General features: G+C 50.5%; 80 protein-coding genes across 80 annotated transcripts in view; 40 read left to right on the top strand and 40 right to left on the bottom strand.

The window, feature by feature from the left end:
* Nucleotides 1-932: 932 nt before the first annotated feature.
* On the bottom strand, nucleotides 933-2,198 carry T069G_02987 (uncharacterized protein; the record flags this gene model as incomplete). The annotated part of the gene is made up of 1 exon (XM_056170197.1): nucleotides 933-2,198. The coding sequence occupies one exon, from the start codon at nucleotides 2,196-2,198 to the stop codon at nucleotides 933-935; it is 1,266 nt and encodes a 421-aa protein (XP_056031089.1).
* A 576-nt stretch (nucleotides 2,199-2,774) lies between these two features.
* On the top strand, nucleotides 2,775-3,918 carry T069G_02986 (CRAL/TRIO domain-containing protein; the record flags this gene model as incomplete). Its single annotated transcript, XM_056170196.1, has 4 exons — nucleotides 2,775-2,951; nucleotides 3,054-3,103; nucleotides 3,165-3,288; nucleotides 3,352-3,918. 4 exons carry the CDS (start codon nucleotides 2,775-2,777, stop codon nucleotides 3,916-3,918), a joined length of 918 nt encoding a protein of 305 aa, XP_056031088.1.
* A 950-nt stretch (nucleotides 3,919-4,868) lies between these two features.
* On the bottom strand, nucleotides 4,869-5,660 carry T069G_02985 (kinetochore protein mis14 like domain-containing protein; the record flags this gene model as incomplete). The annotated part of the gene is made up of 2 exons (XM_056170195.1): nucleotides 4,869-5,351; nucleotides 5,475-5,660. The coding sequence occupies 2 exons, from the start codon at nucleotides 5,658-5,660 to the stop codon at nucleotides 4,869-4,871; spliced, it is 669 nt and encodes a 222-aa protein (XP_056031087.1).
* A 2,292-nt stretch (nucleotides 5,661-7,952) lies between these two features.
* On the bottom strand, nucleotides 7,953-8,658 carry T069G_02984 (uncharacterized protein; the record flags this gene model as incomplete). The annotated part of the gene is made up of 4 exons (XM_056170194.1): nucleotides 7,953-8,068; nucleotides 8,148-8,190; nucleotides 8,249-8,316; nucleotides 8,457-8,658. The coding sequence occupies 4 exons, from the start codon at nucleotides 8,656-8,658 to the stop codon at nucleotides 7,953-7,955; spliced, it is 429 nt and encodes a 142-aa protein (XP_056031086.1).
* A 1,542-nt stretch (nucleotides 8,659-10,200) lies between these two features.
* On the top strand, nucleotides 10,201-11,709 carry T069G_02983 (ATPase family associated with various cellular activities (AAA) domain-containing protein; the record flags this gene model as incomplete). Its single annotated transcript, XM_056170193.1, has 4 exons — nucleotides 10,201-10,355; nucleotides 10,447-10,488; nucleotides 10,580-10,678; nucleotides 10,740-11,709. 4 exons carry the CDS (start codon nucleotides 10,201-10,203, stop codon nucleotides 11,707-11,709), a joined length of 1,266 nt encoding a protein of 421 aa, XP_056031085.1.
* A 1,203-nt stretch (nucleotides 11,710-12,912) lies between these two features.
* T069G_02982 (vesicle coat protein involved in golgi to plasma membrane transport domain-containing protein) lies at nucleotides 12,913-14,334 on the bottom strand (the record flags this gene model as incomplete). Its single annotated transcript, XM_056170192.1, has 3 exons — nucleotides 12,913-13,435; nucleotides 13,511-13,666; nucleotides 13,709-14,334. The coding sequence occupies 3 exons, from the start codon at nucleotides 14,332-14,334 to the stop codon at nucleotides 12,913-12,915; spliced, it is 1,305 nt and encodes a 434-aa protein (XP_056031084.1).
* Nucleotides 14,335-22,837: 8,503 nt separating this feature from the next.
* Nucleotides 22,838-24,887, bottom strand: T069G_02981 (uncharacterized protein; the record flags this gene model as incomplete). The annotated part of the gene is made up of 3 exons (XM_056170191.1): nucleotides 22,838-22,937; nucleotides 23,005-23,409; nucleotides 23,599-24,887. The coding sequence occupies 3 exons, from the start codon at nucleotides 24,885-24,887 to the stop codon at nucleotides 22,838-22,840; spliced, it is 1,794 nt and encodes a 597-aa protein (XP_056031083.1).
* A 1,685-nt stretch (nucleotides 24,888-26,572) lies between these two features.
* Nucleotides 26,573-28,049, bottom strand: T069G_02980 (DNA replication and checkpoint protein domain-containing protein; the record flags this gene model as incomplete). The annotated part of the gene is made up of 2 exons (XM_056170190.1): nucleotides 26,573-27,849; nucleotides 27,908-28,049. The coding sequence occupies 2 exons, from the start codon at nucleotides 28,047-28,049 to the stop codon at nucleotides 26,573-26,575; spliced, it is 1,419 nt and encodes a 472-aa protein (XP_056031082.1).
* A 490-nt stretch (nucleotides 28,050-28,539) lies between these two features.
* T069G_02979 (ring finger domain-containing protein) lies at nucleotides 28,540-29,625 on the top strand (the record flags this gene model as incomplete). The annotated part of the gene is made up of 1 exon (XM_056170189.1): nucleotides 28,540-29,625. One exon carries the CDS (start codon nucleotides 28,540-28,542, stop codon nucleotides 29,623-29,625), a length of 1,086 nt encoding a protein of 361 aa, XP_056031081.1.
* Nucleotides 29,626-30,205: 580 nt separating this feature from the next.
* On the top strand, nucleotides 30,206-30,889 carry T069G_02978 (DSBA-like thioredoxin domain-containing protein; the record flags this gene model as incomplete). Its single annotated transcript, XM_056170188.1, has 1 exon — nucleotides 30,206-30,889. The coding sequence occupies one exon, from the start codon at nucleotides 30,206-30,208 to the stop codon at nucleotides 30,887-30,889; it is 684 nt and encodes a 227-aa protein (XP_056031080.1).
* A 166-nt stretch (nucleotides 30,890-31,055) lies between these two features.
* Nucleotides 31,056-31,880, bottom strand: T069G_02977 (DASH complex subunit spc34 domain-containing protein; the record flags this gene model as incomplete). The annotated part of the gene is made up of 2 exons (XM_056170187.1): nucleotides 31,056-31,752; nucleotides 31,810-31,880. 2 exons carry the CDS (start codon nucleotides 31,878-31,880, stop codon nucleotides 31,056-31,058), a joined length of 768 nt encoding a protein of 255 aa, XP_056031079.1.
* An 889-nt stretch (nucleotides 31,881-32,769) lies between these two features.
* Nucleotides 32,770-33,288, bottom strand: T069G_02976 (uncharacterized protein; the record flags this gene model as incomplete). Its single annotated transcript, XM_056170186.1, has 1 exon — nucleotides 32,770-33,288. The coding sequence occupies one exon, from the start codon at nucleotides 33,286-33,288 to the stop codon at nucleotides 32,770-32,772; it is 519 nt and encodes a 172-aa protein (XP_056031078.1).
* Nucleotides 33,289-37,007: 3,719 nt separating this feature from the next.
* On the top strand, nucleotides 37,008-39,543 carry T069G_02975 (transcription initiation factor TFIID subunit A domain-containing protein; the record flags this gene model as incomplete). Its single annotated transcript, XM_056170185.1, has 2 exons — nucleotides 37,008-39,227; nucleotides 39,289-39,543. 2 exons carry the CDS (start codon nucleotides 37,008-37,010, stop codon nucleotides 39,541-39,543), a joined length of 2,475 nt encoding a protein of 824 aa, XP_056031077.1.
* Nucleotides 39,544-40,678: 1,135 nt separating this feature from the next.
* T069G_02974 (PCI domain-containing protein) lies at nucleotides 40,679-42,553 on the top strand (the record flags this gene model as incomplete). Its single annotated transcript, XM_056170184.1, has 4 exons — nucleotides 40,679-40,706; nucleotides 40,773-40,931; nucleotides 41,017-42,344; nucleotides 42,410-42,553. 4 exons carry the CDS (start codon nucleotides 40,679-40,681, stop codon nucleotides 42,551-42,553), a joined length of 1,659 nt encoding a protein of 552 aa, XP_056031076.1.
* Nucleotides 42,554-43,818: 1,265 nt separating this feature from the next.
* T069G_02973 (uncharacterized protein) lies at nucleotides 43,819-45,858 on the top strand (the record flags this gene model as incomplete). The annotated part of the gene is made up of 1 exon (XM_056170183.1): nucleotides 43,819-45,858. One exon carries the CDS (start codon nucleotides 43,819-43,821, stop codon nucleotides 45,856-45,858), a length of 2,040 nt encoding a protein of 679 aa, XP_056031075.1.
* Nucleotides 45,859-46,581: 723 nt separating this feature from the next.
* Nucleotides 46,582-48,676, top strand: T069G_02972 (MOZ/SAS family domain-containing protein; the record flags this gene model as incomplete). Its single annotated transcript, XM_056170182.1, has 3 exons — nucleotides 46,582-47,368; nucleotides 47,459-47,733; nucleotides 47,795-48,676. The coding sequence occupies 3 exons, from the start codon at nucleotides 46,582-46,584 to the stop codon at nucleotides 48,674-48,676; spliced, it is 1,944 nt and encodes a 647-aa protein (XP_056031074.1).
* Nucleotides 48,677-52,038: 3,362 nt separating this feature from the next.
* Nucleotides 52,039-52,796, top strand: T069G_02971 (ATP synthase subunit C domain-containing protein; the record flags this gene model as incomplete). Its single annotated transcript, XM_056170181.1, has 3 exons — nucleotides 52,039-52,147; nucleotides 52,275-52,587; nucleotides 52,658-52,796. The coding sequence occupies 3 exons, from the start codon at nucleotides 52,039-52,041 to the stop codon at nucleotides 52,794-52,796; spliced, it is 561 nt and encodes a 186-aa protein (XP_056031073.1).
* Nucleotides 52,797-55,176: 2,380 nt separating this feature from the next.
* On the bottom strand, nucleotides 55,177-57,846 carry T069G_02970 (3'-5' exonuclease domain-containing protein; the record flags this gene model as incomplete). The annotated part of the gene is made up of 5 exons (XM_056170180.1): nucleotides 55,177-56,521; nucleotides 56,578-56,768; nucleotides 56,821-57,154; nucleotides 57,223-57,422; nucleotides 57,484-57,846. The coding sequence occupies 5 exons, from the start codon at nucleotides 57,844-57,846 to the stop codon at nucleotides 55,177-55,179; spliced, it is 2,433 nt and encodes an 810-aa protein (XP_056031072.1).
* A 1,748-nt stretch (nucleotides 57,847-59,594) lies between these two features.
* On the top strand, nucleotides 59,595-61,238 carry T069G_02969 (glycosyltransferase family 20 domain-containing protein; the record flags this gene model as incomplete). Its single annotated transcript, XM_056170179.1, has 2 exons — nucleotides 59,595-59,907; nucleotides 59,977-61,238. 2 exons carry the CDS (start codon nucleotides 59,595-59,597, stop codon nucleotides 61,236-61,238), a joined length of 1,575 nt encoding a protein of 524 aa, XP_056031071.1.
* Nucleotides 61,239-61,798: 560 nt separating this feature from the next.
* T069G_02968 (VID27 cytoplasmic protein domain-containing protein) lies at nucleotides 61,799-64,387 on the bottom strand (the record flags this gene model as incomplete). The annotated part of the gene is made up of 2 exons (XM_056170178.1): nucleotides 61,799-64,188; nucleotides 64,369-64,387. The coding sequence occupies 2 exons, from the start codon at nucleotides 64,385-64,387 to the stop codon at nucleotides 61,799-61,801; spliced, it is 2,409 nt and encodes an 802-aa protein (XP_056031070.1).
* Nucleotides 64,388-65,903: 1,516 nt separating this feature from the next.
* Nucleotides 65,904-67,540, bottom strand: T069G_02967 (uncharacterized protein; the record flags this gene model as incomplete). The annotated part of the gene is made up of 3 exons (XM_056170177.1): nucleotides 65,904-66,332; nucleotides 66,387-66,969; nucleotides 67,038-67,540. 3 exons carry the CDS (start codon nucleotides 67,538-67,540, stop codon nucleotides 65,904-65,906), a joined length of 1,515 nt encoding a protein of 504 aa, XP_056031069.1.
* A 2,030-nt stretch (nucleotides 67,541-69,570) lies between these two features.
* T069G_02966 (flavin-binding monooxygenase-like domain-containing protein) lies at nucleotides 69,571-71,723 on the bottom strand (the record flags this gene model as incomplete). Its single annotated transcript, XM_056170176.1, has 4 exons — nucleotides 69,571-69,803; nucleotides 69,890-70,678; nucleotides 70,752-71,010; nucleotides 71,079-71,723. 4 exons carry the CDS (start codon nucleotides 71,721-71,723, stop codon nucleotides 69,571-69,573), a joined length of 1,926 nt encoding a protein of 641 aa, XP_056031068.1.
* A 2,107-nt stretch (nucleotides 71,724-73,830) lies between these two features.
* T069G_02965 (dnaJ domain-containing protein) lies at nucleotides 73,831-74,724 on the top strand (the record flags this gene model as incomplete). Its single annotated transcript, XM_056170175.1, has 1 exon — nucleotides 73,831-74,724. One exon carries the CDS (start codon nucleotides 73,831-73,833, stop codon nucleotides 74,722-74,724), a length of 894 nt encoding a protein of 297 aa, XP_056031067.1.
* Nucleotides 74,725-75,011: 287 nt separating this feature from the next.
* T069G_02964 (uncharacterized protein) lies at nucleotides 75,012-76,990 on the bottom strand (the record flags this gene model as incomplete). Its single annotated transcript, XM_056170174.1, has 3 exons — nucleotides 75,012-75,241; nucleotides 75,313-76,258; nucleotides 76,349-76,990. 3 exons carry the CDS (start codon nucleotides 76,988-76,990, stop codon nucleotides 75,012-75,014), a joined length of 1,818 nt encoding a protein of 605 aa, XP_056031066.1.
* Nucleotides 76,991-77,951: 961 nt separating this feature from the next.
* T069G_02963 (hydantoinase/oxoprolinase domain-containing protein) lies at nucleotides 77,952-81,019 on the bottom strand (the record flags this gene model as incomplete). The annotated part of the gene is made up of 4 exons (XM_056170173.1): nucleotides 77,952-78,293; nucleotides 78,351-78,503; nucleotides 78,564-79,397; nucleotides 79,460-81,019. The coding sequence occupies 4 exons, from the start codon at nucleotides 81,017-81,019 to the stop codon at nucleotides 77,952-77,954; spliced, it is 2,889 nt and encodes a 962-aa protein (XP_056031065.1).
* Nucleotides 81,020-82,158: 1,139 nt separating this feature from the next.
* On the top strand, nucleotides 82,159-83,247 carry T069G_02962 (enoyl-CoA hydratase/isomerase domain-containing protein; the record flags this gene model as incomplete). The annotated part of the gene is made up of 2 exons (XM_056170172.1): nucleotides 82,159-82,541; nucleotides 82,671-83,247. 2 exons carry the CDS (start codon nucleotides 82,159-82,161, stop codon nucleotides 83,245-83,247), a joined length of 960 nt encoding a protein of 319 aa, XP_056031064.1.
* Nucleotides 83,248-83,695: 448 nt separating this feature from the next.
* On the bottom strand, nucleotides 83,696-87,831 carry T069G_02961 (ubiquitin carboxyl-terminal hydrolase domain-containing protein; the record flags this gene model as incomplete). Its single annotated transcript, XM_056170171.1, has 4 exons — nucleotides 83,696-85,599; nucleotides 85,666-86,053; nucleotides 86,157-87,634; nucleotides 87,693-87,831. 4 exons carry the CDS (start codon nucleotides 87,829-87,831, stop codon nucleotides 83,696-83,698), a joined length of 3,909 nt encoding a protein of 1,302 aa, XP_056031063.1.
* Nucleotides 87,832-89,952: 2,121 nt separating this feature from the next.
* On the top strand, nucleotides 89,953-91,929 carry T069G_02960 (uncharacterized protein; the record flags this gene model as incomplete). The annotated part of the gene is made up of 1 exon (XM_056170170.1): nucleotides 89,953-91,929. One exon carries the CDS (start codon nucleotides 89,953-89,955, stop codon nucleotides 91,927-91,929), a length of 1,977 nt encoding a protein of 658 aa, XP_056031062.1.
* A 1,476-nt stretch (nucleotides 91,930-93,405) lies between these two features.
* On the top strand, nucleotides 93,406-94,276 carry T069G_02959 (uncharacterized protein; the record flags this gene model as incomplete). The annotated part of the gene is made up of 4 exons (XM_056170169.1): nucleotides 93,406-93,480; nucleotides 93,566-93,699; nucleotides 93,773-93,929; nucleotides 94,025-94,276. The coding sequence occupies 4 exons, from the start codon at nucleotides 93,406-93,408 to the stop codon at nucleotides 94,274-94,276; spliced, it is 618 nt and encodes a 205-aa protein (XP_056031061.1).
* An 894-nt stretch (nucleotides 94,277-95,170) lies between these two features.
* Nucleotides 95,171-96,453, top strand: T069G_02958 (glycosyl hydrolases family 16 domain-containing protein; the record flags this gene model as incomplete). Its single annotated transcript, XM_056170168.1, has 4 exons — nucleotides 95,171-95,270; nucleotides 95,338-95,648; nucleotides 95,716-96,163; nucleotides 96,242-96,453. The coding sequence occupies 4 exons, from the start codon at nucleotides 95,171-95,173 to the stop codon at nucleotides 96,451-96,453; spliced, it is 1,071 nt and encodes a 356-aa protein (XP_056031060.1).
* Nucleotides 96,454-97,045: 592 nt separating this feature from the next.
* T069G_02957 (sec7 domain-containing protein) lies at nucleotides 97,046-101,526 on the bottom strand (the record flags this gene model as incomplete). Its single annotated transcript, XM_056170167.1, has 3 exons — nucleotides 97,046-98,469; nucleotides 98,527-99,024; nucleotides 99,081-101,526. The coding sequence occupies 3 exons, from the start codon at nucleotides 101,524-101,526 to the stop codon at nucleotides 97,046-97,048; spliced, it is 4,368 nt and encodes a 1,455-aa protein (XP_056031059.1).
* A 1,859-nt stretch (nucleotides 101,527-103,385) lies between these two features.
* On the top strand, nucleotides 103,386-104,006 carry T069G_02956 (acetyltransferase (GNAT) domain-containing protein; the record flags this gene model as incomplete). The annotated part of the gene is made up of 1 exon (XM_056170166.1): nucleotides 103,386-104,006. The coding sequence occupies one exon, from the start codon at nucleotides 103,386-103,388 to the stop codon at nucleotides 104,004-104,006; it is 621 nt and encodes a 206-aa protein (XP_056031058.1).
* Nucleotides 104,007-104,698: 692 nt separating this feature from the next.
* Nucleotides 104,699-105,951, bottom strand: T069G_02955 (uncharacterized protein; the record flags this gene model as incomplete). The annotated part of the gene is made up of 3 exons (XM_056170165.1): nucleotides 104,699-105,246; nucleotides 105,306-105,851; nucleotides 105,912-105,951. The coding sequence occupies 3 exons, from the start codon at nucleotides 105,949-105,951 to the stop codon at nucleotides 104,699-104,701; spliced, it is 1,134 nt and encodes a 377-aa protein (XP_056031057.1).
* Nucleotides 105,952-107,644: 1,693 nt separating this feature from the next.
* On the top strand, nucleotides 107,645-109,507 carry T069G_02954 (gatB/GatE catalytic domain-containing protein; the record flags this gene model as incomplete). Its single annotated transcript, XM_056170164.1, has 4 exons — nucleotides 107,645-108,145; nucleotides 108,188-108,489; nucleotides 108,565-108,971; nucleotides 109,014-109,507. 4 exons carry the CDS (start codon nucleotides 107,645-107,647, stop codon nucleotides 109,505-109,507), a joined length of 1,704 nt encoding a protein of 567 aa, XP_056031056.1.
* A 623-nt stretch (nucleotides 109,508-110,130) lies between these two features.
* Nucleotides 110,131-110,639, top strand: T069G_02953 (uncharacterized protein; the record flags this gene model as incomplete). Its single annotated transcript, XM_056170163.1, has 2 exons — nucleotides 110,131-110,335; nucleotides 110,413-110,639. The coding sequence occupies 2 exons, from the start codon at nucleotides 110,131-110,133 to the stop codon at nucleotides 110,637-110,639; spliced, it is 432 nt and encodes a 143-aa protein (XP_056031055.1).
* A 565-nt stretch (nucleotides 110,640-111,204) lies between these two features.
* T069G_02952 (GPR1/FUN34/yaaH family domain-containing protein) lies at nucleotides 111,205-112,176 on the bottom strand (the record flags this gene model as incomplete). Its single annotated transcript, XM_056170162.1, has 2 exons — nucleotides 111,205-111,787; nucleotides 111,854-112,176. 2 exons carry the CDS (start codon nucleotides 112,174-112,176, stop codon nucleotides 111,205-111,207), a joined length of 906 nt encoding a protein of 301 aa, XP_056031054.1.
* Nucleotides 112,177-114,950: 2,774 nt separating this feature from the next.
* Nucleotides 114,951-115,704, top strand: T069G_02951 (uncharacterized protein; the record flags this gene model as incomplete). The annotated part of the gene is made up of 3 exons (XM_056170161.1): nucleotides 114,951-115,008; nucleotides 115,087-115,146; nucleotides 115,199-115,704. The coding sequence occupies 3 exons, from the start codon at nucleotides 114,951-114,953 to the stop codon at nucleotides 115,702-115,704; spliced, it is 624 nt and encodes a 207-aa protein (XP_056031053.1).
* A 457-nt stretch (nucleotides 115,705-116,161) lies between these two features.
* T069G_02950 (uncharacterized protein) lies at nucleotides 116,162-120,426 on the bottom strand (the record flags this gene model as incomplete). Its single annotated transcript, XM_056170160.1, has 7 exons — nucleotides 116,162-116,911; nucleotides 116,973-118,137; nucleotides 118,345-118,570; nucleotides 118,661-118,749; nucleotides 118,823-119,784; nucleotides 119,837-119,863; nucleotides 119,920-120,426. 7 exons carry the CDS (start codon nucleotides 120,424-120,426, stop codon nucleotides 116,162-116,164), a joined length of 3,726 nt encoding a protein of 1,241 aa, XP_056031052.1.
* A 555-nt stretch (nucleotides 120,427-120,981) lies between these two features.
* T069G_02949 (anaphase-promoting complex subunit 1 domain-containing protein) lies at nucleotides 120,982-126,954 on the top strand (the record flags this gene model as incomplete). The annotated part of the gene is made up of 4 exons (XM_056170159.1): nucleotides 120,982-123,805; nucleotides 123,868-124,328; nucleotides 124,384-125,657; nucleotides 125,724-126,954. The coding sequence occupies 4 exons, from the start codon at nucleotides 120,982-120,984 to the stop codon at nucleotides 126,952-126,954; spliced, it is 5,790 nt and encodes a 1,929-aa protein (XP_056031051.1).
* Nucleotides 126,955-127,686: 732 nt separating this feature from the next.
* On the bottom strand, nucleotides 127,687-129,096 carry T069G_02948 (PCI domain-containing protein; the record flags this gene model as incomplete). The annotated part of the gene is made up of 2 exons (XM_056170158.1): nucleotides 127,687-128,601; nucleotides 128,692-129,096. 2 exons carry the CDS (start codon nucleotides 129,094-129,096, stop codon nucleotides 127,687-127,689), a joined length of 1,320 nt encoding a protein of 439 aa, XP_056031050.1.
* A 537-nt stretch (nucleotides 129,097-129,633) lies between these two features.
* Nucleotides 129,634-130,210, top strand: T069G_02947 (mitochondrial large subunit ribosomal protein (Img2) domain-containing protein; the record flags this gene model as incomplete). Its single annotated transcript, XM_056170157.1, has 2 exons — nucleotides 129,634-130,083; nucleotides 130,160-130,210. 2 exons carry the CDS (start codon nucleotides 129,634-129,636, stop codon nucleotides 130,208-130,210), a joined length of 501 nt encoding a protein of 166 aa, XP_056031049.1.
* Nucleotides 130,211-130,718: 508 nt separating this feature from the next.
* T069G_02946 (ARID/BRIGHT DNA binding domain-containing protein) lies at nucleotides 130,719-133,940 on the bottom strand (the record flags this gene model as incomplete). Its single annotated transcript, XM_056170156.1, has 1 exon — nucleotides 130,719-133,940. One exon carries the CDS (start codon nucleotides 133,938-133,940, stop codon nucleotides 130,719-130,721), a length of 3,222 nt encoding a protein of 1,073 aa, XP_056031048.1.
* A 5,763-nt stretch (nucleotides 133,941-139,703) lies between these two features.
* T069G_02945 (u3 small nucleolar RNA-associated protein 6 domain-containing protein) lies at nucleotides 139,704-140,974 on the bottom strand (the record flags this gene model as incomplete). The annotated part of the gene is made up of 2 exons (XM_056170155.1): nucleotides 139,704-140,813; nucleotides 140,885-140,974. The coding sequence occupies 2 exons, from the start codon at nucleotides 140,972-140,974 to the stop codon at nucleotides 139,704-139,706; spliced, it is 1,200 nt and encodes a 399-aa protein (XP_056031047.1).
* Nucleotides 140,975-141,748: 774 nt separating this feature from the next.
* On the top strand, nucleotides 141,749-145,113 carry T069G_02944 (frag1/DRAM/Sfk1 family domain-containing protein; the record flags this gene model as incomplete). Its single annotated transcript, XM_056170154.1, has 8 exons — nucleotides 141,749-141,839; nucleotides 141,920-142,087; nucleotides 142,147-142,479; nucleotides 142,539-142,665; nucleotides 142,768-142,809; nucleotides 142,870-142,954; nucleotides 143,013-143,058; nucleotides 143,120-145,113. The coding sequence occupies 8 exons, from the start codon at nucleotides 141,749-141,751 to the stop codon at nucleotides 145,111-145,113; spliced, it is 2,886 nt and encodes a 961-aa protein (XP_056031046.1).
* A 1,641-nt stretch (nucleotides 145,114-146,754) lies between these two features.
* T069G_02943 (cytochrome p450 domain-containing protein) lies at nucleotides 146,755-148,655 on the top strand (the record flags this gene model as incomplete). Its single annotated transcript, XM_056170153.1, has 5 exons — nucleotides 146,755-146,823; nucleotides 146,929-147,079; nucleotides 147,159-147,610; nucleotides 147,668-147,900; nucleotides 147,971-148,655. The coding sequence occupies 5 exons, from the start codon at nucleotides 146,755-146,757 to the stop codon at nucleotides 148,653-148,655; spliced, it is 1,590 nt and encodes a 529-aa protein (XP_056031045.1).
* A 972-nt stretch (nucleotides 148,656-149,627) lies between these two features.
* T069G_02942 (zinc finger c-x8-C-x5-C-x3-H type (and similar) domain-containing protein) lies at nucleotides 149,628-151,393 on the top strand (the record flags this gene model as incomplete). Its single annotated transcript, XM_056170152.1, has 4 exons — nucleotides 149,628-149,673; nucleotides 149,741-149,848; nucleotides 149,899-150,092; nucleotides 150,152-151,393. 4 exons carry the CDS (start codon nucleotides 149,628-149,630, stop codon nucleotides 151,391-151,393), a joined length of 1,590 nt encoding a protein of 529 aa, XP_056031044.1.
* A 306-nt stretch (nucleotides 151,394-151,699) lies between these two features.
* T069G_02941 (ribosomal protein s10p/S20e domain-containing protein) lies at nucleotides 151,700-152,218 on the bottom strand (the record flags this gene model as incomplete). The annotated part of the gene is made up of 3 exons (XM_056170151.1): nucleotides 151,700-151,784; nucleotides 151,853-152,076; nucleotides 152,177-152,218. The coding sequence occupies 3 exons, from the start codon at nucleotides 152,216-152,218 to the stop codon at nucleotides 151,700-151,702; spliced, it is 351 nt and encodes a 116-aa protein (XP_056031043.1).
* A 490-nt stretch (nucleotides 152,219-152,708) lies between these two features.
* Nucleotides 152,709-154,749, top strand: T069G_02940 (CUE domain-containing protein; the record flags this gene model as incomplete). Its single annotated transcript, XM_056170150.1, has 2 exons — nucleotides 152,709-153,850; nucleotides 153,930-154,749. The coding sequence occupies 2 exons, from the start codon at nucleotides 152,709-152,711 to the stop codon at nucleotides 154,747-154,749; spliced, it is 1,962 nt and encodes a 653-aa protein (XP_056031042.1).
* Nucleotides 154,750-155,088: 339 nt separating this feature from the next.
* Nucleotides 155,089-161,874, bottom strand: T069G_02939 (DNA polymerase family b, exonuclease domain-containing protein; the record flags this gene model as incomplete). The annotated part of the gene is made up of 4 exons (XM_056170149.1): nucleotides 155,089-155,218; nucleotides 155,276-160,994; nucleotides 161,050-161,195; nucleotides 161,267-161,874. 4 exons carry the CDS (start codon nucleotides 161,872-161,874, stop codon nucleotides 155,089-155,091), a joined length of 6,603 nt encoding a protein of 2,200 aa, XP_056031041.1.
* Nucleotides 161,875-162,356: 482 nt separating this feature from the next.
* Nucleotides 162,357-162,956, top strand: T069G_02938 (uncharacterized protein; the record flags this gene model as incomplete). Its single annotated transcript, XM_056170148.1, has 2 exons — nucleotides 162,357-162,639; nucleotides 162,718-162,956. The coding sequence occupies 2 exons, from the start codon at nucleotides 162,357-162,359 to the stop codon at nucleotides 162,954-162,956; spliced, it is 522 nt and encodes a 173-aa protein (XP_056031040.1).
* A 514-nt stretch (nucleotides 162,957-163,470) lies between these two features.
* Nucleotides 163,471-164,313, bottom strand: T069G_02937 (uncharacterized protein; the record flags this gene model as incomplete). Its single annotated transcript, XM_056170147.1, has 1 exon — nucleotides 163,471-164,313. The coding sequence occupies one exon, from the start codon at nucleotides 164,311-164,313 to the stop codon at nucleotides 163,471-163,473; it is 843 nt and encodes a 280-aa protein (XP_056031039.1).
* A 1,909-nt stretch (nucleotides 164,314-166,222) lies between these two features.
* Nucleotides 166,223-166,704, top strand: T069G_02936 (aldose 1-epimerase domain-containing protein; the record flags this gene model as incomplete). The annotated part of the gene is made up of 2 exons (XM_056170146.1): nucleotides 166,223-166,245; nucleotides 166,305-166,704. 2 exons carry the CDS (start codon nucleotides 166,223-166,225, stop codon nucleotides 166,702-166,704), a joined length of 423 nt encoding a protein of 140 aa, XP_056031038.1.
* A 266-nt stretch (nucleotides 166,705-166,970) lies between these two features.
* Nucleotides 166,971-168,269, bottom strand: T069G_02935 (uncharacterized protein; the record flags this gene model as incomplete). Its single annotated transcript, XM_056170145.1, has 2 exons — nucleotides 166,971-167,999; nucleotides 168,078-168,269. The coding sequence occupies 2 exons, from the start codon at nucleotides 168,267-168,269 to the stop codon at nucleotides 166,971-166,973; spliced, it is 1,221 nt and encodes a 406-aa protein (XP_056031037.1).
* A 539-nt stretch (nucleotides 168,270-168,808) lies between these two features.
* On the top strand, nucleotides 168,809-169,254 carry T069G_02934 (uncharacterized protein; the record flags this gene model as incomplete). The annotated part of the gene is made up of 4 exons (XM_056170144.1): nucleotides 168,809-168,849; nucleotides 168,908-168,945; nucleotides 169,005-169,078; nucleotides 169,141-169,254. The coding sequence occupies 4 exons, from the start codon at nucleotides 168,809-168,811 to the stop codon at nucleotides 169,252-169,254; spliced, it is 267 nt and encodes an 88-aa protein (XP_056031036.1).
* Nucleotides 169,255-169,926: 672 nt separating this feature from the next.
* T069G_02933 (n-acetylglucosaminyl transferase component (Gpi1) domain-containing protein) lies at nucleotides 169,927-172,812 on the top strand (the record flags this gene model as incomplete). The annotated part of the gene is made up of 7 exons (XM_056170143.1): nucleotides 169,927-170,046; nucleotides 170,138-170,230; nucleotides 170,429-170,554; nucleotides 170,615-171,746; nucleotides 171,809-172,270; nucleotides 172,331-172,431; nucleotides 172,492-172,812. The coding sequence occupies 7 exons, from the start codon at nucleotides 169,927-169,929 to the stop codon at nucleotides 172,810-172,812; spliced, it is 2,355 nt and encodes a 784-aa protein (XP_056031035.1).
* Nucleotides 172,813-174,964: 2,152 nt separating this feature from the next.
* T069G_02932 (uncharacterized protein) lies at nucleotides 174,965-175,690 on the bottom strand (the record flags this gene model as incomplete). Its single annotated transcript, XM_056170142.1, has 1 exon — nucleotides 174,965-175,690. One exon carries the CDS (start codon nucleotides 175,688-175,690, stop codon nucleotides 174,965-174,967), a length of 726 nt encoding a protein of 241 aa, XP_056031034.1.
* An 801-nt stretch (nucleotides 175,691-176,491) lies between these two features.
* T069G_02931 (uncharacterized protein) lies at nucleotides 176,492-178,840 on the bottom strand (the record flags this gene model as incomplete). Its single annotated transcript, XM_056170141.1, has 3 exons — nucleotides 176,492-177,375; nucleotides 177,439-178,446; nucleotides 178,501-178,840. The coding sequence occupies 3 exons, from the start codon at nucleotides 178,838-178,840 to the stop codon at nucleotides 176,492-176,494; spliced, it is 2,232 nt and encodes a 743-aa protein (XP_056031033.1).
* Nucleotides 178,841-179,359: 519 nt separating this feature from the next.
* Nucleotides 179,360-181,060, bottom strand: T069G_02930 (pyridoxal-dependent decarboxylase conserved domain-containing protein; the record flags this gene model as incomplete). Its single annotated transcript, XM_056170140.1, has 4 exons — nucleotides 179,360-180,484; nucleotides 180,535-180,579; nucleotides 180,640-180,927; nucleotides 180,983-181,060. The coding sequence occupies 4 exons, from the start codon at nucleotides 181,058-181,060 to the stop codon at nucleotides 179,360-179,362; spliced, it is 1,536 nt and encodes a 511-aa protein (XP_056031032.1).
* Nucleotides 181,061-182,783: 1,723 nt separating this feature from the next.
* Nucleotides 182,784-183,902, top strand: T069G_02929 (uncharacterized protein; the record flags this gene model as incomplete). Its single annotated transcript, XM_056170139.1, has 1 exon — nucleotides 182,784-183,902. The coding sequence occupies one exon, from the start codon at nucleotides 182,784-182,786 to the stop codon at nucleotides 183,900-183,902; it is 1,119 nt and encodes a 372-aa protein (XP_056031031.1).
* A 2,215-nt stretch (nucleotides 183,903-186,117) lies between these two features.
* On the top strand, nucleotides 186,118-186,912 carry T069G_02928 (ras family domain-containing protein; the record flags this gene model as incomplete). The annotated part of the gene is made up of 1 exon (XM_056170138.1): nucleotides 186,118-186,912. One exon carries the CDS (start codon nucleotides 186,118-186,120, stop codon nucleotides 186,910-186,912), a length of 795 nt encoding a protein of 264 aa, XP_056031030.1.
* Nucleotides 186,913-187,653: 741 nt separating this feature from the next.
* Nucleotides 187,654-188,445, bottom strand: T069G_02927 (AMMECR1 domain-containing protein; the record flags this gene model as incomplete). The annotated part of the gene is made up of 1 exon (XM_056170137.1): nucleotides 187,654-188,445. One exon carries the CDS (start codon nucleotides 188,443-188,445, stop codon nucleotides 187,654-187,656), a length of 792 nt encoding a protein of 263 aa, XP_056031029.1.
* A 4,156-nt stretch (nucleotides 188,446-192,601) lies between these two features.
* T069G_02926 (uncharacterized protein) lies at nucleotides 192,602-193,702 on the top strand (the record flags this gene model as incomplete). Its single annotated transcript, XM_056170136.1, has 3 exons — nucleotides 192,602-192,792; nucleotides 192,848-193,072; nucleotides 193,129-193,702. 3 exons carry the CDS (start codon nucleotides 192,602-192,604, stop codon nucleotides 193,700-193,702), a joined length of 990 nt encoding a protein of 329 aa, XP_056031028.1.
* Nucleotides 193,703-194,554: 852 nt separating this feature from the next.
* Nucleotides 194,555-196,148, top strand: T069G_02925 (WD domain, g-beta repeat domain-containing protein; the record flags this gene model as incomplete). Its single annotated transcript, XM_056170135.1, has 4 exons — nucleotides 194,555-194,592; nucleotides 194,716-194,884; nucleotides 194,952-195,561; nucleotides 195,628-196,148. 4 exons carry the CDS (start codon nucleotides 194,555-194,557, stop codon nucleotides 196,146-196,148), a joined length of 1,338 nt encoding a protein of 445 aa, XP_056031027.1.
* A 581-nt stretch (nucleotides 196,149-196,729) lies between these two features.
* Nucleotides 196,730-198,081, bottom strand: T069G_02924 (alpha/beta hydrolase family domain-containing protein; the record flags this gene model as incomplete). The annotated part of the gene is made up of 2 exons (XM_056170134.1): nucleotides 196,730-197,611; nucleotides 197,818-198,081. 2 exons carry the CDS (start codon nucleotides 198,079-198,081, stop codon nucleotides 196,730-196,732), a joined length of 1,146 nt encoding a protein of 381 aa, XP_056031026.1.
* Nucleotides 198,082-200,328: 2,247 nt separating this feature from the next.
* Nucleotides 200,329-201,378, top strand: T069G_02923 (uncharacterized protein; the record flags this gene model as incomplete). The annotated part of the gene is made up of 4 exons (XM_056170133.1): nucleotides 200,329-200,507; nucleotides 200,588-200,647; nucleotides 200,726-200,772; nucleotides 200,834-201,378. 4 exons carry the CDS (start codon nucleotides 200,329-200,331, stop codon nucleotides 201,376-201,378), a joined length of 831 nt encoding a protein of 276 aa, XP_056031025.1.
* A 301-nt stretch (nucleotides 201,379-201,679) lies between these two features.
* T069G_02922 (uncharacterized protein) lies at nucleotides 201,680-202,468 on the bottom strand (the record flags this gene model as incomplete). The annotated part of the gene is made up of 1 exon (XM_056170132.1): nucleotides 201,680-202,468. The coding sequence occupies one exon, from the start codon at nucleotides 202,466-202,468 to the stop codon at nucleotides 201,680-201,682; it is 789 nt and encodes a 262-aa protein (XP_056031024.1).
* Nucleotides 202,469-202,873: 405 nt separating this feature from the next.
* Nucleotides 202,874-203,689, top strand: T069G_02921 (uncharacterized protein; the record flags this gene model as incomplete). Its single annotated transcript, XM_056170131.1, has 2 exons — nucleotides 202,874-203,036; nucleotides 203,118-203,689. 2 exons carry the CDS (start codon nucleotides 202,874-202,876, stop codon nucleotides 203,687-203,689), a joined length of 735 nt encoding a protein of 244 aa, XP_056031023.1.
* A 454-nt stretch (nucleotides 203,690-204,143) lies between these two features.
* T069G_02920 (FHA domain-containing protein) lies at nucleotides 204,144-205,109 on the top strand (the record flags this gene model as incomplete). The annotated part of the gene is made up of 3 exons (XM_056170130.1): nucleotides 204,144-204,201; nucleotides 204,256-204,378; nucleotides 204,421-205,109. The coding sequence occupies 3 exons, from the start codon at nucleotides 204,144-204,146 to the stop codon at nucleotides 205,107-205,109; spliced, it is 870 nt and encodes a 289-aa protein (XP_056031022.1).
* A 4,633-nt stretch (nucleotides 205,110-209,742) lies between these two features.
* Nucleotides 209,743-210,678, top strand: T069G_02919 (aldo/keto reductase family domain-containing protein; the record flags this gene model as incomplete). The annotated part of the gene is made up of 1 exon (XM_056170129.1): nucleotides 209,743-210,678. One exon carries the CDS (start codon nucleotides 209,743-209,745, stop codon nucleotides 210,676-210,678), a length of 936 nt encoding a protein of 311 aa, XP_056031021.1.
* Nucleotides 210,679-212,216: 1,538 nt separating this feature from the next.
* Nucleotides 212,217-213,305, bottom strand: T069G_02918 (beta-eliminating lyase domain-containing protein; the record flags this gene model as incomplete). The annotated part of the gene is made up of 1 exon (XM_056170128.1): nucleotides 212,217-213,305. One exon carries the CDS (start codon nucleotides 213,303-213,305, stop codon nucleotides 212,217-212,219), a length of 1,089 nt encoding a protein of 362 aa, XP_056031020.1.
* A 1,863-nt stretch (nucleotides 213,306-215,168) lies between these two features.
* Nucleotides 215,169-217,116, bottom strand: T069G_02917 (prenylcysteine lyase domain-containing protein; the record flags this gene model as incomplete). The annotated part of the gene is made up of 5 exons (XM_056170127.1): nucleotides 215,169-215,528; nucleotides 215,568-216,113; nucleotides 216,178-216,270; nucleotides 216,345-216,874; nucleotides 217,005-217,116. The coding sequence occupies 5 exons, from the start codon at nucleotides 217,114-217,116 to the stop codon at nucleotides 215,169-215,171; spliced, it is 1,641 nt and encodes a 546-aa protein (XP_056031019.1).
* Nucleotides 217,117-218,228: 1,112 nt separating this feature from the next.
* Nucleotides 218,229-221,338, bottom strand: T069G_02916 (frequency clock protein domain-containing protein; the record flags this gene model as incomplete). The annotated part of the gene is made up of 5 exons (XM_056170126.1): nucleotides 218,229-220,103; nucleotides 220,197-220,240; nucleotides 220,304-220,585; nucleotides 220,640-220,972; nucleotides 221,038-221,338. The coding sequence occupies 5 exons, from the start codon at nucleotides 221,336-221,338 to the stop codon at nucleotides 218,229-218,231; spliced, it is 2,835 nt and encodes a 944-aa protein (XP_056031018.1).
* A 5,033-nt stretch (nucleotides 221,339-226,371) lies between these two features.
* T069G_02915 (metalloenzyme superfamily domain-containing protein) lies at nucleotides 226,372-228,324 on the bottom strand (the record flags this gene model as incomplete). Its single annotated transcript, XM_056170125.1, has 4 exons — nucleotides 226,372-227,198; nucleotides 227,263-227,644; nucleotides 227,700-228,052; nucleotides 228,294-228,324. 4 exons carry the CDS (start codon nucleotides 228,322-228,324, stop codon nucleotides 226,372-226,374), a joined length of 1,593 nt encoding a protein of 530 aa, XP_056031017.1.
* A 538-nt stretch (nucleotides 228,325-228,862) lies between these two features.
* T069G_02914 (RNA polymerase II transcription mediator complex subunit 9 domain-containing protein) lies at nucleotides 228,863-229,270 on the top strand (the record flags this gene model as incomplete). The annotated part of the gene is made up of 1 exon (XM_056170124.1): nucleotides 228,863-229,270. The coding sequence occupies one exon, from the start codon at nucleotides 228,863-228,865 to the stop codon at nucleotides 229,268-229,270; it is 408 nt and encodes a 135-aa protein (XP_056031016.1).
* Nucleotides 229,271-229,427: 157 nt separating this feature from the next.
* T069G_02913 (tubulin binding cofactor C domain-containing protein) lies at nucleotides 229,428-230,753 on the bottom strand (the record flags this gene model as incomplete). The annotated part of the gene is made up of 4 exons (XM_056170123.1): nucleotides 229,428-229,631; nucleotides 229,704-230,378; nucleotides 230,442-230,602; nucleotides 230,693-230,753. The coding sequence occupies 4 exons, from the start codon at nucleotides 230,751-230,753 to the stop codon at nucleotides 229,428-229,430; spliced, it is 1,101 nt and encodes a 366-aa protein (XP_056031015.1).
* Nucleotides 230,754-232,063: 1,310 nt separating this feature from the next.
* Nucleotides 232,064-233,133, bottom strand: T069G_02912 (uncharacterized protein; the record flags this gene model as incomplete). The annotated part of the gene is made up of 2 exons (XM_056170122.1): nucleotides 232,064-232,978; nucleotides 233,029-233,133. The coding sequence occupies 2 exons, from the start codon at nucleotides 233,131-233,133 to the stop codon at nucleotides 232,064-232,066; spliced, it is 1,020 nt and encodes a 339-aa protein (XP_056031014.1).
* A 3,741-nt stretch (nucleotides 233,134-236,874) lies between these two features.
* On the top strand, nucleotides 236,875-238,704 carry T069G_02911 (oxysterol-binding protein domain-containing protein; the record flags this gene model as incomplete). Its single annotated transcript, XM_056170121.1, has 4 exons — nucleotides 236,875-236,972; nucleotides 237,221-237,467; nucleotides 237,579-238,280; nucleotides 238,345-238,704. 4 exons carry the CDS (start codon nucleotides 236,875-236,877, stop codon nucleotides 238,702-238,704), a joined length of 1,407 nt encoding a protein of 468 aa, XP_056031013.1.
* Nucleotides 238,705-239,290: 586 nt separating this feature from the next.
* On the bottom strand, nucleotides 239,291-240,232 carry T069G_02910 (mitochondrial glycoprotein domain-containing protein; the record flags this gene model as incomplete). The annotated part of the gene is made up of 2 exons (XM_056170120.1): nucleotides 239,291-239,801; nucleotides 239,871-240,232. The coding sequence occupies 2 exons, from the start codon at nucleotides 240,230-240,232 to the stop codon at nucleotides 239,291-239,293; spliced, it is 873 nt and encodes a 290-aa protein (XP_056031012.1).
* Nucleotides 240,233-241,045: 813 nt separating this feature from the next.
* Nucleotides 241,046-241,777, bottom strand: T069G_02909 (translation machinery-associated protein 16 domain-containing protein; the record flags this gene model as incomplete). Its single annotated transcript, XM_056170119.1, has 4 exons — nucleotides 241,046-241,194; nucleotides 241,255-241,388; nucleotides 241,457-241,544; nucleotides 241,606-241,777. The coding sequence occupies 4 exons, from the start codon at nucleotides 241,775-241,777 to the stop codon at nucleotides 241,046-241,048; spliced, it is 543 nt and encodes a 180-aa protein (XP_056031011.1).
* Nucleotides 241,778-242,967: 1,190 nt separating this feature from the next.
* The window catches only part of T069G_02908 (XPG i-region domain-containing protein), a gene marked incomplete at both ends in the record, with an annotated part of 2,458 nt that continues 1,440 nt past the window's right edge, over nucleotides 242,968-243,985 (top strand). The window contains 3 exons of the mRNA XM_056170118.1: nucleotides 242,968-242,980; nucleotides 243,065-243,212; nucleotides 243,274-243,985. The exon at nucleotides 243,274-243,985 is cut by the window's right edge and continues 330 nt beyond it. Coding sequence (XP_056031010.1) covers nucleotides 242,968-242,980; nucleotides 243,065-243,212; nucleotides 243,274-243,985 — 873 coding nt within the window. The remainder of the gene's footprint in view (nucleotides 242,981-243,064; nucleotides 243,213-243,273) is intronic.

The following is a 243,985-nucleotide window of genomic DNA, read 5'->3' as shown; positions in this document are numbered from 1 at the left end:
TCCTTTTTTATTCTTTTTTTACGGGAAGTGATGAGATGACGGCGGTGGAGAAGACAAAGAGGCAGCCTGAGAGGAAGATGCCGTTATGAGGCTGGAGGAACCTTGAAAAAAATCGTCATGTTATGATATGAGACTTGAGTGCAAGGTCATGCATGGTTGCGCATAGCTCCGTGAAGCCTTTCTAACTAATACTAGTCAGAAGGGACGGAGGGCTTCTAGACATGTTCTATTCATTCATCATTATTTTCTCTCTCTCTTTCGCTTTATAGGACTGCATAACATGAGAGAAAAGGGCAGGAGGTTAGGAAGAGAGGTTTTTCGCTCCGCTGGAGACGACAACCACGACAACAAAAAGCGGCCAGGGAAGGATATGGATTTGTTTTTTTTTTTTTAACTTCAGTGTATGAAATATTGTTGGACAAATATTGGGGTTCAATAGACACCAGAAAGGAGGGATTTTTTCTTTTGCTTCACAAGCAGAATATCATGTTTTAGTGGGCCTGGGACGAATTTTACTTTTTTCTTTTACTTTTACTTTTTTTTCTTGCGAGGCTGTATAGTAACGATGGAAGTGAATCTTTAAATAAATTGAGCAGTGTTTCGCATTAAAATGACTTTGTGTGGATATGGCAGAAATGTGGTGGCGTGAGATGAATTTTGTCTATAACAGAGTTGAGGGGGGTATCGTTTCGTAATCCATGTCGTTTTTTCTATCCCAGATGATCTTTTTCCTTTTGATCATCAATTTTAAGTGTCGTAAAATAATGATGTGCGAGATTCGCATATACAAAAAAAGGTCGTACTAATACAAGCTAAAAGGGACATGGAAGAAAAAGGGGCAGGGAGGCAGTGAAAAAAAGGGGGGGAGGAGAGAGAAGTTATCTACAGGTGTATCAAGTATTACTCGAAATTTGCCATAGGGAGAGATGCGATTATATCTCAGTGCCCAGCTCCCTAGCCAGCGCCCTCTCCTTGTACTCAATGACAATCCTCCTCACCTCGAAGACGACCTCGACGGCAATGAGGACAATGATGATCCACTCTAGCCGGGTGCCGTGCTGCTCGCTAGACATCTCGCGTAAGACCGTGGCAATCTCCTGAGCGTAGTCCATCTTCTGGTTGAGAGCACGGATGCGCACGTTGACGTCAAGGGCGCGGCCAACCTGGTCGTAGTAGCCCTCGAGCCCCAGCTCCGACTTGCTGTCCCAGAATATGTCGGGCAGGTTATCCGTGAGCTCCGAGTAGTGGTTGAGCTTGGCGCGGAGGCTGAGCAGCTCGCCAGTCTTCTGCAGGATGAACTTGCGGCTAAGCGGGACGCCAGTCCCCTGGGAGAGGAGGGCCGGGATGTTTCTGGTGCTCTCAAAGTACGAGGTGAGGGCGGACTCCAGGACGGCCAGCTTTGTGCTGCGTGCGAGGCCCGACGAAAAGGCAATCTTGGCGAGCGTCGTGTCGAGGAAGTCGCCGTCCTTGTGCTCCTTGCGGGTTCCCAATACGACGACGTCGCCCTTGAGCGAGCTCGTCTCCCGGCCGTTGTCAGTGGTGAACTCGAGGTCCTCGACTTCGCGCAGCGATTCAGCGTGGGGCTCTTCGGCGGCCCGTAGGATTTGCTTCGTCACGACGTCGGGGGGCAGCGACCACGTCACGATGGTGCCGGAGGGGAAGACAAAGATGTCGCCGCCGTTGACGCCCCGCGCATGGACTACCTCTGCGGCATCGAAGCGGGTGCCGTCGGGATCAATTGCGAAGCCATGCGACGAGAGAATCTCCAGCACCATGGGCATGTTGAAGGCCTCGGCGATGCATGTCGCGCTGACCATGTTGGACGGATCGGCTTCTGCGGCGTCGATGCCGGGGCTGCCCTGACTGCCCCGCTTCGGCTGCTGGGCAATGATGGCGACTCGGCGCAGCGAATTTTTGGTCGGAGTGGCCCTGGTGGGCTTCCGCTTGGCTACCGGAGAGGCATTGGCAGGGCTTGGCTTGTCCTGATCGTGGCCTTGGCCTTGATACGGGTAGGGCTTCGCATCGTCGCTACTGGGCTGCGAGGAGAGGTATGGATTCGACGTGAAAAAGTTGCGCTTCCGGGGCAAGCTGGCGGGCGTGGTGAGGTGGAACGACCGGCGAGGGCGGGGTGCAGGGACGAGGCTGTGAATCTGGCGGGCAGCGACATTGACGCTGATTCGCAGCGGAGAAGTCCTCATGGCGGAGGTGGTTTGCTCGCCATGGAAAAGAAGAAAAAGGCGAGCGAGTCGAAGGGCCCTTGCTTTTGGGATTGCCGTTGGTTGATGACGCCGAGGTGCAGGGATCAGTGCAGACGGAAGATGCTGGCTGGGCCTGCAGGTTCTAGATGTGGAATGTCGAAGATCTGTTATCGCCATGTGACAAGTCACATGCAAAGAGTGATTCTACAGTGCAGTACGAGGTCCAGGCTGCCCGTTGCTGGGCTGGCGCTGGGCTGCTCTCTGCGACCTACCTGCGCTAGCCCGCTTCGGGACACCGCCTTGACGCCGGCAAAGTCTCCACGCGCCAGCTCACCCGTCGCTAGCATTTATACCGCCACGCCGTAAAGGCAGTGGTAATTACAAGTTACGTTGCCAACCCCATTCAGCCAGGGATTCTCCTTCAACCTCCTCCCCTTTTTATATAATTTCCATCTTGCTCGCCGGGCGTCTGGAACTTTTCCTCTCCTCTTCCTCTTCCCTCCAGACCATATTCTATATCCCGTATCCCATACTCCAGCTTCGCCCCCGTAACCCCTCACAGAACCATCCCCCACCATGGCGCCCGTAGAACTCAGCGAGAAATACGACCACTATGACTACCCCATTGAGGCGGCCGAGCCTCTGGAGGGCCATTCCGGAAACCTGACTCCCGAGCAGCAGGCTAAGGTCCACCAGCTGCGCCTGATGCTCGAGGCTGAGGGCCTCACCGAGCGCCTGGACACGCTGACTCTGGTATGGAACCTGCTCTCCCCCTAAGCTGGGCTGCGGCATTGAGCCGGGCTCGGCTATGGCAGAAGGATAAGCAGGACAAGGCTGACCTTCCACGATGCATAGCTGCGATTCCTCCGAGCGCGAAAGTTCGATGTTGAGCTCGCCAAGCAGATGTGAGTTCCCCCCTGACGCATCGCCCGACGCCCGCTGGTTCCTAATTCTGACCGCCATCAGGTTCATCGAGACGGAGAAGTGGCGTAAGGAGACCAAGCTCGACGAGATCCTTCCCACCTGGGACTACCCTGAGAAGCCTGAGATTTCCAAGTACTACAAGCAATTCTACCACAAGATTGATAATGTGAGATGACGAGAAGAACCGCGGGGCTCCCCTTTTGCGCAGAAGCTAATCTGGCTTGACTAGGATGGCCGCCCCGTTTACATCGAGACCCTCGGCGGCATTGACCTGAATGCCATGTACAAGATTTCGACCGCCGACCGCATGCTCACCAACCTTGCTGTCGAATACGAGCGCGTGGCTGACCCCCGCCTGCCCGCCTGCTCCCGCAAGGCCGGCCATCTTCTCGAGACGTGCTGCACCATCATGGACCTCAAGGGCGTCACCCTGACCAAGGTTCCCCAGGTGTACTCGTACGTCCGCCAGGCCTCTGTCATCTCCCAGAACTACTACCCCGAGCGTCTGGGCAAACTGTTCCTCATCAACGCGCCCTGGGGCTTCTCTACCGTGTGGGGCGTTGTCAAGGGTTGGCTGGACCCCGTCACCGTCAAGAAGATCAACATCCTCGGCAGCAGCTACCAGAGCGAGCTGTTGAAGCACATCCCCGCCGAGAACATCCCCAAGGAGTTTGGCGGCACCTGCACCTGCGAGGGTGGCTGCGAGAACAGCGATGCTGGCCCATGGCACGACCCTCAGTGGGCCAAGCCTGCTAAGTGGGAGGTGAAGGCTGAGGAAGCCCCTGCTGCGGCTTAGATGGGATAGTGCGTTTTAATGTTTTTTGTTGGTCTTTTTTTTTTTAATACGCTTGTATTGGGTGTGCTTGGGAGAAGCATTACATTACTCTGAGAAGCTCAGATGGCTCGTTTTGTGTCTTTTCTCGCAAGAATAGGTTGTTGGAGCAGAAGGCATCTGACGGAAGAAAAATTATTACAATGGGCTAAAGAGGGAAGATGGGTCTTAGACGGGAGAAGGGAGAGGGATACATAAAGGAGGGAGCAGGGACAGCTACTAGGTAGCACTTTGAATTATTCAACAGAATTTCGTATACTTGTGAGTTGTGTTTGGTGTTGACTACACTGCCTCGAAAGAAGAAGCTCGCCGTGCTGCAATTTTCCTCTATTTGATGAATATCACATGCCATTTCGTTGAATGGTACCGAACAAGGCAGCTCGTTCTCGTTCCCCCCTAATTGAAATCAATAGAGCATTTCAATAAATTATAGATCCCGCCCCATTTCTACAATATTGTCTGCTTACGCGGTGTAATTTCCTTCATCTCGAATTAATAAAGGGGAAGAAAAGAAAGGCATGCTTAACAATCAATTATAAAAAAAGAAAAAGATCCAAAATGAATAAAGCATGGAAAAACACGAAATGCGATGAGGAAACAAACATGAACAAGAAAAGCTCATCGTCTTAGCCAACAGCTGCTTTCGCAAAAAGTCATTTGAACATCGTCGTTTATGCCCTTGACGCCTGAACGCATTACCCCCCGGCAGAAATCCCACTTGGTTTTAGTTGGGTGCTAATACTGTACTCGTAGCCAAAAAAGAAAAAAAGTCGTAAAAAAATTGCCCGAATCAAATACCAGGACGGAGGCACATGGGACGTGGCGGTGGGCAGGAAAGCAGCCCAGCAGTGCCGCACGCCCACCTGTAGATCCCGTATAGAGCCTGTTTTGCTGTCGTTTCTGATGCATCATCATCACCGCCCCTTGGTGACGACGTACTCGCCCGCGACCCTCGCCCGCTCCATCTTGGCCACGACGGCCGGCATGTCCCTCTTGAGCCGGTTCAGCCCCTGAACGGCGCTCTTGAAGCCGGCCTCGACGCCTTCCTGGCGCTGCAGCTGGGCCACCCCCAGCGAGCCGGCCTCGCGCTGCGCCGCGGCAGCGTCCCTGGCCACCCGGTCGTGGAGGTCGTCGTCGTCCTGCCGCATGGCCGCGCGGACGCGCTCGGCGTGGTCGGCGGCGACTTTGGCGGGCACGGAGCGCTTGAGCGCCGCCACGTCCTCGAGCAGCTTCTCCTCCTGCGTGATGAGGTCGGCGACCTGGCGGCGCTTGCGCGTGTCGAAGGGCTCGTAGACGGTGTCTGGCGTCGACGCGGACCCTCTGAGGACGTCGGGCGATACGGGGAGGCCGTTGATGATGAGGTTCGGCGCGGCTAGCGAGAAGGTTTTGTTGATGTACTGGGCGTTGGTCGCAATGTCAGCAACTCTTCTTTTGTCTTATCCTTCTTTTTTTCTACTCTATCCTATGTTTTCTTCTTCTTCTTCTGTTCCATCTCTGCCTTCCCTAGAGTGGTGTATTACCTCATTTACGAGCAACTCGATCTGGATGCGCAGCTCATCCTCCTCAGCGCCCTCGACCGGCGGAAACGCTTCGTTGAGGTGCTCTACCGCCGCATTGCGGACGTTGGTGATGAGGTAGGCGAGGTCCTCGGGGCTCTGGAGCTCGATCTTGCGCTGGACCTGCGAAACGACCGACTCGGAATCCATGTGCTGAGAAAGATGATATGCTACTTGTTTCTTTTCTTGTTTTTTCTTTTTTCTTCTCGCAGTAGCTTGTGTTATGTTATGCGTCCATTGGGAGGAGCATCCGCCCGAGTCGTCTTGCTTGTCCTCACAGCACAATTTTGTAATGCTTGTAGGAAGGGGAATCAAATAGTGGATGGATTCGTAGATCAAAGAGGTTCGATAAGGTGGCGGTTATGGTGGCGCAAACGCGTGTGCTGTTGTCGCGTTGGTGGGATGGATTGAGATCGAGAAAGCGATAATCTTATCTCGAGAGCTGCCACCAAAAAGAAACCGCCCCAAGGTGACTGGAAGCTAGCCGGTACGTACCCGAATGTCTCGGTGAAGAGTGGGGGCTTCACCTTGAATAAGTGCCGAGGCTTATTGAGGCTGTTAGTTGATGCCGTCTGTTGTTGCGCATTCTCGTAACTCATCGAATTGATGCAAGGTTGAGATAATATCGCAGCAAGGGCCTCTATTCTTGTATAAATATAGAAAACGAGCATGTTAGACTGGGTGCAAACGTGTACATGTATGGATAAGTACTACCGCTACCCAACATCAACTAAATTGTCTCAAGATCTTTGGATGACACCAAGTAGACAACCAGTCTAGAGACAAAAGATGCCGGGATCAGTGTTTCATGCACCGTGATAGGTAGATAGTACTGCGTACTAGATGGGTGCAAACAGAAAGCACCAGTAGCACACGCATCAGCCCTGGGACTAAGGCAGCCATCAAGGTTATCGGCTCAAAGACCCTTGCATTTGCACCAACACTCCTACAGTAGAAGCATGGGCACCACCTCATAGTACTCATACAGGATATAGGCAAATAGGTTAGTCCTCTGTTGAACCTGCTGCGGTACGGGGTACCAAGAGCAAGCAGGTATAACGCTCAAATCTGCTCTCCTACTATCTACGCATCTTCTCTCGAAATCCAATCAAAAAGGGCATCTTGTACATGGAAATGAAATGAATAATAGAGACATTCTCCCCTCATCTACCAACTGACTCAAGTCCAACTTTCATCTCCATGCGGCTTTTACTCGCGTCGTTGCACATGACATTTCCAATGCCAATCCGCAAAAGTGTCTCAGTCATGTGGGCTTATGCTCTCCAGCTCTACTATGTGGGTTCCATTTCCAACACCAAACTTTGCACTGTTGGGGGAAAAAAAGATTTTCGTCTATCCACTGTAAAGCATCTCCCAGCCTTGTTCATGTTATAATATTTTCTTATCTTTGAATCTTGCCATCAAGAAGTAACACAAACCGACCGCTCCATTTCCAGACCCGAATTCGGAGCATGAGCGAAGCTTCCGGTCCCCTTAATGCCTCTGAGTCAAGTACTGGGTACTTTGACCGTCACAGGGTGCAATTCTGTGGGGTAATGGACCTCCACCAGTCTCACCCACTGGCAAAGTACCTTCAGCAGCACGCAGTGCTGGGCGGTACCAAGTGGAGGGGCTTTAGTGGTCCCCCGGCGGCATGCGGGGCAGCCCGACGCTTAAACTGCTGGACTTCGGTGACATCCATAATTTGTATACTAAACAAAAAGACAGCGGACGACTTGATTCTGCATCTACACAAAAGCATACTACCTATGCTTTAGGCGCTTTTAGATAAGGACAAAATTTTATCAGGGTATAAACCTTTTCAAACAGGGCTCGAGTCTGAATTATAACGCCAACCCTATCACAAAAATAACTTGAATCGACGTAGTCATACCCTATCTGTACTCGTATGCACGTTGCAGCCCAGCACAAGCCGTGCAAAATACATGAGTAGAAATTATACCTATCTAGCTACCTAACCTATTTCCATGACGAAACAAAGTGCAAAACACCCCAGGTGCCTCCCCAACTTCCAATCCAGCCGAGGGGCCCAAAACCAATAATCCGTAAATACCGTATTGACATACCGGAACCAGTATCAATGCCGCAGCATACTCCTCCAAATGCGATCGTAAACGCCAAGCGGCCCGGGGGCACTGCCCTCCAAAGAATAGTAATACCAGGCTGTTCACCTTCCACGACACGCCACTTCCTGCCTGGAATGTACACTGAAATACGAGAAAGCAAAAACAGGCCAACCGATAACAAGTCCCAAAACCTCCAGACGCCGTCGGGCACAAACCGACACTGGTGAAAACAAAGTCAAGAAAACATCTCGTGAGAATAAAAACAAAAAGGGGGGATATCTAGATGATTCAGTGTCCCAGAGGAAGAGAGAAAACCGGGCATGGTGCGTGATAATAAAAGGGCAAGACGATATGCTCAGTGCGGAAGCATATTCTCAATCTCCTCGTCCGTGAGGTGGATCTCGTGTACGGGGTCTCGCCTGTTCTCCAGAGGAACGTAGTCGCAGTCGATGTACGAGGGAAGGAAGATTTCTACAATGAACATGCCAAATTAGTCACTCGTTTACTTGGCCCGTCGTCCGCTTAAGCCGTTTGGTGTTGGGGAGCATACCAGGGTTCCACATGAAGCCTTGGGCCGACGATAGGTAGGTGATCTAGTAATGACTCAGCGTCAGCACATCTACACCAGAAAAGAGCGGCAAGGGAACCTACGAGCCGGGGAGGGCCATCAGGCGACCCAATGTTGATAACGGTGGACTCTTGCTTGGAGAGAGCCGGGCCTGTGCAACGTAGTCAGCAAACGGGTGCAACACAAAGACGGACGACACGGCGTATTAGGCTATGCCGACTGGCAAGCTCTTTTGGCCGGCTATGGCATGGGCTGCTGGAGCACAAGAATGAGGCAGAGAGGCAGGCGTACTCAAAAGACTTGGACGGCGGCTGTCGAGCGCCACGGCCTTTGCCTTGCCCTTTGCCTTACTGCTGGGCGAGGCGGGTGGTGACGAGGGCGACGGCGAGCTGGAGTAGGAGCTGTCGGACGAGCTGCCGACCGTTTCGGCGGAGAGGCTGTATCTAGGAGGCATGGACGATGATGCTGCCGGGATCTTGATTGACGAAGACATGCTTGGCCGAGGACGAGGGTGGCGAAGGCAGCTGGGCCAAGTCTGGGTGAACGTTGAATGCCGCAGAAGAGGGGAGTCGGAAGAATGAAACGCAGTCGAGTGCACCGGAATGAACCGAACCGCAGGGCCAAGAGGGGCAAATAGACGATAGGGCAGGCAATAGATGAACAAGTCAGTCACCAATATCCAGGCGGAAGCGGACAGGATTTGCGATGCCGACAGCGGCGTGGGAAAAGCGTTGTGATTGTTGCGAGAGTGGTGTGAGGCCAAAAGACGAAAGTGTGACGAAGAAGGCCAAGGTAGGCGAGATGAGCATCCCAGGATTTGGAGAACGGCAGCCTTAATCACTGTGAAGCAGCTCCCAAGCCAGCGTACAGACTACCTGGGCGGTACCTAGTAGCGGAAACCTTGTTCTTGCAGACGGTGCACGACTCCGGAACTTTCCTGCGCTGTGACGGTTCCTGTACGCCAGAGTACATGACATGTAAGGCAGCGCTCGTGTAGGCCCCATGTAGGCAGTACATCTCAGACAGTGGGCGATCCGAAGGGGAAAGAGCACGAGAAGTAACAGCTACATTGCCCGATGGCGGAATGCGGGCGCCATGCACAGTGCCGCGGGTAACCAGTACCTCGAGGTTGGCGCTGGGTCCATGCCCATGCCCGTACAGTGCAGTGGCTGTCTGTCACAGGCCGGAGTCTGATTCACGCCTAGGACATGGACGGATCATCATCCCGTGATGCCTTATCGCGCGCTGGGCAGCGGTACCTTCGTGGCATTAGAGCCAGTTGTCACGGCTGGTGCGGATCCTTACCAATGGCAAGTACCAGGTAGCTCGACAGGGAGCGTGTTCCCCACGCCCGACGCAAGACGGGGCTATGGCTGAGGCCCAATCGGAGGGCTTGAAGTCGCCTGAGCTGGGCTGGGCTGCACTGGGCTGGGCTGGGGCCTTTGCCTTTTCACCGTGGCTAGCTGTGCTTTCTTACAGCTCATCGATCCCAAGCCAAGTACTGTCCTGGTAGTGAACTCATAGCAAGTGTACTTGGAGCCGTCTGGATCGGGCTGGTTTTAGGCACTCATTGATGCAAGCACTAACATTCAGCCAATAGAGCCCCGCCTTGCTCACCAAGGTGCCGGATTGGGCCTTAGCGTGAAATCGGTCAACTGAGTCCGTCTTTGTCTGATACAGAGTAGGGAGTACAAGGTACAAGGTACAAGGTAAGCACAACAACTTCAAGGTTGGAAGCTCCCAGTCTCAAGTGGTTATCGCGATAACGTGCATACCACGTGACATGACTAAGCAACCCCATGGAAGGCTGCGTCTCGTTGTTGACGCCTGGTAGCTGGGAGCTTTGGTTGCGTAACGAAGTAGCTGGCTAACACTCGCCGAAATCTTTGTATCCCAGCATCGCAACACAACAACCAGCTACCAAATTCGCGCTTCGATTCACGCCGTCTCACTCATTTTCTCCTTCTTCTTCTCTTACATCTCAGTACCTCCGAATCGCAGCCAGCACCGGCCCCCAAGCCCCACGACCTGCATCATGGGCGACGTCCTCGTGGAAAGCCAGGCCACCACGGTGCCACCTCACAAGAAGGCCGCCCCCTCAGCCATTCCTAACATTGATGACTTTGAGGGTTTGCCTACCGATGGCGAGGATGACTATGCGACTCTGAAGAAGCTTCAGAGGCAGTTGGAGTAATGCTTCCCCCTTGCCGTGGCATTCCGTGCAAAGCGCCACTCTTGATATCATCGTCCTTGGACCTACGGCCACTAACTATCTGTCCAGGTATATCCAGCTCCAAGAGGAGTACATCAAAGACGAGCAAAGGTTTGATTCCGCCCCTAGATCATATAAAAGCCTTCATCCATCATGTCCACAGCACGAACTGAAAGCTGACTCTTCCGATTCCACCCCGCAGGAGTTTGAAGCGAGAACTAGTACGAGCTCAGGAGGAGATCAAGCGAATCCAGAGCGTACCCCTCGTTATCGGCCAGTTTATGGAGGCCATTGATCAGAAGTAAACCAATTCCCCCATTCAGCCACTGTTTGCAAGTTTCCTCATCTAACCCTCCCTGCAGCACCGGCATTGTCCAGTCAAGCACAGGCTCCAACTATGTTGTCCGCATCCTATCCACCCTCGACCGCGAATTGCTCAAGCCCTCCTCCTCAGTTGCCCTGCACAGACACTCCAACGCTCTTGTCGATATCCTCCCCCCGGAAGCCGACTCCTCCATTGCCATGCTTGGCGCCGACGAGAAGCCTGACGTGACATATGCCGACGTCGGTGGCTTGGACATGCAGAAGCAGGAAATCCGAGAGGCCGTCGAGTTGCCTCTGACACACTTTGATCTGTACAAGCAGATCGGTATCGACCCTCCTCGCGGTGTGCTGCTGTACGGTCCGCCCGGAACTGGCAAGACCATGCTTGTCAAGGCTGTTGCCAACTCTACAACCGCCAGCTTCATTCGTGTTGTTGGCTCAGAATTCGTCCAGAAGTACTTGGGAGAGGGTCCCCGAATGGTCCGCGACGTCTTCCGCATGGCACGCGAGAACTCGCCCGCCATCATCTTCATTGACGAAATCGACGCCATTGCCACGAAGCGATTCGATGCCCAGACCGGTGCCGATCGTGAGGTCCAGCGTATTCTGCTCGAGCTGCTCAACCAGATGGACGGTTTCGATCAGACCTCCAACGTCAAGGTCATCATGGCCACGAACCGTGCCGACACCCTGGATCCCGCCCTGCTGCGTCCCGGTCGTCTCGATCGAAAGATTGAGTTCCCCTCCCTGAGAGATCGCCGCGAGCGTCGTCTCATCTTCAGTACCATTGCCAGCAAGATGAGCCTGGCCCCCGAGGTCGATCTCGACAGCTTGATTGTCCGCAACGACCCGCTTTCCGGTGCCGTCATTGCTGCCATCATGCAGGAGGCCGGTCTCCGCGCCGTCCGCAAGAACCGATACAACATCATCCAGACCGATCTCGAAGATGCTTACTCAAGCCAGGTCAAGGGAACCAGCGACGACAACAAATTCGACTTCTACAAATAAACTACTCTGCCATTGTCTATCCGATGACGACTATTGTCGACGACATGAGATGGGATAATGTTGGGGAGGGGTGTTGGTGGACAGGGGAAACTTGTCAACTATTAGATACAGGCGGCTACTTTTTCTAACTGTGAACATGGAAAAAAGTTCCTGGGCAGGAAATGGGAGGAGGAGAAAGGAATTGATCAAACCTCGGGAGATGAACCGAAAAAAAGGTAGCAGTTGATGCCGTCTTTAATGGATCTACGGCGTTTGGAATCCAGTCGTCCAGGCCGCTGTGCCACGCTTGTCATGAATTCTCTGCTTGTAATAGTAGTAACGCCATTGATATGCAAAGAAAAGAGTGCTTGACAAGACAAGCCAGCCGCCGTGAATTTTTGACCACGTGCTGAGCTGTTAGCAAGATGCCATCCTTATCATTATATCGAAACAGATAGATAAAAGTGAGTACATCATTCTACAACAGCTACAGCCCTCACAAAGAAATTCAAAATCGTACTACGGTTATGGAGCATAGAAATCAATGAGTCAATTGATCAAGAATCCGTTTCTCGCTAGTAAACCGTGTGTGTAAAAGCCTTCCAGCAGAGAGCGCCTACCGCTCCCCGTTCCTTTTTTTCTGTTGTTTGGGCAAATTTGTTTTGGTAATCCTAATAAGTTCCCATTTTTTCCCAATCCGATAATTCGCATCTATGAAATTAGTTTGGCGCTTTGTTTCACCCAGCCTTGATCCTTTCCCTCGCTACTAAAAATGACACACGACCCATTGACCTGAGAGAATAAGACAGTATCATAGTCATCGCGTTGCAAACAGTAGGATAAATCAATACAGTTGTAGAAAAGAAATGATGAAAAAAGGAAAAGGAAAAAAAGTCACCCCTCCCCCTTAGACGTTAAAATGTTATGGTCGAGCTTGCTCGCGTTACCATTATTCAATACGTCTCGTTTCAGTTCGTGTAAACAAGAAAAGGACAAACACCGGTGCTATGCTGACAATGAACACGGTATCAAAAAGCACGAGATTGTGCCTCGTGAGACAGTTGTGGAATAAATCAAGTCGTGTAAATCCCCGGATCCCCCCTGAATGATGCTTCGCAGTGCCGTTCGGCGGGTATCAGTAGAAACTATTGGAAAGAAAAACATTGTACAAGTAGGGGGACCTGGGCGATTGCGCAGCGCAGAGGCGTGGAGCCCTCGCTCCATTTATGAATTCAAGGACACGCCTACTTCAAACAAGAGTTGCACGAATTTCTTGTGCAGAGTGATGAAGAAGTCTGGCTGTCCGACAAGTTCCGCAAGGCCGCGGGCCTTGAGTGAGGAGACGCCGCCAGGGCCTCCCATGCGTCTGGTGAAGCCGCTGCCTCCGGTCAGAAAGCTACTGCCGCTGCGGTCTACATTCGGTGGGTCAATGGTGGACGATGATGCCACATGGCTGGCAGGGCCACCACTCTGCAAGACGCTGCCAATAGGGGAAGATTCTGCAGTTCGCTCAGCCTCGGATTCGGCAAGCGTTTGGATCCAGGTAGCAAGCTCCCGAAAGGCAGAGGAAACGCCGGCAAATGTTTTCATGGCTAGTCTCTCCTTGTGGGTGCTGAGAGCTAAGAAGGCATAGACTCGTTTGTGGCCTCGGGCGTGGACGTCAGGGATTCGAAAGATGTAAGCAGTTGTGTACCCAGCCAACGAATCGCCAAAGAAGATGGCACCACCCGACGCGGCTGAGCCTGCACTTTGTGTGGTGACAAAGGATGGCGAGCCGTGGTGCTGGGGGGAAGAGGCTGGGGTGGCGGTCGAAGGAGCTCGCGGAAGAGTTTCAAAAGACAGAGCTCGCAGACATGAGGCACGAATTAGAGAAAAGGAGTCGGGTAGGATTGGTTCATGAGTCGATGTGTAATCCACGTAGTGCACATGACTGGGATGACGCTCCGAGGTCGTAGAGTTGCTGGAGCACGATGTTGTCCTAGAACTGACAGACGACACATTTCTCCTACTGCGAGGCTGCCTTGGAAGCTCGTGATCCGCATCAGTGTCACTAGATGACTGCGAATTTGGGGGCGAGGCTGGGTCGACGGGGAGAAAGACACGCTCAGCTGGCGCACGGGTACGCAAAGTTGGTGATCGCGGGTCAATGGCATCTTCCCCAGCTGCCGCTGCGTTTTGCTGCCTGCGGGGCAACGTCATGGCGCAATTGTCGCAAGGGCCTTGTTTTCGGGTTACAGTTTCGTCATAAGTCCTACGGTAACTCGAGTCTCGCCGTGGCTGCTGCGACAAGGGCCGCGGGCTCTCGGGAGGTGTGTCGAGGCCGCTCACTGAAGTGCCGTCATTACCGGTGCTGGCACCGGTGCCGGGAGATCGACGCAAAGCTGGGCGAGGAGACTGGCCATCTTGTGATAAGCTCAAATCTCGAATACCGTCGGTAACAGCGGCTGAAGACGCCCGAGGCTGCGATTCCGATGTAGCTGGAGCGGAGCGTGGGGGCTTGTCGCTTGCTGCGGCTGAACCATCGTGGCAGACGCTACAGGGTGCTGCCAGACCCTCGGTGACCATCAGGGGAGTTGGCCCATGGATGTCACAGTAATGGGCCAGACATAGCTGCAGATGAAGGGTTAGCATGCGCGTGGGGTCCATGGTGAGCCAATAGGTGGCGTGTGTATGAGGAAATGAGTCCGTGGTTAGGATAGGTAAGAAAATGGGTGAAGCAGTAATTACCACCATGAAGGGGTAACTGTGCCTTTTTGAAGGGGTGTATCAATACGAGGACGAAATTCAGTGAATGGCAGTTGCTATGAGATGAAGGGCAGTGAAGTTAAGAAGAGTGCTGAGAAGGGTACCCCTTCAATCCCTTATCAAGCATGGTTCAGAGGCGTGCGGAACAACAGCACGCACAGGAATGCTTGTGCCATTTGAGCCTCGACCAAGCATGTCGCAGGTGGTTCTCCTCCCGTTCTTTCTTTTCCTTCTTCCTTTTTGTCTAAAGGAAAGCTGTACTACCAATTAGGACACTCGTCCAATGGGGTAACTATCCATGTATAGAAGGATTTGGAGGCAAATGTTTGTGCTCTCTTGGCGGACTCCAGCGAGACTGCTAGCTGGATGGGCAACACCCGTGGGAGAGATCATGCAGGTAGACGGAAGGGCAGGCTGCCTGAAAGCGGTGTGCAGATGCGTGCACGTTCTTGAAGAGAGATGCAGCAGACATGGCGTGGTAATTCCATCTGTTCTGACAGTGGGAAGCGGTTATGGTGGCAAATGATGAAGGCTTTTGATGGCACACGCACAACCTATCGCCAACACGAAGCCATGGTGCGGAGCTCCAAGTAAAGGGAAGAGAAGGCAGCCTAACTAAGCAGCCAATGCAAGGAGAGGGAAAAGGGAAGCAGGGAAAAAAAGCAACGAAAACAAGAAAAGGGAAACTCAGCCCATGCCAGCCGCCAACCTGTTGGGTGCCGAATGTGGTGCGGTGCTATTGGACAAGCGTGCAGAATGAATGCAGCTTTGCAGTTGGGTCGCGCATATGTACATGCTGCATGGGTGAGGAGTGCATGCAACATGCATGAGAGAGAGAGGAGTGAATAAGTGGCATTGCAGGGAAGCGAGAAGGATTGATGCATGTGATGTGCAGTAGAGACATCGGGATGCAGATATCAAATGACTTACAATATATGTCATGGCGTACGCGGTTGAGTTGTACTATGATATTGAGCGGCGAAAGTGAAGACGGAAAAAGAGGCGGTCCACGCGGAAAACGTCCAAGACCCAAGCCGTGAGAAATGGCCTATGGTTGTAGAGCAAGTATCCCACGATTATATGCAGCAGCGCTGGTGACAGGTGAGCGTTGCGGGTGCGTCTGCAAGGAATTCCCAACGACCTGCGCGTGAGCCTAATGCGTTGTGCGGATAAGGAGTTGCGCTGGCTGCTCGTCGTCGACTGCCCTTTTGCGTACTCGTCGTGCAATTTGTGTATCGCCGCACCCGAGAATTCGATGGTGAGGCCCCGGTCAGGATGAATAATTCCAATGCTGGTCGTTGGTGCTTTGTAAGGCTGTAATATTGGTAACTGGTCATAAAAAAAAAAAAGCGCCCGGCCAGCGTCGATGTAAGTCGCAGTCGCCACCCAGTGCGTCCAGCTGCAGGGCCGTTCAGGTTTCGCCGCTTCGTTGGGTCTCACTCTTGTTCTGAGACACGGTCTCTTGGATACTCGATACAGAAACAGACTTCTCAAACACACGTCCAGGGCCCCGTCTCGCGTAGTGTGTGGGGTTGTGTGAGAAGCGTCGAAAACGGCAATCTCGTGACCTGGAGAGTTGACGGGAAAAATTAAAAGTAAAAATAAAAAAAAAAAGAGAGGAGCCTTTCTGAGTCGACGGCTTGGGTGTTGAAAGAAGTAGCCAAGGCCAAGAAGAAAAGCAACAGAGGTCAATTCCGTCGAAGCCGGCGAGGCCCAATGCGTTGGATGGGACAATGGAAGAGAAAGAGAGAGACGGGAATGGATGGGACGAAGTAGAAAAAGGAAAAAGAGGAGTGACGGGATCCCGGTAAGCTTGGGGAGCTCTCCAGGAGCAACTGGCAGAAAAAGAAAATGAGATGCCGGTGCCTTTCGATTGAAGGAGGCTCGCTATTTTGGTGCGAGCAGGGCCGGCAGTCTTGATTGATTAGGGACGGGGTCTGGGCGCTTGCAGTGGAGACCACAAGCACAAGCAGCAAGCCATAAAACAAGCCGCAGCAGCGACAAGTTGAATGTGGTACGACGTGGGTACCTGGCAGGTACTTTGTGCGACTCGATTTCTTGTCAAGCTCAAGCCCAGCGATGACGGCAGTATCCTGGCCCTGGCCTGCCTCGCCTTGCCTTGCCTTGTCTTTGCCTTGTCCTCGCCTTGCTGTATAGCACGAGTGATGATGCTGCATGAGAGGTGATACCCATGCTGGTCATGGCCAGTTACGGCAGTAGCAGTCTTACAGGACGAACTCATCGGATCGAAATCAACCGACCGGGCTTGGAAAGAAGGCGCAGCCCGGCTCACTTGCAAGGCGGCGACAGCCGGTCCTTGTTCCTGCAATGGAACCTCAAGACGGGATACAGGATGGTGTGCGTGAGCTCCCACAAATGGCACAGCATGTGCGTGCTCCATTCTCGCACTCCATTCTCGGACTTGGTGCTCCATACTCGATGCTATCGACATCTCATCCGGCGTCAACCTAACCTCCTCCTCTCTACCCATTCCACAATACCTTTCTGGCGAGTAATTGTTCCCTCTCACATGCCCGACGCACGACAACGGCACCGACCGTTGTGCTGCTCCAGCCCAGGTGGTACGGCCGAGTAGGGGACCGTTCCGGCCTCAAAAGGCGCTAGAGTGTGGTTTCGCTCAAACTCTCCTTGGTCGTCTTTGCCCAACCAAGGTAAATCTGGCCGTTGCATTGAACCCTATTTAATGAGAGGGCAGCCGGTTCTCCATACTTTGTTGTAGCTGAAAGAAGATTCGAGTTTCATGAGCCGCCATGCATGATCGAGTAATCATTCAACACGTTTAACCAGCAAGCGAGGGCACGGCAATGAGTAAAGTTGCTGCGGCCAAGAGGCAGAAGCCGGGGGGTCCGCCCAGCTCAGGCACGGGAAAACGCACAAAACGCACGGGCAAGCAAAAAAAAAACAGGAAGTGGCAGAAGCATGGCATGGGATGCCTGTAAGAGAGCTCGACTCCATCGGGCTGCATTAACTCCGTGCGAGGCGAAACTGTGCCGGCAACATGCTTTTAGCCAGATGGCCAAACTCGTACAGCCAGCCTTAGTGGCAATACGGTGCGACTGTCTCCTTACTCCCGAGGTCCCGGTCGCCGTACCAAATGTTCCTTACCAGATTCCAGAAAGAAAGGGAAGTGGAGGGCCAAAGGTTAGTGTTAGTTGCCGTTGGTCCAGCAAGACCCTGCAACTAACTGCCCCGTACACTGCGGAGTCGGGCTCGGAAGGCCACAAAGAGTATTTCCCACGATCAAAGGCTGTGCTTGTACGGGTAGAAAGTTGATTGTCGCATTGATTCACTTTCGCCTTGTCCGTGTGCAGCAGTCGAGCAGTGCTCACAGGATCCGAGGCTCATCGGGAGGCATCGGGGCCCCCCCAAGTCTTGATTCCATAGAAACGCTTGGCACCGGACAGTAATAATATCGAGCTTTCTTTCGGCGGACAGAATACTTTAGAGTGACATGCCCAGTTCTTTTCTTCCGTACTGTAGCTTCTCAATAGCAAGTTGGAAGTAAACTTGGAAATGAATGCCTACTCGGTACTTCATTCGGTATGGTACCCGCACATGGTCTAGCAGTAGTGCTCGTGCTACGAACAAGTGCTCGTTGCTTCTCTGGGCGTAAGAAGAGCGATCCGACGCATTGAGGTGTCGGCCATGCCCGAATCGTTGCCGGTTTCAAAAGCGTGGCTCCATCGCCCCCATCTTTTCGTCTTTTTTTGGAGACTGTCTCGTGCGCCGTCTGTTCTGTACTTGTTATTTGTGGCAATCTTTTGGAGAAGCAGGCAGGGCGAGGGCAGCTGTTGGGAAGTGTTTGTGTTTGCCTTCAGTCGGGCCCTAGTCAAACCCAGAAAGCAGAAAGGAGGGAGAGGAGATGGGAAGAGAAAAAGAGCTGCGACACTCTCTCTGCGGTGTTCCTCGACCATCTCCGCCTCAGGCAACAAGAAGGATCTTGGCCGGTACTTGTCTGCAGCGCGTGATGTGCATGCGTTCTAAAGTAGCGGCTCTGTCAACATGCAATAGCCTGAAGCTCACATGCACGCCTGGCAGGCGCTCCTTCGGTAACAGAAACCCCGTACCTGCAGATCTAGCCGGCTAATATCCAGCTCAAAATAAGGTACAAAGGTACTAAGGATTCTACCATGTTCCAAGTCCTTTTTCTACTAAAGCTGCCACTCGTACGTGCAGCTATCAAGTCAGCAGATGATGCAAAGCTACAGCCAAAGTCGAGGCTAAAGTGATACAGTAAGACGACTAAATAGAGGGACCGGGGAGCAAACAAAAACAAACACATGTACCCCCAAGTGCCTGGGCAGTACCAGATGCAGACTACCAAATGGAGAATATCGAATACACGAAATGCCATCTTTGTCTCCCCTGTCGCGGCTACGTACCTGGGTACTTCGTATACATGCACTTGCAGCCCGATGGCATCATAGAGAAAGCGGCCTCTTGAAGCCTGACTGACATGCAGGCAACAAAATTGCATCTCAAGACGCTCTGATATTAGCACTGCCAGGTTCCCTGTGGTTTGTCAGGTACATGTAGTTTCCGCTCCCTGTCGGTACTTTCGGAAACTTGGCGACGTCGATTTGCGCGCTCGCTTGCCAACCACGACTCGGGTTCCTGACATGGGGCCAGGCCGGGGTGGCACGATGAAGCCATCTTCGTTTTCGTCTTACTTGTACGAGTTTGCTACTAGCGGCAGTCATCTACGAGTATGTATTACTGTACAACCAGGTAGTACTGTAACATGGAATAAACGCACAAGGAACCAGGCTTCCCTTTTTCCCTTTTCGCACCGACGGATATAGCCTGGTTCTTTGTCTTTTTTTCTCAGAGCCGATGCCGGTCCGTGTCGCCCACGTGGCGGCGGGATTGCAATACTAACTCTCGGCCACCGGGTCCTCACGGATCCGGCGCCCACTTCAGCTACTAAGGATTTCCATTTCTGTTTTCTATTATACACAACTTATTACGAGTACTTGTTCGCGGATACAGTAGCATTTTGTAATCTTCAAATCTGTATCCCGAGCCCGGAGTACATATTCAAAGTACTCTGCACACACAAGGTCGTATTGCTCCGGGCACACCATCATGCCCAGAGGATATTAACTACCACTCCTGGGTAGCATCTTCCTTCAGACAAACCGTTCGTGCGACGCGGCATATAAAGTCGTCGTGAGGGGTAACAGAAAATCACAGCCTCTTTCAAGCTACAGCCCGTGTGCCGCCCTCGGTGAAACTCGCCCCAAAAGTTGGCTCAAGGGACTTTCCGCAATTCGCCGGCGCAAACAGGGGGGACAAGACGGGTTCTCTTCGTTGCGGGACCGGCCGGCTAATAAGTGCTAGGTAATGCTCACGAAAAGACAATATACAGTAAGAAAAAAGACGGAAAGAAAAAGAAGAAGAAAGCATGTGAAGCTGTACTGGTACTGGTATGTCGCGCGGAGCCTCGAATAATGTCCAGTCACATCACTCGCAACACCGAGGATGGCGCCGATTCGTGCCCAGGTCCGCGTCAAATTACCCCATGGAGTTGACATTTCCAGTTTTTGCATGCGTGACCACCCCCGTCATTGCTTTTTCCTGCTAGAGGTCGCAGATTGAGCTCTGAAGCGACAGGGACAAGGGGCAAGGGGCAAGGGGCAAGGGGCAGGGGCAGGGGCAGAGGACCTCAGCTTAGCTTACCCATCAGTCCGGGACGCACATGCAATGCGGACATGCGTGTTGCAAATCACCATGTGTGTGTGCATGCGAGGGTTGGTAGTGCCCAAGTAAGCACCGTAGCTTTTGCTCCCATTCGCGGGTGCTGCTTCGCTGTCTTATCTGTCTCTTGCTTCTTGTCTTCTTGCTTCTCGTCCTTTGCTTCATGCTCCTCCGTCCTTGGTTATTCGGCTGACTGCCAAGACATGTAGCGCGCCAGGCGTATAGTAGAAACTATTTGCTTGCCGTCCAATATGGAGACACGGCTTCGGTAATATCGCCAACCCGCCGCATGTTTGACCAGGTGTCCTGTCGATACGTCAGAGCTAGCACCAGATCCCAGCGCGAAAGCATCCCCAATGGGGAAATTGATGAAGCAGCGCCGAGGTTAGCTCAACATGCAGTGCACTGGCAGATGAGACGAAAGCCCGTGAAGGAGATGGCCATCGTCCGAAACAAGTCGTTCGTCGATCGTCCCTCGAGAGCTTGCTTCAGTTTCGGTCCTTTTTTTCTTCACCCGTCTGAGAGCCGAGAGCCGGTTTCTCGGGTTCGATGCTCGGAGTCGTGGCTGGCTGTGTCCTAAAATAAAACAGCCCATGGCTTGCTTACCAGGGGGACGAGCCGTGCATGCAGCTGTCCGTGGCGTCGTCGGTAATGATCAGGATCCCTTGGCGGGCATGTTGACGATGTTTGGAGTCGGTCAGTCTTACATGACTGGCTTAGAAATGCCACCACGTAGACTCTGTACACGTACGAGTAAGAAAATGATATCACGGTGAGAGCCCGCATCCTTCGTGTACCACTCATACACGAACAAGTATCGGATTGTATGTATGTACAAGTAAGCTTGTCTCTGATGAAATACGGCACGGCTACTCACGCGGTACTTTAATTACAGATATCCTTGTCTGATGCTTGCTCCCTCTCCAAGCGCTTAGTAACACAGACAAGGCTAAATGACAACCTCGTAAATGAGCATTTCCCGATGCACATCGTGTCGAGGTATTCCCGTAGATCTCATCCAGTTTGCCAAGTTGACAGGTCGTTTTTTGTGGGGCAAGGATTCTATTTAGGCAATACTCTCAAGGATAAAGGATGCGGAGAGGTTCATACTGTACCATACAGTACAATCAATGCTTGGTGTTTTGAATCGGTTCGTAATTACCCTGCAATAACATACTTGTGATGGTTGTAACACATATGGTTCAGAATATTTCGTCGTTCATAATTCAAGAGACGCGAGTCTTTGCTTAATCATTCGTATTGTGCGATATAGACTTGTACATGTTACCCTCAGCAGCTACTTGCAAATATATACCTAAATTAATTCATCAACCTTTTACCGCAGAACTCTCTAACGCCAAGCCACATAGAAAACAACCCATACATGATATTCAGATCGTATTCAGCTTTCTTCTTTTCGAAAACTGGGGTATCTCCACAACCACGCTAGTCGAACGTGAACGTTTATTCCTCGCAGGCGTCTCTTGGACCTGTGTAGATGCCCTTCTGCCGCTTGCTCGCGCCTCATCTACACTTGTCGATGGTGTTAAATTCCTAGTGCTCTGTATTCTTACCATCAAGGCCTTAAACTGTCTTGTCGATGTGCCCTTTCTATCCTTCATTGCAATAGTTTCGAAAGTGACCCGATCCTCTGCAAAGTCATCAGCTTCTTCAGCACCTCGGCTGCTTGCGCGCTCAAGTTCCCTGTTCCTCTTCAGGCTTGTTACCCACGCTTCGCGAAACTTGACACCGAGCGCAACGGCAACTTGTCTCGCCACACTGTTGCCCACGATTCTATACTGAACTAATGGATCGCCCAGTAGAACGTCTTCATCGCGGAAACCCTGCGCTCTGCGTGCTTCCATGACGCTTATAAGTCTGTTTTCTCGCCAATGTAATAGTCGCCCGTTCTTTGCATCGTTTGTCGTCGGTCTGGTCGTGATCGTGTTAAACAGCCTATTTGGAATCATTCTTCCGTATGCAGTTGACTGGGGCTGCATCGACAATGGCTGCTTTGATATGTCTATCTCTTCATTCGTCCCGGTGAACAGTTCGCGCTCAGCGGCAGTCATCGTGCCCGAGCCGCCCTTTGCTTTGTCTTCTCCGTACCAAGCTTGCGCAAAACTCATACCCCACGGCCGAATTGGGATGACTGAAATTCGAGCCCGCATCATCTTCGTCAGACTGGAGGCCGAGCGGTGATCAGGATAGGGAATGCATATATCAGGCTTGGCATCGTGAATGGGTGGCAAGTCGGCCGTCGCTTCTTTTGCTGATATGTACTTGAATGGAGTGGCTGCAGGCATCTCTCGGGTTGCCATGTGCTGGCCATTGGGCAGCCATCCAATTCCAATCTCCCGGGTTTTGGGAGGATGAGAATGTGTTTGCACTGGCTTTCTTGGCAGTTCAAGCCCTGGAGCGGCAAAGACAACAAATATGCGAGGTCTGGGCTGTGGCGACCCGCAGGATGATGCATCCAAGAAGAAAAACTGAGTCTGGTATCCCAGGCCAACTAGGGAACAAACGAGCTGGCTGAAGACGTCTTGATCTCGGCTCTCCTTCTTGTGTATCATTCCTAGTACATTCTCCAGGACGCCGTATTTCGGCCGATAAAGATCCACAATGGATGCAAAGGACGCAACAAGAGATTGATTCTTCCGCTGTGCTGCCGTCGTCTTGTCGTTGGTTAGACGGGAGAAGCCAGGACAGGGGCTGCCGCCCGACACAAAGTCGACGTCTCCAATTTGGGGCACATTGTCTGCAAACTGGCCTTGGATGGCAGAGAGCTGTAAGTCGTCAATTGAGCCGAGAAATGGGTGGACGTTCTCAGGTTTTTTGACATTGGCCATGTACGTGTGTATGGCTTTGGCGTCATAATCGTTTGCCCATTTCATCTCGATACCTCCGCCGTCTTCAAGGCCTCTGCCAAAATTGCCCCCTCCACAGAACAGATCGAGTCCACGAAGCTTTTGCAACTCTTGGAGTGGATCAAAGCCTTGATGTAGGGAAATTGGATTTTCCTTTAGCGGTATGCAGACTCCGTCAGCGGTGATTTGACGGTGCGTGATGTAAAAGAGATTTCCCGTGCCGTCATGATCATACGGCTTAGGAATCTTATCGCCATCTCGAAAGAACCTTACAGAACATGGGCCCAGGATTTGGTCTCTGCTGACCTTGCAAGTTTGCTCGCTGTATATAAGCTCATTTGGCCGAGCATCCCGAGCGGTTGGGTCGACTTTATGACGGCGCAGGAGTCTCCTAAATTGATAGACTCTCCGTCCGCCATCTCTCACGAGGCTCATAAACTCACAAGGCTCAGAAAGGGAACTCTTCAAGTCTAAATGAAGCAGATATGTATTTCCCGATTTAACCTTTAACGAGTGGCTTTCCAACGGGAGCGGTGAGGTATGACAGCATTGAAGATGGCTTTCGTCCAGAGTCACCCACCTTCTGCTTTCTTGGAGATATGTTTGTCGACAGAAGAGTTCCGCAGCTGTGGTAGATGTTCCCCAGAAATCAACATCGTGGACGCCGAGTACTTCGCTCTCTTCAATCTTGGACGCCTCGGCGCAAGAACAGTGATCCGAAAGAAAGAGCTCATTTTTCCATGGATACTTCATTAAGCCGCAGAGAGTGTCCACGGGTTGGTAATACCAGATCACATCAAACGTTCGCACCCCCTTTTTGTTCACATGAACAGACTGTACTAGTGCAAACCATCGGTCTACATCAGCGAAACCCTCAGATAGCTCTCGTTTCCACAATGTGCCGGATGCAGCGCCATCGCGATGAGTTGATATGGTATCGCCTGGCCGAATGTTTGCAATGCGGGCCTTCGCAGCTGTAGAGAGTGGCTTGGTGGACTGGTGAAGTTTTGACGGAAACTCCAAATGCCTTTGTCGAATTAAGCCATTTCGGAGCGTCTTGGTCTTCAAGCTTAAAGGGACAACCTGAAAGCGATCCCCAAATGCAAGGTGCTTGAAACAGTCGTAAATGTATTGAGTGACGATTGTTGGGGGATTCGCCATCTCGATCTTCGGAGGATTCCTCTTGAATGACTCAAATTCCCAAATCTCGGCCCAGATGGCATGAGAATAAGCCTTGCGATGGTCTAACACGCCCAGAGTCTCTTTGTGGAGGAATCCTATGTTGGCGGCTATCGAAGTTCGGTAGTCATCGCTCGGGTGTTGATTAAGCCACTCGGTAAACTCTGGCGATCTCCCGTGGCTCTCCTGCAACCATGCGGCAAAGGTTGATCGGAAATGATGAATGGACACGCTGCGTTTGTTTCCCTCCATTATGCAGAGAAAGTCCACAAAATGCTTTGCCAAATCGGCTACCCATAGAAAGGGGTAGAAGAATCTTGCATACTCCTTGGCTGGCTTCCCCAATTTGTAAAATAACGACATTTTATGACTTAAAGGCGATTGAAGCCAGATATTGTCTCGCACGGTGTGCTTTGAAATTGAATTGTAATTGCCAATGGGAACAGCAGCTACAGGGACACGGCGCACATAAAATTTGGCATGGCCAATGCTGAGAATGCCGTCAAAATAGAAACTGCTGTGTCCAATTTTGGTGTGTAGATGATGCAAAGATCGCATCTCTTCTGGGAATTTGTCCCTATCGATATATATCGCAAACTCGTCCAACTGTATCTCAGAGAAACTTTGACCACGTTCGGCCGTGATCAGTGACAGAGCTTGAATGGCCTTCCGCTCTGACAGAATGGGCATGTCTTCAGGAGGCTGAAAGTCTTCATAGCAAGATTTTGGTACAACTAAGACGCATTCTGGCACATCAACACTCAAGGGAGTGGCTGAAGAACAGGACTTAATTGAGGCTGAGCGAATAATACTTCTGCAGGGGCTGTTCGACAATGAATTGGTTGTCTCAGAATCTTTGATGGTCGAAGGTAATGATGCTGGCGATGCAAATTCAGACGTGGGTTGATCCAGAGATCCTTCCGTTGACTCTGTATGTTGTACTGACTTGGAGCCAGGAGATGGTGTCGATGGACGCCCGGTTTCGTTGAGATTCACGACGGTAGCACGCCATGAACGGATTGTTGTTGTACTGGTGGTCGTAAAAGCAAAGAATTCCTGAGTATCCTGAGAGGATACACCACCCTCCATCCTGTTTCGTAGCAAAAGCAACTCAAGACAGCAAAATTTGTTGACAACTAGCGAATAGGTAAATCGATTGAGGTCTAATGCGATGATGACCCAATGAAATCAAACAAAACTCCAAATATCGTCAAGTAACTCCAACGAATAACCCGGAAAGCGAACGAAGAAAAGGTGAATCGAACTCCTATAGGTGTATCAAAAATCCCACCAACAATGGACGCGGGCAAAAATGTAAACAAACAAAGAATGACTGGGTAACTTTATGTGAGAAGAGAGGAAGGGCATAGAAAAGAATTTATGCTGAGCTCGTAGCGCAGTAGAATTTTGCCAGCTGTTGACAGCAGTGCCAGCCAGCTGCGTTGAGTGGCAGGCGACAAGAGGCGAGTCGAAAGTCGGCTTGGCTACCGGCTATTCTAATAAATGACAGATCCAAGAGAACCACATTCACGAAGAGAAAGGAGAAGAGAAGATAGAAATACAGAGATCTCTGGCAAAGAGTGAGAACCCGTACAAACTGGGAAGAAAGAAAAAGATGCCATCACGGCTTAAAATGCAATATAAGTAAGCGAAGTAGAAAAAAAGAAAAGCGACAGTGGAGAAAGTCTCGCATCAAAAGAAGAGAAAAATTGGAAAAAAAAAAAAAATCTGATAACAAAGAAAGCACAAAAGAAAACGAAGGAGCACTTAAGAAAAAGGATGCAGTATCATGTTTGTGTGAAAAGGAAGACAGAGCCTTTGTTGTATGGCCTAATCTGGGACCTAAGCGCTTTGGCTGGTGGGCTTTGTTTGAATGAAAGAGTGTGAAAGGAAAAAGAATGCAACTAAAGAAGATAAAAAAAGATCAATATAGAATAAAACGGAAGAATTGAATGAAATGAGCCGCATCTCTGAGCATATTCATTCTGGGTGCCCATCCTAGAAAGACATTGATACCAGGGCTTTTGTTTGGAACATCACAATAAGCTGAATGGTGGATAGACCACCTAGCACTCCAGTGACTCGACACCCGATTGTTATATCAAGAAGCAGAAGCGACAACTTCACACTCGATTAACCAAGGCTGGCCTTGATTGTCACAGTTTGACTTCATCCATTGTCTAATAGGATTACTCAAGGTCAACATAGGTAGTTTAAACACAAACATATCGCTCTTAATTCCAACATCTTCCAAATGTATTTACTGTTTCCATCCTGAAGAACGCCCGGTATGCATTTTCCGCTACAGCCCATGTCATAATATATCTTACTCTTCCGTTTGATCCCAAATATTGCTCACCCATTTCCCTCCAGCTTCATCTCCTTCTTCTGAATCGGCTGTTATAGCCTGGACCGCCCTTGGCACCATGGTTACGCAGCTTCAGCCTGTGGAAGTTTGCATGTGCCAGCTGGTTCACCTTGCGAGTCGGCTTCTTTACCACTCCTTCCTCCTTGGCGGGCTTTTTAGCCTTTGTGTCTGGGGTATCATCTTCATCTCCGTCTATAAACTCGCCGTCAGATTCGCCTGCGACATCTGACCTGCCCGTCTGAGCTTGTGTTTCTGCAACGGTATCGTCTTCGTCCTCCTCCGCACCGCTTTCATTGCCTTCTGCCACGTTCGTTGGCCGTTTGGTTCGAACTGGCCGCATGTTGACACGTCGTGTTGTTCGCTTCTGACCCTTCTTCTTGAATATCTTCATAGGTCGTCCGTCCCGGTCTACAGCGTCTTCTGTAGGGCTGTCGTACATTCCTTCATCATCAAATCCACCCAATGGTAGCTGTTTAGCTTGGCTATCTGGCTCCAGTATGTCTTGCTTTGGTTCTTGTTTTCGCGGCTTAACGGGAGGCTGAATTGGACCTCTGGACTCTGCTTCAGCGTCGGCCTCAGCCTCACGTAGCGCCTCGAGATCATCGTCCAGCACCTCTTCTTCGACTTTCCGAAGGCTGGCTACTATTTCGCTCAAACCACGAACCAAAGACTTCCGCGGTAGCCTTAGAGGGGGGGCACCAAACGTTGTGTTTTCGTCTAGTGTCGGGAGTGAATGTCTCTTTAGAAACGCAGGAGTGTCGAATTGCAGTTTCGATATGGACGAAGGCGTCCCGACTGTATTCTGCCCATCTCTCTTCTTCATTGGTGTTGAAAACAGTTTTCGTTTGCTCGTGGAGGTCGGAGTACGGCCAAGATTGGCTGCAGCATCCTCAAATAAGCTGCTTCTGTGCTTACTGGGGGTTGCGAGGGAAGTGGTTGTGTTACTCGCCCCCTTCATTGGGCTTTTAAACTCCCTTTCCACCAGTAAATCAAATAAACCAAGGACTTTGCCATCTCGTTGAGGTGTCGGTCCAATGGACGTTACTGGTGCTGGACTAAATAGCTTTCTAGAGATAGCCGGACTGTTCATATATTCCTCGCCGTTTGGAGCCAATCGCTTCGAAGGGGTCTCGGCATGCTTTGCTCGCTTCATAGGAGTTCCAACTGGTGCGCCGTCCGATTTACGCTTCTCGTGTTTCTGCTTGGATATAGAGGTATCTGGAGGAGGGACTAGTTTCCCAGCTATTATATCGCGGAGCTTATTATAGTCTTTATATTTCTGAGCTGTTGCAGATTTAGCGAGGCCAGTTCATATTGAAGGATTGTCGAGCCGTGGACGTACCTATAATGGGGGTATTCTTGATGTCCTCTCTTCCCGGCTTCTTCCCACCGTGTGTCTTTGCCCAGTCTGCCTCCCATTGCTTCAGGTTTGCTCGCACTTTCTGAGCTCTAGCTTCATACTCTTTCTTTAGGTTCTCGTCCATGGTAGCCTCGGCAGTGGGAAATTTAGCGAAAGTATATACCAACTGGAGTGGGAGGTGATGGATTATAGTAACACAAGTGACATATCTTTTGCCCCAAAAGAAAAGAAATAGTCAATGACCAAACGGGAGAGGGAGGCAGACAGGGAAGCAGTTGGGGAGACTGGAAAGCTCCTTTGTTGAAAAGCGTCATGTGGGGAACTGCAAGTCGCGAATGGCAGCGCGCTGCTTGTCATCAATTTAGCACAAAAGCGCGTCTTGCAGAAGCACTTAAACACTACAGGCCGACTCCACTGAAAGCCCCCTGTGGAAGCGCCAATCACGACACCTGTGGCGCTTAAACGCCCTGTGCCGGCTGGGCTACTGCGCCCCGCCAATCGAAATCCAGCGATTCCGCAACATCATCGATGTCTCGCATCTTGTCTTTTTTGCATCCTCGCCACGCTCTTTGGCAGCATTTTCCAGACAGCCTCAACACCGTCGCGCTGCCTCCATGGAAAGCGGACTGGCTGATGAGAATGACGAACTCCAGCGCAAAGTCCTCCAGAACACCTTGCAGGAGGTGGCGGCAAGAGAGCAGCTGGGCGATAGCAACTGCTGCGTCATCTGCTTAGACGCTGTTAGCGATGCTTGCGAACTGGATCCTTGTGGACACGACAGCTTTGACTATGTTTGCGTATTGAACTGGCTCTATGATAAACCTCTGTGCCCTTTGTGTAAGAGAGACGTTACCAAGGTGCACCGAGGACCCCCTGAAAGTCGCGAAACGACTGTCATTGAACCCAAGCCACAACGACCTGAGCAGCCACCTTCAACAAGGACATACTCTCACCAAGCGTCGTTTCTTCGTCCCCGAAGGCGGACAGCGAGGATTCCCAGGATTACGGCCGATGATCTGGATGCTGAAAGAATCCAAGCACACCGGCGCGATGTTTATTTGCACAAGAGATTCTCAAAGCATGTCGGTTCAAACCGACTTTCTCTTTACCGAGAACTGACACCGAGACTGTTCTGCACCGACGAAGCTCTTGTTTCCCGTGCGCGAATGTGGATTCGCCGCGAACTGCGAGTATTTTCATTTCTCAATGCGGATGAATCTGGCCCTTCCTCGTCTACGGCTCGACCAGGAGATGCAAATCAAGCCCAGGCGCGGCGAAGAGCAAACAACGCCGAGTTCTTGCTGGAGTACTTGATTGCAATCTTGAAGACGGTGGATATTATGGGCAGTGCCGGCCAGGCAGAGGACATGCTGTCAGAGTTCCTTGGCCGAGACAACGCACGGCTGTTTTTACACGAGCTTCGGTCATGGCTTAGGAGTCCATTTACAAGGCTAGAAGATTGGGATCGAGCAGTACAGTATGACCCAGTTGTACCTGGGGGTTCGTCACCTGCTTCTTCTTCAGCCCTGGGGCCGGGACACGGGCGCCGTGAGCGTGCATCCTTGACACAGCGCGGCCTGGACCGGCCTAGAGGAGATTACTACCGGCCTGGGCCCGCTCAGCCTTACCGAGATGATAGGCGAAAACGGCGGCATGAGCCGTATAGGCCGGAGAGGCAAAGAAGGGAGAGGAGCGCTTGACGCCGACAGTATATGACAAGGGCCAAGTGCCGGTAGCAGAGGCTCTTATGACATGTTTGAAGACGATGCTTTGGACACAACGGATAGAAGGAAATGATACCCCAGAACTACTAGACGGCGATGATTCTACACGGAGTTATTTAGGCAGCCTCACTATGAGACTATCTTATTTTTAATATTGTACCTGTACATATGATTTATTTATAAAGCCAGCCGTGCCACTCCGCCACTAATGGATAAGCTGTGTAGAATACGCCCCTATTTCTCGCTCAGGAGTTCTGAGGTTTCGTCGCTGCCTACGGCGGACTTCCGCCGACATCAAGGGACTTCCGCCGCCATGAAGGAGTTGAACGCGCAATCGAGAATAAAAGTAAAACACAGCCTCGTTTAGGCTTTTTCTATCCCTTGTAGAATAGAATGCATAAAATGTTATATAAGGGCGAAGATTGATCGACGAGTTCAGTCTGAGAGCAGCCAGCGCTTCCCTATATGTCAAGACAGGACTCAATTCTCAACACCATCTCTCCCAATCTGATTACAAGTACAACAAAACACATACTCAAACAAAACAAAAGAGACAATGGCAAACTACGACATCAAAATCATTTCCGACACCGTCTGCCCCTTCTGCTACCTTGCCCGCGCCCGCATCGACCGCGCCATCACTCTCTTCAAGAAGACCGTGCCCAACGCCTCATCCTCCACCTTCACCATCCGCTGGCACGCCTTCCAGCTCGACAAGTCCATTCCACAAGGCCAATCGACCTCGGTACAAGATATGGCTGTGCAGCGCTTTGGCGCCGACCGCCTTGCCGCCAAACGCGCGCGGATGGCTCAACTCGGCGACCAGGAGGGCTTCGGCTTCACCTTTGCGGGCCGTATCGGCAACACGCGCGACTCGCACCGGCTGTCGCACCTGGGCCGCGAGCTGGGCGGTTGGGAGCTAGAGGATAAAGTGCAGACTGAGATGATGAGGATGTTCTTTGAGCAGGGCGGCGACATTACGAGCTTTGACGACTTGAGCGGCGCGGCGGAGAGGGCGGGCATCGAGCGGGATGTTGCGCGGAAGTGGCTCGAGGATGGGAGTGGCGGCGAGGAGGTTGATCGGGAGGTGGAGGAGATGGAGAGGTTGGGGATGAAGGGCGTACCCAAGATCTTTATTGATGATGAGTTTGTGGTGGAGGGGGCTGATGATGTGACGGCCATCTTTGAGCAGCTGTACAAGGCGAAAGAGGCCAAGGAGAAGATAGAGATTCAAGGGTAATTGCTTTTTTTTTCTGTTCTGTTAGTAAACACATATGTTTGAAGGTAGGGATAGAGACGAGGGGATATCTGTAGCTTTCCGAAGGACATTTAATATCATACTCATACAAGGGGGTATCATTATTCTCACTGCCCGCTTATGCGTCTACTGGTACTCATCGAACTTCCTACGTGTACATGTTTCTCAGAGCTCCGAGGTCCTTCTCCATAGACTTCAGTCTGGCTTGCAGCTCCCTCTTCTTTGCCTCCATCTGCCTCGTCTCTTCCTCTTCCCTCCTCAAATCATCCTCTGTCCACTCATCTCCACCTACCTCCTGAGGCTCCTCCTGGGCCTTTTCACCCTGATCCATCCAGTCCTTGTTCATGCTTGCCAGCTGCTCAGCCTGCTCTGCCACCTTGGTCTCGTAATAAGCCATTGTGTTTTTCCCATTCCGATGCCTCGACCGCAACGCCGTGATCCGCTCGCGCGCTCCCGGCAGCTCGTACACGCCGCACAGCTTCTCGGCGCCGCGGAGCAATACCTCGACATCTAGATCGCCTTTTCGATCTGTTTCCCCACGCCGCAGCTGGTCGTGCATCTCGCCGCCCAGCACGGCAGCCACCGCGGTGCGTCGATGTGGCGCGCCGCGGGTTGTAGGGCCCGTCGTTACTTCTCCCGAAGCGACATTGAAGACTGTTTGTCGGCGGTTCTTGGGCTTGATTTCGCTCTCGGCGGATTTTGAGGGTTTGCTCGCGGCGGCAGTGGCAGGAGGTGGTGGAGGGACGGAAAACAGAGCGCGTTCGTGGGCCTCGGTATCTCGAATTAAGGCTGTGATGTCGTGATTTGATAGTAAGGCGTTGGTGAAGATCTTCGGAGGTGGGAAACTGCCGGGCTGTCAACTTGGAGCTCCTCTCTTCTTTGGGCGCGACGCTGTGTCTTACGGAAGGGAGTCAATTCCCTGACAGGAGCTTTGTATTTGCTCGAGGTGAGCTAATAGCAATGACGAGTCCATGAGTTGATGTGAGATCTCGGCACGCGTCTAGAGGAATTGGAGTAGTCAAATGGCGTATTCGTCTTTGCTCCGCAGAGCTGTAGTGGAAACCAAACGATATAGGAAATTGAGAGTCAGCAAACCGCAGGATATGGCAATGGAGACCGGTGAGTCGGATAATGTTTTGATGGCACGAGGTTGATGTTAGTATTTGATATTTAGCACATGCCGGCGCCACCCCACCAAGATCTGAGGTGGCTTTTGAGCTTCAACGGCGGTCCACAGCGGGGCTCATCTACTACTAATGTTCCACTCAAGCTAAACATCCTTGGATTCATGATTGACGAGGTGATATAAAGCATTGAACAACAGCTCACGGCAGGAATGTCCTTCTATTGTCTATCAACTCTGATGTCTTCTACAAATGTCTTCAAGTATCAACTGCAAAATATCAAAACACTCTACCGCCACATATTCGCTCGTCTAAAAATGAAAATAAAACAACTGATGCAGGCTCAATGATCTAAAAGGTATCGAAGGAAGAAACCCCGTTCCGGTCTTTGCTGAAATATAAACCAAGGACGATGCAAAAGAGGACTTATTGCAATGGGTTCACCTCAGCTGGATACATGTCTTTTTGTCGCATCTCCAACCCATGTAAGAGATATCTAATGGTTCAGATTGCAAGATAGTTGCGCCGTATAAGTATATATCAATGTCAGTGTCCGGTAGTAACTTCGCTTCGCTTTGAGGCTTCGATGGCCCCCTCTAATTTTATCGTAACATCATTCGTCGTCGCGTAACTGCTTTGTAACATGTCCTCCTTAACAGCCCAAGCAGCGAACTTTTTTTTGGTTGGATGAGAATTAATTTTTTTTGTTTCTTGTTGCTTCTCCTTCTGCCCTTCTCTTTAGTTCGAGTCGGTATCCATTACCTCAGCCGAAGAGTATGGTAGCCCTCGTACGATACGAATCTCCTTGACGTATTCATCCTCATCTGAGTTGGGTTCTTCCAGCTCGTCAATTCGAGGTGCGGGAGGATCCTGGAAGAGCAAGCTTCCGCGGTGGACTCTTTTGCGGAAGCGGCGAGCACTGGAACCGGCTTCGTTGACATCAAGAGCACAGTCGTTGTCATCCGAGTCACTTAGCTCGCTGTGCGTCCTCTTGCCAAAGCTGCTCGACATGCTCACTCTTCGGATGCGTTTCAGCTCCTGCTGCCTCCTCATGAACTCCGACTCCGCATCATCCTCTTCTTCGGGCTCCGCCTCATCATCGGATGCTTCGTTGCTGCAGTTGAGGTTCTCGAGGTCTTGCATCATATCCTTGTCCAAATCCCTATGTCGAGACGAGGATCTACTGCTGGTAGACTCGATGTCGGACTCGATTTCAATGGGATAGAGGACATCTAGACCATCGCACTCGCTGTCCATGGGATCGACATCCTCAATCGTAAAGCCACAGCTGTCATGGGTGCTTGTCGCCGGGCCGTGCGCGGATCCTGTTCGCTTAGGCTTGTCTGGCTCCGCTTCAGATTCAGATTCAGATTCAGATTCGGAGCTGGCTGAGTCCAGATCTGGCTCTGCATCCGCATCTGCACATGCGTCTAATTCATCGAAATCATTTTTTCCTGTCGAGATTCGTCGCGACCGTCGCGAGGAGTTTGGTAGGCTGACAACGCTAGCGCTGTCGGAGGATTCATCGTCGCTCGCGTCCTCATCAGCTTCTGACGACGACGACGATCGGGGACTCAATTGCTCTAGCGGGCGATAGCTGAACTGATGGCCAGTGCCATATGGCCTGATGTTCGGGTCTTGGGCCAGGGGGTTCGTGAATAGATAAAATGCCGCCTGGGCATTCTTGCGAGGGAAGTGTGGTGAGGTGATGGGAGTGTCGGGCGGTGAAGCTGGGTCGGCGGTCTGCAGCGCCGACACATGAGCTGGCGAGAGCTTTAAATTCGGCGTTGATGACCGCCTCTGCGAACTTCTACTTTGTCGGCCCATGGCTGGTTGCAATGATGGCGAGGGAATTAAAGCAACAGAAAGGTGTAGGTGAGCAATTTCAATCCGTGTGAAACGTATGACTGAATGAGCCGCTGGGGGTCTGTCTTTCTTTTTATCTGGCCACGGGGTGGTCCGTTGTGTCGGTCGTCGATGACCCTCGTGTCTCGGATCAGGGTCGCGAGAAATTGCTATCAATTGGCCGTGGGTCTTGAAATTGCGTGGGGTGTTTTCGCTTGGAATGAGAAAAAAAAGGGAAAAAACAAGAGGTTGCTGCGCGGGGGTTGCAACCATCAGCATTGAGGCAGGGGAGAGACAGCAGGAATCATGGCACGTACATTGATTGTCCTTGTAATTGCGCAGTCTGGGGCCCGTGGCGATTTGTGAGAGGGGGGTTCTGGTGGAGAGAGGCGACAAACAGGTACAGGCAAAAAGCGAGAGAGATAATAGCCAGTAGATGTCGATGCGAAGAGGGCGAAATGCGTCAAGGGGTCAGGATCCAGAGTAGGAACCTCCAGCACGGAGAAGTAGTGACTCGGACTGTGTTTGGGAGCATGATAATGTTTCTGGAGGGCCTGGGGCTGGTCGGCGTGTTGGTGACACCTAATGGCACCCACACGGCTTATACTCGTACAGTAGCTTGTTGGAGGCTAAAACGAGGGAGAGGAAAAAGGGAGGTGTAGGCAGGAGATGAGAGCGATTCAAGGGGGAGGAGAGGAGAGAGGAGAGGAGAAGAGAGGAAGCGAGAAGAGTGGGAGAGGCACCAGGCGCACAGGAGAGGATATATACAAAGGAAGAAGGTGTGATGTAAAGAACCAAAACAAAAGGGCCAAATTCAGCCCTGGGCGGATCTGCGATCTGCTGCCTGGATGCTGCAGACCAACTTTTTTGCGAGAGCTGCAGGCGACAGGCGAATGACGGGCCGTGAATGGCTGGCCGAGGCGCTGCGGACGGAAATCAATGGACGGGTGAGGCCCTTTTAAAACGCAGGACATGGAACTCCATGTGCATCAGCCGAAGCGTCGGGTCAACGGGCTGCTGAACCTTGTTTCAGCATCTGGAGAGGTGCGGGATCCTGCAACGGTGGTCCATGCATGGCATCCATACAGCTAAAGCATGACGCCCGATTTCAAGTCCCATTGTCGTAGCAATATGGTGTAGACTGTGGTGTATCTACATGAGGTACTCTATCTACCCATCTGGCATAATCTGGTGTACGACAACGCCTCGCTCGCACGTGCCCCCCAGCTTATCGCAGAGACCGCGTCTTCTCTGGCAATTCCAGAATGCTCATGTAGATTAATTTGCATTCTGCATAACGCACTGCGAAACGAAACCCGTGTGGGATTTGGTCAGATTGGTGCGGTGGCTGCTCTAGCTTCCGAGGCGGATGGTGTGGCACGACGCCAGCGCTGAGAACTGCGGCCGCCAGCGAATCTTATGATTGATTGGATTTGGCCTTCTCCTTGTTTACGGCGCATCGACAAAATGCCATCAATTCGCTCCCTCTTCCTGTCGGATGCAAGGGCGCGGCATCCTGGCGGTTCTGACAGCTCCATCTGGATGTCCGAGTCCTCGTGCTTCGTACCTTGACCATGATCGACCGCGACAGGGGATTGTCACTCGCATTGGGCAGCAATGCTTCGCCGAATTGCCTGTGGTGGCCTTATTGCCCACTTGGACTGCTCCCCAAACCTGCTTCCATCGGAAAAGAACATTCCATTTTTCGGTGAAAATCGCCAGGAAAAGATGCGGGTTTTTCTTCCTCTTCTTTTGACCCCATGTCTGTCTCGCTCTCTCTCCTTTAGGTCAACATGAGATTACGTCTGGTTATCTGGTGCTGAGGCTGGAGCGCTTCGATTGTCCCCAGCTGCAACAATGCAGCCACCTCATGCCTCTGAAATAAACGGGGCATCGTATGTGCCTGGACCGGTACGTGTACAGGAGCAGCTTGGTCTCCAAAGCCAGGGCTACTTGATTGGATGGCCATGGCGAGCGCCTAGTAATTGCAAACATCATCAATTCGTTGTTCGGGGCATTGGCCTGTGTTAGTAGACAGTGCATGTACTACGACGGACAACTTGCGCTTTGACTCGACAACACAGGTCAGGCTCACTCAGGGGAGTTTGGCAGGCCACCGACCGGCCCTCTTTCTTCAGGAGTTAGGAGAGTTTGTTCGCATGAGAAGAGGCTTGAATATAGACTTAGACGCACTGGCCTCCTAATACGAGGCATACCGCGTAACATAGATGCCCAATAGACGCTGATCTCTGCTTTGCTTTACGAACAAGTGCCCCTCGTAAGCTGCCACTACGGCTAGTACCTAGTCGGCATCCAATGCTGCAGTATGTCTGTGGAGTTGATATGGGGATTCGTCCACCTCGCGTCAATTACTATTGCTTGAATCAGGCACAATAGACAATTCAGCAAGCTGAGGGCCGACGGAAGCAGGAGGAGCTGCCGCGGAAAACATCTCCAGTCTAGTGCTTTATGTATGCAGCTCTCAGGAGACTTCTCCACGGAATGATATGCGCTAAGTCATCATGCTATTCTTCCCCTTCGTCATCGGGAGTGGCGCCAAAAGCTCAATGGATGTAATTTTGTCAAGTCGGCAGACAAAGAATTATTCAATACTCTTCTGAGGACAAGTTCAAATACATGGCGAAATGCGAATTTCAGAGTTTTGATCTAATCCGGTAAAATGCTGAAAATGCTAAAAATAGACCCAATCGCAGGTAAAGGACATTGGGGAGAAAACTGCGCATTGAATATAGCTGTTCAAGCTGAGATTTACATTATTCGGTGCGCCAAAGTCTGTATATTGCGGCGTCCTAGAGAGTTATATTCGCTTATATAATGACATTGTCTCGCGCACCGGTTAAGCCCCGGTTCCGTCCCGATGCAAACGATGACCCGTTGCTGGGGCGAACTTGATTGGCTGTGGTGGCGCATCGCGAGGCAACTGTGATAGCCTTCCCAGCGAACCTTCAACTTCACAACGCGTCTTCCGCCCGGTGCTTCCTCATCTCATTTGATTGCAGTGCCATTGCGTTACAATATATTCCATCGGTACCACTTGTCGTGTTGTGCTTTGCAGCTGCCAGCTCTAGTCCATCACCGAGTATTAGCGCGCACCCGATCGGCGAACGACAATGAATACCGCCCCGGGCCAAATGGCCCAGCAAGGCCAACCCCAGCCTCAGGGCGTACAGGCTCCTGCTGCTCAGAACCGGCCTCCAATGTACCAACCCGGCCAGATCAAGAATCTCCCATATCTAAGCGATGACGAAAAGACCAAGTACGAGCAAGGATTGCGGGGCCTCTGGACTAAGATGAATGGATCTCCAAACAACAGCTCAGACCAAATTGCTGCTCGACAGAAAATTATCGAGTTCTCCAGGATGTTGATTACGAAGATTCAACAGCGAAGGACTCATGCTGCCCAGCAGCAGCAGCAACAGCAACAGCAGCAGCAGCAACAACAGCAGCAACCTCAAGCCCGGCCGCCAGTAGCACAATCGCAGGCGCAGGCCCAATCGGCCCCGAATGCCGCTCTGCAAGCCCAAGCCCAAGCCCAAGCCCAAGCCCAGGCACAAGCCCAGGCTCAGGCTCAGGCTCAGGCCCAGCAACAGGCCCAGCAACAGGCTCAACAGCAGGCTCAACAGCAGGCTCAGGCTCAAGCACAAGCACAAGCCCAGGCCCAGGCTCAACAGCAGGCTCAACAACAAGCTCAACAGGCTCAATCACAAGCACAGCAACAAAAGCCGCCAGGTGCAGGAAACAACGAAGCTACGGCTACTGGCGCGGTTGGTCAGGCACAGAATGCCCAAGCACCAGCGACGGCAACGGCCGCTGCCACAGCGGCAGCGGCGGCACAACGTCCCAAGATACCCGAAGCCTTCATGCAACACGTTAATAAGATGACATTTCGGCCTCCGGTGCAGCTTGCAGACAAGTCTGTCGATGCTGCCAAGTGGATCGAGGAAATGAAGGAACGATATGCTCGGGCCCTCATGACTATGGAAACTACCAAGAATAAAGTTGCTAGCTGGGAGAAGCTGATAACCGACCGGGCAGCTCAGGGAAACCCTCTCAAGGAGGAGGAGCAACGGCAAATTCAGTTGAGAAAAGACCAACAATTGAAGCTCTATGCCGAAGCCCACAAATGGGTGGAAGGCGTTCGAAAACAGCAGGGAACCCTTCAACAAGCACAGGCTCATGCCAACCAGGCGACTGCTGGTGCCGCCGGTGCCGCTCATGCTGCAACCCAGCCCGGCAACGCTACTCCAGTCATGCCAGCTGCCTCTCCGGCAGCAGCAGCTGTGAACAAGCCCCAGAACGCCGCGCAAATGGCCAGCAATGCTGCTGCAGAGGCAGCCAAAAACCAGCAGCAGATGGCTGGTGCCAATCGAGTCCCAGGTCCAAATGGGGTTGCCTCTACACCTACACCTACACCGCAAGCACGGCCCGTTCCGAACGCGGCCGTCACAGGGCAGCAGCAGATGCAAGGCCAACCGCAGATGCAGCCTCAGATGCAACAACAGATGCAGGCACCACAGCAACCGCAGCAACCGCAGCAGCAGATGCAAATGCAGATGCAACAACAGCAACAACAGCAGCAACAGCAACAGCAACAGGCACAGGCACAGCTGCAACAACAGGTGCAACCCCAAGGGCAGCCCCAAGGACAACCTCAGCCACAGGTGCAAGTCAAGACGGAACCGCCGCGGCCCGCACCAGTCAACACCGCCCTCGCTTCGGCTGCTGCACAGGCCCAGGTTGCTCAACAGACTGCATCTCCTGCTCAAGCAGCAGCGCGAGTACCAACCCCACAAACTGCAACACCCGTCACTGGCCCAGGACAGCCAACACGAGCTCTCAGCCACTCAGCAGCAATGTCTCTCGCTAACCAGAGAGCGGCTGGAAGCACTCCTGGAAGCGCACCGCTGCCTAACCAATCTGCAAACGTCAACACAGCTGCCGTTACGGCTACCACTACCAACCCAAATATGGGAGTATCGGGAGCTCAACTGCAGCAGGGCCATCCCCACGCCCACCCTACGCAGCAGCAGCCTACCGTGCAGCCGAGAATGCCGATCCCCAAGCAGCTACCAGAAAAGGCTACTGCAGTGCCTCAAGGAGTGGCCATTGGCGGCGGCGTTGTTCCCGGACGGCCAACCATGTCCCAAGGCGGAGGAACGGTGGGAGGTGTCATGAATCAACCGGCAGTTCCCAGAGTACCCGCATACAACCACGACGCCGAGGGTGACCACGTTCTTAGTAAGAAAAAGTTGGATGAACTTGTACGCCAAGTTTGCGGAGGATCTGCAGAGGGCCAAGATGGCAACCTCTTGACTCCAGAAGTAGAAGAGGTGAGAATACATTCTTTCAATGAAGTAAATGCGCTGTGGACCTGACTAACCGTCGCGATAGAGCGTTCTGAACCTAGCCGATTCGTTTGTTGATAATGTCCTGCACTCTGCATGCAGAAACTCCAAGGAACGCGGCTCCAAGGTGCTCGAGATACGTGATATCCAGCTCGTACTAGAGCGAACTTACAACATCCGTGTTCCGGGCTACTCTTCGGATGAGCTGCGTACGGTACGCAAAGTTCAGCCTTCTACAGGCTGGATTGCAAAGATGAGTGCTGTGCAAGCTGCCAAGGTGATGCCCGGAAAGGGCGAGTAATGGATCTTGAGCAACTGTTGTCATTTTCACGATGAAATTTGGGCGCAATCATTAGCTCAGCTGCTGCAGCTGCTGCAAACGTTCTTGAAATTTGAGGTTGGACGGTAATGAGAATGGGTACGAAACGGCGTTTCAGGAAAGGACAATACCTGGCTAGGTGGCCATCTACTATTTTACTTTGCTTTTCATCAAAAAGGGTCAGCATTCCCGGATGTCAAGGTCTGGCTAGTCCTGTGGGATATGGGCAACCATTGTGATTTTTCGTCTCAACGCTATGGAGAGGGATATGGCTTGAGGATATAGATAGAGGCTAGCAGCCAACAGATAGTCACAAATTGCAGCATTGAATCCGATATGTGGCGAAGCTCTTGTCGTGAAATTGGAGTTTCTTGGTAATGAGACCGTAGCGCAGCAGCCTTGCTTGATTTGGCTCGCGGTGGACGAGCAATGCAGCAAAGTTGCTTGTATTGAAGGAAGCGTCATTTTCACCTTGATATTGAGTATCTTTTTACCTCAATATGTCTGCTGTTTGTTTGCTGTTATTACCTTTGTACAGGCAGGGAGATGTTCTATGCACTGCCGATGTCGAGTTATTGCTGGCCACTCTCGTGCTTGTAGGCACCAGGATGGCAGACGTCACTAAGGTGGTGGCCAGCCCCACAGCTCGCACGGCTTATCAGAGATGCATGGCATTAGGTAAGTCTACGCTACCTCTGCGCCCGCCCACAGCGCTGCGAAACTCTCGGTACCGCGACATCGCTAGCCTTGTCCCTCATAGTCCAGCACTTCTCCCACGTCCCCAAGCTTCGAACCTTCCACCTGCTCCAGACGCCGAGATTCACAACAAACAAGCCTCAGCGTTCGCAGCACGACTCCCCCGGCTTTTCCAGAAGCTCCCCACGATCTCGAGTCCTCTGGCTCTATTTCTAGCCTCGGTCTCTGTCTCTGTACCGCCCTCGTGCCGTGGACAGACACATACGCACCGTTGACGTCTGACGGACCCAACAACAAAGGTGGTCTATCCACGCCGTCGTTTTCGAATCAATCGGACACGCTGTTCTTCGTATCACTCTAGAACCTCTAGGGGCGGCATACAAGACTTTTTGCGGCATCCTCAGCTTAGATTCTGCCCGCCATGCCTAGCAAAACACCCCACAACAATGGTAACGAACCCCCCCCTCGAAATTGACATCAGGAAGATTAAGGAAGCTAAGATGAAGGACGAAAAGCTGCCAAGGATGGCGACGAGAGTATGACTGTAGTTGTGCCTCCATCCAAATCCTCCAAGAAGCCTGCTCCCTCGACCGATGCGGAAGGCGACGTGGCAATGGACGTGGATAAGACCGAGGAGGAAGAAAAGGTTGACCCGGCTGTGCAAGCTGTAATAGGTGAGCAAAACAACACGAAAGTGGTAACATATATCTGGCGAGGGCATGTTTGCTGACGCATGCTTTGTTGCATTGCTCCTTGCAGACATCAAGGCCAACTTTGCCCTCCTTGACCGTGCGGTTACGCTCTTCGACGCTCGCTTCTCCCTGCGCGCCCTTCGATCCATCTCCCTCATCCGCAAACACCTGTCGCCAGATGTCATTGCACAGGCGATTGCCGACACATTCCCCGCCACCTCGGCGTCCGCCAGCATTGCAAAAGGCCTTTTAGCTGCGGTTGGCCGAGAGGATGTTACGCTTGGCCGGGCTACCGGCGCTGAGATGGAGGTGGACAGCGACGCAAAGGCTGCCAAGAACGGCTCCTCCAAGAAGGAAGTAAAAGAGATCATCCCCGAGATTGACGTGTTCCTGGGAATCTTGGTCCAGGTCTATCTCTTCGATGCCAAAAAATACCAGCAGGGAGCCGACTTTTCCAAGTACCTGTCGGATCGTATCCAGACGCTGAACCGCCGAACGCTGGATAGTCTCTCGGCCAAGGTTTACTTTTACTTTTCGCTCTTCTGCGAGTACATCGTTCCGTTGCCGCCGTCTCCCGAATCGCCCATTGTCGCCATTCGACCTACCCTTCTAGCCGTCCTCCGAACCGCCGTCCTGCGAAAGGACATCGACACTCAGGCTTCGGTCATTGTTCTGCTCCTAAGAAACTATCTGCTGACGTCGCACATCAAGCAAGCCGATCTGCTTGTCTCACATACGCAGTTCCCCGAGAATGCCGCCAACAACCAAGTGGCACGATTCTTGTACTATCTTGGGCGGATCCGGGCTATCCAGCTGCGATACACGGAGGCACACGAGCACCTCACAGCCGCCACCCGTAAGGCGCCGTCGAGCGGCTGTGCTGTGGGCTTTTCACAAACCGCCACTAAGCTGTTGCTGGTCGTCGAACTATTGATGGGAGATATCCCTGACAGGGCCACCTTCCGACAGCCGTCTCTGGAGGACGCTCTCCACCCGTATTTCTTGCTGGTTCGAGCTGTGCGAGTGGGCAACTTGGAGGACTTTGAGACCACCATTGCCGACAATGCCGACATCTTCAAGCGAGATGGCACTTACACACTTATCCTCCGCCTGCGTCAGAACGTCATCAAGACGGGCATTCGAATGATGTCGTTGTCATACTCACGCATCTCTCTTCGTGACATTTGCATCCGCCTGCATCTTGGCAGCGAAGAGTCTGCTGAGTACATTGTTGCCAAGGCCATTCGAGATGGTGTGATTGAGGCTACTTTGGACAGGGAGAAGGGATTCATGAAGAGCAAGGAAGTGGGTGATGTATACGCCACAAGAGAGCCCGGAGAGGCCTTCCACGACCGTATTCGGGCGTGCCTTGCCCTTCATGACGAGAGTGTCAAGGTGAGCCTTTATTTCATATCTTTTTTTAATGCTTCCATAGTCGAGTGAGCTAACACAAGTAACAGGCCATGCGATTTCCGATGAACCAACATCGCCTCGAGCTCAAGAATGCCCAAGAGGCACGCGAACGAGAGAGGGAAATGGCCAAGGAGATTCAAGAAGGAGACCTGGATGATGACGACCTTGGCGGAGATTTGGATGGCATTTAATAATTTTTCTTTCACTCCGCTGATGTGTTTACTATGGCTACCTCTTTTCCCCCATTACATCAAAACAATAGCCCCAAATTTTTAATCGGGATCTTTGGGACATTTCTTTTCTTGATGCATTTTGTGTGTGCTCCACTTCGAGATGTTTTGATGGGTGGCGATGGGAGCATTTCAATGATGTGAGTTGGTTTAACCTCATCCTAGGGGTCGGTAGACGTAAAAAAGTAGCAAGTGTTGGGTCTTTTAAGAGTATAGAGCAGTGCATCAGCAGGGACATGGCGGGTAAATGGGGAGGACAGCACCAATGACGAGTTCTTCGACGTTATATAAAGAGTCTTGCAAAGAAAAAGAAAAGTAGTGATGCTGGTAATATTTGTGATCTTGCGAACTCGGGGCCGAGGCCGACGGAGCTGAGAGTTTGTAGCAGCCAGCTCTTCCTTCTGGCTCAAGTAACAGTCATTAGCTACAATATTCATTACTTAGTGTTATTTGTTTGTTTGTTTTCTATTAAATCAATTTTTTTTTCTTGATGGGAATTAGTCCAGTTCAACGAATCGAAGAAAAGCTCGTTTATGCGGGAGGCCGACACGCAGTAGCCCAAACGGCAAAAAGATAATCGTCGGATCGGTTCCATGAGATTCTTTCTGCCTTAGCCCCAAGACAACGGGGGAATGCAGCCTTACGCCCTTTTGCATTTGACCTTACGGAGTACACTGTTGCCTTTAAACTTAAGGTGCATTTGATGCCCTGTCATTTGCATCTATGCATAATGCACGCCGTAACGTCGATCTGATTCGATCGAGCCGGGGGGTGGTGGCTTTTGACTCACCTCGCAGCACAGCCCCTTGTTTCCTCGGCGAGCCGCTTTTGGAGTTGGAGAAGGTTGGAGTACATAGGTTTATGCATGCGCCTTTTGACATGTCGTTTCTTTTTAGTGTGGCGATAATGATGATTCTGTATTAATTTTTTGGAGTAAATTGGGAGATTGAGGCTGCGTTGAGGCTGAAATGGGTGAGGAGTGAGGGGAGGCGTTGGGCTGATTGGTGAAATTGTCGATGCGGATGACTGTTGCTGGTTGAACGCCAGTTGTCTTCGTTGGAAGTGTATCTAAGCTCTCTCTTTCTCTGTGTATATAAATGTTTGTATATATATAGAGGATTAGATGCCGCTTCGTTTGGGGAGGAAGTAGATATCAATCGTCTACTCTGGTAGCAACTTGGCTTCGAATCAACTACTTGACACATCGTCACTCGTAATTCTTCACCATGGCTTCTGCTACACAGGTCGAGCTACTCGACAATCCGAATCCGTCTCTCGTCATTCGAATCAAACCAGACGATGGTTCAAACACAGGCTCCAACGTCTCCATGAACGAGGCAATCTACTTGGCCGGGCTCTGCCGTTCTGCTCTCAACAATCTGACCACTTACATGGTCGATGTGCTCAAGCCGTCGCAAGGCTACACTGCGGACGACATTCTCGACCTTCCACTTGATAAACATAGGATCGAAGACATCTTATACGATCTCCCCAGTCGCAAATCTACTCGCCACAACCTAGCTGTAGCCATTGCTTCGCTGCTGCATCCAGTCCACGATGGTTCACTTACGGCTATTATACGTTATGACGCCGATCGAGTCCATCTCCGCGCATGGGCGTCTCTGCAGCGCCGATACGACCTGCTGCAGGCCACTAAGCGCAACGGCAGAATGGCTCCGGGCATGACTGGTGGTGTTGAAGCCGGTGTCCAGGCACCTGCGTGGGCCAGCCGTATCACCAGACAGGGACGATGGGATCAGGCCAAGAAGCCCATCTCGTTGGATGGCCCCAAGGCAATTCCCATGCCTGTGAGAGTTGCTCAGGAGGCAGAACTGGCACCCTTCTTCGAGCATTTGTCCAACAGCGGCAGCCACGAGATTGACGGTGTCGAGGGCGCCGTCGAGCTCCACGACGGACATGGAGAGCCGTACTATAGCGTTCGCGGCGCAGAGTTCCGCAAAGGAGTTGTGTATGAGGATGGCCGGATGGATCTCTGCAAAATGGTCGTCGGCCCTGACCATATCGACCGCCTGATGTATAGTTTGCGGACTAACAAGCACGTCCGACACTTCTTGCTGGGCAATAATATCATTGGCCCAGCTGGTGTTGAGGCCATTTCTCGATTCATCACCGAGTTTCCAGAGCGCATGGACACTTGGTATCTTGCTGGTAATTGCATCCAGGGAGGAGAGAGCTTCAAGACGCTGGTGAATGCATTGGTTAAGTCGCAGGCCGTGTCTAATATTTGGCTGAAGCGGAATCCTCTTGGCCCAGATGCCGCTGAGGACGTGTATCGTCTCATCACTGAGACTAAGAATCTGCAGACACTGGATCTTGACCAGACCGAGCTTGGAAATCGTGGTGTCGCCGAGTTATTCACTCGCCTGGCCGCCTATTCTCCCCCTGATGGTGGCAAGCTTCCTCTTCGACACATCTACATGAACGGCCTCGGCATCTCGACCGAGGGCGCTGCTGCTGTCGGCAAGTTCCTCGCCTCGCCACATTCTGGCGTGACGTCCATCTATATGTCCTGCAATCCCCTTGGCGACGAGGGTGCTCAGGCCCTGGCTGCCGCACTGCCCAAGGCACCGTATCTGGCTCGACTGTTCGTACAATCGGTTGGAGTCAGCACCCAAGGTGCCATTGCGCTGTGCGAAGCCTTGACCGGGCACCCCAGCATCAAATCTCTGGATATAGGCCAGGCATATGCCACAGAAGATCTTGGCCAGGCGTATAATTATGTGGAAGACGATGCAATCCCAGCCATGACGCAACTCTTCAGGGGCACGCCTCAGCTGCAGTACTTCAACTTGGGTCACTGTGCCACCACTCCGCCGGGTCTCCTCAAGTTAACCCCGGCAATTCTCAAAAATCCGAGTATTGTGTATTTCTTTGCGACATCGATCCTTGCCGATCCATCTAGGAAAAGTGTGGCTTTTATACCATCCATCGATACGGCGTTTCCTCACCCAGATGCTCCCTCTACGGAACAAGTCAAGTCAGACAAAGCCATACGCGAGCATCTCGAAGCTAATGTGAAAGCGACCTTTGGACAGGACATGTCGTATGCGGATTTCATGGCTGAAGAGAAACGCTGGCTTGTCAATGACAAAGTGGTGCGCAAAATCGACAGCGTGTATCGCAATCGAGATGCCGGACTAGCACGCCGCCGCCTGCTGACTCTGGTTAAAGACTGGGAAGAGGGCGATGATACTTTGCAGAGAGTCATGAATGCTCAAGGTGCACCGAGCTGTTCTTTGCGATGAGCTTTGCTTCTTTTTATGTATATCAAGCCTCTGTTGAGGGGCATAAGTGATGCTGTGATAGTGTATAGGAGATAGCTTTTTGGTGTCTTTGCCTTAAAATATTGAAAAGTGGGAGAAAAAAAAATTAGAAAATGAATAAAACCCAGAATTTTATTTATTTTGCTTGCTGCCTTTGTTAGAGTATTGTTGCGATTGTAAACGCCGGTCGTATACCCCAGTTTGATCTGATGCCTGCTTGTGTGACGTAGATCATGGCTGCTATCAACACATGAAAAGCTGCATGATGACCTACCCACCATAAAAGACCGCATCAAGTCCAGATCGTGATAATTCATTCTAGAAATTAGATACGCATTCATTGAGATCCTTGTGAAGTCATCAAGGTGCCAAGTAGAAGCTTTACAAGAAACTCAGCTCATGTATGCCCTTTACGCGACCCCACGTGACAGGTCCAAACGCGGGCTTCTTCCTCCCGCAAAACACCAGAGCTTCCATCTAGCTATATTCACCAGCCCTCAATACACCAAAACCACGCTATACTACTCTATATCGCTCTGAAACGCTGATTTGAACTGTCGCTTCTGCTGCCCCCAGATGGCTTCGTCGCATCCGTGTCCGCATCCAGCCGTCCCGTGACATCCCAGCCCATGCTCAACAGCCTCGAGAGGCTCCTTTTACCATTCGCATCCCAGCAAGAGGCTGCTCTGGCCCCAGCATCAAGCGATGCCGCAAAAGCGCAAGCGACCAGACGAGCCCGATCCTGCGTCTGACCAGCAGCCTGATCCGCAATCCTCCACGCGCCGTGCGACGCGTCAGACTCCTGTGCTGCCTCCTCCGGTTCCCGCCTCAGCGCTTGTGCCGCCGACTCCTGCACCTCCAGTAGCCACGACGCACAAAATGACCGCTCCTGTGCCCGCCGTCACCGCCGTTCCTCTGCCTCCGATCCTCGTGGCCGATCCGCTGAAGCGAGGCGCGCGCAATGGCCCTCGCCCTCCTGGCGCGCAGGCCTCTCCGCTCCCTCCTCCTCCAGCTGTTGCCGTTCAGCCTCTCCCGCCTCTCCCAAACATCTCGACAGCTGCCTCCCGCAGCGCGATACCCTCGTCGCTCCCGCCCGGCTCCAGAGTTGCGGCGGCTGCCCCAATTCCTCCCAAGCGGACAGCTGCCATGGCCGAGATGAGCAATAGTGCCCCTTCCAAGGACCGTAGGCGCCCCTCAGATCTGGTTGCGCCCGAGATCACGTACCACGTTCCTCAGGCGAATCAGCATGGCCGACAGTCTTCATTGGTGAGGCCTCACGGGCCCTCGGCGCCGCCTCCAAGACTAGATAAGATGGGGCCGGCACCAATGGTAATCACACCAGTGCTACCTCCTAAGCCGCCGACACTGCCCGTGTCTGATCGGCCGCCTCCGAGGACAGATCGTAATATCGACAAGGTTGTTTTGGGGAACCTATGTTTCCGTACGTGGTATCCGAGCTATTACGGTAAAGAAGTTCTAGGAGCTACATCAGGCAATGCGAAGGGAGGCAGCAAGGACGGGCTTCTTGACGCCGCTGGGAAGGGGCTGTCAAAGAAAGAGAAAGACGGCCTGCCCATGCTAGAAAGGCTGTATGTCTGTCCTAGCTGCTTCAAGTATGCCAAAGAGCTCGTGGCTTGGTGGGGTCACGTCAAACTGTGCCAGCAGCGAGCTCATGTCCCTGGGAACAAGATATATGTACATCCCAAGGGCAGGCGGACCGTGTACGTTGCGCAGGATGGCAGCCGAGGTCCAGGACAGAAAAAGCGGCGAGGAGAAGGAAACATACGATACGTTGAGGAAGTCGTTCAGGATGAGGGAGAATGGAGCCTCTGGGAGGTGGACGGAGAGCAGGATGTGGTGAGTCCTATCACTCATGATTTGCCTCTTGCTGGCTTACAACTAACTTCTCTTGTCTCAGCTCTTCTGCCAGAACCTGTCCCTCTTTGCGAAGCTCTTCCTGGATAACAAGTCCGTCTTTTTTGACGTGACAGGGTTCAACTACTTCTTATTGGTATACACACCACCAAGCGTGGCAACGCCATCTAGTATACCTACTCCCCCTATGACGCCGCAAATCACAGGCTTCTTCTCAAAAGAGAAGATGTCCTGGGACAACAATAACCTGGCATGTATCCTCATATTCCCTCCGTGGCAACGCAAGGGACTCGGCGCCCTCTTAATGGGCGCCTCCTACGAAATCTCGCGAAGGGAAGGCATCATGGGCGGTCCTGAGAAGCCTATATCTGATTTGGGCAAGAAGGGATATCAGCGGTTCTGGGCCGGAGAGATTGCCCGCTGGCTGCTTAGCCTGGACGTTACGCAGACGGATCAGGAAAAGGGCCAAGAGACGCTTGTTGACGTGGAGGACTGCAGTCAAGCGACGTGGATTACACCGGAAGACTGCTTGGGTGTGTTGAGAGACATGGGTGTCGTGGAGGATGCTGGCGTGGGGCCTGGAAAGCCGGAGCCTGTAGAGGACCAGCAAGTTCACCTATCTGAAGAAGACAAGAAGAAGAAACAAGCAGCAGCCGCCGCCGATGAAGATGCGGCGAAACAGAACATCAAAGGAACATCGGCCGAGGCGGAAGATGAGAAGCTAAAGCCCAAGCCGACTGTCAAGCAAGTCCCGCGAGTCCGGATCGACAAGGAGGCGGTGCGGCGATACGTGGCTGCTCATCGGCTGCTTTTGGAGAAGACGTGTGATTCGGATGGCTTCATAGAGGGATATGCAATGAAGACGGCGGAGAAGGCAGCCAGCGAAAGTGCTGAATCTAGAGACGAGGCTTCGGCAAGAGGATAGAGGATAGGATAGAGGATGCGGATGGGCCTTGGCGCAATGGGATTTACAATGATACCCCCCTTTTGATTTTTTTTTCTACATCATTTGCTCGCTTGATTTCTATTTTTACTGTCCTGGTTCACTGCTGATCTATCAATGGCCTTGCGAGGTTACTATGCTTCTCCTTAAGAACTAGGGGCTTCTCGATAGGCTTTCATCTTTGGCTATTCGATGTTATCGGAGGTGTTAGACCGCAGCCGGATTCTAGCTCTATCCCGAGAGGGTTGCAGAACAAGCTGAATTAGGTCTGGATAAGCTTACAGATACAACCCTATTCTCTGTGACTCTCTCGAATAGGAAATCAAGCGCATCTACGGAGCAGAGATAGCTTCCGAGGAGGCTCTTCAAGTCTGTCGCCGGCTTGATGGCACCCACCTTCAGTTAGGCACCATGTGAGAAAAATACTACTAGGAATCCACATCGTGTCAGACCAAGAAACAAAAAGGCCTCCATTTTTGTAGCCTCGGTCATACGCATGCACAGCGATGCGCGATATAGACATCTCACCAGGGCAAAATCTACGCATCATTCTCCATAGTTTAGGACCCGAATAATTCTCGTGAGATAGGAGCCAGGCAGAACAAGAACACACCCCTGCCACCTATCGCATATCCTTGCTCATTTCCAGAAAGGGCCACATCGGAGCAAAGAGAACCGCTACGTTGCAATAGAGTGGGAAGCTAACCCTTGCGACAGACGCTGCGTGGGATGAATGCATGCCTGAGGACAAGGGGGTGTGGGAAAAGCGAGGTGAGGCGGCAGATTGACAGATCCATCTGCTTGGTTTGAGCCTAAGGCAACCTCACCCCTATGCACGGTGAGCTCTGTTAACCTGTAGGTTGCGCAGAATATTCCTTTTCGGGTAACCTGGTATATCAATCTGCATCGAATCGAATGCAAGTGAGCCGACAACTGTTTCTGACGTTGCATTCTTTTCCTCCTTGGAATTGTAAAAGTCATGGCAGCTTGGGGTAACAGCTGGGACTGACTCGTCAGGCGGCCAAAACTCGAAGAAGTAGACGAGCACAAATTTCTTGCACGGCACTGTACAGTTTCTCGCTGTAGGATTCGGCTCAATGAGATGCGCAGCTGCAATGCTCGTGCACGGCCAGATCCGCCCGTCCCAGAGCAAGCCGCGTATCTGCTCAAATGCGTCATTTTGCGACATTTCTTCGTCTTTGAGCAATGCGATAATGCCGCTTCTTCAAGGATTCAAGGTCTGCTGAGTCGGGCTAGGGTGGACCCTGATTTGCCAGCTGAGCAGCGAGGCTCGGGCTCATGGAAAAAATTTTCGCATCCGCCATCGGCTTGTGCTCCGTAAATTTTGGGCCGAGCAGCCGGACCATTGGTCGGTCACCGCCAGATATCCACCCCTGCTATTGCGTCGTCAATGTAACGCGGCGGCGAGAATAGCGGCGGCAATAGCGCTGAAGAGGGTGTTGGGCATCTTGCTCTCATTGGACACACCGCGACGCTGGAAAGGGTACAGCGAGATTGATTGAGACCTCAGCTTCCCAGGGCACGTCATACTGCACCGTAGCAGCGGCGAAGGTGCGGCAAGGTTCGGCAGTCAGCGTTCCAGAGCATGTTGCGGAATACCGCTTTGTCGCCTTATAGCCGGTACCGTTGTTTTCATCCGTTGCTTTCGGCCTGTAGCTATGTTGAGTTGTTATCATCCAGTATCCAGTATCGTCTCATCATCGTGCGTCGATGCCTATGCCGGACACTTGGTCGAGAACCAGGAGATATGACGGGCGGAAGGGCGGACGGAGCTCGGTATTAGTCGTCGCATGTAGCAGCGGTCGGTAGGAGGTTTTGTTGTGAAGCCGAGCAAGGTCACCCTGCCACTGCATCTGCTGGGAGGGGGGTTCGGCGCACATCATTTTGCCTGCAGCAAAAGGCAGTTGGGCATTTCACCAAAACTTTCAAAGAAAAGGTCGGGGAGATGCGGCAGGAATACGGCTTCCCTTTTATACCGCTACGCAAACTTTGCTTCTTGCAAGCAATGGAAGAGTCATCAGGGGCCCCAGCCCAGGTCTGACGACAGCTTGAGTCTCGAGCACTCGAGCAGCTGTGACTCCTGTCCCCATCCTTATCTCAATGGCATCAACTGGTTCCGAAAACACACGTCTTGTACTCGGCCTCAAAGTATACTTGTGATCCCGGAACACTGCCCGTTGCTCTGTAAGCTCTCTTGGGGATACATCGAGCTGATGTACTTCATTCTTCATTTTCCTCCTTCACACACCCCTCCCATAATTCGTGACCGCAAGAAGCCAGGCAGAGATGCAATCAAAGTCGGAAAACCCTTGCAGGTCCACCCACGTGTCAGGCACCCAATTATCTGGGTTGTTCTGAGCTGTACAGGCACAGGGCGGCATTCGTATCTTTTTGCACGGCTCCTAACCATGACGCCAAGTGGGGCGTGGGGGCTTGCGCCAACAAGCCTCATCCAGTCGTAGAACCTCATGCTATCTGAACGCGGCAAAAATTCTCTATCTGATAAGTCGATCCATATAGGAGTATCAGAATTTGCCTAGTCGATCTTTTCTTTGTGCCTCAGACAACAACAAAGCAGAAAAATTTTCGTGGCCTTGCTGCCAGCCCATAATCCATGGCACTGGTCAACCACCAACCCCGGATGACTTCACTCGCAGCATCATGTAAAAGAGGGGGAGCTGTTGCGTCGTAGAAAGTTGGTGGTGGTAGTGGTTGACATGCGTTTGGTTCGATTAAGGTTCGCACCAAGGACTCTTTGCCGTGCTGCCAATAGACATTGAAGGAAGCCAATGGCTTTTTTGGCAGCAATGTCAATGGCCACTGACAAGCACCCTTTGCTCTTCATTGGAATGCCGGCAACTCCAAGGTTTCGGCTCCCACAGTAGTAAACCATCTGTCGAGAAGACGGACGCCTCAGGCCGTAAAACTTGTAAAGCAGCAAACGAAGAGCTTGCCTCAGGCTGTTTGCAGATGCTGTGAATCCGTACCCGGCTTCCCCCGATTGGACGAGAGAAGCATTGGCGGCATGCCTTGACCGGTCCTAAGATTTGCACCACGACTTTTCCAACCCAAATGGTCCTTCGGCCTCAGTCATCCATCCAGTGGCTCCGGCGGTGGGAATTTCACTCGTTTGTCCAACTTGGCCCCGGCTGACCTCCCTCATGCCCCTAGGCCAATCCTCGAGGTGGGTCCTCTTTTCTTGCCATTCCTCCATCCAGCTCCAGTTCTCTTTTTCTCTCTCCTTCTTCCTCCAGACTTGACCTTTACCTCACTCCATCCAACCCTTCCAGTCCAACCTTCCAATCCCTCCTCAAACCATCACAATGGCCTCCCGTGTCTTCGCCTCCCGCCTGGCCTCCCAGATGGCCACCAAGGCTGCTCGCCCTGCCATGCGTGCTCCTCTCGCCGCTGCCAAGCGCACCATCACCACTGGTGAGTCAAGAGAAAACTTTTTTTTCCCTCAGCAATGGACCTCGGGTTGAAGCAATTCGATCCTCCAGAGAGTCTTGTAGCATAGTTCAATTGACAGAATCAATGGCTGACATCAATTCGTGTAAAGGCAGCCCCATGCAGGCCATGAAGCGCCAGACCATCCAGGCTGCTGGCCGCAACGCCTTCCAGGCTCAGCGCCGCGCCTACTCTTCCGAGATCGCCCAGGCCATGGTTGAGGTCTCCAAGAACTTGGGTATGGGTTCTTCTGCCATCGGTCTGACCGGTGCTGGTGTTGGTATCGGTGTCGTTTTCGCTGCCCTCATCAACGGTGTTGCCCGCAACCCCGCTCTCCGTGGCCAGCTCTTCTCCTACGCCATTCTGGGTTTCGCTTTCGTTGAGGCTATCGCTCTTTTCGACCTCATGATTGCCCTGATGGCCAAGTTCGTAAGTTTTTGCCGAGGTTTACCGAGATATATGAGTTTGAGTCAATTTCTAACCAATCGCCCATAGACCTAAATTGCCTCTCGAGAGATTGGAAAAGCTCCGGCCAGTGGATGGAGCAATTAATATAAGGGGACGACGTTGGACCGTCCGCCACTTGGAGTTTGATGGTTTGTCAAATGCAATTGGGGTGCCAACGTGCACATAAAACGAGGAAGACGATGCATCATAGACGGTGTTAGAGGTTGGGGAAGGTGGCCATCGATGAAAATGGTGTCCTCTGTCTCATAGATCTTGGGTAAAGCCCATCATGCTCCTCCAGGGAGTCGATTGTAAAATAAAAAAAAGCCTCAATTTATTCCTGCTCTTCAGTAAATGAAGAGCTTTGACATGTTCAATCTTTGACGTGGACCAGTGCGGTAATATCGACAAAATGGTAACACTTGTTACTCCTGTATGAGTATCGGGATTTTTTCCCATTCATTGCCCTCACTTATTTAGACGTAGCTTCATTGAGACAGCAGAGGAGCAAGCTGAAGATCTGTAGTTAGAGCTCCTACCGTGCATAATAACTATGATTATACAGGCAGTAAGCTCACACCAGCGCTGTATTTTTCAGCTTTCACCGACTTGGTGAGTCCTGAGGGCTATGATGTGCGTGATATATCAACCAAGGTGTCCACAAACTGAAGAGGCAAATTTCTCCACACGGTGTTAAAGTGCAGAAGCCTCTCGTAGTGGGGGAGGGGTTTGTCCTGGTCTTGTGCTTCACTGAAAGCTGACGTGATTGTATCATGAGTGGACTGGGGAATAATGGCCTTTGGTGATTTGGTGGATCTAAGCGAGATAAGGAGAAGAACGAGTCTTGTGCCCCATAGTGGATCAGGATCAGGTGTAGAGCAGGACATCATATATACCAGCTGACTCCCAGTTGACCAGCAGTTATCCACAGACGTTTTGATATAAGGAGTATATCTGACTCTTTGAGGCCATGATGTATTGACTGTAACAGGTTCCGAAAAGGCGTGCGTTGCCGACCAAGAATGGAAGTCTTTTGAGTAAACCGCCATGTACGATAGCAGGACTGACTTCCTCTCAGGAATGATATATGCGGCACCTTCGATATCACGCTTCTCCTGAACATATGTATAGACTAATTCGATAAATCGCCATGGGCTGGTGTGAAGTTTGCTTTGATAAACTCGCACGCAGAGTTAAGACGCCAGGAAGTTGACTGGATTGACATCAATAGTCGCCTTAGTCGCAGATTGCTCGAATCGAAGAATGAGAACATCAGGGATCCGGAAGCTCTTTTGCCATTGAAACCTTATCTTTTTGCGTCTGCATTCTCATCATCCCAAATGTGATGGTGTCGTTTTGGGCCAAGTGGACTGAAACATTTCATGCACTCGTGTTGACATCCCGGAGAGTAACCGACTTGGTGATCAATATCCCGAACGATATTCCCTCTGGAAACCGCATTCACTTTCGGAGGTAGGAAATTCCTACTGAAAGTTAGCAGGCTGCGTCTTTTAGGACGATTCAAAGGAAAACCCACAATCATTCACGCGTCACGGTATCCGTGCATCACCTACCGTGCCATCCCGGTCTAAAGAACCAAAGTCTTTTTCCATCGTGGCGCTGCTCAAACAATCGAAATCGCAGCATTCGACAGGTCCTCTCCTGTTATATGAAAGGGAGATGCGTGGTAAATGAACAAATCAGCAGAAAGGAAACGAAAGAAGTGCAGTCGAGATGCCTTCCCCTCACGATTCCCCTCACGAGTCACATGACCTCTCCTGATGAAATGCAAGAAGGTTACATCAGCCATGCATTTGGAAAAATTCTCCGTGAATTGAGCCGTATCGAATGATTCGAAACAAGGATACAAGAATTCCTTGGCCATCGGAAATTGCTGGGCAGCGAGTGCTGCAGCAAGTGTTGCAGTGCAGTGCGGTGAAAGGGTTGCTGTTGGCAGCATTGAGTTTAAGCCATGGCTGGAGGTTGCCGCAGCCACCAACCAGGACTGCATGCCTGCTGAGGCTAATGGTTTTACAGCATAGGCAAAGAGTCGCGTGCGGCAAGTAATATGGAAGAGAGGGAGAGGGAGGGTTGCTGTCAGACGATCAATCAGGCCACGAGCCTTGATCGGGCAAAGTTGTGATGCAGATGTGCTGCGTAATGTGTGATTCCCTGCCGCATATGCCAGGTTACTGATAGATGAATAACCATGGTGCCTGGAAATCCTCCCATTTACCTGATATTCGCCAGCTAACGCGTAAGAAACTATATAGCTTATAGAACTTTGCACGAGGAGTTCATGCTTAACAACCATATATGTTAAAGCTACCCGTAACTTTTATCTGGGTTTGACAATAGCTTCATGTTATGTTCACAAGCATTCACCTGTGGCCATGTTTTACTCTGCAATTACTCAAGGAATCATATTATCTTAAAAAGGGAAGCTCTGCGATTGTTCACTCCCTATTCAGTTACCTATATACAACGCCGTTCTCTGCCTGTATTCCCAATTGATAGCTAATGCTACTAATCTATGCATGTAATCAAATCTGACTTGAATATATGTTTCACTTCTTGAATGTAGCACTTTTCTCGCCCCTGATTGGCGGCATCCGTCTTGCCGGTTTAATCTCATCATCGCCCGTCTTCGCATACGGGTCAAACACCTTCTTCTTGTCTTCTTGAGTTGACTCCTTGGCTTCATCCCTCTTGGCATGAAGAACTGATGCTGCTTTGCTGTAGTCGAAAGGAACAGCTTGGTACGAGCCCGCTGGCTGTTGCTGATTCTTCCGCTGCTCTTTACGGGCAAGCTTTTCTCCTTGTCGCTTAGTACGAAGTTCCAAGCGTTGCCGCTCCTCAGCCATCTTGGCTTCGTCTCTCTTCCTCTTCTTCTCTAGTTTCTTCGCCCTCTTGGCGGCCCCAGGGGGTACGTCTTCTTCCTCTATCTCAATGACGGCGTTGTCATCCATCACATCATCTTGCAGCTCCTCGCCTTCACTAGATGACGGCTCGTCATTTTCAATGGCGTCGGATTTTCTCTTTCTTCCTCTGCGCAGGGTGAACTCTTCGTCCTTCTCATCTTCGGCGGCGGAGACGGTGGCTGCTGGTTTTGTTGGCTCTTCTGTTGCTACTGGGGTTTCTTGGACAGGCCGGGTTCCAACAACGAAGTCTGTAGCGTCTTCAACAAACCGTTGCCAAGGGAAAGGGAAGTAGTCTTCTTGTACAGCAGCAGCTCCTTTTGTTTCATCCCATCTTGAGCTAACAGCAACATCTCCAAATAACTGCGAGCGTTGCAGCTTTGTGGCCGTGGCAGCTCCTTCCAATTTTGCGGTTTGGGTTTGGGTCTTTGTTACCCTGGGAATTCCACCCCTTTGCTGTGATGACGGATCTCGGGCAATAAAAAATTGCAGAAGAGTTGGTCCTCCCTTTGCCTTTTCCTCTTGTATCTGACTCCAAATCTCGTTCACCTTGGATCGGGCCAGGGGAGCAGTAAGTGGTAGTAGACTGTGAAGGGCCTTGGCATCCGGAGGGTTGGCGCGTGCAATCTCGGTCAAACTGTTGGTGCCAAGTACGAAGTTGGGGTTCTCATCTTCTGTGCGCGCAGTCACATCTCTCCATTTCCAAAGAGTCCTGAATACAGCAAACTGATCGCTCTTGTAGCCAAGATGCGAGTTCTTCAAGACAAAGTTAAACCAGCCCCTAGACCCTTCGCCGGTTTCTGCATTAAATTCAAGATTTTCATGGCGTGAAAGCGAAAGCTCTCGCGATTTTTTCAGAACAATGCTGATAAGGTCTTTCTCGGGGTTGCTTCGATCCGATAACTGGACCAGATCGTTTCGAATTCTGTCATAAATGTAGAGAAGGTAGTGGGTATCTGAGCGAGCGTAATACATCATCTCTTCAGGGAGTGGCCTAGCAGACGTCAGTAAATATCATAATAACACAGAGGCTAAGTTCTTGTAACATACCGCATCCTCCAATCAGCCAACTGATATCGCTTGTCGGCTTCGAAATTGACAAACTTGGAGAGGAGAAAGGCCAAGCTCTTGCTGGAATAATGTAAAGCATCACTTGCAAAGAATGTGTCGAAGAGGCCATTAACATAGAGCCCAAGATCTCGCTGAAGCCAAACCATGTCCATATATGCACCGTGAAAGACCTAATAGAGATGATTAGTGACAACTAGAATAAATAGTGGAGAAAATTCTTACTTTGACGATGGTAGGATCAGCGAAGACCTCGTTGAGAACTTGAAGCTTATGCCGCCAAGGTTTCAACGTATCAACAATCCAGTCCTTTTCCCTAGTGCTAATCTGCAACAAGGAGACGAGCCCAACGTATGTCCTAAAATCGTGATGCTCTAAATCAACGGCGATTTCTTTTGCTTCTTTCAACTCCTGGAGCATCTCGACAACACCCTCGTACGTATCTACCCACGTGGCTGCGGTGGACTCGACTGGTTGAGGCGGTATCGGGTCCAGGATCTGGAATACTCGATCGGGGTACTGCATACTCGATATTTCTGGTTCATATGGGTGTTTAAACCTAGAGTAAAAGGGAGAGTCGTTAGTGAGGAGAGCGATATGCGCTGAATGATGTTGATGCAAACATACTGAGGCGCTCCATTGTCCCCGACAAAGGTGACAAGACTGTCATCTAGAGATACCTCTGAGTGCGGTTTCTCCGTCAACAGGGGCTTCCATGGCCCATCCGGAAAATTATTCGGTTTGATTTCAAAGTCCAGCTGTGGCTTCTTCACGTTGGCGTTGCGGATGACTTTACTGGTCGACTTGGTTTGCTTTGGCTTTGAGTTCTTGTTTGGCGATGAAAATGTTAGAGCTGTATTCCACAAGGTCTATTTGTAGCGGACTCACGGAATCTGAATCTCCATTCTCTCTCTGTTTGACCAGTCCCGTATACTCATCGATAGCCCGATCTGCCTTTTCCAGAACAGAGTCCACCACATCCACCACCTTGCGCCAATTCATGTCCACATCTTCAGGGTCTTCCAGCTTTGGCGGCTTCAGCCCACAGGCTCGAGCCGCCGAGTTCAGAAGCCGCGTCGAGAGATCGAGAATGCGCGATGTCTTATCGTCGAGCTCTTCGGCAACATCTGGATTGACGGTGCGCTGGAAGCTCAGGTCATGCGATGCGATGCGGTTGGCCGACTTGATGGTCGAGATGAGAGACTTTTGGATCTCCTCCTGGAGAGAATTGAAATCTTGCGACGATTCCATGGCGATGCGCGGCTCCCCCAAGGCGCGAGGGTGATGAAGCTCGTCGTCGCCGCGATTGGCATCAAAAGGAAAAAAAGGTCCTTGCCACAGGGAAGACGCTTATCGATAACAAAAGTTGAACGGGTCGCGCGTCCGCCCATGCGTCTAAAGTTTTGCAAGCGCATAGAAGAGTGGACACCTCTAGGCATGAGTACTTGTTACTCCGTACGTCTATGCTATTATGTGGCGAACATCCATACCAAACCCAAGTTTCAAGGTATCCAGTACCTACAGATTAGGTAGTAGCTAAAGCAGTATAGAGTCTCAGCTGCTTCCTCTTACCTTTGCAAGCTTGGATCGAATACCTATCCCCTTGAGCCTCTGGCCTTTATTTCGCTATAGCTCGAGTATAACAGACAGCACATACGGCAGCACTCTGTCTACCTACCTAATCTCAGGCAAGAAAGAGGGAGCAGTAAATGTCTCACGCAATTATCCGGCAGAGAGCATCATGTGGCTGGTTTGTACCACATAGAAGCATCCAAGTAGGCCATCTCAAGAGGCAAAGGAATCAGAACAATCCCATGCAAACACGGATTTGAAATTCAAGCGAAGCCTTTATCTCGCCGTCTCTCACATCGGCACTACTTGGATGCCACCCAAGATCAATCTTCTTCGGCCCGGTTGAATAACCCCGTCAAAGTATTTGCGCAGGCCAATGTCATGCATGGCCATGCTGCTACCAGTCATTGGCCAGCGCCCTCAGGAACTGAATTTGGCGCACCCCATCTTACACGTTACCTGGGCTACGGTAGAATTTTCCGGGCTGTTCTGCCAGCCCCGTAGGTTGACGTCAATAGATGCTGTAGTATTATCAATTACTTCAAATTTGTATAGCGTCAGCATCAGAGTTAAGTCGACGTTGCATAATACCTAAGTGGCTATCGCCTGTCTTAATATTACCTTATTTTTCCCGCCTCGATCGTGGATCGATGATCGCTGAGCCCCAACATGGCAAAACGGACTGTTTGCTCCGAACTCTCACATGCGCAAAGATGGCCATGTTCCAGCTGACGAGCACAAGCTTCTCTCCGGTCCTTGCAGGACTTTGTCATAGTACCAGCATTGATCCCTAAGTAGACAAAAGAAAAGAATATCCCTCATCACGGTTGCAAACAATACCAATCTCGCTGTGCTTGGTATGTGTGACTGCGTCAGGTAGCTGTAATGCAACCTGCTTTTAGGCCTCTAGCTGTGCTAAATACGGGCAATGGCCGCTAACAAGGGCCCCAAAGCTGCCCCTCCCCCTCCCTGCTAAAGGCAAAGCCTGTGCCGCGCTGCCCCTCCTCGAAGCTTTATATAAGAATGGATTGATGCGACATAAGCTTTAACACAGCCATACGCGCAACTAGATTCCCCTCCGTCTTCTGCTCCCAAGCGTAGGATCGTGGCAAATTCACTCGTCTGCCCTGCCAAGCGCCGGATGGTTGCGAGTGCCTTCACGCGATAGCGACTATTCTCCCCAAAGGACGCCTGGCCGTGCGCCTCCCGAAGCTTTTTTTACCTGAGCTCAGTCCCGAGCTACGACTCAAATCAACGTCATCCCGAACCATCGATCAGTTGCCACGCCTGCCCTAGCCAATCGCTTAGTCGCAGCCACTGTCGTCGTACCGAATAGCCTCACTTCGAATCCTTTCCTCCAGCTGATCAAGTAGCTGGATCTCGACCGACGAGCTACGATTAAGAGCTTCGACAGATAAATCAACACCATGCCTGCTGCTGTTGGATCAGGCGGAGAGGGTGTTAACCCAGGCCGTCTCCTTCTCCTCTCAAACCGTCTTCCCATCACCATCAAGCGCTCCGACGATGGAAGCTACAGCTTTTCCATGTCCTCCGGTGGGCTGGTCACTGGTCTCAGCGGCCTGAGCAAAACCACCAGTTTTCAGTGGTATGGATGGCCGGGTCTCGAAGTCCCCGAGAACGAAGTCGAAGGCATGAAGAAGCGCCTCAAGGACGAATACGGCGCTCATCCCGTCTTCATCGACGACGAATTAGCAGACAGACATTACAATGGCTTTGCCAGTGGGTTCCGCTCAATTCCCTATCCTAAGCGTTCATAGCGATGCTGACATATATATCTTCTCTGCTTAGATTCGATCCTGTGGCCACTCTTCCACTACCACCCGGGCGAAATTACTTTTGACGAGTCCGCATGGGCTGCGTACCAGGAAGTCAACCGCCTCTTCGCGAGGACCGTTATCAAGGACGTACAAGACGGCGATCTTATCTGGGTCCACGACTACCACTTGATGCTCCTGCCTCAAATGCTGCGAGAGGAGATCGGTGACACCAAGAAGGATGTCAAGATCGGCTTCTTCCTGCACACTCCTTTCCCCAGCAGCGAGATTTATCGCATTCTGCCCGTGCGAGAGGCCCTTCTCACCGGTCTCCTTGACTGCGATCTCATTGGCTTCCACACATACGACTATGCTCGCCATTTCCTCAGCAGCTGCTCCCGAATTCTTGATACCCCTACCACCCCCAATGGTGTTGATTGGAATGGCCGCTTTGTTACAGTCGGTGCTTTCCCTATTGGCATCGACCCGGAGAAGTTTGTCGAAGGCCTCCAGAGACCCAAGGTCCAAGAGCGTATTGCCACCCTCAGCCGCAAGTTTGAGGGCGTAAAATTGATTGTTGGTGTCGATCGTCTCGATTACATCAAGGGTGTGCCCCAGAAGCTGCACGCTCTCGAGGTTTTCTTGACAGAGCACCCCGAGTGGATCGGCAAAATTGTTCTTGTCCAGGTCGCCGTTCCATCCCGGCAAGATGTGGAGGAATACCAGAACCTCCGGGCCGTTGTCAACGAACTCGTCGGCCGTATCAATGGCAAGTTTGGCACCATCGAGTTCATGCCCATCCACTTCCTCCATCAGTCTGTTTCCTTTGAGGAGCTCACAGCTCTATATGCCGTCTCAGATGTGTGCTTGGTCTCATCTACGCGTGACGGCATGAACCTTGTGTCATACGAATATATCGCCACTCAGCGCGAAAACCATGGCGTCATGATTCTCAGTGAGTTTACGGGTGCCGCTCAATCTCTTAACGGAAGCCTCATCGTCAACCCCTGGAACACTGAAGAACTCGCCAACGCTATTCACGACGCCGTTACGATGAGCCCCGAACAGCGGGAGGCCAACTACCGTAAGCTCGAACGCTACGTGTTCAAGTACACGAGTGCCTGGTGGGGAGCCAGCTTCGTGGCGGAGATGACTCGCCTCAGTTCGGAAAATGCGCAGACAAAGACACTACGAAATGTTGCCGGCGCCGTCGTTGGTCTTGGTCAACAGGTAAAGCAGGTGGCCCAGGATGCCAAGGAGCTTGTAACAGGCACCGAGCAGCCTCCTTCCGAATAGCCAGAATCGTCTGAATAGGTTAATAGCTGGTATTGCTATATTTCGTCCGCGGGGGGATGCTTTCTCTTCTAATTATTGTGTTATGGTAGCCCGAGGGATGGTTGGTTCTTTTTTCTTTGTTTACGCTGGGTTAGCGAATAAAAAATTATGTATGTATGAGTTATTGAAAAATGATTAATTTCCTCTTCTTCCAGTGTTTTCCTATATCTTATGAAGAAACATGTTTGTATTGAGGCTATCTAGTATCCCTGGCATCATCACATGTGCATCCGCAGCCAATATTGACAAAATTCGGGGTAAACGTCCTTGGCATTACTCGTCGGTCAAAAATGCACTACGCAGACACACAGGTATCTAAGCGGGAATATAATAAACGTGAAAAGCATCATGAGCCCAGGAAACTCCTTCTCCCATCCTAACCGCGTTATGTAAAGCAACTTATGGTATCCCATCATCATATCATGTCATCTCATCTTATCCCTTTTCTACCTCTCATCCCTTCCATATTCCACCTCATATACTTTGAATATGATCAAAGTCTTGGTATATACGCCAACGCTCTAATAAGGTGACTCCACAATGTCATCTCTTCCGAGCTTATACTGGCCGCTCTTAGCGTTGCCAATTCGTCCCGAAGACCTCCGTCCACTACCAAGCAGTCGGACGTCACCGATAATGCTTTCTCGGGTAGGCATCTTGAGGCTTTGTTTGGCAACCATGTTGACTTCGTTGGGCAGAGCAACAATGACATTCTTGTCGGAGCCAAACTTGAAGTCGTCAGCCATAACCTTCTCTTCGTATCGCTTAATCTTGTATGGCGTCTTCTGGCCACGGATGACCCGCTTGAGGTTCCACTCGATGATATACGGTCCAGAGGCGGTAATGATACTCGTCTCCTCTGCACCCTCACCAGTGTTGAATTTGGCAGGTGTGAAAGACACGGGCTGGCCAGTTTCGTGGTAAAACTGAGCAACGTGCTCCGGTGAAAGAGCCAGACGACGAGGGCGGGGCTTCGAGTCGGCGGCGAATGGCTTTTCGAAACCAAGCTTTCCCTCATTCTTTCCACCATGCTGTTGGGCGTCGACGAGGAGGATGTAGTTCTTGGTAGTTCCCAAGATCCATCTGCCGTCAGCCGAAACGTCCATGCCAGTAATAGGATCACCAAGGGCAGGAAGTTGCGTCTTGGCTCGGATTCCGAGACGGTCAAACAGGCGAATATCACCCTTGTTGCTTGCCACAGCGATGTAACCCTTCCCAGTAGTAGCAATAGAAGAGAAATCGTTCTTCGATACATACTGCTTCAGTTCTGATTCGACAATCTTGTTGTCCGCTTGGCGAGGGTCGACTCGGAAAAGGGCATTGTGAGAGATACCCAAGAACGTCTGTTCTCCGGTCATCTGCGCAAACTTGTTCTCCGGAGCAAATGTTGTGACAGGTATGTCATCATGGACATTCCACTCATCGACGACCTTGCCATACTCAATGTCCATGCGATAGAGCTTGTTCGGGTCCACGTCGTTTTGCATGATCATATCTCTATCCTCCTTGTGAAGCATGACCTTCTTGGGGTTCATCAGTTTACCTCCAGGAGTGGTCACCTTGGAAATATTGGTGGAGAACTTGAGGTGATTATCCGGAGTGTGGGTAAAGACTCCAATCTTGGAGCCGCGAACAACAAAGGAGCGGTCGTGTTTGTAGCCCACGGCAAGCTGGGAGTTGACTTCTCCATCAGACGACTCTTGTCGCTCATCCTCATCCTCATCTTCTTCATATTCCTCAGGTTCTTCCTCGACCTCCTCCTCTTCTTCTTCTTCCTCTGTCGGGGCATCCTCCATAGCGAGGTCGTTGAATGCATCCAAGACATATTCACGCTCCTTCTCCTGAATCTTCTTCCATTTGGTTTCATTAAGCTTCTCCCAAATGGCCTGCATCACCCCTTCTTGGAACTTCTCCAGGGTTGGCTGATCCTTGAATCGGAGCAGCCAAGACCTTCCAGTTCCATCTTCCGACCAGTGGTTGAAAATGAAGGATAGATGCTCGAAGTCGAATACAGGGTTGATTTCGGGAGTAACAAAGGTGCCGAGAATAGACTTTCCTGCAGCATCAAGCTGCAACCAATACTCCCATTTCCCAACTTCAGAAACCGCAGCAATAACGGAATCTTCAACCTGAGAAAAGTGTCCTGCTTGTGGGTCGTAGAGATGCAATTCGCCAGAAACCGCAGCATAGATCTCAAGAGGCTTCGGCGCAGCATTTGGTCCCGATGCCTTCTGAGGAGCCTCGATTTCAACTTCTTGGGGCTCCTCTAGGGGCTCCTCTGCCGCGGGTTCCCGCTTGACAGTCCTCTTGGCGAACATGTCGTCGATAGAGTCGATGGACCTGGTGAGAGTCGGGCTATGAATGGGGCTGGCGGGAGGGATGGGTTGCTCCTCGGGGAACTCAAATTGTTCAAGATCCTCGTCCGAGGCTGTCGTGTGCGGCTTGCGGTACTTTCGCTCGTATTGACACTCCTGTGCCGTCTGGAGAAAACGCTTCACCTCTGTAGGTGTGACAACGCTGTCGCATACAAACTCGTAGAGATCGCCGTTGTCTCCGCTCAAATCTTTCCAGGCGAGAACAGTTTCGTCGCCACCCTCTCTAATCTCGATGCGAAAGTGTAGAGCCTCGTCGAGCAGAAAGGTCTTTTCGTCGCGTTCGCCTACGAGAGCGTCGATCTCTGCGTCTTCACCTTCCTCGTCGGCGAGCAGTTCAGCTTCTCCTTCCTCAAACACACGCTGCACAACGAGCTGGTACTGGAAGTCTTGGTTGGTTCGACGGATACGGATGGCAGAGTCCTTGAAGATGAGCTCTGAGTAGCCCTTGGGTGAGAGGGGCCGGACGAGGTAGAGCTGGCCTTGGGGGAGCTCAATGAGGGATTCTTGTGTAGTTGAGCCGAAGATCAGCTTGCCAACTAGGAGGGTATGAATGTTAGTGGGAGCGACGTTATGTGTGCAGGAAAACAAGAGATGGAGGCAAGTCAGAAAGAAAAGGCGTGAAACAAAGAAAGAGGGAAATCGCGGGGCTTATATAGATAGGGCAGCCCATCGGCGGAGTCGCGGCGGCTGCATGCTGCATTCACGTTTTCACATACCGTTTCTAAGGACGAACATACTGGCAGGTGGATGAGCCTTTGCTCTCCTGTAGTCGTCGTTGCTGCTTTCTGCGGCTGCGATGTCGCAATGACGGAGGAGGAAAAGAAAGAAGGCGAAGAAAGTGTTGACGGTAGTTGGAAAATGGGTGGGGTTAGAGAGACAAGAAAAAAACAAAGCCTCGTAGCAACGGTCGTCAGGACGGAAAAGGGCCTAGTATAAGTGAGGAGGCCAGTAAATCCTGCAGGTATTAATAGCGGCACACCGACGGGGCGCAACGCTTGAAGGAAGAGGAGAGAAAGAGAAAGAGAGAGATTGAGTGGTTTTTGGCGGTTTCAAGGACTAAACAAGGCAAAAATACTTTAAACTAGGGGTCCAGGTCTTGCATTCGAGACTCAGTGCGTCATCGCAAACAAGCTTCCGCTAGGCAGAGACTCGCAATGATGGAATTCCGACCTGCGCTGGTGCTGCATCCGCCATATGGCAGATGGGATGGAGGGGTAGGCGGGCGATTGGATTCGCTGGCTGAGCTTTAGACCACTCCCAAGGTCGCCACATTTCGCCACATCCTGCCTGCTTGCCTGCTGCAGCCTTGATTTGCTCCTCAATCGCGAATTTGGTCAACGAGGCTGAGGGTACTTTTACAGCGAGAATAAGCGTGAACATATTCACGGACACGTACCGGGTACTTGAACAATCTTGACCCAAAGCCCATTATCTGCTAACATATTGGCTGTCTTGGTATCACTGCACTTGACGTAGCATAATGTCTTCATCCTATCGTTAGCCCCTCGCACTAACATCCATTCTATGACTACCCGCGATACAGTCAGGACATGACAGTTTCACCCTAGCCATACCTGTTGCCCATCTGCTTGAGAAATCATACTAAGTGTACACTATTATATGCATTCATTCACGGAATTAGCTCGTATTCTCGCACACCATGACTTTTTATCAGCCTTCACCGTTGTGTCCTAGGGTAGGCATCCATGACAACAGCTTGTTCTGTACCTACCTATGATCATCAGATCAGAAGCTGTTTGCTGCACCTTGATAGTATGCATTACGCGCCCCGAGTTTCAACCGATGTGATTGGCGAGATGGCCGAGTTGGTTATGGCGTCAGGTTAAGGCTACCTTAACAGCAATTCCTGGTGGAGCAATCCGCGTGGGTTCGAGTCCCACTCTCGTCATATCTTTTCTTTTTGTCCCTTTTACTTCTTTTTTGCTTCCGCGGTTTGTCTGTGGATTCATGTACTTATTCCTATTGCCTCACATTTGGTATAATGACTCGTATCTGGTATCAAAAGCACTCAAAATTTCATGAGAAGGGGGGGGAAGGACCCCTAGCCCACACATATGCCCTCAGGTATCTAGCTCATTCTATATGAAAAGAAAATGCAATAAGGAAAAAAGGCAAGATAAGATTAACTTGCCAGATGATGCTTAAATCATGCTCATACATGCTCACGACGTAAAGTCACTTCTGCGGTGAGAAATCCTTGATACGTCCCAAACACCACCGATGAACCCTTTCAGATCGAAAAGTTTCTCGCTATGCCCACCAACTCGGCCGGCAAGACTTGCGATGTTTCAGGCGGGCTTAATCCGTTCCTGTACATCCAAAGCCTGCTGAGTTCTTTGACTTTGACGTCCTTTTTATGTCTCTTGCGCGAAGAAAACTGGTCGTAAACCTCGATGGGGGTCGTTATCTCGCCCGTTCCGAACCCTCCTGTACCTCCATAACTAATCTCAAAGGCCTCTCGTGCGTTCTCCATGGCGGTACCCTCGACACCAAACTTGATGACCTCTTCCATAAACTCGTTTTCTTCGTCGGCTCCTGTAAATTCACCGGTTTCCGGGTCGCGCTTCAGAGGGAACATGCCGTCCAGGTAATGCTGGACGAGAAGATGTCCGCCGTGACCGTTAGACCGGTTGAAGAGACGGCCAAGGAACCGAGGCAACTGCAAGCAGGCCATTTTGTTCGTGGCAAAATGGAGAATGCCCCATATGGCGACAAAGTCGGTGTTGTGAGTATAATGCTCGATATGGCCAATAGCTCTATCCTTGGCAGCAGATGCGGTGTGGTAAGAAGCCAAAGAAGACGACCTTCGTAGCATGGAAGCAGTGATCATAGGATCCTTCTTGACCTCGAGGGGAGTGGTGACTGGAGTCTCGTAGGCGGCCTCGGAGACGAGCGTCTGCATCGCTTCAAGGGGTCTTGACCGAGTCAAATCTTGCGAAATGACGTGGCGGTGTGGATTATTGAAATGGTTGGCGGCACTACCAAAGGTATATACTTCGAGCTTTGCCAACAGATCTTGGGGCATCTCCTGAAGGAGCCAATCCAGAACCATGCCGCCTTCTATGGCTCCCTGGGAGTGCATGATGAAGACGACCTTTGACTTTTTTGGGTCATAGAGAATATCCTTGAGGTGCCTATAGCAGACACGAATATCGGTAGTTGCGTATGAGAAGTTGCGCTGTATAAGACACTCGATAACGTCGAAAATAACACCAGATGTCCGATTGTGGATGCCGAGAATTGGGCGTCCAAATGTAAGAGCTAGGCGATTAAGATTCATTTTCATCCAGTGTTGGCTACATTATTTATTTATATTAGAAAGCGAACCCATGACACATCGGCGGAATCATGATGGGAGACTTACCCGACGGAGACGCCGTTCAAAAATACCCATTGTTCGTTTTCATGCTCTGGTCGTGTCTTTGCGTACTTTTCGTCAGAGTGAAAGATGATGTCCCTGCCATTCAGCAGCATGCAAACGAATCTGTTTAGAAAATGAAAGACCACAATACCAGTGATTCCCATCCATGCGGGGAAAAAGATGGCTAATGGCAGGGTGACAAGATATATGAGCTGAAAGATGAACAAAAAGATATGGACTGCGAGACAAAACATGTTCATCCAAGATGGATACAGCTCATCAAGCTCGTCCGAGCCATAGGTGCGGATAGGAAACAAAACCCAGGGCAAAGCCCAACAGTAGGCAAAGAAGTAATAGACGTCTTTGGCAAGGAGCCGCCAGGGGAAGTCGGTGTAGGCATAGTTGATGACAGACTCGCCGCCGATTTGTGAACGGTAGAACTCGGTGACAGAGCTCATGATGGAGGACTTTGATGAGGCACCATTTGGGCGCTTTGAAGGCTTCATGGCCAAGGTGGGAGAAGGGGAAACTGGCGGCATAATATAGCACGTGGAACGAGCCAATAATACAGCCGCTACCTAGACTAGAGTACGAGCATCAAGGTTTCAAAGGAACAAAGAACAAAAGCCCACCAACAAAAGCCTACCAACAAAGCAGGGCTGAAACAAGCTGCAGATGCTGCAGCTCTAGACGATGGTGGTGAGCTAAACGACATGCTGGTAAACATATAGTTTTTCTGCTCGCCTCATCCCTGACACCTCGCAAAGGCTAAGCAGTAGCTGCAGCTGCAGGCACCCGGGGAAAAAATTCCACGAGAATACGACAACCATCACATGTTCGGCTACGTTGCTACGACAGAGCAGTGGACACGTCTCAGCGGGCGAGAGAGCAAGTCAGACCGCATTTCTGACGCATCGTCTGGCTAAAGTCTTTGGTGACGCCGGTAGGAGACAAAACCACAGCCAGCAGGGCGTTAGCAAGGCTGAGCGGGATCAGCTGCATTGCCTGTGGTGTGAAGGAGCGTCAGCAGACCTGCAGATGCGAAACTTAGCATCTCGGCATTGATGCCAACTCTTGGCTTTTGGCAGGGGGGAGTCATAGGCAGACAGGGGAAGCCGACGCCACCAAACTAAAATGATGAGAGAGGTTGAAATTTCAGTAATCAAAGGATCGATGATTTGGGGGTGTTTTGTTGTCGAAATAAAGAATAAAGAGCATACAGCTTGTTAGCTGTATGGGCGTTAACCCGAGACTACTACTGCCTAAGAGGTAGTACTAAAAGGCACATGAGCTAGATGCCGTGCATCTCGCAGTGTCTCAGTTAAGCCATGCGCTACTAGTCTATTAGCAACTGACAGTTGCAAGCGTGATTTGGCCAGAAAAGGAACCGAGTCTCGTGCTTTTGTTTCAAGCTCGGCGCATGAGCGGCAACAACTGCCTGACTCTTGAGAAGCCGAATTCAAGACAGGGCCGGCAGTTGGTGATCTGGGTGTCTTGTGCGGTTCGGGTAGACGATCAGAATGACCTCCATGTAGGCATCGTGGGGGCTGCTCCCCTGAGAGCTTAGCGGGGAGATGGCCTGTGCAATCAACAGGTCCCGTATATCCTCGCTCCTCAGTAGAGCACCGGAATATTTATGTTATCGACTTTGACAGTTGATGCTAAACAGACACGATGAAAGCTAAGTCACTACTCTAACAAATCGATATCAATTTCAACTCAGCCGACAGTAAACTAAACAGAAGCAGCACCATGGTTACTCATCCTGCAACATGGTGCAGCATGGATCGTCACCAGTCTCAGCCCTAGCTGGGGCAAAATGGCCCCTTCTTCTTATTACAGCCGCCGCCACGGATCCTTCATCAGCAGCCTTAATTATTTCTACGGATGATGGCATGTCTGATCCTCTGTAATCGCTAATCTTCTTGGGAGCGACCATCCAGTACCGAAAATTTATTGCTACCTAGAATTGCATATCGCGTTATACTGATCCTTAGTAGTTGTTCACTTATCTATTTATAAGTATCAAAATCTCCGAGCTAGTACATGCACGCTTTGGTGATTATCAAGATACTGGAAGAAAGTGTGTATCAACGAATTTCATGATTCGATTTGTTCACACTGACAATCCAAGAAGAAGAAGAAAAAAAGCAGATGAAGATTTATTTCCCGTATCGCCTCATATTGAGAGCCAAAGTGCAAAAAGAGAAATCTGACGAGAGTGGGACTCGAACCCACGCGGATTGCTCCACCAGGAATTGCTGTTAAGGTAGCCTTAACCTGACGCCATAACCAACTCGGCCATCTCGCCGTATGATTTCCCATGGAGACTATTTCATACTATGAGGTAAGCAGACGCCGCTGTACTGAAAGCCCGACTTCATTCGAAGTCAAGAGTGCAAAGGGCAAGGCTCGCCATTATTGTAAATCACCGCCAAAGAACGGTCATGAAGTTTGAATAAACATTTGGTATCATCGCGGTAATTAAATAAAGAGTATTGAACCAGCAAAGAGTAGAGGTAGAAAATGGTGAAAGTTACATGACTTCAGACCTGGCGCTCTGATGACGCTCCGCATGTAACTTACTACCCTTCTTTGAGTTGCATGCCCGTTCCATCTCTTGCATAATTCGTTTTGGCTCATTCTGAATCGCTATTGGGCGTACCAGACGTAATTTGGCCAAAGAATTCCAAAAGCCTGCATAAAAAAGGTAAAAGAGATTGATGCTGCCAAGATAAACCATTGGAATAACAGAAAGGGGAACGTTGCCTTGAGTTACGCATCATGTAAGTAGGATACTACAGGGTCGAAGATATGCCGGGTTTTTATTGTTAAGAAAAATATGAAATACTTACCAAATAGACCTTCACGGCGCGAAATAGTCTCCCACAACTCGCCAGTCATGACCTCGCCGGCTCCCTCCCACTTCCATGGGCCCCTCATGCGGAATTTCGTGTTGAAGCTCGCTCCCGCGGCCCATATATACGGCAGTCTCCAGCCATTCTTGGTACTGAACGCCATTTTTAGGACTTCCCAGAACGTTGGTGCTCCATCAATATCTTTAGCTAGCTGATATGCGTAACTGTCATGCTCAACGCCATAACTGACACGTGCATCAGGAGTGTGGATAATGCGGTAATGCCACTCATCCTCCGGGCTCAGTGGCCTTGGGATTCGATTAATTAGATTCGTTGTAAAGAGCATCGCTTGCATCTCCGCGAGCGGTGGGATAGCACCAAAGCCTGGACGAACAAAGCCAATGAAGCCAATAGTTGGGTCATCTGAGTTCCAAATTTGCCTTACATCTGCGTCAAATGCTACAGGATAAGGCTTCCGTCCAGCATTCTCTGGAGTGTTGAGGTAAGGAAATGCTGGAAGATAGCCGGTGGCGAATATGACAACGTCTGGCTTCACAACAGTTTCATTGATACGCTCAGATTCCGGGCGACCGTTGAGAGGAAAGTGAGCCACGCCATCCTCTGAGATATGCGAAGGGTTTGGTGCAACCTCTATTATTCGCGAAACCGAAGGGATATCAGTGTTAAAGAAAAAACGACGGATGCGACTGGCAAAGGGCCACTTGGTTGGTCGCCAAGGTGCGGAAACATGGTTGCAGATACGCTGCCAAGCCTTGTTGAAGAAAACTGCATCGAGTGTTTCATTGAGTTAGTAGCATGTCATATTGCTTCTGTCGCCTGAAGAGAGCGTTGCTCATACCTCGTGATGCGTGAAAGCGCTCACTATAAATTTGACCAACAAATTGGTCAATTCCGTATATGGAGTCGCCGCAGAGCCATCCTCCGGCGGATATTCCCACAAAATGATAAAAGTTCCAAACGATCATGCTGTCTCTCACAATAGGGTGGACATACATAGAATCAAATAATGTGACTTGAGATACGTCGAGAGGAAGCTGCGGATAATCGTACGGCTCGGAGCCAAACAGCCAGGGCAGAAATTTCTGCCCAGGAACTCTCTACACGTCGTGTAAGAAACTCTGTCGAAGTGGTGCTATTAAATGTACATGAGATGACTGAGACATACCTTGGGTGCGCCGAGCCAACCATCGCGATGGCATAGGATGACCCTATCCGTGTCTCCTGTCACTGCCAAGTAACAAATGTCTGCGCCAGTTTCGCCGCTGCCAATAACCATGACAGTCTTACCTTTGCCAAATTGCTTTCGAGACTTGAAATCAGCAGAATGCATGACGACAGGGACATGTTCAATGCCTGACAAATTTGGTATATTTGGGATGGCATGCACACCGGAACATATCGCAATAGCGTCGCACTCCCACTCGATTTCTTCGCCTGTTGCTGTCCGGTAAATGATGACATGCTCACTAGAGTCTCCCCGTCGGATTGACTTGACCCATGCGTTTAAGTTGATATATGGCCACAGCTCAAAATGGGTAGCATACTCGTCGAGATACTCGAGATAGCGGTCGGCACTGAAAAAATCCGGATCATCACGACGGGGGCGGAAGTCAGAGAAGGCTGTAAGATATTTTGACGAGACGAGCTCTGCATCTTCGTAAGAATGATGTGAGAAGATGCCTCCAAGCCTATTATGTGACTCAAAAAGCCTGAGCTCAAGATGTGGTATGGAAAAGCGTCGATGTGCCTCGGTTAGTACTTTGAGTTGTACGATACCCGAGGGACCGCCACCGATAATTGCAACACGCATTATGTTTGTTCACCAAGGAGTCAAGCAAATAGAAGAGAGCTTAGTGATAGGGAAAATGACTTGATTGGAAAGGCTGGTCAGGGGATTTTAAACAAGCATGAACGCCAAGGGGTTTGGAGAAATGGCCTTTTAAGAGAGATCATGCTGTAACGAGGAACACGAGGATGGCCTTTGCCAAGACAGACAGAGGCAGACAAAGGCCAGCAATAGGTTCGGACCCCTCCCTTAACTTCTATAGGCTTCGCTGACATACTGGTACCCCGGACCGGCATACAGCATGGCTCAGATATTCCCTCGGGGGCTGGCCCTGAAAGCGGTCGTGACCCCGGCTTTGGGATGACATCTCCTAGCTTATCGTGTTACCCATGCCATACCTATGCTTCAGTATAGAGGATGCTCCTTTACATTATAGGCAGGCTATAGTCTGCCAACCATGAGGCGATATTCACAAGGGGGAAAGCCATCTCACAGGGTGCCGTCTCTGTCATCGGTGAACCAAATTAGCTCTTATCAAGAGGTTGCCGGATCCCAAGTTATCAGATTGCGCGTTACACACAAGGACGAGAAAGAATATAGTAAGTGGGCTGGCCGAACTTGTCCAGAGCTTTTTGTGGTGTCATCCTACCTGCACTGCATAGGCTGTGCTACAAAGGAGGGGAGGCTCAAAACCCACCATCTGTTCTATTAAATCCGGAGGGAAGCAGAGATGACAGTACCCCGTATTGGTGTGCTGAATCTGACCCATGGAGTTTACAACCCCTTCCCGGTAATGCGGTTTCAAATGAGGAGCCCACATTGTATACATGTAATTAGAGTTGGTGAATTCCAATTTGGGCACAGCTGAGCCAAGGACCCAAACGATCGGGACCAGAGAGCGATGGATTTGTAATACGAAAGAAGACGAGAACCAACAACATAGTGCGATCGTGATGCTAGTGGTAGAATCGTTGCTCAAACGGCCGCAGAATGTGACAGATCAAGTAAGGGGAACTGCTGCAGGGTGGTCTTATAGGTAGTAAGAGCATAGGCCGACTCTTGCAGGGACTGACCCGCGGACGGACCCCGCGGACTGAACCACTGTGCTTACTGGGAGGCTGCCAAATTCATCCATGTACTCGTACACACTCATGGGCCCTGGACTGTCTGTTATTTTTGGATGGATTTAGAAGGTGAGTGGATAGAACATGAAAGGCCAATAGTACTGGGCATTGTAGAAAGAGAGTAGCATGAGCGTAGAATAAAAAAAAAAAAGGCATTTTGAAAAAATGCCGAAGGAGCTATAATTTCAAGCTGGTGATAAGAAAAACTGCCTCCATACTTACAGGAAAATGGTAGTAGCAGGTGCCTAATGCATGTCAGAAATGGATGCTGTTTCTCCTCACGGACGCCTTGGCCTCATGGCAATAGAGGTAGCAAGACCAAGAGGGATCAAGTGATGCCTCTACCCGTAGCGGCCGGATCTAGCCAGGATGATACTGAAGCATGCAGTTTTCGGCGTCAATTTCAAATCCGAGCGAGCCAGCGGCTTGATTCAGACCGAAATGCCTCAAGAAAGCATAACCTATCGTTTTTTGGGTTATCGGTATCGTATTGTGGTTCCCCATACACCATGTATTACATATAAGTTAGAACGAAGGATATTGGGTAGCCACTTCCCTTTCTTAGCTAAGAAACTATGCGCAATTGTTTCTAGTGCTTTAGGTGTAAACCTGATAATGAACTGTAATATACCGGGATCTTCTTGTTAGAGACCTAATGAAAATGAATGAAATCACTGACAATACTTTACCAGCAAATAGTCTAGATGGTCTTGTTCTGCCCTTCACGGATCACTGTGACAGATTACTAAGGTGGGTAGCCCAAACGCCCCCACAGCCACCCGGACAATAGCGGGGATAGCGTGACTTCATACTTGGAGCTCTGTCTCGTGAGCACGATTTGCGACGACATCATTCATGCCTTTGCATGGTTGACTGCATCTAAATCTTGCATCAATTCTATCCCAATCGCCCCCAAATCCACCGCTGTTGGCTAACTGGTCCAAACGAGATGACCCCTCATATGCTCTCCTCATAGCTACTTCCTTCTCTCTCATAAACTCCCAATCATGGCCATCAAACCATCCGTCGCCGTCCTCCCATCCCTCGTCTCTCCCCTCTGCAGCTCACATTATCTCACCCACTGCACCCGATCATCCTCTTCCCCTCTATGTAAACGCTTTAAAAGACAATATGCCACCGTGCAAGACGCCGGCGAGAAAAAATGGTCCGACTGGAGGCCCTCTCCCGAGGATACCATCCATGAATGGCCAAAGTCGCCACGGCCCACGCCATACGAAGTGCTCGGCGTTTCCAAGGGCGGCGTTTACGACAAGCGACGCTTCTATCATCTCGTCAAGCTGTATCATCCAGACACGCATGACCACAACCACCATCATGCATCCGTATCATCCTCATCATTACATATCAGAAATCTTCCTCACGCTACCCGCCTCGAGCGGTATCGCATGATCGTCGCCGCCAACGAACTTCTCAGCAACTCTTCTAAGCGTCGCATGTACGATAGCTACGGCTTAGGATGGTCGCATGGCGACCGCGCCGCGTCTCTGCGCGACATCGACAAGAACTGGCGCCACCAGGAAGGTACCGCCGCGAACAACGCCACATGGGAAGATTGGGAACGATGGCGGGATGCCCAGGAAGGGAAATCGAGTGAGCCTGTGTACATGTCGCATGGTGCATTCGCATCCATCTTGGTGCTCATGTGTCTTGTTGGGGCTATGGCGCAGACCAATCGTGCCGAGTCGAGCGGCGCGCAGTACGTCGGGTGGGCGGCCGATCACAGCGCTGAAATCGGAGGTCGGCTGCGAAGGAATGGAACGGCGGTGGCCGGGCTAAGCAAGGATGAGAGAGTCGACTATTTCTTGAAAGAACGCGAAAACGTCAATTTCCAGTTCGTGCCGAGCAAATACGAGACAACCGACCGCCCTAGGCCATCCTAGGTTGTCGCGTTTCATCCAGTCAGAGATTTTGAGTCTCAGCCAAAGGAGAGGTCATGTTTAATGACCAAATCCTGTGTACAATTATAGATTATGATATTATGAAATCTTTCCAATCTAACCATCGCTCAACGATATACTAGCTAATCTATTTACTGATGGTCTATTAAATACCGAGAACTAAAAAGAAAAAAAAAGTGATGTTACATTCATCATGACGGCGTTAGTCATTATCCAGCAACTCATACAATCGTAAAAAAAAAAAAAAAAAAAAAAGAGAAAACATCATTTCAATCTCGTCCACCTGAGACATATCTGTCACCAGGCTCGAAAAATATCGTCTCCGGTCGGGAGTAGGCCGTTCCCGAAGTCTTCAAATCAGGCCTGAGCGTAAGCGGCTCGTCAGGCCGAAGTGTGATTTCATCGTCATATTCTGATATCAGTCTATGGTTAATGATGTTGTCTATACGTAATCGCGGTGGTCCGGAATTGAGTCGTTCGCCGTTCTTTGGCGGCCCGGCTATATACTTTGTTAGAAAAGAAGATACGACAATAGGACGGATGGTTTTGATGAGAAAGGAGTGGGCTTACATATGATGAGGTCTATCAGCTTGACAATGACGGGACCCCAACAAGTGATGGCAATGATCTGCCCATATGACCATTTGTTGGCCTCGAAGCTCTTTGCGCTAATGACCGTGACGAGAGAAACCATGTATAGAATATTGATGATGAAGTAGGCTATTTCCAAGCCTCTCCAGAAATATATGGTAATTGTCTTCCAGTGGCGCCGGAAACTGTTCTCAGGCCATCGGCCAGGCGTCCAGCTACCGAACCTCAAGTGTTTCGTCCGTCTATGCTTTCGCAGTGTCCAGCTTAGTTGGTCAACTACAAGCGCAATGAAAGCAATGCTGTCCAGACCCAAAAACACAATCTTATAAAGAAGTGGATGCGGGAAAAATGTCAAGTGTAGTCCAGAGACACCATGCGTGGCCGCACAATATGTCCGGGGGCTCGGGTTGCCACCGCATTCAGCAATGCTGTGCTGCTGCTTGAACAGGTCAAAGGTAGATGCAAAGCTAATTTTCTGCGTCGCTGCAATGATTGCCAATAGATATTCGGCGCAAAAGCCCAGAAACGTATGCCAATTGCGAATTCCTTCGTTGTGAAGACACACTTGGACCAGAAACATGGGGAGAACACCGTTGAGACTGACGTGGAAGGCAACGGCGCCGTTGACGATAATTTCGCCCCAGAAGGTGCCTTCCTGAGAATTGATGACGATGGCAAGGATAGAGGCGATCTGCAACGCAAATACAAACCAGCATTGGGCTTCTTGAAACTCGACGAGAGTGGTGGCCATGGCCACACTGGTTCGTGATAGGGTGGACGTGTCTCTCCAAACTAGTGACTGGGCACGGGTAAGACTAAAGGGCTCCCGCTTCTTCTCAGTATGGCGTGCCCAAATGGTAAATGCCTGGACAGCTAGATACAGCGACCCCGAAAAGCATACTTGAAGCACATAGGAGATCAGCACCTGTCCGAACAAGGTTAGTTAGTATCACTTTTGTTCTACAAGCCGTTGTTTTGGGTATTGACGAGGTAATCGCCGGTATGGTAGTCTTACTCCAGGTCCAAAGATGTCAGGATCAATATTAGCAGGAATATCTGGGCAAAAGGTATCCATTGCTTCGAATATTTGATCAGCACTCGATTTGTCTCTAGAGAGTGCCTTGATCGAGGGGTCGCATGATACGCTTAACAAGTCACTTCCACATGCTGCTTGGGCGCAAGTTATAAAGGAGTCGAGAGTAGGCTTGTAATCGAATTCGGCAAGGCTGCCAGAGCCCATAATGCTGCTGGCATTTTGCTCCGCCTCAGGAGTGATGTAGTAGCTCTGAGTATCATGAGTCCAGTGGGAAATGGAAGACAGCGCGATGCAATTATAGAATGTCTCGAGAGAGCCGAAGAAGGTGTCAGTGCGGTTGCAGGCACGAGTGCAGTCCTCGACGCCGTCAATCTCGCAACCGGTGCTGAAGAGCAAAATACTCTGGTCACCATCAATGCTTGATTTGATGAGATTCTTGAAACTGAAGGCATCATCGTCCGGGTTCCCGATATTGGCAAGGTCGCGAAAGGGGAAAAAATCCAGTGTTCCCCCAATATCAGGCTCGATGACGATTTGGAGCGGCAGAGAAGACGCAACGGGCGCCGCAGTAATTGCGGTGGAAACAACAAAAGATGGAGATAGAGTACTAGTCACTGCCATGGCTCCCCTCAAAGACCGCGCGTCGGCCCCCAGCGACGATTAGGTACAGATGCCAAAAGCATAGACGCCCTACCGATGCCTTGAGCGACAGTTTGGCCTGATTAATCAGTGGTCTCGCTAGAGTTACGCCAACAGCCAGGAGCCCGCCTAGATCTGCTTAATGGCCTGCAACAAGAGTCATCTCCCAAGCCAAAGTGGTACAAGGAAGACGAAGTCGGTGAGGCTGGCAGGGCGCCGTTGTTTCGGTGGTTCTTTATATCGCCTCTGACAAATATTCCCTGATGACGGATAAGAAAGTGATTTGCTGTCATCCGTCCAGTAGTGGGTCGATACGCGACCATGTCTGTTCTGGCCAATCGAGTCTCTCAAGAGAAGCAGGCATCATGTCGATGGCGAGCTTGGCAAGTTGGGCCCCGGAATCCAGCAGGTAGCCAAGTCGATATTGGGCCGGACTGGCGAGATCAACATACTGGCGGCCGCTGCGAACCACGCTGTCGTCTGCACATCATCTCAGACACAATCGAGCCGGGGTTTGACAAAGCAGATAGACATAGCTTCTGCAGGGTTGCCTTAACCAGCGGCTGACACGATGCTGCAGTGCTGCGCCTCCCCCAGATTAAAGCACGCGGTAATAATTGCAGTGCATAACTGATCGTGCCAATGGCAGCTAGCGGCGGAGCGGCGTGGAGGATCGAGCACCCCCTTGAGGGCTTTAGTGCCCTGAGGATTTGCATTGATGCAACATGAGACAGTCTTTTGGAAGTTGTCGATGGTTTCTAGAAGATGCGGATCCAAGCATCTGAACTACATGCATCAATCATGACTAATAACAAGGTGAAGCCATGTCGAGGTCAAAGGAAGGTGCGGCTGGCCTAGTGCGGGGATGGTTCTATACCTTATTTTCAGCCATCTTGACCTGTAATATTTGATGATGATGCTAAGGAAATCTTATCTTGTCTACCTATTCAACAATGCCGTCAAACTCGTCAATAACGCTCCTCGGCTTGACAAACGCACCCAGCGGAGTGAATTTCAGGTGGTCTATCCCGAAACCCACTGGTCCGCCAAGTTCGATTCCTCTCTGGCTTCCCGTCCATTTATCACTGGCGGCCAGCCCCAGCACTACTACTAGCAGCCCATACCTGTACTCTGGAGTGCCGATAGCTTCACCGTTCTGTGCATCAATCACGGTGATCAGGTCCGGGGCAATGGCTAGGACGTCCTCCTGTTGCTCTTCTTTCCCATCATCTCGGACCTTGAGAGCTGCAATGTTTTCGTTCTTAAAAGGGATCTTGATGGTCCCCTGGAATGACGATGGGTTGGTGACATCTTGCTGTAAGCCGTCGCTGTCTTGCCGTACATCAACTCCTTCGATGAAGCATTCACCATAGACATATCCTCCCCTCAGCGTCCTCTCAACACCGACAATCTTACCCTTCCAGAGCACTTTACCAGCTGCTTTTCCGCCGCATTCCTCGATGATGGACTCGGCTACGTTGTCGACCCTATTCTCCTTCCGAGCACGAGCAACGCCGCGCCCGATTCTCCAAGCTTGAGAAATAGTGTGCTCTACTACCCATCGCTTCGTTTCTGCTCCTGTCACCGGGGACTCAGCACAACCTGTGTGTGATCCCATTTGTGTCAGAGCCGCTCGCAGGATACGCTCAACAGCAAGGTCAGAGGTCGCTTTCGGCATGACAACGACATTACCATTGCCGTCAGACATGGCGATGGGAGACCAGATAGGAGACCTTTCGTTAAAAACAACAGGGGTTGTCTGCCATTTTGTTGGATAAGCCCGTCCCATCCAGTCGCCATCCACAGCTGGTAGATCCATATTCGTGCTGGCGCCCAATATCATCGCTTGGAGGCCGTTGCCACCTCCAATTTCGATGGAAATCATGTGAGTGGCAGGGTTAGGACAGACCTTGAATAATTCTTGTTGAGCTTCCAATAGCTCGTCGGCAGGCAGCTTCTCGATTCCGACTGTGGGACTGCCCACACCTCCTCCACAACCAATCTGATCGTCGTCGGCAAGATCATATGGATTTATAACCCTCACAATTGCACCCTTACGGAGCTCTTGCTTTAGACGCACTAGATGGGAATAGGGGGATCCTCCACCGCCCGTTCCAAGGATGTAGCAGCCGGTGGCAATCCAATCAGCATCCGTTTCCGATATATACCAAACGCGATTTTTAACTGTTGGTCTATATAGAGCAATGTTGACATCCTTGTCTATTTGCTCTTTGGATGTGGTTTCTGGTCGCTTTGATAGTTTCTCATATTGGCTCATATCAGTGTCATTTCCCTCGTTATCCGCTTCTGGAGTTGCGTGGATTTGGACGCTCCCCAAATCGAAATCCCCCGCTGCACGGACAATGAATCTTGTTTTATGAGCAATGTACTACACACGATATCGAATTAGTAACGGCTTTTCGTTCTAGATTTCGACTTTGCGGCTCTTACTTGGAGTGGGAGGGTCTCTTTTTCGACAATCTCCACGGACGCAGGAGACGCCCCGGCAGATATAGTCTTTGCAATTGCTTCTTGGCCAATCTCTTCCAGCAACTGAGCGGTGGTTTTGGACTCGGTGGATTTGACAGTATCCACAACTGCACTGACTCTTGCCATTGCTGCTCCGATTGCGTTTGCAACTTGCGACCATTCCGGCTTTATCACTCGGCTCGCACCTTTGAGCTCGTCAGGCGACAGTATAGCTCCACCGCCAACAAGCAGCACTGGGATGTCTTCTGGAGAAGTTTTCATCTTGTCAATTGCCTTCTCAATCTTGTCCTTGAGGGCGGCCCTGAAAAGGTTCAGCTGTTCATCAGTAAGCACAGCCTTCACAAGATCTCTGTTGCCTATATTTAAATCAGGATTCGCTTGCACTATACAATCAGTCGCGGTGATGACCTTGCCACCGAAAACAACAGACTCTTGCTGAAGCTTATGCCCAACACTGTCTGGTCCGACAGTTAGACCGTTGTCAGTTCTGACAATCGACCCTCCCCCAAGACCGATGCTCTTGATATCCGGACACGAAAAGTTGACTCTGATGCCTGCAAGATCGCTGTAAGCAGCCTGCTGCCGGGGAAACCCATTTGCATACAGCAGCCCAACATCTGTTGTTGTGCCCCCAATGTCGACGACCATGACTGCTTCGGATATCTCGCCCTGGGCAAGGAATGCCGCGCCCCTCATGCTGTTTGTTGGGCCACTCGAAAAGGTCCTGACGGGCAACCTCGCTGCCATGTCCCCTGATAAGACGGTGCCGTCATTTTGTGTGATGAAAACGGGACAGTGTAAGCCGAGGCGTTTGATTGGCTCTTGAAAAGACCTGATGGTTTTCCTAGCGAAAGAAAGGATAGAAGCATTCAGAATGGCCGCATTCTCACGCTCCAAGAATCCTAGGTTGGCGATGTCTTTCGAACAAACAACATCGCACTCGGGCAATTCTGCTTTGATAATGTCTGAAGCTCGTTCCTCTTGCTTCTCTATGGTGTCTATGGGGCTGAACACTCCATTGACTACAACATTTCTGATGCCTTTTTTGCGAATAATGGCACACTGCTCTTTAATCTCTCGCGTATCAATATCTGAAATGAGGTTTCCGTCTACCTCCAAGCCGCCTTTGAGCAATGCATAGTGGCCCAGAATCATCTGCCTCATATCATCCGGCCAATCTACGCAAGGGGGAGCATGCTTTGAAAAAGGTCCACAGAGCCGGATGACCGCCACAGTAGACAGTCGTGAAGTATCCCGTTCAACAACAGCGTTGACGAAATGAGTAGTGCCAATGGTTACACTCTCAACCTCGGATGGGCTGATGGCAGCGGATTTGAACATGGCAGTGATTGCATCGTTGATTCCAATGCTTGGATTGGTCGTTGTGGGAGCCTTGTGCCATGCTAGGATGCCTTTGCCCGGAGACGACGCCTGGAGGGGATCAAGAATGACGCCGTCTGTGTTGGTGCCGCCGACGTCGACTCCTATGCGGAGGTGCCTAGAGATATTTGCAGAGGGCATGGCTGTGTTGTATATTTACACGGTAATAGACAATGCCTTTCGAGCGTATTGATAGAATGATGAAAGGAGGGTCTGGGCTCCTTATCAGAGGATCAGATAAGATGGGATTGGCACTTACATCACCTTCTACCAGAGCAGAGTACCATGGAAGGATCGGCTTCCCGATTGCGGAGAGGGGCAGCGGGGTATAAGGATTAGCACTGCAGCAGCTAGGCATGACTGATAGAAGGGCTATGAGAGATTTCTTGTCTTGTTGATGAGCTGATTTTAGAGTAACCGATACTACATATACCAACGATGAGCTCCAGATTGTGTCACCAAAAGTATCAGTCCAGCGATCTCGATAGGTGAGGGGAGCACACGGCTTGTGAAGAGATGTACGATAAAGGATCTCATCTAAGTAGCAGATGCAAGTACGTTCCTCAATCAACTTGGATTCTTTTATTTCTACATTTTGCACCATCAAATATATATGGGCAAGATTTATATTTACTATTCATTACTTATTAGGTGATAGCTCGATAGGTCGCACTTATCGGTGTATGGCGTCTACTAGGTATTTTCGGAGCAGCCCGCTTTCCCCAAGAGCTCCTGGTCTCAGATGGTCTAAGTATTATCAGATACATGTAGTGAATTTATTTACTATTGATCAATATGCCGAAATGTCGACTTTTCCCTTCACAAATTTGACGAAGATAGACAAAAATTGAAGGGCTATAGGCAGGGGCTGAAGACAGGCCAAGATAGGCATTGAGGCGGATCCGAGCTTAGATGGAAGCTCTCTTAGATGATCCTATACTTGCATGGTTCCTGGGATATTGTCGTCTTCTCTTCTTTCGAGCTTCAAAATTATTTGTCAATGAGATTCACTAGAATAAAATAAACAAAACTTCCATTCACTGAAGCAATACACTCAATCTCAGTTAATGCCGACTCCCCTGCCAAATGGAACATCCACCGACACAAGCCGCGCCAGAAAATTAAGCTCGGCTCATTCGCATCGACGTCACCTTTAAGCCGAAGCCGTCAACACCAAAACCTCCAAGCTACTTTCAATCATCCTTCTTCCGCCAGCTCTTTCAACTTCCCCCAATTGAGTTCTCTCCAGTTCCAATCTCCCCCCAGAAATCACCGCCAAAATGCCTCCTCGATTCCGCTTCGCAATCTCCTCCTCTCCTTCCCTCACCCTCCGCCGCCTCTATTCCACCGCAGAGCCCCTCATCCGCGTCACCAACCTTCCCGCAGCTTCAAGCGGCCACATCCGCATCCTCGAGCTCAACCGGCCCAAGGCCCGAAACGCAATCTCCAAGGATCTGCTCGCCTCTCTGCGCGCGGAGATCCACGACGTGCAGAACCAGTACGGCCCCGACGGCGAGGAGGTTGCTCCCCCACAGCGCTTCGGCGGAGCGGCTGGCGTGGACGAGAAGGGCCCTACGAGAGCTCTGATCATCGCCAGTGCCGTCGATACGTGCTTTTGCGCGGGTGCCGACTTGAAAGAGCGACGAGGTTTTACCCAGGAAGAGTGCGTCTAACCATGCGATATGCTTAACCTGTCCCGATTCGCCTTCACCTCTTCTTCCTATCCCCTTCTCTCGCTTCTCTCTACCTCTCCCGTCCTCCATTTTCGCGTTCTATACTAACAGCATCTCAGAACTGCCAAGTTCCTCTCCGACCTGCGCGGCGCCTTCACCGACCTCTCCAACCTCCAAATCCCCACAATCTCCGCAATCTCCTCCCTCGCCCTCGGCGGCGGCCTCGAGCTCGCCCTCTCCACCCACTTCCGCGTCCTCTCCTCCAACGCCACCGTCGGTCTCCCCGAGACCAGGCTCGGCATCATCCCCGGCGCCGGCGGCACCTTTCGCCTGCCCGCCATCGTCGGCCTCTCCCGCGCCCGCGACCTCATCCTCACCGGCCGCCGTGTCGCCGCTCCGGAGGCTTACTTCCTCGGCATCGCTGATCGCCTCGTCGAGGTTCTGCCCGAGGACGAGCGGGATGGCGCTGATATCCTGCAGACGGCGCGCAAGTCTGCGCTCTCCGAGGCCGTCAGGCTGGCGCAGGAAATCTGCGAGGGAGGCCCTATTGCTATCCGCGCCGGCCTGCAGGCCGTCGCCTGGGCTAGGGAAGAGAAGGAAAATGAAATGTACAAGAGGGTTGTCAACACTGAAGACAGAAATGAAGCCCTGAGGGCATTCCAGGACAAGCGAAAGCCTGTCTTCAAGGGCCGGTAATCTGGGAACAGAGTAGAAAAATCAAGTTTAAAGCGAAAACAAAATAAACAAGCAAGCAAGACGAAATCCAAACGAAGTAAACAATAATAACGCAGATACTAATCGCGGGAATTGGAGGTATACCATATCCCCTCTATGTCTTGCTCTCTAATATACATAATCCTCGGGACTTCTAATGCCACATTTTCGACATGTTTCATCATCTCATCATAATGCTAGCTTAACGACAAACCCTGGTACGGAACTCATACTCTCTGAGTCTTCCCCGGTGATTCTCTCTGAGTTTTGCCCTGGTACTCGCGCTACTTCTTTTCCTTCGGCTGCTTCCTCTCTCCGTCTTGTGCCGGGGACGTGGACTCCTCGCTATAGCGGTTGTCGTGTCAACGAGTCCATGAACAGGCTCCCCTTCCATTACAGGTTGATGTGTATCCTCCATGACAGCATTTTTCTAAGATTTTTCTTCTGACTCTTGTGATACTGCATCCACCGTAGGAGTGGCCTCCAGGTCACTTTCCGGCTTCGCATCGTTGAGTTCAACATCTCCATCCTTGTCTGCGGCCTCCGAGGGCACCAACACAGCCTCATCAGCTGGCTCTTTCCCCTCAGTTTCTTTTGTGCCTTCCCCTTCTTGGTTTTCCTGTTCGCCTTGCACTTTGTCTGTGTCTTCCATAGCTGGAGGTTCCCTCTTGGGAACGCTGACGTATTGGTCCTTGTCCTCGTCGCGAACATAGCAGAGGAAGTACGGCTCTCCGCTGGTGCTCAGAGTCCGGAGTACTTCTGCCGTGTCCTTATTCTCCCTAACGTCTGCGTCGTTGTACCACCTCCAAACATTGGCCTCGAAATCGTGAATCCACACCCAATAGTGACCAGACGTTAAGTGGCCGCGATGGCAGATGACAGCATGAAGCCGGTACGAGATTTGCTTCTGGCTGCTCAGACTTTCCTCCAGCATCTCTTGCCGCTGTTGTAATTCCTTTTCCATCATTTCCAACACTGCAGCGTGTGTTTTCTGGATATTGTCTAGCTTGTTGCTTGATTTCCCAGTTGCAGCCACTTTACTAGGATTTGCTGGCGTGATGAGCAAAAAGTCATCCTCTACGGGCCCGTCAAAATCCCAATTCTCGATGGAATCCTCTTGCTTCGTTGGCTCATTGGATCCATCCGAGGGCTGGTTTGCCGTGTCTTCGGGTGCTCCAACTTCGCCCTCATAAGTTTGAAGGAACGTCATATAGCTGGGATTGGCCTCAATTTTCGCCAGTTGAGATTTCAAATCAAGAATTCGTTCTGCTGTTATCCAGTCCTGAACCCTTTGCCGGAAAAGAGGCGAATCGTGAGGGGCGTCCATGTATCGGTCGAGGTACAGCGTCTCAGGGATTACAACTGGGTTGCCATTCTTGCTACCCATTGACTGTGAGCGCTGAATTAAAACGTGCAGCACGGGCGGAAGTGTCTTGATGGCGGTGTATCGCGAAAGCTTGCTGTCTTCCAAGATCTGCTGGTCAAAGTTTCTTCCGAGGGCGTCGTATAATGAACAAGGACCTTCGGCAGCTGGGAATGCCGTTATCGATCTATCAAAGCTAATTTCATGTTGGTATTCCTGTTCGTCAAATTTCTTGGTATAATTGACTGTTGTTACGAAGAACGTCTCCATGATTTTTTCCAGTTGAATGCCTGTTGTGCTATCTGTCGAGGTTGGGCGAATCGCCGCCTGGAGGCGATTGATAATGCTGCCCATGACCTCTTCGACATCTTGTTGGTCTGTTCCTGAAGACCTCTTTTGGTGTTCAAGAGCATTGAGGACTTTCTGATCAACCGTTTCGGGCTTCTCTACGTCAACCATATCGACGTCACGATTGTCCGTGCTAACAGGGGCCTCATTAGCTTCGTCCAGATTCTCAGGGTCTGTCGGCTTCTTGTCATCCAGTGCAACTTCTGCCATAAGAGTGTCGTCTCCTGGTTCCCCTACAACTGTGAGGGCAGGTTGAAGTTGGCTGCCCCTGTCCTCTACTACCGTCTCTACTTTCTCATATGAGTGGTCAGACAGTGCATCATCTTGGCCAACCAGCGTTTGAGTGCTAGAGCTACTTTGCGTTTCAAGCGGGTCGGACACAGCCTGAACCGAGACGCTGACCATATTCACGTCATCATGGCTATCCGTTGGGGGAGCAGGTGATGGACGGGCAGGTAATGGTGGGGGATTCGGAGCCGTGGGCGTTTCGGAAGGCTGTTTTGGACCAGAGAGCAGCGTATGGGTTGACAATAAAACCGCATTTGCGAGTCTCTGAGAAGGTCGAGTGGCAGTTCTGTCAGAGGTTCGAAGATTTTCAAACAAAGTAGCCATTTCTTCCGCAACTATACATTGATGTCAGCCATTTTGATTATGAAGACTTAGATGTCCCGTGAATTTGCTACACTTACACGCTTGCGCAACGACGGCTTCTCCCCTATCCATATGCATTTTGTTTCCACCCAAGCGGCGCTCTTGAATGCTCTCGTCATTCAGGTCTAGCCGTAAGCTGTCGTAATTGAATACAATGTCTCGAATAGGTTTGACGGTAAATAAATATTGAAGTAGACTATTCAAGTAGCAAGTGTTGCCAATGTTATGCAGTCCTACGGGAAGGTCGAGGTTGGTTGCTCTGGGATCGCTTGAATTACCAGCATCAAGGTCAGAAGTATTGAAGCCCTGATCAAAGCGAAGTTCGATCACAGCTTGCTTAATAGATGGTGAAACTGTGTGCTCTGCGATAGAATCTAAAGCATCAAGATATACGCCTTTGGCCTCGTCAGATACAGCCTCGGCTAGCTAAAAGTGTATGCAGTCAGCAAATGTACTTGATGTTTTCCATGAGTGATTGGGAGATTTATTTTCCTTTCCCAATTTGCAGTGTTTAGACCCGCCAACTTACCTTTGCTTTCGTGGCGTTCACGGCATCCGCCTCTTGCCCATTCTTTAAACCGAGTATCGTCAATGATGTCAGTAACGACATTTTGTTATCGGCTTCCATTAGGATAGTAGTCTGGTAAGAGTCATCATCCGTGGCTCGAGCAATGACTAAAAGCATGTTCCTGGCAGTGCTGGCGTCAGCTGGGTCTCGGGCTATTTTTTCCCTGAATGCCTTGATCAAAGCCTCCGCGCTATAGGTATTTGGTGGGCTCAGCCCAAAGTATTCCAGTGCTTGGGACACAAGCCCGTCATCGTCAGTGCCGCCGTGCCTTTGAAGCTGGCTCTCGAAGACAGAGGATTGGGTAATTGCATAATCGGACAGTAGCTCATCATTGGCATCATTTGCAATTGCCATCAATTTCTCAACCAGGTCTCTCCTCCTTGAAGGGACAAGCTCCCACTGTCGTTTATATGCGTTCACAATGATCTCTTTGGATTGGGACGGTAGAACTCCCAAGAGTTTATATCGTTCCAAATTAACCAGCGCATCTGTACTAACATTGGAGACTTCAACGCAGCCTAGATGATTATGCAGGGCAGTCACACAGAACGTCGGGCGCTCTGCAGTGCTCCCAGATTTGAATATGAGATTCTGTACTTCGGAGCGTACATCCTCGAGGTATGCGCGATAGGTGCCAATTTCCGTACTCCCAGAGGGACCTTCTGCCGCCGGGGGAGCTGTTGGGGTAAATGAACCCTCGTCGACCCCATCCTGGATATCAATCTGCTCTTTGAACTCAAGGTCTCTAAATATCGAGAAACAGCGCGGACCAAAAAGTACAGCAAATCTCTTGTTTCTCTTGGATATACTCCTGGCCACATCAGAAGTTGTTTCCAGAAGATTTTTAAGGTACGTGTTGAGATTAGATGGTGCTTGATGAGCCCAGTCATCGGTCGCAGTTTCATATCGTGTTGGTTCATCTTTCCTCGCAGCCTCTAACTGCTCAAGAATCGTATCGTGATCCAGCAAGAGATTAGCCCACCAAGGCGGCATTCGTGGCTCCGAAACCTCGAGTGTAACCTGAAGCGTACATGGCAGCGCTGAACAGACAAAGTATTCTCGAGCCAATAGCGGGTAGTACTTTGAGCGATCAGATTGAATGTTAGCCTCTTCATCTGAGCAAACCCAAGCCAGGTGATGCCAAGGAAACTGAGTGTCTCCTATGGGCCACTGGCTGTGGCTTTGATGACACGAAAAGTCCGACTGTGCATCTTCCCATTCGACACGGAACATGAAGTGGAAATGGCACTCTAGGCAAATAGCGGACAGCACCTTGCACGATGAAGTTGAATAGGACTGGTTGCCATTGATGACGAGCTGGTGAGGGTGTTCCCAGTTGTAATGGCTATCCAGGTCGGTACGTCGAGCTCGTTCGAACAGGTCGCATGCGGTGAAGTTGTTGTTGATTAACTCGTATATCCACCGACTGGGGTGACATCCTATACAACATGATTAGTTGAAGTCTGGGCCAGCACATGCGAGGCGTGAGCAGCGTACCAAGTACTTCTCGCCCAACAAGAGCAGACTTCATCGGCGTCAGATTATGTGGAACAAAATCGGATTGCATTGTTCCCGGCAACGCGGCATAGACGTTGGGCTCCGGGTCTTGCGACCGCAAGTCGTATCTGATGCCCATGGTATGATGCGGGAGAGGTTGATGAGCGCGAGGAGGCGTTTGCTTCGGTATCGCAAATCGAAATGGAGGGGTAGCAGGGAGCTGTCACCCGAGATGCCAAAGGCGAGGGTGGCCTGATCCCGCTGTATAATGTTGATCGATGAAGCTGTTGATGCAGGAATCTATACAATGCAAGAGGAGGCGAGCTGCAGGTCCGGAGTCGCTTCAGATGCTCCCTGTGGGATTTTCGAGCTGAAGAAAGCTGGGACAGGGCATCGAGGACTCGACAGGCGGCTGCAGCTGGTTTTGAAGGTCAGCCGCGGGGATCGCAAAAAGGGACGTTCCGGTCGATGACAAACCTCAAGACAAAGAAGAGATGCTGAAGAGAGGGCAAACGGGTGTGTGTAATTGCTTGCGTACGCAGTGGCGACGAGCGTTCGTGGCCCGAGTGCGTTGTTGAAAGGCCTAGAAAGTCACCGGGCTGACGCAGCCTCGTTTGCTCAAAGCCATTTGTTGTGCCTCTGTAGCTCCCCCGCGACGAGGTTTAGCAGTGACGGCAGTGCGTAGGTAGCTTATCTCAGTTAGGAATGCTCTGACGTTTTGACGGCAGATGCGTGCTGACTCAGCACTTTGTGCTGGTGATTGAGGCGTCACTGCAGGAGCATCTACTAATAGGTGTTTTGTTGCACCAGGCGTATATGACTACTAGCTAAAATAAGAGAAGAAGCTGCTCAATATATGGACAGATTGGGATTTCGGTATTGAAGGTATTTGAATAGAGCAGTGACAGTGCCTGGTGTGAATATCAGATGCGTTGGATGAAACATACGGAGCAAGCCTATTATTAGACTCGAGCAGAGCGAGTTAAAGTTACGGGGACTTGTTTGTGACTTAGGCAAGAGGGGAACTTTAATTAGACGGTCGAATGGATACTAGAAAGATATAAAGAAGATTCGTTTTTGCAGGGATAATAATAATACTATGTTGGGATAATCAATGCTCTTAATGTACGTTGGACAAACATGACCACAATAGCAGATGCCACAAATATTACCAGGGAGTGGCAGACACTACCTCTAGATGAACGCATTTAGAACATCAGGTGCCTCCATTGAGATGATTAATAGATACTCCCGAAATAAGTAACGAGAGATGCATATTTTGATAGCCAATTTGTTTTACACAGAAATAAAATAGAGAATATATTTCCACTCGTGTTACACATCGTAACTCGTAGTTGTGAATAGCGCACCAAAGAGAACAAACAGCTGTTTAGGATAAAGCCATGCCATGCATTCAGCTCTGAAGATTAATCTAATATCCATAGCAACTCATTGCGCTGTCAGTCATTCGAGACTAATGTATACAAGAATCTCACAATGGAATTGAGACAACACCTAACACTGCCCTAATCAGTTGCAGTTGTTGTTTTGGAAGCCGGTCGACGACGCCAATACCGCAAGATATCAGGGATTCAGGCCAGGTACTTGAGAAGTTAATGAACTGTTCATTTTGACTTCCAGATCACACATTCTCTAGGCCAAAAGGAATTTGGATTTCTGAATTTCCATGCCAACTTGCAGCTCTTTTGATGCACCAGGCTGTGGATCAGCTCTTCCACCTGCGCCAGCTGTCAATCCTACCATCAACATCATTCTACTATCCAGAGCACGAGATTAAATGCAAAGCGCATGTGATTTACCGCTTTTCGAATCACAGCTGCCAAACCTCAATTTTCTGCCTGACAGCCTCAACCACAACTCACCGCTCCCGCTCTTCAATAACAGTCTTCACAGCCAAATCCCATCCCTCAACTTCTTCCTTTCTTTCACCTCAACCACCTTCCAACGTTGCGAAACCCTCTACTCGCTCCGTTCGAGAGACCAAGAGCTCTTTTATTTGGTTCTATAATCTCTTCGTTCCTTTTTTCTTAAACCATTCTACCAACCCATAGGTATCAAGCGGTACCCCCTTCCTCTTTCTTTTTTTTCAATCAGTTCGATCGACCATTCTTAAACAAACATCGTGGTGAAATCAGTCAGATTTAGTCAACTTCCCAAATATCTGCATATTAAGCTTTCGTCAGTCATTATTATCAAGAGCTACGTCGCTCAGCAGCGCTTTTCGATACAGCCTCATATCATGGCCTACCTTGACCAAAAATATCTTCCGTGGTGTATACCTGAAGATGCAAGGAAGCGAGACTATCTCAGCACTCTCCCCTCCGAATTTTTGTCTCAATTCATCCAACTCTTACCCGTCAATACTCTTGGACGCGTGGCTCAGCTTTCTCGATTCTTCTACGGGTTTGCTACTCCAGCTCTCTACCAGAAAGACGCTCTCAACAAGAACCCACGTTCGATACTATGGGCTGCATGGTATACCACTACTACAGAGGATACTGAGAAATCAGTGATTAAAATACTGGATGTTGCCGTGGCATATGGCGGAAATGTGAATCGGTTATTTCGGCTATGCGGATCTGCGATAGCCACGCCTCTCCATTTGGCTGCTGCCTTTGGGAATAGAGTAGCAGCAGAAAAGCTTTTACAACTGGGGGCTGATCCTAATGCCTTGGGGCAGCATCTACTCTACAGTCCATTATTTTCACCCGGCGGGAAGGAGCTCGCATCAAGAATGCCAGCTAGTTCGATAAGTGTTGCTTCTCGATATTCCAAGTGGCGCCCCTTATTTATTCCATTTCTCAAGGAGGATAAAAGTATGATTCGACTTCTGCTTAAACATGGCGCCTCGCCTGTACTTTCTATCCCCATTGAAGATGACATGGAGTCTGAAGTTGACCCAGGCGCCATTAATGTTTTACATATTCTTTCCGCCCGTGAAAGGGAAAAGTTTATCGATGATGTCAGCCTAAGGCTATATTTCAGAAATTATCCTGAGCTTGCCAATGTTCCATTGACGGCAGGATTGACACCAATAGTTTTCTCGCTGGACTGTGGCAACGAAATCGTTTTCAAAGACATCATGGCCAATGGCGGCAACATTGAAGGTTTGGACCAGACGGGAAGAACTCCGTTGATGCAAGCTATCAAGCATTACTGCAACAATAAGGATGAGGACATACGACAGAGGTATATGAAAATTATCAAGTATATGATCGGGACTTACAACGCCAAAGTTGGCAATCTTGATGACATTGGCGTGATGGAGACACCCTTGATCTGTGCCATCAAGGCTATTCCCACGCCTCTCCCCGTGGATTGGAAACATATAGCCCAAGGCGTCAATGATATTATCAACCTTCTTGTTGGCCATGGAGCTGATATCAACGAGATATCAAACGCGGGATTCACCTTACTCCATGCTCTTTGCGACATCATATGCAACACTAAGCACACTGGTCCGCTCATAGATCTCTTTGAGAAGCTCGTTAAAGCTGGCGCTAACCCCAACATTCCTTCTGATAATTCTCAATCTGTTTTGGGAGTCTGCATCATCAAGCACGGTCGCCAGCCCATCAAATTCTTCAATCGTCTCCGCAAAGTACGTGCGTCACTCGTGGCCCAGGAGGTCGACACCGTATTCGTGCAGTGGGCAGCGTCTCACAGCTTTCGCAAATCCTTCAAGATGTCACCATATAGGAAACATATTAGTCAATCTGCTATTGATGCTGCCTATGAGATCGCCTTCGCCCCAGATGATGAGCTTTTTGGAGTGTTGGAGGAGTATTTCCCAAAAACCACCATTGCAGAAAGAGTGGCTTCCGAGGCTCTCCTTACTTTGGAAAATTACTCCAAGCCGTTCGATTTCGCTCTGCGATTGGAGTGTTTCGACGGCGGCTACATCCATATCAACGGAAACAGCTTGTTGCATTCAATTGTGGACAGGTTAGAGAAATATCCGAAGTACAAGGACATCGATGCCAGAACCGATGCTTATAACGTGCTTCTCCGAGGCGCCAATCTCGAACATGAGGATTCCCAGGGCAAAACGCCGTTGCGGAAGATTTTAGATCTTCGAAGCAAAAGAAACTGTACCATTCTGAGGCTCTTTCTGAGCGACGTGAAAGCTGACTGGGAGGAGGCCGTGCAACAGTGTGGCCGTAGGGAGTTAACAGCGAAGGAGTGGGAGAAAATTCTTGACGACGCTCTTAAATAGATCATTCCGTAAGAGGAGATATTGGGGCGGGTTGAAATGCTTGGGTCTGCTTCAACAATGATGGTTTGAAGCAATTTACAAACCGATATTCATGATGGGAATGTTCGACGGGAATCTGCATTGGGGGTCTTTTCGCATCAAGAGTCTACATTTACATTAAAAGTTTACGCATCGTTGCTAGGGCTCGTCTATCAATTACATTTTACAAATTCGCAGATGGCAGACCCTTCGACCCTTGCCTTGGAAGTGATTGCTCAGCGCGCTGCGTTTCAAACTTGGACGCAGTTAGCAATAGCAGTGTATGAGGAACAAGCGACAATCAGCAGATATTAGAAAAACCAAGTGCCCATAAACAAAAGATACATATACTTGATCCGAATCTTGTTACGCCATTAAAACTCGATGTGGTCTGTGGTATTGCCTAACTCCTCCTTTGTTGATGAGAAGGAAAAATCTAGTCAGAGACTTATATGAGCTGGATTGCCGTTGACCTATTAATCCTGGTCAAGCCTCGCGACGGAGCCTCTTGGCCCAAAGTGTAGACCGAAATATGCATATTCTAGTTTCCCATGGTGCCCGCTCCGAAGATCGGCTGTTTCTTTCTTTCATCTCTTTCTCTTTATATATCTTCATAACTCATTTTTACAATTCCATTAGCTTAGCTCACAGCGTTTCTCTATCTCATCATACATCTTTTTTGCGTCTATAGTCATGCTGCATCTCCCATCTCTGTCACATGTCTCGTAGGAAGCACCTCCTTCATTTAGAGATCTCGGGGTTTAAAAAGACCCTTATTTGTACGCTTCATTTGTGGCTCCGGCCTGTCCCCGCTGCAGATCCCGACCTAGAGAGGGGAAACTTAGGAAGCTGAAGAAGACGCAAAAAAATCACCAACCTTCCTGAAGAGGAAATGCTGAAGCGACGCTGTGGAGATGCCTCGATTAACACGTGTGGCGGCATTGGCTGTGATTGGGATTAGCCTGATATGGCTTTCTTTGTTGGTGGTTTAAAGCCGAAGAATTGGATCTTAGTCGAAGGGCATTGCTCGGCAATGTCGAATATAGTATACTCTGCGTCTTTGGCGATACTACGTCTCTTATCTATCTGGCTGTCGGATACGGCGGGTGATTAGCATCTAGTCATGGCAGCAGATATATTGCATGCGGCTTATTCTTGGTGAGTCGCACACGCTGAGACATATTATGTGATGGGGGCATGATGGCGCCGAAACAAGCCTACGGACTTGGTATGCATTAGTAGGCGGCAGAAGGACGAGTAAGGAAGCAGGTAAGAAGTTGAGTAGACTATAAAACTGCCCTTGTTGCCCTCAGAATTCACTCTCGAGGTTGAGACTTCCTGCTGCATCATAGCGTTGTGAACTGCAGAAGCGACAGACAAAGAGATATACGAAGGCATCTCTAAACGCTTCACCCTTCAAAGACTTTATACCAAATTATACTATATAAAGTAGTCATCATGAAGCTGTCCATCTCTGTCGCTCTTACTTCGGCCATCGCGGTTCTCGCCGCCCCGGCTCCTATGCCTACGCCGGTATGTAGCATCGATGCAACATGACATATATTGTATCCCAACTCTATATATCAGACTACATAGCTAATGCTTCAGCTCATTACAGCCCGGTATCCCTACCGAAAGCAGCGCCAGAACCCAACTCGCCGGTCTAACTGTTGCCGTTGCGGGCTCTGGAACTGGTTACTCCCGCGACCTGTTTCCCACTTGGGATGCCATCTCTGGCAACTGCAATGCTCGGTATGTTAACATTCTAGGACCTTCAAGCTTCGGAAGTACAACGCAAAAACTAACAAAGTGGATGTACAAATAGCGAATACGTGTTGAAGCGAGACGGCGAAGGTGTCCAAGTCAACAATGCTTGTGAATCTCAGTCCGGCACCTGGATCAGCCCTTATGACAATGCCAGTTTCACAAATGCATCCAGCTTGGATATTGACCACATGGTGCCTCTGAAGAATGCCTGGATCGTGAGTTTTCTCCTTCTTCTCTACTCATATCCGATGCCTATCTTCTACCATACTATATCATGCCACATCACTAACATGGACAAATCTCTCGCCAGTCCGGTGCCGCAAGCTGGACCACAGCCCAACGCGAAGCCCTCGCCAACGACGTCTCCCGTCCCCAACTCTGGGCCGTCTCCGCAAGTTCAAACCGCTCCAAGGGTGACCGCAGCCCGGACCAGTGGAAGCCTCCTCTGACCAGCTTCTACTGCACCTACGCCAAGTCGTGGATCGATGTCAAGAGCTTCTATAAGCTGACAATCACCAGTGCCGAGAAGACGGCTCTGAGCAGCATGTTAGATACTTGCTAGATTGATAATGGCAAATAATTCTCTCATATCTCGATTATGTTCGTTCTCCTTTCGTCTGGGAGCCTTTCTCGCTTGTGTTGCCCTGTTGTTGTGCTTTGTGCCTCCGTGTACGGATGCCCGCAGAGGAAATTATCGCGACATCTCCCTTTCTTCCACATGTCCAAAGTGAGGCTATATCGCCCTCTTTTGAGCAACAGCGCATCTCTACGGTTGGCCATCAGTTGTGGGAGGACAGTGCATCGCGTGAAAGCCTTCCGTTTGTTCCGCAGCCGAGAATCAATGACCGTCAAAGGTTACAGCTGCATCGTTCAAGGGGAGTCCGGCGTTTGTTTGATGTCACCTGTCAGACATGTCCGAAACAGCATATTGTATTACAGCCTCAAATATACCAGGGCGATTTTGTTAAAAGTTGTGATATTTATGCATATAACAAAAACACATCATCGAATTATCAGTGTCATTCAACCCATTCAATCATGCTCTTAGTGACACCGCCTCCTCCCGTACATTACCACAATACCACTATCAGCCCAACCCAGTAGCCAGACATTTCCCTGTCTCATATCTAGAGCCAGAATCCGGTCCTTTTTTCCCTCCTACTCTCATCCCATGTTGTCAGTTGTGCTTCATCTCACCAGACATGCTGTGCAATGTGAATTAACTGCTACACCTTAATACTACCGAGAAGCTTGTCCAAAAGGAAGGAGCTTGCAGTAATGAGTGCGAGCAGTCACTCCACATCTAATTCTCCTTAGGTATATATAAACATAAACAGAGCTCATTCTCTTCTCGCGATCGAGTTGTAAATTTTCTTCCTATGTTATCGCCAATTACGTTCAGTACCGTCTCTCATATGCCTTCTAAGCAGTAATACGACAATTCTGACTTTTCAACATGTTCTACTGGCTCCTCTTCCTATCCATTTATCTAGCTATTCCCGTGCTAGCCAGTCTAAAGGATCTATCTCACTGCGATCCCCTCAAGAAAGATGCTCGTAAATCGCTTCTCTCCATTACCTCACACTAAGACTACAACAAGAGCAAGCTAAAACAAAGTTACAGATTGCCCTCCTGATCCTGCCGTCGCCAGCAAAACCTCCTTTGACTTTACAAAAGCCACCTGGGATGACCAATTCACTTCCTTCTGGACTGTCGACGCCTCTACATCGCAAGACAAACGCCAGCTTACTTTCAACACCACCGATAGCAAAGGAGCTGCCTTTAACATCTGGCAAGACAGCCAAGCACCTACCTTGACCAGCAATAAATACATGCTCTTTGGCAAAGTCAGCGTCGAAGTCCAAGCCGCCAAAGGCCCCGGCATCATTACCGCCATTGTCCTCAAGTCTGACTCAGGAGACGAGATTGATTGGGTGAGTCCCTCTCCGCCATTTTCCCACGTAGCAATCAAGATCAGACTACCAACTCCGAGAATAACAGGAACTCCTTGGGGCCTTCGAAAACCAAGCCCAAACAAATTACTTCTATGATGGCCAGCCTCTCTTCAACACGTACAACACAACGTATCACCTCGACGCCTCTTCCTTCGCCTCGACACAGAAGTACAGCATCGAATGGACCCCCACGAATCTCAGCTTCTCAATTAACAACATCGTTCGCAAGTCGTGGCACGTTGGTGACATCCCGGCCTACAAGTGGCCTCAAACCCCCATGCAAGTCAAGCTCGGCATCTGGACCGTTAGCAATAGCAGCGATCCAGGCACAGTCGCCTGGGCCGGTGGTCTGCCCAACTGGACCGGCCACGACGCCGACAAGAACCCGTACAGTGCCTACTTCAAGACGGTCGAGCTAGAAGACTATACCGGCGGATGCAACGAGACTGCCAAGGGCGCCAACATCGAGTATCTGTATGACGAACGCACAACAGGTTGGCAGGACATTGAGATCAAGGGATGCGTCAAACGATCAACTCCCGGCGCCTTTCCTCCCCCCATTGCTTCGCCAGGTACCTCCCAACCCACACAGACTAGCGATGGTGATAAATCTCACCCATCCTCTTCTGCTACTACTGAGGAACAGCCATCGCAAACGGGAGAGCAAAACCCAGACTCGTCTGAAGACAGTAGCAATGAGAGTGACAATGCGGCGCTGCCCAGTGGAAGACCATCTTCGACACTCGGTGCGGTGCTCTTCCTCCTTTGGCTTCTCGCTGCGTGAGCAAGGAGAAAAGGAGGGAAGAGAGGGTTTGAAAATTGAATGCACTGCAACAGGTTTGGATCTTCTTCGGATGTCATGATGGTAGGGGTTTATACACTGGTAATAATAATATCCTACTTGTTCTGCTTCTTCCACTTCACATCTACTGCATGCAGGTACACAGACTTTCTTGGATGCAAATAAATGACCGCTGTGATGCAGTTGTCATTGTTCTGTTATTTTCATAAACAAATGCTCGCTTATGCTTCCAACATTCCAAACGCTTTCTCAACAGCTACTTAAAATACTAACACAATCAAGCGAAATGCAACTAGTAGTACAGTATATATCCCCCCATCTCTTCCCAGTATTAATTGACGAGACTGCTATGAGTAGAAGATAAGTTCCAAAAGTAGGAGGTATCAAAAAGGGCGGCGGCGGCCACAGTAATAAGAAAACAGCAACAGAATAGAAATGAGAAGGAAGAATTAGAATAGAAGCTCCAGCTCCAATGCAGCTCGCAGTATCTTGCTCTCCCCTTGTTATCCAGCCCAGGCACAATACGCAGACAAAGCAGGCAATTAAGTTAAATCATCTATGATGAAAACAGTAGTCAAGGTCGCAGTGTCTCATCACCATCTTCGTCGCTGACGTCCATATCGCCGTCACTAAGTTCACCTCTGGCCGCTCGTCGAGCCAAGTCCCGCTCTTTATAAATCTCCCGCCTCCTGCTCTCCGATTGCTGCAGACTATCCACATAGGTTCTGAACTTGACAATCTCCCTAAGCAAGTATGCGCTCTTGCGTTCCCAGTTCGCCATGGCCTTGTTCGCGTTGTTGCCTCTGGGAGTGAAGGCAAGGAGCATAGGGCTGCGAAGTTGGTTGTGGTTTTGTAAATCTTCTTCGATGCTCTTGACATATGTTGAGAGTGTCTCTAGCTGCTCCGGTTCCGGTAAGTTGCTCGGCCGCATGCTCTGTGTTGGTGGCGCCCACTCGGAAATGGTGATACGATCCCCCGGTAGTTTTCCTCGTCCACTAGTGAAGGCTCCAGAACCATGGTCCATGCTGGAAGAAGGCAGGTTGACACTCTGAACGCTGTTTTGCCGACCATGGGTAGCTCGGCTACCAGGGCGTGAGTTCCGGCCGCCGCTCATGATGGAAGCATTGTCATTGATGGCATTAACGAGCGAGTTGTTGACAACACTGTCACTCCATCCGTATTCGATGTTGCTTATGCCACCGATGAGCGGATGCGTGCTCAGCCGCGCGCTCCAGTAATTGGCCGTATTCACAAATTCCTTTATAATCTCAGGAGTTCCGACCTGGAATAGATGAACAGCTCCCGTGGGCAAGCTTAGTGCCCACACGTACGGCCTTGACCGCGAATAGCCGGGAGATGGGAGTGCTGACGCGAGGGTCAGTCGCAAGTTAAACGTGCCCAGGTTTACAGCATTGTCCTGCCAGTTACCACCTCCCACAGGAGCGTTGACTTTTTCAGCATTCCTTGTGCGGCTCTTTTGCCGCGTTGACTTGGGTGCATTGAACGAGAAGATGCTCATCTGACCCCTTTGGATGACGGCAAAGACTTCGGTCCATTTCCGGTCATTTGCCCTCTTGCCAACGCCATCCAAATGATGCTTGTGCATGACTCTGCCTTCTTTAATCCAGGGAGGGCCGGCCAATTCTAGGGATTCGTCGTCCAGCAGTTGAGTGGCAGGTACTTCGGCGCTCATGATGGACATGCCATCATTGCCGTGCGCATCGTCGTCACGGACAATGGCCTGGCTGAGAGCATTTGCAAACCCAATAGATTGCTGATAATCACCTCGGGGCATGGCCGAGCCAAACGAATCCTGAGACATGGAGCCTTGGGTTCTCCCCAGCGAGTAGCGGCTCCAGGTCGCCGATGACATGGCTGGGCTCCAGAGAGAATTTGAGTCGTCGAAGCTGGTTCGGCTAGAGTTGAATCCATTACGTCCAAGTCCAGGCCGTGATCGGCTCTTGGAGGCCCATCGCGAGCCTCCGTTACGGCTGTTATCTGCAACCCGGCCTCGCGTCGACATTTGGCTTTCCGATGGCGCCTTGCTGAGAACACTAGGGCTCCTCTTGAGCATTCCCATGACGGACAGACTGCTTTGTGATGGCATGGTGTTGAGATGCCTCTCTGGCTCCGCACCAAACAATGGCAGTTTATCATCTCGAATCGAGTTATAAATGCTCTTCAAAACTATCTCAATTTGCTCCTCCCAAGCTTTCATTGGACCATAGAAGGACGTCTTAACAAGCGGTCCACACTCGTCGTGGGCATCTCCCAGCTGCGTATCGGTGCGAGGGGGAGGTCTGAATGAATTCCGGAAAGTTTTCCGCTCCTGCGGCTCAGCTGCTGGCCGCGCTCCCTCATGGAGCACGGAGCCCTTGTCGGGCAGAATACTGGGGCGCTCAAAGGCATCAGGGACAGATTCTTCAACAGCTTGGGTAATTGTTGTCAGAGTATTCTTCACGAATTGGCTGCGAGTCATCTTTTGCTCAATATCAGCAAGATGCAGATCAGTATTGAGAAGCATAATAGAGTAGCAAATAGTGTGGATGACGTCTGGACAATGTTAGCATGACTCAACAATAGGTCAGTTGAGCAAGAGAACTACTCACCAGTCGCTTTAAAGCCGTGGTTCGGATTGCAATCACACCATCGCTTGGAAAAGGCCACCAAGATGCGATCGACTTGCTGTGTCTCACCGCGCAGTATCAAACGGCCACACACTTTACGTAGCGCATTGAGAATGCTCAGGTCTGTGAAGTCATACAGCTCAATATACGCCTGCAGAGTCCGCTGGCGAATAGGGCCTTCTTCGCCCATCCAAGAAGCAGCCTTCTCCTTGGGGATGAAGTCTTCAACTCCATCAAATATCTTTTGCGCCTTCTGTCGATCATCTTCGGTAGGCTCGCCAATAACGAATTCGGGTTCATCCAAGCGACTCTTGAGCATATCAAGCGTTCCCATTCCTCTGGCACTTGACTCGCTCGATCTTTCGACGCGGACGCTAGGCGGTGCACTGGGTGCGGTTTTATAGTCACCGTCATCAGTCGATGCCGAGGCAAAGGAAGTCGACCGGCGATCAGTCGGTATTGTGACCTTAGGACGAACAGGTGCGTCATTTGATTTTTCTTGTTCCGCAATATACGGCGATTTCTTGGCGCGAATGGTGCCCGTAGAGTCCCTGTTCTTGTATGTAGATATTCCATCATTCTCCTTATCATCTGCTGAATATGTAGCCCGCTGTCGAACGGGAGAGTCCTCGTTATCACTGCCACCGTCAAGATCCAAGAAAGAATTGTTCCTGTGTTCAAGTCCATTCTGAGGGCGTTTGGGACCATCAGAGGATGACTGATCTCGGTCAGAATCAGAATGGACCGCTCTTATCTTTGCATTGGGGCTTGGTTCATAGTCAGGTGAGAAGTCTCGCTGGAAATCTGCTCGGTCGTCATCATCGTCATCGTCAACTCCTCTGGCAGCTTTGTTGGTAATATCGCCAAGAGGATGCGCTGTGCTCTCTCGCAGGTATGGATTCATGATTTGCCTTAGGCTACTAGCAGGACTTGCTGGGGGTCGGTCGAAATCGGCATGAAGGTTAGCATCGAAGGAGGGAAGCGGAGGCACTTCACCCGGCAGTGGCGGCGCCTCATCAACAACTGACTTCTTCCGGCGACGGAAGAAGGACGATGGCTTCTTCTGTAATACAGGGGTAGATTGCTGCTGCTGCGGCGGCGGCGGCTGCGGCAAAGTCTCTTTCTGGATAGGGGCGGCCGCGTTGCTCACTTGGCCGATGAAGCGTGGAGTCGGAGCATCCGCAACGACGGGTGCTGTATTCTTAACGGAGCCGAAAACACGCCTGAAGAAACCTGGCTTCTCTTTTGGCTGGGAAAGTCCTCCAGCAGTCTGAGAGGCAGCAAGCTGATCCGTTTTAGACTTGCCATAGCTAACGCTAGGTGCCGGGGCGGCATCGAAGTCGCTTAATGCCATGGCAGGTGCTACCAATTGCTGGTTTACCGGCCGTTTGGTGCGTCCCGAAGAGCTTTTGACGGAACGAGTCGGGCTACGGTTGCGTTCCAGGCCCGGAAAATCAGATGGGTCGGGTGGTGGGCGAGGAAGAGCCAAGCTGGACGATACACGTCGTGGTCCCCCAGGGATTGTGGGCGTTGGTGCGGAACCGTAGTCGTCAGATACAGAGTTGTTCGGGAAGTCGAGGTGGAACGGGGACATCAATGACGCATTGAGCTGCGTTTGCATCTGCGGCGGCCCGAGATCAAAGCTCGCCGAGCGCCTGAAGCCGCTACGGGCCCAGCTGGGAGGCCCAGCAATGTTCTGAGGGTAACCTGCGTCGATACTGGCGCTGCTGGTGCTGTCCTTTGTGCCGGCTCGGGGTCGAGAGCGTTGCGTGGGATCTCCTGGGCCGTTAACCCTGGGATAGGGCGCCTGGAAGGTCGAACTGCTGTTGCTCCTTGGTCGAGGAGGACTCCGGCTCCGTGGTCTGGGTAGCTGGACCGAGGTTCGGTTCGAGTCGTCTTCGTAATCGGAGCTGTACGAGTACTTGTGCCTCGATGGTGGTGGGAATCCGCGGGAAAAGGTGTTGGTGTCGTGGGCCCAGGGCCGCGGGTCGTCGTATGTCAGCGCCGTGCCGCCAAACAAGCCGCCTGTGGATGTGGATGTGGTGTGTCCCAATGAGAACTGGTCGAGGGACAGGAGCATGTTATTCACAAGCGAGTCCCGGGTGACGTTGCGGGGGGACAGCGAGAGGTCGTGAGAGTCCCGGACTCTACCTCTGCCTCTAGACGCGTGTTGGTCGGCCATGTCGGGTTCGATTGGCGTCGGGTCATCTAAAAACGAAGCATTGACGTTGCGGGTCACAGTCAGCTTCGGGGACGTGCTCAGCGAGTGCAACTCTGGCCTTTGGGCGTTTGGATCCGTGGAAATGAGTGGCTTGGCCAGAGGGCTAGTGGTGGTTGAGTGCGGAACCTCGTTCCTAGGCCGCGACGCAAGGGACGTGACGAGGCTCAATTTGGGCGCAAGAGCCTTGTGCCTTTGGTTTGACTGCATTGTGGGGGCATTTGCACGCCGGTTGATTTGATGGCGCTGGATCTGCTCCGCCCCCGTCAGTTTGGGGTGGGCAGGGGGCACAATCGCGAGGCCGGCCAGGGGTTTGGTGATAGAATGGTCGCACAACCGATCCGAGCGAGCGATTCGAAGCCGATCACGACAGGCTCAGGCTCGCGGGCTCGTACGGTACGAAGGATGGAGAGGAGGGAGAAGAGGGCTGCGGATCGTGTTTCATCGTGGGAGGGCTAATTACCTAGTACTAGCAGTAGCACCGCTTATCCTCCGCAGCTAGGGCATGTAGGAGCATGTACGTCAAGACGTGCAGTAAATGAGGGAGAGAAAAAAAGGTATGGACGAGCAAGGGGTTCAAGTGTCATGAACAGAGGGGCCGCTCTGCAGCAGCGTTCCGCGTCCACTAAAACTGCTGTCGAAGTGGGCTTGCTCCCTTCAGTAAACTCATCACATGAAACGCTATACTGTGTAGGTACTTGTACATGGTCGGGGTGCAGTTGGTTGTTAGCACGTGTCTCGGTCTGCAGCAAACCCCCAGAGTTGCAGGCAAGGGGATTGATTTGATTTCGAGGGCATCAGAGACAGCCGTAGTGTTTCTACTGGGCCAATTGCTATACGTCGATAAGGTGCAAGTGCCGTGCCTTACTGCCTTGTATTTGCTTGCATGTATTACCTATCAAACCGTCGCACTAGCAAAGCCCTCAGTCTTTGGCGAAACATGAAGCCAGCCTCATCAAAGCGGGTAGAATCCATCATCACAAGCTCGCCCGGTTTTTTTCCCCTAGCTTGGTAGTACGAGCACTTAGGAGGAAAGCCACAAAAAAGAATCGCCTAGCCGTGACAGATGCGAAAGCGGAAAATATCCTACAGCCACCGGCGGCAAGAATCTTTAATTGCTGGCTGCGGTGGTGCCTCATTTCCTCCAGACCTCATTGGCTGACCCCTTTTTTTCCACTCTTTGACTTAGTACTAAAGTGATGTAGGGAAGCGAAGCGCCTGCAAGGGTCAATTAAAGATCGCACGATTCGTACAAAGTATTTGTACAAAGAAGTTGCAAGCGCGGGACAATTTGCCACTGCTGCAGTGCAACACAACACCATCGTCAGCGAACCGGCTTACCCTGGAAAAATAAAATATGGATGCATTCTGCCAATTATGTACAGACACTCATTGGACAATGATACAGTTTGCTTTTTGTCACAGGTTAATTGCACTCTGATATTTTCCCCTCTTGCTTCTTCTTAAACACTGCCATGCACAAAGCAGGCACATCTCAGCCGTGTCCAGCTAATATTCGTACAAGCCGCTCACTCACCTTTTTTATGGGCCAATTCCAAACTATCGAAGCCGAGATAAGGCTAGCTAGACAAGGGAGCCATATGGCAATTAAAAGGAATTGGATCCCTGATGCTAGTCATCTCATACAAGCACGCCCCGTACGGGTACGATCCATAGGTATATTCTAGAAGCCAAACAAAGTGCTCCTCTTTTCACATATCCTCGGCACGATCCCATCATGTGCTATGATATCGACTACCCGGTAGTAGATGTGATATTCTCATACAAATACAACTCATTCACTTATAAAGAACTGATAAAGTTATCTGCAACGATATACCGGATATAGCGCCTAACTTTGTTCAAGCCATTGCTCACTCAGCAAATTTACCAGGCTTAAGAGGAGGTCTGTACTTAATCTTAAATGTGACAATTCTACGTCAGCTGGTGGCGATCACAAAGTATAATATAGTATATCAGAACATTTCATTTCGGCTTCTTGAGCAGCATCCTATCATGATAAACGTTCCTCAGTAAATCCAAATTATCATCGGCTGAGATTTCGAAGCATGTCTCAAGAAACTTTGCACTTGGCGCCCAATCTCTATACCAAGAGACTGACTCTAACCCTCATCGATTTCGACAAAAAGGACGATGAGGAAGCCTTCATAGAATTACTGGCAACCATGGTCGGAGAATACATGAAAATCTCCGCTCAAGAAGCAAGAAAAAATGCAGTGGAATCCATCGAATTCTACCGCTCATACGGCCGGATCCAACCAAAACTTCTCGGCGGTCAAAGGATTGATAAATCTGCTATTTGGCTCATACGACTCGGAGCAAATTCACCCCACGGCCAGTGTGTTGGTACTACCTACGTGGTTCAAAGAAGCCTCATGCCTGACCAAAACTGGATCCTATTGCCCGACTACCGGGGTATGGGCTACGCTACCGAGGCTTCCAACGCAGTTTTGCGATACTTTTGCGACGGGCTGGGGCTCCGGGATATGATGGCCGTCATAGCTCCGGGTAACCTGAAGAGTCCCGCCGTAGCCAAGAGACTAGGATATGTGCCTGTCGAAGGTGGCATGCAGTACGAGGATGGGGTGACTCTTCCTGTATTTGCACTCCCTACAGCCATGCCACTTCCCAAGGATTTGGTATTTCGGCGGTTTGACCGTTTGGAATAGTATCTGCGACTTATGTCAGAAAAAGGGAGAATGTGTGTAAGCCGTCAAAGTGAATGAAACTGCTCTGCGCTATACGTCTCCATACATGAAGAAGATTGAACTGGTTTGAAGCTTGAGAAGATGGATGAATCGCATACCTAGTTTCTAGATGAAATTACTAAAAGAAAACAAGATTGAATATACAGATTTGAATTGATAATCGTATTTTATGCGTTATCAGATCTTAGAACTCATCGATGTAGGCTCTGAGCGTGGAGACTGGATGACGGCCCACTCAATCTTGTGGGCTAGGCTTCATATAGCCAAATTCGTCTAGTCCCAACATCAGCAAATGGGCGGATGGTTTAGTGGTATAATTTTCCCTTAGCATCATCTGACCAACGAGTCGGATAACCGCATGGGAAAGGTCCGGGGTTCGATTCCCCGTTCGTCCATAGTTGTATCTTTTTGTCGTTTTTGTGGTTTTTTTTGTTGACTTTGATAACTATATAAACAACTCCACTCTCACTCATCTCACCCATTCACTCCATTAACTCATATGCTGCTGTTCAGACGCATACAAAACTCATTCATTCATCATAAATTCGTTCAATCATCCACTCAAAAGTTATAAAACCCAAAAACATTTTGAACATCTTGCATCAGATACGCCCAACCATCCTTATCCCAGAGAAGCAACTTTTCATTCCATATCAAATAATACCAGCAATCACAGCCATTACTCCTCCATAAACACCTGCACAAAGGGCCCAATCCAACGTGCTTCGATCTTCTGCTAGTGAATTTAACAACCCGGATTGGAACAACGCGACGGCTCCTCCAAGACCCACTAGAAAGACGACAGTCATACGGCCGATGAATCCTGGGATCACAGAGAAGCAAACAATAGGAGCGAGCACAATCATCGCCATGGCCAAAACGAGGCGTTTAAGGGAAGATACTTGTGCGATGTTTTGATAAATCGAGCTGCCAGCATTAGAGATTTGACTGCTAGGCGGTGGAGGAAACCCAACGACGCTGGATGACCGAGGCATGGGACTGAGAGGATCATCATGTGGGTTGCCATTCGAGCGCCGCCTGCGCCGCCCTAGATTAATGAGATCATCGGCGGCTTCGAGAAACTGGCACTCGTCCTCTACAAGAGGGTTGATAGTGTTGAGGTACGATCTATAGTTCACAACGTCCTGAATGCTCGGTTCAGCCATGTTGTAAGTTGCGCTGAACGAAGTGATGACTTGATCTGGTTTTTTTCTTATTAGACATAACTTCTATTTACTCATGTGAGATGGGGATACTCACTATACTGGTACAGCTTATGCGCAATGTGGCTTATGATTTCTTTCTTCTTCCATGTTGCGTCAGTTGGGCTCATGTTCTCTTTTCGACGAGATGCTGGAAATATCCCCCCTGGAAATTTTCTCTTTTGCGTGTCTGCCGCGTCAAGGTTATGCAGCTGCTCTTCTAATTCTATGAGCTCATCCTGCATATGCAAAAGTAGCCGGTGGTGTAGGGACTCAAACCGTCGGTAGATGGGTGCAAGCCTTGGTCCTGACAAGTTTCCTGACAGCTTGGCCGCGAGGAGTTCGTAGCCGCTGAGAGGCAGCCCACTGAGTTGATAATTTGGCGGTGGCATTGGGGGCATCTGTGGAGGGAACGAAGCCTGCATGGGTGATGGAATAAACACCGGCGGGGGATCAGGGACGACAAATGGTCTTTCTGGAGAGCCAAATCCGTTGGGAAAGTTCCCTGGGATAGTCTGGATTGGCGGGAAGCGAGCGTTGTCATTCCTGAGCGGTCCATTTGGCACTGGGGGCCGCCCATTGAACGGATAGCCGTGAGGCGGCCCTAGTGAACGATGTCAGTAATGGTTTGAGATATTAGGAGGTATACTAAAAGGCAATATACCTCTTGCTGGATCTTCAGGACTCTGCGGTGCATACTCCATAGGGTTCGGCGATCGTCCCGGACTAACATGTCTCTTTGAGCTCATGCGCCTATGGTGGTGTTTTTTCGGCCGCTCCCTGATATGACTAGACCTGTCTTCTTCTTCGAAATAAGAATTTGGCTGGTCTCCTTCTCGATCGGCTTTTGCTGCAGACGCTGTTGACGAGGAAGGAAATGATGAGTTGGAAGCTCTCGGATTCTCATCAATGCTGCCGTGGCGAGAGTGTGTTGCTGCCCCTTTACTTTTATCGATTCTGGACGGGCCCGGAAGCGCTGGCTCCATCTCGGCACCCTTTCGTTGATCGTACAGAATAACTTACTCACTTATACCGCTGAATATTTGACGGCGATTTTGATTGTGGTCTCGCGACGGCGCGGGGAAGCAGTGCGGATGAACAAATCCTTCCACCTGTCCTACCCCAAATCGCATGTTCAGATCTCGTGAGAGACGCAAACCGCTAGAGAGATGAAATCACATTAATTTGCCTTCTCATGACTCCGGGCTGCGGAGCGGATTACTTGTTGACAATGAGAGCTGAATTGGTGTCTTCACTGGTCAATTTGAGCGAACCTAAACACTCCAGTATATCCGAAGGAGTGCGGGCACACGCACAAAAGCGTATCTTTTGTGAGTATGAGATCATCCAGATGTTTCCCCTTTGACGGTAAATAGATGAAACAACGGCGGCTAAAATGATGCGCTTGCAAGGCTTAATTCTTATCTACTAGTTGCAGCAACGAGGACCACCACGTTGTGGCATGATTTTGCGCAGCGACGACAACTAACAACAAGGAAGAGAGGACAGCCGAGGGGAAAATTTCTTCTTCTTGATTGTTGGGGGCCAGGCTCTGTAAAATAGAGGGAAAACAAGAAGCGCTGCTTAGCCCCAATCATGCGTACAATCTTCACACCTTGTGTCAGCTCATACCAAATCGAGCTGGGATTGGTTGCCTCTGATTCGGGGGGTATGGCAAGAGGGCACATGGTCTGGAAGCCCTGAGAATGGCCGCTGATTTCGTCTGTGGCCAACACGAGTTGGTGCCCGACATGGAAGGCATTGCCCCGTCAAACCGCAGAGCAACTTCGCTCATAAGACAAACTTCGCTCATAAGACAAACTATGGGCGCTGTGTAACATATCCTTTGCGAGATTCGGTGTGTGATCGCTGGCTGGGCGGGGGTGAGGATCTGCAAGTTGGGTTTCTGCTATTCTTCGTTTGGATTCACATCCTGAAGGGATTACTTTGGATGCATACTCAGGTGAAAAGAAGAGGAGGAGCGGGATGATTATAGATGCATTCGTTTAATCTATTTATTGGACAAAGCACACCCTCTTATAAGAGCCACGACTTTGATTGATGGACGGAGTGGCTGCAGGTGGGTTCCGACCTGTCGGGTTTTCTAGCGGGCCGGCTCGCTGCCTCACTGCATGCCATATGATCTTTGATCTGGTCTCCACCCGAGGTTCAGTTTTGACGAAGCGACAGTTCGCAACACATTCACATTCACATCCACATCGTGGCTAGCAAACTACGCCTATTTGGTGGCACTGCTGATATCGAGGGCGTATTGTCCCGGTTGGGTGGGTTAAACGACGGCATCAAGCAAACGACGCCTCCTACCTGGCATTGATTGGGACTTGGGCGCACGACTCTTTACGCCTCATTTCAACTTTAAGTGCAGGCGAGTGCACAATGAGTCGCAGATCTGTGGGCGAGCTCAGCAGGTATCTGCTCGAGGGCCGCATATCACAGCGAGGATGCATTAACGGTCGGCGGCTGTCTTCACGAACAGTGCCTGTCTGGTCGTCTCTTCGTCCACCTTACGCCCTGCGGCACCTCCATACGCAGCCTGAACCAGCGGCGGCAGCAGCATCATCACAGCCAATCCATGTCCCACTGCGGAAACAGCTCAAGGAGCAGGCAAAGCAAGCCAAAAAACAAGGCAAAAAGAAATCCAAGGGCGACTCCCAAACCGTTGACGGCTGGGAGCTGACCGTCGGAATTGAGATCCATGCCCAGCTCAATACGTCTCGCAAGCTGTTTTCGCCGGCCGCAACCTCCTTCAACGATGAGCCAAACAGCCACGTGGCACTGTTTGATGTTGCAATGCCGGGCAGCCAGCCATTGTTTCAAAAGGAGACTCTGATTCCAGCTATTCGGGCAGCACTGGCCCTCAACTGCGAGATACAGCCTGTCAGTCGGTTTGACAGGAAGCATTACTTCTGGTGGGATCAGCCTTCGGGATATCAGATTACGCAATTCTACGAGCCGTTTGCTAAAAAGGGACACATTACGCTCCTTGCTCGTGATGGCATCTCTACGGAGGATGGCGAGAGCGTCACCGTCGGTATCAAACAAGTGCAGCTCGAGCAGGACACAGCCAAGACCCTCGCACAGACGGGAAGCGTTCACTGGCTGGATTTCAACCGTGTGGGCGTACCCTTGATTGAAATAATCACCGAGCCCGAGATTCATCACCCTCGCACGGCTGCTGTGTTTGTGCGCAAAATCCAGCTGCTTCTCAACACTGTGGACTCGTGCGTTTCTGGGATGGAGACGGGCGGTCTCAGAGCTGATGTCAACGTATCTGTACGGAGGACCGATGACCCTAGCAAGAAGCTTGGCACCCGTACAGAGATTAAAAACTTGAGTACGATCAAGGCCGTGGAGGATGCCATCATTGCCGAGCGCGATCGTCAAATTCGACAGTTGGAAGCAGGCGGCGTGATTGCTGGCGAGACGCGTGGCTGGACAATTGGATCCAAGGAAACCCGTCGTTTGCGTGGTAAAGAGGGCGAAGTTGATTATCGTTACATGCCCGACCCTGACCTACCGCCGCTTGTTATTGGGAACGACATTGTCCAACGTCTGCAGACATCGCTTGCTGTTCTGCCAGATACCGAGCTTGACAAGCTGGTTAATCACTACGGCCTCACTCCCAAGGATGCCCTCTCCCTCATCACACTGGACAATGGATCGCGTGTGCAGTACTTTTATCGCGTCCTAGCTTTGCTGGAGAGTAAGTTGCAGGCCGAGCTTGACATTGCGGAGCTTCCCACAGTCAAGTCGTACTCAACATTGGCCGGAAACTGGATCCTTCATGAGCTCGGCCGCCTGACGACCTACAAAGCTGGTCCGCTTGCGTCGGGAGATCTGTCATTTACCCAGCTCGGGGAATGTGCTCAAGTGTCCGAGGAGGACTTGTCGCAGCTTCTCTATCACCTCTACCGCAAGCACATCACGGGTAAAGTAGCAAAGGAGCTTCTCATGGCCGTATACTTGGGTGAACTTGAAGGAGGAATCCTGGAAGCCATCAACAACAACGACCTGTGGTTCAAAGAGATTTCCCAGGAAGAGTACGAAGCCCTTGCTGCTGAGGCCGCCGCGGGTGAAGACAAGGTGCTGGAAGAATTCGCCGACGAGCAAAAGTATCCCCAGGGCAAGCTCATGTATCTAGTTGGCAAGATGATGCGCCTCGGACCCACTGAGAGGATTGATCCCGCAGTGGCAGAGAACGCGATGAGGCAATGGATCGAAAGATTCCACGGCAGGTGAAGAGACAACGTGAATGGAGGAGAAAGTTAGATTTCTTAGACAATGACACAGCAGGAGAAAGAAACAAGGCTACAAATCTTCTAGAACACATTTCACCACTATTTAGATCTGGAATAAGCTTTTATCCTGCAAAACAGGGTTATTTTTCAGGGAGCTGCTTGTACTGTAGTATTGATGATGCAAACATCAAATTCCTCCACCAAAATAACCATCGCCAACCACTCCACAAAAACGCCAATCGTTAACCAAGGTGCTTAAAAACTACGGTAATGACAAAGAAGAAAGCTGTGTGCACATCAAAATCTCGATTTAGTCTAGAGAAAGACACATGTTAGAAGGCTCACCGTATCTGCGTCATCATTGCGCTGCTCAACATGTGGAGGCATGTGTGGCGATGACATCACGACCTGGTGCCACCCAGCTCTCTCACAGTGCTGCCTCGCTATTCTGCTGCCCTTTCTTGCTTTCTACGGCTCATCGCATGTGCAATTGCTTAGGTATATATGCAGTTAAATTTTTACACTTTTTTCTTTCTTCTTTTGCATTCCTTTTCCCCTCTCTAATCAATCAATTACCACAAAAAAACTATCACAGCGTTGAACGGCTCAATAACAGAATTCATCATGTCTTTCCTCACTCGAACCATCAATGTCAGCAGAACCGCCGCAGTCGTGACCCCCGTGTCACGGATCGCTGCAGTTCGGACATCACGCACATTTACCACTTCGTTGGCGGCACAAAGGACCGCCACCGAGGCTGTCAAGGATGAGTTGAAGCACATCGACAGGGCTGTGAGCGATAAGCTCGTTGACGGCATCAACATTGCCAGTACGTCTTAATTACAACCATTCACTACAAGAATGTACTCGTGACTAATCAATCATCTTTTCCTCCCCAATGTATAGCCAAGGCATCGCACAAGGTCATGGAAACAGCCGAAGATCTTTCCAGCAGCGGCGTCTCTAGCCAAGTAGAAGGCATGGAGGCCCACGCCAAGGGCAAAGCAGAAGGCATGAAGTCAGCTGCCAAAGGCAAGGCAGAGGAGATGAAGGGAAAGGCAAAGGGTACTGCCGCCAAAGCAAAAGGCAAGGCAGATGAAACCCTTGACGAAGTGCAGAGCTTGTATGACTGATTATGAACTGGCAGGTGAATTTGAAGGAAAGGCGAATTTGTAGCTGGGAGATTGCATGATTGATAAGAACCATTCACTATGGGAGATGAATGTGGGAAGCAATCACTATCATTGTATAACAAGTCATTGCGAGTTTTGCTTTTGATAATTTGTTTAATTGGAAATATTTCATAACGTAAAATGAGAAACAGTTGGTTTTGTCGTCTGCAGCATTTGGGTATAATTATTGAACTTGGGGGTTTCCCTTAGTATTCCATCCATATTATTTGTCCACTGCCATTACCCTTGCCACCACAGGTACTTCGCACAGAGATTATATAAACCAAAAAAACAAACGAGCAGGTGGGTATCAAAAGCGAGGGTATAATCAGTGCACACAGACAAAGCCGAACAACATTCAACTCCCCTCTTCGTCCCACCTGTTGAACTTATTGTCCGTCTTCGATCGATTCATCCTTCAGCGCATTACATCCTTCTCAGTAATTGAAAGCCGGGATAATGTGAAATGAAGTACTCAATAAAATGAGTAGCATATTTTAACCATGAATTGGCATCATTCATGGCTCTAGACATTTTTCGCCGCGGCTGCGGCCCTCTCTCGCTTGACTGAGGGATATGGAATCTCTCCAAGTGGGAAGGTGACAAAAGTTGTGTCTTTGAGCATGAGGCCTGCCGCTCCAGCGTAGAATGCAAACATGGCACAGAAGACGGCAAAGGCACCACCGGCTCGGTTCAATCGCACCGCCGCAGTGGTGTGCTCCGTTGAGACGAACTGCGCAATGCTGAGGAAGAAGAAAGACAGCGCAAGCAGGCCAAGCACCATCAAGATGGTAAAGTTTGTCTTGAGCGCCGCAACAAAGAAGATGATGGTGAGGAAGCACCATATGATGAGGAAAATGCCAACAGCAAAGCTAAAGGCACGCTGATCTCCATTATAGGCGGCCTGGATGCCCAGTGTAGGGACTGAGAACATGGCAAAGGCAAGCCAGAAAGCCCCGTATGAACAGTGGAGAGTACAACCGAAGGTATTGCCAAGGACAAATTCCATGACGCCAGCAACAAACTGAGCCATGCCTCCGAAGAAGACAGCCACACCGAAGACAGCCTGATCAGGGCCGACGTTGCCCAATGGATTGGAATTAGGGAGACTATTGTTGGGTTAGCGTACGCCAAGGTGAAAGAGAAAGAATGAGGTCATTCTTGGGGGAACATACCCAGCACCGCACTGGTAAAGTCCGAGCACGAAGGTCGTCAAAGCGAAACCGATCAGACCAAGAGGACCTGGGTTACCAATCTTACCAAGGGTAGGTTGGTAGACCTGGGAGATCATGGCCTGGTGAGGTCCGCCCCGAGGATCTTGGGTGTTGCTAAACGGAACAAATTGTCCATAGCCCGGATACTGCTGATACTGCTGGGGCTGCTGGAACTGCTGTCCCGAGCCCATGCCATTGGAAACATGATGCCCGTTGGTGGGCACGTCGGCCGCGGATTCTTTGTTATATTGTCCCTCGATGGGGTCGGTACCTGGGGTAGCCATACTTGTATAGAGTCTTGCAATCTTGTATCAAAGAAGTTGACGACTATGACTGGGAGTAGACACAATGATGTCTACTTAATGCAAGCGTCTGAGGACGAGTAGACAGACAAGGCAAGAGAAAAGAACACGCCATTCCTGGGTGCCTCGTTTATATACAGACGACACGGCTCCATCTACTTCTCGTGCCGTGTCCAATGTCTGTACCTCATCTGTGTTCCCCTCATGTCGGGTATGTCGGTTCTAGCCTATTTCCGTTCTCCCGAGGGGTTTGGTGATGTTTATTGGTATGGAGCTTGCTTCCCCTCTTCGCGCCGCGCCTTTAGGCGAATGTCTCGATGCCCCAGAAGTTGGTCCAAGCAAGTAGTGATCAGCTACTCAAAAGCAGCCATCGGAGGTCAAACTCCACGCCGGGATTCAGATATGCCGTCTTATTACTAGGTTGGGTTGGCTCGATGGAGTAAAACACTGGCTTCCTCAACGCCGAATGAGATACGAAGCTATCTCCGTAGCCAAGCGTCAAGCATCGTGTGACTTCCCCGGGCTAGAGGCCGGAACTCTCGGGACACGGTCGAGGGGCGAAGTTAGCGACGGTGGTGATTCGCAGGACTGTCGATACTTTTAACACCGGTGGCTGCGGTTGGTGGCAGCAAGTCGAGCCTTACAGAGACAGCTTCTCGAGCTCCTCCAGAGCTCCGGCAAATGGCAGCAGGGGCTAGTTTAGAGCTAAGAGTGCCGAGGCGTCGGCAGGGAGGGTTGGAGGGTTGGCAGGCGGTTGGAGAACCAGCCAAGGAGACTCGTGGCGCCAATAGTGAATTCCATGGATCTTTTCTGGGTCTGGGGCCCCGCCTTGAAGCATCACTGCCTGGTCTTTGATCTCATCATGATGTGCCCACTCAAGGACCAATGGCAACAAGATTGAATCAGGCGTGGCGCTCCAACACATGGCCCCTCGTTGGAGATGCATGGCTCAGAGGTATGAGAGGCTTTGGAGAGAGGCTTTTGGTGGCCCAATTGGGGACGCGGAGTGGCTCGACTTGGACACGATCAGCTTTCCATTCTCGGCCATCTGGTGGGGAGTGGGAGCCGTGATAGTAGTAAGCACAATTGCCGGCCTTGCATACGATGCTAGCTCGCAAAAGTTTAAGCTGAGACAGGCATCGGATTTTGAGGCCATCTCACGCACAAGTCGGGCAAATGCCCGCAGAAAGACCGACGAGGACATACGAGGCTGGAGTTTCTAGTGAGACCGGGGCAATGGAGATGAGAACTTCGGCATAACAAGCTGCCGGTGTTGCGCGGTCGAATGGCGATGGAGTAAAACTTCCAAGGTTTTCCTCGTGTATTGTGCTTCTGCTTGACGAGTTGGTTTCTAGTGAAGAAAAAGTTAATTGATGGCGTTGTGGTTTTATTATTTTCCTATCACCTGACAACGGGAGTATCATGTATTTTGTACTTGTGGTTTAGACTTTATGCTCATCCCACGGCCAAGGAACTTAACCGACGCCCCTGCTTGTAGGTATAGGAGCAACATTAAAGAAGAAGCCCAGTTTAAAAAGAAACTAGAGGAGTACAATATTTGAATAGACAAAACAAAACCCGCTCAAAGACTTGATGCCTGAGTAAGATGAAACTAATTGGTGCCATTGTATCGGCTGGTTGGTGCCACAGAACGGACAGCTGCGTGGTATCGTGATTGAGTCCACAACAAGTCGAAACCCCTCCGCATAGGTAGTTTGTAGGACTTGGTGGTTCTCTCTCCTTTCCGGTTTAGATGCAATAGATGGAATCGTTGAATTCTTTGAATTCATTATGTAAACTCTGATTGCGATTTGACAGTTCTGTTTTGGTACACCGAGTTGCGCTGTATACAGGTACTATGCAACTGCGCGGGAGGGGGAAATGAAGCGGCAGGCGGCAAACGAGATGGCACAGATATGTCGTTTTCCATATCAAAATTCCCGAAATCCGCGACAATGTGCTGCACTGAATTTCACGCGTGTAACATGCAAATCCATAAGATTCATCTATCCCCTGTTGTCGAGGATTCTTTCATGTAGTACTCAGTAGTAATCTCTTCCCCTTCCTGCACTCTCCCACATGGCCTATCAAACACCACCAAATATATCATCTTGCACAGCGAAATAGAAATAAGCAAAAGAGCTTTCGAAAACTACTCAAAACAACTTATTCTTCACGCAATTCCGCTATTTGTCGCGCCGTATCATCTTGGTGATCGTCAACTCCTGTGGCTGTGATTCACTGCTTCAATCATCTTCCGCTGCCAGCTGTCCACCACTTGTCACCCCCGAAATTCCCAATCAACATTTACCTGCACAGGGAAAAAATAGAATCAAATTAAAGACGCGTTTACTGATTTCTTCGCCAACGCAATTGTGGGGCTGTAGATATTTACCTCCCTGTTGAATTCCCTCCTCTTGCTTCTTCTTCCTCCCCCGTCACCATCTCGCAACTCCACGAGCAAACCATCTTCACCACACTTTCAAGGTATTTCATTTCAATTACCCTCTCGTGAAAGACGTTACGCTTAAGGTATCGTTTTGATGCCTGTTAGCAACTCGATCATCCTCCTGAGCCATCATCGCCGCCGCTAGCATACCCTCTCCAACTTCTAGCACGCGATGCTCAGCACATTTTCCTCCTTAGCAATCTTTTTAACATTAGTGACTCCTTGCTAATAGATTCATTCTAGAAATCTCTATCTCAAAAGCATCGACTTCCTCCTCTTAACTGACGTTGCAATGGCCACGCCCAAGATGACCATGGCTCTCGCTAGCCTTCTCCTATCCGGCGCGTTTGCCACCACTCAGTATTGTGAGCATCCCTATTTCTTCAACAATTGCCGTGAACAGCTTCAAATTAATTTACAATGACTGACTGACTCTTCTTTAGCGGATAGCCAGTCCACTGTCACTGTTGAGACTCAGCAGATCGGCACCACCACTTCCAACGGTTCGTTCTGTCCCCCTAACCATGAACCTCTCAAATCACTAACCCAGTCTAGGCATCCTCATGTATTCCATGAACTACTGCACCGTCATTGAGAGTACCCAGTGCCAGGTTTCCGTCACCACTGTTACCAACGCAGTTGTTCCTGAGTCCTCCATCGGCTACTCTGCCTCTGTCGAATCGACCACTCAGGCCGTGTCCGTCACTCCCATTGGCGAGCCTATCCCAACCACTATTTGGTCTCACGTTGATCCTGGTGTTCCTGAGCCTACTGTCACGGTGGTTTCGACTACTGATACCCTTGGCAGCCCATCGCTGGAGACCAACTCCGTCCTTGCTGCCACTGGCTCTACCGCCGTCACCAGCGGCAAGACTACGGCCTCGGGCTCCGTCACGGGCAAGCAGCAGACCAACTCGACGTCGGTCATGAGCCATGACAGCCCTTCTGGCAGTATGACGGCTCCTTCTGCCCCAGACCGCACCAGCGCTGGAGTGGCTCTCAAGGCCATGTCTGGCGTGGCCTTTGGCAGTCTCGCCATGGTCATGACTCTTTTCATGTAACTGACCACCTCTTTCTACTACGAAAGAGCCGCGATGCTTTTACCAGATTCGTCATATACATGGCATTTTCGATGGAAATTGGCAGTTGGGACAGGTTATAAGGTTAAACCTGGATTTGCACATTTGGGAAATATTCAGTGGCATGATCGTGATCGGCGAACAGGAATAGATTTGCTCTAAATTCCTTTAATTGTAAAAACCACATTAACGCCTCTTGGTAGTGGGATAAAATATATGTTCACGCGTAAATTTTGATCATTGCTTCGTCTCTTCTTCATGCCATACAATTCCCAACATTTGGCATCATAACTCACACCATTATCTACCTAAAGGCATCAAAGTTCCTCAAAATAATAATTAATTACCAAATCTTCTATCTCCACCATGCTTAAACAATAGATTATGAAAGGACCCAGGGATATATAAAATGAAACGCCCAATGTACATACATACACTTCTAAGCTTCGGTTGGGTGGCAAATTGGACAACCCCCTCTCACCTTGTCCCTCAACAACCTCGCCTTCATGACCTTCATACCAACGGAATAGCGACTTCCCTCTTCTGGCCCATTTCCAAGATCAATATCGTTTTGTTTGCCTTTGTGTAGCATTTCAAGCAAATGGCTTACGTGGAACGCATGCCCGCACACAAATCCCATTAATGCTTCCATCTCGTACTCTGTGAATGTCTCGAGACATTTTGCGCATTGCCCAGGCTTCGGGACGCCTTCAGACTTTTCATCCTCGGCAGTTTCTTCCTCGTCAGTCGAAAGGACTTCGAATTTGATGCCCTTCCGTTGGCCTGTTCGAAGCTCATTCTGAGCTGTCGCAACTTCACTTCGTAAAACTGTCGCTACTCCCCAACTAATGCTGTGCTGAAGTTCATGCTCCTTCATCATATGGATAAGTCCTTCTCTTAGACCTTGAATTTCGAGACCCTCCGGTATTCGTCGAACCAAAGTTATTGGATTTATGGTCGTACCAACTTGCTCAAGGAGCGCACGAATGAAGCTCGGCTTATCCATGCTATAGTTTAGCAAGTCTTCCCACAAATCAGGATCGTCCTGCTCCTTCGCGAAATCTATTGCCTTGTTGACATCGTTTAACCGGTCTATGATGAGGTACAGTGCGCGCTTCATTTGACCAGTCTTGGAATAAAGATATATCAACTCATCGTAGTATGAGTGCTGTTCGCACTCTTGGACGGCCTAGTTCACGGAAGATGTAAGCAACTATCGAGTTTGGGATGGAGAGGAGTTAAAGCCATACCTTTTCGAATCCATAAGAGGTCGACGTCTTCAAAAATTCCATGAGCAGCGGTCTATCATAGGTGGCAAATAGGCGAACGGCCAGATCCGCAAAGTTATCCACTAAAGATTGACTGTCCAGGATCAGCCGTTCGAGATTCTCTCCCATGTGCTCTGCGATTCCTTGGCCCTTCCATAATCCACGCAGGTAGAAAAACAGGTATAACTGGAGATTTCTTGCTTGCAGCTGCTCTACGACAACTTCAGGCCGCACAAGGCCATGTTGAGCCTCATCAACCAGCAGAGTAATGGCTTCGGCGGTTGCTGCAACCAGTTGATGCTCGTCCATATACTTGAGTCGTTCGGGGGAGACACGTAGTCCGATGAATGCAGGAATGTCGTCTGCTACGGCGTCCGCAAGGTGGTAGTCACCGATCAGCCGGAATGCTGAGTCTGCGTCTTGAAGTCTGATATAGCATCTGAGCGCATCACGATGTCGGCCACCAGCTTCGTACAGCTTGGCCAAGCTTTCTACGACGATTTTCCAATCCCGACCTCTTTCGCCATCTTCGACACTGTTCTCACGAACATCGCGATATTTGAGCTGATTCTCCAACGTCGTTGTAATAGCAGGGATATCGAAAAGATCGGTTGGCCATAGCTCTAATAATTCTCTGAACCGAGGCTTGTTATTTTGTATATAATGTCCCAAAAGCACCTCATATATGGTCGTTGGCAATGGCGGCTTCATAGGCTTTGTTGGCATGTGTTTCGTGATTTCGTCAAACTTGTTGGCACCTGCAAAGGTCCAAACCCATTTCTCCCAGCGATCGGGAGTCGTGAGAACCTTGCCACAGACTTGGCCAGCCATCTCCCAGTCGCCGTCATCAATCACTTCCCGGATCCACAGCTCACCAACTCGCCTCTTCTCCTTTTCCACAGCCGAGTACATGTTTCTTTGAGTAGTGTCTGCCACGGACTCGTCGTCAAAGAAATCATCGGCTCCGCCCGGGTGTTTGGATGGCGTAGGAGGCATCGCTGGATCGTTGATGCCATCGAATGACTCGGCCAAAATTTCAGGGTTTTCGTCGAGAAGTTCCCACGCTTGTCGGTACTGCTCACGCTCCAACAGCCACGTGAGATGATCAGAAAGATCTCTCTTGGTGGCCAGAACGCAGTCGTAGGGACTATGAAGGAATATTTTGACCCCTGGTTTGGACAATGTAGGATGTACGGTAGGAACTCTAGTTCTGATGGGGCTCGATCGTATAGTTCCTGCAATGCTCCCAGCTTTGTAAACGGAGGCGCCATCATCACCACTACCTCCGCTCATGATACTGGCGCCAGAGCTGAACAAGGATCTTGGGTTAACCGCAACATTCCACATTTCCGACCCGATACCGGCAAGTGCCTCTAAAGCGCTTTTCGTTGATGCCACTACGGAGGCGGCATTCCGCGCAGGTAGGAGACACATGTGATAGTCAGCAGCAGAAAGCCTATCAACACGATTAATGGAGAGACTGTGCCGATCTACCTCAGCTTGAGACTTGAGATCAATTAGCCTCAGCTCGGGAGGCAGAGCGTTCAAGCGTTGTCGTTGGCTATGCTGTTGCTCAATATCTGCAGATGATGTGGAATGCTTCGATTTGTGTTTCTTAGATGCGTCCCGTGAATGTGATGGACCGGATGTATCGTCTTCTGCGGTATCGCCTTCATCTTCTGGAGAGCTGAATGCTAATACTAGCAATTGATTCTGGGCGTACAGAGAGATTCCAGAAATGATGCAATCTATATGAAGACTAGGCAGCTGTTAGTATGATACTAATTGATGATTTCCTACAAAATGGTATCAAGATAAAAGGAGCCACTTACATCTTGGCTATTTCGGCACGCGCAATGGTTTTTTCGCCAGCCTGCTTACCATGGCCGATGCCTCCTGGGTGGACATGAATAATCCACATTGTTCCTCCCCAGCCAACAAGAAGCCTTTCAAAAGTCTTTGCGCTTGACACGGTAGGTGAAGAAGCAGTAGCGGCATCGTGAGAGTCCTCCGACTCATCACTTTCGACCGACTTCTCATCTATCCACTCGGCGCGACCTTTCCAAACGCCAGCCATCGTCTCCCATTCGCTGGTATGTGGTCGGTCAACGTGACCAATCCTTTTCCAAGCGTCTTCAATCTCCGTGTTATCGAGATGAAGCTTGGATCTCATAATCTTGGTTCCATGTTCATTGAGCCATGCAACGTATTTTCCTGAGAGAGACCATTTGATAGTATTAATCGTTCCCTCACCAGAATGAAGCACCGTATCTTTTCCGCCACTATTCTTGACGCCTATTGTAGAAAGCCAGTCAGATGCCACAGCAGCCGCAGTGCCAACCGTAGTGGAGGTACTTCGACCTGGGCCACCGCCTACAGTGAGAATGAGTTGTCCTGCCCGCCCGCCCGATAAATATGTTCGATCTGACTTGTAGTCTGGTGATAAAGCGACTGCTTGTACGGGTCTGGCAAAGTTTCGAAGTTGAACATCTTTCAGGTCGACTAAGGACTGCACACAAACATTACCGTCCATCGATGATGTAGCAATATAGATGTCATTCGAAGGTATTTTAGGCACTTGGGGAATCTCCCTCATCCTCTTCGTTGCCGCTGAGGGAGAACTTTCAGATGGTCTTGCTGGTGGCCCAACTAAACCGGTCTGTGCTCGTTGTATCATCTCGGCTTTTTCGTCTGGAAGGGGGGGAGGATACGGTGATATCGATATGCTAGTGACGGAAGCTGAGTGCGCATGATATACTCGTAGAGTGTTGAATCCAGGCAATTGGATGACGTGCTAGGCGGCCTTTTAGCCATATGAGCTGTGAGATGGTATTGGAATTACTTACGATGTTGCCATTATGCGTACCGACAATCTATATGCGTTTGGTCAGTAGGACTCGTATAAAGGCAAGCGGTGGTTGACCCGTACCATCTTGTCGCCCGCGACTAGACAAGCGCTGGTCGCGTCGCCATTGCGATAGACTGCGCCGAGGTGTTGGGTCAGTCTCGTTGATTTCAACAGTGGTTCCTCATCGTCTTCCTCCTCCTCCTCCTCCTCCTCCTCCTCCTCCTCCTCCTCCTCCTCCTCTTCTTCTTCTTCGTCATCATCGTCGTCTTCCCCCTCTTCTTCTTCATCGTCCTCTTCTTCGTCATCCCCATCTTCTTCCTCTTCATCGTCCTCCTTGCCCTCTACCTTGGCGCTTGGCTTGCCATCTTCGTCACCGCCATCTTTCCCAGTCGCACCCCCCTCAACACTCTTCTCCGCCCTTTCAGTCTGCTTGTCCTCAGACTTCTTATCCTTCAACGATCCTGTAGAGAGGGACTGCGCAATGTCTCTGTCTTCCGTCTCGTTGGCTGCCGTAGAGCTGTCGCTGGGCGCATCGGGTACTGGCAGAGCTTCGGGAAGCTCTGACTGCTGAGGCGACCGTCCTGTCATGATGGCAATAGAGCATATGTCATGCTGGATCTCCAGCGGTTCTTGGTTCAATTCGGGCTTTAGAGCTTGCAGCGCCCGGCTGCCGCTCAATAGAGTGGAAACTGGAAGCAAAGCAAGGCGGTGATGATGCTGCTGCTAGGATGCCAATGCAGGTACTCCGCAGTTTGGGTACCTGATGGGCAGCTATTGATGCCGGGTCGCATCTACGTCACGAGCTACAGACAGCTGTTGCCGCTAGTGCTAGAGCCTTAAGGGAGCCCGTCGTTTAGTGGTCGGCGCCCTGAAACAGGCTGCTATCGATCCAACGCCGGATTTTCAATCGCAGTCGACCCCACCAAAGCTCAACCACCAACCACGCGCCGACACGCGAATATTCCCATCTTCAGATGCTTTAGAGTCAACAAAAAGAAACATACATGTCATTAGCCGCATGCTTAGATTGTAGTCGTTGCATGGGATACGATGCCTGGGCCGGGCTCCAGCAATCACTAAGTGGGCGGCAATATTGACAAATCGAAGCCATTGCCAATCGGCGTATGGAGTTCATCGTCCAGCATGGCAACTGTTCAATCTCTAGGGCTGCATCAACCGGCTGGGCTTCGGCATGCTATTGACGAACAGCTGCTACCTCCAGATCCGCCTGCCTCGTCATATTCCTGGGAGATTTTTACTGACGACGGAGATGGAAGCCAAGTAGAGGACGAGCTGCTCACTACCGACAGATGTGTGATTTGGTGCCGTGGGGGCATTTTCCGCAAATCATTCAAATTCGATCTCGAAAAGGAATCCATCACACAAGCCCTTCTCACATATTTTCCAGCCTCGGAAGATGGAGGCGGTAACCGCAAGGCTTCTGTTGCCGTGGGCCAGCGTCCTGTAGCCCTTGAAAAGGGCTTGGTGGTCTTTCTCAAAACCCAGGCCCATATCTACATGCTATCGGGGACAAGTCACGTAGTCCACATGCCGTTCGAAGTTGAATCAGCCTGTGCCGCCCCTGTTGGAGTTCTCATACAGACGAAGCAAAAGGCCGAGAACTTCGCACCGATTGCCTTGAAGTTTCCTCGAGTTCCGCCCAACTCTTTCGTGTCGTCACAGCTGACTGCATTCGGCAGCTCTCAGCAAACTGCTTTCTCCGTGGAGGGCCTCGGAAATCCCAAGCTGCTACCGGTAGGACTGAATATGACGCTGGAAAACATGTGGGATGCGCCGTTGGAGCAGCCTGAATCTCACTGGCCTCGACTCGTGGCTCTCACCGATCCGTTGTTAGACATCGGGCTTGTTGTGACAGATGCCGAGAAAGTGACGTCAACCCGGAGAAATAGGAATAAAGCTTCAAAGATACATGGCTTTCTCGATCCCGCTGAAGAAATACTCTACGTTGAGAAAGTCGTTATCCCTGGTACTTCCCCTGAACATCCCCATGAGCCTCTGATACTTGGCGTCACCATCAACCGCGAGGCTAATGCCTACACAATCTGGAGATTGTCATATTTGGAACATGAGGATCACTTCATCAAGCGTCACGCAAGTCCAAGCACAAAGGCGTCCCGACGTCGAAGCTCCATGCAGCCTGGATTTGCCAGCGGCGCATCTACCCCGGTACAAGCAAATCATCGTGATAGCTTTGGCGCACCGCTGCCAGGGAAGCGATCACGCAAAAGCGAAAAGCTCGAGAAACCGCTGGATTTGTTGGAAAGGCAAAATATGGAAAGTTCTGGAGTTGGGCGGAGGAGCTCACGCAGGCTGAGTTCAATGCTAGCTCGTGCAGATCTCTCGGCCTCCTACGACAGAGCAGTCTTCCCAGACCAAACATCACTTCTCAGTGGTGTATCTTCGAAAAGACATGATTCTCTTGGTAATCATGGCCGTTCCAGCTCTTCCTATATTCACCAGGTTCATCATAGCCTCGGAAGTTTGTTGGAAGCTCCGTTAGACGGCGGCTTAGATGATCGCCTTCATAATATACGGCTTGATGACCGTGAATTTGACGGACTACAACATGAAATGCTCTTCAGCAAAATCCATATCATCCCAATAGATAGCTCAAACGTTCACTATTCACCACCCGGCGGCACTTCTCGAAATCAGGCGAAAGTATTTGTTCTTGCAGCCCCTCCTTTTGCTACAAATGATTGTCATACGGGCCAATTGCTTATAGGTATCCAAGAAGTTATGGAGAAACGCCTCCAACTGGTCACCTTTTCTCTCAAACTACATCAAAAGACTGTTGTTACCTCTGGGCGTAAGGGGTCATCTTCCACGATTGCAGTATCAATTTTGCCAGGCGAATTACGAAGAGCGCAAAACGTGGTTGACTCATGCAAAATAATCGATGGAGACCAGTCTGCAATCCTTGTGTTGTCGGAATCCATGGACGGTCGACATGAGCTGAGCACTCAGGCACCCTGGAGTGAGATGACCAAACTCTCGCTTTCTCTCCTTTTTGTCGATGACACAAAGAGTCTGCAATTCCGTGGAAGGGCAGTCGACAGAGACGTCAGGCAGCGAAAGAGCGAAATCATAGATCTCACTAATGGCAGTATTGTGGGCGTCTGCCACTCCAGGCATCGCGGAGTGGTCGACGTAGTTGACACGCAAGGACGTCTCCATCAGTTGAGAATCCAGCTGCGGCCGTCTTGTGCTCCAGTGTCTGCTATTCTCAACATCTGCAGAAGTGTCTTTCCTGATTCAGTTGGGGAACGGATTCACACAGGGTGGCTTCATGTCATGCAATGGCTATGTAGCCAAGGTAAAGCAGATGGCAACGTGGAATGGTCTGCCTTGACCATCCTGCTCCTGGCACTATTCTTAAACCTCGATCGGTCGGAAGTTCGAAATTCCCCGTCTGAGAGACTTTCAGTTCGGAAGCGGAGGCATCCTTCCGGGTCATACGCCTCCCTTAGGGATTCCGATGACTGGAAAGCTCTTGAAATGGGAGAAACTGTAAACTCTCTTGGGTGCCCGGCCTGGATGATCAATCGCGGATGGCAATGGGTCATTGATGATGATGATGAAACCACTTCTCAAAACATCACCCAGGGTCTCGGTACAAAATTCATTTCCAGGCATGTTATTCTGGCCAAAGAATATATGGGTTCTTCATTTGGGATCAATGCTTTCGGGCCCTCCGGATATCTCCCAACTTCTCTAGGCAGAAGTTCTGAATACAGACGAAAAGCTGCTGAGGATGTTTTCATGGCCATTCACCTTCTGTTAGAGGAACAGAAACTTGACATTATGTCCGCAGAATATCTGCCATCCGGTCGAGCCGATCTTCGTGTGATCCTATGCCAAATTGCTAGATGGTTAAAGTGGCACAACTACTCGTCATTTTATGAACTGGGGATACAAGAAGACCTCGACCCACGCCACGATCAAGGTATGGTTTCATTATTCTTATTTCTTAGACCAGCTCCTTTACTAATGGATAATTCATTAAAGAACTTCGTCTGAAGTCGCCAATCTCTGAACCAACAGCCAGGCCAGATATACTGGAATGGATTCAATCCCGTTTTACAGGGCTCCATGGCCAAGACTATATCATTCCAGCAGATATCTTTTATACTGCCGCACAATTATCCGAACCTGATAAATTGTTTGACAACCGCTGGAACTCTATTCTCCCCCGAACCATTATGTTTAAACGCTTCTTTAAGCTTATCAAAGCAAATACCACAGCAGTGCAAATGGTGGAAGCTATGAAAGAGTGCGGCTTAACTAATCATGTCCTTGAAACCCTCCCAGAGGCTATTTTGATACCTCTTCAGGATGCCATAGCGCTCTGCCAACCTCATCCTCCTTCTTCCTGGTCGGATGAGATGCTGGAGCTGGTAAAGAGGACTGATATCAGCCTGATTCTCACCTCCAATAAGCGTCATCGTCCGGCCATGTCCAACATCTTAGTGAGTTACTATCATTACCCCATGCTTTAGTGCAATCTACTAACAAGCAAACCAGACACCAACACATACGGCAAGTTGGGAATACAAGTTGCTCTGTGAAAGTGTTGAGCAAACAAATAGCCAGGGTTATGACGAAGGCGAAGGAACCGAGCGACAGTCTGTGATTCGGGCACTCTTTAGGGACGACCGCCGCCTTCAAGAAGCTCGAGACTTGCTGGCAACTCATAAACCTAGAGTTGTGAGTCTGCCACAAGACCCAGGTTTGCCTGAAAGTGAATATTTAGAGAAGCAAAAAGAGCTAGTTTCCAGGATTGCCGCCGGAACCCTGGCTATTCCGGCAGGGAGAGGACTTCTTTTTTACAGCCTTCGCTTCCCTCTAATTACCCAGAAATTCCATATTGGCGGGTTCAACCTGAACTGCGTTGTCAAGCCCAACAACGTCACTGTAGGCGTGGACAAGACCTTATTCACAGAGGAGAAGGTTTGCTGGGGATTCTTCCATCAAGGTGTCGCGGCTGGGCTGGCAATTTCCCCACAAGCAAAGGGCATTGATACTTCGTGGATTCTGTACAACAAACCGAGTCAAGACATGAGCAACCGGCATGCTGGATTTCTGCTAGCACTTGGACTGAACGGCCATCTCAAAGGCGTTGCAAAATGGGTAGCTTTTAAGTACCTTACGCCAAAACATACGATGACCTCCATCGGCCTGCTGCTTGGCCTCGCCGCGTCATACATGGGCACCATGGATTCTCTCATAACTCGCCTCCTCTCCGTACACGCTACTCGCATGCTTCCGCGAGGTGCTGCGGAACTTAACCTTTCGCCCCTCACTCAAACGTCCGGCATCATGGGAATTGGCCTTTTGTACTGTGGTAGCCAACACCGACGTATGAGCGAGATAATGCTTTCAGAAATTGAGCATGTCGACGACGAAGATGAAGAAGAGCCCCTGAGGAGTGAATGTTATCGCCTTGCGGCCGGTTTAGCACTTGGCTTCATCAATCTTGGCAAGGGAAACGATCTCAAGGGCTTACATGACATGCGTCTCACAGAGAAACTTATCACACACGCCACCGCAACAAAGAATGTTGAGATCGTACATGTTCTGGATCGGGCCTCCGCCGGTGCAGTCATGGCCATTGCACTTATCTTCATGAAATCGGAGGATCAGATCGTTGCGCGAAAGATCGATATCCCCGATTCGGTGCTTCAGTTTGATTACGTTCGCCCCGATATTCTTCTTCTACGGACTATGACAAAAAATCTCATTCTGTGGTCTCAAATCGAACCCACGTTTGACTGGATTCAGAAAAGCCTTCCTGCTCCGTATCGCTCACGGCACAAACTACACAACACGACCAAGCTGAGATCATCCGACTTGCCCTTTTTCAGTATTTTGACAGGCCTCTGCTTTGCTATCGCTCTTCGTTTCTCCGGAAGTGCCTCTCCCAAAGTGCGAGATTTACTGTTGCATTATCTAGATCAGTTCATGCGTATTACTGGGCTGCCGGCAACGCCCAGAATGCATCCTGATGCCGCTCCCCTCTACGACGAAGAGCTAGCTAGAACAAATGCCCGAATGTGCCAGGATATTCTCGCAGTTTCTTGCTCCATTGTCATGGCTGGCACAGGTGACATCCCTGTCCTCCGTCGACTTCGGGCTCTGCATGGAAGGGATGATCCTGATACGCCTTATGGCTCACATCTCGCAGCCCATCTTGCTATTGGAGCGTTATTCCTTGGCTGTGGCACTACTACTTTTGGATCCAGTAACAAAGCAATCGCAGCATTGCTGGTGGCCTTTTATCCGATTTTCCCGGTAAACGTTATGGACAACCGATCGCACCTTCAGGCCTTTAGACACTTTTGGGTCCTGGCGGCTGAACAACGCTGTCTTGTCGCCAAGGATGCACTCACAGGCCAAACCGTCTCTGTACCTGTACATATCAAGATGCGAGGCAGTTCGTCTATTGAGTCGGTATTGTCGAGAACAACCCCATGTCTGCTGCCTCCTCTCGATCAGATATCCAGCGTGACCACTGCTGGTGGTCCACAATACTGGGATGTTGAACTTGACTTCTCAAACGAGGAGCTCAGAAAAACATTCGCGCAGACACATAATCTCTTTCTCCGTAGACGGCCACCGCGCGAGGGCACCTTCACGTCAACCCTGAGAGCGCTCGGCGAGCAAGAAAAGGGCGAGAATCCCCTAGAGTGGATCCTCAACCTGGATGCTTTGCAAGATCTCAGCTACGCGGAGAAAGCAGCCTTGTTGGACACCGGTGACGAACAGCAAGGCGGTATTGGAAGCGCCGTGGACGCAAGGCTCGAGATGGAACGGGGCGTCATGGAAGGCGGCGATAGAGAGCGCCTCGAAGGTGCAAGGTTGCTCTTCGAATGGGGCGACTCTCGCGATAACCTCCGCCAATCTTCGTTGACGGCCATGACGGATAGTCAGAGCACCATCAAGCCGGCAAACTCTCAGGACGAGTCGAAGGACGATGCTCCCGCACAGCATGAAGAGACGGAGGATGAGGCAGAGGGCGTTTGGTGGATGAGAGACAGTGCTATTGAGGCTTTGAAGGGGAAAGTATGGATGGCGGCCCGACAACATGAACAGTAGTAGATTTGGCTGGAGTGCGTGGACGTTTTTGTCATTGGAATGTTGTGGCAATTACATCATGATCATGGTAGCGTTATGAATATCAGTGGCATATAATCAGGTAGAGTATAAAATGATGATAGACATGCCTGATAAACACGAGAATTACCTCATGGTAATGTTTAGCCAGCACTCAAATGTTACTTTGATGTGAGCAACTCAGAGAAACCTAACGTACACAACCTTCACATTGCATCATAACACACAGCAAAAGAATCAACAATATTTAAAAACTTCTCATCATTGCACAAAGGAATAATTTCATTACAGCCCTGCTCCCTCCCTCAAGAAGACATCCTCCCTGTCCCTGTCTTATCCGAATAAACGCCATGCAATGCAAACCGCATCACTACAGAGATAGAGAGAGAGATAAGAATATAAACAAAACAGGGCCGGTCTACCGTTTTCTTTGCTCTTTGCTCTTTTTTAATTCCCCGTTTCTTTTTGGAGGAGCCTCGAAATGTGAAAATCGCCGGTTCTTTTTGGTGTCTTCAATAAACCCATCCCGTCCGTGAGCCCAAAGGTATGTCCTCCTTTGCCTCTTCAAATCTCGGAGTTTTAGAAGTGAGGCATGAGCATCATCTTTCCTCGAAACCACCCCCTTTCCCCTACTTCAAAAAAAGTCGATCTCTAAACGAGTGTTCGCTTTGCTATTTGATTGTTACGAATACATCTGCTAGCAGTCTCAGCAGTTTATTTGGAGACAGCAGCGTTGAGGACTTGTGTCCTGAAGAATCCGCCCTTGGTCTTCTCAATGACCTGCTGGTAAACGTTGTTGGGGGGGTGGTTCATAATGACAGTGCCATCCTGGCTGTCAATCTTGGCATCCAGGCGCGTCTCGCGGATCAGGTTCACGATCCACTTCTCTCCATCATCAGGGTTCAAGCCAAGCTTGGCGCTCAGGTCCCTGATGTTCATTCGGCTAAAGATCTTGCAGTAGCTCTCGCAAATGAGGTGTCGGGCAGCGTTGACAAAGGCATCAGTGGACGCAGCCAGGAAGAAATCGCCGCGGCACACCTCCTCGGCCATGCGGAGAGCCTCACGAGCAGCGTTAAAGTCGTGGGCAATGTAGAGGGCGTTGACAAACTGGGTGATGGGGTCAGCATACTCGTAGGCTTCCTGTCGAACATATCGAACGATGTCTTTGAGCTGCTTTTGCTGGACAGAGCTGTTGCGTGCACGTGTGCGGCCGGTGATAACGGCGGCAATCAAATACCGCAGGATCCAGGGGCAAGAGGTCTGGATGGTGTTGATGTAGGAAGCAGAGAAGAACATGTCCAGGATGGGTTCCCGGGCACCCTCAAAGTTGAACAGGGGGAAGAGAGACCAGTGAATAAGCATGGTCCGGTGGTCAAGCTGAGCTCGAGGGTTGTTGAAGAGTCTCGTATCGATACCCTCTCGGACGTTCTTAAGCTCATCAACAGCAGACTCCCAGTTCGTAGAGAGGATTTCGGAAGCAAGCTTTCCCCATGTAGCAGCGGCCACCTTGTCATTGTCGGTGGAGAGAACTCGGAACTGGTAGAGCATATCGGCAGCAGGGCCATATTGACCGCATCGGAACTGGAACTGTCCAAAGTCATAGAGAGCATTTACCATCTCAATAGTGACCTAGGGAGAAAAAAAGGAGACAATAGCGTTAGCATTTTCGGACACGCAAGGCATTTTCATTGGCCTGCTTGTGCCAGGATTTCCACCTACTCCGTGCTGGTTCTTGAGAAACTCCAAGTTGGCCACCTTGTCGCTTCTCAGCCCGTTGACGACCTCGTCCTGGGTTAGGAGGTTTGCAATCTGCTCCGTCGCCTTCTCGTACTTGTCCAGCTGTGCCAGCACATCCTGTCTCTTCTTGGTGTACTCGGCCGGGGCCTCGGCAACTCCGTGCAGCTCGCAGTACAGCGACGCTACGTAGTCCGTCATGTTGGTATCGTCCAGCAGCTGAATCTTGCCTGACAGGATCTTCTTGGCCAGCTCGGAATCGCCCTTCTCCTCGGCCTGGTCGCCCTCGAACTGGATAAGCGGGAAGAGCAAGTGACGGCTCAGGTGCGGCGCAACCTTGGGCATGATTGACGCGCCATCGGCTGGCAGGGCCTTCAGAATATCCTCCATGATGAGATTAATTTCGTAGGTGAAGAGTCTGACCGCGGCGAGGTAAACGGGGGTATTGGGGTGTTTCCTTTGGTCGGTCGAAAATGAGGAGGATTTCGTCGCTAATTCTGCAAAAAGGTCGCCTGTAAATGGAGGGGCAGATTTTTGGTGAATTTCGCGAATACACAAAGTGGTGTGGGGGGGTTTGCGCTTTTTTACCCGAATATCTGCCGATATCTGTCGCCAAAGAACCAAAGTTTTGCGGCGCATCATGTGATCTGGCGATTTGAAGCAAAAAGGAACTTTGAAGGCTCGAAAGCAGAGGCGCAAGACAGCAACCGGGCTGAATTGAAAGCTCGTGCGTCACTGGGACGGTGACTCTCCTTGTTCATTAGGTCATTCGGATCTTTTGCTCTTTCATTACCCAACGAGACGATCAAATAGGACCCTGTTGCAAGGATCCATCTCCGCCATTGGATCGACTTTCTCCAAACTCGATCCGAATCACGAACTCTAACGGCGCAAGTCGTTGTCTACTATTGTATCACTACACTCAAGATGAGTTACCTTATGCCTAGAGCTCTCCCTTTGAGGAGTGCAAGTCTCTATAGGCCTGCAGTACAGACGCGAATCAACGCCTTCGCATCAAGATCTCCATTCCTTTCCACCCTCCAAGCAGCATCCATCTCGACAAAGCCCTCGTCTCGACAAAACCCCAACCAGAAGCTCAAGATTCCCCCTCATTTGCGTCAATTGAGTCGCGCCCCTGTACCTCCGCCAACCAAAACACCAGAAGAGCTCGTTAGCCTTGGCTATATAGTGCGCCGTACACCTTCTGTCCAGCTCCCTATATACCGGAGGTGGCAGTCAGGCGGCACACGCCAGGTGGTTTTGATTAAGAAGGTCGACGGTGATCGTGTACGGCTATTAGAGGATCTAGTTGGTGGCCTTGGTGTCGCTAGAGAGGATGTGCGGATCAACCCAACAACACAGCACATAGAATTAAAGGTAATAATGGGTGGACCTTCCTGCTGGCAATCAAGGCCGACGACACAGTGGCTGACAACTCGTTTCTCTGTTCTAGGGTGATTATTTCGACAAGGCTAGGGGGTGGCTGCTTGAGCGTGGTTTCTAAGCCCGTGTATAGAGGAGGAAGAACCAAACTTCTGAGACTGAGATGGTGAGCGTTGGCAAGAGATGACCCGAGCTTGACGCTCATTTGTAAGATGTGGCGCATTTTATGACTTAACATATATATGTACAACAAATTCAATAAACGAATAATCCAGGCCACCAAAAAGAGGTATCAGTGTATGTAACATCCCTACTCCTATGTACACAGACGCCGCGATGAGTCCGCGAGAATTCCGCCTTTCCAAAACCCGCTGATATTGAACACCTATGCACCATCGCAATTGTGATGGATGGTTTAAAACAAACATTATCAACCCCAGACATAACATTTACACGTTTGATCATTGTCGACACCGTCAACTGTAAACCCTGAACGTAACCTCCTCCTTCAGCCTTCGCCTCCTGCTTTTTCTTTCTTTTCTTTTCAAAGTTAACGGGGACGATTATCCCGCAAATGCTCATATTTTAGACCTTTTCAAAAAAAACATTAAAACGTTCAAAATCAGGACTTAGCCCGCCAGAGTTGTGATTGTTGACAAATGCTGCAATAAGCCCTCCTTTGACCATTCAGGGCTATGCATAGATAGGGCCTCCAGTAGCGCCTGCCCGGTCGGTAAGAAGGCTCCAGCAGCTGAAAAGGCTGGGTTATTTGGATCTCTCGACTTTTCCACCAACCGCCTAAGCAAAGCAATCGCAAGGACAGAGATGTAGACAAGCTCAGGATCTTTCCTCGGCGGGGCCCGTCCTGCTCCACGACCAAAGGCTTGTTGTGGCTGTTCGTACGTGCGACTCAGATCCTGGCCGAGACGGAACAGGTTGTTCGCCAGGCCGTTACCCGCATTCAACCAGCTCCTGACGAGATTTGACTCAGCGCCGGGTGCTAGAGACGCAAGAATTTCTGCTGACAACAGGCCTTGCATCAGGTATGGCTTCCGTACCTCAACGAGTGAGGGGAAATTTGCCGGTCGATCGCGCTCCCGAACTTTGTCTGGAATTGGTGAGATTGCCAGCGCAAATGTCCGAGTAAGAAGCTCGTGCGGAGTGGCGTTGGCAGCATCGAAAGCGAAAAGGTTTTTGTAATGACCTCTATTGGGCTCGTCGCGAGCAAGAAGCTTTGCCAATGCATCAACCGCATGGGGAAGGTAGGTATGAACGCTTGGGTCATAATTGGTGAAGAAAAGTGTATCATTGGTCAATACTGGACTGGGAACCGGAGCAAATGATAGCAAGAACTGCAAAAGACACAATGCCTGTTCTCGGCCGGGTATTTCGACCGAACTAGCAATATTAGAGAGGAGGACGACCACATCCTTCATGAAGTCAAGAGTATTGTTATGAGTTCGGAGAAGCATTGTCCTGGTGCCGAGATACCGAATGGCAGTGCAGAGAAACTTGATGACGGACTCATCAGCGAGAATATTGTGGTTGTCGTTCTGCTCTCCCGGGAAAGATACGTTTCGTAAAATGGTTGAGATGCACACTAATCGATCGACGGCTCGGTCAAGTTCATATTCGTCGGTGCCAAAGGCGGGAACGTCCCGAATTGCCCATCGCTCAATCCGGCATGCTCTGACAACCTCCTCGTATGGGGTGAGCTGGATATCATCGGATACTTCTGCCGTGTGCTCTGTTAATAGCTCGAGCTGCTCCTCCGCACAATCGATGAGCGCATCTACCAAGTCATCGCAGTATCGCAGCTGTAGGAAATGTGCCTGGTTCGGCGAATGGGATACTGTCGCAAGCGTGTCCAGAGCAAGACGAACTTCTCCGTGTATGCCACTTTGCAGGCTACGCGTCAGCGCAGCTATATCAATGTTACCAAGGTCGTTTACTGGAGGAACAGTTGGCTTCCACCGCTCCAGCTCTGCGCCTAACAAATTCGCTGCGTGGAGGTCGACACCGCCATACGTGGAAAGCTCTCGCGCGCAAGGATTATAGCTATCCGACTTCTGGGGAGGCCGTGGCATTTGCTGCTCGGCATTCATGACACCAACCGGTCTGCCGTCGGCTGGCCCCATAAGCATACTTCCCGCCCGCGAGTGAGCTGGCGATGGTATTGAAAAGTCATTCGGTCCAGCTGGATCAATGCCGCGCGACAAGCTGTTCCTATTGTGGCCAGGGATAGCGTTTGGCTGCTGAAGCTGCTGTGGAGTTTGAGGAGTGGAGAAGCCGTTGACTGAGGGTTGACCAGATTTCACAGGAGTATGTTGCTGTACATGGGCCTGGGGCGGCGGTTGCTGTTGCTGTTGCTGTTGCTGTTGCTGTTGTTGTTGCTGCGGCTGCGGCTGCTGTTGTTGCACCGGCTGTATTTGACCCTGATTCATATGTTGAGGCGGCGGGGCCTGTTTTTGCGGCGCGACTTGGTTTGCAAGATTCGCTTGTTGCTGCTGCATCATTCTCTGCTTCTGCTGGGCTATCCAGACTTCTTCAAACTTGGACAAATTACGCTCGTAGATCTGTTTGAGCGAAAAGGGAACGTTAGGCTGCTGCGCCGGAAGTCCCATAGCCTGAGCGACATGGCCCCAGCCATTGGCAACGGTCACCGACTTCGAACCGCCCTTTTGCTGAACAGCTTGGAACAGAATCATCAGATTGACCAGCCGGTCCCCGATCATGGGATTTGGATCTAATGGAAGGCCTTTAGCATTCATGAGCCCGGTCAAATTCTTCATAAACTGTTCTCCGTTAATGCTGCCAGTTGGTCGGTGTTGAGGTCGCATCGGTCCTTGAGGCATCTGGCCATTTGGTACACCAGGCATCTGCGGCTGCTTCGCCATCATCCCGCGGCCCATGCCTTGAGCCTGCATTTGAGCCTGCATTTGCATGTTGCCTTGGAGTTGCTGTTGGAGCCGCATCTGATACGCGGCCATTTTCTGCCCTTCAGTCAGGTTCTGGGGTCGCTGTTGCTGTTGTTGGGGTTGTTGGGGCTGTTGCTGGTGTTGCTGTTGCTGTTGAATCTGCTGCTGTTGCTGCAACTGAGCATACATGCCAGCTGGCATTTGGCCCATGGGTTGTCCCATCTGAGCCATTTGTTGGGCCATCATGGGATTGCCCGCCATCGCATTTGGATTTGGTGATGGGCGCGGATTCGATGGGGATTGCGCGAAAGCCGGGTTGTAGCCTTGAGGCATGTTCTGCATGTATGGATTCGGCTGGGGTGTGCCATGTTCCGAGGTGATGGGCGACGTCTGAGAAGCAAACTGCTGAGCGCCCGGGGAAAACGGGTGAGGCGAGGCCGTCGCCACCCTCTGAGGGACACTACCTGGGCGCATTTGGTTGCCCATGATGGGCGAGGGGCTTGCGTTAGCCGAGCCGTTGGTCTGGAGGTGGGAGAATTGGCCAGCATTCTGCTGCGGCATAGCGCCAGGCTGGAAGCCGGGGAAGCTCTGCTGCTGCGGCGTTTCGGAGCGCGACGTCGGAAGCATGCCCGGATTCTGCCTGGGAGAGCCGGAGATGGAATCCTCACGGGGCCGAGGCCGCTTTGATGGAATGACAGAATTGGTCTGGTAGACCTGAGATGCCTGGTAGCCGGCGGGCGAGGCGTGGCGCATCGGGCCGTTTTGCAGGGCCATCTGCTGTTGATTGGAAAACTGGGCGGCCGGATTGAACTGGCCCGGGTTGGCCATGAAGGCAGAAGGGTCCATCATGGCACTGGCAGCGCTGGGATCATTCATGTGCGGGAAGCCGTTGCCATTGTGGTTCGGGACTGCGTCGTTCATCCAGGTGCTCATGGCGATGAGCCCGACAAGCTGTGCGCGGCGACGTCAGCGAAATCAGCAGGCACGGCGGCCAAGAGCCCATTGATGGGCGCAGGGATGGATGGAGACGGGGCCGTAACACGGCACAGTGGGTGGTTTGATGGACGACAACGTTGAGTCGCGTCGCGGGTTGGCGGAGAGAATGTATGTGTATGTGTGTGTGTGCGTGTGGTGTCGGGTGGGAAATGGCAGACAGCCAGACAAAGAGCGCTGGCTGGGGGGGCTTCGGGTGGGCGCTGGGCAGGTAGCACTAGCCATAGCAGGCTGGCCAGGCAGGCTGTTGGGCCACCTGCGTGCTGGGAGCGGCGCAGCAGGCGCTGAAGCCGGCAGAAACCCAGACACCCAGGGCCTCGAGAGGGGGAGCGGCCTCTAATCGAGGTACCTCGCGGAAGGGCGGCAGACGCTAGCAAACGGACGTACCTAGTGATACCCGCGACGGGTCCGAGGGTGTCCAATGGCTGCTACTTGGTGCAGGAGATTAGGAGACGAAGTAGCGGCGCTCGTGTACGGATACTTTGCGCTGGGTAGGTCAGCCGCCGCGAGTTGGGCGTGTCGAGGTACCAGTACAGCCGTCCAGCCTATAAAATTATGGCCACCAGTTCCAGTGGATGTAGCGCAGGGGCAGCGAGCGCGTGCTGGAAGAGAAATTTTCGGTGCAGGCGTCGGATCAGCGCCGATGCAGTAACAAAGAGCCACCTCAGCGGCACCCACGCAGCGCCCAGACTATCGACAGCTCGGGGCAGAAGCGTTCGCTAGCCGTCGCGATGCGATAGAGACAACTCGGTATGTCGCCTGGGGGGCAGCAGAAGGCAAGGAGGTGCAGGCAACGTGAAGTGAATGGAGAGCCAGGTCTTACCTAAGGCGCGTTGAGGTGGATGACTGCGAGTCCTCGCTGGATTGGCAGATTAGTTTCAGGCCGATGTGAAATGCTCCCTTCCTGAGATCACTAGCCTGTTCTGGATTAGCGCTGACCGGCGCGAATAAGCCAAGTGGACCGCTGGCCAATGGACGCGCTGCGTTAGTGTCGCGATAGTAGCCTTTGCTCTCCGTATTAGCAGAAGTGCTATATTTGCAGCTGATCCACTAACAAGATCGACTGATGCTGCTATCAGTTCCCTATTTTGCAATCGGAATAGGATTTTGTCGCGCTCAAGTAGCCTTTTTGAGAGGCGCAGCTACTTCGTCGTTGGTTGTGAATAAGACTTGGGATGAGAAATTCAGACCGAGGCCTAGCCAAAAGCGAGTACCTGCATCGCAAGCACCGCTAAACTGCGCGTTGTATCAATGAGGCAGCGAGCAGCAGTCTGGTGTTTCCCCTTCCTTCTTCCGTTGGTGCAGAATGTATTGTGAAACGAATGCAGATGTCGTCACCACAAGTAAAACAGAGCAATTGCTGTGCTCGATCTCCAAAAGGTCGCACTGAAAGCCAACGTCTTTTGGAGCACTGCAAATAGACTGCAGCCATTGCTTTTCCGGCTTTCACAGGCTATATGACGCCTTCCTCGTTTTCTCCTCGCTTGCTTCGATACAGCGATTGGAGGGCTCAATAATCTGGGTATGGCTGCATCCACCTTCAAGCCGCGAAGGAGCAGCATTAACAGGCGCTGACCATAAGCCTGCTGCGACGCAATGCTGACTTCAACCAAAGCAACTAAATCCAGTAGTGAAGCACATTCTGTCGAGCAAGCGGCTCCCCTCGGGGTACACTCTCTCCGGATACCACTCTAGTTCCAACAGGTGCATGCTCTCCCCCTGGCCCAGGCCAGCTTGCGATAAGACAAGTGAGAAACATGGTCGCAGAAGTCAACCACTGCTCCTTTGCCGTGAAGTCGACATCATATCCCAATGCTGCCAATGCGGGTGTGTTGAAGAGGATTAGGCTCGACTTCTAGCTGCATCATTGCTTTGGCTCATTTGCTGCAGCTTGAAATGCAGCGGTACTGGCGTTAATGTGGCGCGAATGTGGCTCTGGTGATTTCATTGCCACCTATATGCCACGCAGAGTAACGAGTGACGGCGCGCACTTTGGAATCCAGAAAAACACATCCAATTCCGGGCCAAGCTCCTGTCCAGTGTGCCGAGCCAATGGATGTTGCATCGCCTTCCCAACGACTCAGCTTGCCTCCGGTGTTACTTTGTTGATAGGAATTGACTGCAGGCTGACCAGAATAGGTGCCCAGAGCGGCCCCACCACAAGCCACGAACCAGGCTTCGGCTTGTCCAACGCATTTTGTTTGGCTTAGACGCTCGCTTCGCTTCAGTTGCTCCAGGCAATTCCAATTTGCGTTTCGCAGCCGCTAAGGCCTCGCAGCGGCATCAAAGCTGAGCAAATCCAGCATGAGAGAGTGGGCATGGCGCCAGCCTGCTCCGAGTCGACTGGGATGGTACGAATCCTGGGGTCGTCGTGTCGCCTTGTGACACCGTTTGATGCCGCTGTCCAGTCTCCACAGGGTCAGCCACCCCTGTCACAGCGCTCTGATGGCAGCGCCGCTGGACCTTGGTCGAGTCTCTCAGCGGCCCCTCCGACATGACCGGTTCTCGCATCGTGATGTTTTCTGTCTGGCCATCGTGATTTTCCGAGGGCAAATCCGGGCTTTGACGAGCACTTGTCGCCTTTTCCTTTGCTGTTGGCGATCCGTCACTGCCTTCGTGCTGAGTATTTCGCTGGCCGCTTTTGCTCTTCCCGACTGACACCAGCCGTGGGGGGTCCTCCACACAAGCTGGGTGAGGTAATCAGATCCTAGCCATGTAAGTGAGCCCGTGAAGCAAAAATGAGCCACGCACGGCAACGCGCAAAGAAAATGGCGTCGAAATCGACCTGAATAGGGCTGGGAGGAGGGGAGAGGAGTTCATGAAAAGATTGAAATGGGAGGAAAGCCGGCGAGAAACGGGGGAAGGGGGGGTAGTTATGGGTGAGAGAGGCAGAAGGCCTAATAGCCTGCCTATAATCTGGTACCTGCCTCGGACCTGGGCCTGCCATTAGCTCCAGCTACAGCTACAGGTCAACGGTACATGTACCTACAACTCAGCGCACGAATCTGGCACACAATTAAATTCTCCGCTGCCAGCGACAAACCCGCCCGCCGCCACTGAGAGCATCAAATCAGCAGTGTCCTCACTTGGAGTTCCTTCGTCATCCGCGTCGCGCCGCAAGAACCTGAAGGAAGAAGGGCAAGTCTGTTTAAAATCTTATTTTGCCCCTAAGCAGCTCGTTTGCCGTGGCAGCGCTCCGCAGCCCAAAGGGGGGAACAGGTCGCCTCACTATATTCGCTCATTTTTCTCTCCCCTGGAGCCCGTCAACTGAAGCTCCTCACGCGGTCCTTTACCCCCACAAAGCCCAGCACGTATCATGTACGAGTACTTGTATGGACCGCCCAACCGAACACCACCAACCGCCTGCCCGGCTTGACGCACCATCCCCCCTTCCCTGTAAGAAATAACTAGAGGGAAAAGAAGAAAGAAAAAGAAAATTGCACAGCCAAACGGCATGGGCCTTTGTTTGACAAGCGTGCGGATAATGGCAGACTCGCTCCGGTCGTTCTCGTGAGCCCGCCGCTTTAGTGTGCGTCTGTGGAAGCACCGTTTGCTGATCACAGCTTGACGGCTGTCTGTACGAATACCGTAACGGCAAGTAATGTATGCCATCATCTCTGTCACAAAGCGCGCTTTAATCATGACCCGAAGAGCCGATGGCAAACCAGCCACCAATCGCTTACCGCGCATAACGCAGAACCTTTTATATCACCTCCCTCTTGTTTATATTCAATCGCTCTGTCCGACCTAGGTTTCCCCCTCCTTTTTTGCACGGCGTCCTTTTGGGCTGGTTGAGCTACTAAGTTGTGTGCCATCATGCGTGGCCTGGGCTGGGCCTAACCACGCTCCCGCCATTCCGTTCTCTCGCCACCCACTTAATCAAAAGAAGCAAAGAAAAGAGGAAGCGGAAGAAGAGGAAGAAGGGATGGGACGATATTAGCATTAACTAACGAGTTTTATCTCGCCGACGCTGCACCATATTACCTGGGCTGGGCCATCCATTCGGTGCTTTTCCACTCGACTTCGAAACGTGCTACCGGCAACGGCATGAGCCTCAAGTGTGTCGGCAAAGACAGAGGATGCTGCATGATGCGGTGACATCTCAGAACGCTATGAAACAGCAGGCTGATTTCGTCATGGATCTGACTCACTGCCTGTCTTTTCTTTTCTGAGTTTTTTTATGCAACCTCTCTGCGAGCTGCTCCCGAGGTGGAAAGTATAGATGGAGACCAAAGACCCCCATCCCGGCGCTAAGAAGGAGTTTTGCGAGCGCTTTGATGCTCCAAGTCTGTTGCTACATACAACCAGCCGAGATTACCTCCGCGAGGCCTCGCTTTTGTGCCCGCGTTCGCAGCCAATCCCATCGGCAAACCGCCGTCGGTATCCTCTGGTCGGTTCTCTTGGACGATTTTACAAGGAGCACTTGTTTGGAAGCGAATGCTGTTACATGGCATCCCGAATCCTGGCGATGGGATGCCTGGCAAGAGGCCATTCACCGTCAGCGGAGGCGTCAGGTATCATCCAATCCAAAGCACCACGACTGTCCTGTCACCAAATTTGCCGGCCAATTCCTGCACTAGGCACGCGCCTGCAAGCCCGACATTTGCCCATCGTCGAAAGAGACGGTCAAGGATAAGTGTCCAATCGCACAAGCCCCCGCATACCACCAACATAGCACTCCCGTGTCTAAGGGTTCTTCAAGCAGGCCCTTGAGCCTTGGCCGACGCGAACCTCACCGTTCTTGACAATCCTAGAGCCTTACTGCACATGAAAACCTGCAACGGAATGTGCGACATCTGCTTATTTGCCTTGACAAATGGCGGCTCCGTACAGGCACGTGGAAGCGGTGTTATAACGGCCGCCGGGTTGGGAAGGTTTCTAAAAGTACGGTTTTCGTAATACTACCGGCAAATCTGCCTATGGGGCAGTGTGATCATCCATCCATCCCTCTTACATACAACCACAGACAGCGCCGCTTGGAATTGGGCCAATGGAACATACCGAACCATCCGCAATTGCGTCGCTACGTATTAGCACCGCCGTGGCCACCGAGCATAAACACGCCTCCATTTGCTTGTTACCTAGTTCTCCGTAGTTAAAATCCTGTGGGCAAATCACTCTCCCGGACAGAGTCTCCTGGGCCATCCATGTTAAACTCCAACGGCAGAGTGTGGTGTGCACGGGAACTAATGCTTGTCCAGGGCTAGCCCACGCACCAAGAGGCGCCATTGCTCCTCGCGTGGCTACCTGACAAGTGGCCCTACCTAAGCCATGGCCTGCGAATACGATGTATCACCTAGCTAGGGGTAGGATCACCTTGGAGATAAGAACTGGCTGGAACACGTGCATTTTCACCTGTTATTCCTGTGCTTATAAGTTGTCCAATGTCTGGGACTTTGCGTTGTGGCTGGCGCTAGGTTGAAAATACTACCTGTACGCTTGGACCACCATCCCTTGGCTTACATTGATTGGCATCCATACCTGTAGTACCTAGTAGAAATTTGTCCTCTCTGTGTGATGTGTAACACCCATGTTGACCAAGAAAACATTGACAAATCTGTTAAATGTTAAAGGCAAAAGGTATAAACATGCAGGCTGCGATAAAACCACGCCGTAGAGAAATCTATTAAGAAACCAACGCAAAAATACGGCGTAAGCCAGCAAAACATACAGGGTAGCATTAGTATGTACAAGTCTACCAGTCTAAGCCGCCGATGCCTCCCCACCCAATTTCTCCTTGGTATGCTCCAGAACCGTTCTAAGCGCCTGGTCCAAGTCTTCCAACTGCAGATATGCGTCTATCCAGGCAATAGTCTTCTTCTCCAACAGGGTCTTGTTTGTGGTGGTCTCCAAATAAGATCCTAACCGCTGCAGAACCACACCCAGGCTTCGAGGAAACTCTGCCGTGTATGGCGAAACGCCCAAAAGTGGCTGTCGGATATGGCAGTTGCAGGTAGATGGATCGTTGGGGAACTGCTCATCGAGAGCATCCAATGCGTGCTGAGATATCCTTGGCTGGACCGAGAGCTTGCTAAAGGAAGCGAACATGAAGTAAAACTGCTCTGCAACCTCAGCCTTGAAGAACGGCTGCCTCCGCGAGATATCGAATATGGCCATCGGAATGGCACCGTCCATGGCAGGGTTTGACCGAAGCTCCTGCGTCGTCTCCTTGTCGATGACGCTGCCCTGTGCCTTCGACGGCTCCGGAAGAGACAGATCATTATCCTCATCCTCGTCGTCACTATCACCCAGCAGAAGAAGGTCATCATCTTCATTTGCCGGACGAGGCGCCACTACCTTTTCACCCTTGGCCTTCTTTTTCTCCATCCTCTCCAACCACTTCATCTCGCATCTTGCGTACTCGAGCCACAGCGTGCAGTCTGAGGAGCAGAACCGACAGCCTCTCATGAAGCAATTCCTCGCAGCCGCCATGTCACCGTCGCTTGCGAATCGATTGGCCGCAACCACCCACATCTCGGGATCCTTGGGCATCATTCGAAGGGCCCTGGTCATGGTTTTCCGCCAACGTTTCGCCGCCTTGACCTTTGCCATGTACGCGAGGTATTCACGCCATAATGCACCGCATGCGGGGTGTTTGGCGACACTTCTATCGTAGATTGACAAGACGCGAGTCTGACCGGCGTGGGCAGAATTGAGGTTGCGGAGCTTCAGTCTCTGGCAGCGCTTGGAGCGGAGAGACTCGACTGACTGCTCCCACTGGGCATAGGACGACCATTCGGAAGGCGTGTTGCCCGGGGAAAGCACTCTGTGTTCGAAATCGTTTCGTTTTTGGACGATTGAGCGAATCTCATCCTGATTCGTAGCGTTAGTCTAGTACTCACAACCGTTTCCCTACTGAAAACTTTCTGAGGAACCACGCCCACCTTGGAAAATATCGATTTCTCCTCCCACTCTCGCAGTTGGGGGACGGAGCGTTCGAGATAGAACCTCGCCTTGTCTGCGACTCCAGCCATGTCGACCTCTCCCGATATTAGTTGAGCTTGGGGTTTGCGTAGTCTCCTAGCAGAAGCTGCACCTGGCGTTGGCCGAAGTTTTCATGAGGCTGCCAGAAATTTTAGTGGAACCCGTTTGAACCTCTCCAACGAGCGGGCCTATGAAATTTTGGCGGGGCTTTCGCTCGCCTTCCGTCATCAAGCTTACTTGCACTGTTAAGTCCCTGTACGTGATCAAGCCGGGAGCCGCACAGCAGCTAGTCCCTTTAGGGAGAGCCGATTTAAAACCGTTCGAGCATCTGTCCATGTGAATCCGACTGATGCTTGCGCATTTTCAAGAGCCGCTTGTTGATTTACTCGACTTATTTTTGCCCAATCAAACACTGTAAATGATCTAGATGATGCCAGTCACTGCGATTGCTGCGGCAAAGCTGACCTGCATGCGCAATGTCGTTTATCACTGCAAGGCAGCCTGGGGAATTTTGTCGTGACAGCTGAAAACGGACTAGTAGGCTGTGTATTCTCAAGCTGTGGGCGACATTTAATTTTCGTTTCAACCACAAAAAGCTCGCGCCGAGACGTGTTATCCATCCAATCCTTGTCATCCCCACAGACGGCAGGGCACAGGGGGGCAAGTCGCCTGTTGACACGATCGCGAAAGGCCCTCGGCACGGGCGACTAAAAATCCAGTCTCTTATGATTTCAAACCTCCCCTCGTTCAACTCTCCCAGTCCTTATTTCCGGATGCTCCGGACGCTCTTTTGATTGCGACCTGCGTTTCTTTCTTTTGTCGCGATGTCGTCGAGATACAAGGACAAGGAAGGCGGCGTTGTCCTCAGCTTTAATGGACAGTGGGTTAGCTGGGCGCATACGGCTGTAGCTTATAGTAAGTCGCTATGAGCTGGGAGCTCGAGAATTGCGCAACCGGAGGCCGATGCCATGTTTTTGCCTGCTAACTTGTCGCAGCTGCATTCATCAGTGCATTGATAGTCGGCGTTTCTCTGCATTACCACAAGATCGTACAGAATGAATTCTACGGATACCCAGATGAGTGGTTCCCGTCTGTTTCTGCGACGATCGGCGACCGATACCCAGAGCGCTCATTTTTCATGATCTTTATTGCAATCACATCAGGTAGATACGGCCGAAGAGCATTGCACGGAGAGGAGGCTGACTTGATTTGCCGCTTGTAGGACCTCGATTTGCGCTCGTCGGCCTATGGTACATTCTGACTCGTAGATCCGGTTCCAAGCTTCCGGGCTTCGTCGCTTCTATGGGCCTACTGCGGACCTTGACATGTGGTGGCTGGACGTACATCACATCTACGGACGATCACGATTGGCACGATATTCTCATGATATCATACATCGTTTGCACTCTGCCGTGGACAACTGGCTGCATTGCCTTAAGTCCGCCAAACCCCTCCGCGATCATGTGGCGCAAGCGCTTGGCAGGCCTTTTCTTCGGAACTCTGGTTCCTCTGATCTATTTCTTCATCCAACACAAAGTACACCGTGTAGCTGGAGGTATTTCCCCCCAAGTCCATTAATTGGGAGACGACGGATTGGATCTAACGATAATCTAGCTTATACGACGTATGCGTTTTTTGAATGGGCCTTGATTCTCTTTGACGTGGCCTTCGATGCGGTTACGGCCCTCGATTTTAATACATTTGAGATTTCGGTAAAGGATGTCAAGGGAATCAGCAAGGGGTACGTGCAATGGCTTCCCAGATAGAAACTTGTCTTTGTCAATTCTTGTCCAATGTAACTATTCTACGAGAACATTTCTAATAAGCCTTTTTTCCTCGATAGTGAAAATCTTTCCTCGGTCCCATCTGCAGTTTTGGAGAAGGAGTAAGTTCCTCCACGCCTAGGCACTTGATTTTGCAGTCGCTTACGAGTGGGTTCATTCAGAAAGGAACAGATTACGGGTGGCTTCTTCTCCATCCGATTTACATCAGCCGACGCTCTCGACACTGCTGCCAGTGTATACCATGGGGTTAGTTGTTTGAATGAGGATTTCCATGCTCAATCCCCCGGATACTAATTTGTTGCAGTTTGTCTTTTGGTCAATGCTTACCAGTCTTGGTCTTGTCGTGTGGTGTAAGCTCCCCATTTCCCTGCCTTCTTTTTTTCCTGAGACCCCTGCTCTGACATGCATCAGACTTCCCACTCTGGCACATGGGTATCTCTGGCTTCGAAGCTTTCGTGATGGTGACAGTTGCGCCATCGCTTTTGGGAATTGGAGTCTTCCGATCCTTTGTTGTGAACAATCTGCGACTGGTTCACCTTTTGTCGCTATGTGGCGTTGCTGCATACCTTGTTCTCGACCCAGTGCTTCGTCTGTGTACAGTTGGCCTCGGTGTTGGACTTTCATGTCTTGGCTGGGCTAGCTCTCTGCATGCAGACTCAGTTCACAATGTTCGACTGGAGACCAAGCTGCTCGGATGGATGATTGGATTGATTTTGTCGTCTACGTTGAAGTTTGCCTGGACGACGAACAACCCTATCTGGCCTATTATGCATGCCGCCAACGGCGGATGGAATGGTGCGGGACTCGTGCTCGGCATCTTGTCGGCTCTCCGATTTACCAGAAAGGGCCCTCTCACCGGCGGCTCTCTATCAGATGAACCAAAGCAGCAAGGCTCAAACCTCCTGGCTGCTTTTGGTATTGGTGGTTTGTTCTTCGGCTTACATTCATTGCTGTCCGACACGAGCACCATGATTCTCTGGGTATGGGAGGGGTACCCGATTCGAGGGCCATATTTCTCCACTCACGGCTGGTTTACAGTCGCTGCCATGTCTGCGGGTATCTTCTTGGGCATCAACAGGCCAGGCCTTGCAGGAAGTTGGCCTCAGTATGCAGTGGGATTCGTCAGTGCTATCGTCTTGACTTTTTTCAGCCATTGGTTTGGTTACTACGGTGGTCTCGGTCTGGCGGCATACCTCATGGCAGTCTCTGTGCCACTCATCTCCAATGCCGCAAAGAAGGACCCGGCAGTGACATTTGGCCTGGGCTTCATGTTCTACAACTTCATGGTGCTGTTCCATGTATGGGTCGTTGCCTACGCGTTCGTCCCCGGTGGCCCGCTGGTTCGTGAGCACACCGATTGGGTCATGCTTACTACAATGCTGATGATTGCCGCCGGTGTACACGATTTCAACACGTCGCGGCCTCGACACCAACCTGCTCGCCGCCCGTCACCCTCGCAGCATAAGAAATACTTTGGGTTGTCAGCCATCATCGTCAACGTCCTATTCATGTGTGCGGCCTTCAGGCGGTTCCCTACTAATGATTATAAGCCTTACCATCCTGAAGATCGGGTTCTGACAGCAGGTATCTGGACGATCCACTTTTCTCTGGATAACGACATGTGGTCTTCTGAGTATCGTATGCGTGATCTGATTAAAGAGATGGAGGTCGATGTCATTGGTCTCTTGGAGTCGGATCTGCAGCGTATCATCATGGGTAACCGAGATACCACCCAGTTCCTCGCCGAGGATCTAGGCATGTACGTCGACTATGGTCCCGGCCCCAACAAGCACACGTGGGGTGCTGCCCTCCTGTCCAAGTTCCCTATTGTGGAATCCAAGCACCATCTCCTTCCCAGTCCCGTGGGTGAGCTGGCGCCAGCAATTCATGCTACTCTGGACGTCTACGGCCAACTCGTTGACGTATTCGTTTTCCACTCTGGCCAGGAAGAAGATCCGGAGGACCGACGACTTCAGTCTGAGTACCTTGCGAAACTTATGGGCTCAACGGATCGGCCAGCATTCTTACTCAGCTACTTGGTGACGGAGCCGCTTGAGGGCAACTACAACACTTATGTGAGCGAGACTTCTGGCATGCATGATGTTGACCCAACCGACTGGGACCGGTGGTGCGAATACATATTGTTCAAAAACATCAAGCGTGTTGGTTATGCCCGCGTTAGCCGTAGCACAATTACCGACACAGAGCTACAGACTGCGAAGTTTGTGATTCCGCGTTCAGATGCCGAGATTCAGGAGCTAGCAGCCCAGACGGCCGAAGAGCGGGATCATCGCGTAGAGGAGGAGGACGTGCCGGAAGGATGGCGCTATCCTGCCATGTTCAGGGGAGAGGGTGTGAGAGATCATCGATACCACGTCTTTGACGAACCACGTTACTACAACTAATTTCGGTGCCGGCGGGATTGTAAACTTGTCTGGACGGAGTTATTTGGCGGTGATGGGGCGGTTGATTTTGGCTTTTTTTTTTCTTCTCGCTTCTGAAGGAGCGAGAGACAAGGGAAAAATGTACTTGGTACGGACACGGCTGTTATTGATTAACGAATGATTGGGGAGGAAATAATTCTTGTGATATAAATTGTGTAGCTGTAAAATAATTGCGAATTCCTTCTTGATTTCAGACCCGTATTGTTTTCTCGTTTAGGCAACTAGGTCTGGCTTGATAACGGCAATTGGACGTGGTAAATCGGTTCGGCGCCGTGGAACAGTCTCTGATTCCCGCGGACTGTCTCCGGTATCGCCCTGCCGGGCTACCTATTCAAATACTAATCCCTCTTTGCAGGCAGCCTATCACGACAGCCTCACAGGCAATGCACGGAGCAATCATGCAATCCAGCCCTTGCCCATGCCTCACTCACTTGGGTCCCTGAATACTGTAAGTGGACGCGAACCGCAAAACTCCACTCCTCTCCGGTCCGATAAAGTGGAGAACGAAGAGGGCTGTTCGCAGCTTTGGTTACCGGCGGCATCCGCTTTTGCCTTGGAGACGCTTTTCGGCGCGATTCAGAGATGCGGAAACGGGGCGGAATTGGTTCCAAGGTGCGGCTTCAATCGCCTCTGGCACTCGTTTTCATTTTAGCTATTTTTTATTTTTAACTTTCTTTTGTTGTACCTTCTTCTGCCGCCTGTTGTGTATTGTTACGAGGACGATTATGCAACGGGATAGTTGGACGGAAGCGGGAAGGGGGCTTATGCAATCCATTCGTTATCGGTTTCGTCGGAGAGGATGACGTTTGTTCTCTTCCGTGGTTGGTTATTGCTCGGACACTTTTTTTCAATAAGAACTTGAATTCTCAAGATTATTGGTGGCCACGTGCTGTGGTGCGAAGGTGTGGAAGAAATTTTGGCTTTGAAGCTTTCACAAGTTGAGACATCTGTGTGCTCCTGTATTAATACTATGTAATTCTGATGAGAACAGTTGAGAACCTCACTCTTGCTGTAATATTGCACAATCTCCCTCTCACCGATTCGTGTAGTACTACTCTCTATGGCCGTCCCCGTGACCATGACGCGCCCCTTCGAAGCCGGCGTAAAGGGGTTGATGCCGACGGAATCTAGATCTCCTCATCTTCCTCCACATCTGCCCCCAATTGCACACGGCGCAATTCAAAGCGAATGCAAGATAATGCTGGGCTCCCCGCACAGGCCCCCCAGAATGGCGGGCGCGCCAGACCTCAAACGTCCCCGCCGAATCTAAGCGCCAGTAGGGCTGATTGGGCCACCGATGTCATAAACTTTTGCCTGCAAAAACCAGCATCAACAGCATTCATGGATATGTAATCGATAAGCCTGGGCACGCTGTGTGCCGTGGGAAGCCGATGATGCAGACTCGACGAGTGAAACACTGTTGGACTGGGGGGCTTGCGGGTAAGCTTGGAGCGGATGCAGAGGGTTGGATGGATTGGCTTTTTTTTTTTATTTGTAGCTTATCTTCGCTCTTTGTTTTTTTGCTTCGTCTCTCTTCTTCAGTCATTCTTCTTTCTCAGCAGAGGTCTATACTCGACTTTGGCTGGTTTGAACTGTGCAGAAATGCTGTCGCTCAGCAATCAACACCCCGTCGCATGGCTGGGGCTCCTGCTAGCAGCGGGAGCTCTTTATGTAAGTTGTTCCCGTATGATAGAAAACGAGATGAGATGAAAATACAAGACGGACGATTTGGATGAACCGGGAATATGAAGCTGGCAGAGCTAACGTGAAATCAAGCTCTTTTCATTTGTCGTCTACCGCGTCTTCTTCCACCCTCTGGCGAAATATCCGGGCCCTTTTATCGCTAAGCTCACGGATGGCTACCAGCTCTACCACGCCTGGAAGGGAGACCGTCACCTTCAATTCTGGCGACTGCACCAGAAATATGGTAAGTCGCAAGACATGGCGCTCTAAAAGTCAAACCGCGAAATTGTCAATATTTGTAGCTAACATGTTTTGATTCATAGGCAAGGTTGTTCGCTATGGCCCCAACTCCCTCTCATTTAGCACCCAGCAGTCCCTGAAGGACATCTATGGCTTCAAGTCCAATGTTCGCAAGGCTGAATTCTACAACTCTTTTGCTCACCCCGTCGCCAATACCCACAACACTCGCGACAAGGAGGTTCACGCCCGCAAGCGACGTGTGCTCTCCCACGCCTTTTCCGAGAGTGCCATGAAGGAGATGCAGCGATACATCCTCAACAACGTCCGCACTTTCTGCGAGCAGATTGGCCTCCAGGACGGAAATGCCGAATCCAAGGGCTGGACTCAGCCGCGAAACATGGCCCACTGGTGCAATTACCTTGCTATGGATATCCTTGGTGATTTGAGCTACGGCAAGGCTTTCCACATGCTGGAAAGCCCAGACAACCGCTTCGCCCTGGACCTGGTTGAAGCTGCCACTACTAGACATCTTCTTGTAAGCCATTTGATTGCCAAAAGAGTTAACAACATGGTGTGCTGATGATTGAACCAGTGCGGTACCATGCCCATTGTCGACAAGCTCAAGTTCGACAAGATCATGTTCCCCAAGCTCGCCGCTGGACGTGCCCGCTACATGGCCTACAGCAAGGCCCAGCTGACCGAGAGAACCAAGCTTGGAGAAGAGACTGACCGCCGCGACTTTTTCTACTACCTCCTCAAGGCTCGTGATCCTGAGACCGGCCAGGGCTTCTCTACCCCCGAGCTGTGGGGAGAGTCTAACCTGCTGTAAGCCATCTCCGAAGATATGCATCTAATACGCTCTTATGAACCCCTCATACTGACATAAAACAACCAGCATTATTGCCGGATCTGATACCACCTCGACTGCCATGGCCTCTACCCTGTTCTACCTGACCCGCAACCCCCACGCTATGCAGAAGGTTGTTGACGAAATCCGAGGCAAGTTTTCCGACGTTGAAGAGATTGTTCAAGGACCTACTCTTGCATCTTGTACCTATCTTCGCGCCTGTATCGATGAGGCCATGCGTATGTCTCCTTCTGTTGGCGGTATCCTGCCTCGTGAGGTCCTGCCCGGTGGCATCACCATCGATGGCCATTTCGTCCCTGCCGGAATTGTCGTCGGAACCCCCCACTACAACATCCACCACAACGAGGAGTACTACCCCCAGCCATTCACTTATGCTCCTGAGCGATGGATCAAGGACGCTATCAACCCTGCCACCAAGAGGGCATCAACCGTGGAAGACGTTTCACAGGCGCAGGCCGCCTTCTGCCCCTTTAGCATTGGACCTCGTGGATGCATCGGCAAGGGCTTGGCCTATGTTGAGATGACCCTGACTCTTGCTCGAGCCTTCTACCTCTATGACATGAGAAGAGCCATTGGTGTTGCCGACCCTAGCGAGGGCCGCGCTGATCTGGAATGGGGCCGACACCGTCCCGAGGAGTTCCAGCTGGCGGATATTTTCACCAGCGCCAAGAAGGGACCCATCGTTGAGTTCAAGTTGGCCGAAAAGTACTAAACTGGTGGTTGCGTCGTGTACGTTATGATGTTGGTGAAGAGATGATGAGCGAGGCAGATTGCTCGCTTTTACAAGTTGGACTGAAATTCCACAGGTAAGAATGAGACCATTTACAAAGCATGAGGGCGGCATTGGGGATTTACGACCAATTTTCATGAATTACACAATGATATAAAAAACACAAATAAAAATGCAATAAAATTTCTAAAGCGAAGTCGATTTGTGATCGTGTTTCGCGATATACCTGACTTGGCGCATTTGATGTTATTTTACTGGGCGCACGTCACACGAGCTCAACAGACTTAAACAGCCGAACGTAGAGTTGCGGAAGTTTCTAAGCCCTGAGAGTAATTGTAAAGGGAAGAAGCAAGAGAAGCTACATATGGTATAGTAAAGATATCAACGATGCGGTATTGGGCAAGTTCAGTCTAGGCTACAGTGAAGAAGGTATTTTCCACATAAAATACTGAGGGAGGTACTTCTGCTCGGCATTGCACTCTTCAGTAACATCTTAGGTACCTCTACAAGTCCGAAAATATAGATTTCTATAAGGTTATCAGGAATCTAGAGGCTAGGCTTGAGGTTTTTATAAGTTTACTCAATTCAGCTCAAATTCGCCCAAGACATCTATCTATTCATACCTAGCACCGATGAATCCGTTTGATGGCTTCAGAAACAACTGACATTGGAGACGATGCAGGGGACGGGTATGGCGGACATGATTGGCCAGCAGGTTCCTGTAGGCGCTGGAGAACCACTAAACCGCCCCAAGGCTGCACAAGGCTGCCTACTAGGCATTTGCTTTTATCTTTCCGGCCTATCTAATCGCCAACCTTCAATTGCCCAGGATTCCTTCGTTTCTTCCACCTTTCTCGCGACAACATCGTGAGACGACGTTGGAACGGCGATATTTCGCGATGGCATAGCTGCTGCAACCATCTTAAAATCATCATCTTCCGCTGACTGCCCACTATGGCGGTGTGCAGGTTCTACCAGCAGGGTTATTGCAAGTTCGGCAGTACGTTCACCTTTTTTCATTCCACTTCGACATTCTCCTTGTAAGAGATGCTAACACCCTTTGGTAGACAGCTGTCGCTACGAGCACCCTAATGCCGGTGGCAATCGCAATCAGTCCTCGAACCGCTTCGGAGCTTTGGGAGGAACTAACACGGGTGGGAGTGAGAGCGCGTTGAGTAAGATGCATGAAGTCGATTGTTCTTGATGGCGCTGACCTCGGAAACAGCAAAATACAGCTTAGCCCCCGATGTGATCGAGAAAGACTTGACGATAGAGGCGCCCCAATGGATTCTGTCTGCGTATGCTCCTGGGCGAGACGCTCCAGAACAGCTCTTTGGCGGGTATCCTCGCGAACAGAGCTTTGAAGAACTCAGACTTCATTACCTCGTAGGCAAAGCTTCAGGCAATGAGCAGCAGGCTGTGAGGATATCCAACACAAATAATCTATTTCATGATTGTTCTAACCAAGGTGCGCGCAGCTCAACGAAGCACAACAATTGTACCAAAATGCAAAGCAGCAAATGGAAGCCGCGGCGCGAAACCCGATGGAAGCGGCACGATTCATTGTGGAAGCGGAAAACCGGCATCCCAACAGACACGATATATGTAAAGAGGGAACCCAAGGCACACCATTTGGCGAGTTTGGAGTGGGAAGAAGGCCCAACGCTACAAATCCATTTGGTGCGAACACCGCTACTACAAATCCGTTCGGCGGGAACCCTGCTACTATGGCGCCCACGACAGGTGCATTTGGCCAGCCGTCTGCTCTAGGCCAGCAGTCCAACCCCTTTGGACAACCATCACAGCCTGCGTTTGGTCAACCATCTCAGCCCACATCAGCATTTGGACAACCATCGCAAACAACTTCTCCGTTCTCTCAACCATCACAACCGGCCTCGGCATTTGGGCAGCCGTCTGCACTTGGGGCCAAGCCTAGTCCATTTGGTGCCCCTGCTTTTGGCCAACCTTCTCAGCCAAACACACAATCTAGTCCATTTGGACAACCTCAGGCGCAAGGAAATGCATTTGGCCAGCCGTCTGCGCTTGGACAGAAGCCGAACCCTTTCGGCCCTGCGGCAGGCGCCAGCCCAAGTCCCTTTGGACAACCATCCGCCCCTGCTGCCAATCCTTTCGCATCTCCAGCTCAAAATACTAGCAGTCCATTTTCTCAACAGCCTGTTCAGAATCAGTCACCGTTTGGGGCGCCGGCGAACCAAACCTTTGCGCAGAATAATGCGAGCCCGTTTGGGCAACAATCACAACCACAACAACAGCAACAGCCCACCGCCAATCCTTTCGCTCAAAATCAGACAAATGGCACATCTTCTCAGGCTAATCCTTTTTCAGGGGCTCAGCAACCTCCGTCAGCGGGAGCTGGTGTGGGCAGCAACAACCCTTACCCTCCAGGCAGTTCGAAACAGCACCCAAATATCGAAAGTTACAGCTCAAGGGCTATGGATGGGCGGCTGACCATGTTCAAAGGGCAGCCAGTAACTTATGTCGGTGAGGTGCCTGGGATCCGCGCATTTGACGGCACATGGACACGGATTTGGTTCCCCAAAGGTCCTCCAGGCTACAACAAGGATACAGAACTGCCCATTGAACAATATAGCGACCAATTGAAAACCCAATGGGCTGCTTTTGCTGAGACGGGAGGATTTGCCGATGGCTTGATGCCGGAGCTGCCCCCGCCGCGAGAATGTACGCAATGGGATTTTTAACTAGAATAGAAGGATGTCCAGTATGTTTGGAAATCGAACGGATATGAGATGGAGTTTTGTAATGGATCAATATGGGCATTTATTTGATACGGTTCCATGTTCTGAACACAAGGCAGACAAACTACGGCGTTAACGGGCTGCTTTGGAAGAGAGGAAAACACAGTCACAATGATTATATAAAGAGACCAATTGGGTATATGTCTTGAACCAGTTTATTTTGTGCCTATCTGCTGCGAGGGCTGTTTTAATCTCCCTCGACGTCAGGGTCTCGGTCACTCCAACATCTTTACGAGATTGGAGATTCGCTTAAGCAGCGATGGTGACCTCAACCTCGACACCAGCGTCGATGTTGACAATGATCTGCTTGACGACCTCAGTGGGGGCGTGGAGGCTACAGACGAGACACGGTTAGCAAACTGCGTACAAAGCGCAAGTCTCGACAAAGGGTAGTAAACGCACTCGATGAGACGCTTGTGAATGCGCATCTCGAAGCGGTCCCAGGTCTTGGAACCCTCACCGCAAGGGGTCTTGCGGGGAGTGACGGTCAGGCACTTGGTAGGCAGACGGACAGGGCCCTTGGCGCGGAGGTCCTTGTTCTTGGCACGGTCGATGATCTCGGAGCAGACCTTCTCGAGGACCTGGACCTTGCGAGAAGAAAGGGTGATGCGGATCTTGTGGCTCTTCTGTACATTGGACGATACGTTAGCGGCTGCTGTTTCAAGGGGTGCTGTGCTGTGCTATGCTCTGCGGTCGACGCAAGTCGCAAAGGAGAAGGAAACTAACAGCCGGCTCCTGGACATCCTTGTCGTTCTTCTGGTAAGACATTTTGAACGGCTTCACGACTCGAACGGATCGTTATAATTGGATTGAAAGGGGACGATCTTCGTATCGGCAAAGTGATGAGGCCGGGAAAGTTGGCGATTGATGCGGATGGTGATGTTTTTTGCAAGTAGCAGAAATCGCGGAACTTTTTGGTGGGGTTGCAAATTGTCCAGCTAGGGCTTTCGCTGTGCGCTGCGCTAGTCCTGTTGCGGTGATGGTGCGAGTTTAAACTAAGCGTTGCGATTGGCAGATGCAGCTGCCTCGCCCGGGGAGTTGGTGGGTCAGATTTGTACTAACCGGAACGAGATCTCCAATGAATCATTCGGCGATGATGGGGGCAGATGCCTGTGAGAGGCTTCAGATGAGAGTGTTTATTTATATCCAAAAGCTGCTCCTTTCCTCTGTCTTACAGTAGCCGATCATTATATCTACCTCATAAGCCATTATAGACCAAATTTCTCTCCAGCATACACAGACCGGTAGAAAAGACGTCATGGTTTCTCTACCGCCCTTTGCCCCGTTCCCAAAGGCCTCGTGGCGGCAGCGCATCTCACCCGAAGACTGGGATGCTCTATCGGAAGCATGGATTGCACTATCACAAGCTTATCTGGACCTAGACGATGCCGCATTCAAGCAGACAGCTTCAGACAATGAGGCCCTGACGATATTTGTATCAACATTCGTGGAGGAGACCGCAGTCGAATCTGGCGCAAAGACAATATCACCGCGGCTGTTAAAGACCATCTTCCGCCTCATCTCACGGCTCTTGACGATATGTCCTTCACCTCGGTTATTAGACGTACATTTTCTGGCCGGGTTAGCCAGGACGTTTCCAAAGAAGCACACTGCGCCGCTGCTTGCGCGGCTATTCGCCAGTCACGCTGCCCCCATCGAAGCTTCATTACTCTCTCTCAAAAAGCTGCTTATCCCGCAGCTCGACGCCGGAAGTAAGGGTGACCTCAAACTTGTCGAGCTAGAACTCACGCGTCTGAATCCGTTGCTGCATGCTTCTCCTAACGCATGTATACTTCTACTCGCTGGATCCGACTTCTTCGACGGTCTAGTCACCTGCTTTCGGGTCATCAATCCACCTCTGCGCAAGACCATCATTACTACAGTCTACCTATGTCTCATTGGGTTGATAGAAGTAGAGCCTCCCAAGTGGTCTATGATTAGCGATCAATTATACGCTATTCAGGTGGCTGCGGAGGCACACAAGAAAGGGACCCTGAATCCCAACGACTCCCTGGGCGCTGATCTCGTGACGAATACACCAATACTGAAGGCATTGCTTCGGAAAATAGAGTCATCGACAGCAGCGCCATCTAACCTCAAGAATCGCATCACTACCCTGGAATCTTTCAAGACAGGTATTATTGTTCGGCCAAAGAAGTTGATAAAGCGAAAGGTGGACAAAGGAAAGGGAGTAGAATCAGCTGAGGATGTACATGCGGAGATACATGTCCACCAGATGAGCCAAATCACCCATGTTCAGGACATTTTCCCGGACATGGGGGCCGGGTTCATAGCAAAATGCTTGGATGAGTATAATGGCGACGTGGAGCAAGTGATTGCGAATCTGTTTGATGAAACGCTACCGCCGCATCTTGCCACTGCGGACAGGACAGAGCCATTGTGAGTTTCTCAGTATCTCCTTTTTTTTTTTTTGCGAAGTGGATTTCTTGTGACTTAGCTAACAATCTCTTCTGAAAAGGTCACATACACAACCAGATACTCAAGCACATAAAGACCTGGCGCCTCGCTCAACACCGACACAGTTACCCATTAGACGCAACGTTTTCGACGACGATGAGTTTGATCGGCTGGCAGTCGACACTTCCAAAATCTCTTTTGGCAAGAACCCCGAGAAGACGGCTGACGACGTCCTCAGGGACAAGTCAACAGCTCCAAACAAGGCAGCCATCTTATCCGCTCTGGCGGCGCTTGACCCAGACGACGACGAGCGTGACGACACGTATGATGCCGCCGACGTGGGAGGCACCGTGGATGCAGGCAACCAGGAAGCCGATGGTGTCAACGACAGCAACGAAGAGCTTCTCTTCCGTGCTTTCCAGGCGGATCTTAGGATCTTTGCAAGAGATGCAGAGACGAGGAGGAGCGCTACCCGCACAAAACTGCGGGATGAAACAGGCATGGCTGACGAGGCCATCGAAGGATGGGCAGTCATGCTGCAGAGGAATCCTACCCAGATGAAGCGTCTGGAGGCTAAATATGCATGGAGCGGCCAGCAATCACAGCTCGAACGCACTTCATGGAGAGCCAGTCCTGCCGGTTCAGGCGCAGAGGAGAGTGATCCGGACGGAGGCTCAAATAGGGGCGGAAGAGGCGGGCGTGCGAGAGGAGGACGCGGCCGAGGAGGTCGTGGCAGAGGAGGGAATGTTGCCGGACCGACGGGAGAGAAGGATACGGAAATGGCTAGGAAGAATAAAGAGGCTCATAAAGGAGCGAGAGCGAATCACCATAGACGGGATGCAAGGGCTAAGAAGATGGCTCGCGGAGGGTTTGCGGGGTGAAAGGAATATAGGAATGGTCTTATTCTGGCATAAGAAGAGTGTAGAAGCTTATGAGAACGGGTCAAAGAATATATGAATAATGGAAAGGAAAAGTCAGGGGCGTATGGACTTGACTAATATTTTTCTCTCATATTTGCATGGTTAACTTGTTTGGCGTATCACTGCGGAAACCCTTTGCTATGCAAAGAATTATCAAATACCTTAAGATTTATGGACATATGGATTCATGAATATATCGACATATAACTGCTATAAAACCCAAGTGCCCCCGGAAAAAGACAACGCCGAATCAATGCTTCTAAAAGCCAACACACCTCCTAGCTGTCCATATTTACATCTTTACAGTCCCTCATACAGTCCCTCGACCACATTTCCAAGCATCTTCAAGCCATAATATTGGGCCACCCGCTTCATAACGGCCAACTTGCGCACAACCTCATCCCGCGACAACACCTCTTTCCATTCACCGCTGCAAGTGCAATGCTCCATAAAGTCATTCACTCTCAGAGCACCGCACCGTTCACACTTGAGATCCTGACTAGCCCAATCTGTCGTCCAGCCCTCCACCATGGCAAGCAGCCGCTCCTCGATGCTCACCCTATCGTACTCGCTGTTGCAGAAGCCACAGTGCCAGCTCTGTCCGCCATTCTCTCCAGGAGAGCCAAACAGATCCTCGTCGCGGCAGAGATCCAAATCCCGCGCCATTGTGCAGCTGTCACAAGACACTTGCAATAGTTTCAAGCTCTCCGAGGGATTCGTAAACGCTCCCTCCTTGGAAAACTCACGAATTTCGAAGAGCGCAAGCAATTCTTTACGCAGTAATCTTGCCTCAAGCGTGATGTTCTTATCCAGAGACAGCACCTGCGTGATCGACTTGACGAGCTCAAGAATTGGGTTGCGTAGTGAAAGGTGCGAGCCGGGCAGCGAGGGGAAGCTATAGTCCTCTGCCAGTTCTGGATGCATGAGTTCGCGCTTCTGCTGATTAATGAGACCGACGATGACTTTCTTCATTGGCTTCTCAAAAGCTTTACCCAAGATGATTTGAGTGTCGCCATTGGGTTCTTGATTCCTACTCGGCAGCTGAGTGAGTCGTGGGGTTGAGTCAGGGTCATTGTTTTCCGGTCGTTTTAGTTTATGCATAAGTTGAATAAATTCAATCACCCAGTCTTGGAAGGTAGACTGTAGACGGACGGGCAGGAACGTGGCCATCTGCCAATGCATAATGGTCTCCAGGTTCTGTTCGTCAGACTCGGCAACCTCCTGACAGGCTCGGCCACCGTAGTTAAACTCGTCGTACCACACTAAGTAGTCCCAATATTCCTTGATCTCCAAGTCAATGAAGTGGAATAGAGACTTGCTCTTGATCGACTTGATAATGTACTGGCTATACGCAAATGCATTGCCAACTTCGGCCTTCGTCGTCTGTAGGATCAGTCGGTTTGCGCTGGCAAAGATGACCTGCGAACCGACCCGCCTGAAATCTGCCATGAGCTGTTGGAATGCCTTTCGAGACATCATTTGCACATAGTAGTGCAGCGCTCGGTCGTACATGAAGGAATCTGGGTTCTCAACCCACCGGACGAGATGCTGAACAAGCACATCGGCCATCGTACTGCCTTTGCAAGCTTCTGCCCACCAGGCTTTGACCATCTCACGAAGAACCAAGACTCCGGCGTTGGCAAACCCATTCTCCGAAGCAAGAATCTCTGATCCATCGGCTGTAGGATTGAATGATATTGATTCAGCGCCTTCAAGCTCGTTGATCAAGGAGGAGGTCAATATAGTGTTGATGGCAAGATTGCGAACATCCAAGTCAATACAAACCGAAGAGTAAGTTCCGGGGTTGTTGATGCTAGGCATCTTGACAGTGTCGAGTGATCCGACAATGTCATCCTTTTCATAACCAGCATGGTCTGGTCGGGGGTCAGGAGACCACCATAGCACCACCCCATTTGCCTGGAGCCGTCTGGCGTAGGCAATGTCAATTAGGAAACGAGGATCATCACGCTCTAGGTTGCATAGAGGAACGTCGCCATAGCGCGCCAAGGCTGTAAGGTGCAAGATCCAGGATCCAAGCCCTAGGTAGTGGCCAACCAGACGTCGCGCAACAACTGCTTGCCAACCCAAGGGCGGCAGTGAGCTGTCGGAAGCATCGTACTTGAGGGGCAACACGGGAAATTCGCCCAGAATAGGAATGTCATGAACCAAAAGATTTCTCTGCGACGACTGGATAACCATCATTTGTGGCCGCGATTCATCCTTGCGAAGTTTTCGGACGACATCTGCGACCTCTAAGTGGGCCTTGCGCCGTGTTGTCACTTGGGTGATCTTGAAGGTGATCTTCTCTTGATATTTGAAACAATCCTGCCAATTCGTGCCTGCAGCTTCCTCTGCTCTTTTGGCTAGCAGTTCAGAGTACAACTTGGTGATATTCGGAAGATCCGAGCCAGAATCTCTTCCTTTTTGCAGTATCACAACGTAGGCCTGATCACTTGTGGTTGAGAATAGACCAAATATTTGGCGATCCCCTGCGGTGATGTGAGATATGTAAATGTAAGCCAATGGAGATGACTCAAGATACGTCCTTGGCTTGGTTGGTCGTTTAAGGCCCATCAGATCGAATGCTTGCTCGAGACCCCTGCCAAGAACAGCTTCTTGTTCCTCGTCGATGGCACAGAGATTGCCCAGCCGAAGCACTGCGCGAATATTCAGGGGTACTTGTTTTTCATACACACCCTCTACACTGGGGTGATTGAACAAGAGCGAGAATTTTTCTGCTTCGTTAAAGTAGACGTCTTCCGGAACGGTAAGTTTGAAGAGATGCTTAGACTGATGCCCGTTGGGGAGAGTATAGTTTACTTGTTCAACCTGGCACCCGGCAATCTCGACGTCTGGCAGTTCCTCCTTCTTAAGATTGAGAAAGACCTGTCGAGGAACGTTAATTTTTAGCGTATGGATCTTCGCATCAATCAAGACGTGCGCCGTCACGATACCAGGGGTGTCGGTGGCTTTCAGATGAAGCAGTTGCCACGTATTCATAAACGTAAGATGCGCCTGCTTCATAAACGTTTGTTGAATGTTGCTGCTCACATTGCCTCTTCTCTCGCCAAACAGCTGCCTTCTCCGAATACGTGCTTGTTTCTGCAACTTCCACTTCATTTTCTGATATTGCAAGAAATCAACATAGTCTTCAGATGGATCAGGTATGGCGCTCGGCAAAGCGGTCATAGGGTTTGGCTCTTCTGCTGGTTCGGGAGACTTGCGCTTTTGAGAGATAGGTGGTGGTTGGGATGATGCGATGAGAGCACCGAGCTGTTTGGGCTTCAGCAGCTTGGAGCCAAAGTCCTCCATGTCTTCCGCCCGAGAGCCGTTAATATTCGTAATGTCTGCTAGCGGTTCTTTGGCGCTGAAGAGGTCCGTAAGTTTCTTTTGCTTCATCTTGTCATCCTTCATGTTTATCCTTCGTTGAAGCCAGTCGGGATGAGGTACTCGAGGAACGGGATTGCGGACTTTTTGCAACGCGGCGGGAATGGTGATGAGTTTTTGGATAACGGATCCTAGACGTTCCAGATAATAATCCCAGTCCAACAGAGCTCGAGGGTCGGTATCTACAGGTTCTTCCTTGAGCCACTTCTTCAGATATGCGCGTTTCACAGTTTCTTCCGCAGAGAAGATGGCGACGGGAACAGCTCGCTCCGTGACGGGTGCATTTCGTGGCCGAGAACAAATAATGAATTTACAATTCAGACCTTTGTCCTTGACCATTTGTTCACCCAAAAAGTCGGCAAGACGCCGCGCAGTTGTGATACTGGTAGACTTCTGACTACCGTACTCCTCCAGCGTCTTGGACATGCTTCGGTTTTCAGAAATCAGCTCCATCAGCTCTTCGTCCGCAAGCGTAGATCCTTTGTTATGCAATACATCTAGCCATTGATTTGCAACTTTGGCCACGGCAGTGTAGCATTGTGTCAAATCTTCTCCTTCCAGGAAAAATTTGAAGATTTGCTGCTGGAAGATCTTGATCAGCTTAAGCTCACCACGGCGCTTCACTTCGAATCCCTTCAATTCTGCCAGACTGCCATCGTCGTTGAACACGGCATATCGCTTCTTCAGGTTTTTATCTTCTTCTTTTGAGGTGGGCAGAATCATTGCCTTGTACGGGCCGTCAACTTCGAAGAAGATGGAATTGTCGCTATGAGTTTCGTACTTGAAAGTTTTGGGGTCCACTAAAGTCTGATATTGGTGGTTGGTGAACTTGTCGTGCACAAGGTGGTTGAGCATGACACAAGGATAGGATATGTTCATTTTCTTGCCATTCTTCAATTTGAAGGCAAAATTCTCGGGGAAGGTAGCGGGAAGCATACACCAGATACCATCGGTGTCCAGTTCAAGAGGTCGGCCAAGGCGCTCAACAAGCTGACGAGCGAGTTGAATAATCGTGGCTCCCGTCAAGCAAGTAACACCCGCCATCTCCATAGAGTACCAACGAGAGCCTTTTCTCATGACATATCCGTAGAAAGAGTTCAAAATGACCTTGTGCGCAAGCTGCAAAGAATCATACAAGATAATCATCTTTTTCGCATCGTCAATTTCATTGCCAGGGGCACCAGATGACTTTAGCGCCTCCGTCTTTCCTTTCCAGACTTTTGCTTTGCCCTTATAGTCATATCGGCGATCACGGAAATCGCGAACAGTGTTGATATAGAAGGGATTTTCTCGCTGACAAATGATTGCCTCGCGAACGATAGTCGTGGAGTCGTGGATTTTGTGGTATACCTTCTGAGAATAGAGTTGAAGACGCTTCCTCACTAGGGTTGCCTGTTCATCCGCGCTCAAATCTTGGAATATTCTCGGCGGGGCATGTGGTGTTTTACCAGGGAACTTTTCATTCTCGAGCGCATGTCGAATCATATTATACTCGTCCCTTTTCGCAGGTATGTACTCTCCTCTCCAGGCCCAAGGCAATCGTCGATCACATGTCTTGCCTGGCCGATTAAAGTCGCAGGCCGCGCAATCTGATTCCGAAATCATCGAGTCCGGTTGCAGTCTGTTCGTCGTCATGATATTTGGGTACATAGAAGCGACATCCAAATGATATATGAGCGGCCTTTCGTTACGATTAGGGGTTTCTTTTAGGCTCATAAGCTTGCTCACAATCTGCTGCTTGACTTCATCATAGTTGGTAACATCGTCTAGAGACTTCTTCTCTTCCACGGTAATGACGAACTTGAGAGCATTGTCTATATCCCCTAAGAGCTCGTCAACTGCACCGGGATCAACAGCGAAATTGACAGGGATATCGGACCGAAAGACTCCAGCTTCGATACTCTCGACGTGACCACCGACATAGGTCTCTGAATCGAGTAGATGGCCATCCCAGAAGGATTCCTTTGGCGTGACATGCTTATTTGGCAGCACAATCTCCTGCTGGTATGCTTGCACCATCAGAAGCATTTCGCAGAGTGTGCCAGTGCCTTTTCTGAGGACGTCGTCTCCTCCCAATGGCAGGATCGTGCAGAGAGAGAAGATGAAGGGGTGTACGTATTTCATATACAAATAGTAAGTTGCAACGGCATCGGAAACTGAGTACTCGGCCAACGTCTGCGGTCGCTCCGCTGCATATGGTGTCATCAATTCTGGATCGAGTTCGTCGGGATCATATCCTAGCTTGGCAACTGTGACAGCCTTCAAGCCTCGAGATCCTTGAGGTAAGTAAGAGTCTCGATTGACCCAGTGAAAGCAATCCATATGAACACTATAGTTGCACTTGAACTGGTCTTCGCTGTCTCTCTTCCAACCGATTTCTTGGTACATGTCGATACCATTTACGCTTGCTCTTGCCTCAACGAACGGCCAATCGAAAAAGTCACCGTTGTAAGTTGCAATGACAGTAGGACGTGCCTCCTTGATGTGAAGAAAGAACCTCTCAATGACCGACTTCTCGTCCGGTTCGTTGAAAATCATGAAAGGACCGGGATATTCCGGCTTGGGTGTATAATCGAAATCGCCAATGTCTTCGGAAATGATTTCTCGGTTTGTGATCAAAAAACCTTGTCCGTCAATCATGTATGATATCATCATGATCTGATCGGTAGCGGCATCGGGAAACTTCAAGGGCAGTTTTGATGTCTCGATATCATATGCCATAACTACAGGATCAGCTGGCAAAGATCTGTCCTCGTTTAATGTGATTTTTGTGACGCCATGCTTTGCTTCAACAAAATACCACTTTCCGACTCTTATATCTAAAGTCTCAGTTAGTCAAGCCTAAGTTGTTATCACAAGCAGGAGTATATATACCTAAGTCTATCATTACTCTAACGTGGTATGGAACATCATATTCGCGTATATCGACGATAAAGTCGCTTGCTTCAGAAATAGAAGTGCTCGTGTTTCGATCATCATCTCGTAAATCGTTATCAAAAAGGTCGAAGTCGCCATTAGTCCTGCAGTTATAAGTGTTAGAATCCAACCGACATCCCAAAAGATATCCTCGACAGCGGGCTGTGATACTCACGTAGCAACCTCAGCATAAGCATCCATGGCATTCATGTTTTTCCTATTCTTCTCCGCAATTGGCATGATGTCTCTTTTCGCTGCCATCAGATCGCCGACATTGGCAAACCGAATCTCAATGAACGTCCGTCGGTAGCCCATTAAGTGATTCGGCATGCTGAGATCCTCTTTTTCTACCCTCTTAAGTGATTTCACAACGCCACCACCTGGCACTCTCTTCAGCCACTCTTCAACCTCAGACTCGCGGCCCTTTTTGACGGCAATTACGATATAAGGATCATATTCGACCGTAGCCTTGAAAGTGCTTCCGTCCAGTTCGATGAAGTAGCAGTCTAATGCTGCTCGACCGCCCGGTATCCTTTCATCTTCGACAGAAGTTGGTTGAACGTTTACCAGCCATCCTTCCTTCTTCTTTCCGCTTTCGTATCGTGCAAAACCCATCTTGTCGTCAATGCTCTGGGCCAAGCGAGTACGCTCCCACTTTTCGTCAGCAGAGGTACCTTCAGCCCTTGAAGACGCAGCGAAAGTCCGGGTTTTTGCGCCATGATATGCAATTTTCCCTCCTCTTTTATAGCCCTTGGCTGGGCGGCGAAGAGATGTGTTTGGCATTTTGGAAGACGGTTTATTAGGCGGGACCGCTGCCGAGCTGGCAATAAGAGAACTCGAACTTAATCGGTTAATAGGTCCGTCATGGGTTATGGCGTTTTGCACTAGCTGCTATGATATTAAGGATCGTGTGAAGCAGCTATTTGTCGTTGTGGTTGATAGTGCAGTGCAAAACGCACAGCAGCTGTTTGGGCTGGCAAACAAGGTCAAGCAGAGCCCTGACCAAGCAACAATTGGCCTGCAAGGATGTTTCGTGAAGATGTGTGTCAGGGAGACGCGCCGCTACGCGTGATACGCGAATGGACCTGGCTAGTAAACGCCACATCTTTAATTGATTTTAGCCACAAAAACGCTTTGCACAGCCACAGTCCACTAAGAGCTACAATTCTAGGATAAATCGTTCGAGCGTCATAACTGCTGCCAGTGAATAAATAGTTGGGCCAGCCCCGTCCATGCCACCAATTCGACAAGCAAGGTAGCCAGAAATGGCCCCGACTAACGACAATGAACGGCCCAATGCGAACGAAAAAGTGCTGCACGTGTGGTCGAAGCCGATAGCAGAGGGCGATCAGGTTCCCGGTCTTCAAGGGCCGGACAAGAATCCAGATGGGACTCCGAGAGGTTCAAAGTCTGCCTTTGCAGAGGCTGTCTCAATGATCAAGAAGGATGATTTTGCGAACGTAGCAAACACGCCCTGCGCACGGCAAGGATTGCTGACGGGAATTGGGGCGGGAGCTGGCTTGGGCGGCTTGAAATTTGTGATTCAAGGTATCTTTCATGCCGAGCATCTATTTATACTATATATCAAGTGTCAGTTCTGGTGGCTAACGCTTAGCTTGTCGATAGGCAATGCTGCCAAATCTGCCAACTGGGCGGTTGGCTTCTTCCTCTTGGGTAGCATAGCATCGTACGAGTACTGCCAGTATCAACGGCGTGCCGAGAAGATTCAGATGAAGAGGCACATCGAAGTGGTCACGCAGAACAGAAAAGAGCAGGCAAAGAAACTAGCCGAGGAGAGGCGGGAGCAATTGAGGATAGAGGAAGAGCAAAGAGCCCGAAATAAGGCTTGGTATAAGTTTTGGTGAAAGCCAAGGCAGATGAGCTGCCATGTACAATTATATGTATGAATAAAGACTCTATTTTGGATGCTACAGCAATCTTTACTTCGATTAAATGTACGAGAGAAGAGTATAGGCTGTATATTGAAGCTCTCTAAGTGCCAATGGAAGCGGTGGCCAGACTGTGGTTATTATCTTCTAACCATAGGCAAGCAACCTTGTGAATTCTTGAGAAACGAAAAACAAGAAGAAAGAAGGAAATGAAGGAAGAAATGAGAAAAGAGTAAAAGTGGCAGAGGGGGATCACAACGCCAGGCAGTCCAGTCGGTAGATGCCGCCCATCATTCCATACCCTTTCTCCGCCTCCCCAAGATCGTTACCGAATTATTTCGCTCGTGTTAAAAAGAGATCGCGCCCAAACGCCGTCGTGAGTCGGGCATATTTCTGATATCTTTGCCCATGCCCATGCCCATGCCTGTGCCCATACTAATTCCCAGTATACGTTCCAATTTCGCCAATCGTCAATAGTAGATATTCATAATCATGCCGTCATAGTAATGTTCCTGCTCTCAGCATCCATAAATCTGACTTTCCTCGAAGGTGGTGACTTGTGATCTCGCCTGGCTGATGCAGCTAGCTCTCCTCGGCGCCTCTGACTTCTCCTGTTTCTGGCTTCGTTCTCTTCCCGCTTTCTGTACTCTGCCATTTGCTGTCGCCTCTTCATGACCCGCGCATGCGCAAGTGCCGGGGTGGGCTTGAACCCAACGCCATTGATACCGGTGCCGTCGTCGTCCTTGTCATTGGGGTCGTATATTGTAATTTCATCCTCATGCCAGGTTAGTGACGCACGCAAAGGATCTACGATTTCCGCCTCGTCATCGGCGTCAGACAGTCCTTCTTGAGGATGCCCTTTCTTAAATCGGAGGGGGGGAGTGCCAGCTCTCTTCTTTCTTGACTGGGACTCGGATAAGCGGTTGATGGAAGGATATGCCTTCTGGAGGAGGCCTTCGGACGATGGGGGCGGGACTTCGGGCTGTAGCACAGCGCGATCGGCCATTTCAACCACTGCGGTAGTTTCCATCTCCGGTCCCGACACCAACTTGGACTCTGGTTGAGGCTGCACCACCGCAGCATCTTGATCTAGCTTATGGCGTTTCCTCGTTGATGCGTCGGATTCTACGTCCATCTCATCAGTATCCTCGACTATCGCGCCGTTCCCAAGCGCAAGGCCTCGGAATCTGTGTACGACCGTCGATGAGCGAGGGCTGTTGCCCCCTTCCTCTGGTGCGCCGGTCGCGGAGAGATCAAATGAAAACTTCAACGGCGAAATAGAGACATCTGCTCCTCTTTTTCGCTTCGGCGTAACGTTTACGAGGTCTGCCATGGTCCTAGGATCCTCTGCTCGGTAGTGTGAGGTGCGAGAGCGAGAGCAAAGGTGACAAGGAGCAGGTGGAGAGTGCTGAAGAACAGCGTTATGGCGTGTCGGCGGCTATCGTGAACTGGGGTCCGGAAAGCGGTCAGGCAACTTGTGCTGCCGGAAGGCAGATTCCGAAAACAAGGACGAGGCGCACGAGTGTTCGGATGAAAGGCTGGATCAGCAACATGAGCGACATGAATTGTCGTTTGCACCTGATTGGGCTGCGCTGGCTAACTGCACAGCAGCGTCACAAGACCAGCGACGCCGCTGCGAGTTCAATACAGCGCCACGTGGGAAGCGAGAGAGATCTGATGGCACTCTGCAACAGGGCGAAAGCGGGCTGTGGGGGAGGCATAAGCCCGCTGTAAGGTATAGCCTCAGCGGAGTTTTAAAGCCCAAGGGTATAAAAATGTGGAAAAGTTTCACACTCAAGAGTAGCAGCAATAATTGTTGAGAAGTTTGGGTAGATACCCAAAGCCTTCCATGGTAATTTCAGCAGACAGAGGTTTCAGACAATTTGAAGCTCTCCTAGGCTGAGAGGTCCAGCGCATTTGCCTGTATTCTGCCGGCGTTAAAGCCGTGATCATATGTTCGCTCTCTGCCTCAGGTGAATGCACAGGCAATTGAGAGACGACTTGACGTGCTGCTAAAAGAGATAGAAAGCCTATATCGAACGAAGAAGACAACTAAGTAGTGCAATTGAATGACTGCGATATTGTGAGATAATTTGGACGGGGCACGGTACTCCATGTACCTACATCCAGATTGGCTTGAGATGCAGGTCGCTATCAATTACTGCAGTTCCCTACCTACTTTGTCACCTCAAATGGTGTGAGAGGTTTAAGAAAAGCAGCTAGTGCTGAATAGCTGTTACTAGTTTCATAGTCAAATAGTCAACCAAAATCAGGTAATCCATATCGCCAAGTAACGACGGATCAGCAAACACATTCCGGCTATATTGCTTTTCCAGGCGTCGGATCAGGACCCTACGCTTGGAGAAATTCCCTGTCTGAGCTCCGAAAATTAACAGCAGTCTCCAACAGAACCCCCAATTACCCCGCCATTGCCCCGCCGTCATCGAAGCTTGCCTGTGTGACTGTGGAGCGTCACATATCCGCTCAAACGGCTTTCGCGACGGATAAACAGGCTGAATGCGCTTCTACAAAGAAATGGGGAAATTCGAGACCACAATATATCCGAGATAATCGCCATTGATACCCATAATATCTCCATAGGCGGCGTCATCGCATTCTTATTTTCGAAATATAAACATCTGGGGCCGGCCCTTCAGATTTACAGCACATTCAATCCAACCGTTTCATCACATTAACCATGACTGACGCTGCGTTCAAGTTCCTGCCCCTCGGGGCCATCATCCAGTCTTTCAAGGTCAAGGACACAAATATTGTGCTTGGATTCCCTGAGCAGGAGCAGTATGTCAAGTACAACTCAGCGTACTTCGGAGAGACAATCGGCCGTATTGCCAACCGTATCAAGGACGCCAAAATCAACAGCCTCAACGGCCAGTCGTACCCGCTTGCAGCCAACGATCATGACCTCCACAGCTTGCACGGCGGTAACGAGGGTTGGGGCAAGCGCATCTGGAAAGGCCCGACGGCTGTGGGAATCAAGGAAATTCCCGGCGTAGAAGGCTTGAAGGGTGGTGAAAGCGTCGAGTTCACTCTCCGCAGCGAAGATGGTGACGAAGGCTATCCCGGCGCCGTCGAGGCCAAGGTCATCTACACTTCTGGAAACCAGGTGGTGGACGGAAAGGAGGTCATCGTTCTGGGCATCGAGTACGAAGCGACACTGGTCGAGGGCGCCGATGAGACCATCATCAACCTGACCAATCACTCCTACTTCAATCTCACTGGCGATGACAACATCACCGGCACCACCGTCACTCTTTCGACCAACCAGCACCTCCCTGCTAAGGAAGACTCTATCCCCATTGGCAGCCCTGTTCCCTTCCCTGGTGTCGAGACCACCAAGCCTTTCGTCCTTGGCCCCGTCGAACCAGCAGTCGACCGCTGCTTTACAACCACCTCCGACCCATCCTCCGTACCGATCGATACCCGAACACAGCCTCTTGCTCTTAACCTCGCTGCGTTCCACCCCAAGTCCGGCATACACTTGGAAGTCCTGAGCACGGAGCCGTCTTATCAGTTTTACACAGGCGAATTGACCAACGTCCCCGCTGCGGAGGGCCTACCGGCGAGAGGCGCACGAAGTGCTTTCTGCTGCGAGCCCGGCCGTTGGATCAACGCAGTCAACGTCCCAGAATGGAAGGACATGGTCATTGTGAAGAAGGGCGAGACTTATGGTTCAAGAATTGTGTACAAGGCTTGGTCAGAGTAGAGGGAGGAAAAAGCAATCGGCTAGCGTTTAGTAATGAAACTTTATTGACTTATTTTTGAAGCTCCAATGCCCGTCCTTGCACCCCAACATGAATATCCCTATGAATTGAAGAAGAAGAAAAGACAAAGATAATACATTAAATAAATGAAATCACGTTAGCTCGTTCAGTGATATCCCCAGTGGTCACAAACTCAACGCCATACCGCATGATCCGTACATTTCAGAAACCGCTTACTGAGTAAATCAAAAACTGACCAGCAGCTCGCCTAGTCGGAATCGCTCTCGTCTCCCAGAAACGCCAGATCCGCGTGGGCTCTCCGTCGCCTCGCAGCAAACGAAGTAGGTTCATCGTCTTCCTCATCCCCGGTCTCCTCTGCACTCTCCACTTTGGCTTCTTGGGCGGTAGTTTTGGCCTTGCTTCTGCTAGCCCTGCCACCAGAGCTGGTTCCCCAAAGACGGTCCATTTCTTGAGCAGCCTCAACATCTGCCTGCAACTCTCGCATTTCCTTGATCTCACGAGCCTTGGACTCTGAGAAACGCCCATCCATGCCAATATCTGCCAACATTTTCTTCAGATGACGAATCTTTGCTCCGGCATTGTCTCCGTACTGCTTTAGTTCTATGTGCCACAACTTCCGAATGCCGCATTTGGTGAGCTGTGATTGAAGCTTCTTGATTTCCGCATCCTTAGGATCATCCGGCGTGGCGTCTTTTTTAGTTGCTGGTTTGGAGGCTTTTGGCTTCGATGAGGTCTCTTTCTTTTCGCCTCTCTTGCGTTTTGTAGGTGGTGGCTCGTCGATTACATCGGAATACTCATCCTCCTCGTTCACCTCTGGTTTCGATTCATCCTTAACATCTGCTTTCGCCTCCTCTGCTCCTGAATCGGGCTGGTCTTTTACTGGTGGTTTGATCTCGTCACCTGGGGTCTCCTGTTTTTTGATGGTCGCATTACCTCCTTCGCTGGAAAGATTGTGCTTTAATTCGTCTTTAGATTCTTCTTTCGTGCTTCGCTTCCGATTTCTGGCAGGTGACGGGCTTCCTTCTAGCTTGACATCTTGATCATCGGAATCATCGACTTCAGCCTTGCGGCGAGATACAAGTTTCTTGGATTTTGTGCTGGATTCCTTCTTGGGAGCTTCATCAACGTCCGACTCCTCTTTCTTCTTGGCAGCTCCTGATGTCTTCTTTCGTCGCTTGGGCTGCGGGGATTCGATTTCAGACGATTGCCGCTTGATGCCAACTTTTGAATCCGATTCATATTTTGGCTCAGAAGCATCTTCATCTAGCAGTTTATCCTTTAAAGAAAAGATGGCATTAGCGGGGTAGGTCGGAAGAGAGGCATAACGGTTTGTTTGGAAATTATTGATACTCACAACTTGCTCCTTGATGATTGTCTTGCTTTTCTGTTTCCACGTCTCGCTAGTGAAAAAGCCGTCTTCTAGGCCGAGTTTTTCTTCGACATGCCGGCGCACCTTGTTGACGGAAGTACCGTCGGGCTCTGCGCTATACACCTCGCGGGTCCCCTCAATGAGCGCTTCCTTCAGTTGAGCTGCCGAAGGGGCCATGGCCGCCGGATAATTCAGACGAATTGATTCTGCGTCTTTTGGTATTTCAGCTGCAGCTACAGCACGTGATGCACGCGGGATCCGATGAAGCTGCACTTGCTGTTGTCGACCTTCGAGAAGCGCGTCTGTGACGCGATCGAACTGTGATTGGAGAGTTTCAATTGAAGCTGAAGCTCCAGCCTGCAGTCAATATGGGTCTCTGGGTTGGGCAGACAAGGTTCCGGCCGCCAATCAGACTAGGCCAGATGTGTCACTGCGACCAATGATGTGGCAAGCTCGACTTTTTTATGGAACTACGGCCTGAGGTTTGCAATGCGTAGTTGGTGGCTGTAAGAAATTGGAATACTTTAAGCTCCTACAGTGAGCAAAGAGTTGAATCAAGTCTTGAACTCGGCATCTATTGAAGAAATTTGCATATCAATATCAGTATTTAATCTAGTAGTACTGAGATTGTCGCTACACATCCGAGCATACCGGATTTATTGAGTGCCCAATCTCCAACCTTTTGAGACATCGATCCGGATTTAAGCCAAACCAAAATGTCGGCATCGCTTGCACCGGAGTGCAATGAGGTGAAGGAGTAAGTGTGCTCATGGCCTCCAACAGACTCTCTACATTCCACTTATACAAGAATCAAGGCGCTACGACACATGCTTTTTAAAATGGTATAGCGAAAGTGAGAGATATTCCCCTTGATGATGCTCAAAGCTGCTATTTGAACTTACACCTACACAGAATATCTTCGTGGGGCCGAAAAGGACAACAAAGAGTGTGCTGGCTTGTTCAACGAATATCAGAAGTGCCTAAGCGTACGAACTTGCCAGGGGAGAGGCAAAAGACACTACGATATCGTGCTGACACTTCGATTTAGGTTGCACTAAAGAACAGAGGCATAGATAAGCTTCTCGATGAAGCCCGGGAGGACAACAAGGAAAACGATGTAAGGTTAACGGCGCCGAGGAGTAAGTCCACGAATCAAGTCTAAGAAAGACGTTATGGTTTATTAATGATTGGCCAGAGTAGCAATGTTTGGCTCGATTATTAGCAGGGGAGAAGGGCATGCCCGCAGATGCGTTGGCATGCGGAGAGGCTTAGACTTGTAACCTCGTATTTGCAGCTCAGATCCGTACATATAAATATCGCAACGTCGTTTTTTTGGTGGTTTGTAAGTCGAAAGCCTACGTACTCCTGGCGCAAGCACGACGCAAACATGCATATCCGGGCCGCAGCATCGTGAAATACACGCAAGCAGAGGGGATGGTCGTCAATTGCAAGCCACGTGATTCGCTGCGAGGCGCGAACGCACCTCGAGAGCCTCCACTCTTGGCGGGCGGTTGGCTTTTTAGTGGAGGAGCTGCTGCTCGCCTTGCTCTTTTGGCTACGTGCCATCAGGGATAGCTCGCCAAACCTCTCGAAACCTCGCATTGCGGCCTCAGCATATAATCCAGCTTGCGGCTCGGGCTTCTGCTGGGCTTGTCCACCCTCCAGAGACGTCTGTTGCTACTGCCGAGCTTATTCCTGCCAATCGCCGACGCCGACGTGACGCGCGCACCGCCGACCATCGCTCCGGCATCCCACCTTGAGTTCGAGGCGACAAATCACATCGACCCTTTGCTCCTTGGCCAGCGGCATGTCCTACAAGCAGCAGTAACGCTCTATGCACCCCTTCTCGACCGTGACCCTCGGCATCTTCGTCGCTGGCTACATCACCGCGCGTTGGGACCTCGTTACTCGCCTCTATGAGCTGGCAATATTTGCCGCGGAATACGGAGTTGTTGTAAGTCGCAATGCCCTGCACCTTTGCGCCCACCACGCCTGAGCCTATCTGGGCATGTCTAACGTCCATCTTTTATTGTCTCTGCTTCTAGTTGCGTGCAGCCCGCGGCATCGTGGTCTTGAGTGCCTTCTTCCTCGCCATCTTTGTGCCAGTAGCCCTAGTCGCAAGGAGGGAAACAAGACTTGTATGTTGCTATATAAAATCCCCGAGATTGAATTGCGAAACGCCATCGCTCGAGCTGGTCTTAAGGCTAACGCGAAGTAACTACAGCACCCACGAGAACAAGGAGCTGGAATATCTGCGCGAGAGCAGCTTAGGCGACGAGGCTCCTTCTGAGTGCTGTGCCTCGTCCTGTCGATAACCATCCTTTGTCATGGTAGAGCATGATGGGTTGATGAGAGTGTTTTGGCCGACAGACATTCGCAAATCTGATCGCACTGGTGTTGTTGTTGGATGGAGGAACTCAACGCTCGATGTTTTCGTCGTCACCATCCTCGAAGATGTTGATGTTAGCTTTTTCATTATCCCCCTTTTCCTCCTGAAGTGACCTCATTGCTAACAGTTCTAGGCGCATAATGTCGAGTTCCATCTCAGGTCCGGTACTTTCTTCCGGAGTGGTCCCCACTCTCCGAGCCGGATTTATGACCTCTGTGGGCACTCGTCGATGCATGTTCTAGGTATTTCCAATGCGGCAAGTCAAAGCGCGGTTGACCCTTCGTGGGTATGCGCCAAGACAAGCACTAACAGCCGTTACCCCCGGATTTCCTGCGCCAAGGCCTCCAGTATCCAACTCATCCTCTACGACAGGCCGCACCCAAAAGGCATGCAGTACATATCCCTCAATCCAATAGCGTTGGCTTTAGGGGACAAAGGATCGCTCCCCGAGGATGTTGCGAGTAGTGAAGATGACAGCGAAGAGACCAAGCAGGAAAAGGCAATCAAGGAAAATCGCCGTAAACTGGCCGAGAAGCTGAAGCAGCACAGCATCGTTAGGCGAGTTGCCTCCGCCAGAGACAAAGCGCTGCCCAAAATTGTCAATCAGGTCAATTGGTCCTGGGAGCTGGAGCAGGCGTTGCAGCAGAACGTGGGACGGCTTGGACCAAGACCGAAGCGAGGCCTTAGTGTCTCCGAGAGGGTAGTGGAGTCGGCTACGACAATGCGGAACTATGTGCTCGTGCAGTTGTGGACTCTGTTTTCAGTATACCTCTTCCCAATTGTACAAAAGGCTTTCATTCTGGTGCTGCTCTTCCATAGGATGGTGGCGGAAATCCTCCTCATTGTCTTGGAATTTCGAGCCAAACCAGGGTATGCCGCCCTCAAGGATATCTCTGCAACCGCCCAGCAGATTGAGATTCGTCTCCAGCAATTCTGCTATTGGCCGATGCAATATGTTACTCTCCGCCAGCGGAAAGCCAACTGGGCAAGTGTCACTACTAGCCATCCGGACTACATTCGTTTCTACAACAGCCTTTGGCTTGTTGCCAACGATGTGATTATCGGTATGGCTGTAGGCTCGTACATCATTGAGCACAAGGACTGGGTTGCAGATCAAATTCGAGATCTCCTGCGCACATACACGGTAGAGGCACTCCAACGCGGCATATCGTGGCTTATGGGATGGCCCGCAGGCCTGAAATTGAACGGTGAATTAGCTGCCTTTCTTGGCGATTTGTTTCTCTGGGTCATTGACTATTGGTCAAGTAAGTTGCAATTCGCTTCCCCCCGCAGAAATTCTGCAAACTGACATAGCCTCGCGTCGTAGGTTGCATCGAGACTCTAAGCCCCATGCTGCCACACATCATTTGGTTCATTGGGTTTTCGTCTTTTGCAGGGGCAAGCATGCCTATCGCAATGTTTTCAGATTTATTATCGGTTCTCACCATGCACATCTACTCGTTCTATCTCGCGTCTGCAAGGATATACCACTGGCAGCTCACCATTTTGCGGTCTCTCTTCCATCTATTTCGAGGGAAAAAACACAATGTCCTCCGCAATCGTATCGATTCGTGCGATTATGACCTCGATCAGCTGCTTGTTGGGACAATTCTATTTACCCTTCTATTCTTTCTTTTGCCCACAGTGATGGTTTTCTATCTCAACTTTGCCATTGCTAGGATGATTATCATATCACTCAAGGCAGGCTTTGATACGTTGCTATCATGTTTGAATCATTTCCCACTTTTTGCCTTAATGTTGAGGTTGAAGGACCCAAGTAGATTACCTGGTGAGTACAAAATGGCACAGAGCGACATGAAAGACAGCCACAGAGGTTAACTCGGACTAGGTGGCATTCATTTTGAACTTCGAGATACCCATGAATCTAAAATCCCCGACACTAATGATAAACTTTTTAATGAGCCCCCTACTTCCATTATCTATCTCAAGGTATGAACTCTTCTACCTTATGACTAGGAGGAAAAAAGTGGCCCTGACTGATCTGTACAGAACATTCCCCTTCCCTTCCACGACATGTTCAACCAATACTTTCAAATGGCTCACCGCATACGCAAGCACTACCTATCACCGCGAGTGTTGCTTTGTTTGGTGACTGGACAGTTTGTCCCTCCGATTAACAGAAAAAATCTGTATAGTTTACAGTACAGCATGTTGCCAGCGAGGAGAGCGACTGTGTGGGAGATGTGGCGGGCAGTGAATATGGAAATCGACATTCCCCAGAAGAAGCCGTTTCATTTACCAAATATTCCCGCGTTGCAAAACGGGGGTAAACGGCCAACAGGGTTTGGTAGAACTAGGTCAAGAGATTAGAAGAAGAAAAAAGCCAAAGAAATATGGTTTTCTTGAGAAATGATCTCCAGAAGTATGTGCCATCGATTGCGGTACGCCTCGAAAGGGGCTTGCTCTAGTTTTTCATCGGTAACTTTATGCTATCAAGCTGCGTGTTCCTGACCAGGCGCGACGTCCTTGGGGTAAACTGGCTTTAACAAAGCTGCGCTTTGTGAAAAATGAAGCAACCACAGGTCCCTTTGGAAGTATATTTCAGCTGGTCGACTCATATGTGAAGGCTCGGGAGAGTCTAAAGAAAACGTATGAGCTACGCGGCATGACACCAAAAGATAAACAACCTACCCAATGTTGAATTGCTCTCAAAGATTTCTCACAATCTATAGCATATTACCCGATCTGCTCCAACTTCCTGGAGAGCAAAAGCTTCTTGGCGGAAGACCGTTTATAATCGTTTATACACTAACAGCCCTCCACCTCGACTTCAGAATGTCACCCACGCCGGATGCCGAGTTATCAGAACTCGTTGATCTCTCGACCAAGCTACTGCAGCTATTAGATTTCGAACATGCCATGTCTCACTGGGAGGGGTCGTCAATGCCAACGATTATACTGACTACCCCAACCGGACAGGAGATGGACATTGATACAGCGCCTTCGTGGAGAGACGTCCAATTACCAGCCCACTTAGTGAACCGCGACAAAGGCAGCAAACACGCCAATGGTAATGCCGACGGTAATGGAAATGATAAGAAAGAAAAATCCACGTGAGTCTCCTTTAGATCCCTCAGAAATCAATCTGGGCTCATATAGGCTGCTTAGGACGACTGAAACAATCCTGACCGAAAAGAGACAGGCCATGGTCACCTCCGAGCCAAGAGAACGATAAAAAAAATTAGAAAAAAAGTTCAAGGTGTAAACGGAAGAAGAGTCGGCGAAATTGAAACTAGGTGTAGGAATAATATAGAGGGCCTTTCCCTCGATCAGCCTGATGCCAGCGACAAGACTACGCTCTAGAATTACCTCCAGCACTTAGGCCAATCCCCCATGAAATCCACATCCGGCTATCACACGGCACTCTTCTGTTGCGTGATGACAATTCGGGTTGACGACGCCTTCACTTCGAGTCACTGAGAGACAGGCCTGGCTCAAGTTCTGTATTCTTTTCATGGAGTTCTTGATGGGTTTTGTTTGACAACAGTGGTATTCAAATGGTATTACAAGAGTTACATCTACTGATAGATGGAGACATGGATTTGGTTGATATATAGGCGGACTACCTATGATACCCCTTTGCTAGATTTCACAAAATAAGATGATTATATTCCACTCAGTGCCTCTTCATACTTCCTCTTCATACCCCTTGGTAAGATCATCAAGAACAAACGGTTTTCTCTGCACATTTGGACGTCACAAACTATCAAATGCGTCTTGTGTATGTATTATCTTGATACCGAGAGCACCAATAACATATCTACAACCCCCCTGCTATCTTCCTGGTAGGCCTCTATTGATTCCTCAAAAGTTGAAGTTGATATTCAACTGGAAGTGCTACTGCCCTAGAAACTACTAAGTGATGGCCACCTATGGTAGAAAGCACTTTCTGTTTCTCTCTATTCTATAGGTCAAATTTCTCATTGATTCCAGTGCTGCCTGCCCCATCTTGGTGCTGATATAACCACACCTAAGGGGAAAAGTGATGCCTCAGGTACATTTGCAGGCATGCACATTCGCCAAGCAGAAAATCATGAGCTCAACTTTTACTCTTACAATTAGTGACTCTCTTCTGCGCTTATCGCGTACCCTCTTTAACCGTCTCTCTAATAGTTTTTAAAAGCACATTCATGAAACTTCTTCATAATCCTTGGAATGGTCTCTCTGTGGCCTCTCCAGTACATCTATTCCAGGTTAGACTCTAACAAAGCAAACAGCCGGGCAGGGACGGCAGCACTGACAATGTCCTGCAAGCTACCATTGTTTGACAAACGGCTTCTATCTTGCTCTCTCTGTTCCAGAACATTTAAACTCGGTATGATACCTTGAAATAACAGGCCTGATTCATGACTAATAAAGCATCAGCATCTCATGCCCCTAGCCGTACGAAAACGATAGCATACGTACTCTTTTGCAGCAAATTTTTGTCATCGAACATTGTAAAACTCTATCTCAGTTTCTCTCAGCGATTGGTGCCCGTCATCTCGGTGTCTTCATCGTGACTCTGAGCTGCTGAAGTCCCAGTGTTGGTGTTTGGTACCGGATATTGCGCGGTCTCTCCAGCCGCTGGGTAGCGGACAAACGACTCTGGACCAGGATGGGACGTGGGGAAACTCTGGATTCCATGCTGGCTGGCGGGCAAAGCATAGAACTGGTTGTTATCCCAATATTGCTGCTGTTGTTGTGCTCCGAATTCGGCAGTCCCAAAGGTGCCCATACTGAACTGTGCTGGAGCGTTTACAAATCCAACGCTTTGGCCTGTAGAAGCTGTCGAGGCAACTCCGGGGAATATCGACGACTGCACTGGGAAAGGAACAGGATGACCATGCGGACCACCAATGGGCCTCGCCATGAAGTTATTAGCTGCCTGAATTGAACTGACGTTCAAAGGGTTCTGGAACAGCTCCTGTCTTGGCAGAAAACTCTGAGGCTGAAATGCTGGATCACCCTGCATTACGTTCGTCTGGGGGTAGTTGGGAGGGACACCAGGCGCAACTCCCGTGAAGACACCAGTACGAGAAGCTCGAGGGGTCTCTTGATCATCTCCATCGTGGCGGGTCGGATCGATAGGAGTTCCGGCACGAGGAGTGCGGTTTCCAGGGGCAGCCCTCTGCCTGGCCCGAGCCGCGGCTTCGGCAGCGGGAGTACCTGGGGCGCACCCAGTCACATCGTATCCCTTTCGAGGCATCCTTCTTGTTGTTCGCTAAAGATAGCGAAAGAAATTCCTAAGAAAGATTAGTCATGGGCAAGGAGAAACAAAACCCGGAAGCAAGCTGCGATTTCGGGAACGAGATTGGTATGGGACGCGCCTCACTATATTTATGTTATGGATAGGATGGTACTGTTACGGAATAACGGATGAAATGGTGAACCAAATGCGTTTGATGAAGTAAAACGCTACGGAGTTAATGACATGATGCCAAGCTCCCGAAAGTTGCGTCAGGAGAATATGCGCGGTCCCTTGTTGCAGATAGAAGAATCACTTATTGATCAGTTCGCAAAGGCCATTAACCGGCCAACTAAAAGATAACTGAGAAGAAAGTGACAATGCTCGTTTAATTACAACGGGACGGAACGGGTATCTGTCGGTTTGCTTCGAGGAAACCTCAAAGGAGCGAAGTGAAGGAGGGACTGAATTTATAAACGAGAAGAGTCCATTTGACTGCCAGCACCAAGTAGTTCAATACGGAATGCATATTTGCCCTCAATTGAGCCGGCAAGAGTTTAAGTATAATCTCAGAGAGGGATTTGAATGGGCTGGCCGTTTGACATCCATTTTCTTAAAAAAAAAAAAAAAAAAATTATAAATACTCAATATCTATTGGGCTACAAATAAACTATCCAGATAGGCAGCACCCTTCATTACCACCCAAAACCACAATGAAAGTTTGTCTACTGGGTACGCGAGATATACTAAGCTCCTGCTAAGAGAGGGATCTATAAACAAACAGATGCTGACAGCTTCGGTCTACAAAGACGGTGTGTCGATTCACTCTTCGGCATCAGCCATCTCGACATCCTCGTTCTTTGACTTCTTCTTCTTCTTTTTCTTCTTTTCCTGTTCCTCACCATCTTCTTTTACTTTTTTCTCTTTCTTCTCCTTTTTCTCTTTCTTTTCCTTCTTGTCCTTCTTGTCCTTCTTTTCTTTCTTCTCCTTCTCCTCCTTCTTCTCCTTCTCCTCCTTCTTCTCTTCTTTTTCGTCGCCATCTCCGCCGATTGCCTCCTCATTTTCGTCTGCTTTTTCATGAATCTGCTCAACATCCTCGTCGTCCTTGACAGCCTTCTTTTCGCCATTCGCCTTTGCCTCCCCCTTGTTCTTTGGCGCAGCCGCAGCTGGGGCCTTGATCTCATCCAACTCCTTCATCCAGTTCTTCCAGTCAAACCGCCGTGTTTTCCACATATCTCCCTTCCACGTCCGCCAGACGCTCCTTCCCATCCATGACTCCCTCAGCTGGGATTCGTGCGCTCCGAGGGCAGTCATAATCCTGTCCTTCATGTGCTGAGGGATGCTCCAATCCTTACCCTTGCTAGGGATTTCAGCGATGGCATTGATAAGGTTGTGGCCATACTGAGATGTTGCCATGTCGGGTATGTGTGGCATCAGTGTGTTAATGAGACTCTTTTGGAAAATGGAGTTGGTGGACAGCGTGTTGATGGCGGTAGTGAGGACGGTGACGGTTGGTAGAGACGTATTGGCGAGGCGGAGGACAATGTCAGACGGCAAAGCATTGATTGATTCTTGAACACCCTTGGATGGGCCGGATATTGAGAGCAGAGTGGTAAGTAGATTGGCGCCGTGGGATTGGACGGCATACTCGTTCTTGGTTAATTGCTGTACGTCCTTCTTCTTTTTCTTCTCTTCCTCTTCGCTGGCTGAAAATGAACACAAGGTCATAACTAGATCAGCAGGCTGGCTGCCGCATCCCTCTTTCAAACCCTTCATCAACTTTTTGATTTCGTTATTGATATTTCTAGCCGCGCATCGTTCAAAGAGAGTTGACAAGACGTTATATCTTGTTTTGGAGACTAACTGAGGAATCGTCGGCGCAATTTGATCGACGGCCTTTGCGAGGTCATCCTTACCCAGCCGCTGAAGCACTTTGATAGCAGGGTAACATGAGATATCGTTACGGACATAGCCTTGTATCCTGGGTAGGAATATGTTCTGGTTAAGAGCCTTGAAAATCTTTCCTGGCGCATGCGCGACGAGCGTTTCGATAAGTCGCGAGCCAATTTGGTCGTATATCATGCCGTTGACGAATTCGGAAGCCGCAGAAGAGCCATCAGACAGTGATCGGGGAGCGTCGGGGAGAAGCAGCTGGAGAAGGGAAGGGGAAGCGTCGTCGGCTTTCCCATCCTCACCCTTGGGCTCACCCTTGTTGAGCGTTAAATCAAGTTCCAGAATGAGCTGCAGAATCGGGTTGCCAATGGGATGTTTGGCCAGGACCTGGATTCCAGTAGCATCCATTCCTGCTACCGAGTCTCGCATGATCTTGTTGGCTGCCATAGTAAAAGATGCCGGCACTGCTCGCTTGCCGTGGTTTTGCGCATCTGCTGCTGTAGATCCGACAACTGTAATCTTCTCCTTCCTCTTGCTCTTTAGTAGCGTACGCGACGACTGTTCTTCGAGAGGCATTCCGGATAATACTAGTAGCAAGACTCGCAGAGTATGTGAAGCGAATCGGTCGGTGATGAGATAACCCAAGCTGCCCTCAAGCTCATCCAGTGTTGCCAAGAATAGATGTTCCATGGAAGCTTCAGGTTGTTGCGCATCGACATCTGCACCCTTGGTATCCATCACAAACCCGGTAAAACCAGCAAGCTCTTGCGTGACAACACCGGCAGATCGGAGGAAGAGCGCCTCGCAGCAGTGGCTAGCAAAGCGGTGCTGCACCAGCGACAAAAAGTGGCCGCCAAAGGCTTCAAACAATTGCTTTTTCTGGGCTGTGGAGGCGAGCTGTATCAGTCGCTCCATCAGCCGAGAGCAAGACTGGCTACTAGCGACCTTGAGCTCTTTGCCCTTTGCTTCACGGTAGACGCTCTGCAGAAAGATGTCTCGCTCCTCGGGGGTCGGAAATTGGTTCAGCTCCAGCATCTCATCAGCTCGTCTGAAGTATTCTTGCTCGTCATCAGCCAGCATGCCGAAGAATTCCCTTTCGCCGGCATGGCCTTGGTGTTGTGAGAATTCTTCGTCACCATATCCGTAATCGTTGCCGTCGCCTTCGTCATCTCGACGCTGGCGCTTGTTGTCGGCATCGAAATTCGCTTCGGTATCGTCGTACCGCTTCCTCTTGCGCTCATCGCGATCACCTCCTCGTTTTGTTCGTGGTTTCGGCATTGTGTCGGTGGCAATAGAGTGGACAATTTGCTTGGTGTAGAGAGCTGCGATGAGCTTTGGAACTTTTTTTTTTCTTGGACGAAGATTATCACCGATAAGATCTTATCGTGGCTAGCGCAATTGGCAGGGATTTGAGAGGCGTCAAAGTGGGGAAAATGAGTGCATGAATCTCGAGAATATGTTAACCATAGGAGCAGCATGCAGTAGAAAATGTTGGAAAACCCCCCCTTTTTTTTCAAAATAAATATATATATATATATATAACTCAGTATGTTATACATTCTTAATAACTTTGTCGAAATGCTACTATTTTAGAATGATAAGGAATGCCATTGTTTGTGTTGAAGATTATCTTGAATCAAATGCCTGTGTAAATTTATGTCGAAAATATCTATGGTTTCTTACAATAAATCGTCGGTGTGAGTGTACAGAGTACATGTAAAAATAGATCGGGCCACATAATCTGGGAATCTATCTAATGGATGCCATATATGTCTGATGGATGATATAGCCCTTGCTTCACAGGGGAATTCCCTGTCCTAACTCGTTCATGGCTTTGACAAGGCCTTCAACGGTTCCCTCCAGGGTCTGCACATTGACCACGACACGCAAGAAGCTACCGTGGTCACCCGGAGCGTAATCAACCATGAATCCTCTGCCAACAAGTGCATGAGCAATCTGCTGCGTTCTGGAGGTATTCACCTTGCTGTCAGAAGGCAACTGGCCCCCAGGAGCCGAATAGAAGCAGACCTGGAGACAGGGTGTAGGATACGATGAAACCATGACAAAATTACCAGTTTCTTGCAGAAGCCTGAATAGATAGCTAGCCATATCGAAAGCGTGATCGATTTGCCGCTCGAATCCGTTGGCGCCATAATATAGCCAGGCCAAAGCAACCTTGAGCGTGTCTCCTCGCCGGCCGCATTGCAGCGTCAAGTCAGCCAAGTCCCAGATTTCGCCATCGTCGCTTCCGTGGAAGAGATATCCTGCTGAGGTGCTATTTGCCTGTTGGAAGATACGCATATCCGGTCCCAGGAGCAAGGAACAGGTGACCGGCGCATTGAGCATCTTGTGCGGGTTAACAGTCAGCGAGTCAGCCAGATGCGAGCCTTTCATCTTCCAGCTCTGCGCCTTTGAGAAGATGACGCTGCCGCCCCAGCTTGCGTCGATGTGCATCCACAGGCCAAACTCTTTACAAATCTTGGAGATCTCTTCAAACAGGTCAAAGGAGCCCTTGACCGTAGTGCCGGCCGTCGCGTTAACATAGAACGGCGTCTTCCCCTGCTGTTTGGCAAGCAAAACCAATTCCCGGAGGGCTTCTGGCTTCATCCTGCCCTCATCGTCCACAGGAACCGCCCACACGGCAGATGAGCCCATGCCGGTTGTCATTGCGGCCTTCTCCACGGAATAGTGACCATGGGCACTTGTAAAGACGACGAAATCATGCTTGCCGTTTCCTTCCGTCTTGCTTTCAGGGTATAGCGTATTGCGAGCTACAATTAGAGATGTGAGATTGGACCCACTACCTCCGGGACATGATACACCGCCAGCGTAGTGTCCGTCAAATCCGAACAGGTTGGCAAATGCCTTAGTAGTCGTCTTTTCAATGATAGTCAACGCCGGAGAGACGTGGTAAACATGTAGCTTGAGAAATGTTAGGATATTTAAACCACAACTTGGAAGGAATCTCTTACGTTAGTGTTCAAAACAGATAGTAAGAGATCAGCTACAACTCCGACCTAGCACAGCTGTCTGTCAACTTCGAATTCACAAGCTATTCTGACAAGGTTAGCACATACTGGTGTATTACTTGCGTACAGCTTGTCCATGAAGCCTTGATCCCATGTGTTAACGCTGTATTTGAGCAGCCTCTCAATGCCCTGCAGGAGGCCATCTTTGCCTAGTCCCTCTTCTGGGAGAAGGAACTTCAACCTAGCAACGAGGTCTGAAGGCTTTTTTGAGTCAATTAAGACGTTGTGAGGTTCTCCATTCGCATTCAACCCCAGATTCCCCGTAGCCTTGTGAGCCGCAGCATCATCGGCGGCCTTGATGAAGGGAATAATGAGCTGCTGAACAGACTCTAAAAGCTATGAGAAAGACTTAGTAAACGAAAGGTTCAAATGACCCAAAACATGTACGCACATCGGCCGTCTCCACTGCCCTGTTAAGCTGGAGTTGAGGTCCGCCGTTGCTAATGATACCGTTGCTAGTGGCGGTCATGGTGGGTGGTTTTACGGAGCCAAAGAGGGAAAATGATGTTGAGAAAAGGTTCAAGAGCGTAGACACTAAGATAACAAAAAGAGCCACCCTCTTTATTTACTTGGATTAAATCGCTCAGCCTCACTCGAAGAGAAGCAGCGAAGATGACAGAATCTAGTCAGGGAAAAATGGAAACCTTTTCTGTCACAGTTCACAGGGCTTACGAGGGATACAAGGCTCCGAATTTCGGCCAAATGTCTCTACGAAGAGAAGGATCACAGATTGATATCCCACGCAGACAGATCCTTATATCAGCACTAGGGTGAAAATTGAGAAAAAAATAGTCAACCGAGTCTTTACCGCATCGACAGCCAAAGCACGCCTTCAAAACCAAGTGAAAATGGGCGTCCGAAGAGTTTTTAGCCTCTCGGCAGAATCGCTATACCAATTGCGCCATTGAGCGGCCGTCTGTCGTTTTTCTTCGGCTTGTCGTTCGGCCTGTCGGGAATTTTTTCTCACTTTGGGGCTGCGCGGATGTGTCGATACCCTTGGTAATTGGCGGTTAAAGACGCCGCTAACACCAGCTAACCCACACTACCAAAGTACAGGGACACTATTGAAGCGATGTTCCGAATTACAATTGCCGTGCCAGTGGATCGCGTTGGGCGCTCATAAAAAGACTTGCAATGATAATAGCCCTGCTTGAAGACCGTGAAAGTGCCCTGATACGAAGCTTCAGTGCTTGACCATCATTGATCTGAATGCGAGTAAGACACTGAATCATGCACTGGCCAATAAGCTGCATAAGTAGCCATGAAGTTGCCTGTCTAGGAGGATGACAATATCTCACCTCTAGCCTCTCGCAATATCAGTGAGACAAGAGAAGAAATAAGGCGACCAGTGATATCGCAGCCCAGTTCTCAAAAGAGAAAGGCATCTACATCGTAGGCATAGAGACTCACCTGTATTGAATATCAGGCTGCATCACGCTAGTCGAGGAAATAAACTGGGATACTTTTACTGCATGATGATTCGTAAATGAGATGGCATTTCAACCAGCCATGACGCAATTGCATGTATGACGATCAATGGCTGCAAAACTATGCGCCATGACGATAGCAAAGCCTCATTTTACCTACAGGAATTAATGAATGCTTGCGGATTCCGCTCCAATAACCCGATACCAAGACATCGAATGGAATCGACAACTCCCACACCAGTGTGAAAGCACTATACCAATTCTACGAGGTGAAATAAAACAGCCAAGCCGAATCGACACTGCCACCGCTCTTTTAATTAATCATTACCACCATCCCAGCAGACGCTGATACACGACATTACATGCTGTGGGCTGTGGGGCATGTCTGTTCGTGTATCCCCACGTTTTTATTCCCCGTAGCTAAATGACTGTTCACAAGCAACCCCCCAGCGTAGATCGTCAATTGTATCGACTCACTTGCAGAGTGTTTATTGACAACTGATTAGCGTGTTGATGTTTCCCCTTGGTTTCTCTCTATCTCTGTTGATAAGACATATATTTGCAATAATAATGAGAAGATTTGTGTGCACACCTGTAGTAGCCGATCCCAGGAGCCTTGTCTCTTTCTGTGAATCGAAACAACAGTGCACGCGGACAAGCACGGTCCAGATGTCCAACAGCCAAATCATGCTGTCAAATTCCGTCCCCCGCTCTCTATCCAAGTCGCGAGAACAATACAATGCTTCGCAGTGACACGTCACGACAATGCCACAGACACCAATCCGCATCATAGGGGCGGGAATCGGAGGACTGACCCTCGGCCGTTGTCTGCTCAAATATGGAATCCCTGCGGTTCTCTACGAGAGAAAGCCCTCAAGTCCTTGTCACGATTATGGAATCACGCTCCATGCTCCGTCATATCTGCCTCTTCTGGACATCCTACGCATAGACGAGTTTACCTTCAGACGCCGCATGGCGGTCGATGGATTATTGAGCGGCGGCGGCAACATCGAACCAGGATTTTTCGCTACTCCTAAGAGAATTAACTCAACATCGTTCCGTGCTCATCGTGGGAAATTTGAGAAATTGCTCTGCGAAGGGCTTGATATTCAATGGGGAAACTCTCTCGAAAAAGTGGAAGAGGCACCTTCGGGGATGATTCTTCACATGCAAAATGGGCAGAAACTGGAGAGCACATGTATTATTGGGGCTGACGGACCTCATTCCATTACTCGAAAGTCTCTCTCCCCTAATACGTCATTCAACGTTCTTCCCTATGTTGCTTTCAATGGCGCACGACATGTGAAACGCGAGCTCTACAACAGTGTTTATGCTCCAGCTTTTAATGGCTCCATAGTTATAAGGAAGAAACAAGGCGACAAGCTCCTAAATCTGTTCGTCAATGAGCAGCAGGAAGATGCCGTGAGCATTAGTTGGACATTTTCGCGGCCAGCCAGAAGCTCCATCGATCCGCTCCATCGGCCCAATAGGCCAGTATCAGAGGCGACAAATATCCCAAAGGAATTTTTCGATGAGATAGAACAACTCCATGGACTGGATCAGCCTTTTAAGGGAGTGTTCGATATAGAGAGGTTACAAAAGGAACGGGTTTTGCATTGGCTTATGAGGACAGTCCTAGTCAGTCACCAGGAACTTTGTACACTTGCAAACAAGGGCGTCTTCTTTATAGGTGATTCAGTTCATGCAGAGCCTATTCTAGGCGGCGAGGGTGCAAACAATGCTATTATAGATGGCATGGAGCTTGCAAAGTGCATTTCAAAATTTGGACAAGGGGGTATTGCAACTTGGTACGACTCCCGATATCCCGCGTGGAAAGATGGTATTGGCAAAAGTGAGCAAGCTATTGCTCTCATGCATAGATAGTAGTATCAAGATTTCAAATCACCTCTACGTTTCTTTGGCAGAAGGGTTGCATTGAAATAACTATGGAGCATCTAGTATAAATATTATCGGTCTGTGTATTCGCTGCGCTCTCTGGTTAGAGTAATAAAAAGTGCTTAGTCCCTTACCTGGATAATGTAGGGTAGGAAATTTTGGAGTTGTGGTAATATCCAGGCTTTTTTTCTCTTGAGTTTATTACCAAAATTTGATCAGGAATGTTATGAGACGCAAAGATAACTCTTTCTCTACGGAAGCATGCATGTCAACTAGCTATGATCCGTAAACAATCGTTTCTTAAGGGGGCTCATGTGCTTTGATTATGCCTCCACGATCCCGCATGTTTTTCGTTTGGAGTCTTGCCCTCTCAATTATTTAGATATAACATCCATGTCATCCATCTTCCCCTCCCCTTCCTTATGAATGCAACCTACCTAGGCGTAGAATAGGTTAGTGGTGGCAAATATCAGCGTTGCATCATCTTGATGAGATTCTGATAGGGCCGAGGGCGATGTGCTTTGACTGCGGCATCTGCTCGATGATGCAGAAGACTCATGACTTGCAGGCCCCCTGAAGCTCCACACGGGCGGGCACGTTCAAGCGTGTGCTAGTGCTGGAGCTCGTGCCCGTGCTCCGTTTGGCCAGAAAGTCGTGGTCGTGGGCTGTTTGTATGCAGCAGGGAGGTTCGGTATCACAACCACAACCGCCGAGGGCCGCACAGCCACCAGATGTCGCCGACTGGAATACTGTAAGGGTCAGCCTGTGAAAGATGAAACCAGGTAATACAAGGCGACAATGGACAACAACAATGCCACCTACCTGAATTATCGCAAAGGATCCGTCTCCCCCCTCTCTTCTCCCAGCCTGCATGGTTGGAAATGACGCCCTGAGTTCCCCCATCGCAACTCACCACCACCACGCCAAACACCAGCATCATATGCCCATATCCATATCCACACACGGAGCATTTCATCAGCCAATCCCTCCCTACAGGCCCCGTTAAGGTTCACTGGACAATGGCGGGGACGTGCCCCGAGTGTCTCTCGCCTAGCAGCTCCGGACCCTGTCCTATCGGCGACGAGCGAAATTGCCCGGGGATGCAGAAAGCCAGAAAGCCGCACGGGAGATGCCATCATCAGAACCCCTGGTCTGCATCCCTCTCCGCTGGCCGCGGGCGTTCAGGTTGCATTTGATCCTTTTTTTCTCTTTTCCCCCTCTCTGCCACGGCTTGCTCTATACCTGTATGTCCCAAGTACTCGCAGTAGCGTGTCCTTGTGAGCACCATCAAGACCCCAAACGCCAAACCTTAAAACCTCACCACTCCATATCATCACCATCTCGATGTCTTTTTGCCCTCCCCCCCTTGATGTCTGTCTGCATGATGCATGCTCTATAGCCGTACCAGTAAATCTTCAGCTCGCATTGGGCCCTAGCAACCGTCCAATATCCAAAGCTGCCACGAGCATCCCCTGATCCCTGGCATCGCTTCCCCCGGGCCCCTGGGCGGACCTTGTCCTCTCTCGGCCGTGCAAAATTTCGCCTCCACAGGCGCCAACACCCGGCAACGCCCATAGCTCTCGCGAAATCCCTGCCCTCTTCCGCCTTTGACAAATTGCCCTGCTTACCACTAAGCTAGGTGCGGTGCAGGCCCTGTCGGCCGCTTTTGATTTTCTCCTCTCATCAATTATCTGCCGGCGAAAGTGGGTTGCGAGGGTGTCTAGCCCGCGATAGCTGCCAGCTGGGTGGTTGGTTCGTCCAATTTGTTGCTCGATCCAGAACGCGGTCTCGCGTACTGGTACACCCATCTTCTCGTGTTGGCGCAAACTATCTTTTTTTTTCTCAGCAAAATTTCTTGCTTCTCTTGTTACCTGCTTCCCGTTTTCTTACTGCAGCGAGCGAGCGAGTTCTGAGTTGAGTAAGCGGACAATTGTGACGCTGCTTTGCATGTTCCGGGTTTTGCATCTCGAGCCAATATCACATTTCGTCTGCCCACGCCAACGACACCCTGTCCTCTGAAAGCACATTGCCCTCGGTCTCTTCTCTTTGCGCTTGCATAGATCTGATCGCATCGCGATATTTCAAAATTGAGACTCGGCCCAGTTCTCAATAGGTGGTCTACCTATATCTGAAATCGCCAAAAGCAAACTTCTCCTCTTCCTCCCCCTCTTCGGCGCAAAGCAAGCGCACAGCATCCTTCGCCATGGCAGCACAGACACAAACCCCCGTGCCCATCTCCATCACCATCTGCGGCGATGGAGGCTGTGGCAAATCCTCAATCACCCTGCGGCTTGTACGCTCCGCTTGGACCTCCGACTACGACCCTACAATCGAGGACAACTACAGCGTTACCCGCGTCATCGATGGTGTCACCTACCACCTTTGTCTCACAGACACCGCCGGCCAGGAAGAGTACCGCGGCATGTGGGCGTCTTCCAACCTTGGCGCCGATGCCTTCCTTATGGTCTACGACATCACATCGCGCGACTCGCTCGATGCCCTGCAGCACTTTGACGAGCTCATCGACATGGAGGCTGAGGTCCGCCTCGACAATGCTGAGCGAGCCCGCGCTGCCGGCATCAGCCCGGCCTACACTGGCTCCGGCGCCGGCTCCCGCACCGTCCCACCGGTCAAGATTGTCGCCGGCAACAAGTGCGACTTGCAGGACAGCAGGACCGTTCCAGCCGCCACGGGTCTCGAGTGGGCGCGCAAGCACGGCTCCGGATTCATGGAGACGAGCGCTCGCCTTGAGGTTAATATTGAAGAGACGTTTGCCCTTATCGTCAAGCGTGTAGTCGAGCGCCGTCGCCTCGCAGAGGAGGGCGTCCTGGACAACACTGAGATGAGCGCGCGGGGCATGACGAAGCCGTTAACTCCCCTGCCCGCTGGCACCGAGGAGGACGAGAAGCGCGGGCCAGGAGTTCGTGGCCCTATTCTCAGTGGAGACAAAGTTGGCCGCGGACAAGGTGGTTTCTGGAAGAAGCTGCGTTGTTGGTAGGCTATATGATGACGATGATGAGGTCGGATGCCACACGAGAAGGGGAATGGGGAGTAAGAGAAGAAAAGAGCCAATGTCTTTCGTTTTCCGTTTTAATAGTTTTCCTTTTTCAGTGTCTGAATTCCTGCTATTTGCTTACACAACTGGGCATATTCTCCTTTGTTTTCTTTGTCGTTGTTCACAGATACCATGGATATGTATGGCGGGCGTCAGGGAGAAATATGATATGGAATAAAAAGCATCGCGAGTGGAGATTTGGTGGACAAGAGTCTGTATTTTTACTATTGAAAGCGTCATGTATAAAAGTTTCACGTGTATGCAGCATATTGCCTCCTTATGGGCTTAATTACTCGAAGCAAATATCAAGGTGTTCTTGCCTTGTGAACTTGCATCTCTGAAATATCATCATCAGTCTTGATTCTTTTCGGTTCCCGATGTAAACGATTCAGCTTGTTTAGCTCTGGGCCTGGCTATCAGGTATATCAAAAGATTCTTGTTTTATTAAGAAAGGAACATATGATGTATGGAAAAAGCAAAAGTAAAGAAAAATCTGAGCTGGGAAAATCGTCTCCTCCACTCTTCCTTGCACGACACACGTCTATAAGCGCCGCAAAATTCGTTGTATATCATCCATTACCGTCCCAAATAATCCCACATAATACCAGTACCCAATGAAAAACTGTGTGTCCTCTGTCTATTAGAACGCCCGGCCGAGCTACATCATAATAGATGGAGCCTTCATTACTGCTTGCTTTGGACCCAGTCCCTCCACTTCTTGAACTCTGGATAGTTGAGGCTGACCTTCTTGCCCTGGTATCGAGTCACTTTGACGTCCAAGTCCTGCCACTTGGAACGGCTGCCCATCCAGCCTGCTTTGCGGATCAAGCTAAACAGTGTCTCATCTTTGGTCCATCCTTGCTCTAGCGCTACATCGGGCAGATATGTCGCACCGTAGCGGCGGCCGCGATCCAAAAAGGAGATTCGGATGCCGTGAGTGCCAATCTCCCAGTCGTGCGTGTCGTCCGCCTCTTCAAAGTCTGTGAGCAGCGTCACAGCGGCTTGGAGTGTGGGAAGCTCGCGCTTGGAAATCGGGTTGAAGCGTGTGTCTTGCAGGGCAGAGATTAGGGCGTATTCATGAATGCCCTCGGACAGTGGCTGGGACTCAAAGGTGCCGATGCAGCCGCGGAGGGAGACGTCGTCGTCATCTGGGTCGACTGTGTTCCAGGTGACAAACAGAGGAGCCGCTGTTGGCGGGGTGTCGGGCAGGGAGGATGTGGATGTTGCGGGAGTGGCAGCTCCTGCTGCCGAGAGCGACGTAGAAGACGACGAGGACGACGAGGACGAGACGCCGTCGGCAGCAAGGCGCCGGAGGGCCGGGTTCAAGGGAGCTTCTGAGGGGCCGGTCACGGAAGCGGAGCTGGCCTTGTATGCGGCCCACGAAGACTGGATCTGTTCAAGGGAGAGGGGTTTGCGGTTGTTGAGGTCGGCGTCAAGAGCCTCGAAACATACAACACAATGCTCGACGGTTGCCATACTGGGCTGCAGCGGAGACACGGACACGGAGGAGGCACGGGAGAAGAATGTCACGAGAAGCCAGAGGCGGCGAGGATCAGTAGGGGCCACTTGGTTGACTAGAGAGAGGATCGGAACCACAAAACCAGAGGCAAAAGCAAAGGGAGAAGCAAAAGCCCACCCGCAAGACAAGGCGGGGAAGTAGAAGCACATGCAAACGGGGGAATGAGTTCGTGATTCAGGACTTCGGAAACCGGCTGGCGGTGCTGGCGCTCTTCCCGAGCAAGCACCCCCACCTGGACTGACTGAAATACCCCGCGATGCCTGGCTGAGGTGGCTGAACAGGAATCCAAGGTTGGTTGCGGAAGAGGAGTCGAAGGATTCCTGTTAGAGTCCGAGTGCCTTGCATGACGAGATATTCCGAGCACTAGCCACGCAAGCCAGAGAGGAGGATGAGGCGCAGCGCACGGATTGTGTGGCGCATGTAGTATTTGACATCAAGTGCCGCACTAAACCAACTGCGGGGAGTGATGCTCCGTTGGTTTCTGTTTCTGTTTCGACTTGCGTTTCAATCGCCCGTGGCTAGGAGATGATTTTCGTCCTGTTTGTTATCTTGGCACCGGCAATATGAAGTGCATGGCTTTTTAAGAAGTGCATTTGTTAATCTACCAAAGTATTCTATGTCTGATTTGGCCCATGCAGCGATTCATCTGTCTCTCCACAGGTGTCAGCAACAAACAAATTCAGACGGGGCAACGGGGGTATGTGGCTGTTGGCAAGGTTCCTCTCATGCTTGTGATTGCTGCTGGAAAAACTTCTAGTACAGCATCATGCTGTTACATATATTCTTTCATTACATTTTAGTTTATTTTCTTTCACTCTTTCATATTTATCAAGATTCTTTTTACAACATACATTTCCTGCTCCTGAATTGGTCGCCGTGTATGGAGTATCGTTACTATGTAAACACAGTCAATCGGGATTTGATTCTGGCATGCTGTGGCTTACAACAAAAACTCCCAGCTTCATTTCTCAGATTCGTCGCCTCATACTCACTGAAACCCCATCAACCCGCATTCTGTTTCCTTCTTCTTCCCTAATTCATCATTTTTGTAACCGGAATTCTCACTACGCGCTGGCGCAAATCGCCCTCTTTGCTAATTTTGGCCCTGGCCAGGCCCCGGATGAGGGATCCTGAAGCACGCCTGCGTTTCAGGTCCGCTGCCCCCTTTCTCCGTCAAGGCTCTGATCGAAACAAATTCCACCGCAAATTCATGCTTCAATACCCTGCTCTCCATACTTTCGTTGCGTTGCAATTCCAGCAGCGCCTCCCCACGTTGCCGCTGTTCAAGGCTGCCAGTGGTGTTTGCCCACAGTCTAGATTGGACGGGGTCCAAGTGTCGCTGTGCTTTGGAGGCTGTTGTTTCGGGCCTCACATCGCCCGTGTTTGAGATGCTTCCGTCTTGCCGATGACAAGGAGCGTAGTGCGTTTGACATGTTTCGTAGCAAGAGCGCGACCTCGTACAAATAACGTCCGTCTGCCCTCCTTTTCGTGATTGTCTCTTTTTTCCTTCTTCATTCCTTTCAAGCATCCTTCACTCACTCCTCGTGTTACTTTCTTTCGGTTCTATCTTCTTGACTCTTGTCGCCGGTCGACTTTCAATCGCTTCTTTCTTCTTCTCGATCCTTTTCTCTTTTTGAGATAAAAAGCATATTTCCATCATTCAAAATGCAGTTCTCTATCATGACCGTTTTTGCCCTGGCCGCCGTTGCCGTTGCCGCCGCCCCCGCAGGTATGTCAGCCTTGACACCCTGCTAGACAAAATATATCCTTTATATAGGTTCTCGGTATATGAATCCGAATTCTAACTCCTACATAGGCATTGCTAAGCGTGACGTTGTTTCCAACAACATCCCTGCCAACGTCCCTGCCATGACAGACGCCTCTGGCAATGTGATTCCCTTCAAGGCCGAGGACGTCTACGTCGCTCCCAACTAAAGGGCTTGGACATCATGCAACAACATCAAACGAATCATTTTAGGGTTGGGATACAGTTAGGGTGCATTGGTAATATGCGTATATCGCTTTGTTAAGGAAAAGGAAGGGGAATGTGCAAGGAGAGCCAACGAATGTACACTTGGGGGGAGTGAATAGTTATTCTTAGGGTGTGAACAATATTTCAATACAGCGGCGCACCTCGTCAGGGGTGTGCCGTTATTTTTCTTCATATATTTGGGCGGCTATTTCATAAATCTCGTGACGAGACGTCGTAGACGCGTTATGGAACTCCAGCAGAAGTCAAGTACGGACTTCATACCCATCGGCCACGGTAAGCAGAGCCGCAACATCGGTGTCAGTATCCACCTTTCTCAGTTTAAGAATAGTATTTAGTGATTACTATCGTCGATCCAACGGGAATAAGAAACAACAAATTAATTTAGAGCGACTCCAATAGAAACCAGTTCCGGAGCAATGTGCTGTGGCTGAGCACACTTAAGCGGAAGATTAAGCGGATGGCCGCAGCGGATCTTGGGTGTGTGCCATGTACATACATACCTATATCTCAGGAACATTACTACTAGGTAGTACTTCGGTGTGATGGCTGTAAATCCGCTGGCAACCGAGTATGGAGTACTCGCGATCTAAACGCCGTATACTGTGTATTTGTAAACAGATTATATTCTCATATAATAGAAAAACTCAACGGATGTGAAGATACCCGGATGTAAATGCCAAATTACTAGGGAGTGCCTTGCATCTATATCGTGAAAGGTGGACGACATCTAACAGTTCCAAGAGCAGTTTCATTTCCAGGCATATCACCTGTGCTCCAGCAGATGCCTGTATGGAATATAGTCTGGAGGATTCTCATATGACATTGCTGTTGGTAGTTGGCGTTGGCATCACAAATACATCCTGTGTTGCTTTGTAAATACTCAATACCCAATACTACGTGTACAAGTATTGCCTGTAGCGATGCACCCCGTACAGGGACTCATCCGTGTGAGAAACTAGACGCCTAACTTGCGAGCTTTTCCACCGCCTGTCTGGATTTCTGTTGCCAATCAAGGCTCAACCATGAGCTGAACGACTCCACTTTGGGTGCCCAAAATAGCCCGCAAGGGTGTCATGTCAGCCTGGGTGCCGGATCCAAGTGGTGGGTTCGATCTCGAAAATTTGGCTCCATTGAGACTCTGCAACCCGCGCAGCTTAAATGCTGACATACATGCAATTGGTCCAGTAAACATTCCCTCGACTGTTGAAACCGAATGCGGACGATCGCTTTAACCCTTGGGTCGCCCGGCAACTTCGATTAGGCAAAAATAGAATCTCACGCTTCTCTGCTCCATAGCGAGCTCCGTTGAGCAGAGGACGGACGAGACTCGGACGAGACAGAATAGGTGCGCTTACGCCTTGTTACCAATGGCGTGATGTCCTCCTAAAGTCCGTGAGGAATATTACTCTGTACTCGTACCAGCTGGAGCCCACCCAGCAAGCACATCTGCGTGTGAATGGGTTCGGGCTCATGCAGCTCTTCGCTTCGTTGGCGAGGGCATTGAAGCTTGGGGCTGCGTTATTTGACTTGTCGTGGCACAGGATAATCCCTAGTGTCTCCAATAGAGAGAAGCAGGCTCAGCTCCTGTTCTCAGCCGCAAAAAGCCCCGGTCCCCCGCGCGTTTAGGTGTCCACATAATAGGCTGCCAAGTCCGTAGACAAATCCTAAAGTCCTTCCCTGGTTCGTGAGACGGCGGTGGCTCAGTCACCATCTTGTCTGGTGGACGGATGAGGCGCCGTGGGCGGCTCGGCTAGCCACGTCTAGCGTCTTCAAACAAGCGGTCTCTGATATTGTGGGTGGGGATTTGCGCCTTGTTATGGCTCGAATGAGTGGGAGCTGGGGCTGGGCCGCAGGGCAGACTTGATGAGGTTTAAGATGATTAAATAAATAATCGATCAATAAATAAAATGGTGGTAGCCCGCCTATCGCAAGAGACTTGAGGACCCAAAGCTGCTGACCTGCGAGCCTAAACAGCCCTACCATACTCAAGCAAAGCATCCATCATTTGACGGACATGCCCTAATAGACAACAGCTGGCCTCGACAATTCTTCTGCTTTTCTGCATCTCCAACCATAGGTTGAAACGTTCAAATAGAGGAGCTATAAGCTGCACGTCAATCATGGCCAGCCACAGAGCGCAAGCACAGTTCCAGCGTGCAAAATGGCGATTGCTGCTTCTTGCCCCAGCCTGGTCATTGCAGCTGACATTGGCATTTGGAATGCTGGGACTCTTCTCATGGAGACTTGGCGACACTATCCATCACTTTGAAGCCCGAGACAAGGCTGGTAAAGCCCCTGTCATCGAATATGTGTGAGTCCATATACCCTGGAGATCCAAAACGATATATGATGTTGATGATTCGAAGCTGGGAAGCTACCAATGTCGCACTGTCATCCGTCGTCGCGCTTTGCACCATCTTCGAGATCGCCAGATACTTTTCTGAGTCGCTGACTCCATGGACAATGCTATTCACGCACGTCGTCAAATTGGCATGCGCATCTGCCATCCTCGCTCTCGACGTAGTCATATATGTGCAACGAAGCGATGCTCGTTATTCCCTGGTTGGCCTTGGCATGGACGCCTTGTTACTGTAGGCAATTTGTACAGCAGCAGAGTCATGAATTTGTAAAGCTGACAGGTGGATAGGGTCATTGCCATTTCGCTTGCCATTTATGCCATCATGGCGTATCGTCGGCTGTCCAAGTATGACGATTACTCTCACCCTGTCAACGTCAAGCCATACGGCTTCAACGATGGACTGGATGGCGACACACCATACTCTTCGTTTTCAAGCCGGACCGGATTGCGAACCTCGACGGACAAGCGGGGATCGCTTGGATCAGAGCGTCTCAGCATTGGATCTCTCGGGAGATCCCTCTCGAACCCAACCCTCATCCCACCAGTGGAGCAAAGGCCGAGGCGCTATAGCCACGAGAGAGATACGCAATTTGACGAATACATGGTTCGCAAGACTTCGGGCGGCTATAAATTCGACCCTACCTCCTCAAGTCCTCCCAGCGACACGCCCTTGGGAGATTCATTGACAGCAATCGGCGCTATCCATTCCCGCTCAAGAGGGTCAAGTGTATCGCAGACCATGAGCTACACCAGCGATCACGTCTTGGTTTCGGTGCCAGAAGAGGAGGGTGAGATGGTTGAAGCGCCAAGGGATTCCAAACGGGACCACGAGGCTTTGCTGGTACACGATTCACACAAGTGAGGGCAACAACAGGAGATGGAGTAGAAGGTCTAGGTAACAGAACTGGTCGATCGACAAGCCCAGCACACGCGTGGAAGAGGCTGGTTGGCGGTAAATAAAAGATACCCGGGTCAAGGAGGGAATTTTGGCCCCTCACATATGGTGGTGTACATGGTCTGGCGTTCTGATATGGGTGGAACTTGCGGAGATATTGATGCTACTATGAATTTAGAGAGTCGGACTGGATATAAGGATATAGAATTACAAGGGGGATTGAAACAGCCTCGTACAGCTATTTGGCGAGAGCATGAGTTCAATAACCTGACGATGAACTTGCGTCGAAAATATGAAGCAAAGCTGATTTAAAGGCAGCTGAACCTACCTACTGAAAATCGGGGCACTGTTTACTCGCGCATATTATATCGTAACAAGGAAGCGGCATTCTAGCTAAGCTAAAGAGCCCACTTGAGATCATTCAAGATGCACCATAATCATTGGGCTGGGACTCGGGTCACGTGAATCAAGGCCATGAATTCAAAAGCACAGTACAAGTACATGCATCCGCAATTCCTTATTGGCGACAATTGAATCTGGGGATTGATCTCGGCGAGATTCAATTTCCCTCTCCTACGTCCTCCTCGGATTTTACCGCCTGTTTCCCAGAGCTTCGTAGCTGCGCCAGCACCAAGTCGCCGCCACGAGTTCCCACTTGAACGGCTAAACCACCATCCCACCTTCGCCCAGACCGCCTAGGTAGTTCCTCGAAACGCGCCCAACCAATTCATGTCGAGCGTCGAGTGCGGCTTCTAGCCCATTGTCTAGAGCTGCGCAAGGCTGACGCGTGGCCAGAGGCGCACCCCAAACACCGTCACCATGAGTCGAACACTGCCCGCCCGGCAGGCCGAGGAGCTGTAGGTATATGGCCACTGTTTACAAGGGTGGCGGAGGGGCACAGGACGACGGGAGAGAGAAGCTTGAGACAAAAGACATCAGACGCCAGAGCGGCCTTTGCTAACTATGAGGCTTCTGTGTAGGCACAAGTCGATTATAGCGTATCTCGCGGCGAACAACCTCGCGAATACCGCCACAGTGCTCAGGGAGGAACTCGACCTTGGGGAAGACGTGTTCGATGCGGCGATGACCAAGAAATATGAGACTCTGCTAGAGAAGAAATGGACGAGTATTGTCCGGCTACAGAAAAAGGCATGTCCGTTCACCTTGGCTGCCCAGCGCTTACCCGACGGCTGTCTAACAGGCGTTGCGACCCCAGATTATGGACCTTGAGACTCGAAACGCGGAGCTTCAGTCCGAGGTTGACAACGCGACACCCTCGTCGCTCTCACAGAAAAACAAGGACCCCGCTTCCTGGCTTCCGAAAGCCCCCTCACGACATACACTCGAATCGCATCGGGCGTCTGTCACCTGTGTTGCCTTCCACCCAAGATTTACGTCGATAGCCTCAGGCTCCGAGGACTGCACCATCAAGGTCTGGGACTGGGAGCTCGGTGATCTGGAGCAGACAATCAAGGGACACACAAGACCAGTTTTAGACCTCGACTACGGCGGCCCCAAGACCGGCATCCTGCTGGCTTCGTGCAGCTCCGACACGACGATTAAGCTATGGGACCCGGCAGACGGGTATAAGAACATACGCACGCTCTCAGGCCATGAACACAGCGTCAGCGCAGTACGCTTCATCCCCTCTGGCGGCACTGGATTTTTCTCCTCAGGCAACATGCTCGTCAGCGGATGCGGCGACAAGACGCTTAAGATTTGGGACGCCAACACGGGATATTGCGTAAAGACACTGAACGGGCATGCGGGTTGGGTGCGAGATGTGTGCCCATCCCTCGACGGAAACTACCTCCTGTCTACAGGTGGTGATCATACTGGCAGGCTGTGGGAACTCACAGTTGCAAACCCCGAGACAAAAGTCACTCTGATAGGCCACGAGCACGTCGTCGGCTGCTGTGCTTTTGCACCCCCTGCCGCGTATGAGCATCTGGCTGCTTTAGCGGGCCTAAAGAAGCCTCCACCAGCGACCAGTACATCAGAGTTCATGGCAACTGGGTCAAGAGACAAGACAATCAAGCTGTGGGATGCCAGAGGTAACTGTATTAAGACCCTGGTCGGTCACGACAACTGGGTCTCAGGCGTCATGTTTCATCCTGGAGGCAAGTATCTGCTTTCCGTAGCAGACGACAAGTCGCTGCGATGCTGGGACCTCAGCCAAGACGGAAAGTGCGTGAGAACATTGTCCAGTGCCCACGAGCACTTCATCACCTCTCTGAGATGGGCTCCAGCGAAGCCCAAAGATACCCCTACGGGTAACGGCACAGCGAATAATGATAACGACAACGCATCTAGAAGAGCGGCGGCTGCTGCATTAGATATATCCGATGCGCAAATACGCTGTGTTATTGCGACGGGTAGTGTCGACATGACCGTCAAGATATGGGCAAATTAAGGAGGGACAGAGAGGCAGGGGGGAGGCTGTATAGGGGGAAAGCTAAAGGGTGAAGAACCGATCCAGTTAGCATGCCCATCGTGTCATGAAAATGACGAGCCCAAAACCATGACTACAACGAGCACATACACACACAAATGGAGATGGCGGAGGGGAGCGGATGCTGAATACCGCTCTAATGGTGTTATATAATTGATGAGTTGGCTAGCTGAGCGTGGGACTGGGTTTTTGGGTGGACTAGAAGGGGGGGTTATTTGGACGAGAGAGCACAAGAGCGGGGGAGCCAAAGAAATTTACCACAAAGTTCATTGCAAGCCATTTCAAATACGCCGTATAATTGTACTCTTTTAGCTTTTGTTTTACGTTGTCTCTGTCACCAGATATATGTATGCGTACTCCTGATTAGACATTTGTGTGATTTTCAGAGGCCATTAGGGGTCTACGACTCAGCCGCATAGCGTTGATGTTCATAACGTCAATTTATAGCAGAAGTTGCAGTAATGTCTATTCAACATGACATGAATGTTCATGACGTCTTACAGCACAAAGCAATATACTCCACAAATATTTCATGATATTGCTCACGACAGCTTGGCAATCCAACTCTGTATCGTCTGCTGAATCTGGTCACTGTTCTTTTCCATGAAAAACATGTGACCGTTACCGTGGAATCCCGCCTTTGCAAGTTCAAGGTGGGTGGTTTGATTGCAGCCCGCTTGCTTGAGGTAGTTTACTGTGCAGTAGTCATAAGGCGCGTGATAGGATGATTCGGAAGTAACAAACAGAATAGGCTTGCTAGCCAGATTCGAGAGCTGTCGTGGCGCTGGCGAAGAGGCCTGGAGCACGCAATCGGTATGGTTCTGATCAGGAGCAGGATAGATCTGCTGCACGAGGTCCACAGCGGGAGCGGTGACAGGGGGTGAGTAGGTGAGCTTAATGTCAGCCAGTCCCCAGGCACGAGCGGGAGTGGTGCTGAAGATGGCTTCTCGGAAAGGAGGCCCGGTGGGCTCTAGCAGGATCAGAGCCTTGGTGAGCTTGGGACGAGCATCAGCAATGACAATGGGCATTATGCCGCCCTGGCTGTGGCCAACGAGGATCACGGGCTTCCCAATCTTGTCCAACAGCGCAGCACCAGCATTCTGAACCGTGGTCTGCTGGTAGACAGCGTTGTTAATGAACTGGACGTTGGAGCTGTAGAAAGTGTCAAAGATGGGATCGCCCATGGAGCCATTGCCTGGCCATTGCGTGTGCAAGGCGGCTTGTGGCCACAGATTGTAGTTTTGGACGGCGGTGAAACGCTGCTCGATTATCTCAGCTGAGTACGTGGACGGCAAGGCTGCCATGTAGGCGGGCTGCCATGGAGAACGCGCTCGAAGCGTCTGGTCAACGAGGTAGACTTCATATCCTTGGTCGAGGAACTGGGATGCCCAACCTCGACTGCCATCAGGTTTGTTTAGGAAATTCTAGATGCAGGCGAGTCATGAATTAGCGAGATTCTCTTGTCGTCGTACAGGGGTTGGTCGGTTGCCAAAGCTAGCATATCGTAGTAGAAACAAGATTTCGTCTCAGCTCGGAGCGGCAGAGTAGCAGCAGTAGCTAGTGCCTGTGCCGCAATACGAGTTGCAGATGCAAGATGATGATTATGTATACAGAAATGTAAGCAGCTTACTGTGCCTGTCTGGGCCTGGCCGTGGATGAAGACAATGGGCGTTGCTCGGCTGACTCCCTTGGCCGGCTGAAGCCTCTCAACGTACATCTGCTCGCGATAGATGTGCCCACCAGCTCCATCGTCTGCATAGCCTCCGCCAGTGTAGAAAAAGGTACGAATGGCCGCTACTTCGGATGAAGCCGCTGACAGGCTGTTGGCACCATCATCGGCATAAGCATGGCCCAGAATAGATGCCAAGAGCGTGGTAGTTGTGATGAACCGCATAATGATGACTTGGAATCTCCAATTGGGAACCGGCCTGTCGGTGTCGTTATGGAGGGATCGGGTTACTTGTACACGGCCGGACGAGTAACTTCTGGGAGGAGAGGCAGTAGCAGCGACTTCCAAACGTCTCGGAGCTTCTGTTGCCGCGGTGAGGGTTGCAATTGAGCGGGAATTCCACGTGGGAAAGGCGAGTGTGGCGGCCTAGAAACCTACAATGAGACGGTCGTAGCGGCCGTGCAGGAGAAGGAAGGAAGCAAGCGAATCCGTCTAGCCAAGGCCGAGGTGAACAGAAGGGAGCGGGAAGGAAAGCTGGACCTCCCTCGACGGGGACATGGCTTGCTCTCTCTTTCCTTGACCGGGGCCTTCCAGGTCTACATTAGCATGGCGGTCTCGAAGCTGGGCAGGCTCCCTATGGGCCTGCCTTGTCTTCCCAAAGCGGCGATGTCGACAGAGCTGTTGGTGGAAGATTCGACTCCATGCCCCCACAATGCGTCCGGCCTTGGCCGTAATAGCTTCAGTGCCGGCATTCCGTCGCAACATCGAGGGAAGGCATTTGCGATGGATAGTTCCCCGATGCAATAGTGAGTACTACCAGCCATCGATACTTCATACTATACCAAGATGGTAACTTCTCGCATTGTTAGGTCATATGGACTGCTCCAGTTTCAATGATGGATTGTTTAACCATGAAACAGCCACTGTAGCCATCCCCAAACCAGGTCAAGCCAAGTGCCGGGATGAGGATCCGGGGCTTACAATTGCGACACCGACTTTACAATGCCGCGGAAACTTCAAAGAGATAGTTCGTGCAACCGGGCTTCTTACTACCTAGGTAATAGCGCGCCTATTTAGTGCGTTCATCTTATACTATTTCGTACGTTAGTACCGTACTATGCTCTATCGCCTTATATTCGTACGAAGCTGTAGCTGCTGCTAATGTGCGGATGAAGACCAAGTACCGCCTCTATTACTGCTACGGTAGGACATGCGCTCCTCTCCTTGTTACAAAATTAGAATCGCTTGGTGATCAATGCATTGCGCAAAGATCCTGGAAGCCAACACCCACAGAATCTCCTTGATTCCCGAATGCAGGCACCCTGTTCGCCGAGAAATCTTCCGCGCAGCTGGTTTTATCCCTGAAATCTGCATTTCCGTTTCCTCGCAGCTAACACGAGACCTGGGGCCGGTTCATTTTGAAAAGCCGAGCTGTGGTGCTACGGTTGTAGTGCTAGTGCTAGCCCTCTCCTATACGGCATGCGCACATAAATGCTAACCCTGCCTGCTCCGTATACCATAATAACATGAATTCATTTACACCCAGCTTGTTTGTATATTCGAAACATTTCATGCTGACTAAACGTATCATCACTTGCATTGAATTGACTGACTCGGCTCGGCATAGGCCAAAATATCGTCATGAATATCGACTATATGCTTCGTTAAGTCGGAGAAGCCAGTATGGAGGCTACGCTTCAAAACACACTGTGTCGGTCGACCCATCACGGACGGCTACGGCCCGTCTTAGGTTGGTTGAACTCTTTTATGCTTAGAGTTGTTGGCTAGTCGAGATAGTTTCTCTTAGGGCCCGGGTATCGCGGGGAAGCTGATGCCAGTCTTCCGTGGCCACTCATACGGGGGAATTATCTCCACGCACCGTATTTTTGTCGCCGCACCCCTAGCAGGAAGAGTTTTGCTCAGCTGTCAAATACGCCTCTCCCCCCGGTTGCAGTTACGTGATTCCAAGGTTCAAGAGCCATCCCCTTTGTGGCGATATCAGTATGATTATACTCCATAACCTCGCTTCAAACGCACAAGATCCTTGCAGGACTGTAACCTCAGCTGCCGATGCTAGTATGAAGGGTATCATCTTTTGAAAAGGCAATTTCTCCTCTTATGCTCAAGGAGTCCTTGTTGATCGCCAGACACTCCACTCTTTTAATGTGCCGCAGCCCGCTCCCGGCTGATGATCAACTGATGGACCTGTGCTCAACTTCTTTACATGGCAGGTTCACCCACCTGAATCTTTACAGTATTGTAAATTTTTTTTTTTTCAGAAGCTGCGTCTCAAAGCATTATTGGGATCGCTGGTCGACGAAATAGGATGCTTGCAACGACGCCAGCCTCGTCATGGATCCCACACTTCTTATCCACTGGTTATTCAGCTGCCTGGCACTCCTCATCATGGGGATTAGGCTTTGGGGGAGGAAAAATGCTCGGCAAGACTTCAACCTAGGCGACCGTCTTACCATGGCCGCTGCCGCGTGCGCTCTGATCAGACTTGGAATGATTCATGTTGTCTTGACTTGGGGCACGAATAACATGACTGCTGCCCAGCGTCAGGACCATCACTTTACCCCCAAGGAGATCTATCAGCGGGAGATCGGCAGCAAGTTGTCCATCGCTAATCGCGTGTTCTATAATTCCTAGTCAGTGTGCTCCATGGAGTCTCTCCTTTACCAGATCTGGCGTGTGATTTCAGGGGATTAACAATTGAGATCAAATACAGTCTTTGGTTGCAGAAGCTTGTGCTGTTGGATCTCTATCGACGACTTATCCACGACTTACCGTATGAGAAATGGATTCTTGCGTCCTATCTTTCTGTCTTCTTCGTCACCTATACGATTGTTCAGGTCTTTACTTTTAGCGAGTGCAAGCCCTTTCACCTCTACTGGCAGGTTCTTCCTGACCCAGGTATGATCTAGGCCTATTCTCCGTAATCAGGCTCCTGTACTTCATCTAACCATTGATACAGGCTCCTGTGCGCAAGCCCAGATGCAGCTTATTGTGCTTGGTGTTCTCAATATCGTAACAGACTTTATGCTCATCGTCCTCCCGATCCCGGTTATCCTCAAACTCAAGGCGCCGCTAGCTCGAAAAGCCCAGCTATTTGCACTATTCACACTTGGTATATTCATCATTGCTATTACCATCATCAGACTACCAATCAACTCTTCGCATCCATATAGCCAAGTCAACCGTACGACTTGGGCTAGCACTGAGCTCCTGACAGCTGCTATTGTCGTCAATGCGCCGACACTCTACTCATTCTGGAATAAGAGGCGGCGAGAAAAATCCACCCCTCGTGAACAAGCGCAGGGTGACAGCGATAAGGCTGATGATCGAATTGCTATGGAAACTATAGGCGGCAGTACGTTTTCTAGTAGCGGAGGCCCGAAGCGCAAACCGACTGGAGGTATTATACAGACAAAGGAGGTGATCGTGTCTGAGTACAGAAAAAGCGGCGACTATATTAAACTGCCCGACGAGCGAGATCATACGTCGCAGCATTCCAGTTAGGACAAAATAATACAAGAAAAAGGAGGTTTCGAACTTAATGATTACAGATACGACTAGCATATGTCTTCTCTACATTCCGATCACGAATCTCATATGAGCGACACTATTCCATTCTCTCACTCGCACGTTATACGGACCTAGATGCGGCATCTTGAATGCTCGACAAATGTCATTTAAAAGAAGAGATCTATCGGTGAAAATAACGCTCGCACATATCGAAAGCCCATCCTACTCTTGCCTCGAGGTTAGGATAGATGCAGGCCACGTAACCCTTCAAGAGTCACATCTTCCTCCGCCACGTCTAATACCTCTTACTTCTCGTCTTACCGCCCTTCCAGCGCAACCTCCCAACCCACTCTGCAAACTTTCTGACTTCTTCTTCCTCCAGCAAAAGCTCCACTGTATAATAATACCTCGCCAGATCCTCATGATTCTTGAACCGGTGCACAAACCTATGGCACGCACCACAAAGCCACGCTACATTTTGCAAATCTTCCTTGCGGTGCCATCCGCGCTTTACAGCTTTGTCGTGCACAAATCGAGGAATGAGGTGGTGATACGACAGAGGGATCCAGGATCGCTCGCAAAGCTCACAGGCGTCTGTGCGAGTGGATGGTGTGGCTGGCGGTGGTTCAATAAGAGGGGTGAGGTATCCGGTCAGGATGGGAAGCAGGAATGCTTCGGGTGTGGGCGGGAGATGTGAAGGTTGAGTCGGGTCCGGAGCTATGAGACTGTATGTGATAAGAGTCTCGCAGATGGAGGATGGCAAGTCAAGCTTCGACAGGCTGTCTGGTGTCAATGGCAAGGAATACTGTGCCTGTAGTGCCTCAGATTCCCTCCACGAGCGGTAGTCCAGCTCCTGTAGATCCTGCGGAAGATTCTGAAAGATTCCATCGGCCAGGTAATCAATGAAGTCGGCGAGCTCTTCGGCATCCTGGTCCGGACCCGGGGCCGGAGTCGGGGTTGGAGATGTGCGCCCCGCCTTGGCTCGCCGCCTGCGTTTCGGCTCCGGCGCGGGGACGGGCTGGAGAATGGTGGCTGAGAGACAATCACGGAATAGCGGGTAGTTGAGGCTGTCCTCGTCTGACATGGTCGCTTTGTTCAGATTGATTCCTCAGTCGTCGGATCGGTCGGCAATTCGGTTATGCAAAAGCGCTGGTGGTTTACAAGATACTGACGTGATTGGATGGTCACCAGATAGATTGGGGAATCAGCGATTGCCGGTTTGGGACTGCGGATAATTGTTCTGCAGATGATGGGGTGCAATCGTGGGGTACAGAGTTTATATAACATCATAAAGACCGCCCTCATACGCAGTGGCATATGTGATGGAATCTTACAGAATCCTGTCGCAAATTTTCATTCTACAATTCTTGTTGTTCTCGCCAATTGCATCCATTGTCGAATCTTTGCATCCCCTGCGTACTAGATCCGTTGCCGCCTGACTCATCGGCATTCATCTACTAGTTGCATATTACCCCGGACAGCTGAAGCCATGGCTCCAACCATCATCGCATTTGACCTCTATGGGACTATACTATCCACGGACTCGATTGTCAAGGCATTGGCTGGCCTGTTTGGAGATGGAAAAGCTAAGACAATTGCGACGCAAGCGCGGCGGTATCAGTTGGAGTACACATGGCGGATAAACAGCATGGGTGAGTCTTACTCCGAGAGATTCGCTGCAAACAGGCACGAGGCCATTATTTGCTGATGAATATTGATGATGGTGTTTCAAGGCATGTATCAGTCGTTTAGCGAATTGACTCGATGGTCATTCAGGCATGCTACTGCAGAGGTCGGCGAGAAGCTGTCACCGGAGCAAGAAGAAATGATCATGAATGCATACAACGGTCTAGACGCATTCCCCGAGGTCGAAGCAGCGCTCAACCTCATCTCAAAGACCCCTACCGTGGAGGCATACGTCTTTTCCAATGGCACTGAATCAATGATCGCTTCGTCGCTGAGCACTTCGCCATCGCTAGCCAGGTCCAGCTCTGTCTTACCAACGTCGCGGATTGTCAGCGTTGACCCTCTTAGAGCGTTCAAGCCTGATCGACGGACGTATGAGCACTTTGCCAAGGTAGTGAATCTAGAATCTCAGCCCGGTAATTTATGGCTGGTGTCTTCTAATCCTTTTGACGCTGTTGGTGCGAGGGCAGCGGGCTGGAGGAGTGCCTGGGTCAACCGGAATCCCAATCTAGGCTGGATTGATGGTTTGGGCGGTGCACTTGATTTGAACCCGACGGTGATTGTCAAGGGCGTGGATGAGGCTGTTAAAAAGATTATTGAGACTGATATCCAAGGTTAATAGTTGATGTATCGATAATTAAGACTGCCTAGGTACTCGTTTAGCTCTTTCAGAATCACTACCTTGCTCTTGATCTGTTAGCTTCGCTGCCTTATTTTGAGTCTACTGATATCTCTGTATTTTTCAGTGCCTTAAGTGCTTATGATTTGATGATTTAAAGGGGAGCTGATTCATTGGCAGGGTTGCCGCTCCCCAAAGTGAAGTATGCTGTTGAAGCACATACAACCTGAGGCCCCACAGGGCTTGCGCCGGCTTACAGCGACATCCCCCTGCAACTGCATGTGCTATCGATACGCGACGCATTTTCAACAACCTCCTTCTTGCACCTTGCTTGCACCTTGCTAGATTACGATCGGTATTCATCTTCATTCGACCTACTTAGCAGCCTCTCCTTTAATTCCTACTTGAATTACTGCATATCGCCGATCTTATTTCGATCCCATTGCGCCCAGTCATGGCGTCAAAAGAGGAATACAGCTCTTCTCGTCGACACCGAGACAGGAACGACGATTGTGAGGATGCTCCCAGGCATGCAAACAACTGCAGATGCTAACATCAACAACAAGCATCCCGCCGTGACCGAGACGAGGGCCGAGAAAGGCGTAGAGATCGCGATCGACGACGGTCGCGAACTCCAGAAGATTCGTCTCGGAGGAACCGCAGTCGAGATCGAGATCGAGATCGAGACAGTGGGCGGCATCGACATCGAGATCATAGTCGCGACCGTGAAGGAAGACGCAGACATTCACCCGATGAAACAAACAGCCGTCGGCGCCCACGCCGGCATCGGTCTAGAGACGATGATTCAGAACGTGACAGTCGCGCGCTGACTCGGCGTCGAGAGGACCCTGTGAGGAGATCGGGACCGCTGCCGTCCCAAGAAGCCTCGTTCGCAGTCACCACGCAGGAAGGCGGAGACCCCGAAAAGCCGAAAGAAAAGCCAAATATAGGAACCACTGGCCGGCTAGCTGCAATGTCCAACTCAGTTGCTCAGGCGGACGGCACCTCAATCGTACTCAAGTACCACGAGCCGGCAGAGGCGCGAAAGCCACCCCCACGCGACCAATGGAAGCTCTTTGTGTTCAAGGGCGGTGACATTATTGATACCATTGAGCTCAGCGCGAGGAGCTGCTGGTTGGTCGGAAGGGAAATGGCCGTTGTTGACATCGCCGCGGAACACCCGAGCATTAGCAAACAACATGCCGTGATACAGTTCCGCTACACCGAGAAGAGAAACGAGTTTGGCGACAAGATTGGCAAGGTGAAGCCTTATTTGATCGATCTAGAGAGCGCCAATGGGACTATCCTGAATGACGGGAAAGTGCCTGATAGTAGGTATCTCGAACTTCGAGACAAAGATATGATCTTGTTTGGACACAGCACACGGGAATATGTCGTCATGCTAGCTCCAAAGGACTAGGGAACACCTCTGAGCTGGGATATCAGGAGACGATTTAAACCTGCCATGCATGGCATTGGCATACATACGAGAAGAAGGAACCCGCGGAGGTAGGCTTCATCGGGCGCCCGTTTCAGAAATCTTTGCAACTGAGTATGTTGCTAATCTGCAACGTATAACCAGTACTTCCAGAGAGGACCGTCGTCGGAGTCATCAAGGCGGCCGTAGAAGATCGCATCGACGCTAGGCGAGCCTCAAACATCCCATGTGACGGTTTCCGCGTTGAATATGATGGTTTTCGATGCTTAGAAGGCGTCGAGTTAGACAGTATCGGTGTATGGAAACGAAGTCAATCTTCGACGAAAGTCACCAAGGATTCATTCCTGGACATATTTTGTTCATAAACACTATCTGTAGCTGGAAGAGTAGAAATAAGTTGTTGAATCGTCGTGGCCAAGCCGCCGTTCCACGACATAAGCTGCAGGACTCAGATATATCACACGATTAAGCAAACTTTCACGCACACTCTTTTCCCTTCATCTCTACGCTTCGTCGATATCAACCTGTGAATTTCGAACCTGTTTTCAGTACGATACATGTCCTTTCATTTGCATCTAATACCACAGTTCACCAACAAGGCATACGGGTCCGTTTGACATCACAGCGGCAGGGGAACAGAGCTGAAGAGAGTGGACGCCGGCGGCGTGACCTCGGTTTAACAGCTGTATTTGCCGATGAGAAAAGAGCTCTCTGTAGAGAGCCATATTGACCGAGATATTACTCTCAATCAACAACCCGTGTTTGTAACATAAGCAGATATTACTAAGGATCAACTGGTTGAGAAACATCGACACTACTCGTCCCAATGTTTCCTTACCTAAGGGATGATCAATATCCCAAGATTGACAAGTCCAAGTCATCGTGAAACGTGGCTTTCTAAGATAGTCCTGCAATAGAATGAAGGGATTTATGCCTATTTGCTTATGTAGTCCTCTTAGTTCTTATGCTACACGCACTCGGATCGTAAATGCCGTGCGTCTGCTCTTATTCTCCGCTTGGTCAAGAGAAGTATTGATCCGTCGGATTCATCAAGATGGCGGCAAGCACGGTCACCGAATGTAGCCGGACATCTACTTGTTGGAAAACTAGCGGCAATAGTTCCACAATATACAGAGGAGTGAAGCAGCAAATCTCGCCATATCTATCCACCCGAGGCGGAGGGTTTTTTTCTCACGCTGTTGTAACGGTGCAGGCATGTCGAAGATATGCATACATCACATTCTGCTTAGGTGAGAATATTCGGAGATGTGGTATCTGTAGAAGTTCAGTAGCATCTATTACGTCTCTACGTGAAGCCTAGCTTGTTATCAACGCACGCATGCCCCTCTCGTATCTGAGCGGAAGGAACGACTCAACACAGCAGGTGATGACACCTTTTCTTTCCTTTCTGCATCCTCAACAAGTTTGTACCTGGGGGTATTGGAGACTTCTGGGCGGCAAAAACGACACCTAAAATGAGGGCCATCGACTAGCCCTCCATGTACCCAATACGAACCTTGGCAGGCAGGCATCCTGCTTATCTCGTGGCACCATCATGAAGTCGCGACATGCAAGCAGAAAATCACAAATCTCCGTTTCCATCTGGATCCAACCCCTGCACTTGTCTTGTCAGGCAGAAAGAAGTACATACCAGGGGCCGACGCCAACGCCATACCTGTTATGTCGTCCCTACTCGTACGTCGTCAAATATGGGATTGCCAAGGCACACAGAAAGTGACGGCGGACACAAGCCCGGCGAATACTGTAGATCTTGTTCCCATTTGATTCACAAGATCAGCCTGGCGGCGGTATCAACAGCTAGTACTACAGTACTTGGTACACATACGGGCACTGGATTGAACAGGGGAGAGGGAAAATTTCTCAAAGTGCCCGAGAGATTTACGGCTGATCTATGGCGGTATCTTTGAACCCGCTGATCTTTTCATCTGAACACCTGTGATAGCCTCACCAGCAGCAGTTGTGAAGAATAACAATTACCCCGGACGTTGTGAAAAATTGGTCTCATCGACATGCTGATCTGGGGATATGAATCTGGGGGTGGACATCGCAGAGTCCACTGAAAATACAATGACTTTCAATGGTCTTCATTTCGAAAACGTGGAGGGCGGTGGGTAAGAAGAGATGAAAATTTGCAGCAAAATGTGTACTCGGCCCACTGGATGCCACCGATCTCAATACTAACATATCAGATCTCCAGTGCCTAGCGTGAGTTCTATATCTTACACAGGCGGTATTAGGTACAAGTACAACACTAATAGACGCGGTATTATCAGAGACAAGGGGACCTGCAATATGACGCAGCGATCGTTGAAGAAGCTACCCGAAATCATCAGGGGACCAGCTGCAAAGGGCAGGCAGGGAAAATTGCATGTGCTTGTACCTCAGCTATACATTGGAGGCCTATTCAGGTATACACAAACTCCTACCACCTTTATCGCGTCGGCGATTCAGATCCATTCAATTAGGAGACTGGATTCACCAATCCGAATCAGACAAATTCAGCGGTCAGCCCCGTTTCATGGGCAACTTTGGAAATGGATATTCTAGGGCCGGGGTCTGTGACATCTGGCGGTAAAATGACGTCAGAAGGAGATCCATCTTCGGCGAGAGGATCCCATTTGACGATTTGTTATCTGCTAAAGAAGACTGCCAATGTGATGGCGGGAGGTGGAATGGAGACACATTGACACACTAGCAGATGCTGTACGTACTCGTTCACGGAGCTGTACGGAGCACAGCACTGTGTGCGGTCTTGACTCAAATTATTTGTTACTCAAGATCCGTAAGAGCTGGATCGATGTACACATTATCTGACATTGATCACAATAAACGCTTAATGAGAAGGAAAATATGTAGAGAAAGATACAAGCACAAAGCAACGACGTGTTGCTTAGCAGCTGCCTTTCAAGGTATCTTCTCAAGTGGCTTAAACAGGGTATCAGGGGCTGGCACCCTTGAGGTCCGTGGCTTCGGCGCCTGTCTCCGGCTTGGCTGAGCCGAAGCGGCACGGCAGCCACTGGCGCCCAGCTCTCGGTTAGCGCAATCGCCGCATTTCTGTCATTACCCCTTGTTGTACTGTATGCACTCGTACATGCTATGTTCCCCTTGCGCGCGCAGAGGTGTTGGGCGGAAGCCTTCAGCTGTCGATCCCTGCGATAATAAACGGTGGGATGGTCTGGCTGCTACGTTGCTGGTGGGCCCTCTACATGTGTGTATGTACGCAGTACTTGCCATGTACACTTCGTCCACAGTTGACGTTGAAGCTGGTACTGTCGATCACTTCATCTCAGCGGTGAATATGCTGTGAACTGTGGATTTGTGCGGTATACTGTACATGTGTCTTGGCATTCTCATTCCACCTGTCAGGTTATTTGTAACTCGTGCTGTACCTCTACTCCTGCTTCGTTTTTTGACCTGCGGCTCATTCTTTTAATATTGCAGCAGTCGTTCGGGGAATCTTTCGTTCCGATCTTGATAAGACACTAAAGCAAAAAAGAAAGAAAATAGTAGGTAGTTGATGGGAAAAAAAGGTAAGACAAGATAATATCTCTGCAAACCTTCCAACATGTTACCAGGCCACCATTTTGAGCGAAAGACATGGATTTTCCCCCTGGAAGCCAACATGTACTTTCATCAAAAAAGAATCCTCAAATTCGCCTCACCTCGGGGTTCAAATACCGAAAAAACTGAAACAGTTCTATCGAAGCCAATGTCAAGCTCCACCCGATGTGGATGAGAGACGGAAAGTTTGATGCTATCCCGGTGGCTGTTTTGGCTTGTGCTTCTGGCTGTAAGCAGAAAAATCCCCGTGGGCAGCACAGTTAGGGCGCGATTTGATAGACATCAAGTGGAAACCTAGCAACATCGAATGTTATTTCCCATGCGAGCGATGGAATCTGGGAATCTCTCAACAAGGATTCTCGTACCTGTAGATGGATCAACCTGCCACCTTCGATCCATCACGACCCATATATATATCCATCGCAGCCTCCACAGCCGTCGTCATAACGCTTCGGAACTCGTCCATTCCACGAGGCTGTCATATCTTCCTCTATACAGTTACTGGAGACACGATAATAAAACACTGGAGACCTGATAAAATGCCGCAGTTTATGTTATCGCGTCCTCTCCACCTATCTACTCGTGTTACATGCCTCCAGAGGATCTTGGCGCCGCTCAGCTTCGTTTCCAAATGGGCCGACTCGCAAACGGCGTTCTTCAGGGGATGTTGAACTCCACAGCCGTCTTGAAATGACGGAGGCGGTGTTGGCATCGACAGGAGAGGAAGATGTACCGCATGTACTTGCTGAGCTGCCAAGCCGCCGATGGGCTCACAGAATGCTAGATGGCCGGCAACAAGCGAGTCTGCGTCCTTCAGCCGGAGTAAGCTGAAGAGATGTGCATTCAACGTACAACAAGAAAGGAGCAAGATGATTCTCAGCTTCTCAAGTATTTAAAGAGCTGGTAAATCCTCCACAAACCCACCTTGATTCTCCATTCTCAACATCAGCCATTCTCCAAGCTTACACGATAAGCTTTCTGTGAGATCTCTCATTAAACATTTTCCCTTCAGACAACTTAAACCTTATTCACAATGGCTCCCTCTGCAATCACCCCCGAGACTTCCCCTGAGCGCCGCTCCAGTCTCAAGAAAGCCATCGTCCAGACCCGGTCTCACAGCAGCTCTGTATCATCAGTTGCTTCCATCCCCCTCAATGATGGCAATATGATACCTCAGGTTGCCCTTGGTGTTTACAAGGCTCCAAACGGCCAGGAAACTGAAGATGCCATCACGGCCGCTCTTGATGCTGGATATCGTCACATTGACTCTGCTGCCCGATATGCCAACGAGGAAGCTTGTGGTCGGGCCATCCGCCGCTGGATGAAGAAGACTGGCACACCTCGTGAAGAAATCTTTGTGTGCTCCAAGCTCTGGGACTCCGACCACGGCTATGAAGCCACTTTTAACGCACTCTGCTCCTCTCTTGACAAGATGGGCCTCGAGTATTTGGATCTATATCTTATTCACTCTCCCGCTGAAGATGAGGAGAAGCGTCTAGAGAGCTGGCGTGCCCTGGAGACGGCTCAGAGACTAGGCAAGGTCAAATCCATTGGAGTTTCCAACTTTGGCGCCGCTCATATCGAGAACTTGCTCGAGAATGCTCGTGTGATCCCTGCCGTCAACCAGGTCGAGGTCCACCCATTCTGCCAGCGCGAAGCTCTTGTCGAGCTCTGCAACAAGCATGGCATTATGATTGAAGCTTACTCTCCGCTGGCTCGGGGGAACAAGCTTGAAGATCCCGTTATCAATGCAATTGCCAAGAAATACGGCAAGACTCCCGCCCAGATCCTCCTTAACTGGAATGCCTCTCGCGGAAACGTTGTGCTACCAAAGAGCTTGACTCCTGCTCGAATCCAGAGCAACCTTGAGAGCTTTGACTTCGAACTATCGGAGGAAGATGTTGAAACGATCAACACTCTCGGGGCTGAGAACTATGTCACTGGCAGCATGCACAAGTCCAGCGACTAAATGAAGATACGACACTTTACATTCATCTTGCATCAAGAGGTACCTTTTTCAACCTCTTCTTTTCTAAACTGGATTTAAATCTACGACATGATACCTCATCCTCAAAAATGCTTTTTGATGAGTTGCGAGGCGCAAACCATCAACACTACAAGGTGTGAATAGACGGATAAATGTTTATAGAGGAATAGATCTGGTGCCATGGTGGCCCAGAAGGGAAATTCACTCTTTGCTTTTAGTTACTCCTACTTAGCGTTTGCAGTCCAATAGAGACAATTATATGTGCTTATACTTATTATCACAATTTAATTCGCCCAGATTCTCAACATGTGCAGGTTCAATGAGCTACCTAGCTAACTGGCTCCTACATTTTCACATCCCGCGTCGCTACACTGTTGGCTGAAAAGGTGACGTTCTTTCAGCACCCCAATTTATTTCTTTTAGCGTTCCAAAACCAGGAGTACAGCGGGTCTAGCATGTACACAATGACAAACAACGAGTTCCAAATGCTTGCGATCGCTGACACGGCCAATGGTGATTGGCTTCCTCTTCATCTTTGTGGCCGATCGATCCAGAGACAGTCAGACAATGGAAGCCTTGGTCCACCATGGATTGAGACAATTCTTTACATCATGTCTCAGATTTGGTAACACTGTACGAGCAGAAAGGTGGAGAACTTATTGGGCGACGACATAATATTCGCATACTTGCTTGCGACTCCTTCAAATGAGATTTTAGACAAGCAAATCACGTATTCTTTATATACGCTTCAGAGAAGCCCCCTATATTAATAAATGCTGAGATAACTCAGAAGGCTTAATTCACTCGGAAAGTTTCCTGCAATCACCTAACATTACTCGTGGGACCAACGACCAGGGGAGGAGACTCTATGCCACGTGTTAGATCTCCTTGTCCCTCCCCACGCCTGTCCCATATCCTACGATAGACTACTCCGTAAATTGGAATGTTTTACGGGGATTCGGGTGAATGGATGCGGAGGAGGAGAAAAGTGGCCCATGGCAAGTGTTTCACATTATTGCGTTTGCTATTTGTTAGTAGTATTCTAACATCGAAGCACAGGAATGATTGCCTCCAGCATTTCCGCGAGAGGTGTTTTGAGAGCAATTAATATCAGTGTTATCCATATATCCTGGTGGTATAATACTATCAAGACAGCATGAGAGTATTTATTTGGCTCCGTTTTGAACTTGATAAGTCGTAGCTGAAAGGATGGTTTAAAATAGTGTCAAGTTTTGTGTAGCTGGCCAATACTTTAATTGGATTGATACAGATGAACTGAATGGTCAACATAGCAAATGTAATAAAACATCAAGAACTCAAAATTGTCAGCCGCTGTGTATTCATTATTGTTGATCCAAGTTTTCTATATTCAATATACCCAATAGCCCTCAACGCCATAACCGTGCATCAACATTCTCGCTGAAATTGCAATCCGCGTGCCCAACCTTACAACCCCACCAACGTTTCCCAGAAAAAAAAAAGGATGAAAGTTTGCGCCATACTCTACTTGTCAAACATGCCTAAAGTGTCTTTTGTTCTGCATCTGGCTTCCAGCTAAGCACCATCTGATTAAACCTCTCCAGCTGAGAGAGGTCGGTAGCCCAGGTAGTCAGGAGTCTTACCACTGCGAACTCTCCATACTTCTCCCATACATAGAATGAGAATTCCTGCTGAAGAGCATGGACAAGAGTAAGAGGCAGTACGGCAAAGACTTGGTTGGTCTCCGTTTTGGCGTTGAGCTCATATCCAGCTCCAGTAATGGAGCGGGAGAGCTTCTCAGCTGCCAGGTTTGCTCGTCGAGCGAGGTTAAAGTAGAGACAGTCGTCCTCTCGGAAGAGTTCTGCAAATTGTACACCCATGATACGACCCTTGGCGAGCAGGGAACCACGCTGCTTGACAAAGAACTCAAAGTCCTCCGCTAGCTTGGTGTCCTTGACCACGATGGCCTCGCCCAGTAGAGCACCGTTTTTAGTGCCTCCAATCCAGAAGATGTCGGTAAGCTCGAGCATATCTCGCAGGGTCAGGTCATTGATGCTGGACGTGAGGGCAGCGCCGATACGAGCACCGTCGGCAAAGAGCAGGAGACCATTGGCCTCACAGATGCGCTTCAGGGCGGTCAGCTCAACCTTGGTGTAGATAGTGCCAATCTCAGTGGCGTTGGAGATGTAAACGAGACGAGGCTTCGCCATGTGAGGGAAGTGCCAGTTGTCGTCGAGGGCCTTGGTGAGGGTTTCCGGAGTCATCTTGCCGTTCACGGGAGCGACATTGATGATTTTGTGGCCGCTAGCTTCGACAGCTCCCGTCTCTCGGGTCACAATGTGTCCAGAGCTGCAGGCAATGACGGCCTCATGGGGTCGAAGACAGGCGGCGATGGAGATTGCGTTGGCCGAAGTGCCGCTGGGCACAAAGAAGATGCCAACATCGTCACGGCCGAGGTGGCGGCGGATCAGATCGCGGGCCGTCTCGCTGTAAGTGTCGCGGCCATAGCCAACCTCTTGGGTATTGTTGCTCAGCAGCAGGGCATTGAGGACGTCGGGATGAGCTCCCTCGCTGTAGTCGTCGGTGAAGCTGTACTTTGTCTTGGCTGATGCGGGACCAGAGGCAGGCATTGTGATTGTGATGCTGGAATTGGAAAAATTAAGATATGTTTGAGTAAGGAAGCCTCTAAGACGGTGAATCTAAACGAAGAACGATATAGATATATTGGATGAAGCTCTATGATGTGAAAAGTAAACAACTAGCAGCTTATGGTGAAGGAAGAAAGAAGAGGCGGAGAGCAGCTTCTCACTGTCTTTCAAAGAGAGGAAAGGAACACAAGCAAGAGCAAGGCATGGAACCCAATGATACTTGTACATACGCCCGGGCAACTGGGGCATCTACGGAGCCTCTCCCCTGCCAATTAGCTAATGATAACAGACGGGTGTCATGATTGGAAATATGCTCCCCTGGCAAGGCAAGGGAAACACTGCAGAATTAATTCATTACGAAACTCCGACTTGCGCCCCGGAAAAAAAAATCAAAGGGTTCCACGTCTTTGCCTCGCCATTGCTATTACTCGTGCTAAAGTTGTTCAATGGGCTCTGGACGCGAAGCTAGAGAGAGTCTCCGCCGGAGCCGGCGCCACTAGTGGCTTACCCGGCACATGCCGACGCAGGCCGGCCGCCAAAAGACATCCCGACTATCGGACGCGGGATCCCGGGATTCTGTTTGGTGAAGCGGAATTGCTTGTGCTCTGCGTCGTAATTGTGGTAGTCGTGCGGATGATACAGAGGCGGTGATACCGTTTCAGTTTCTCAATTAAAGCACGAAATGACAATACGAAGAAATAAGGAGGATGAGGAGGCGCCGGAACACCCTATCGCCCCTCACATCACCTCACCAAACGGAAGAAATGGGCAGAGATAAGATGGGGATTTCCGTAGGGAAAAAAAAAAAGAACCTACACTAGCAGCGGCCAGTATCGTCGCTTCAACGGCCCCACGTTGACAAGCAAAGTCCCTAACCAGCGAACCACGAAGCTAAGACGAGCCGTTGCTATCTAAGACCCTTCTCGGCCCCTTTTGAGCCGGACAAGACTCGGAGACTTGGCGATTTGGGTGTACGAGTGCTTCGAATATCACCACCTACTACAACAGATACGGGCATGCACGGAGGCATATGGCATACTCCTCCCACCACAACGAGAGGAGTCAAGATAACCACCAGTGCAGTAGACTCTAACCATCATCTCGAAAGCGTATAGCCTTTTATTTCCCCCATATCCGATGACACGCATCAACAAGGAGGGGGTTTCATTAAATGCAAGCCACAACAGCAAACCCCAACAATGACATACGATACACGTAAAACATCATGAAAAGCAGGCCCAAAAACTTAATTGCCGTTCAAAGCATAATAAAACATGGACAACGAGGGGAAGCGGCAGCATCTACCGAGCTTTCGCTTCGATGCTTGGCGTTCCATAAGGCATTGTCTAGACCAAAATGCGAGTTCTCCGCCTTTTTTTCTGCTGATCATGGGATTTACAAACATGCAAATGGAGATGTACAAGGCTCCGATATCGACACGAACGAAATTGACCCTGCTCTGCCTATGAACATCCAATGCACGTCGCGCCTCTGGCGTTTTAAAGTCTTGCCCAACAGACGAGTAAATAGATAAGGTGCTTTAGCCGGAATTCGACGGCTTTAGATGTGTTTGAACCATTATGTGATTACGCCATCTCTTAACTAGAGCACAAGCGTGAGAGAACTGCATGAGTTTTGTTGTATCCATGGTTCAGTTTTTACAACGTAGAAACAATGAGTGAATTATTCTGGTTTCAAACCTCTTCCGTCAAATAGCAGAAAGTATCAAGGAACGTGCCGCTTGCTCAATAAAATCCAACCTCCTCCAAGTCGATGTAAAATCGTCCAAAGCCATCATTTATCCCCTCTACCCTCTAATCAGTGTCTTCAATTTCCCCTCCCCAATTACAGCTCACCGGGCTCCTCAACAACTAAGTCTACCTTGACCTCGTGCATCCCCAAGTCTTCCTCGCTCACAGAACCGGGAACTGCGGCCCGAGAAATGCCCGCTGCATCATCCACAATGAGCCTCGCCACATTCATCCCCATCAGGGCGCTCGTCTCCATCGTTGAGATGAAGCTCTCAATACCAGATGTGTAGTAGAGCCCGCTGCCCAGGATAGGGTCCTGGAATGTCACCCTTGGAAGCTCAATCGGGTAGGAGTAAAACCAGTGCGGGTAATACCACGAGATCGGGTCCACACCGCTGTTCTGACCGTCTCCGCCCCGGTCCTCCTCCGTCGGAGCCGTAAACGTGTCTGGAACCTGGACGCCAAGGAGATCCGACAGAAACTGCGGGGTCACGGGCTTGGGCGAAAATATCTTGTACACAAACTCGGTCTTGTTCGTCTTTGGGTTGACGGCCGCCCTGAGTGTGCTGACTGAGTAGAAACCTGTCTTACCAACGCCTTCAGCGCCCTCTTTCGGTTCCTCGCCCTCGGCAAGAGTTGTGTAGACGTTGCTTGGTGCCTTGGATCCGGGTGGGAGCTTGAAGAAGTCTGGGTGTAGTTTAAACGGAGAGGCAAACAGCGTGACGTGAAGCTTGGTGTAAGGGATTTCCTCAATGTGATGCTTGATAACGCCCTCGCCAGCTTCAATGTTGCTGAACTGCCAAGGGGAGGCGATGATCACATCATCGAATATTGTACCAACAACTTCTGGATCGGCCTCGGCTGATCGTGTCGAAATCTCATATCTGGGGGCTGAAGATGAAGTCTTGGCTTTGGCAAAGCTAATGGAAGAGACGGCGGTATCATGGTAAACCGCAGCACCGCTGGTCTTGACCATTTGGTCAAAAATACGCCAGTTGCCACCATTCACAGACATGGCGCCATCTGTGGCAAACGAGACCTAGGGGGGGTGTTTATTAATATCCTAGGTCAAATATATGAATCTTATTCTGGTAGGTGCTCACCATGGCTTCTAGTCCATGAAGATATGCCAGGTTGGAAGCATAGTTGACCCTCGTGGCCGCCTGAATAATGTGTCTCGAAAACGCCTCATCAATCTAAAACAGAAGTCGTCAGCTTAAACCATAGTCCACTTCATGACAATACAGTAAAAGGATCTGCTAATTCGAACCTTATGCTGGGCGAGAAATTGCTCCCCCGTCACCGCTGTAATCTTCACCAGATCCAGCTCGTACGCCCTGGCCGTCAGCGATCGAAATGGGAAATACGGCTGCTCATACAACTTGAGGAACTTGCCAACCACTTCCTTGACCAGGTTGACAGCTCGGTACGGGCTCATGCCGTAGCGCCACCAGAGCTTGCCCGCATCCCACCACCAGGACGTGCCATCCGTAGTCTCGTAGACGAAGCTGTCGCCATCCCAAATGGCAGTGATATCGTCCTGGCTACTGGCCGTGCGGTAATTGGCGCCGATGGACAGGTTGAAATTCTTGGTGCCATTGTACATGATGTGGTTGACGCTCACGAAAATTGAAGCGCCAAGCTCAATGGGTTGCAGTGGATCATCAAATGCGCTGACGGTCAGCGTCCGGCCGCCAATCCGTCCCGTTTTCTCAAAGATGGTGATGTTGATTTTGACATCTGCTTCATCTGCATATTGTCGCAAATGGTACGCAGCCGAAGACCCGGCAGCTCCAGCTCCTGTGGCATCTGGTTAGTTCCAGGCTGCCTCTTGTGCCATCTCTCTTATAGATGTTCCGTGTGCAAACCCCACTCTCAATCCAGGGGGCTCAGTATGCAAAGAAATCAACCTCAGCCAATGCCAACTCACCAATAATTGCAATGTTTCTAACTCCGTTTGATTGAGCCTCTTCTTTGGAGGCCACAACCTCGCCGCCGAGCGCGAGCCAGGCCGCAAAGGCAGAACCCAATGGCAGCCGCATCTTGATCAACAAACAAGGTCCAGTTCAACACAGTGAGAAGGTCAAAGCAGAGCAAGGCAATTGTAGAGAAGAAGGAAATAGATTCAGCTTTCCCAGCCTTCCGAGCGGTAAGCTGGCAGTATTATATGAATCAGGCTGCCCCTCTCAATAGCCTCAGCCTGATATGATGAAAGAAAAGGGCTCCGTGCATCCTGCAGGCGTATGGTCTGATTGCGTAGGCCGCACTAAAGACGGCGTGAGATACAGTACGGGGTACTCCCTATCGACTCGGGATGCTCCAGCCACAAAACAACCAACAGCCACACCATCCATGTAAGCTGCCATTGATGATGCGATTGTACATCACGTGCATCTCACCTCTGATTGCGGCTGTTTGCATGTACTTATACAGTTCTGGACGAGCATCCAGCAACTTGGGGCTATTTGTTAATGGCACGAGGTTGCGTAGTACTCTGAAGAGATGAATGGTCAGGAATTTTTAGGTCTACGGCCGCAAATTAGTGGCTAGTCCAACTACGACCCTACTCGAATAAGCCGAGATCAAGAACCAAAACTTTTTAGCTATGACAAGATATCGCACCCTACTTCGCGGCCTTGACTTTACCAATAGTAGAAAATCGTATGCACCGTAGACTCTCCGCTGCGGCTGATAATCAAGGCATTTCATAACTAAAATAAATATAAACATACAGGATATCTAACATCTAAATACATCTTGGCCTCGCTGAGGGGATATTGAAAAAGCATCTGTACAATCTCTGTACCGCGTCGAAGCTATACACCAAAAAAATAATTCAATAGCGCTCGTGGGGGAATCGTACTTTTTCTTTCGGAACATCCAGCCGTAAACAACGCCCAAGATTCCATGACTGTCCAAAAAAAAAAAAAAAGAGGCGTAATGATAAAAAAAAATTAAAACCAAAATTGAAACTCAGCTGGTATCCAACATCTTATCGGTGGTCCATTTGTCGCCCTTCTCGTCCAACACAAATTGGGATTGCTTTGACCAGTGCTGCTATCGCTGGTAAATTGTTGGGAATGGTTGTGGTATGCCGTGTCAACAGGAGATGCTACTCCTCTCTGATGTTGTTTCGCTCACAATACACGTGTCTTCAGCCGCTCTTCTTGGAGCTGCTGCTATAATCGCTCTCGATGCCTCCTGCAGTGGCTGCAGAACTGCCTCCCGCGCGGAGAACTGCCTCGGCGCTAGCGCTTTTGCTTCTTCCACGAATAGTTCCTGGGACTGCCTCGGTGCTACCCCGTGATCCGAGTGGGACCCGACCAAGTCCCTGCTGTGAAATGTCATCCAAGCTGTTATCTCGCCCCTCATTCCTCGTCATGTCAATATCGTCATCGGGCTCTTCTCCATCTTCATCGCCGCTGCTCAAGTCTACACCGTCGGGATAATCATCTGACTCATGCGGGTTTGCTCGTCGGCTCATAAGCCCTTCTGAAGAATTGAATTCATCATCTCCATCGGATCCAAATTCGTCCTCCGACCACGATCCTGTACTAAAAGGTGGGAAAAATATGGCAGGCGGAGGAAGCGGTACTGGATTCAGGCGCTTGATGCGGCCCGAAAGGTATTCAATCTTGACTTTCGACAGATCATCCATCTTCGGCAGTCGACGGACAGACAAGCGAGGCGACGAAGTTGACATTGTGGCTAGCCGATTGATGATGTGATCTGTCGTTTCTTCAGACAACTTAGGCTGACCCACACTGCTCTGACCGACATATGCATCAAGCTTCGATCGCCTGGTTGTAACCACCACCATGAAGTGATCCTCTGGTAGGACACCACCTAGACCACATGGTTCAAGGGGGCGAACTTCAAGTATTTGTTGTGCATCACTCCAAGGAAACTCCATGCTGATGTCACTGGATTCATCCCCTGAGTCGGTTACCAACTCGGGCATGCTAACCCCATCGCTGACGTCCAACTTGGGTACGGAACCAAGGTCAAGATTAGCATCACTCAACGGCCGCCTGGTCATCGAAGATCCTGATCCCGATCGATAGGGTATCGGCCGGACAAACTGCACCTGAGGATCCAACCGCTCCCTTCCACTCGATAGCATGTACGTTGTTGGCGATATATCTCCTGGATCTCCAGATAAGTCGGTGCAAAACGGAGCACCACTATAGTAGATGATGGCACCATCGCGACGACGTTTACGACGATTTGAGGCGCCAGAGCCGCTCTGGCCCCACCGCGAGTCTGCATTACTCTCCTCGATGGGACCGAAAGACGACAGTGTACCATCCTCCATCGACGATTGCTCGTGGGGCGACTGCTGATGAAGGAACAGAGGTTTGTAGTGGAAGCTCTCGGATGATGCCGAAACTTGTGGTCCAAATTTGGATAAGTTATTGCCTGAGCTCCCAGAATCTCCAGTTGAGTGACCGGTCTTCTGTCTCTTGTGGTGGTCAGCTTTTGTATCTGTGTCATCCGTTTCTGGACTCCGCTGCGAATGGTCGCCTGAACTATCGCTACTGAATTTGGTGCCGTCTGTACCACCGCGCCATCTTATTTTTCGGCCATCTGGCGAGAGCTGAAACTTTGCGCTCAGATCCACAACGGCATTTCGTACAAAGTCCGGGGTGACATTCATGATGTGCAATTGCGCCATGTTGCAGAGGAGATTCAAATACACCCAACCATCCTCGTCAGGACGAACGTCGTCGGTTGACCGTTCTGGAGGGTTTGAGAGTAGCTCTGGAGGGACAAGGCCTAAATGCCTTATATACTCCATGTTCTCAGAAGGGATCTGGACTCGATCAGGATCGAGATCCCTAGGCCTCGTGGGTCGCTGCTCGGGAGGCGGCGGCATAGGCGGCGACGTATTGGTCCCTGAACCATTGCCGTTGCCGTTGCCGCTGCTGTTGCCGTTGCCCCCTGATTCGGTTTGATCTTCGTTAGAGTTGGACGCTGAGCCCATGTCTTGGGATCTGCTCTTTTTCCCCGTATGTCCGGATTGATGTTCCTGTGGAAGAATTCGAGCTTCCCGCATAGGTTCTGGTACAGGGTTGGAGCTACTACTGGTATTGGCATTTAAGCCTGGCTTTGGATGCTGCACCAGAGATGACCGCTGGGGAGAGGGATTGCCCGATATTGCCTGTGCTGGCGGTGGGATGGTGGATATGGCAGGCGGTCGAAGAGGCTGGCTCCGACGAACATGCTTGCCTCCGATTTTCCCCGTAAATATTTGCTCAAGACGACGGACGACTAGTTTCTTCTTTTCTTTTTCGGTCATGGCGACAAAACGGGGATACAGACCCTCGGGGATCTCGCGCAAATAGTTCTCTACTTTCTGGTCGTTCGTCTTGAACCTCGAGCCTCCTTGAGGTCTATTTAACGAAGTCCCAGACGAGCCGGCACCAGTCGACATGGACGCGTAGGCCGAGTCAACTGGTCGTGTATGCGATCCAGAGGACGACGAAGCATGCTTCGACTGTGACTTTGAGCCTGAACCAGCATACATCCGATCGCGCGTGGCATGCCTCGACGATTTTTTGTTACGCTGAGACGAAGAGGTATCGGGCGAGTCACCCAAACTCGCTGTAAAGTCTCGAAGCGTGGCCTCCAGTTCACGTTTTTTCCTCTTCGGCAACCCATGTATCTTGATTTCAAACAGTTTATCTTTCCGAAGCATATCAGGACCGTGCTGCCTGTAGCGCTTCAACTCTTCCTTCAACTTTTGGATCTCTACGGTGAGATCGTCGATGACGCTTCGGTAGTCATCAGCACTGCTGCTACGGGCTTTGGACTGGAGTCGAGGCAAGGCTGGTTGAAATTGATACGGCTTGTCTTCGTTGGAGGAGTCTGATTCTTTTTGAAAGAATGGTGGGTCAACTGTGTTGGGCATGAGTACATACTTTTGATGCATTAGCTCACCAATCTACGGCATGGGTACTCACCATCCATGGCATTGCTATCAAAGGTAGCCGTTGGATTTTGGTTGGACTGGTTGAACCACTTCTTGGCATCACTCTGGCCAGTTTCGTGACTCTCCCCCGATGAAGCTCGACGAGGCGATGATGCATCTTGGTTGCCTTGATCCGGCGGACCTGGGCCGCGGTTTGCCTTCAACAGGGAGTTATCGTGAGCGAGTTGGTGGTGTCGCAGCGTGATGGAGTTTTCTGGTGAAGATCGTCGGGGGAGAGGGTGGCCGGTTGATGATAGGGGTGGTTCGTGAGGTCTATCCTCTGCTGGCTGCATTGTAATTCAGTTAAGAAGCATCCAGATGTTGACAAATATTTTTGAAGACTCTAATAATGAATCATTCTCTAGTTGCCAGACGAAGCTTCTTCAGTCCGAATTGGGAACTAAGGGATAATAATAGGTACTCAAGGGTCCAAGCAAAATGACGGCTTGTGACGTAGCACGACTCGTCAATGGCCTATACTCTGTAGACGCATTGTTAATAGGATAATTCCTTTCAAAACTGTGTGCCTGTGACGAGGAGATTGGCTAACGGAATGGGTAAAGGGCCAGTCAATCGAGCAAAAAAGTGGCGTGTCATTTTGCCGTGGCACCTGGGTGCGATCGATCGATCGAACTGGATAAGCAGAGAGGGCCGCAACAACTTCGGGCAACTCACCTCGAGTCTTGCAAAACAGATCTCGCTAACAAAAGCAGATGAGGAGGTCAAATATTAAGAGGGGGGGTTAAAAAATGATTAAGTGCAATGAAAAGAATAATAAATCAAATGCCAGCGCGAGCCAAGATCTTCGTATACGTCTTGATCGGTACAGCAACGGAAAAGGGAGCTCGAGTTCGCACTAGGTGGCGAGGTGGAATCGGGATGAATCGATGACACGAAGGCAGTATCGGCGCTGTTTTTTCAATCCACGTCGTCCTTCTTTGCTGCCGGAAATCGTGTACACCAGCTGTTGAAAAGAAAATGTCTGAGTTTGTCGTTTTTTTCCCCCGGTCAATCAAATCCAGCCCCTCGCGGCTGTTTGCGTTGTCAGATGGGGTTCAAATGGCAGGGCAGCCGCGGGTACGGAGTCAGCTCCGTCTCTCTCTCAATGGTACTGAGTCGCGTCCGGTCAAATATGCGTGTTCGACTGTGAGAAAGAGATATCCGCGGCTAGATCACGTCTACGACTGGAGACTTGGTGATGCTCGTCGCCAGAGTTTAGACGATCCACGAATGTGATCGAATGCAACGGGGTCAAGAGGTCGTGGTGCTGAGGGGAAATGAAGAAGCTGACGGGGAATAACAAGGGCGATGATGGCCAGTGGGGTTGGAGAAGGCTCGTCGTCGAGACCCGGCCTGGGCTAGGTGAGGTACAAGTATGATTTGGGGTTGATCGCCGTGGTGAGGCTGGTCTGTATTCGTCGTGGAAGGGAAAAGAAAAAAAAAGGAGGGGCGTGTGTGTGGCAGCTGGGTAGGGGGAGGGAAATTCTGGACCGAAAAAAAATTTGAGGGCTTGACGATGTATGCAGATAGGAGGGATGCGCGATGACCCCGAAAGGTCAGCCTTATTCCAGACGGCGTCTGTGGCTCTTCACGGCGATGGAGAGAAACGATGAGCCCATACAGAACAGGTAAAGTAGAAATGGATACTGGGTAAAGATTTTCTCTGTCAATGGTGAGTCTATCGCCAGAATGTTGAGTGGCAAGCCTGGGGCTTTTCGCCGCAGCCAGTCGGTGGGCAAACCCCAGGGTGATGGCGCCGTGAGGCTTCGATTGGCAGGTCAGGAATCATGGTGCTGCGATCGGGGCAATCGCAGGAGCATCAACGCAAACTATGGAAATCAGGGTCTTGTTTGGGAGCTAGTGAGGCCATGTCTCACTCCAGAGGGGTGTTGTTAGCGAGGAGCTTCCATCAGATGCTCGTCCAAGTATGTACGAGTTGTAAGTCGAGCACACGGTGCGGAACCGTGGGCAAATCGGACAACACCAGGTGGACGACATGTGGTTTTGTGTATCCACAGGGCCTCTCTTATCACTCTGGCGATGGCAGCATTCAGCCGAGGAAGCTTGAGAGATGCTATTGGGCCTCTGCTAACGATAGTTTTGTTCCCGCCGCTACCTATTGCAGGTCAGCTTATCCTACCAAGTACTCGTATGGACAAACACTTTGTCGTTTCGCTCTCCATACAGCCCCCCCAGATGTCGGCGGAAAGGCAATGTGCAACAGCCCCGTTTGGAAGCGCCTTGACAGGCCATTTGGCTGCCAGAAGCGCTAATACGAGCGTGGCTGCGAGCTAGTCGCCGGTGCCAGGGAGAGGAATCAAGCATTGACAAGCGCCAGAGGCGTCAACTTAAGGTAGTGCCAGTATGGAGAACGGAGTACAGTCTTCAGTGCTGCTTGCAGTCCATCAGGTTCCAAGAGCAGCGAGCGGGCTTCGGTCCAGCATCCCGTTTTCTGTATCACTATTTGCGTCAGTCAAGGCTTGGTCTAGAGAAGCTCTAGGGCTGTACGAATACTGTACGAGAACATGAAGATGCTCCTCGCTTCAACTAGACCTTCAACTAGACTCTTGTCGGCCTTGCGCCCACATGATCCTTGTTCGGCAGCGTGTGAAGCTCCTTGGCTCCCATCTCTCCACCTGTGGGCCTAGCCAACCATCACCTTGCGGGGACGCAGGTCGCAAGGTTTGGAGGGTGTAGATCTTGGTTTTTGGCTGGCATCGACCAAATATGTGGCCAGGGTCAGCCTTCGGAACTAACTTGATCCGCGACACTGGCTGCACTGTAGCTGTACTCATACTGTACTCGTACCGTACGACTGTGTCTGCTCCCAGATCTCCGTGTTGTGAGTCGTATACAAGCTCCAATTTCGAGACCATCTACAGAGCACCGATGTGAGCTAAAGTACCTCCGCATACCCGTCATGTGGTCCAAAGTTCTCAGAAATTGTTGAAGTACATCGAGGCGCGTCGTCAGCCCGAACAAGGGATCCAACGATGCGCCATCCCTCTTCAGCCGTGGGCATCCTTGACTCGGGCAATCAGCATCTCAATCAGGGGCCGGCCGTTCAGGCGGGCTACAATGTGGCGCGATTATGACGTCTGTCCTTAGACAGATGGGTAGTCCAGAACGGTTTGCACGCAAGGATTGTCGATGGGTCTAGACGGGTCCGTCTCGCAACGGCGAGGTGTGTGAGCGGGCTGGTGTGCCTGGGCGTGTGAGTGGTCCTTTAAACTGGAAACAATTTAGCACGAGCACTTTGACTTCCTTCGCCTGGGATCCGGTACGACTGTGATGGGACACTTAGTACTTCGCCTATATACGAGTATTACTGCTGCACGGCATGAGAATTTCCAGCTTCTTGTCGGCGAGTCATGCATCCGATTTCTCTTAACAATTACCAGCTTCCACATAGTCACGCTCCATGTACTGCTGTTTACCGCATCTCAACAATATTGCTCCGTATTCCGTACAATGTCTTAAAAAGAGACAGCATCTTTCACACGGGACCCCTAGCCGACGATTTGCCATTGACGCCGGGCTGCATGATGAGCTTCCCCGCAGTGGCATGGATCGGCCTCATTCCCTCAACCTCACAGCTCCAAAACTCCACCGATTCCCTGCCCACAGCCATTTCACTCCAACTTTATGGGCACAATGACGTCTGCGCATTTGCCTCTTTTTGCTGAGCCCTGGATCTGTACTGCTTAGGCACGTGATGGAATCCCCGAGAACCGGCCCCCACTCAGACTCCAACTTCAAGGTACGCTAGCGCACAAGATACCGATGGTTGGAGATGATGAGCGTGAACTTGTATTTTCAAAAGCTGAGCCTTCAGCAAGGGATTAAGGTTAACGGTAAATGTGATCACTGTCTTCTTATTTTTCTTTGAATTTGATTTTTTTTTATTGCGATCAAAGGCCTCCCACTGAAGACACGAAACTGTGTGTTAATATGGGCTTCTTCAATCACTTGCACATGCGCAATGTTTCTCTATCCCACTGTATCAACCAATGCTAATTCTATTTTGATTCTACCGTTTCTGTATAATATCTAGTAGTATTAAACGGTGCAGCCCTACCTAGGCTCTCCATTTTCACGTCGTTTTATATTGATGCTACCCAAACCACCATTCACACGCGGTATCACAGCCTCAGTACCGCCTGTCACGGTCGTCTCGGGCAGTTTTTATTCAATCCACACCCCCAGAGCGAAAGCCGCCTCGATCTCTCCAACCTGCACTGCTAGCTCAGATCGGGAGGCTACCTCGGGACCAACAACCCAAATTGGAGCTTGCCTACATGCATACTACGTCTTTGAAGTATCGTTAGGCGTGCCAATAAGAAACGCACCTCGTTCCTTCTCAGGGGCCCTTTGCTCGGCTGCCTCCTTGCCAAGAGAATACCGATTCGTTGGATCTTATATTATTCTCATGGAAGCTTGCAATAACAGGTCTGAGCGAAAGAGGCGAGTTTCTCTTGTCGTTGCCGTTGCCACGTTGCCACTAGCTTTGGGCTGTAGAATCTGCACGACCCTGCTTTGCTGATCGATCTGCAAGGGTTGTACAATGGCATGTCCTAGCTTAAACGCAGGAGAATTAGCATTGATACTTGTGCCTTGGAAAGCTTAACTGAACTCCAACAATGGCTACAGGGTACGAAGAGGAAGAGGCCTACTGTAACAATCTTGACAATGGATCTCTTCATAAGAGACTCGGGTCTTCATTATGTTAAAATATCCTACTATAGAAACTTTAAGATACCTACATGAAGAAGCGTGCCTAGGTAGGTAACAGAGACACGCATAACAAACACAATTCTTCAGCGGCCAGTAAATTTTTTGGGATCTCACTCAAGCCTGTGGGGGAAGCTATTCCCATCTTGCTACTCCCCCGAATAGCGCCTTGATATTCCACCACGTCCACCGGAGCTAATGCTCCTGACTGGGGGAGATGAAGCTCTCTCCAATGCCAGAAGTAGTATCGCACATACCACATGGTAGATTAGGGTTGACTATCCAGGAACAGAGAGACGAAGACCATCACCTTGCCACAGTAATAGAATGCGCGGGTGCTAATCAAAGTGACCAATGTCACCCTACCCATGTCACCCTACCCATCAGGTGCAGATTTTATTCATAGCGGTATCCATGTTTCTTATTTCTGTTCTATCTTATACTAGGTCTTATACTAGGTATGCAATGTTCATCTCTTGCTCATCTTAATCTATTTATAATCTTGCTCTCAATCATGCCCACATAGTCTCTGTACTGTAGTCTCTGCATTTGCTTGTTTTTCATCTTATTCGCTCGTTTTAGGTATAGCACCTCTTTACTCAGCACTCCTCTTAAGGTCCTTTGCAAGGAGGGACTCGCCCGTCATCTCCTCAGGCTGGGGCAATCCCATGGCAGCCAAAATAGTAGGGGCAACATCGCCAAGGACACCACCCTGCTTCTTTAGGCTCCATCCTTCGGGAGCATTGGCCATGATGAACGGCACCTTGTTGGTAGTGTGGCTAGTCTTGGGCTTTCCATCGGAGAATTTCATCTCCTCGGCATTGCCGTGATCGGCAGTGATGAACAGGATGTACCCCTCTTTCTTGCATGCGTCCAGAATCTTTCCAATGGCCTTGTCGGTGGCGGCACAGCCAACAATGGCAGCCTCGTAAACACCAGTGTGGCCAACCATGTCGGGAGGAGCAAAGTTGTTCATGACAAAGGGGAACTTCTGCTCCGCCAGACGCTTGGCAACCTGGTCCGCCACTCCGTCTGCAGACATCTCGGGGGCTTGGTCGTAGGTCGCGACCGATTTGTTGGAAGGAACAAGGTCCTGGTCCTGGTCACGAGTCTCGAGAGGGAAGACCTTTTCAACACCACCGTTGAAGAAGAAGGTGACATGGGCGTACTTTTCAGTCTCGGCGATGTGGACTTGCTCCACGTTTTGCTTTCCAAGCCACTCGGCCAGGACGTTGTCCATCTTTTGGGGCTCAAAGGCGACGTCGAAGGGGTAATCAGTCTTGTATCGGGTCATGGTAACAAGCTTGTTGATCTTGGGGTAAGGGAAGTCGGGCAGGACAGATCGGTCAACATCACCGAGCACCTGGGTGATTTGTCGTGCGCGATCAGATCGGTAGTTGAAGAAGAAGACAGTGTCGTCATCTAGTTCATGGAGTGTTAGCCCTGAATCCCCGATTGATCGAAAGATAACTCGCGGAAAACTTACCCTTGATACGGCCCTCATCGCCGCCAACAATAATGGGGGTAAAGAACTCATCTCTGTTCTCCTTGCCTTCGAGCTCATATCGAGCCTTGATAGTAGCAACCGGGTCCTCAGTCGCCTCGCCCTCGCCCAGAATGAGACCCTTAAGAGCAACCTCGACACGCTCCCATCGCTTATCACGGTCCATAGCATAGTACCGGCCGACAACGGTGGCAATCTGGCCAAGGCCGAGCTCCTTGATGAAGTCGACCAGCTCTTCCATGTAACCTCCACCAGACTTGGGGTCGGTATCACGGCCGTCGCCGAAGAAGTGGATGAAGACCTTGGGGACATTGTACTTCTTGGCAGCCTTGAGGATGGCATACAGATGTGTCTGCTTGGAGTGCTGTCGGAGCATTAGTATATTTTCAACTTAGCCTTTCTCAAAAGAGGCCACCTACCACACCGCCGTGAGAAACCAAGCCGCAGAGGTGCAGACGGCCATTGCCACTTGCAGCACCCTCGAGTGTCTTCTTGAGAACTTCGTTGTCGGCGAACTCGTCCTTCTTGATGGTCTGGTCGATGCGGACGACATCCTGCCAGACAACACGTCCAGCGCCAATGTTCAAGTGGCCGACCTCAGAGTTACCCATCAATCCTTCAGGCAGTCCCACCGCCAGCGATGAGGCGTCGAGCTCGGTGAATCCAGTCTCGCTCTTGGAAAGCTCATCCATGACGGGCGTCTCGGCAGCCGCAATGGCATCGCCATCCTTGGGGCTCTCGTCGGAGGGGATGCCCCAGCCATCAATGACGACTGTAAGAGCGCAACAGCAGTAGAATTAGCCACCCAAGCTCAAGATACACCAGGATAAAGCAGCAGGCAAGGACATAGTCCGGCCTCTTAGGCGGCGATTCAATCTGAACCGTGGCCGGCGCCGATTTGACGCGACGCAAGTTGGGACGCGGGATTGGTTGAGGGGTGGGAGAGGCATGGCGGGGCAATGGTTGGGAGTGAGGATGAGGCGTAGGAGTAGGAGTAGGAGTAGGAGACGTACTGAGGCAGGCCTTTTGCTCTGTCTTGGACATGGTGAGAGGGCTCAATGGCAGGTTTGGCGGAATGAAGAGAGTGTAAGGAGGAAGAGGACAGTAGGTGCGTGATTTGATGGGGAGATGAAGCTTTTTTTTCCCACTGCCAATCCTAGAAACATACCACCTGTACTAAGGATTGGATGGTGGGGTTGATGGCGATGGGCCGCCGATGTCATCCATTATCTCTGCTGATAAGTTGTATGAGACATGGGCAGCTTCTGCGCAGAAGGCGGCAGCGCAGCGGCTGCGCTAAAGAGCCCTCCGTGCATCGGGCCGTTTCTCGCCCTGGCCACTAAGCTTGCGTCCAATCTCTGCCAACTCCCCTCAATAACCCCGTCAACGCCTTGCAAGACAAAATTCCCCGTGAACCAATCAATCAGGACATGCCATGCGCAGCTACGATTAATAGCCGTGCTATCATCCATCGTTATTGATCATACGCTTTGAGTCTTATCTGTCAACTTGGCGTCTACATACCCTCCCTACGCGTTTCTGATACCTCAATCACTTGACATCCTGAATCCAACGCGTTACCATGGCTTCAGAGCTACCAGCACTCTCTCTGCCTTCGACGCTGTCCCCCGATGATCTCGACTCTCTGTCGGAGCTGTCCATTGTCCTAGCAAAAGTTCGCGCTGGACTCCAGTCCTCTACTGGCCTCACGACAGGAGCTACTCCTGGCGGGCCAAGCAGCAGCGGCCAGCAGCTCTCTTTTAAGGACGTACCTGGTGCTACGGATAAGCTCAAGCACAAATTGCAGCACGCCAGGGCACAGGTTCGCGCGTTGCCAGACATGGATCGCTCCATCGAAGAGCAAAGGGCCGAAATTAAAGAGCTCGAAACGCGAATTGAGATGCAGCGTGCTTTGTTAGAAAAACTCCGCGAGAGCGGCGTACAGTTTAGCAAAGATGCATACGCTACTGGAGACAAGATGGAACTGTGAAGAAGAGACTTGTGCCGTTACTTGAATCCCTCTCGAGCCCAAATCAAAAGTAACCATATCTGGATAATGTTCCCCCGAGAGGCTACCTATTAGCTATTTTTACGTATGCGACGCTCGATAATGCAATGGCCTGCGTCCACTCTCTCCGCAAGCCATCTTATTTCGGCGGAATGCCAACCTTGGCCAGAATTTTTTCGACACTGCCGCCTGGCTGACCCGGCACAATCTTGGTCCAAACCTCCTCGTCAAGCCTCTGGGCTTCTGATAGAGTGGTCCAATTGGGACTTTGGGTTGTTTTCAACCATTTGAAATCATCAACCTGGTCCCACTGATTCTCTGTCGATTTATCGGACTCGGTTTGCTGTACAGACAAACAAAGTCAGCACCCCTCGTTACACAAAAACAAAGCCGCAAGCTAAGGACAGAGACATACATAACACGAAGGAAGAGGAGCAAAGCGCATGCCTGTGCAGTCTTCAATAATGGGGTGGCTAGCGCAGTGCAAATAGATATTGACGTTTTTGCAGTCATGAATCCGAACCTGTCGCGCTATAACGACCAAAGTGCTATTGGACACATCGTTGATGTGTATGGGTCCATTTACCCTACCGGCCACGATAAGACATCTGTCGATATTCTTGAGAATGAGTCCGGGGAATGGTGCTCCTTGGGCTGTGGGTATTGAAAGGTCAATAACGCAGTCTTTCAGGTCCCGCAGCCAGCCTGCTGCGGTGGCTCGCGAAGCAGAGGATGGAAGGATAATGTGAAGGCCAGTTTGGTCCGAGATACCGATACTCTGAGCAGCAGAGAAGCTGGGCTTTCGGATGGATGAGGCATCGGGCTTTGCTAGCTCCTCGTTGTAATCTTTCCCCTGTGATGGCAGCTCGCCAACGGTATCCCGAGCCTCCTCCGATATGCTTCTCGCTGCTCCAGGTGCACTTTTTGGACTGTGAGGGCGTCGGGATAAGCTGCCCGGGTTCAACCGCGGGTCGTTTTCGGGTGCTCCCATGTCAACGTGGTCGGTTCCAGTGCGCCTAAACTGGAAGCGTGACTTTGGTGCTACTTTGGCAATCGTCTCGTTGAGCTTATCTTGGAGGCTTTTGATTGCCTATAAACATGATTCGCGATCAGTCTGGCTTCTCTTTACACGGAAATATGGAGGACGACAGACATCTGAGTACTGGCGTCGATCGTATGCTGGGGTGAATTCGGCGGCATCGGCAACCTCATTCTGCAGCTTGCTGATGCCAGCCAGGATGTGGTCTGTAGCCTCTTGTCGCTCGCCTCCAATGGAAGATAGATGGGCTAATTGACCAATCTGATCTTGAAGAACTGCAGGGGAGGAAAGGAGAGTCGTTAGCAATCATGCGGTGATGAATAGGCACCACATAAGCCCTAAGTAAGCCAGAAGCAGCAGCCCACCTTCGATGCTGTCACGAAAGTGACGATAGAACTTTTCCTTGGGGTCCACGGTCGAAGCCATCGGAGCGACAATGCTATATGCCTTAGGAAGTAATTGCTGTAGTTTCTGCTGCCGTGACTAGGTAGAGAATGCAGAAACAAGAATGAAACTGGAATTGTCCGTATTTATGCGTTGATGCTGCCTGGGCAAGCTCTCTGCGTTTAGCTTCAGCCTCCAAGGCAGCTTCTTTTGTGCCTCTTACACCAGCCCTGTCAGGTGGTCTTTCCTTTGCAACACACGACACGCGATCGAACGACACAAGTCAATTCCCCGGGAGCTGCACGACTCTGGATGCACACACAGCGGCCAATCGCGTGATTCTGTAATATGGATGATGCGAGTCTGGGGGAAAAGCTGAGAAGGAGGAGTAAGAGAGGCAAGAGTTGGGGAGCTGCAGGAGCAGGAAAATGCAAGAACGAAGAAGTGAGCGTCATATGAATGACCCCACGCACCTTTATGGAACTACTGCGCTGGAAAGGGAAAAGAGGGGCGGCGAAGAGCTGGTCAGGGGATCTGATGCCGCCAGCTTTATGGCTTAATGGCGGGGAGCTAGAGACGTCATTTAACAGCGAGGCTTGGAAGCCATTGATCTCGAATTCAATTGTTTGAGTACATACATGTAGGTATGTTGTGCTACTCTTTCTCGGCGCTGTTTGTGTGCATTGATTAATCACGAGGTCTGGTTTCCTTTCGTCATGCCAAAATTTGCGAGCTGCACGCAATTACACAAGGAACAAATATCGCTAGTGAATTACTGAAACCACAACTCATGTTACTCGCGAACTCTTAGATATGATTGACCAATTGCTTGTTTATTAATTTTTTTTTAGACTTAATGTTAAACTTTGTGTTAGAATAATAAGAAAACTCATTGCCCGACTGCCAAACTCCAGCTCATATGACTATCCTTCTAATTGACCTTTTGAGGACTAGAAAAAAGGAAAATTAGGAGAAGAATAGAACACCGAAGAGAAAGAAAAAAAAAAGAGGCGCAATGCCCCTTTCATAAACGCGACCATTGTAGTGGAGATCAAACTTGTATCCCATCGTATGCCAGCAACTGCAACGCAAATGACATAATAAAAACCTTCAGTTGCTCCGCCAGCAAAAGCATAAAAAAAAGATGGGAAACACAGAGAAAGTATAGGTATATAGAAAGAAACTGCAAATATGCTTTCTACTGATGACGCCTGCCATAACATGTCCAGTATGAGAAGAGAACAAGGACTGCCGCTGCAGCATCAAAGACATCGTCGTGATTCATGTTCCGGAGCATAGAAATAGGGAATGCAGAAATATATCTGAAATATGATCACTTGTGACTGAGGTCGTTATCCAAACCACACAAACGTCCGGCAATTGTCACAAGTGTATTTCTGAGCCGGGTTACAAGTGCACGAGGAACATGCAGATATCGGAGTAGGCAACTGAGCTTGGTTGAGGTGACTGAGTTCGGGAGGGGTGGATGATTCGTCGGAGAATGCGTCGTTCTCGGGGGTGAGGCGTGTGAACTCCCGGAGACCACTAAGTATCTCAGCCGAGGGGGTGTTGATGCCCGAATCGACGAATTGAGAACACAAATCGAAATCTTGCTGCGTCGGAGAAGCGTGCCTCATCTCAGGAGTCTGCCCCATCTGTACAAGAGGAGAGTGTATTTGGGCCGGGGAAATCATTCCCATCCCCACGGGAGACTGCATCTGCATTTCGGGAGACTGTCCCATCCAAGGAGTCTGTTGCACCCCATGGGCAGACATTCCGGAAATCGGCACCTGTACTTGCATCCCAGAAATCTGTATCATCCCTGGAGGGTCTATCGGAGAAGTCTGCTGAGGTAGTGGCTGCAGTGAAGCCTGTCGCGGATACCATTGAGGACCTGTTGGTTGGGCTGCTGCTTGCTTGTAATTAGGAAAGTATTGCTCAAAGGCCTGGTTGATGTCGTTTCCCCGCCATCTTTGGAGAGATGACTCTATGAGGTCGCACACTTCTTTTCCATGGCCTCCCTGCAAAGAGCCCGATGGCAAGCGGAAGCTCCACTCTCTGAATCGTTCCAACTCGGTATCCTCTTCCTCATACATAGCCTCATTGAGAACAATCTCACGGGTGATTCGAAGAGCTTTCCCGGTTCGTTTCTTGTGTATTTTGCTAGCCTGCAAAGCAGATTTGATCCGCGCCTCTATGTCTCGATCACTGCGCCGTGAGGCAGCTATATACGCCCGCTCTGTGTTCTCATCATGAGTTCGCTCCGACTGTAACCGCTTAGCATCCTGCCATAAATCATGGCTATTCTGAGGCTCACCTGGGAGTTGGATTTTTGATGCTTCGCCTGCTGCTTCTGCTTGGGTTTGCCATTTGTCTTCTTAGGAGGGCAATCGACTGCAACTCTAGTATCCACCTTGTCCATACTTGTTGCGATACCGGATCTTAAAAGCTTCGATAGAATGAACTGTAGCTGAAATCCCCCGTTGGGGGGGTAAACGGGATTATTGACTGGGTGCTAGAGCTCGAAGTCGAAATCAAATACGTAAAGAAGTCGTGAAGAACCAAAAGGCACCTCGCTCCTCCGCGATATAAGAGACACTCGTCGTGGGGAAAGGTACCGCCTTAGTCGGTAGCAGTACAGTTGGAGTAATATACGATAGCGTTCGCTGTAGGTGATTATTCACAAAATAGTAAAGTATCAAAGTTAAACTAAGTAGCACTTAAAGTAGAGATATCATAGAACTTCGGTGATGCTGATGCAGCAAGGAAGAGAAAGGGGATGAGTGTGTGGGCTGGCAAGCTTGGAGCTTTTAATCTTCCCCCTCAAAAAAGATCCATCTCCCTCCGCACAGCTGCAACAAGGAAGAAGGCCGCCGATTCGAAAATGCATGGTTGGGCTAGCGCTCATGCCCCGATCTGTAACTTTTGAACTCATCGGATTCTGGTCGGGAGATCGCGATCTCGATGCGGAGCAGTTAGGCCTGTGGCGCAGGAAAAAGTACCACCCAGGTACCTTGGGACCGCATCTCTTGCTTGCTTCCAGCGATGTAGAGGTTAATAATACGGGCATGTGCTCAAAGCCTCAATTTGATATTCCCCAATTAACGAGGAAGCCCGGCTGAACATAGCAAGTAAACTCGTATCCTTCAGGGCCCTTTAGAGCATCACAGCGCGTAAAGACAACCTCCGGACTTTTGAAGCAACTTTGAATGCTGTTGGCATCTCCCTTCTGTGCTTCTCCTTAATGTGATGTATCAGGCTGCTTAGCATACCTTAGGATACTAACAGCTATCAGTCAACCTGCTTCCAATTCTCACTACCACATGAGCTCTGTCCAAACTCCTAATACCACATGATCTTGATTTCACATTGTCAACCGTGAATCGCGACCTTGGCAAAACAAAAGCCCGTCTGGTATTCCAAGATCGAGGCACAACGGAGCTTCTGCTCCGCCCCCGTCGCCGTGGAACCACAAGGTGGCAGTACTTGAGGGTACATGGACGCCTTAACAGCCCGCCAATTGATCTGCACCCTGATACGGCAGGATTTGGCAAACCTCCCCCTGCCTGCTATCCGTGCGCTAGGCCTGATAGGAGGGCTCCGCATGACAGCCAACTTGCGTCAGACAGCCTCCAAACGCGATGCTGCTGAAATTGCTTGCGGATCCTTGGTCCAGCTTTGTCGAGCTGCTTCCAGAAGCCACATCCCGAGGCATTGGGTCGACATTATGTCACCAGCAGACGAGGATGGCGCTCTTCGGAGAAAATGGTGCGACGCTTTCTCTCTTGCTCCAGGCAGATGCCAGTTAGCGGATGGCAAAATTGCTCGTAGATGGGCGTTTGACCACGTTTTGTTCGCCATCGACGCTATCATGCCGGGGGCTTAAACCATGTTACAGTCTCGGTAAGCAAACGATCGACCGCTACGGCGAGAGTTTCTCTGGTCCGCATGTAGCAACACCTCATGTGCCTCTACTTGCCGGCAGCTTTCCAAATTCAGCATTCAGCTCGAAATACTACACAAGGTACTACTCTAGCCTGTAGGTAGATGTCTAACTGCAGTACCTGCATGCCTGTAAAACAGTCTGGTCCCATGTACGCGTGTGTGCTTCCGATTAACTTGGCCAATCAAAGCTGCAGCGGAATCGTGGAGTACCTACTACGTAGATTGCGTTGCGAAGTCTAGTGCACGAATTCTTGGGAAAGCTCCATGAGAAATATCCCATCTACGCGTAGTTCGATTAAAGGGTCCTCCAGACAGATCGGTTTTCATTACGGCCCCGGATGGTCTACCGGATCTGTCACCTTGGAGATGTCCCGGCGGTAGATCAAGTTGCCGACCATGACATCAATTGCTAAGTAAATTACGGCGAGGCTGGTGAGAAGATGGAATCCTTTCGGCACATAGGCCGTCAACCAATCATTTTATGTCTTCACGATCGTTCTTTTCCCCGTAAGTTCCGCCAATTCCTCGAATATACATACTCCGTACGCCAAATGCAGGTAACTATTGCTGCAGCTGAAATAGTATCCCCTTATCCAAGACGACACATGCTCGGGTTCCCTATGCTGAACATGTCTCTCCTTGATAGTTGCTGAAGGGGCTTGACGCGCGTCTTCAACAGACTCGTCTTTCTACCAGTGGCAAGGGTGAGATGAAAGCCTCCCCAGCTAGCATATGCCACGGCTGATGGCAGCACCCGCTGAAACCCGCTGGCAGCCGACTCGTAATTGCCTTCTGTGCCCTTAAGCCTCAAGCCTCAAGCCAATTCCGTCCGGCACCATCTATGAATGGCGTTGAGTAGCCCATACCGGTCGGAGGTGAAGTTGCTTGATTGTCTACCCTGTAGCCCTTACAAAGCATTGTGCGAAAGGCAAATTTCGATATTAGCCACCACGTTTTCCCTAAACTCTATGCCTATGCTTGAACCTACGTCTTTATCGCTGAAGGGTTTGATATGGAATTGCCCAGCTGACACTCACGGCGATCATATCAGCTGCTAACTATGGAGGAGAGGCAGGACGTACCATCGGGAAAAGGTCAGACGACTCCGTCATCTTATATAACTCCAATAATGCTACTGAATCATCTCAATTCTCAATCCTCCCTAGAATATGCCATAACTACCCTGGATAGACCGCAGGTAATAACCCCATATCAGTTTTATTACCTGTATATCGTATCCGTACCTGCACATTCTCCGTATATGAGAGCTATGCATGCCATGCGCTAGTTGTTGGGATGCCTGCAAGAAAAAAAGTTGAATGCCACCTCTCCGCCCCAAATGCACATGCACGCTTATCAGTCATCACGAAAAACAGCTTGATTATTTGCAGAAGCCGCCAGTGGCACGCATGTGGCCACTCGGAAGATGCACGGGGGCCCAGCGTGCTGCTTGCTCTTTTGCATGTTGCGCCTCTGCGGTGCCATCGCCAGCCAGAGCCTTGACCATGTGGGCTGATGATTGGCCCGTCGCATCTTCCGCCTTGGCAGACGCAGGGCCTACGAGTATTAGCTAGCAATCTCTGGTATCTAGCGAGCGGCCAGGGAGTGGCTGAGTTGGAACAAGATTTGATGGGCAATAGGGATAAAGGGGGGGAAGAGGGGAGAGGAAAAGAGACTGTCCAAGATCCTGATCGCTTCGCCCTCTGCCCAGCACGAAGAGCGGACCAGACGGCACTTGAAGCTGGACATCGCTGTGCATCACATCGCATCCATACAATCTCTAGATTCTTCCACCGGCACTGAAGCGCATGCGGCTTGGCGGCTCTTTAGTGGTTGCCGTCGCCCTGGGAATCCCTGTCCCTGGACCCCCGAGCCAGTAACTCGGCTGCTTGAGTCCACTGTGGTCCCCTCTTGGTCCCTCTGAAACGCCACGCCAGCGACGGCTCCAGACTTTTCTTAGCTGGGGCGTGGCATGCAAAAGTGATCCCCATTTCCACTTTCTCACCTGCTTTGCACCAGGCCCGCGATTCCTGGCGGCAGAGGCATAGACTCTTCTTTTATCGAGCCTCTACGGACTCGACCGTTACTCTCCTTCACCGTTTACAACTTCGGCTGCTTCTTTCTCTTACGTGGCAGCGGCGGCGCATCTCAACCAACCAGCCCCTCTACTGCAGCGGCTCTTCGAAACCCACGTCTTGGCTGCTGTTTTACGTCGAACATGTCGTCATCACCGCCATCACCGCCAGCCGCTGCGACGCCGGACGAACCCCATAACGAGGGATCCAAGTTGCGCACTTTCTTGGGCATCTTGAGAAAGTAAGAGAGACTCCTTCTTCCACTCCTTTTTGGATGCAATTTGCACCTGCGTTGCTCTCTCCGTGCCACCACGATGCTCTTACACCAAGAGGCGAAACCGGCGGTAAAGCCTAGTGGGGCATCCGAGTTTCGATAGAGAATGTCGCGTTCGATGGATAACTCGATCAGCCGTGCAAATTGAGTTTTGCGGGATGCGTTCAATCAACTTGACATGGAAACCATGCTAATGGCTGATTTTGCGAGTGTAGATTCATCGGGGTCACGGACCTCGCCTCCGTTCGATTCTCTCTCCCCTCCCAACTCCTGGAGCCAACTCCAAATCTCGAGTACTGGACCTACCTCGATGCACCCAACGCTTTCGTCGCCATCGGCACATCCGACGAGCCCCTCGACCGAATGCTTGAAGTGATTCGCTTCTGGCTTACAAAGGATCTGAAATATGCAAAGGGAAAGCCTTGCAAGCCGTACAACTCGTGTCTCGGCGAGTTCTTCCGGGTGAGCCCCTGCCCCACTACCTGATGTTGGATCGATAACAGGATCGCATCGGACCTATACTATCATAATGCGAGGGGGGCATGATAACGCTGACATTTGGATTTGATGCAGTGCAACTGGGAGACAGAAGATAACGCTCCAAGGATAAACACCCTCGACCTTCAGACCCCCACTGCCCCGGGATCAAGCTCGAGTTCCATCAAGGGAGCGGCTGCCAACTTGAAGGCGGCTTCTAAGAGCGAGAATAGCTCCTCTTCAGTGTCCTTATCGGTCCCTCAACATGGTACGCCTTCGGACGAAGCAGGCCCGCTCCTCCGCATTTCATACCTCACCGAGCAAACATCACATCACCCTCCCGTAAGCGCCTTCCATGTTACCTGTCCCGAAAAGGGCATCACTGCTAGAGGCTTCGACCAGATCACTGCCAAATTTACCGGCACATCTGTCAAAGTTCTTCCTGGCGAGCACAACATGGGCATCTTCATTTCCTTGGAGAAGCGAAACAACGAGACTTACCAGTTGACGCATCCCGCTGCCCATCTCGGCGGTCTCTTCCGCGGAACGTTGAGCGTATCCGTGAGCGAGATGGCATACATCACATGTCCCGATACCAAGATCAAGGCCATTCTCCACTACGTCGAGGAGGGTTGGTTGGGCCGAACGACCAACAAAATTGATGGCGTCATTTTCAAGTATGACCCCGAGAACGATGACAAGACCCGAGTCCAGGATGTTCCGGATGAGGATGTCCTGGCTAGGCTGAGCGGTCCCTGGAAGGAGAAGGTTGTCTTTTCACTGGGCCCCAGACCTATGGTATGTCTTGCTGCCTTGAAATCCATCTTGACTTGGAAAATACTTACTTTGTTTTGTCCTGTAGAAAACTGTTCCCGTTGAAGAACAGCACGTCATCATTGACATTATCCCACTGAACGTTGCTCCCAAGGTCATCCCGCCAAAGGAGCAGATGCTGCCCAATGAATCACTCCGCCTGTGGGGAGGCGTCACCGAGGCTATCCTCGCCAAGCAATTTTCCAAGGCAACCGAAGTAAAGGTGGCCTTGGAGGAAGCCCAGCGAGAAAAAGCTCGGAAGCGGGAGCAGAACAAGGAGACCTGGCAGCCTGTCTTCTTCGAACACGTCGTCGGCAATGGCGGCAAGCCCGACCTCACAGAGAAGGGAAAGCAAGTTCTGGAGCGGGCCCAGAAAAGCGATTGGAGCCTCGACGGCATTGTAGAGTAGGGAAAAGGAGAGAGCAGCCAAAGGTTGGATAGGGCAAACGCATATTTTGGACGGATGAGGAATTTGGCTTGATGACATATACATATACCACGCGGGTTGATTGGCCTATACGCATAGATTGTGTTCGCAACACACTACAGATTTACTTTATTTTGGCATAGAGTTTCTTTTTCTTCTTCTACATTTTCTTGGACCATTGGGCTTGCAGCTACAGACCTGTTACTTTCCTAGGTAGTCAACCGCATAACTGCCCATTAGATATAAATTGAGATTTCAGTTGTCACCAAGGACATATATACCAGTACAATCAATCACTATTTTCAACGCAGAGCAATAATAAATTAGCGTATAATAGAGAGACCCTGATATGATTTGTTGTGTGTGTGTGTGTGTTTCCGCGTTGATATCAATTCGTAGGGGCGGCAGCGTTGGCCGTTTATAATACATGAGTGAGGACATTTCCCAAAAAAAAGCTTTTTCTATAATCACAGAATAATCATTCCCTTCGTTTCACCTTTTGACATGACCGTATCCCAACAACCGACATTAGATTCGTACATTTTTTTTTATCCTTTTCCACCTTGACTTATGCGTCAACAAAAGTTCGGACGTTCTTGAGCCATCGAAGGTACTCCTGCTGCTCCTTGGCATCGACGTAATCGGGGACAAAAGCAGCCAGAGTCTCATTGATGCCACGCTCCTCCAGGAAGCGCTCCATCAGCACCTGCAGGTCCTCGTCGAGGCTGCCGAAAGGAGGTCCGGGGTAGACGTCGGCACGCTTCTGGGCGGCCTCAGGGGAGTCGATGCGAGCGACCTTGGCGTCCTCGTAGAAGAACATGTTGTCGACTTGGATCTCGCCATCGCGGGCGGTAGCATCGATGTTGAGGGCGCCGTTGGTCTTGCCGGGCTTCTCGATCAGGATGGAGAGGTTGATGGGTGCGCCAGTCTCCTCATCGACATCGCCCTCGAGGCTGTCGTCGGGGTTCTGCTGCTTGTCGGACTGGAGGGACTCCTCGGGGAGCTCATCCTCCTCGAACATGTCCTCGGAGTAGGGGTCGAAGTTGGTGATGTCGGCGATGGAGAAGCTAATGGTGATCCTGAAGGAAAATTGTTAGTCAATTTGCGCCATGGAGCGAGCATTGACCCAGCTCTAATTGGAGACTCACTTCTCTTCGCCGTAGCTGCGGGTCAGCTTGACGACCTCCTGGCCAGGAGTATCAATCAGCTCGAATGGGCTGTTGTCGAGGAAGTCCTTGATGCTCGTAGGCTGCTGCTCATTGGCCTTGATATCCTCCTCGATCTGGATCTCGCTCTCCAGCTTGGCAGAGAGAGCCTCGTCGACCTCGATATCATCTTCTTTGCTTCGGCGGACGGTGGTTGAGAATGCGGCAGCTCGGGTGGGCAACAGCTTGATGGCGGGGGTTCTGGCGAAGCTGGGGCGGGCAATGGCGGATGAGCGCAGGGAAGCACCGGCCGCACGGCTGATGGTTCGCGGGACAGATCGCGCAATTGTTCTGAGGGAAAGCATTTTGAATGATGTTGGCTTGGTAAAAGAGACTGAGAATAGCTGTATAGATGGTTGGTGAGGGATGATGTAGTAGCTATGAAGTAGTGCCAGTTTTTTTTCGTGATTTTTTTCCCACTGGGCGGGAATGGAGCTACCTGCCAGCTGCTCCATTGCCCCACGTGACTAATTCACTGGAATGCAAGCACTATAAATCCCTGGAGCTATTAAACATTTGAAGCACAGAGTAAGATTGAGCGTGGTAGATGCATCAAGCATGAATGAATTATATTCCGTGCTGGTAGTTCATTCAATCTATCAAGGCCAATTACAATGGACTAGTATAGTTGATTCATCTGTTTCTAGAAGCGTATATAGCCGCTGCGCGCGAGCCTATTATGTCATTCTGTCTCACCATAGGAGCGAGAGAGAGATGTTAAAAAAAGGAGGAAAGCTGGCGGAATAGCTTTTCTGTTACCTGCTATGCCGTCCAATTGCTCACGAGCTCTACATATAGGGCGTTTGTGAACAGGTGTTGCGGCCTGCGTAAGGTCTGCCCATGCATATGCCTTTTCCAACAAACACCTACTCCGATATCAGAATGCTCAAGGGGCTGCCGATGGCCAGAGCAGCCAAGGAGTCTGGGTTTCGTAGAGGTTCTTGTTCGAATCGGTAGCCTCGTATGTCAGCCCCTAGTCATATAGAGAGACTTCTGTGCCTTGGTGAAAGTCGAGTGAACATAGGCAGCCGCTTGCCATCACTGGATAGCATATGGGTTATGTTGCAGGTGAGTTCCTGAATGCTTTATGTGAAAAGAGTTTGAGAGACAAGACCCTTTCAGTTTATAGCTTTTGAGGGCAGCTCAGCTTTGCGAATGTTGCCGGTAGTCGTGACTTTGATCCAGGGGATAGCGGTAAGATATGCCCAAGAGCCTTCCCAAGCATCCAAAAGCTTGACGTTTTCAGCCGTCGTAATATCAGGAATCACTGGAACATTGTAAGTTAAATAAACTCCAAGAGCTGGCACCATGATGAAAAGAAACTTACGGAATCCTTTGGTATACTCTTCCTCAAGTGCAGATATTTTCATCTTCAGAAGATCTTCCTTAGTACTGGCGGGCCGTCCAGCGCGGCGGGTTTTCTTCACAGCATCGTACTCTTCATCGTACTGATGCACATATCTTTCTCAGAGAGCCGCCGTCAGGATCTAATACTTCTTGAACAAAAAGGTGAGGCAGTTGGTACATACGTGTGGATAAGCGCTTGGACAGCAGCAACTTCGAGAGGTTCGGCACCTTGCTCTCTCACATTCTGTTGGAAAAATGTAACACGTTCCACTTTATGCAACTTGTCAGACATGAACTGAAGATTCGTACATCTCATTTGATGGTCGCATACCAATGGGTTGTTCTCGCTTGCTCCTCGCCGCAGCAAGTTTCTCCAGCCTCTGGTCTCTCACTCCGGCCTTGTGTAGTCTCAGAGAGTCTCTGGACTTTTCATGCAGGGCGTTTACCTCTCCATTGCGCTTCTTGGAGATATGCTTGCGTATCTTCTGAAGTGTGCTAGGCATTTTGTATGACTTGTTCTCTTTGATGAATTGACTGATAACTACAGTTGAAACGTCGCTGTAGCTCTAGTTTTTTCTTCTTCAATTCTTTCACTAGCGGTAACCGATGGCCCAAAGTCAAGGTTTTTTCTTGGGTGCTAAACGGACAGGGGTGCGATACTGAAATGGGTAAGAGGATTGAGTGAGGTGGCGGCTATTATTCGGATAAAGCCATGCGCGCCAGGGATGACCTAAGTTATCATGTAAATAATATGGAGAGAATGCTTGGGTTCTGTTTACACTATGAAATGCAATGATGATTTTATACGCTTCCGCTTTAAACATCGTCTTTAGATAGCAAATAGCCAGCTGGTTTCATTCACGTATTTCAACCACCCGCCATGGCGCATCGTAAGAGAGTCTGAGTCAAAAGTATATGCACAATCTTCGCCGTTCCCTTCCCGCCCCGCGATCTAAGTGGTGTTACCTGGTACCTTGGTAGAGATTCATGTAGTCAACAATTAACTTGTTTCCCATTGACCCAACAAAAAATGGAGCGACCATGCATAGAAAGCATTCATATTAATTCCGGGCTAATAAGTAGTCTATAGACTCATTTGCCACGCCATTCCATGCGTCGCGTTGTAAAAACCATGCATTTGTACAAAGTAAATATACAGGTATGTCGTGGGGTTGTAGCCTGGTTGCTAGGTCAATCCATGCCTGTCCAGGCATTTTTCCCACGCCAACAGCGCTATGACACGCGCTCCAGGTGCCGGCTGGCGTGGATCCGCCCATTAAAGCCCCCCGGCGCGTCTTGTCTCAGCAGCTACAGAGCCATAAGCCCGTTAGCCGAGATGCAACTCGCACCTCAGGCGTGAATCTTGTCCGCTTCAATCGCCTCACTTGCTACACCGACAGACGCTTCTCCGCTCCCAATCCTCCTGCCGACGAGCCCGCTGCCACGACGCGTGATTCTGCCTTCTTGTGGCCGGACGACTGTCGCCGCATCCCTCCTTACTGCTCGACGTGCCCTGTCTGTTTGGGCCTCGTGCTCAGCAGTCACCACGTCCAGGGGCCTTTCAGTCGATGTATGGGCAGATTAGCTTGTTCGCGCGGACCTAAGGCGTGAGATTGGGGCCATTTGTGGCGGGAGCCCTTGAAATTTTGCTGAATATTCCTTGGATTTGGTGATTTTTGGGTGGGGTCTCAAAATGGGTGTATCAGGTAAGGATATGACATGATGAGGTTGCGGATCGGTGACCAGAGCTGCTCAAACTGGAGTCTTATGCTGATGCTGACTTTGGAAAGGCCTTCTGCCGCTTCTCAAGTCGATCCAGAAGCCGACAGAGCTGAAAAAGTTCAATGGAGAGACTCTGGCCGTAGACGGTTATGGATGGCTGCACCGGGCTGCCTATTCGTGTGCCGTTGAGCTCGGTCAAGGAAAGCCTACCAAGAAGTAAGTTTAAGAAGCCTAGCTATATGATATTCAGTGCGGTAAACTCACATCCACTTTCAAGGTTTATCAATGCGGCTCTGCATAGGGTTAAGATGCTGAAGCATTTCGGCGTCACCCCCTACATGGTATTTGACGGCGACTTTCTCCCTAGCAAGGCTGCTACCGAGGCCTCTCGTGCTAAAAAGCGAGAGGAAAAACTCAGGCTTGCCAACGAATATCTCAAGGCCGGAAAGTCCTCTCAGGCAGCCCAGGAATTCCAGAAATGCATTGACATCACTCCCGAAATGGCGTCTGCCCTGATTCAGCAGCTGAGAAAGATGGATATTCCCTATGTCGTGGCCCCATATGAAGCAGATGCTCAACTCGTGTACCTCGAGCGTCACGGCTTCGTCGATGGTATTATTTCAGATGACTCAGATCTGCTCGTCTTTGGAGCAAAGCGGCTGTTAACCAAGTTGGATCAATACGGAAACTGCATTGAGATTAACCGGCGTGACTTCTGTGCCTGCCGTGAGATTTCTTTGACCGGCTGGAGCGACACTGAGTTTCGGCGAATGGCGATCATGAGTGGCTGTGATTATCTTAATGGCCTTCCAGGGGTAGGGCTGAAAACAGCATACCGGATGCTGCGAAAGACAAAGTCTCCTGAGCGCATCGTCCGCTTGCTACAATTCGAGGGGAAACGAGTGTCAGAGAACTACCTGACTCTGTTCTACCAGGCGGAGCTCACATTTTTACATCAATGGGTATTCTGCCCTACCAAGAAAGAGTTG

Source organism: Trichoderma breve, chromosome 2, assembly GCF_028502605.1.
Source record: "Trichoderma breve strain T069 chromosome 2, whole genome shotgun sequence".
Taxonomy (NCBI): Eukaryota; Fungi; Ascomycota; class Sordariomycetes; order Hypocreales; family Hypocreaceae; genus Trichoderma; species Trichoderma breve.
The sequence above is the reverse complement of the archived record's forward strand: the minus strand, read 5'-3'. Positions and strand labels throughout refer to the sequence as shown.